The following is a 283,767-nucleotide window of genomic DNA, read 5'->3' as shown; positions in this document are numbered from 1 at the left end:
AAGTGGCACATTACCAAGCACACTCAGATTATATACATTATTTTTTTTTTAAAAAGCCCAAACGAGCAGTTGCCTGCAGCTTTCCTCATGTCTGGCATTTTGCGATCACATCACTGAGAAGAATCCTTGAAGAGGTTTCCAGGCTCACAGCCCCCCCCCCCCCCCCCCCCCGACACAGAGACACCCAGATGAATGTCCCCATAACTAAAAGATGCCATTGGGGGTGGCTCGCATCGCACGAGGTCCCCATTGCAATCGGTGCTATATGTCCACACATACAAACCGGCACCCCCTCCTCAGGGAGGGGTGGGTTGAAGGCACCTCGTGTCCCCAGATGGCTCAGGCTGTCTCCTCCACAGCCCATCACCCACGGCAGCTCCGCTCACCACCCTCCTCGGCTCTCCCAGCCACACGGCTGTTTCTGGGCAGTGGCATATTTGTTGACTTGCTCTTTTGGTGACATCTTCTTTTAATAAGGAAATCTGTCTCTTAGCAGCTTCTTGCCTAAGGCTGTGCTTAGTTAAAGTGTAAAATGTCAAACTTTAGCAAGGATGACAATAACCCTGCTGGGCGAAGAAGAGCCAACCACTATATTATTAGCCACTCAAGGGAGAGGGGAGGAATATTGACCCATTCCATGGAGGAAAAACACTAAAATCCCCTGGCCTACCCCCTCCCAACACTCCCTCCCACATGGAGGCCAGCCTCAGATCTGCTTCCACGTGATCCTTCCAGCAGCCAAAGCTCATAGCTCAAGCTGAACAGCAAACAGCACACCCTTCCTATTTGATCAGATACACACAACATATGCAACTATAATAGGTCAAAGCATCCTGGCTGTGCCCTTTCCTCTCCCCTAATCCCCCAAAGGCAGTTCAGGGTGCAGGCACGATGCTGCGATAGCGTGTGATGGACCAAAGTCACGCTGCCACTGAAAAGCCTAAAGCAGGGCGTTGAGCAAAGCCCACTGAGCCCCCCCAGTAGCTGGCGGCTTAGGCAGAGGATGGAAAAGCCAGTGGGGACCATCACAGGCGATGACCGAGGGCAGCTGCACGAATCACAGAATCACAGGGGTTTGAAGGGACCTCGAGAGACCATTGGGTCCAACCGCCCTACCAAAGCAGCTCCCCAGCTCATATTGCACAGGGAGGTGTCCAGACAGGTCTTGAATATCTCCAGAGAAGGAGACTCCACCACCTCCCTGGGCAGCCTGTCCCAGGGCTCCCTCACCCTCACTGTGTAAAAGTTCTTCCACATGTTGGTGCGGAACTCCCTGTGCTCCAACTTGCAGCCATTGCCCCTTGTCCTGTCTCCACAGAGCACTGAAAAGGGGCTGGCCATTTCCCCCTGCATCCCATACTTAAGATATTTATAAACATTAATAAGGTCCCCCCTTAGTCTTCTTTTCTCCAGGCTGAACAGTCCCAGCTCACTCAGCCTTTCCTCACAGGGGAGATGCTCCAGGCCCTTAATCATCTTTGTAACCCTTCTCTGGACTCTCTCCAGGAGATCCCTGTCTTTTTTATACCAGGGAGCCCAAAGAAGAAGAGGAGGGAGGTCTGCCAGGGGCTCGCTGAAGCAGCCATTGGCAGAGCGAAGGAACACTTTGTCAGGCTCACGGGTCTGTGGGCAAGACCCCTGTGGTGCTGCAGGAGGACTCCCCTGCACCGCGCTTACCGACGCTCATGCTGTAATAAATGTATGTGCAGCCTCATCATCCAGAGCGTGTGTGTGGGGTACCAACAGAATTCTCTTGAGCAGCTCTTCCTCGAGCCATGCGGAGCAGGGCCATAAATTCACATCCTGAAACTTAGGAAGTGAGGAGATTTTCATATCTAAAATCTGAGACTGGACAGTGTTCTCTGTTGGACCTTACTCTCGGCTGTACTGAGACCCTGACACACAAGTTATGGCAGGCTTGGATAAAGAGAGTCCACTTGTGGGTCAAAACCTGGATCCCAGCTACGTAAGAGCAGAACTACTACTGACTTTGTGTGGACAAGGTGACCTTCAGATGCACAGAGATGCCAGAAGGAAACGGGTGAAGTTTTCACTACGCCAGTATGTCCCAGCAGGTGCCAGATCTCGGGTCCCTTCCTGCAAGCACAGGACCTCTTGGGATGTTCTCCCCATCAGGTATCACCAGAACCAAGTCCAGTCAGAAACACCACCCTGACTGGTCACAGGATCATTTTTGCTCCTTCAAGCATCCAAATCCTGGTCCACAATAGGGTCACCACTGGGGTGCCCACCTCCTCACCTCAGATCCATAGGGAGGTCTCATCAGTGCTGGGGTGGCAGGGAGCCCCAGCACAGCTCTGCTCTCTTTACTCATATTCTTTTGCAAAATATCATTGTAGGGAAACAAAAAAGCACACGGCACACCTCAGAGTCATCGCCTACCAAGGCAAACATGGCACCACAAGGTTGTATTCCTGGCTTGGGCTGGAGACTGACTGACCACGAGCCAGCAGGAGCCTGAGATTCACGCCCCTCTCACTCCGACCTGCAGCAGGGCCCCAGGGCCCTCCAGAGCTGACGGCACAGGCTGGATGCGGTGCAACATTTCCAGCAAGCCCTGTTCTTTGGAGACATCTCATCAGTCTCCAGGAGAGGAAGCAATCTATTCCCTCCTCCTCTCCATCTCAGGACAGAGGCAACCCAGGGGACTGCCTACGTGGTTCTCCGGCAGAGCCACCGCTTGCAGCTCCTGCCTCTGCTTCCCAAAAGCAGTCCTCACACCCCACTTCCCTCTACGCTGTGCAACAGTCTCACCAAGCAAAGGAATATATATTTATATATGTGTGTGTGTGTGTGTGTGTGTGCGGTGCACACACGGGTGTGGTGTGTTTTCCCAGCTAACACATGTCAGGATCTGTTTAAGCTTCGCTTTATGCTCAAATGTCACCCTGCCAGAATTCATTACGTCCCATTTATTAATTAATTAAAATATATTTATACAGAACAGGCTTTATGAGACAGAGATAAAAATAACGTTTTGAGAGCTGTCCCCTGGACGGAGCGGGTGCTCTCTGATGGCAGCAGGAAGGACAGTAGCCACAGCCTTCCCTGTCAAGTGCTGACTCGCAGGGAATTGATGATATGGAAATTCAGTAATTAAGGCTGGGGAAAGAAAAAAAAAATAATAAAAAGAAATGGGAAGCGTGCTGCAGAGCTGGTGCTGGGCATGCAGCAGCTCCACAGCCTCATCCTCTCCTTGCCGTTGGGTGGTGGGATGATGGCAGCTCCTCCCCATACCCCAGCGTGTGGAGCAAAGGAGCAGGCAGCAGCTTGCTCTGGCGCCTGTGCCACCCGTCCCCACACCCCAGGGCTTTGTGAAGGCGAGGGGATGTGCAATCTTCAGCAGCCCCCTCCTTCCTGGTCCACCCACACTGGAGCCTGCAGCTCTGCTCTTCCTCTCCACTCAGGACAGCAAGGGCCCAGGGCTGGAGAGGGACGTTGGCAGTCAGAAGAGGTGGCAGGCTGGCCGGGGAGGGACACGGGCACAGGCACAGCGAGGGGTGATGGCTCACTTGGCTGTGGTTGCATGGGGGAGGGCGGGGAGGAGGGGGAAAGCTGGCCTTCCCTAGGCAGGCACAGCCCAACTGGTGCTGACAAACACAGGACCCTCCCTCTGCTCTTTCCCTGCACCAGAGCATCCACAGTCTCCTTTGTGCCAAGGAGAACTGTGTTAGGAAGAGAGGGAGGAAAAGGGATCACAAGGGTAGGAAGGTGACGGCTGGAGGGGACCAACCCCAAACAAGCCAGGCAAAGGGGGGCTGGTTCGGCACGGCTCAGTGAGCCTGCTCTCCCCACCACAGCAGCAGCCACTTGGCCGCATGCGCCTTGGCTCCGTTATCCTTTTGACAGAACAACAGTGACATTTCTACTTAAAACTCTCCATGACCTTTCCCTGTGAGCCTCTCGTGCTTCACTTGTTCTGGCGGCTCCTGCCCACCGCCCCCAGAGCACCTTGCTCTCACCCTGGGGAGAAGAGCAGGCACTGCGGTCAGCCCTGGCTCCTCGGGGTCCGCCTTCACCTGGCTGCCAGCAGCGCAGGGAGGATGAGTCAACCTCCCCAGCACACCACCATATCGTGGTAGCTTCCTCCCTCCAGCACCATGGCTGCGGTAGGGATGCTGACACAGTGCCAATGAGCAGACCACCCTGCTCCCCCCCATCTCCTAGCTCAGCTTGGCCCCCCCCAGCCGCTGTCACCTGGCCATTCCTGACCCACAGCCAGCCCACTCTGCTCAGTGTCTTGCATGCTGAGGGGCAGTGGGTGGCCAAGGGTGGTGGCAAATCCACCTGCCTCTGTCCAGGCACTGGCACCATGAGCAATCTGGTAACACCCCACTGCTTCCCTGGCCAAGGGACCCCTCGACCTGTCAGCGCACGTTAACCAATGTGCTCGCCTGGGGCACAGGCAGCCATGCACAGAGCTTCCACGGGCACCTGTGTGCGAGGGAGCACAAGAGCTTTGGAGTGGTTGTGCCCTGGGATCCTGATGCTTAGCTGGCACCTCTCGTGCCTTGCTTTTCTATAAGGAATAATCACAACCCTCCAAAAGCCTGGAGACCGTAACAGAAAACATCATGTCCCATGGATCAAGCAGTGCTCCTCATGCGCTCAGCCCTGCTCCTCGGCTGGGCAGTGCTGCACAGAGGTATGGGAGGAAAGATCTTCAGGCACCTGTCACTCTGGGGAGAGTGTGAGTGCTGAATCCAGGGGTTGAAGGGAAGAGACAGGAACAGGGTAGAGCTTGTCCTCAGCACCACTGTCCCGTGCTCCACAAAGACCACCTTGATTTAGCCAGGGTGCAAAACAGAGTATCAAAAGACCAAGGGGTGCTGCCTGCAGCTGACCCATCTCCCACACACCCAGGATGGGCAGAAGAACTCCCTCTTCTCTCTCCCCAGTGACTGAGAGGAGCTGGTCCTCCATCAGCATGTGCAGACCTGGCCTGTGGCTGAAATTCCTTGTCCTGTGTCTCCCAGGACAGAGGCAGGAGCTGCAATTCGGAGGTCCCAAACCCTCCACGAAGCTTTCCTTCCTGCCCTCACCCTACACAGCTACTGCACCACTATTTCTTGGAAGGGCCTGGTCCTCTCCTCTGGATGTCTGCCAGCGCAGCTCTGCTGACCTTGGGGGAACTCTGCCAGCTTACCCTGGCTAAGGACATAACCATCTATTACTTAGATAAGGAAATACACCTGCAGGTATAAATGGAAGTAAATCCACCCCACTTTTTTTATGTGGGCAAATATATCTCAGAAGACCCTTACTGGATACTGGCCAGAGATGGGGGCAGCGAGCAAGGAGAGTCTCAAGCCTGCAGCTCCGTTGTCCTCCTTAGGGAAACAGAGAGGGAAAAGCTATGAGGAGACAAGAAACTCTCACCCAGGGCAGCAGCACAGGCTCACGACTGCACAGACTCCAGCTGAGGACCATGCCTCCAGCCTTGGCTGCCATCCTCTGCGAGGAACCAATGTGTGAGGCTCCCTCTTGCCTCTGAGCATCCTCCATCACTCGATAGATCACTGCACCCCAGGCAAGCATGCACTGCTCCTTCACACACACAAATCCAACACAGCCCAGCAGTTTGTGGCTCCCGGCCCACACACAACCCTTCCTCATACCCGGCACAACCTGCCAAATCTCAACCAAACAGCCCCTTTTTGCTGCACGGGGATGGCTCTGGACCATTCGTCATCCCCAGGGCTGGCAAGGAAACCACACGCGCGAGGGGAAGAGCTTCCCTGACTCAAATGATTCTCATTTTTTGAAGGGCAAATTTCCTTAGTCTGCCCACTCAGTCTTGACAAGGACAGCAGGAAACCCACCACATGAATACTAATGGCACTGGCAGCAGGGACACGTGGGGATGTGAACGCCGGGGCTGGGCACTGTTGGCGGAGCAGTGGGGAGACAAGGAGAGGGAAGTGGCTGAGATGCTACAGTGGGAAGTGCCGGGACATCAGGGCCCCTAGAGTCACACACACGAGGGGTCCAGACCCAGAGGGCAAGGGATGAAGGCAGACCTTCACCAGCAGCCTGGAGGTCATCAGGATGCATTAGGTGTGCTAGGCATCATCGGAGCTGAGGGTGCAAAAGGGTTACACTCCTCCCAACAACATCTTTGGCCTTGACCCCTTCTACCCACCCCCTCCCCAAGCCGCTGAGATGTCCCTTGTGCTGAATTCTTATTCAACTTCAAACTGACAAACTGTTTTTAATCTTTTCCTTCCATCCAGCTTGGAGATTGGGAAGCAAAAATCAATACGGGCTGGCAGGTGATCAAGCTGCTTGACAGTGGCGCTGAGGAGAGAAAGAGAAAGAGAGAGAGGGAGCAGGGAGGGTGAGGACAGGGAGGAGGATGGGGGTGGCCGAGCACCCTGTGTTACAGACCCCAGCCGGGAAGGTCCCACCAGCCCTCATCACTCATGGAGTAGCTGATAGCATAGCTGGCACGAGGGGGGTGCGTGCCCATGTGCGGCTAGTGGGGAGTAAGCAGAGGGCATTGCAAATCACACCTTGCTCCTGCTCCTCCATGCTCCCCAGTGCTGGCTGAGCCTTGCCCCATGTACCTGCGGGGTTTAGTGTGATGCCTGGCCACCCCAGCCAGCTGCTGGCCAAAATGCCTGCCTGGGACCCCCCTGTATTTCACCCCCACCCCATCTGCTGCAGCTTGCTGGCAGCAGCAGCTCTGGGAGCATCTTGGCCCTTTTAAATGCGGAGCTCGGAGCCTGCTCCAAGACACCTCGGGCACTGGGATAGCAGTTGTTTCCCAAGCCTTCTTTTATCAGGGGGCTGTTCAGGCTGGGAGGGGGATGACAGGGATGACAATGACAGGGGAGTGATCCTGACAAAAAGCAAATTTCTCCAAAAATAATTCAGCCGACCTGGTGCCTCCAGTGCCCGGGGGATGCCCCAGAGCCCAGAAATGCTCTGGAGCAAGGAGCTGCTCAGAGGATGCAGAGGGATGCAGCACCCCCGGAGGCACCCAGCAGCCCCCTCAAGGAGGTGGGTGTCAGCACTAGGTCAAGGACAAAACCCCATGGAGCCACCCAGAAGGAGCAAAAGCCACCCACCCCCGGGGAACAAGCAGGACCGAGCCGGCCTCTTCCATTTGCCTGCCTCCCAGCACCTCCGTACGCCACAGGCTCACTCCCAGAGCCCCCGAGAGCGGAGCTGACATTTGAAAATGATCAGTTTAGGAAGTTCCCCCCCCGCCCTCCCCTCCGCTTTCCTTCGCATCCCCCTTCCTATTGTTACTGTTCCTCCGAGCTTTCATCGTCTAACTCGGTAAATCTCTGGGAAATACGGCTGTGTTTCTGTTGTCACTTCTGATCAGAGGGATGCCAGCGGGGTGGGGGAAGTTGAGGCGGGGGGAGAAACAGGAGGGGGAAGGGAGTGGAGGGGGGGAAAGATTGCCTGGGGCCCCACACAGAGACGGCATGCAAATGAGTGCCAGCTCCGTAAAAATAGCCCCAGCAGTCACATTTTATTACAACCGAATTATTGGACTTGGGTTACTGGGAACTGGCACTGGGGAAGGCGAGAGAGGGAAGGCAGGAGAGGGGGAAAGGGTCAGGCATCATTTATTCTAAATATCTGAACTTTGACAGAGCCAAGGGGCATATTCCCCCCACCCCAATACACGCGTGCGCCTGAAACTGCCAGGGTGCTGGATGCTCCGCAGCCGCCCCCAGCTCCAGCACACTCTCCCACCCCGCGCAGCACCAGCCAAACACATCCAGGGGCTTTCAGCTCTGCTGGATTTTCCACCCTCCCTTCCATACTGGTACCAGTTTGGAGCAGGGACACTCGCTGCAGGTGCTGGCACCGTCCCCAGGGGTGCCCACCACCCACCTACCACCATGAGCTGGGAAATGAGGGGCACACGGGACACTGACTCTGCCCCCAGTTTCTGCAGCACCCCTCGGCTGCCAGCAGGGTTCAGGGGGAGGCTGAGGATGTTGCACAAGACAGATTAGATGTGGTTACCACGGTGGTGGGTGGGAGGCGGGTCCTGTCCTGGTGACTACGGGGACACCACAGATCCCAGCACAGGGAGGTGCTGAAGCAGGTCCTGCTCCCACCCACTCCCCAAGGGCAGCAGCAGTGAGAGACCCCTGTTACCATCTTCCCCAGGGGTCTGGTCACCTCCTGCAACCCCCCCTGCCCTGCAAGCACCTGCGAAGCAAGGGCTTCCCCAAGCACAGGTATAGCACGTAGGGACTCGCTTGGTCACCATCACGGCCAACCAGCACAGCACTGAACAGCAGCAGCGAGATGTGACAAGCCTGGACCAGGTTACGCTCCAAGGGAGCTCATGGGAACACTGAGCAGATAAAAACATGCCAGAGACAAGCTGCAGGTTTAGGAAAGAGCACCCTGCACCCACATGCACTCGAGCCCCGGATGCTTCCAAACCAAATCAATCCAAACTATGCTGCTTTCCCACCCCCAAACCACCAGACCTGCCAAAGGGTGGTATTTTTGGTTCCATTTCTTCAAAGAACAGATCAGACTTCCCAGAGCTGAGGCCAGGCTGGGAGAGGCGATGCCCTCCTCAGGACACACAAATCCTTGCAGGATCTTTTCCCTCCTCGCGGGCTGCTGCTCAGCCTGGCATGGCAAAGCTTGGCAGGGACACTGCGCTCCATCAACGCAGCTCCACCAACACGCTGCCTCCCAGTGCTCCAGAGAAAACTGGGTCAAGATTTTTCTAAAGACAGGAGCTCAACACTCGCCTCCCCGGCTCAGCGAGCAGCATCCCAGCAGAGCAGGAGGTGAGGACCACCAGGACTCTGCCCTCGGAAAAGAAGAGGGGATGGGAACGCGATATCCTCCTCCTCCTCTCTGCAGCCAGCGGTGCTCCAAGGACAGCTGGTGCTTCCAGGAGAGCTGCTATTTGCCCAGCAATTCCCACCAACGTGCCTGCCTCTGAAAAAGCAGGATGAGTCAATATTTGGGCATCATTCGCAGGATTTGCTCTATCACCAAGCACCTTATGGGGCTCAGCAAAGTCCTGCATCGCTGCGCACCATCTCGGGCAAGCACTTCGTGCCGAGGTGCTTATGCTGAGGTGCTTACCATGACAGGCCACAGAGGGAGAGCCTTGGAGGTCCAGTTCAAGCACGCTGAACTACAGTCCCCAAAAACAGGCATCTTGCAGAGCCCCTCAATAACACCCAGCCCTGGGGCTGCAGGTTGATTGGGCAGCTCCCATTGTTGCAGCTCCCCTCAGCACCCCCTTCGCTATTCAAGTTGGGGTTTCACATGGCCTGTCAACAGTCAGGAACTCCCTATACCCCGCAGCACAGACCATGAGCTGTTCCCTGCATCACAGCAGGATGAGGCCCCTTCACTCCAGGTAAGCAACAGGAGCAGGGCAGATGCAAGTATTCCCCCTGCACAGTCCAGCACACACCATAACCCCTTTTACCTTTTTTTTTTTTTTTTAATAATTTATTTTAAAAACCACCCAACAACCCCATTAGGAGACTCAGAGCCTGTGCTGAGGGTTCACCCCTGCCACTCACCCCTTTACTTCAGGATCAGAGCCACGTGCGATGGCATAGGGCAGGGTGTGGGAGACAGAAAAAGAATCCACTGCCCAGGGAACACTACTGCAGTCTCTTCACCTCTATCATTCCCCTCCACCCCCAACCAAGTTTTGCAGATGTCCCAAAACATCTTTAGATTCTTTCACAAGAAGGAAGCTTGCCACCAGCAACCCCCTGCCCTGAATGCCAAAATCTCCATTTCCAGGCACATGTGTTTTGGGGGAAAACTCACTTTTAGACAAGTCCCTTTCCTGCAAAGCTCAAAGCCCTTCAGAGGAATTAAAGAGAGTAGAGTGGAGCTCCACCCTGGGCCTTACTGTTGAAAAGCTGGGTTTGGAGCTAATTTGGGAAAGGCCTGACTCACTCTTCTGAAATGCCCAGGACTCATCTTCCTGCTGATGCTGCAGGAGCAGAAGTGATGCCAGCCAGCTCCTGTTATCACCTCTGTGGGACTGGCTTGCGATTAAAGGCATCCGAGTTGCAAAGCACGGAGGGGAATAACATATGGACAGGAGCAAGGGACTGCTTTCCCAGCCCTCCTTTTCCAGACCATAACTGCATTTGCAAGAGGATCCCAGAGCCGCAGTGCAGTTCTTATTCAGTGCTATTAAACTTCATTAACTGATATATCGTCTCATGTTGACTCAACGACTCTCAAACCCTCTTCCGAGGGACTTCCTCGAACATGCCGTAAATCGTCGGTAAGTGCCTTCCAGCGGGAGCAAACTGCTCCAGCCCCAACACAGCCCCACTCCCCCCATGCCGGGACGGAGCGGTGACGATGCTCCCCATGCTCAGGAGCCTTAGGGCTCGTCTATCCTCCTGCAAACCGGGGAAGGCGACAGGGAGGGCAGGGACCGCAAAAAGCCCCGCTCCTGACTTCGCTCCACACACAGAGGAAGCCTTCCCCAGCAAGTTCTAGATCCTCAGCAGAGGGGGGGAAATAAAACCTCCCTGCCAAAAAAAAAAAGATTCCTCTCACAGTGATCAAAGCCATTCTTTGCCATAGACTTGACAGCACTGCTTCCAGCTGAACGCTTTCAAGGTTCGCATTGTCTTATGTAAACTATAATCCAAAACCATCCTGGATCCAAAAAAAAACCCAACCCCAGCCCTCCAAGCTTTTGGACCCGTACCCAACTGGGTCATTCTGGCAGCACACGATTCTGACTTTTTGCATCTCTCTCACCACTCCCCACCCCAAATTCAAACATTAGCAAGACCGACCTGCTTTCAGAGAGCTCTTTGGCTTTGATGCTGCAGCATACACAGATGGAATGTGTTTCTGCATATTCCAAGACACTCTGGGATAGCTTCGCTCATGTAATTATTCGGATAAGCTAACCTGAAAGCGAGAGCACGAGATGCTCATTTGCCAAATTTGAGTGACTTTTGCTTTCAGAGCATCAGTAGGCATTTCGCCAGTCACAGGTGGCAGCTGCCAGGCTGAGGTCCCCAAGCCATCCCCGGTGGGAGCTCTGGGGGTGGTGGGGGAGCAGCTCAGAAACCAGGGCTTGGTGTTTGTGTCCCCCCAACCCTGACAGCCTCATCCATGCTTTTCATTTAGGGAGAAACTACACGTGCATGGAGGGATGCTGGGGCCAAGACACAGCCTCAGCAAGAGGGCCAGATGTGTTGGTGAGTCAGATCTGCAGGTTTGACACGGGTGGGTGAGGCAGAGGAGGGATAATCTCTGCTACAGGGCAGGGTCTCCTCCACCATCACAAACCCAGCTACCGACACAGCCCAGACAGCAGTAACAGTCCGTGGGACACCTTGTATCGCCACTGCAAACCGGAGTTGCTCAATTCCCCTCCTTCCCCCTCCCCCACTGGCATTTAAACCCAAGTGCACTTTATGAGCAATTTCTAAGCATCTCCGAGGTCGAGAGAGGATGGCTTCACTTCTAACAGCAAGGCAGGGCCGGAGCAGCGTCAGGCAGGATAATAGCAGGGCTGCGTGAGTGGCAGGTGGGCCACCGCGCCGTCCATTTACCGCTCGCCTCAGCCGAGCGCCGGGTGCAATTATCTCAGGCCACCGTATCATCATAAAGCGCCTTTCTGCTGAAATTACAACGTGTCGCCTTTAATTACGCTAATTGTTAATAGGGATTCTAATTTTGGGTTCATTTTTCACTGTTAAAAAAAAATAAAAGTAATAATAATAGGCGAAGCAGGCCAGGCTTTTCTGCCTTCCCTGGGATTTCTCCCGCCAGCACTAATTGAAACATCCCCCCCTCCCCGATCCGCGCCGCTCCACGCTGACAGTGGTTTTGCCCCTTGTCATAAAATCAATGGTCTTCCCCCTGCCCACCACATGCCGGCTCCTCTCTGGCTGCCGGGGCTCCTTTTCCCACTCGACGGCTCCCTCGGATCATCAGGGTTAAATGATCTTTTCATACCGCCCGGCCGGACTGTCAGGAGGCATTGAGTGACTTTTGAAAATGAACCATGTTAAGTGGACTTGATGGGGGTTACAACCGCCATTATTGCTATCACCACCGTGATAAAATGGAGCCGTAATGACGGGGGAAGGTACTTATCACTGTCTTTTGTAGATCACTTAAGATGGTTTGGGTCTGAAGCTTCTCGCTGGTGATAAATGGAACGTACTGAAGACAAATGGCACCGGTACGGAGCCTCCTGCCGCGCGCGGGACGCGAGACAAGAGCGACCTGGCTGCGGTGGCCACGTAAGACAACTAAACACGTAAAGCACACATTGTCTCTGCCCACCAGAGCCATCAGAGGAGGTACCCAAGGGGTGACAGAGAACCAGGATGGGAAAGAAGTGGGAATTTGCTCTTTGCCTTGCAACCTGCCCGCAGGACCCCCCAGCGGCACTGCCCAACACCCGCCTGGCAAACCAGGAGGTCCCTCCTGGCTCTCTGCCTCCCCAAGCCCTGACTGAGCCGTGGTGGGACACAGAGGAGCTCCTTCTCCACAGCCCATCTGGTTGAGTGGTCAGCTGGATCTGCAGATTGGGAGCACCATCGGTGAGAACTGGTCTCATGTCAAAGGATTTCTCATGCAGCATCACTAGAGAGGTGCAACAGTCCTTTCGTGCATCCACTGCCCTTGGTCCTACTGCACATCAGACTAAGTCAAACTTGAGCCCTCCAGCACCCAGACTCTCCTGCCAGCTGCCCCCTGCACAGCCTGGGCAAAGGAACCAGCTCCTGCCCACATCAGATGTGGGGAGAGCCCAGCACGAGCCCACGCAGGAGCTGAGCACATCGCGGCACACCAGAGAGGTCAGGTGGGTGGGGGTCTCAGTGCCAGGCAGCCCCGATCAGCCCAGTCCTGGCAGGGCAGTGCCAGTGAGAAGGGCTGGCACCTTGCTTGCAACCAGAGACACCCAAATGATACCCAATTCCCTTCTGGATTTGAGCTTAACACTGGTAAGGAAAAACATCACACGCTTGGAAGACACTAGTGAGTAACAGGCAACACCACCATCCACTGGAGCAGCACCTCCCTTCCCCAAAGCCGAGCAGCACCCCACAGCAAACCCCACAGTCCCCACAACACCCCACTCACAGTTTGATGATCCACAAGCAGGAGAATCGCCCCCATGGTGTCCTATGGCTCTGCTGTCCCCACCCCTTGCAGGGACACATCCCAGGACACTGAACACCCCAAAAACAACAGGGTCAGGAGCACAGATACTTAAGAAAGCCCTGACCTCTCCTCCACTCCTTATATCATCGCCTTTAGCCACACAAACCTGAACTGTATTGTCACATCATTATCACTTAATTGAGACTCAGGTGATGCTTTTCCCTCCCTGGCCACCTGGAAGCCCAGGCTGCTTTCTCCCCGCCCTGAAAGCATGGGAGAAGACACCACAAAGGCCAGGCCACCCAAAAAGCACCACCTCTAGTGCAAGACCTGGGAAAGGAAAGGGTGGTGGGAAAGGCAGGGATTGCAGAGCATTGTAGCAGCTCCTACACAAGTGGCTGGAGCCAAACCCCACTCCCAGCCACCCTGCTCCCCACTACCATCAGCATTTTTTGCATGTGGAGGTTTCCCCTGTAAAGAGGCAAGATGTAAGCAGAAGCCCCTCTGCCAAGAAACTGAGCCCCCCAGAAGGTGCCTTCAGGCGGGGGGACGAGAGAGAAGGGCTGAGGAAGAGTAAATAAAAGGAAGAATCAGGTCTGGGGAAGTTGGGAAGGGGAAAGAGCTGAAGCAAAAGACATTTTCTGAGAGCTGCAAGAACGCCGTCGACTCGCGTCTCTTCACGCCGGCTGTGTCAGCTCCAGTTGAGCATGAGGCTGAGACGCTGGTCCCGGGGTGCCTGGTTTCTCCAACCCGCCCCCGCCAGCCCCCCTTTCCCTGTCATGGCAATGGTAGCACCGCTGGCAATATTGACAGCCGGAAGGATTTCTCATTTCCCACAGCCCCACAAGGTAAATTAAAAAAAGGAGAAGTCAAAGCTATCTCTGCCTGCCCGCACTTGGGGAGTCCCAACTCAATACATCTTGGTTACTCAGAAAAGATGCTTATTAATAAGCTATAAAGGCAAAGTTAGTTCTGCAGGTGGCGGGGTCAATGGTTTGGGGGTTGCTTACTTTGCAAAGGCTTTGTGGCATCTGGACACAAAAAAATAGAGGCTCCAGCTACAGCTGGATCTGCAAACTCTTACCCCATCAGCATCATGTCTTGCTATGTTGAGATAAACCAGTATTTTCTTCACCAGGCTACAGATACCAACTGCAGGAACACTGCCTTCCAGCTGGTGCTGCAAACCATGTATGGGAAAAGCCATGGGAAGCCCACGGCGTTTTATCCACTGCAAAGCTCCATCTCCAGACTTGACCCCAAGGCAGCAACGCCTGCTCAAGTCACACTGGTGGCCATGCGCCTTTTCTTCAAGCAAGGATATCCTGCTGTTTTCTAACCTCAAGGCGAAAGAGAAAACATCTGTCCTTTCACCAGCTTCATCTGCATTCCAGATTAAGAGCTGATCCTCTTTTTTATTTTTTTTCCTTTTTCTTTTTTGGTGTCTCTGTGTCACTAGACAGTCTCCAAAAGCACTGCCGTCCACCAGCGCTGGTGGCAAGCAGCTTGCCTGGGAACAGCCAGATATCACCTTGCCAGGGCTCTGCAGGAAAAGCCTAGCTGGAAACTGTGCCTGCAAATACCAGATCATAGAATCACAGAATCACAGACTGGTCTGGGTTGGAAGGGACCCCAAGGATCACAGAGCTCCAACCCCCTGCCACAGGCAGGGCCACCGACCTCCAGGCCTGGATCTACACAAGGTTGCCCAGGGCCCCATCCAACCTGGGCTTAGCACACTCCCAGAGATGGGGCACCCACCCCCTCTCTGTGCAGCCTGCTCCAGCCCCTCACCACTCTCTCTGTAAAGAACTTCCCCCCAATACCTAATCTAACGCTTCCCTCCTTCAGCTTCAATCCATTCCCCCTTGTCCTGCCACTGTCTGCCCTTTGAAAATGTTGATTCCCCTCCTGTTTGTCTGTTCCCTTCAGGTACCGGATCATTCCATGAGAAGGCTGTAGAGTGGGAGATGCCCATCATGTCGGCCCCATCAAGTTTTGCTCTGAGGCACGGACCAAATATGTGGTATGGTAAGCAAAAATAGGGCTGTAAGGACAGGAGAGGTCTCTTGCCTTTGAGCACGCATTTGGGTGCCCCACGCTGGTTGTCAAAATATCTTGGTGAAAATTCTTGCCTCAAGCATTGTTGTTTCCATTAAAACTTGCAACAAAACGGGGTATCCCAAGTACTGATGCATGTTCCCCAATCCATCAAACCCCAGCTAGGAAAGGTCCCAAATCCCCTAGCCCCAGACATCCAAACACAGCCCGTTTAGCTGTAGAAATACTCTGCTTTCCTCTTTCTTTCTGTCCCCACAACACAGAGAAGGAAAAAAGCCCTCTAGAAAGCCAAACTGGATGTCAAGGTTTGCCTCACACTGGTGAAAGAGGTTGAAGTGGGTAGAAAACAGGGTGAAGGAAGCTACAGGGTTGTGTGAGAAAAGAGGAGCCATCCTGCGATGCAAACAGGTCCCTGGAGAGCTGGCCAGGACCTGCAGACCCCCTTGGCAGACCAGGCTGGGCAGCTATCACCAGGCAGGAGTTGAAACATAAGCATGCAGCCCAATGCACAGACCCTCCTGTACCTCCAGACACACTTTTTATGACAGAAACAGTTGTCCCAAAAGGTTTAAATCTCACCCTAGTGAGCAGCAGCCCCCAAATACCTGGAAGAACTGGGGGGTTTCATCACATGGGGCCTGGATCACCATGTTATGGTCTCACTGGACCTCTGCTGGGTGGTCTTTCACTAAACCCATAACCTTTGCGTGGCACAGAGCATCTAGCAGCAACAGTATCTCCACATCTCCAGGGTCACCAGGAGCCAACTTCTCCTTCTGTAAGGGACTTTCACAGAATCACAGAACTGTAAGGGTTTGGATGGGAGCTCCAGGGATCGAGTCCAACTCCCCTGCCAAAGCAGGGTCCCTAGGACAGGTCACACAGGGAGGCGTCCAGATGGGTCTTAAATATCACCAGAGAAGGAGACTCCACACCCCCCTGGGCAGCCTGTCCCAGGGCTCCACCACCCTCACCAGGAAGAATTTCTTCCGCAGATTGGTGTGGAACTTCCTGTGCTTCAGCTTGAGGCCATCACCCCTTGTCCTATCCCCACAGACCACTGAGAAGAGGCTGGCCATTTCCCACACTTGAGATATTTATAAACATTAATAAGATCCCCTCTCAGGATTCTTTTCTCAAGGCTGAACAGCCCCAGCTCACTCAGCCTTTCCTCATAGGGGAGATGCTCCCAAGTGGGAGAGCCCAGAACTTTCCCAGCTCTCTTGGAAACGTGCCCCTGGCCCACCAGACATCTTTCTCCCAACAATTTGCTTGTTTTCCCTCCACCGCCCAAAACTCTGAAAGAGAGAAACACATCCAAACCGCTGAGGCTGTGATTTTCATGACACCACTGCCTGGCTCATTTCTCTGCTGTCCTCTCGGTTTTGTGAAGGTTAAAAGCATCCTTCCTCAGCGACTGTCAGCCTGTTATCTGGGCTGGAACTGGCTACCCGAGCTCCATGAGGAATATTTTATGCAGATTCTCCCCTGCACTTTGGATGGCTCATCAGTAACCAACCTGCCTGCTGGTGCCATGCGGCTCTATTTCCTCTGAGCCTGCTTTTTGCAGCCCTCCTGGTTTTTACAGGTGTTAAGAAAAGGGGGTTTCCACATGCAGAAAAAGGGCTTTTCCTTGGGTTTGATGGAAGGCAGAGAGTAAAAGGTTGTTCTGTGGCGCTCTTGGGGTGTTTTTGGGAGAGACTGGAGAGAGCTAGAATGGAGCTAAGGGTTTTTTTTCCCCTAGAAAGATCAGGAGATCCCCTCCCTCCCCATTACTCTGCATCAGTCTTTTAGTCCCAGCCCTCCCCACCCAAAAAAACCACTCCAGGACAGAGAAATCCCCACCTCCTTCTGCCTTCCCCTTGGGAGCCTCCAGGCAGACACAAAGAAAGCAAAGTGCCCCAACCCAAAGTGGTGTTTCTGCCTCCTTCCCCTGGCAGAGGGGCATGCAAGGAGGGGGAAGTAGAGTCCAGGGTGCCCAGGCAGCTGCAAATCTGAGGCTTATTTCATGCCTGTGTCCCTGGCAAGCTGAACAACAGCCTATTGCCATCCCGGCTGGCTGCACACTTTTTGGGTAGAGCATCACCCAGCTCATCACCAGCATGGCAGTATCGGCACCAGCCAGGCCCTGGCTGGGGGAGGTGGAGGTCACGCACCCACCAGCATCCCCACGAGCCCAGCCGGCCTCTCCAGGTACCGGGGCAGAGCCCATCACTCAGGCAGCGTTCTGCTAAACGCGGATTGTAAGCGTCGTGATTTCAGAGGGGGAAAAGCAAACAGCTGGGTTTGTCAGACAACAGCACCGGCAGCTAAAAAAATGCCATCTTTTAATGTGTGAGCCGAGCACAGAGAGCGCGAGGATAAACAGGAGACCCCGCAGTGAGGGTTTTACAAGTCCCCTGGCTGACTGTTAGAGCCCTTTAACTAGCACACGACTGAGCATCCCCATTTCGGGATCTCAGCGGCACACCCGGCTCCTCCAGGGAATCACCAGGCTGCAATAGCAGATGGATCCAGGCAATGAAGCTCACGTCTGGATGGAGAGTGAGGAGGACTTGATTTTGGCCCCATCCCCACCTCTCGTTTTAAATTGCACTGGCATGAGAGGCTGTGCTCCTTCGGCCACGCTTTCCCAAGACCATAAATCCAATTTTACGGCACCCAGGCCAAGACTGAAAACAATGCAAAGCGCTGAACAGATATAAACTCTTTCTGCTGCTTCACAAGATCTCCAAAGGGGCCAGGAAGACTTTCTGCTGAATCAGGTGTTGTTTTGTGCTCCCGCCGCTGGCGGGGAGCCAGATGTGCTCCATATTGCACGAGATGGGTAATTTGGCAAAAACGCGATCATGTGCTCACCCCCAATTCAGGCCCAATTCCTCCCACGGGGTGACTGGGTAATGTGCAGATCTGATATTAATTAACAGGAAACCACAGCCCCAGGCAGCGATCTGTCATCCTCTTTTGGATGCGGCTGGTGCCTGCTAATGGCCTCCTCACCCTGGGCACCCCCTGCCTGCCCCCCCCACCCCTCCACTACAGGTACCATCTCAGGTGTGGGTAAGCCCCCAACTCCCCTGTGTTGGACTGAAGACCAAGTTAACCCAGCACTTTGTCCCTGCGAGCCACTAAATCTGCGTTCCTGCACTCCACGGTGCCAGGCAGGAGGGGTTTGCTCCTCTGGATGGGAACAGGTTGAAGAGCAGCAGCAGCACGGAGCTCTCACCCACGTCTCCATCCACGGCACAGCATCTCCAGGCAAGCCGGAGCTCACACTGCCCTGACGACGGCTCTGACAGCAGAGCCCAGGCAGTGCCGAGTGCTGTGGAAAAAAAACCCTCCCGGGTTCCAGTGGAAAAGGCAGCACTGGTGCCCAGCGTGCCAGAGATTAAGCAATTTACTGAGTCAATTGTCTTTTTTCCAAGGACAAACATGTGTGATAGAAGATCTCCAGATCTGCTGGCACGCTGTGAGCTCTGGGCCATCAGCCCTTTCACTGTCTCAATTCATCTGTCAATAAACCACCGTGCCCGTTTAGGCTGGAGAAATGGAAAGGGATGTTTGTGGTCCACCCAGCAAGGATTAAATGCGTGTTGCACAAACGACAGTTACTCCAGATTTCCCATCAGAAGTGCCAAAATTCCTGACCACAACTCACACTGCCCTCCTAAGCAAAGCCGGGGGGACAACACACAGCAGGGACATTATCCCGTACCAGAAAGCCCCCTGCAAGAGGTGATGTGACCGGGATAGGATCTCACTGCTCCACGAAACATGGAGCACAAACTGTGTGGTGCCAAAACAAAGAGGGAATTCTCTCCAATGCACAGGCAAAACACGAGGCGTCTGCTTGGTGGAGCTCAACCAGTGATGTTCAGCTTTGCCCCCCAGACTTTCACAGCATGGCTAGAATATTCTGAGCTGGAAGGGACCTATAAGAATCGTCAAGTCTGGGCATCTCAGACTTCGCCACTTGGGAAGCCAAGCTCAGCTTGCCAGGTTTACCTAGGCTGTGTCCCAAGGCTGGTTGCCCTGGGAATGTCTCTGCCACCTCCTCTGACCCTGTGCATTTGATAACAGCAGGTGGGTGAAGCTGAGAAGCAAAGCAGCCAGTTCAGTAGCTTGGTGGAGCTTGGTGGAAAGGCTGCAGGGGAAGGCAGGGGGGTGAAAGGGGCCTCATCTCTACTCAAGACAGTCCATGGGCAGCACCTCCTCCCCAGAGGATAAACCTTGGGGAAAGTCAAAGAGACAACAGGCATTTTAAAAGGGAAAAACATTTAGGGATAACCATGTATGAAGAAATACTTTTTGGAAGGACACAAACACTCTCTAGGCTTTTGCTGTTCCCTAACAGCATCCCATGATGGATTTAGCAGGAGGGATATATCATCCAAGAGATGTTCATTCTGGGACAGTTTGGGTTTGTCGGTCATTTCTTAACAGCTTCCTCCAGGGCATGTTCCTGGGGCTTGCTGGTGACAGGACACAGCAGCACATGTAACTGGGACCCAAGCCTCACCATCAAGGCCATCATTTCCCATAGCCACCATCACAGTCCCCTATACAGCACCCCAGCCAGGGCCTGTAATTTAAACAAAGTGCAAATTGGAAACCAGACCTGGGTCAGGCCCTGGGAGGAAGGGCTTGCCTCCTTCAGGGCTCAAAGCACATGCCCATGGTACTCTCTTATGGCAGGAGAACGAGTCAAGAGAAAGTCGGGAGGATGCTTGCTGTTGCTGGTAACCCAAATCCCAGGCTCTGCCCTTTCCCCGCCAAGCGCCTCAGAGACAAAATAAAAGGGAGTGGATCATTGGGTTGGTTTTTTTTTGAGCGCATAGCAAAACAGCTAATTTAAAACAATTACGCAACATCTAATTAAAATCATCTCTGTGTCCTAGAAAGGCGACTGGCCAGGTACTCAGCATGAAGCGTTTGGCTTTACGGAGCAGCATCTTGTTAAAGCCCTTCATCCCGCGGCGGTGGTGGCTGGACCCATCCCGCGCGTGCCTGCGGAGAGTGGCTGATGGCCTTCCCGGCGTCAGCCGAGTGAGTCCTCCCTCTCCTCCCGCCCGGCTCGGCACCGCGAAGTACCTGAGGCACCGGCTGTGCTTTATGAAGTCTAAAATTTTCAACTGGTTGTGTCTTTCCATGCAAACTCATTAGACACTATTTACACCCGCTGCAGCTGTGCAGAGAGAGGTTTTGAACTCTGGCATTCTACAGTAGGCTTTGTTTCTCATTTACATTTGCATATTAAAGTGTTTGCCTGAAATAGGCTATTGAAATTAATTCAGGATTAATTGGTGTCTTTATCTCATTAGGACAATCTAATTTAAGGATGATGAAATTGTTTAGCCTCCCGTTTGCATAATTAGATTGCTTTGAATTGCTGTCATTATTGTGCTCTTTAGCATCATCTGTAGGCCTCAAACAGACAAGAGTTTCAACCTCATAAAGACCAATCATGTGTTACAGCAGAGAGCTGTTAACCCCTTTTAACCCAAACTCCCTCCAACACGCCGCTGCACAATGGAGCGGACGCTCCCTGGCACGGTGGGGACGCAGAGGTCTCCGCACCTCGTGTAACGGGACGTCCCTTCCTTCCCTTTACATGCTCAGGGTGGTGAAGTGCAACCACAGGAGCGGCCGGCAGGCAATCCTGACTCACTTGGCCTTCCTATGGGAAGGGCAGCAGCTCTCCCAGGTGGTGGTGAAATCCTTTCCAGGCAAGATGGGGCTCAGTGGCTGGCACATGGGCTGCTCCTCCCAGGCGGCTGAGCAGAACTACAGGCACTTGCTCTCCCTCTCACCTCACTAGGAAGGGCTGGTGGGAACGTGGCCAGGGACTGCCTGATCCCATCTCTCCCGCATGGCTTCAGCAAAACCCCTCAGGCTGCCGGCCAAGACTAGGTGGGCTTCCTCTCTGTTGGATCTGGGGCTGCAAGGGATGCTTGTGGTCACAGGCACCACAGTGTTTTGTCCCCTACGAGGACCAACCAAGCTCTTATCTCCTTCTCCAGTTTGGAGGCTGCATCTGAACCTCCAAGTGAAGAGCATCCCCTGAAGATGTCCAGGCCAACATGTAGCCATCAGGTCTGCTTCCAAGACACTCATCCTGCTGCAAATAGTTCCCTCCCCTCTGTGCTTACGTGGATGTTAAAAAGAGAAAGGGGACCTGCCCACCCCAGCACAATGGGCACACACATATGAGGAACTACTTACCTGTGGGCACATGAGCCATGGAAGAGCAAAGAAAGAGAGAGAGTCATAAAGCCAGATGTCCACATTGGACCACCATTAAGCCTAGACTTACCCTGTGATGCAGGGGCTCACCTGATGCTGCAGAGGAGAAGAAAGAGCCACGCCAGTCCCTTGCAGGCCTCCACCTTGCAACAGAGACAGCAAGGACCACCAGCAGTGGAAGGAAGAGACCACGTTGGTTGTGCCCAGGGACTGTAATCAGGGTGTGGATCCCCAGTGCTGAGTATATACCCTGAGGAGCATACACCAAGGGGCATGTGGACATAGGTTGAAACAGCAGTAGGAGCAAAGAACATCAGCCAAAAGCCACAACCATCCTGAGGACCCTCGCAGCTCACAAGGGACACGTTCACCCCAGCAGCTGTTCACCTGCATTTCAGGGTGACCTTCCCCAGCTCCCTGCCCATCCAGTGGATCTGGGCATCTCCTAGCCAAGGGGACACGTAGGCTGAAGCCACCTGGCAACAGCCATCCCAAGTCAACCCCAGTTCCTGGCAGAGGGAACCGGTTCAGCATCCTGAGCTAAGACCTTGCTTCCCCATGGGTCTCTCCATTAAAAACCAGCCTGTTCAGCCACAGAAACGAGCCAAAGCATGCATCTCAGAAGTGTTAGTACATGATAAAGCATCATACAGCACTGTAACTGCCTTCCTTGCTCTCAAGGAGGATCATGGCCTTGTGCGTTTTCCCTGCCGTATGGGGCCAAACTACCTTTCCAGATGGTCACCAGAAGCCGATAGCCACCAAAGCGCCTGAATCCAGCCCTAGAGATGCTCCCTGGGCACTGGGAGCAGGAAGGGGGTCGAGATGGCAGCTCTGCGGTTGCTCCTGGGGATGCTCTCCGTCTGTCCTGGCCCAGCTCGAGGCGAGAGACCTGCTTCTCATTAGCAGGCGGCTGACTCCGGAGGTGGGGGCTGCGCCAGGCAGGCTGCTTCGCCAGTCGCTTCACGTATCCTAACATCTGGTTGTGTCTCATCACAGTGCAAATTTATGACCCTGGAAACAACATGTTGATGATGCACTGGGAAGAGGAGTCGGAGCTGTAATCCTGTGTCCAGAGCAGGGACGAGGGGAATCGCCACCCGAGGATTTTCGCGAGGTGGAAGAGTGAGGAAGGACACACGTGAGCCTCCTCGCGTGATGGGGGTGACAGAGCTCCCGATGATGCAGCACAGCAAACATCTTTTCCACTCTTAAATCCCTCCCCTCTGGGGAAAAAAAATGCAAATTCAGCAGCAGCCAACTTTGCACAACTTCATCTCGATGGATTGCCAGCTTCTGAACCAGCCAAAAACCAGGAAACCTTCAAGAAAATAACTGAAAGATTTCATTTGAGTGCTTTAAAAAGGAACATTTCCATTTGCAGTGACCAGCCAGTTATGCTTTCCATTTTATGGATAAAATTATACAGACCTTTGAAATGGTTTGAAATGGAAATGACGGATTGCGTTTCAGATCCTCCAAAGAGACTTTTGTTTCCCTGGGATAAGTAAATGTTTCATTCTTTTTTTTCTTTTTTTTTTTTTCCCAGAGATCAAATGCATCAGTTGAACCAGAACAGAGCGGGACTCGGGAACTCTTGTTTGCAGGTTCACACCAAAGATGTTTCAAGTTTTCAGTTTAGCCCAAACAAGTGGTTTTAGTTACGTTGCTTTGTCAGAGCTGCAGCGGAAAAGAAAGAAATCCAGCTCTTGCATCATGAGAAGAAAGCCAAAGGAGAAAGAAAGGAAAAAAAATCCCAACCCTAAGAATCAGTGCAAGAGAAAAGTCTTAGTGGGGGAGAACCACATGGGGAGCTGAAAAAATGAAGACATGGTCACCAAAAGCTAGGATGCTATTCAAGGGGGGGGGTGTGAAGTTTCTTCCTCTGGCTAGCCAACAGCTCCCCAGCCAAAGGCTGGCTGGGTAATAATAAGGACGAGGGCAGCTGACAGTCACTGAGCTGTGGGAAACGGAGGTTCACACTGGTGCAAAAACTGGTGTGCTGCTTCTCAAACAAAATGAAGGACAACTGGAGCAAGACTGAAGGAGAGAGCTGAGGATGGCTGGAAATCTGGGAAATGCAACAAACACAGGGCAGGAAACACGATACAAATGTGCCCTTGAACAAACCAAAAGGTCTTCTTCATGTTGTGAGTGTTGGATCTATAAGGAGTCATAGCTCAGACAATGCTGAGAGGAGGTCTCAGGAAAAGCCGCTGGTGGTGGGCACCACCAGGCAGCACCCAGCAGCCTGAGCACCCAGCCTGGAGTGTCTGCAAGCACAGCAGACACCCTGATGTACCTACCATGGCTTTCCAACGCTGCCTGTTTGTGTACCCACGTGGCTGTACAGCAGACATGCAGGTCCTGGGGACAGAAATCTGAGTGGAGCAGCCCAGCCCTGGGTAGTTTCCACAGCCCATGGCATGGACAGCTATGGAAAGCACTGCCACAGCTCACCGGAGGCCAGACCTCCCTTCAACCAGGTACCTAGCAGAGGTGTTTTGAAAATCACTAGCCAATAGCTCTTCTGTCCTCTCCAAAACTGGCAGCCTCCAGAAAACAGCTTTTCTTCCCCCGTTTTGGCATCGCTGCTGCTGCTGAGCGTTTCCAGAGCCTACAAGGACGGGAGTTAAAATGGGTCTGAAAACCAAGATAGAATCTGGGACTCAGGGAGGATTTCTGGTTGCTTGTGATACCTTCTATTGTTATCTCTACAAAATCACATAGCCCTCCCCGGAAGCCCCTCTGACCTACTATTCCTTTCTGCTCAGAAGTACTAGCAAGACCCAGTGGTTATATGGCATCCCATCTCAGCAGACAGGGTGCTCAGGAGATACCTGCCAAAGGGAAGAGAGAAGAACCTTCCTTGGAGGCCAAACATGGTTAAAGCACCTGGAGGCACAACAACAACCTTCAGCTCCGACACTCCCACCAAGCTGGCCACAGGCTGCTGCCCTTACAGCTGTCAAGAGCTGCCTAAGCAGCAAGGACAACCCCGGTATGAAAAGGACAAGCGTGCCTCTGTCATCCGCCAGCACATTGCGACCATGACAGCGACAGCAGAAAGCACAGCGCTTGCCAGAAGTCACGCAAAGCATCCAGGAACCTTTGACCAGAGACCTACAGTAGTTTGAAACGCTCTTCAGCGGAGATGCAAAATGATGCCAGGAAACCTAAGCTGGTGAAGGCGTCACATAAATGAGCTGGTGTGAGGCAGCCAGCTTCCACAGCTGCAAATCACATCGTGACCACCAGCGAACAGTTGTGACCAGCAGCCATAAGCAAAAACATGGGGCTGTGAGGACAAGCCCATGCAGGGAATTTGCTGTGTGGCTCACAACCCATCAGTGGTCCTACATATATCCCAGCCATGGAGGAGGACCTCCCCACATCCTGGCTCCAGGCACACGGCTGGATGGGGAGCACAGGGCCATGTATTTGGAAAGACCATGTTGTCCCTTGTCTTAGCCAGAACCTTCCTCAGTGTGGGTATGGGGGTAATTAACAGGGCCCAGACACAGATTTACAGCTACCCAACCTCTGGCAAGCCCATGCTTCAGCCTGTGAGGTTCAGCTCTTCTCCCAGGAGAACTTTGTTAGCAGAGTTCGACAGCCAATCTTTATGCTCACTGGTAGGATGCTTTTAAGAAGAAAAAACAAACAAACAAAAAACCCCTCCAGCATTACAGCGCTTGAGGTTAAGTAAAACAATTTCTTCATCCTTGAGAGTTTGAAAGAAAAATGGAAAAGAAACTATTTCGAAACAAAGTCTTTTCAAATTAGAAAAATCAGGCAGTCCCCCTGAGCCACGTCAAACACAAATCCCAGGACTACTTCCACACACATCCACCAACACAGACACGGCTGCACGCTGCTCTTACCCCTCGGGCAAGAACACAGCTGAACGGGGAGACTTCCCAGTGCCCCTTGGCCCGCACTGGGGGAAACCCGCTCCCAAACTTCACTTGGGTCTCATTAGTGCAAGAGAGGGGGCATGGAAATAGCAGTCCTGACTACAGCAGTGCGATGGGCACCATGAGCCAGAGCAACTGAATCCCAGCTGGGGACTCCCAGTTTCTCTCCTGCAAGAATACGGTGCCAGGCTGGGAGTCACATCCACACTCCTGGTTCAAACACATGCCCACGGACCCAGTGATGCTTTCACAGAATTTCACAGAATCACAAAGTTGGAAAAGACCTTTAAGATCGAGTCCAACCGTTCCTGTCCTATGCTAAACCATATCCCTAAGTACCTGATCTACCCTTTTTTAAAACTCATCCAGGGTCAGTGACTCAACCCCCTCTCTGGGTAGTCTGTTCCACATCCCAACAACTCTTTCAGTGGAGAACTTTTTCCTAACATCTGATATGATCCTGCCCTGGCACAGCTTGAGGCCATTTCCCCTTGTCCTATCACTTGGCTGAAAAGACCATCGCCCACCTCTCTGCACCCTCCGGTTAGGTAATTGTAGGCAGTGATAAGGTCTCCTCTCACCCTCCTCTTCTCCAGGCTAAACATCCCCACCTCCCTCATCCACTCTTCATATGATTTGCCCTCCAGCACCTTCCCCAGCCTGGTTGCCCTTCTCTGGACATGCTCCAGGACCTCGATGTCCTTATGGTGAGGAGCCCAGAACTGGACGCAGCACGCAAGGTGTCGCCTCACCAATGCCAAGTGCAGGGGCACAGTCACCTCCCTAGACCTACTGGCCACACTATTTCTGATAAAAGCCAGGATGCCATTGGCCTTCCCGCCTAGGCCAGCACCCAGGCACGTGCCCCCAGGAGTGTCCCCAGCCCCTTGCGGCTCCCAGGGCCGGGGGTGAGGACACCAAGCCACAGCTCCAGCACTTGGTCAACAACTCCTGACCCACATAGGTTATCGGTCTCATAACCACCCAGCCCCGGTTCCCAAGTGCCAATCAGGCCTCTCCTTTGATCAGTGTTATAATCAGATACAGCACTCCAGCATGGATTATTAAGTTTTAACAGTTGACACATCATTTCTGATACCATAATCTGGCAGCACTTTACAATAAGTGACAGGTCCTCACTAATTCCTTTTGTATTCACTGTAGCAACGTTAATCATGAGTGATGAACTTTGCGTATTCATATGGATGTAATAGGCAGTTCCCAAGGACTGAGACTGTAATTTAGCTTTAACCTAATGGGCACTGATTGTAACAATAAGTAATTATGTCAGCTAAATGCAGTGTTGATGGCAATTGATGACAGCAGTGAAAGCCACGACACCATTTTGGAACTAAGCTTGGAATAGTCATTTGTAAAGCCATAACAGCCAAGACGAGGAACAATGTGTCCTCTCCTGTGTATCCTATCATCCAGCTACCTTCAGCCTGGTGAGGACAGTCCCAGCCATGACAAACACCCTGTCAGCTCTCTGCTCGACTCTCCGGCAGCTCACTTCAGGGTAGCCAAAAAAACCAACTCAGCAGATGGATGGGGCCAGAGTCCCCTGAAGCTCAGGTAAAAAGAGAGAGGCATCTCATCTTAATGCGGTGTTGGGATCAGTTTCCCTAGATCACCACTGGGCAAGTCACGTTGGCTGATGCCCAGCAAACATCTGGTAGTGTCACCTTTCCTTGCTGCTTCCCATGGCTGCAGACCCAGCCCACAAAGCAGGGTCAGGCTACAGAATCTGGTTTTCTGAGCTCAGAGACATCCAAATTCAGCAGAGGTACCATTAGAACACCCAGGCCTGAGAAGCGCACTTGGTAACCTAAACCACAGCGTATGTACCTCCAGAGACAGATGCTCTTCTGTTGCCCATAAGGGCTGGTGTGACCTCTTTGCTGGTTGGAGAGGAGCATGAGGATGGGGAATTTTTAAGGCAGGATGTTTGGATCTGAATTGCTTTCTTTAGAAAGTGGGAGCACGGCAAAGTCGTAATAATAATAATCTTGTTAATGACAGTAATAAGGCTGTAAGTGCTGGTGTCATCTTGAAAAAGTGATTTGTGCTGCCAATAAGGATCCCGCCTCGCTGTAATCATTAATGTGGTCAAAATCGCTTGGAAAACACAAAGTAGCTACAATGAGGTGGAAAGGACATCATCAAAGAAACAGCTCCGGGGGGGGGGGGGGGGGGCTCCCACGAGGTGACATCCCTGCCCCTACCAGACTGAGGAAGGAGCTGCCTTCCCTTGCTCTCAGCAGGACCTTCAGAAACACCTTCCTGAAGACACACAGCGCAGTGACCCCAGCACTGTGTTTATTCACTATTTTAATTAATGTCCTCAATTCCAAAGCAGCTGCCTGCAGACCTCATTTACCCTATGTACAGGCAAGAAAAGGGCGCTGCTGGGCTTGAGGTGCCTGGGTGAGGCTTTCGGCACCACAGCCATGGAAGTCAAGGGTGGGATGGGTCCCCTCCTAAACCATGAAAGGTGACAAGGCTGTCAGCTTTCCCATGTGATGTAACTATTTGTAGTAACTCCATTCTAGTGTAGAGGACCTGTAGACAAGGATACCTAGCTAGAGCTCAAGCCATGCAGAAAACAGCTTTCTTTAGTAAGCCCGGGTGGCCCGGCTGTCACCACCACAGCTGTGATGGAAGCAGGGTCCTCAGTCACTCCGCATCCAGCTGCCTATTTCCTTGGTCCCTATTTCTCTTCTCTGGGGTGACCATCTGCACATGACATCAGGGCATGTGGGAGAAAGGCCTCCGGGGAAGGCTGAAAACACATATGATACAAGTCAGGTCCTGTGACTGTGCTTTAAAGGCTTAAAATCTACCTGGCAGCAAACAGGAGGACCACGCTGCACTTGAAGGGACACATGCAGTGCAGAGAGCAGAGTCCTGGCAGCATCAGCCCTGAGGAGAGGCAGCCCAGCAGCATCTCCCTCTGCTCCGGGAGAGGGAGCTGAGCTATGATGACAGGAGCCAAGTTCTTCAGCAGAGCAGATGCGTCAGCAGGGTTTTGGTAGCCTCCTGGGATGCAGAGAGCTCCAAGATTTGCACTTTTAAATGGGCCATTTGTCGGATTTCGGTCCCAGAGGTTGCCTTGTGAAAGGGGGGGTGTCAGCAAGAACCATGTTCCGGATGCCTGGAGGCCTTGTGGGATGGCAGGTCCCACCAGTGGGGAAACCATTGGGAAAAGCATGGCAGCCAGGCAGCAGCAGCAGCACCCCAGGGCACCGAGGAGACACCACTATAAGACCTTATGGTGATCCTAAGCTACCGACATCCATCACTCACCCCGGGACTAACCGAGCATCAGCCCGCAGTGCTTGCTGCAGAGAATGGCGGCAGCGGAGGAAAGACCATGGGCAGATAAAGTGAGAAACACGCTCAGTGCTTTCTCCTGATGACGAGGTTCAAAGCCAAAACCAGCTGCTTAAATCCCCAATTGCAAGAGATGGGGTAAAATCCAATCCCTGAGGCAAAGCTGTTCCTGCTGAAAGTGCAGCAGGGATGTGCGGCCACAGGCAAAAAGGTCTCCTAGAAATTGCAGATGTGCTGCCAAGGGGACGCGTTGCTCTTGGTGCTGCACAAACAGCTGATGGGGAGTGAGCAGCTGCATCCCTTGTGAACACAAGGCAGGCATCACACGCTGCCTTGCAAGAGGTGGGAAGATCAGAGGGAGGTGCCGCTAGCAGCAGGTCAGTGTGCCGGTGAGGGAGAAGACAACATTCCTCACTTTGGCAGCCAGTCCTGACATCGAAAGGTCTTTTGTTGTTCTTGCAGTTGCTACCAAAACACACCGACCGCACGCAGCCACAGAGACGAGGAGCTGGGGAGAACGCACAGAAGGCTTTCAACTGTGGCAAGGTTGGAGAAAATCAGAGGAACGATAGCTACAGAGGGAACAATGAGGAGAAGTGGGCTCCAGCATCGTTCCCGACCCTTTTCCAGGCCACTCAGCCAGATGCCTGCAGTGGTCAGATGTACAGGTGCATTTAAGCATCTCTAGAAGTGTATGCCAGCCCTCTCTGACATGACACCTGCAGCGCACCCACCACCAGCAGGTATCAACACCCGGCAGGTCTGTCTCTGTCAGAAAGGTCTCTTCATCTGAGGAGTGCTTCTTCCTCGGATGGCTGCGAAGATGCTCACTGCCTCTGCCACGGCCTTGGCAGGCGACATTGGTGGAGGGGGAACCCAATTACCGCTCGTCACTGCCCGGGTGCAGTCCAGGCATCGTGTCCATGTCAGAGCAAACCATGACACGGCCAACGCGATGCCCGGGTGCTGCGGCGGGAGCAGGGGAGCACGGGATGATTGTCAGCCTGTGGCAAACGGTGCTGAAAGCGCCAGCCCTCTGCAATTAGTGGTGCCACCGCGTTTTCCCCCTCCCTGCCCAAGGAAGGAGACAAGATAGCAGCTCCTTGCCCAGGGACGCATCCTGGGCAATGCTGAGAGTGGCCGATTCACACCCCAGCCATGCTCTGGATGAGGTGCTGCCATGCGGGGAAGAGGATGGCATGGCTGGTCTCAGGGAGGTGGGCAGTAAATCCCGACCAGCAGCAGCCTCGGAGGCCAGCACTAATGATGCTGGCTTGTCACAAGCTGTACTGTCCCCCCTGCCGCAGATGTGACAGCCCCAAAGCAACCAGGTACCCCCTAGGTCCTTGCTTCCTCTCATACAAAAGTGACAAGAGGGACAGGTAATAAAAGCTCAGGCCAAATCCTTGACAGACATCTGATGGCTTGAGCCAGCTCAGGATGCTCATCTCTCCCTGCCAGCTTCATTCCCAATAAATAGGGGGAAGAACTGCTGGCCAGAGTATGACACACACCCCCAAATGCTGTCAGAGCAGCCCAGCACCACCTCCTTGCTTCCCTTCCCTTCGATCCTTCTCCTGCACAGAGAAGGGAAACTGAGGCACAGCTGAGCGTTCCCTCCCAGCTACCCCCATCTGTGCTCCTGTGGTCTCAGTCAGGCACTGAGCCACCCTGGGAGCACTGCCACAGCCCAATGCACCAGGTGCAGGGGAAGCCCCACTTGGACGTGCCCAATGACATCTCCTGGCCACCCAGAGGTCCTCTTCCCAGTTTTCAACTAGCTGAAGCCAAACCTTTCTCTCACTGTGAGACCTCCCCAGTGCTCCTCTGCCAACTGCAAATGCCTCAATTACTCCATAGCCCAAATTGTACTGTAGAAAGCAGGGTTGTGGTGGTAACAACAAAATTAGAAAGTAGGAATAGCATCAAGTTGCTGGTGGCTTGGACGGGGCCACTCAAGCAGCCCTGTCTGCACCCCACCGGCCGCTGCACGGGGACATGGGGAATGCTGTTTCTTCCCACTTTGGGTGTATCTGGCAAGTCACTGACCCACAACAGGAACTGAACCTCCCTTCTCTTGCAGGACAAGCCTCCCCATTCCATTGCTCAATCATCAATAAACTCTGGCTAGTTTACAGCACAAAATCCTTCTGCACCTCGCATCAGCACCTGCTTTCTCATTACTGACCTGAATTCCTGTTTCACATCAAATTGGAGCAGTGGACACAATTTTAGGCTCGCTCTAGGCATCTTCATTCCTCGTTCGCTCTGTGTCTGTTCCATCTTCCTTCCCAGGAAACCTCTGAGGATTTATTTTTTCCCACAGGTCTGTAGCAAACCATCATTTGGAACCAGGAGGAGCAAGCCGGGTCTCCATCATAGCATCACGTTGTTTCCAATTCTGCCACACACCTTGAACTTCTGCTGTTCTTCTTTAAACCTCAGGAGATGTATCTCACAGCCAAGGAAAGACCACCTAAAAGGCACAGGAAAGGAAACACAGGGTCAGAAGTATTCAGGGTCTGAGAAAATTCCCCTGCCAGGCAAGAGCCTGCAGCCCCCATGGGTCACATCCCTGTGGGTCACAGGAGGTGTTAGTTCTCACTGCTGCCTCAGCCACCACTGTGCCAAGGATAAATAAAGGACCTTTAATCTCCAGGGCTGGAATTCACCCCCCAAAAAAATGGAAGTTAGAGTTCAAAGGCAAAACCTGTCACTCTCACATAAAACCTCCTTCCTTCTCCCTGCAGGACATCTCCCAGCTGACAAACCTCTGGGCGAGGGCGGACCTTGCTAAGATGACACCAGGTTTCCAGCTGGGGGGATGCTCTTCTGGTGCAGGACAAGCAGCTGAAGTGCCGTCAAGAGAGACAAAGGCGCCTGGCAAACTTTGAGAAATGCCTCTCATTATTTACAGAATGACACAGAAAAACTTCAGCCTGTAACAAGAAAGGCAATTAGTTTCCTGTACGGAAACAAAGAGACATCTGTGCCAAGTATGCTAACATATACACAAGGGGCAGGTATACAGTACATGAGGAATTTCTTCCAGCTGCAAATCCACCCCCAAATTCTCAAGTCAATCTTGAGTACTATGACACTCAGCAATCCTCTTAAAAGTGTCCAGATGCTTTAATAACTTAATTCTCATCTTCTCAGCCACCCTTTTCCATTTAACTGCTGAAGCACTGGAATAAGACAGAGGGGTCAGGACCGAAGAGTCAGGGTGGGGAATAGCAGGTCTGCTTTGGAGGTCCAAGGAGGAAACAGGAAGTTCTGAACTTTGCTAGTGGACTGGGCTGCTGGGTATGTAGCTCAGGTTGGGACAGATGCCTGCAGACCCCACCAACAACAAGCTGGGTTTGTGCTAAAAAAAGCTTGAGGTCTCATCCTCCAGAGCAGCTTAAGGCAAACTCTTCCCAGAGGGCTGAAGGTTTTGGCAGGTGAGATTTGCACCAGGAAGCTGGACCAGGCTGCCCTGAGTGGCTGCTGGTTCCACATCAGAGAACTGCAGAACTGTAGGGGTTGGAAAGGAGCTCCAGAGATCATCCAGTCCAAACCCCCTGCCAAAGCAGAGTCCCTAGGACAGGTCACACAGGTCAGCATCCAGATGGGTCTGAATATCTCCAGAGAAGGAGACTCCACACCCCCCTGGGCAGTGTGTCCCAGTGCTCCATCACCCTCACTGGGAGGAAGTTCTTCCACATATTGGTGTGGAACTTCCTGGAACCAAAGAACATCATCAGAGGACTGCAACGTTCAGCTGGACCAAGCCATGCCCAGCCTGAAGTAGTGCTGGGGCCAGTCCCTCTTCCCAAGGAGAGTTTATGCTGCAGACCTTCAGGGATCCTTTCCAAATGTTTCCAGGAGTTTTAAGCCTGGCTTTAAAAGCGCCTCACCTGCAACACTGCTGGCCAGGCCTGATTCAGCGTTGCTGTGCCTCACCTCCCACCCCCAGCCACCCCCAGCCCCCGTTTTCGACAGCTTTCCAGACTTCCCATCTCAGCCAGCTGCCTTTTAGACAGCATTTTCTCGAGATTGTTTTAAACAAGCGAGGAAATTTGGGTGACACTTTAATACATAAAGTGCTTCTTATTTTCTCCCTGCCGTGGAGCGGTGCTTTCTAACACGCTCCCCGAGTTAAACATCAGGTGTTAAACAGACGCACACATTGTTTTAGCAGGAGCCCACATTTTTATAATAGGCTTTCTATCTAACAGCTTGATATAGCCCCTTCCATTAAGCATTTATTGCTAATGCATTGTAAAGCGTAACATGCTATATACGCTATTAAAGAATGAAGCTGCCACGTACTCACCCCTTAATAATGAAACACTTATGAACAGGAACCTTGGGTTAAAGAGTTGTGAATTAAGTTTAATCTGAAAGAGATCATGTAGCACTCTGCCGGTATTATTGCGGCGCGCTGTCAGCGGGAGGGCTAGGACCCCAGTCCCCCCGGGAAAGAGCTCCTTGGCTTCACTTTGGAGAAGACCTCAGTGAAAATCTGCCCCCAAGCAGGAGTTGGGCTAAATACCACTGGAATGTTGGAGACCCAGGAGAGCTCTTCCTCAGGACTCCCAGATAGCCACATGCCCTGGGTATTGACTTTCTGATAATTCAATATAAAACCCAGTCATTAATAAACCTTTTTAGATGAGATGCATCTCCACCTGAGCATTACCTTAATTTTTTTTCAATTTTTACTATTCAATTAAAAAAAAAAATGACCTTTTTATAAAAAAAAAAAAAAAAAACAGAGCAAAGCCCCTTCCCCCAGTGAGCAACGAGGGTTTTTTTACACAATCTTTGCCTAGGTAAGTGAGCCCAGGGCACAAGGAATGATGACTTGATACTCCAGGGTTCAGCCACAAAGGCAAGCGGTGTCAAGACTGTTCCTTTGGAAAGAGAAATCATCCTGATCTCTTCCCTCCTGCTGGTCTCACCCTCCCAGGGATCTATTTATACACACGCTGCCGCATGGCAAGGTTTGCCTTTGTTCCTTTTCCCCATTTACGAGCTGTGGAAAAAAGCAAGCCCCACGTCTCCAAAACCATTGCCCTGCAAACCCTACGGCAGGATCAGCAGAAGGCAGGAAAGGGACTTTGGGTTGGTGCAAGAGACTCACCTTTTCCACACCCACCTGTCCCCCCCGCATTCAGTAGTGATGGGACACCCAATGCCTGTGTGTGCTTCAGGATTTATATTTACTGAGGGAGGGGAGGGGCTGACCTTAGGCTGAGTTGGGAGGGGGTGTGTTCAGAGAGGTTGTTACGCAAAGGTCAGCTAGACATGACTCAGTTTCCATGGGGAAAGGATGAGGAAGACTCTGGTTTTCAGCAGCCTGTGCTCTAACCTGCCAAGCTCATGCCTGCTGGGGTCTTGCCCCACATCTTGAAACTGAAAACCATCAGGTTTTTCCAACGGCAGAGCTATGTGACAAAGGCAAGACCTCAGGGACATCTCTAGGGTGAGCCAAATGGCAAGACACCGTTTTGGTACCCAATTCAAGACACTTTTAAACAAAAGTGCTCTGGGTGTCTGGAACATCCTCAGCCACCCCTCCTCCGCCGCCCCCCCCCAGGTTCTTAAAGAGGACTCCATGTGTTGAGGTAGCCCAGACCTGTACACATTTGCTCTCTGCATTACTGGCAGTTGTCCTAGCAGGAGTTCAACATGAAAACACTCACCAAGTATTTAGGGAGAGCTTCAGGACATGGCAACAGCTGGTTGGTTGGTTGTGTCAGACTTCCCCCTTTCCAGCCAGCCCTACTGCTCCCAAGATCTGCTGCCTTAGGACAACCTGCACCTTGGGAGGGAAAAGCAATGTGGAGCAGACACAGGGCTTCCCTACAGCCACAACAGCAGTGCTGAAGACCCAACAGCACAGGCCTCGGGGGCAAAACACCTACCTCGAGGTTTCTAGCTGTGTCCCCTAATGCTGCTTGGACACCCGAGGGCTCATACACAAGGACAGCCACAGCTCCTGAGGGAGATCCCATTTGGGGTCCTCCACCTCTCCAGGAGCTGCTCGCACCCAGCACGGGGGATGCTTCAGTCACACACGTATGTGTTCAGCTGCTGTGGTTAAACAGGGCACCTAAATTTATACAGAGCCAGAACATACTTGGAAGAGATGGAGAGGATGAACCCTCCTATTCCCTGCAGGATCTCTTCACAACCTGCAAACATTTAAAAGAGCAGAGCAACACAGCTCCCCTTTAGCTGGTATATTTACTAAAGTCCTTTCAAATGCAGATGGGAAAAAGTTCATCTCAGGCTGAGGTACCAGTGCCCTCAACACTCACGGCAGGGAGCTCAGAGGTTCACTCCTCTTGGCCCGCTGGCCTGCGCACGGGCACAGAGTACCCCATAAAATCTTCGTGGCCATAGTTGCCCCAGCCCAGCTAGGCACAGGATCTTGGTGAACACATCACAGTGTTGCCTTCTTTCCCTCCTGACAATCGCCTTTCTTTTCGGTGCCCGTGGTTCCCTTTGTGTTTACGATAACAGAGGGATGCTTTATTGCATTTCGCCCAGCCCGCTGCCATGGCAACCAGCAGTTGCTGCGCGCTGTAAAAATAACCCTCCTTCTTTGATAGATTTCACTTGAGCAAAAATAACCCTTAAAAATAGGTTGAAATTTCCATACTAACTCTTCCAGGAGGTTCCAGGGAGGTGAGGATGAATTGCAGGATCTGCTGATGGGACGCATGGTGCCATCCTGGCGCCCTCCAGCCTTGGCATTCAGCTCTCGCAGAGGAGCCCATGAGGATGCTTTTTGGGAGACACCACTAGTCAATTCCCCAGGGTTATTATGGTGGTGCTGATGGCATGGGCAAAGGACCATGCCTGCCATCATTGACGGGGCCCATGGTGCAGCTTCTGCACGGTCAGATCAACGGATGGGCCAGAGGATGTGGTGGATCTCCAGGGCTTCTTGGTATTTACTGCAAAGAGAAGAGGGGGTGTCCTCTCAGCGCCTGCTATGGGGGCCTGGTTGGGATAAAGCTTAGCTTTATCTTCTCAGCTCCTCAGCACCATGACCTCAAAAAAGGGCTTCTGCCTTCTCCAAGGCTCAGGAACCCTCTTGCTAGAAGCTGGTGCTCTCCATCAGCACACAAGCGTTTTAGTTGGCCATCACTGGGAAGCCTCAGCATGCGGTCTGGATGAATAGGTCAGAGCATGTGAACAGCCAGCATTGGATCCCTCCCCAAAACAAAGCTCCTCTCATGCCTGGGAGAGCTGCAGTGGCTATCTCTTCACAAGCCCCATGCCCGGACTCTCAGGGGCAGCCGAGCAGCAAGATTCTCAGGCATGACACATGCTGATGGTAGGAGAGGTTCAGGTCTCCCTTTTTTGTTTGAGATGATGTGTACTGGTCCCATCCGGCAGAAGGATATTCAGAGCACTTCTCTAGAGCAAGGAGGGTGATGCTCTCACAGCCCGCTCGTGGCTCACCCTCAGCCAGGAAGGTCCTTTTATCTTTTTTGGCTCATTTCTTTCCTTTTTGTTCTCCCAACCACTCAACTCTTCTTCTTCCAAATAAAAGCCGATTCACATTTTAGAGGTGGCCCCCAATTCCTCCCATGAGTTTAGGTGAGTCGAACCATAAGAAGTGGAGTAATGAGATTATGATTAAAAGCACACCTTGATAGTGGGGCATCCATCAAGCTGTCATAGAAATCGTATCTCGGAGGCTGCTCTCATCAATCTGACCTTTCAATTATTACCCAGAGTTCATGACTCTAAGTGTATATAATTCCTACCTCAAATCCTTTGTTTTTTTGGCTTGGCTTGTGCGTGGCTGTGAGAGGTCTCCTTCATCAGTGCATCAGAGGTGCTTCGCAATGCAAATTGACTTAAAATACCTCTTCTCTCATCCAAAAGATTGGGAACAAGACTGAGGTACCACCAGGGCACCAGAAGAAGGCTGTTTGAAATCTTTATCAGTGTCTTTTCAGCTTTTCCTCAGCTCTTTTTTAAGGCCAGTGACCACTAAGGCTAACTCCAGCAGCACTCCCAGCTCACACACTGCTTTGGCTCATGTCCCTGCAGAGAGAGGTAAAGCTGTTCCAACCATGCCACAGCATATCCCCAACAACAGAGAAGGCCTCTCTGAGCCACCCAGGACAAGCTTTATCCAGGCACAGATGAGATTTTTCTGCCCAAAGAGCACTGAAGAAGTTCCTTTTTGTGAGCTACAGGAGCAAGTTAGAGCCTAGTTCAGCTTTTCATTGGCATCACTAGGAGGATCCCTCCACATTTCTCTAGGACCAGAGCACCACTTGCCACCAAACAGCTCCATGCAACCCACACCACAATCTGTCCAATTTTGGGGCCTCTCAGTCTGAGAAGAAAAAGTTTGCTTGGCACCAGCCTGGTACCTTGCTGGATCCAAGTTATCAAGGGCAAATAGTTACCAGGCAATGAAATTCTGTCCAAATCTTCCCTGTACCCTAGAGCATGTAGGAGAAGATCAGAGCATGTCCCAATGGAGTGCTCAGTGCCTGGGAATAGGGCATTCTCTCGTTCCCTGCTGGCTCCACTGACAGAAAAAGAAGAAAAAGCTGGCTCTTCCTAGCACAGCAAGTCAGGAAGCTGTTCCCAGACTGAATAGAGCAAAGGAAACCATTTGCTTTACATTTTTCCTCCAGAGAAGCTGTGTGGTTTTTTATAAGAGCAAACTTCCTTGTTGTCTAGCAAAATTACAAAACCCAGATCCGTTACAGGAGAAAATAAATTCCTGGTTGGTAGAGAAAAGAGAGAGGAAACAGGAATGTGTTGATTTGGGATCTTCAACTAATCCAGCCCTGAAGGCTCCTTGCTGGTGTTTGTACTGTTGCAGGGATGCACAGCCTCAGATCGCATCTCTCCTATGGATAAGTACCGAATGGAAGATCTCTGTAAAAATCCCTGCGCTGCTCAGATGACTGACACTGTGGGAACTGCCATAACAAAAGCCTCAAAAGCCACCCCAGAGACTTTTAGTGTGACCCTCAGTTCTATAGTCAAGGCGTTCAGGTGAGGTCAGGTGAGACCAGAAGAGATCCTGTAAGTCAAAGACACTCTCAAAAGAAGCAGCAGCTTTCAGAAACAACCCTGAGGCTGACAGGACATAAGGACATTTATCTTCCAACACCTGCTAATCCACACAGCCCTTTGCAGTGAAGCTGAAGGTGGACTGAATACTTGCTCCCACGCCACAGGACAAGCCTCCCTCCATCATAATCCTGCCCAGCTGCCATCACTGCATTTCCAAGCCACTGTTGTTACTGGCAAACAAGATGCCTTCTCCAGGGAGAAAACACTTCTCGATAATTCAGGCACAACTCTGCTTTAAAAGCCTTACTTACTGAAGGATTGAAGGTAAACGGTCGTGCATCCCCAGTGCCCAACTCAGTGGTGGCTGAGGACACTCATCATCAAGACAAGCACGGGACAAGAAAGCATCAGCCATGCACCCACCATTGGTCTCTTTTTGACTCAACCTATTTTGCCAGTCCCGTATCCTGCAGTGCAGAGCTCTGAGCACTACCCCTTCTGCTGATTTAAATGCCTCCCCAGCATGGATTTCCCAAAAGCCACACAAGAAGTTTCAGCTGGCTGAGGGACCAGATGTCCTTGCATCATGCCACTCAGTGCAAGCATCAAGAGCCTGCATCCAGCTTTGCAAACACATCTCTCATGCCAGAAGAATTGTGAAGGTCCTGACTGATGGCACCAGCTAGATCACCTCTGCCACCCAACCGAGATGAAACCCTCAAAAGCTCTGCTTCCATTTTCCCTTTCTCTCTGTTCTGTTTCCCAGACCAGCACTTCACTCTCAGGAATCAAGTCTCTGCTGTCGTAGAGACCCGTCATTTCATTTACATCTTCAAAACATCCCAAAAGGAGGAGGCTAATTACAGCTATCACCTCTGGCTGCTATACACAAGGAGCTGATGGGCTCATGCATGCATCTGAGCAGGCAGCATCCCCCTCATCCAACACAAAACTTGTCGCTGGTAAAAGGCAGCCTCTTCGGCAGTGGCCGGGTGGGGAGGAGAGGACACAAACCGTGCTGTTACCCAGACAAACAGAGGAACTTTCCCTCTTTTACAGGAGCAAAGGGGCAGGCAGGCTTGTATTTCACCTCTCTGCAACCAGAATGATGCTTAATGGCTCCCTCAAGGTGGTAACCACAGTTGAGTGATGCTGTGCAGGAAGGCTCTAATCCTGTGCTAATTTATTTTATCAAATTAAAAAGACGAGCATCCATGGAACACCAGAGAACTCCTGTTCTCCAGGTCCCAGCAGAAAGCTGCATGATCCCTTTGTAAAGAGGGTTGGGGGGTTGTTGTTTTTCTTTTTTTTTTGCCAAGAATATAAAATTAATAAAACAGGATTAAGGCAGATATGGTTTTAACTGATTCCTTAATCCCAGAGAATAATTAATGAGAGCAATGCACCACTTGGCTCGACTCTCCCCATATTTGAATAATAAATAGCATCCATGGAAAAAAAAAAGGGAGGAAAAGGGAACAAGAAGAAGGTTGAGCTGCAAATGCTTACTACAAAGATACAAAGAGCTTTTGCCATATGTATGTGTACATCATTTTCTGGTCTTGGATCTGGAAAATACGGAATGGAAAAAAGAAGAGACCAGATGTGGCTGCACACACAGATGTGTTAAACTAAGCCAAGATTTACAGGAATCTCCCCTGGTTTAAGAAACAAAATGCCACTAAAAGTCTAAACAAATTGCCCACATTAGGCCCTTACACTAATATCAGCCAAGACAGTCTCAGGTACTGTGATACCAAAGCAAGGGATAATCCTCAGCCAGAGATGCTCTCCCTGAATATGCCAATCTGCATAAATACATCACTTGAAGTCCTGCAACTCTCCTCCTCGTGTTCCCATCCACACCATATGCCAACAACAGGTCTGGTCTACTCCAGAAGCTCTGTAAAGATTCTGCAGATGGGATTTAGGCCATTGAACTTGGAGGCATCTCATAGGTGCTTAAGCATGTGTTTATCTGTAGGGTCTTCCAGTCAATGGGGTCCTCCAACTTAAGCACCTATTTCATGACAGGAAGAACCATCATTTGGAAGCGCCCCACAGAAGGACAAAGAACCCTCTGAGACCGAACACCTCTTAAGTTTAGTTGTGTCCCTACTGCCTTATCTTGGGAGATGGAGCATGCCTTCCTAGGGCTCACTCCAAGAGTTCCCAGTGATTGCCATGTCTCACAAGTGCCTCCCAGTTCCTAGACACTCCCTATGCATAAACCAAGCACAAGACCCTGGACTGGAGGAGTTCTTCATCCCAGCATGCAGACAAAGGGTTACTGCCTGAGAGAAACACAGCTTTCTCAAAGGACGGTCTCATCCTGTTTCTTAAGCTTCTTGACTCAAACGGCAACCAAAGATGCCATTTGAGGATACAAAGTCAAGTTTTAACTAATAAATCGATACCAGTGGTGGACCTAGACATCACCTTGACCTAACCAAGACCAAGGCAGTCCACATTTGGGGGTGGATCCTAGAAGAGCACCTTAACCTTGGGGGTCAGCCCAGCTGACCAGGCAGGAGGTCAAAGACACAAGGGGGAACATCTGAATAAACATGGCCCCATGCCTGTCTGCAGGCCTTGTTCAGGCAGGGCTTTGCTTTGAACTCCTTCCTGATGAAATGATTAATGAATGCCATGCAGACCTCTTCCTTTCCTTCCTCTGCTTTCCCCTGCCACACAGAGCAATACCAAACGAGGTGATCATGACAAACACAGCTAATTCTTTATTAATATTAATCAGAGGCAACCTTTCCACTGACACCAGAACCCGAGCGTGTGTTGGCAGGGAGGGGATAACACCGCCGCAGTGACATTTCTTGGGTAGGTGATTTTTTTTTTATATTATTTTTTTATATATCTGGAAGCTTCCCTTACCCCCCTTTAATATGGGCTAGCAATACCTTGTACAAACAGAGGAAGGGAGAAGCTGATTAAATAGCAGAGTAGAAGCATAATGAAAGAAAAAGCCCACTGCAAACACGTACTGATTGTTTTGAACGGGATGCACCGGGAGGTGGATTTCAGGTGATACCGTGGTGGCTCCTCTCATAATCCTGGCTCAAGGCAGCATTACAGCTTTCAAGCTCATAGCGAATTTCACCTGGTCCCCACCGGTGGGGAAAGAGGCTTAGGCAGGATAGCAAATCTCAGCCCCACCTCAGGCCAATGCCAGAGCAGGGCTGGGAGAACCACAAAGCCACACAGCTCCCCTTCGATAGAAGCAGACCTTTCCTCATGCCTCCACACCAAAGCACAAGTATTATGAGCAGCAATATGGATGGACCCATCTGACTCACCTTTGGGTACCCATCAGCAGGCGTACTCTCCACTCACATTTGGCCTGGCTTGAGAGGTGAAGAGGGAGATGAGCATCCCACACACTCCCCAGATGGCCTGCAAGATCTGCAACTCCACGCAGCAGCTGGGGGGGGTGGGGGTTAACACAAGCACCCACCTCTCAGGATGCACGCTCAGTGAACAGCCATAAGGTCTGCAGGGCGAGGAGAGCCATTCATGGGAGAAACCATCCAACCCATAAGGAAGAGAGACTTCCACATCTCCCTTATTACTCTGGGGGAGCAGAGCCACCTTCCCCCAGCTGAAACGATGACCATCGAGCTGTCTGGCTGTTGGTTTTCTAGGTTTCCCCATCCTAATTCCTGCTGGGAGATTTGTACAGAGAGAAGCCCCTGGTTCTCAGCTGAGTGCAACTCCTCTCTCTCTCTCTCTTAAAACAAATAGATTTTCATTGAAATCAACATATCTTTCTGAATTGAATAGGTTTTCATGGGGACAATAAATTTCTTCAAAACAATGCATTTTTATTACAACATATTTTTGTTCAAACCAATACTTTTTGACAACCAGATATTAATGACCAGGCCAAAGCCATAAATTTGCCTCAAACTATGTGTTTTCTCATGGAAGTAAATAATTTTTCTCATACAAATACATTTTTATTTGAATCAATCCTCTCTTTTTTTTTTTCCCCCACCCCCCAAAATCAGATGTATTTCTGGGAGGGATGCAGGGAAGCTGTGCACCCAGGAAAGACCCTTCATTTCGAGAGGGATCAAGTACTTAGGAGGGCTGTCTCACTCCCACCCTCCCTAGCTCTACAGGTCACTCAAAGCTTCAACGTAAATTCTTGTTTTTCCCACACCTAAACTGTCACCTGGCTTCTGGTAGGTCCTACAGAAATGTAGCTTATGTTTTGCTCCTCTTGCTTTGCTGCTTGTTCTCTGCTTGAAGTTGTGTTTGCAGGGCTGGGTTAAGTAATCCTCTCGCACACATCTCTGCACAACAGCTTCCTCCAGTGCCTGCTGACTGCAGCATGCAACTAAGCTGCCCCTTGCGCTCCCACCATGCGATCAGTGGTGCTACAGGACCTCATCACCACCACCTTTGAAGAAGCATTGGGTTGCTCTTGGGTTTGGGAGACCATTTCACCCGAGGTAGCTGCTGCAGGTCACCAGGGACAGGTATCTGCTTGGTTCTGCCTCTTCCCTTGTCACCTACCTCCTAAACCTCCAAGAAGTCACTGTGAGAGGCCCAAGCCTCCGAGGCACAGCCCTTGAGCACCAGGGATGCTGGTCCTGCATGGCCCCAGCGCTGCCCTTTGGTGGGTGCCCCGCAGAGCTCAACAATCACCCAAAGCACAAGACACAGAACTGATTTCAGCCAGAGAAACACAGCTCCAAGGAGGGGAAGGAGGAAGGAGGATGATGAGCTGGAGGCAGGGCTGAGTTTCCTGACATAGCAAAGGCTACGGCTGCTACTTTTGCTCCCGATTCAAAGCCAAAACAGGAGCAGCTCCCTTCTGCCCTCCAGACTTCCATTCCCACAGCTGACCATCCGTACCAGCTCCAGCAGCTGCCCACTCTCGCAGACCCCTGAGCCACAGTCAAGAAAAATACTTTTTGGGTAGCAAGTAGCCAGATTCAGCTGCTTCAAGCCACATTTCAAGCTTGGGCCTGGGTCAGAGCCCAGGGATCCCGGGACACTTTGAACATAAGGGGCTGACAAGGGTTCATTTCCCATGGCCCCCGTTGGCCACTCTTTGTCAAGCTTCCCCAGTCCATGTAAACATGCTAATTGCTTGGGCTCAGCACAGGGCTGGATGCCGCGCTGTTTGTTTTCCATTGAATAGGATTAGGGATTCTGACACCAATGATTAATCGCGGTGCTGCAGACGGCTGACGAGCCCGGGGAAGGCATCCTCTCCGAGCGGAGAGCGCGCACAATCTCTGCCAAGCAGCTGCCGCTGACTTCTATCTAACCCTCTGCATCTTGCCCTTTATCTTCCCTCTTCTCCCAAAATGTCTCACATCCACCAGGCTCCCCGAGCGGCAGCGAGAGAGGGAGGCCTGGCCACCTCCAGAGGTGATGAGCAGCCCTGTGCTCAGCTGCCGTGATGCTCCACACCGCTTTCCTACATCGGCTCATCCCACGCAGCCAAGACCCTCCCAACACACTGCAATGCCCCAGCCAGCCCTTCTCAGCCTTCATCTCAGCAGCTGGGGAGATTCACACAGTGTTTCCATTTCCCGTCACCCTGGCATTAGGGCACGGTAGCACCTCTATCGGCACACAGCAGCTGTGTCTCTTCACCAAGCTCTGCAAGGCCACCAAGTGCCCCATCAAACGGCTGAGCCCATGGTCACGGAGGATCTGAGGCCCTAGGTGAGTGCAGCCAAGGCAGCCCCTTTCACGGGGCCAAACATCAACCCCTGAGCTTCCCTCAGTCGCAGGTACATGGGGTTGTGCTGGAGGACCCATGCTCTGCAGATGAGCTGAATGCTCCTGCTTCCCAGCTGTAAGAGCTAGAGGTGCAGTGTTTCTCAAGTGCCAAGCTGCCCTGTGCAAGCCAGCAGCCCATCTCCGCAGCCACAAAGAGGACATGGGCCCAGCCACACAGTCTGAGAAGGGACTGTGCTGGACAGTGAGGTCTGAAGGGGTTGTATCCCACACTGAAGCTCCTGGCCAGCTCTCTGGGGTGTTATTTCCCTACCAAACACAACTCCAGCACCCCTCCTGCTCACCATGCCAGCTGTTCCTCTTACTACAGCCCTTCCCCTCCAGTGCAACAACCAGGCAACCCTTTGCCCACACAAATGCCCCCACCTCTCAGGGTTTCACCAAGGATTCCTGTGTACTTGGCCCCACTTACCCTCCTGCAGACATCCAGAGTTAAAGGTGCCTGCAATGGGCCCAGGGCACCAAGACCTAGAACACAGTCACCTTCAAAGTCCAAAGGACCAACCAGGGACCTGAACAAGGCAGAGAAGAGCAATAGGAGCGCTGAATGCCTTTGACACCTCTGCCCTGCACTCATAGCTTCAGCATCACCTCTGCGCTCTTGTATTCCCTGATAGTGGGCAAAAAGGACAGCAAGGAAGAGGAAGGAAAGGAGGAAGGCTGGAGAAAGCAGCTTCGCAGGAAGCAAAGCACGCCCTCAAAAAGTTGCAACCTTTGAGATTACCTCTTCTCCTGACCTTGCAGAAGGAGCGCTGGAGGCAAATCCACCCATCTCTGCTGGTGCCTTGTGCAACATACTGTCACTCAGACAAGCGATGTTCTTAATGGGTTTGTGGGAAAGGCCTGGCCTGCCTTTCCATCTGTACCTTCTGCCGGCTCCCCTCTCCAGCACTGCCTCCCCATACGACATTCCCTTGAATTATTTAGACTGGTAAATCTTCCTGCATCTCACATCTTTAGTCCATCTGTTAGCCGAGGCTTTGCCTTTATAGGAACTGTCCTTTATGCATGCCGGCATCTGTCAACAGTACACTTGCCTCTTTTATTCATGATCTTCCGTGGGAGATGGTACAAGCTGCAGAAATGCCTCATTTCTGGTATGCATTTCATTTTAATGGAAGATTACATGACTGGGGCCCATTTTATTACTTTTTGCCCTGAACATTCATCCATCACGAGCCCCATTTGCTGAGCCTGCACTGGGACGGCAGCCATCAGCCTGCTCATGTCAGATTCCTCCCGTGCCGCTTTCTCCCTCCCTTTGGGATAGGGAGGAAACGCATTGCGTTTGAGGAGGGGAAGGTTAGCAAAGGGGAAGCAATCCGCTGCCGGGGATCAGAGTTAAGCCAGAGCGGTGGCGAAGCCAAGCAGGCTCTGGGAAACGGGCCCAGGAATCCAACCGGTCTCACCCAACACGTCCCCTGCACCCGTTTTCACCTTCACGCAGTCCCTTTCCCACCCACATCACCGACAGGTATTTGGGGCACAGCTGTCTGGTGTGCCAGGCCTCTTGAAATCCCCGTCCCCACCACCTTTATCCCCAAATAAACACCATGCACGCTTCTTAGCTCCCCCCACCCCCTCCAGTGATTCCCAACACACCCCGCTCCTACCTTGCGCACATGCAGCACCGGGAGCGGCATAAATAAGATCAATGTGAACCAGCAGTGGTAATTAAACTGCCGGTGGTATTTGCAGTCTCTCTGTCTTGTAAGGAAGGTTGCATGCAATTAGTGAAAACATTTTGGACTGGGAACAGTGCCAGTTTGCTCTGTCCTTTCTTTCAACTCCCAGAGAAACTCGAGGACCCCTGATTATCCTCCAGACTGCAAAAATAAACCCCCCAGTAAAAACACCCCACTTGTACGCTGCATTTCCCTGAATTCGGGGCTCACCGTGCCTTGAGGCAGTGAGTAGGGGCAGAGATGGAGGTGACCTTTTCAGAGATGCAGGGACCCTGCCCTACTTATACTCCTCAGACATCACAAGACACAGGTTGCCATTTTAAGCCAGAAAACTGCATCAGTCCTCAAAATTCCCAGCCACAAGGCCCTTCCCCAAGGACAACTGCTTCACTGTCTTGTTCCCACAAGAAGGTTGCACTGCTTCCACCAAAGACATTCTCTGAAAGCAGGTGAGGTCAACCCTGGGTTCTGGGCAGGATTAAACAACACTTCTAGTTTAACTTGGTTAGGAAACCAGACTAAGATGGTGTAAGCCGATCCTCAGCTGAGAATCCAAGTCAGTTCTTGGTGGGCTTCAAAGCATAGAAAGCCTGAACCATACTCAACACTTTTGGCTGGGATACTAATTCCGTCTGGGGCAGGAAAACAAGCAACTTCTGGGAGAAAAGGAGTCCCATGCAAACATCAGGATTTTCACACAACTTACAATATTAGTGCATAGCAAAAAAAAAAAAGAGAAAAAAATTGCCATAAATAATGTGCTAACTACCACACTGGAAATTCAGATGGAGAGAACCCAGATGCACCCAGAGAAAAAATACTTAAGGCAACTGTCTCCAAATTTAACGGGATGAGCTGGAAGAGGCCGAGCAGCTCCTGCGGATGGGCAACAAACCCTTGCCAGCAGCCACTCTCATGCACACGCACAGTCAGTAGTGGAGGCGGTGCAGAAGCCAGCAAGCAGGAGCTACTCACTCACCCAGCAGCCAGGAGGAAGCAGTACCACACAGGTCCCATGTAGCAGGAGAAACCAGCAAGGGTCTGGGCAAGCTGCTATAGCAGGGACTAAGGGAAGCAAGAAAAACATGCTCAGATACAAGTTTCAAGAGGCTGCTTAGCAAAAAGGTCACCGTAATTTTAATTTACTCCTCAAAATATTGTTAACTCTGTCCCTATTTCCCATCCAGCACCCCCCTGTAGTAGATACTCTCCATATCGTAACTAGTCCACCCTGATGGCATAACTCAGCAATTTCCTTTCAGGAATCAATGAGAACAAATGAAAATTTAATACATTCTCCAGACAACCCAACTCCCTTCTCTCCCCCATGGTAAATAAATAATGTGCTAGTCAAATGATGGATGGAGTGCTCGACGATCGGTGGTCGAGTGCTATTAGGGCCGGGGAGGTCGGTGAAGTGGAGATGTGGTCTAACACAGGATGAAGTGGTGGCCGTGGGTGATTCGAGCACATAAAGAGAAGCTGAGAGTAAGACAGGAGGCGCAGGGAGGTTGCTGGTTGATGCAGGAAGGGGGCATGGAGCAGACTGGTCTGTCCCGTTATGGATTGCTGCACAGGGGGTTACTCGGTTTCTCCACCGCAGACATGGCTAGATCCATCGGTGCTGCCAACGAGAGAAAAAAAAACCCCAGCAAATAAAGCTGCTTCTGCCTTCAGCAGGTTTTGGATAAGGAGATTTTGCTGAATGAGGCAGATAGATGTGAGATTTTGGCCTGCCTGGCAGGAAGCAGATGGAGAGAAAGCAGAGAATGGTCTGGGGGATCTTCAACCTGCACAGGAGAGGGACAAGCGAGTGCAGATGCACTGCAGATCCGTCAGAGCAAATGGGAAGGTGTGTGAAAAAGTGAGCCTGGAGCATTGTCAGGAGCCAGGGAGGGGAAGAGTGGCCACAATGTCAGCTGGACAGGGAGGAGCTGGAGTTTCATGCTTGCTCCCCAGGCTAGGAGATCTTGCACGGCCTGTATTCTGGGACATGTGGTTGTTCAGGAGTTACGTTCCACCTCAAACAAAAGGGGGAAGTTTGCCTTTTTCCTTTTGGCTGTGAGACAGGTTCCTGGGGCTCCCCCAGGACACGGCCAGGTGGGGTCAAGGCAGGGCTCTTGAAGACCAAGCTGGGATGCACTAGCAGGACCTGCTGGAGAAACAACTGCCAACCTGCAGCACACAAACCATAAGATGGACAGGGCAGATGGTACTTGCCAAGGACATTAACCTGGGCCAGATCTCCACATCTTCACTAGGACAAGCAGTCACAGCCAGTAACTTGTGTTAATCCATACCTTCAGACCGAGGGTTAGAGCTCATGTCTAGGGGTGTGAGGGAGCACTGCTGGCCCTGTTCTTTGCTGCAAGACACTGAAATAACACGTCTGTCCCTCCAAGACACTGAATCCCAGCTGGGCGTGTGCGGTCCCAATCACATCTCCCACTCCTGCATCATGCAGCTCTGGCTTTCGATCCTGTTGCGCATCCTTAAGTTCAAACAACAGTGCTTGCTCTGCCTTGTCCCACAGCTCTGCTTATCTTCTGAGCCGACCGTGTACCTCCTTATCTCTGGGGAGAGCCTCTGTGTAAATATTGCTGTAAATTCTTTGGCTTCCCTTCCAAGTAGCGCTGCTCTTTAATGCCTTCCTTGTAAGACCTGCTTGCCCTACCCCAAGCCATTAGCTGTAACAGGACGTTAATAAGGAGGGGGTTTGGTATCTCTCAGGGAGGTTGACCTCTTTCACTAGAAGCAAGGCACCCATTACGGAGCAATGATAAATCACAAGCCTTCCATTCCTTCCCCAGCAGGCACTTCTTTGCATGCATAAACACACACAAGAGAGGCACACACGTTCCCTGCATTAACTCTGGCAACACCCAAAAGCCCTGCCAAGCCAACACATATGGGACTTGGGGCCACAGGACCTCTCTAGCTGGTCCCCAACATCTCCACCCCACCTCTGCGCATCCTTACAGTGCAAGACTCCCTCCAGCCTCACGTGGGTAGTCTCACATCCCTTGGGTTGGCTCCCAGGCCAACAAGCCAGGGTGTCAACACTTGAAAACACAGTGCTGCCAGAGATACCACGGGTGTTCATGTGGAATCAGACAGACACCCAATGGTCCAGGGCAGGATGAAGAGATTGTCCCTGTCCTTCCTCCTGGGGTGGGACAGCAGCTGTGGCCCCATCACTTGTGCCAGGCCCATAGGACAGAGCACAGACCCTACCCAAAGCTTGCCTAAGCCGGCAGCATTTCTCCAAACCAGCCTGTTTTTCCATTCCTGAGGAGCTATCACATTTAACACTGAAGGCAGACATTGCCAATTGAGCTGAGCTGGAGAGGAAGAGGTTCCAGGCACCTGGACCCAAGCACAAACCCACAGAAGGGGGCACACAGCAGGGACCTCTGGATGTCACCAGAGCTGGGACTGTCACCATCCCTGTCCCCGAGATCTCTGCTCCACCTGAACCATTCCCAGACTCATAACTACAGACCAGCAAAGATACTTACAGATACTGAGCCTCCAAGAAGTGTTCTTGACATCCTTTAACACAAGTTTTTCCCTTATGACAATCAGCTCTTAAAAACCTTCTTCCACTCCACAATACGGGGGTTTTTTTGACACAAAATCAAAATTACACTTGGAGACCTTGCTGGCTCGAGCCCTCAGATTCAGACTTTGGTAGCTGACAACCGCGTTGTCTTCAGTGCTGTTATTTAAGAAGAAAAAAAGAAAACCCAACAAAAACCTGACAAACCAAACACATACACCAAAAGTAAAAAAATCTGGCTGAAAATTGACACATTCCAAGAAGAATTCTGCTCTGGCAGAGAAGGAGGAAAAAAAACCCAAACCAAACCAACGCCTGTTTGACAGAGAATTACTTTTGACAGCAAACTATTGACCAGGTCTAACAAGCAGGCTTGGACCTGTTAGAGGAGGAGCACAGGTTTCCACATCCATCCCACAACCCGCTTGTAGCGCGGGAGCGTTGAGTCGAGCCAGCCACTGCCTGCGTTAATGGCCAGTTTGCTGTCAGCCCTTTGCGGTGGAGCTGGAGAGCATCCGAGCACCACGCGCATCCTGGCCCGGGGGTCGTGCTCCCATGCAGCAGTTTGAGCAGAGGACTGGAGCATCTTCCCAGCATGCCCTCCTCCACGCTCGTAAACAGCCACCTCCTCTCGCAGCCGACTCTGTTCATCCTTTAATTACGTTAAGGGAAGATTTGTGCTGAGCCCAGCAGAAAGCTGGGTGTGTGGCAGCACGAGGAGAAGCAGGGGCTTTCTTGGTCCTGCACACCCTATCCTGATGCCCTGCCTCAGTTTCCCTGGTTTGATGATGGGGCTCTCCACCCTCCTTGAGAGCAGCAACATGCTGCCTTTGTTCGCTGCTTAGAGTTAAACATTGATCCACCCTCACAGCATTTTTTTTTTTAACTTAATTAGAACATAAAAAGGCAAAAAAGCTCCAAACCATCACCAGCCACCTCAAAGCAACAAGTCTGATCAGACTGGATTTTGATGATTGAAGGGTCGGATCCAAACCACTAGGGACAGCTGGAGAAACCCCCTCCGCTTCCTGCCCATGGGTCTGAGCACGGCTGCTTCCCTTGTCGTCGCTCTACGCTGGACTCCGGCTGCTGCATTAAAACTTCACTGCTTTTCTGTACTCACCTCCTTCCTGCCAGCTCAAGGGCTCTCGCTCCCTGGGGCTGTCATTAATCGGTTGTGATCAGAGGCCGGCTATAACCCTTTTGCAGCAGCCTCTTGACTTCACTCTCACCCCAGGGGATGCACTCGGGGACAGAGCAAGCAGCACGGTGAAATATGGCTTCACCCCCACCTCACCCCCCCGCTTACTGTAAAGCCCTCGCTGTCATCAGAGCAAGAAGCCATTCGTGCTTGTGACACAAAGCCAGGAAATCAGGGCTCTCTTACTCCAGACTCTGGAGCTGGTAAGTGACCTTGGGCAAAGGGCTCTATTTCTTTGTGCCTTCTGTGATGCTGTAAAAAAAAAACCCAAACAAACCAACAAACCCATAATAAAAATGTGGGAAGAGAGGGTTTATATTTCTAATATGGGTACTGCCTCCAAAGGTGAGACCCCGAGGGCAAAATCTGCCTGTGACACCACTAGGAAGCCACATCACCAGCCCTGGGTGGAGAAGATAGCTCCCAAACTGCAGGATAGGAAGGCATGGGCGGACCACGAGAGCCAGGCTGGGCAAGGCTCCCCAGCCCCGTGCCAAGCATGCTGGTCACTGAACTGCTCTGAGAACAGGAGGGTGACAATGGGGAACTCACTGTGGGATCAAGCTCCATCCAGCTCCCTTGTAAGAGGAGGGCACACATGCAGAGCGGGCAGTACCCCGTGAACACCCTTTGGGTAGCTCACGCAGCCCCATAAGGCTAAAGTGACTCCAACTACACGTGATTGTAAGAAGCAGCTTGGTACAGAGGGGTTGGCAGCTACCTGGAGGCAAAGACCCCTGTGCTCTGAACTGGCAGCTGCCCCACCACGAAAACTGTTTGGTCCCAGGGCATTTCCATCCCCTGCCCCACTTGGAGCAATTTTGCAGAGGGAGATCCCTCTCCCAAGGAGTAATGCAACAAGACACAGGCTCCAGCTAGGCACTAACCAATACAAGTAACCACAGGGGTGAAAATCTGTTTTGCTCTCTACATAACACCTTAATAAAGGGATAGCTCATTAGGCAGACTATTCCCAGACTTGATGAGCAGAACAATGCCACTGGCTCTTCTAACCACCATTGGTAAATTGATGGGAAGTAGATTCCACATGAGCCCATAAAATTAAGACCTTCAGGTCAATCTTTCGTCATCTGTTTTCCTGTGATTGCCTGGCAGGCAAAAATATGCACAAGTAACGATGAGGTGTACCCAATCTTCTGCTAGTGGGAAACAGGTTTCTTCCAGGCCAAGGCTTTGAAATGACCATAAGAGCAAGCCTCCAGCCTAGCACGAGAGAGGTCCTTCTACATCTTGTTACACAGAGGAGTAAATCATCCCACATCAAGTCATTAATTCTTCTTGCCCCCTCTGCTGAACTAGATGAGGTTGACAGAGAAGACCTGGCAGAGAGGACCATGTGGAGAGGGACGGGCAGCAGAAGCTGGCACTGAGACATCAGCAAACCCATGCTCTTTGCCTCCCCCACAGTGTCTGGGTGTTTCTCGGCCATGATCCTAGGTTGAAACATGAGGGTGCAGCAAAAGCATCCTCCACCTAAGCACCACAGTGATGGACAGCTAATGTATCTGTCTGTCATATAGACAGAGGTAAGTTGTCACCTATCTACACGTGTAGCTGCCCAGCCAGACCGTTAGCAGGTGAAAACTAGGTTCTAGTGAAGTTCACATTAGCTTTGGAAAAAATATCAGGCACAGTACCTGTTGGAGTCAAGGGTCCTTTCCAAAAGATAAGGAAGGCTTCAGCACATAGTCAAGCAAGAAACTCCCAGATTTCAGGCACTGAAATGGGCTGTCCAGGGAGGGGGTTGAGTCACCATCTCTGGATGTATTTAAAAGATGGGCAGATAAGATGCTTAGGGATATGGTTTAGTAGAACACAGGTACAGATGGACTCAATGATCTCAAAGGTCTTTTCCAACCTAGTGATTCTGTGATTTGGTGTTTTCAAGTTAATGTTGCAAATTAATTCCCAGGTGGCTGGGAATTCTGAAGAGAGAGAGAGATAGAGAGAGGCATGAATCAAGGGGCACAGGTATCACATGGGGCAAAGCCAATATAGCTCAGGATCCCGGAAGTCTCTTCTCCTTCTCCATATGGAAGCGGGGAAAGGAGGGACCAGGCAGTCAGCAGGGTGAGGGCCAGGCAGAAAACACCTGTGACAGATGAGAAAAAGGCCAGAGGGGGCAAAAGTGGACAAAAAGGAGTAAGTAAAGGATGTTAGGACCAGCTGGGAAAGGAAGAGTTGTTGCAAATCCCACCTGGAAAGCCAGATCAGCCCACATTAATTCTTCCCACTCACGCAGCTGTTCCATGAAGACGTACCCCCAGCTGCTGGAGGCTACAGGTTGTAGGAAGCATCCCATAGAGTTGTCAGGTTTCTTGGCTATAGTTCTCCTCAGCCATCCCTACCTTGTTGGTAAGAAAAAGAACAAAAAGTAAAGACTGTTATGCATTCTTTCCTGGTATCATGTGAGTGTGTGTCCATCTGTACACATCTGGAAGCCAGCTGAGTTCAGCACCAGCTGCCCTCCCCCAAAAGAAGAGGCCAAAAGAAGAGATGGTTGTGTGAAAAATCAAAGCTTTATAACCTGCACTTTCTGAGAATTGCTTAAGATGAGATCCACAGGAAGCCCTTGCATGGGTTAACTCCCATTAAGCTGAGTGCACCAGTGGGCAAGGGGCCACCAGGAAGCAATCAGAGGTGCAATCTCTCTCTTCCAAGCAGCCAGAATTTGGGATCTCTAAAAAAAAGTTGCAGCTCTGGCCATGTCAATGCCACTCCCCTTCCTGACATGGAGACAGGACCTGAGCTGGTGTCCTCATGGAGACTGTTTTGTGGTCCAGCCCCCAAGTCGTGGAGGATGACACAGATTTTTAATCTGGAGGGGGACGCTGGCCTCAAAGCAGCACATTTGGGGCACTGCTCCCACTCATATTAGTACCAGTTACTTAGCCCCTGGACAGTTAGACCCGCTCTGTGTCTGAGCTCAGCTTTCCAGAGCTGGGTTTGAACGCTTCTGTCCCTGAAGCCTTGCCTGAGCTGTCACCAAAGTGAGGGGGAAGGAGAAACGTACTGTCAGGAAACGTAATATCTGAAAAGTGCAGAAATCCAACCGTGGGAGGATTTACAGGAGTTCAAAACTAAGGGACGCCAGGAAAGACAGCTAAATAAACACATAGATCATGTGTCTTGAAAGCTGATGTCAAGATCATAAAAAATCAACTCGATTATAGGAGCAGACAGGTGGCGATTGGTGCAACCCCTACACATCGTGTCCTGGAGCCTTTGGCTGGCCCTGTCCACTGGAAAGAGCACCCAGCAGATGTTTTCCTGATTGTAAATGCTGTATAATTTATAAGCCCCTGCCTTGCACTTAAAATGATCCCAGAGCAGCATCGAGGGCTGGAGGAGCCAAATCTTTTCCATGTATGAATGCAACTAGTCCTCGCTGCTTCCTGGCAGCACAGAGAACAGACTATTCCCTGGATGGGTTAGGGGCCAGGTGCCCTCAATAATGAGTACAGGACCATAGAGAACTGGTGTCATGCCATCAAGACACCTGCTTTTGAATCCTTCCAGCATTACCAGGAAGATCCACCATTCAATGGCAGCAGAGGTGGGTCACTCCCAGGCAAAAAGACCCCTCTTGAAGCTGTGCCAGGCTCCAAGGGTGATCATAGACACTTTGTCTTCCCTCCTGCCCCTCTCCAGAAGTTGACCAAGACATCCATGAGAAGTTAACAAGCATGGCAGGTCACTTCACTCAGAGTCTGGAGAGCAGAACCTTGAAATGAAAATCTCTGCCCCCTTTACAAAAATCACATATAGGGCCCCACAAGGGAGAACACCAAGTTGTAAAAACGTTCTGAAAAGCTCTCCTTGCTTCAGCACAAGATACTGCTCTGTGTGTTGCTAGTAAAGGAGATTCAGCACCTCGAATGCCTGGTTTCAGAGACAACAAACAGACTCACTCCTGGCAAGCTGAACTTGTTCCAGTACCAGTGATCCCAACAGCCCAATGTTCCTCAGCAGTTCTTCTCAGGGCCTCCTGTTTGCCAACAGTCAATGCCAACAGCCAGCCTGGGCTGCACATGAGGAATCCTTCTCCTGCCATCACCCTGCAACCACCTTGCATGGACCAAAGGGCACAGAATCATAGAAACACCCGGGTTGGAATCACCCTGCCTAGTCCATCTCTAGATCATGTCCTCAAACACTTTATCTACACACCTTATGCTCCCTGCTAGGATACGCAGGGGAGGATTTCCACACAAGAGCCAGAAGACCTGAAGGGATCTTGCACAGAGCTGCCTCAGGTGGTTCCAGGCTTGTGTGTGAGCAAGATCGCTGTCTTTGGGTGACACCACTGGGCTCCCAAGCTGCAAAGTGTTACTGAAGCTGAGCTGATGTATCCACCATGGACTAGAGGGACACCCCAGCTCCACTCACTGATAACCCAGCGCTCCCTGCTCACGCATCCACATCCCCACGGGTAGACACAGACAGCACTGACCTTCCCAAACGCATTCCCACCGAGGCCGGCAAAGATGTTGTCGCCACTCTCAGGACGAGGACCGGCCATGCTGCGGGCGGGCGGTGGAGCTGAGCCCGATGCCCCCGCGGGGCTGCCCCCAGTCCGGGCAGCCTGGCTGCCGCAGCCGAGCCAGCAGTCTCTGACCCCCCTCTAGTGGCTATAAAACATAGCCAAGTTCACGAACCCGCCGCCAAAGCCGCCTTCTCCCAGCTCAAAGTAGGAGCTGAGCGCCGGGACTCAGGGTCCCGGGCCACCCCTGGCCCAGGAGAAGGATACTCAGCCCAGCTCCAGCTCCCGGCCACAATACCCCCTTCCCCATCCAGCCCCGCTGCAGGGACGAGTCTTTAGTAACAGGAGGCGCAGCTGCATGAGCAGGATTGACAAGAGCATCTCTGTGGGGCCAGGCTCCCAATTCCCAAAGGTTTTTTCTGCTGCAGCACAGGCACATCCACATATGTCCTCCCAAAGAGGCCCGGCAGCTGTGTGCCCCTCCAGCATTCCTGAAGTCCATGTTCAGACTGCGCTGTGAACATCACACTAGACACAAAACGATGGTTACTGTAAGCCCTGCAAAACACACAACGTGCATTTCAACTCGGCTCCCAAGGAAAGTGGCTTATGCAACCTCACCGTAGGCTTGTGCGTTGGAACCGTCACGTGTTTGGAACTTGTCAGATAATTTTAACCCAAGTTAGGGGGGAGACAGAAAAACATGGGTAGTTTTATAGTTTCACTGGGCTGCCTGCTAGAGGACAGAAAACTTCTCAGTGCCCTCCCCTTGAGCAGAGGCTGCAGCCTCTTAGTAGACACCAGAGACTCCTCAAGTAGTCTGACTCTTCCTAGATACTAGCTCAACTGCTTAGGAGACACCAGAGACTCCCCCAAGACTTTAACAAGCAGGAAAGGGGGTTGGGAGAGAGCTCCTACCCCTCAACACAACCTCAAGACAAACCTGGGGGAAAGCTGCCTTTCTCACCTAAGCCCTAAAACCCATCACATTTCATTTTTCTCTGGGAATTTCAATCCTTTTTTCCCTGAGCTTCCTGTAAACTAAAAAAACCAGTTCCATTTGCTTTGGCCAGTGACTACAATTAAACACCATTAAAGGAAAAACGTGAGAACGCTTCCCCCTAGAAATGAAGTTGTTGGCATTTTTTAAACTTTTTTTTTTAAATTCCCTCTAGAAAAGGGCAAGAAAATGAATTGAGCATTTTTAGACAAAAGTGGGGGAAAGCTCTGAGAAATAACAGACAATAGAGTCACATTTGGATGGGAGAAACATCGTACCAGCTACAGACGGTTGACACCTGCCAAACATCTGACCTTGAAAGATCAGGGCAGGTTTAGTATGCGCAGTACATCAGGGTTTTAATATAAGGGTTTCAGCTATATATAGGAACAGATCCATTTTCATTCTTTAAAACAAAACGCAGAAGAAAAGCCTTTGCAGAGCCAGGATGGGTGGTAGCCAGCACGCCCTGGCAGCACTGAAGTGCTGACGATGCAGTGGAGACTGAAGGAGGGAGCCCAGGAAACCGCTCCGGGATACGTGGTGTGAGACCACGATTAGTGGTCAGCTCTCAAAACACACCGCTTCTGTTTGGCTGTGGCTGTCAAGATGAAATTAATCTTGCCTGGGCAGTCAAAGTTTGGACCTGCCTTCGCTAGCCTCTAATGAAAAATGCATAGTGGCAAGTGCTGGAAAAATCCCCGACACTCAGCACCAGAGGGTACATTTAAATAATTCCATGAATATAGATCAATAAAACTAATGTACTTATAGCTGCTGTGTGAAGTGCTCAAACTAGAATAAAACTCATCTTGTATTACAAAGCCTTGTATTAATTCTTAGCACCTATTGTTTTACATATTCAATTAATCTTAGTCAGCAGATAGCAACTCGTACATGATATTAAAAGCACGAAGCATGAGAATCTGTATCAGAGGGTCCAGACATCTTCATAACCAAGAGCCACTACAAGAGCACAGCGCCTGCCTTGCAGGCTGGGGGATAGGAAGCCACATGGGCTGGAGACACAAGAGGATAGCTACGGCCATGCCAGGACCTCCAGATCCCTGTGCGTGGTCTCCAGAAGAGCACACATCTCTGAGGGCTTCTGCAGAGAGGGATCTCAACGCATCAAGAGCAGGAACTGCAGGAAGAAGCAGCTTCACCACAGAGCTGGAGTTGCAATGAAGACCTAGAGAGCAGGCATCTCTGGCTGCTAGAAAACCCAACCATTTGCCTGTGATTTGCTCCAAGTACCAGCTGGAGGAGTGGAGGAGATGCAAGATAATCCGTAAGGCTGGACTAAGAGCCTTTCCAAGTCTTTGTCAGTCTGGTTTGCCAAAACCCCTCTACTGCCAGCACCTCTCCCACTTAGCTGCAGGGAAAAGCTATTCATTGAACAGTCATTTTGGAGAGCTCCCCAGGGAATTTGGAACAGAAATCTGTTGGACCTAATAAAACATTACATTAGACGACTAAACCATCAAACCAATTAGTCTAAAAGCTGTCAAGCCCGGACTTGCCAGCCCTTGCATTTTAAAAAAACATGGGCCTCTCTGCGCCCCTTCCTACCACACAACTTGGTGTGTTTGAGGGGCCCGCACTGCTGCGAAATGAGACCAGCCTCAACTGAATTCAACCACCTCTTTGGAAAGGTGGGCCCAGGTGACTGGAGGGAATAAGAGGCAAAGAGCTCTCCAGTATCTCCCATGGAGTTACAGAGAGTTGGAAGTCTTGACTTCGACCACACTGCAGGTCCCCTTCTCAACAGGTCTACTCCAGTGAAACATTCGGCCCCAGCTTTTCTACCTCTGTGACTTTGCAGAGCATCATACCTGGAGGCACTGTCCAGCTTTTCAGAGGAGGCTGCAGACCTTGAGCAGCCACATACTTCTCTGTTGCTCCCACCACCACCACCACCACTCAATTACTTAAATGGCATTTGGGTCTTTCTCCAAAGGCCATAACCTTTACTGACACTGCGGCGGCTGTGTCAATCCATTAAGCTGACAGTGGCCCTCAACAGAGGCCACTTGCTGTGATGAATCTGGCATTGTGGGGCTGCTCTGGTCTCTGTCACTGGACAAGAGAGTGCCTTTCACCAGCACAGCAGACACCACTGGCCCTAACCATCCCCACAGCCCCTCACGAGGTTTCACTCCTGACTTGCTCAACGCTTCACAAACCAGCACTGGGCTGCTGACCAGAGTGCACCATGTGTGAGGAGCAAAAGCATATTCAGGACCTGTAGAGAAGCCCTAGATACCACCTCAAAAGACAAAGAAACTCTTAAAAACCCCAAAACACACACAAGAACCCCACCCAAAACACAGCATCCAGCATGATCTGGCGCACAGAGCACACCATTGATAGAGATCTATGTTGGCCTATTAATAACACGAGCCCAGGCTTGCATCTGGACTCATTTCACTCGCATATTAATCATGTAGGTTTTATATAATAAGCCCTGTGTGCTGCCACAAGGTAGGACACCCCTGTTCCCACATGGCAGGTTTAACGACTTTGCAAGGCTAACAAAGCTCCGCTCTCTGAAAGGAGGTTGGAGTTGGGTCCCTACCAAAGTGAGGTTCTCAGGAGGTAATAAAACACCGAGGAGATGCTATCTAGCGGATTTGGAGCACTTCACTCCCTTGAAAGTCAAGTCGACAGCTGATTTAAAGTTTCCAGCTAGGTCATAGAAAAGTCAACAGCGGCTGCATCCAGCCAGGTTCAGAGTTTGAATATTTATGGTGTCAATCTGAAATCCAGATAACCACAAATAACCTAAACCCATTAACTCCCCTCGCCGTCCAGAGGAGAAAGCTCTCTGGACATTAGTGCCCATATTGCTGGAGTTACCATGGGACCCTGGGCTGAAGGTTGGGGGGTTGGTTTTTTTTTCTTTCTCTTCTTTTGTTTTTTTTTAAATCAAGGTTATTACGCACTGACGGTGATGTGTCAGGCAGTTCCCGCCAGATCAGCCTGCCTTCCAGGAAAGCCAGCATGGGCACCACGTGAGCAGAGCTGGTTGGAAGCACCGAGACACTCTTAAGGTTCAGGTCAAATCCAGTCCACCAGGGACTAGCCTGATAAATTGCAGTCATCGCTTGACTGCGGCGCAGAAGCGCAAGGTAATAATCACCACACGCCGGTCAGCAGAGCTGCCCGCTGCACGGCTGCCACCGAGGAAGCACCCTCACCCTCAAGAAATGTCTGATCCATGGGACATGCTACCCTTCAGGACTCCACGGATGATGGGTGTAGGTCCCTGTGCCCCAGGGCTGGACTACAGCGCAGTTGGAGAGGGCAGAGGCTGCTTTGAGGATATGACCACTATCGCATCCCATCGCGGGTAGAGAGGAACTTCCCAAGGGAGGCCTGGACATGATGTGGGGTGATAGAAGATGCCAAAGGAAAAAAAAATATATGTATATTACTATTATATATATATATAAAAAATAGCCCCACATAAAAACCCCCACTAAGAGCCAAAATGGATTACCTGAGCCACAGGGCTGGCATCCCAGCAGAAAGACTCCTGCTGAACGGAGCTGCATGGGGAGCAGAGTGCTCCTTCCCTACCCACCAGCTGGATCAAGCTGAGATGGTACATTAGTGTGACATGCCAGCCCTCCAGGGAGGCTGTGCCCGAAGCATGGTACAGATCCTTCCACAGACATCCCGCAGCATGGCAAGTATTCCAGCAGGTCAGAACAAGGGCTTCATGAACAGGAATCTGCAGCAATACCCTAGACAGAAGCCACCCCGGGAGATCTTGGCATGCTGCCTCTGGCCTCTCTGCAAAAGCTCCTGAAGAAATCAATCTTGGGGCTTTCAGTGGTGCTTTTGCATCTCCATTGGCAACTTGGATGGCCCATCCACGATGTTAAGCTGTTAACCCGGTCTTTATTGCTCCTCTGTACCGTAAAAGGGTTGGAAGAAAGTCCTTCTTGGAGAGAAGAGGTGCTGCTGATCAGCCAGTGTGCTCAGGAAGCCTCCGTGCAACAGGTAGGTATGTGCAACAGCCCAGGAACTGGAAACAAACACCCGGAGCAACACGCAGGGCATGCACAAACAGCAGAATCCCGGGTTTTGACACGGCCGCTACAGGGACAGAGCTGCACAGATGTGTGCTGAAACAGATCTGCGGCACATCTGCTGGTGCTTGTCAGAGCCAGGAGCAACTCAAGGCACCTGCCAAATCCTGGGACTTGCTACAGTGAGGTTGTGGGTACCGCAAGCCAAAGGAATCAGTGGGGATGCTGGCGAGAAGGGCAGAGCGACTTCAGAAGAGAGCTAAACCGGAGCAAAGCAAATGGGTTATTCTGGCAAATATCCTTCCTACCCAGAAATAGCCCCCCAAAGACCAGACCAAGTTTTCCTCTGCTGCTGGAGAAGAGTTAGTGCTCCTCGGTGAGTTTTAGGAGGATTAGTACAAGTATTAAGAGTTAAAAATAGTTTTGAAAACTGTCTTCATGGACATAAGAGGAACATGCCTAAATATAACATTAATTTCCATATGTCATCCAAATAGCTGCTTAATAAAAGCAGAGACTGAAGCAACATGAAATGCAGTTTTCCCATCGACTCACGCGGACTGTGGCGAGCCCCATACTGCCTGAACAAAGCAGCTCTTGGTGGAGTCAAAGTTGGTTTTCCATCTAAATGCAGCTGTCTGGAGCGAGGCTGCTATCACCCATTTTACCACCCCAGCTCCCAAGCAGCTCTGGGAACAGTCTTTAACTGGTGTGATGTTGGATGTTACAAACTGCAACAGTTCTTTGCAGCTGTTTTGGGGACCTGAGACGACAATAAACTCAGAGGTTTGAGCGCGTAACGTTCTGAAGACAGAGAGAGAGAGGCAGGCAGAGATCGTGCAGCGGGAAATCATTCTACCTACTGCACGATTGTGAAATTACATTGAAAATTGATTCATCCAAGAGAAAAAGGAAGTTTGTTCCCTCTGTTGCAATAGCAATTTGCAATGTTGATATGTGTCTCTATTTTGACAGATTTGCGGGGCAAAGTTAAGCTTGAGTGGGCGGCGGAAGTCATTCGGGGTGATAACGAACAAACAATAATTACAAGGCAAAAGGGGGAATTGGCTGGATACCTTAATTATGCATTTCCAGACTTTCTAAACATTAAAGGGTTTTACTAAATCAGCATGCTATTTTCAGAAAGGAAAATATTATTGTGTGGTTGTAGTGCCATCAGAGGAGTGCACAGAAATATCGGTGCGCGGAGTGTAATTACACCTTGTTCCTTTTGGGCTCAGCAACACTCAGGAAATGAACTTCCACTGTTTCCTTCCCCCCTGGTCCGCCCCCAAGCAAGCAGCACCACACAGGGATCTCCCAGGCTTCACGGGGGTTACCTGCTCAACCCATCAGGCTGGAAGCAAAGCAGCAACAGGTCACTTGGAGCTTGAAATTCAGACCCTCCCAACCCAGGAGGGATGTTTCTCCTGGGTGCTCACAGAGGGGTCAGGCAATCCTTCAGCAGCTGAAGGAGTTTGGATGTTGGAGAAGAGGTTCCCAAAAATACCATTTCAGCCTTATTGGAACAGGTCGCCCGCTTGATCCTTTTTATCAAACTGTTAACGATTAGAAAAAGACTTATTTCTCCTTAAAAATAATAAAAAAAAAACCCCACCCAAACCCTCCACTTCTACTGAAAAGGAAATGTTTCCATCTTCTAATTCTCAATTTCTACTTGAAGCAAATCCTTGGCTTCAAAAAAACCCCACGTTCCTTCTAGAGCGATACTAAAACGTTCCAACTTGCCAAAAAACTTCTTCCCCAAAAGAGCCTGTTTCAGGTCAAGCCAAAACCACTTTTTGGACCTGCCAGCAAATTTAGCGACACGATTCTTTGTGCTGCTGTAATTAGTATGAATGGGCTTCCTCAGCACCATTGTTTCAGGAGCAGCTGTGCTACTTTGATGAATACCCGTATTTTGGTATGTCACACGCATTTGCTACGGCCTGTTTATAAAAGTTTCAAATCATACAGTCAGGGAGCAGAACAGCAATAATATTGGGAGACTCGGGCAATTAATCACATCCCACAGACAAAGGGAAAAGACAGGGATCTTGTTGTGGGACATGGGACAAGGACTCTGAAGACCCAGCTTCAGCAATCTTGGCTTGGCCAAAGACCGAGCTGGGCACGTGAAAAATTACTCTGCTGCTGGCAGGCAAAAGGATCCAGAGATGAAATAACTTTGCCAGTTTGTCTATTTAAATTCTAAGGCTTTTCACCCAAGGGCTGTGCTACCTACTCAGTACAGCAGGTAGGAAATGCTCCCCCCCAGCATACACACCTCCTGTGTACGTAACCACAGAGAAACGCGGCTGCGGTAACATTGGAATACTCTCAAATCACTCCCAATTCCTTCGTGTTGAAGGTTCTTCACACCAAAACGTTTTCATTCCATGAAAATCAACACATCTGGCTGTAATATTTGTGAGCCTAACAGTTTGCTTTTCCTTGTCTTGAAATGCCTTTTGCTTCAAACTCAATTAAATTCCTGTTTCAAAAGAAGCATTCCAGTGACGGCGCCTACTACTAAATACCATCAGGAATATCAGTGCTATTGTTCTACCAAAAAATAAATCTATTAATCATCCAAAATGAAATGCTGTCTTTCCTTTTGGCTTTCAGTTAACTGGTGAACTCTCAAACATCTGTTTTGCTTCTGACCCTCAAGAAAATTTGCAAGATTCAGCCTTGCCAAGGAGCCAGGCTCAGTAAGACGAGGTTTGGCATTACCGGAGGGGCTGCTGTAAAGAAGAGAGCAATAAATAATGCAAGTCAAAACTTGAAGCCAGCAAGGCTGTTTCAGGAGGTAGGAAGGAATCTCGGGATGTTGAGGTCAAAAGGGGCTCCAGCATCACCCAACACATCTTTCTCCAGAAACCTGGGATCTACAGGTAGCTCACAGGAAAAGTTAAAGGAGGAAAAAGTTAAAAATCAACAAAACTGTCAGCCCAAAATATTTAACAAAGGGTTTAAAAGAAAATATCAGACATTTGCTCCATTCAGCATGACAAGGCACTTAACAGAGTAACTGGAGTTACCAGCACAGTTTTCTCTCTGCAAGAACAGAGGCCAACACAACTGGCAGTCACATGCACTCACATCCTTGGAGCAGCCCTCCTGCTCCTGGGGAAAGAGAGATAGTCCTACCCTACCTCCATGGAAAACATCAGCCATAGTAGCAAGAGGTCCTGCAAACTGTTGGCCACCACTGACAGCTGCTCACCTTTCCAACTACCCATCCAAGGCAAGTGCCTGTGCTCTTTGGACCATAGAATGGGTTGGATGGGACCTTAAAGATCATCAAGTTCCAGCCCCCTGCCACGGGCAGGGACACCTCTCATTAGACCAGGCTGCTCAAGGCCTCTTGCTCAGGAGCAAGCCATCTTCCACCTTACAATACACCAAAGCTCCTCAGCCATAGGAAAAAAAAGCACACCTCACAATCACTTTTAATTACATTTTCAGCAACCACTTTTAGCTAAACTGATAACTCGTTAATGAACCCCACTAAAACGAGCTGCAGCCAGCACAACCGGCAAGTACACCCATCCTTCATGGAAGGGCTCTACCACAAACACCTTCTCCCAACACAGAGAGTTGGGATGGCAGCGGGAGGTGACAAGTTTAACAGATGAAGGGCCAATAAAAATAAAGGCAGCCACACAGAGCGCGCGGCTGTGCAGCTAACATTTCATTTCCAAGCAGGATGGTTTTTTCAGAGGGCCCCATTAATTTCTCCAAGGTCCATGGGCCTCACTGTCTCCCATCTGTCTAGCGGGGATAGAATATAGTGCCCTGCCTTAAACACTTGTAGACCTCAAGTCCCCTCTTTGCTCTCTGCTCAACTCACTGGTTAAGTCACTAACCCTCTGCAATACGGACCCATTAATACTCAGCACTATGAAGGGAGTTCAAGGCTGATTCATAATTCACCCGGCCCAAAAAGACACCGGGTTTCTTAGGCCTGGGGCCATAACTTTAAAATGTAGAAGCTGTCAAAAATACATAAAACCCAAAAGAAACCGGAACAGTAAAAGGCTGCGGAATGTGCACATGGCAAAAGGATTCCCGTTTCACAAGGTTCATTTAAGAAGTTACTGCAAATAGTTCCTGCAATTCACACACAAAACAACATTTCCAGAAGCATTAATGGAACGTTTTTTTAAGCGCCTCCCCCTCCCCTTCCCCCCCCCCCAAAGTTATTCCTGGCAGAAAAGGGGAAAAGATGCAAGCTGTGGAGTCTGTGACTGCATAAGGGAAGAAGCTGTCGGATCCCATCTGTCGATGAGGAGGATGAACGACCGCACACATCTCTCCTCTGCTTTAGCTTGCAGCCCGACTTTGAGGAGAAGGAAGGCGTTTGGGTCTCAGCTTTCAGCAGAGGAAGCAGGGATGGCAGCAAGTAGGAGTTTAATCCGTGTAGGTCCTCTCCCACAGTCCCTCCACCCATGCTTTGGGAGCTGACAGTCCCCAGACTGGGCACAAAATGAACTGGGGAGGGGGGAAGGAAGATGGGTATCCACATGGCAACAGGGACAGTGAGAAATTTGTCCTCCACCTAAGACCACAAGCTGATGAGAGGCACCTTCTTGGCTGTCCTCAGTGGGCACCACTGGAGCCAGAACCTCCGTGCAAGATCCCTCTCATGCCACAGTGAGAGCAAGAGCTGGCTGGGCACCAGTCCAGAGGAGAGGGTTCAACACCACATCCTCCCAGGGAGAGACAAGCTTACTGGTGTCCTTCAACATTACCACAGAAAGACTTGAAGCCACGGGGCAGTGCAGACCAGCCCTGTCTGGGACAACAGGGGTCAGTACTTCGGCACATACAAGTCTGCCATTTTATGCACTGAGATTAAGAGCCTGCAAATTGCAGCATTCCTCCAAGGCTGTCTCACTGGATAAGAGCTGAGGTCAAGACCAGGAGAGACCTAGAGGTCAAAATGTTGCCAAGAAAAATAGCTAAAAAAAGCCCAGAATTTCTCCAGCCAATGGCCCGGTCATCTAAAGACAGCATTAGACTTAAAATTAAGAAATTTGGAATTCATCTCAGACTTTTCTTCCCTTCTTTGAAGCAGGATTTTCTCACCACAAATACCATCTTATTTCACTACCCAGTGAAGATTGGCTTGGCTCTCCATGTTCAGAAAAACACACAAGACCAACCTGGAACTTCTGAGGGGCTGAAAATTTTATGGTTCACAATTGGTTTGCTATTTTCCTTCTCAAGTTTTGTTTGTTTGTTTTTTTGGTGAGGGGTTTTTACATAATGGGAATTTAACATACCTGTGAGGGGTTCTGGTGCTGTTTCTGCATGCCATTCCTGGTGCTTTATAGAGTACCACACCCTGCAGATCTCCATGCAAAGGGGAAACTCTATGTTGAAGCAAGCAATGGGTGAAGCCCCTTCATCATCGCTACTTCCAGATGCTCGTGGGCAGCTAGAGGTGAGCCCCTGGCAAGAAGGGCAGCCACGATTCATTACTCTCAGCCCAGTTTGTGGTGCCATCCCAGCAACACAGGGATTGGGTTTAGTGGCTCCTGGAGTTTCCAGGACCTCCCAATATGCAGAAGACCTTTTCTGAAAGAATTTGTCTATACCTATCGCCACAATATCCTCTTCCTCACAAGCCAACCACATTCATATAATAGCTGCTGTCATTCCTTACGCCGCTTAATCTACACACAAAGAGTATAAGAAATGTTTATTTAAAAAGCTCCCAGTCAAAAATCCCATTCTGGGAGCGAGGAAATCTCTCTCACAAAGCTCTCTTGTGAGAAAGCTGTGACTTCCCAAATATTCAGGTCAGAGCCCCCAGGTTGTGGACCTGCTGGAACAGAGACTGAAGTTAACCCAACCTTTCTCCTGCTTCTTGTGCTTTGGCAGCAGGGACAGAAATGCCCTCGGCAGGTCGGAGAGGCAGAGCATTTTGCTCCCTGAGCTTCCCAGATGCTCAACACCAGGCTTCTGAAAATCCTTCCTCACACTGAAGACAGCATCTCATGGAGAACCCCAACAGAAATACGCTCTTCTCCCTGTTGTGAAGGTTACCGGTGAATAGAAGTGCCCTTCAACAGGTTTGGGCTCTACTGGATTGTAAAGGAATGTCACGCCCCACACTGCACCACCAAACAGACCCATTACCGGCTGCCCGCTGGCCGGCCTACAACAGCAGCGCAGAAGAATCTGCTGCAACTTTGTGAACTCAGCAATTAGCCCCTGAGCCCAGGGAGAGTTTGTCAAGATCCCATCGCGGGCGAACAATAACACAGGAATACAGCTTTGAGGGGGAGACGATTTATCAAGCTGACCACAGCCGTCTCCCTCGTTTTTTCTTTAATAAATCCAGCCTAGCTCTTGGCTGTGCTCAGTATCTTGTCATTGCTTTCATCTCCCTTCAGGAATGCCTCCCACCTGCAGTCTCCAGGCCCTTTGTGACCTTGGAGGCATTTATTTTCCCCAACATTCATCCATGGAAAAAACCCAGCCTTTTCTCCCAGGGGAGAGGAGAGGGAAACTGAGGCACAGCAAAGCGAGCTGCCTGGCCCAAGGTCAGGGAGGGGGACAGGATCACCTGCTTATTTGAGCCAGGCTGATTTTTACTGGCAGGATTTCATCTGCAGGATGAGGACTAGGAGCCTTTTGCTTCTTCCTGTGAACAAGCTGTTTAGGAATTACTCAGATACTCTTTGCCATCAGATTTTAATCACTGGGAGCGCCTTCCTCGTAGGACTCCACGGGGCCATTCAGGCAGCCAGCCAAGCTCCTGAGAGCCAGGCCTCATCTAAAATACATATGCCGATTATTCTTAATAACAGCGGGCAGACACCAGCTCAGCTCTGATCTTATCTCCAACTCCTACAGCCAGCACGGCATTTCCAGCACCATTTCCACATTCCAGCGGTCCTCCCAAGGGGGAGACAGTGAGCTCCAGTTCAAGTCCCTCCTCCAGTCCCTGGGGGCACTCCTAGGAAGAGCCACATTAGGAGATAACATTGGTAACCCTCTGAGATCCAAGCAGGAAGGTCTGCTCAGGTGGCCAGCTCTCAGGAGCACCAGGCATCAGCACCACGAGGCTGCTGGCAGAAGCAGTTGCCTGTGCTAATTTCATGCCCATCCTCTTCACTCTCCGCAAAATTCCAGGCAGGCCTTCCACTTTGGCTGACATTCAAAACTGTCACCTCTCCACAGACATTAACTTGGAGGCCTCTGTCATCCCTCACATTAAAATGCTATCACGGGGAGTCAGCACAGCTTGACTCAGCCAGCTAAGGGGCTGGCTCCAGCCGCGCTGCGGGGACAGCCGATTCACGCTTGACATCCATGGTCAATTTGACAGTGATGGACACACTACTTAGGAGTCATTTGCTGATCTCGTTTCCCCAGGTGGGAGGTCGTGCCACAGAGCTGCCTTCCCCGAGGAGAAGTGGTGATGCTCTCCAGCCCCTCCAGGAGCACAGCCGTGTGCGGACGGACTTTCCCATCTGCTTGCTGCACAGGAGATGATCTACAGGGCCTGCTGGGAACCTGAAATGCAGCCACTCGATCCTCCACATGATGAGGTGGCTTTGCTCACAGACAAGCATCTTGCCCCCTCTGCCCCCCCAAAGTCAGGTCCATTTCTATGGACCTTCCCCGCATCCTTGCCAGAGCGTGTGCTCCCGGGTTACCTCCTCCCTTCTCAAGTCTAGACAGGGAAGAGGTCCTCAGACTTCTCAACTTTTGCTTGTGTTTCCTACGCCCACTTGCTCTTTGCTACGTCTGTTGTCAAAAGCCATAACTGATTGCTTTCAAACCAAGCCCCACCTTCACTCCCAGGTAGGGCACAGTCACTATTCCCTGACCTTCCTTACAGTAAGGAGATGCAGAGGTGTGATGCTCATTAAGCTCTAAATCAGTTTTTAATGGACGCATGCATCCTCCTTTGACCAGGTCATGTCTAACTCTGGCAGTGCTCATCCTGTGACAGTCACTGTACACCCTCCAGAGCAGGCAATGATACAACAGGCAGTGACCCACAGCCCTCACAAGCTGCAAGGGAGCAATGCTCCAGGAAGGAGAGGGCTTTATAAGCCTTCACCTTCCCCCATGAGCCCCAGGCATCACCATAGGTGAATCCAGCGCTGGAAAGGGTAAGCATGGCATATGTTGACCTGAGAGCTTCTTCAGTGCCCGCTAGACTCACACACACAGACTGGGCTAGCAGATGCTTACCCCAAGCTAAATCACGCTCCCCATTTGACCCAAAGCCCCTCAGCACATGCATCTGCTGATGCCAAGCACATTCCTACCATAGCTCTGTTCTCAGTAAGCTGGGGGTCATAGTAGTCTCCTGTCCCGCTATGTGCATCCCCAAAACCAAGGCCCAACTGCAGTTCAGGGAGTGCCAGCTCTAACCCAGCTTGCTTATTCTGGTGCATAAATTCCAATTAAACCAGACTGAGCTGAACTAAACCAAAATACACCAAGAGCTAGTTCAAGTTAAACTGAAAACACAAGTTTCCATACAGACGTGAAGCCACAAGCCACCAGAGCTGTCACCCCACATGTCTTCATACTAGAGGAGAGGGCAAAGCACTTGTTTTGGTATTTTTTTAAAATGCAGCGAGCAGTTTAGGGTCTAATCTCTCCCTTCCACTTCTTACTGCCCTAAGACAGTGTCATTGATAACACACTCAAATCCCAGAGTCGCAAAAGATAATTACAGCAGGGGAACTCAGCCAGCTACTGCTGGGAACCTTTTCCCAGCCTTTCCTGGTTGTGGGAAGCCGGAGCTGAGCCCCGTCCTAAACACCCTGTAAAACAGATGTCTTATGCAGCATGCCCAGAAGCCCTTCCCCAAAACTAGGCTCTTTTGGATCAGATAAAAGGACCAAATTCCAGCATCCTCCAGCCCTTGCAGTGAACATGGCTCCTTTGAGAGCAAGGCACGATCCAGCTTGGAGAGTGCCTCCCCCCACAGCTGTGGCTGCCTGGCTCTGGGACAGTGGCACACTTTATTTCTGTCACTGATGCCACCTGTCTCAGATGAACAAGGAGACCGAGGAGTTTCGTTCCCCCCAGAGATGCCCACAGAGTTAATCAAAGCCCTCAAAGACTCTCTTGAAGGTGAGCAGGCACTGAGGGTGCAGCAGCACCCTTGCACAAGACAGCTCAGTCTCCCTCCCCTCACTACCTCCAAGCAGCAGAGCTGACAGGGCTGCTGAGCTGGTCGGGGTGCATGGAAAGGGACCCACTGACAGACAAGCCGTGGATCTTATGGCTTCAAAAACAAAGCCCCGAGCCCTAAAGCTGCTACCGCTCTCCCTGCCGAGCAACAAGGGCCTCGGATGGCTGCGGCAGCCTGGCTCTGGTCCACCACCCCCATCCCCAGCCAAGCAAGGCAAGAACCACACTCGCCTCCCAGTTACTCGTTCAGTCCTTTTATGGGGAAGATCGTTTTATAGTGGGGTCTGGTAGAGTACTCAGCTTTCCCTTCCAGACTCCAGCAGAAAGAACTTGACCCGTGCCCTCAGACCCTCTTAGTCATCGGGCTGAGCCGCCTCTCCCCTCCTCCCACCACCCTCCTCTTTTATGGAGTAGCAGCAGCAGCAGAGCATGGGGTGAGAAGTCAAGGGAAGGACAACTTGACTGATGGAGCTCAGGTTGTGGGGTCAGCGCAAGGCGTCGTGATCTGGGCTCAGACAGAGCCATTTCCTCTGTGATTTTATCCGATGCGATTTTTATCTTTCGTCTGTTCACACGTCATGCCACCTGGACATAATACAGAGCAAGCCAAGCGCTCGGCTCCAGACTTAACCCCTTCCCTGCCTCCCAGGAAAGTGGGAGGCCGCAGGCATGGAGCGATGCTGAGCTCGTGGCTTTGCCTGGCAACAAGAGGCTTTTCTTTACAGGCCCTTTTTATTGCCTTGAGCACCCGTACGTGGCAGGTTTCTCCTTCTCTGCTGGCCCCACAGATGGTGGTAGGATTTGCCCACAGATTTCACATCCTTGGCTGTGCTCACTAGGTGTGATTTTTGGATTTTGCTTTAGGAGAGACACACTGGTTTTTCAGTTCCTGCTCCAAGCCATGTGAGCAGAGCCCTGGTAGCTCACACAAAGGGCTCCTCAGGTGATAGTGCAGGCATAAAAACCAGGCAGAAACGATTTCCTCTCGCTGCACAAAAAGTATTTGAGCCTTAGCAGCTGCTTATACACACGGATGGAGTAATGAAGACCAGCCCTCTGCTCCACTGAGCCCAAACCAAGACCACAAATGGAATTAGGTGGGATTTGACACGAGCGCAGGTGTTCAGACCAAGCTACACTGAGTTATACCAAAACCAAAGAACATTTTGAATGTCTACAGGGGAATTAACAATGATCCCCTTACCAAAGCCTCAGTCATCAAGCAGTTCAAATCTAAAAACCTTTAAAAAAGGCAGATGAAAACCATCCCTTACCCCCCATTCAGTAGGTGAGGTCCAGCATGAGAAAGGAAGGAAGGAAGGAAGGGGAGGAAAGGGATATTAAAGGCAGGACCTGTCCCAAATACTACGTCCCCAGCCATTGCACACAATACCTCGCTAACCATTTCATCACCAGACATCCTCTCACCTCTGCAGGCTGGGCAAGCGTCCTCACATGACATCTACCGACCTCCCTTTTCAAGTCCACGTAGCCTCAAATCCCATGGTCCAAACAGGATACAGCTCCAGCAGGAGACACGTGGGACACCCAGCCTGTAGGACACAGTGGAAGGGTTTGTTTTTTTCTTTACAAGATGCCCCATGACCCCCACAACGTGTACTCCCTCCAGGCAGGACCTGCCTTCCCAGCCCTCTGCCTTTCCTGGCTCCTCCAAACATCAGCAGGCTGGCTCCCACATCTGTCTAACTCCTCTGTGATAAATGTCCACCGGATGGGACAAAAGTAGAAACTGCACTGAGCACAGGGCATTTTAAGGTGCTTCCAGCTTGGGGTTTTTTGGTTGTTTCTTTCTCTTTGAGTTTCTTTATTTGTTTCCTTTCTTGCTCATGGTACGATAACAGAAGTGATATTTGAAAACTCCCCATTGTTTATCTAAAACATCTAGGGGGAAAGAAACAAAGTGCTGCTAGCCAAAAAAAAAAACCCAGTACAGGGTCTTGAGGTTATTTTTATTTTACTTGTGCTTTCCATTGTAAACCAATTACCTCAATTTCTGAATTCGGCAAAACTATCTAGACAAAACCAGCTATTCCCCAATGAAACCCTTTTGCCCTTCACATGTGGCTCCCAACTAAGCAACCTACGGGTGGCAAGATGCAATGTTTTTAATGGCCCTTCCAAATCGAAGCATCTTGAAAGTGGTGGTACCAAGTTACGGTCCCAGTTCTCTTTCAGAAAGACCGTGATGGAGGGAAGGGATGACTTGGTGTTTCAATAAACTACGCACTGCAAGCACATACGAATGAATTTCCAAAGGTTAAATAATTCTCATGCAGAAAGCCAACTCTTTTGACATTAAGAGACTCCTTTATTTAAGGCAGCCCCTACATCAAGTGCTGCCAAAAGCCAGGTAGATAGGGCGGGAAGGCTCTGTCTATAAATGCCCATTTCTCAAACGCTCCCAAAGCATCTGCTCTTGGCCGCTGTCAAGAGGAGTTTACTGTATCAGAAATGATCCATCCAGTTTGGCAGTTCTTATTTTTCTTACAGGCATGGAAAGCCAGGCATACAACCGACTTGAAGAGAAACGGGCCCACTTGGCTCCGTATCAATGTTCACCCAGTGGTGCATCAGCTCTTGGAGACAAGGACCTTCTGTCCTGTGTCTGTACACCACACAGCACAGAGGGATGCTCAGCCACGAGAGCTCCTGCAGCCCCTGCATATGCCCAGGTGTACGAAGCTCAGCTGCAGTGTGAGGGCTGTGGTCCCGAGCTTCACCCTACAGCATCTTCCCACATGCCCTGATTTGCCATGGAATCAAAATAACCGGAATGCAAAGATGTTTGACCTTCGTGCACCTACTTCAACATGGTCTTCTTTCTGCTGTCTTCAGGCAGCTCCCTTTGGCATCTCCTCTCTCCTTTAACCCTTTGCACCCGTTGCCTGCTCCCTGGGTTTGCCCTTGTAGCACGTCCCTGGAGACAGAAACACTCCTGCCACTCTGCACGAGCAAAAACATGAGTGCCTGGTGTCACTTGGAGGTGGTCAAACTCCTGCATTCAAAACTTATGTTCCCAGACATGCTGCTCTCCTCACGCAGACAATAACCCTGAAAAAAAGCCAAACAGACCACAAGAACAGTGACACCTTCTCTCTCTGAACTGGGAACACAGACACACCCCATTCCCACTGCTTCTTCCCAAAACTAACCCTTCTGGATTTTTCCTTTAAGAACATGGAGTTTCTAAGGCATCCACAGAACCCACAACTTCCACATCTAGGTTTTCATGGGCTGCCTCACACTGTGCCACCAAGACAGAGGTAACGAACGCTGCTGTATTTGCACATAGCCAACACTCCTGCCCAGGGGGAGAACAGGCAGCAAAACCCAACCCTGAACCATCAGACCATCGTTCTTGCCAGCAAGCTGCCAAGGGAGCCTCTCCAGCAACATAAATTTTGGGGTGCCCTTGCTCTGTGGTCAGCCCCAGTCAAAGACATCTTATCACCGGCCATTTCCCCATGCAGCACAAATTCATGTCCCTATCATTAAAGAGACACATGGTTTATTTACTCATTACCATATCCAGCTGTTGGCTTTCCTTCTCCCCATATTTCAGGGTAAGTAGTGATTTGACATAAATAATACCCCATTCAGCTACGGCCTGAAAGATATTGTAAATACTAAAAAAAAAAAAGTCTTCAGCTCCAATAGCTCTTTTCAAGTGCTCTGTCCAAGCCCTACTTAGTATGGGAGTGGAGGGAGATTGGGAAAGAGAAAACCCAACACCATTACTTAAATAGCCCCATTAAAAATGAGCACGGAGTGAATTACGGCTTTATTAAACAGATGACATTACATCAGGAATGATGAATCATAATGTTTCTTTTCAGGATTACAATGGGATATGACCTCTTCAGCTGTAATCATGTGCCTCCTATTCGGAGCCACCACCAGGTGTGCTGGCTCCTCTCCCCACCACATCAACACCAGCACTGGAGACCCGCGGGCATTGGCTTCTCTAAGGGCTACAAAGCACTAATGGCTTGCTGCTGTGGGGGAAGGGGAGGGACGGGGAAGACCCCACCAGGAAGTCCAGAGGGGATCCTGGGCACTGGAATGCAATTGTTTCCAAGCTGTGCTCCATCAGTTCATCTCTGTATTTTTTAACCTGCCATCTGTGGACCCAGTGAGACCCCACCTGGAATATTGTGTCCTGTTCCAGGCCCTGTTCCTGTTCCAGGTTCAAGAAGGACACAGAACTCCTTGAAAGAGTTCAGCACAGGGCCATCAAGGTGATTAAGGAAGTGGAACACCTTCCTTATGAGGAGAGGCTGATGGAACTGTGCCTCTTTAGCTCGGAGAAGAGAAGACTGAGGGGTGACCTTATTAATGTCTATAAATACGTAAAGGGCAAGAGTCAGGTAGATGGAGCCAGGCTCTTCTCAGTGATGGCAGCAACAGGACTAGGGGCACTGGATGCAAGCTGGAGCAGAGAAAGTTCCATGTGAACATAAGGAGAAACTTCTTCACTATAAGGGTGACTGACCTCTGGAACAGGCTGCCCAGAGAGGTTGTGGAGTCTCCTTCTCTGGAGACATTCAAACCCTGTCTGGGTGATCCTGCTCTGGCAGGCAGGTTAGACTAGATGATCTTTCGAGGTCCCTTCCAAGTCCTAATGTTCTGTTCTGTGTTCTGTTTTGCTCCCGGCCCTGGGTAGGCAGGGAAGAGCTGGATGCCTTCCCAAAGAAGCACTGGGGGTTTCTCCAGGTTTACAGGCAGGAGTGTGTCTGGAGTCTCAGGCTCACCTGCTTGCCTTGGCTTCTCCTGTGCCAGAGGAGCGGAGCAGGGTGAAGCAATAGGCCATGGGCTGAGCTCAGAGGTCACTGATCCCTCCTGCATCCACCCACACATCTCAGTTCACCTCCCAGGCAAGCCCATGGACAGGTCCACAAGCAGAGCTCACACAGCCCTGGCTCCCTCCACACTACTGGCTCTCACCTGCCTGGCCCCATGCTCCCATGCACCCAACAGCACAGCAATCCTGTCCCCACAGCTTCAGCAGCTTCTCCTGAGGGACAAAAGCACGGACACAAGCAGAGGTCCAAAGCCCCAGGAGAGGAACCCATGGTGGGAACAAGATTTCAGGGCTGGGTATCTTGAGACTTTCAATTCCCAACTCCCTTCCATCAAGAGGGTGGCATTGGGACATTATAGCTGGGATTTCAAGAGTAACAAAAGTACAGGAGGTTGCATAGTGCAAGATGACTGGGACCACTCAGAGTAGAGCAAGAAGCTGTCAGCTAAAGGACTCCAGACTGCAGCAAGCACACGTACTGCTCTGCTGGTTTACCCACCAGAAAAGCAGGTCATCACTCCCAAAACACAACACATCAGTTTAGCTGTTTGCTGGATCTGTCCTTCGCAGAGCTCTTCATAAACTCCTCCAACATCCCCCTCACAGACACTTTCCTCATGGCATTTAAATCCACATCATCTCCAAGGCAGGTCACACGCAAGGATCAGGAAGAAGAGTCCCTCTGAAGACTGACTCCCCTCCCCGTGCTGGTCCTTGCAGGATCAGCAGAAGAACCCTCCAGAGAAGACCCCAGGGCTCCCAGTCCCTGCAAGCCCAGCAGGCAACACCACAACCCAAACCCACTACGTGATGCATGCCCCACATTTTGCTCCTCTCATCCTTCCCCAAGGTTTTCTTGCCATCTATAAATAACCACAAGAGCATGACATCCATACTCCCAGAGAAAGCAACGCCATGCCACAGACCCACGCAAGCCAACGGCTTCTATTTTTACATCTTTGGTGAGAACCACGTGTCAGCTATCGACAACACACCAAAAAAAAAAAAAAACCCCTGCACCCCAGTGCTCAGATCCCCACTCCCCCTCCACCTTCTGTTCAAGCAGACCTCAGACAAGCGCCCGGCAGCCCCATCTGCTCGTCACCTGCTAGCATTTGGGTAGCAGATACGTCAAACTCCCAGCTCACGTTTTCACACGTAGGAGTTTGCTGTCTGAGTGATGAGGCTGCTTGTGCTCCCATTGTGCTTTGCCATCCAGAAGGGGTTTTTTTTCAGAACCTTTACAAAACACTGCATGCCAGTAGCTCTTATGTAAGTCACCAACCTCCTTTTACAGGCTGGGAAACTGAAATGCAGAAAGCAGGCAGAAAACAGAAAGACCTGTGACCTCCTGTGTCATGTTCCCACCTCACTGTAATCCTTTGCCCCAAGAGATACCCATCTTTTCCCTCCAAGATGTCCCTCTGTCCACTCATCTCTACATAAAAAAAAAAAAAAATTACCTTCAACAATAAAATCCTCCTAAGGGAATTTGAGCTCTAACATCAGGAGATAGGGGTGGAAAAGTCCAGGATCTCCAGGGGGAGGCCAGAGCTCCTCGCCCCCTTAGCAAGGGCAGGTCATTTCCAGCCTGCCCAAGTCACCTGCACCTAGGGTCCCCTAGGTCTTGGTTTGACCTCTCATCCCCACCACAACATGCAGAGTCCCACATAAACCGAGGGTGATGTCCCTAGAAAAGGGTCGTTAATGTCACGAAGTACCGAGCAACCGAGGTCTCAGCCATGACTCCTACCCTGGGTGGGTGGCAGCATCTGCAGGGATCTATGACTAAGCACAAGGAAAAAAATAAATCAAATAACTAGGAAACTGGTAAGTGGACAACTTAAATCCAGCTTTTACACATCAAAATCAACAACGACAATCATTGCTCTTTCCACCGCAATTGTTGCAACAGCATTGACTCTAATCTTAAGGGGAAAAAATCAAATATATATATATATCCACCCCAGATTTCACTCTAGTGTAGAAGTGAGTCAGCTCTCAAACCTCAGCTAGAAAGGCAGGCACTTGCTAGGAAGGATGTGGGAAAATAGAGGGTTAGATTCACCAGGCTCCTCTTGGGTCATGCTAAAATTACTACGATTTAAGTTAATGAATAGATTTCCTTTTGTTCCAGCTCAGCTTTATTCTGCAGCGTTACAGCCCTTATCCCAAGCTGGAAGCAAGCACTATTCAGATAAAACAAAGCCCAGCTTCCCTTTTAGCGTTACCACCAAGACTTCTTCATAATAATATTTATAAAATAGCTATTAAGATGGGAGGGGATAGTAAAAACACATCTGTACAAGTCAGGCACTTGGGTTATAAAATACCAGGAATTAAATCTGCCCTGCAACACAAATCCCCCTCCCACCCACATGCTTGCTTGTTTCAAAGCACATTTAATGGCAGGGCTACATCCTGCTCGTTCCTCAGGACTGGTGGCAATAGGTGACAGGTTGCACCTTCAGAAGCCCTGGAGATCTGCACACCCAGTGAGAGGCAAGGCCACAGCAGCACCTCTACCCAAAAATCCTTCAGAGCATCTTTCAGGTCTACAAGCCCCCAGTTATCTCAAACCAAGTACCAGCATTTCACACAGCCGGCCTCAGCACTCAGCGTGTCTGGTTTCCAGCATAACATCAGCTGTGGAGTTCACCCAGCAACGATCACATCAAGCCCCAGAGAGCTTGTCACATCAGCAACATGCTGAAACAGGTTGCAAGGACCAGCAAGTCATGGATCTGGGAGGACACACACACACACACGACAACACTACAGACATCTGAAGTCTCTGGCTGCAGTAACTTTTTACTCACTTTTTGTTTCAGCGTCTCGGTGGCGATGAGGGGATGGAAAAGGAGATGGGTGAGAATGGGCAGAGCCACCCCTGCACTTATCCAGGCTGACACCCCGTGTAACCCCAGCCAGAGCATTTCAGCTGTAACCCCTGCACTGCGCCAAGCGCTGACACTAATAGGACAACAGCTGAGCAATTAAAAGGAGAGTAGAGACAAGAAGATATCAAGTCAAAAAGGCTCATGGACAAGAGACAGAAAGACCTAATTTCTGCTTGTTTAGTTTGGTGAGTGGAATATTGTCAGACAGATACCATGCTCAGGAAAAACTACATTTCTGTGTCACCGCCAATTAGTGCCTCTTCCTTACGAGCCTGGAACCCTCCTGCCCTTTTACTGGGCCAGGTTTCTTGCACGGACCTCACAAGAAAGCAAGTCAAAGCTCAGAGCACAGAGCATCCCTCTCCACGGTGGATGAAGTGGCTGAAACAAGCAGCTGTCCCTGCACTAACTCTCATTTAAAGACTGCTCACAAACTGTGGGAAATGAGAATTTACCATGTCTTTGCTAGGGACAGAGGCACAGGGCACACAGAGGAGAAGAGAAGCTCAATCAGGGGGCAAACAGCAACTTGCTGAGGTCTAGTTTACATACCTCCCCAGCAAGAGTTAAAAATTGGCACAGTGGTTGTTAACTGGTTTCAAGACCCCAGGTATAGCTCTCCTGAAATCTCTGCTCATGGGATATTACACATCCCCAGCTCTGTGGGTCCAGGGCAGCCTTGAGGACCACGGCTGGTGAGAAAGATCTCATTCCAGTCAGGCAGGACTAATGTCCCCAGTGCCAGTGACTGGCTTTCCTAACAAAACCCTCCAAGCTCTCATGGGAAAAGTCCCAGTAAAAAGCCACTGGCAGGGCTGAGAACAAAGTCAGGAAGGAAAATCGAGGGCAGAGGGGCAGCCAGAGAGCTCAGACAGGCTGGAATGCTGGACATCAAACCTGGCGTATGGCAGCAATCGAGGGAGGAAGAAAAGCAGGACCGGAGGCTGTGTGTCCAATCATTGTTTTCACTAGATTAAAAATGTAAATTCCCTGTGTACTAGCCTGCCTTGGAGATATCAAGAGTAACAGGCAATTAGGAGTAATGAAGCAGCAATGACAGCAACAACAGGCAAACATCTCCGGGAAGGGAGTGGGTTTGGGCAATAGGTGCAAATCTCTGCCTCTTTGAGGAGCGCATGGAAAGGGGTGCCTGGTTCAGCTCTGGGTTTACTTCACCGCCAGTTTACTGCTTCCTATCACATAGTGGGGGTATCGCATTTAATCTGGGTTAATAGGATCACTGGCAGGCTCGAGGGAGGCATTGCTGGGAAGAGGCACAGGCAATGTGACCCACGGGCCTCGGAAAGCCACCGGCACAGGCGGCTCTAGAGCCAGGCGTGTGCTTTGCTGCCAGATCCTCAGGGCGCCAATAAAGGTCAATCATACACTGTATGCCCTTCCCCAGTAGGGTGATAACCTCCCCTTGTACCCAGCCATGCATTTCCATGTGACTAGCAGGAGCTTAATCCCTCCGAGATCAGGATCCACCGTTTCTGGGGAAGCCAAAGAGCTCTTCCCCCACTCAAAAAAAAAATCCAAAAATAAATGGGAATAAATTGCCAAGGAAAACGGTAAAAAACATCACTATCTTGGAAAGCCAGGCTAGAAAGACAATTTGGCATACCTGAGTCTCTCTGTGCAATGTGGCAACACCGTGAGCCTTGCTGGAGCTGAGCAACCTCGGAAAGACCTGAGAGTCACCCACTGCCCTGTGCTCTGCAAACACAGCCTGCAATGGAGCTTAAAAGGGGAGGAAAACCAAGGTTTAGACACCACCAGCCTAAAGATGTGAAGGAAAACTGCCAGGAACCATCAAAAACTGAAAACACTGGTTGGTACAGAGACCTGCACTGACCCGGACAACACAGGGCAAGGGAAAGCTGGGAAATCGGGACACTGAAGGACCAGTGAGGAGATGGAGCTACGTGGAGGCGACTGGGTTATAGGCAATCTTACATCAGTTTATGAAAATATCCCATTAATCTTCATAGCGCAATCTTAATTGCAAAATCTTTCATCAGCCTTGTTATTTGTGCACCTGTCACTGGAGACACTCGGAGTTGTTTTGTCGTCATTTCTCACACTAATTAGAGGGGCTTGGGGTGGTTTGTGGGGTAGGGTGGGGATGGAGGTGGGGGATGGGGGTCTGTTGTTTTTTTAATTGTCCTCGAGCACAGCTCAGCTCTGCAGTAATGCTGCCAATTAGGGTCCCGCCCCACTCGGGGCTCGCAGCCCTGCTAGGCACATTACAGAGGACTAGAGGGGTTGTTTTAATTAAATAGCCCCAGACTAGTAGAGAAATATTTAGAGCAATTTAACAATCTGCTGCAGAGTTGTTAAGCCTCCAATATATCTGCTTAATGTTCATTTGGGTATTTAATAATCTCCCTACCTTATCTAATCCTGTTTAAATTTAAAGAGATGCATCTAAGCTGGTGAAATAGCGAGTGCTTATTAACAGCCGCTGGTTATTAAAACATATTTGAGATGTCATCACCAGTGAGCAGCCCCAGTAGCAGGCAGGAGACTTGGTGCCAGCCAATGTATTTCTTTCTTAACTGGGGCTGCCCAGGGACAAGACCCAGTACTTGCATCACAAGCTCTGCTGTCACCACACCGGTACCCTTAGTTTCCAACCTTCTTCATCTGTCTGTGGAAGGGAAGGTGATGGCCTTATTGTGCAACTCATCAAAGCTGCAGGTTACTTGTTTTTTTAAGGCTCTTTTCCAGGACTTTGGCTACTCGGACTGGGGGAGTTTTAAAGAACTGGATGTTTTGTTTCTTGGGTTAATGGAAGTCATGTTTTGTTTCGCTCAGCCAGTTCTTTCCAGCTCTGTGAAGTACACAGAAAAATAATTTGCCTGAAGAGAGCCTCTAAGGCCAGAAAGACTTTATCTTGCTACACTTCAGTCCAGCTAGCCTTACATCATTTGTATGTTCCTAGGCTAGCTGTCCTGTTCTTGGCAGTCTCCTTACCCCAATTAGATGCATTGCCATTTCCTACAGCAACACTCTTAAGGTTCCCTTGGTCGTCCCTCCTCCATTATCTCTGAAACAGGTAGCTCCAGTATGCTTCAAAGTGGTGCCACTCAAAGCTGCGACCAGGGCAGGTCCCAAAATATTGCTATTGCAGACAAGAGGAGGTTGCTACAGAATGCGCAACTCTCAACTTGAGCAACTTATACAAAGGGAGAGTCAAGCCAACAATTTAAGCATGAAATGGCCTCCAGGCAAAGCAAAGAACTTCCTTAGCATGGCAAGGCAGTCTTAAATCCTGTGATGGCCTACAGCCATACCACCCTGGGAACACCCAATCTCGTCTGAGAGGCTCAATCTCATCTGAGGGTCAGGCCCAGTTAATATTCGGATGGGAGATCTCCTGGGAATACTGGGTGCTGTAGGCTATGAGCTAGGGAGCCTGCTTTGGCGGGGGGATTGGACTTGATCTCCTGAGATCCCTTCCAACCCCTATGATTCTATGAAACTGAACTATCCTGACCAACTTTCAAGGACCTTCACTGCTGAAGCTGGAAAACAGAATGGCCTATGTAAAGAGAGGGGGAAACTCTGCCAGCCAATTTAAAATCAGAAAACACATCTGAGAGAAACCTCCTTCCCCAGCTGAATGCGAGACACACTGCTTTCAAGAGCTAAGACCACAATGCCTTGAAGTTTTCATCTCAGCATCCTCAGCTGGGCTAGGTTCCCTATCCATCTTGTTCATGAAAGAGTATCTCAGGTTCTCACCGTAAAGGGCTGATTTTCATCATAAGCCTAGTGCTCTGCTTCTGGCCACCTTGTTCTGAGACAGAAATGGGCCATTTGGAGAGAGCGAGCCCAGAGGTGATGCATCTGTCACGCATTGGACAGGAGCACAGGCATCCCAAATGGTCCTCATTGATCCGAGAGCAGCTATCAAACAATCTGCCGGAAATGGGAAGGGAAAGGGTTTGGGGTTTTTTTTTTCCAGCCACATCCACCACAGAACATAAGTGACAGGCTAAAAATTGAGGCAAGGAAGATTAGGTCAGACGGCAGAGAAGGGGGAGGGCGGTGTGTGGAAGAAAAAACCCAACATATTTTCTATGCTTGTTACGTTATTCTTGTTAGAAGCCCTGGAAGAGGTTGAGCAACCTCTGCCCCCAAGGGTCTTTAAAAACAGATTAGTCCAGAAACAACCAGGTAGAGTTGATCTTACCTCGGGGCAGGGAGACAGGCTCACATGACCTTGGCAAAGGTCCTTCTAACGCCTCTTCTTCTGGATCCCTACGCTGCAGCACAAGCAATGCTGAGCCCTACCCCATCCCCTCTTTGCCCTGCTGCAAGGGACTGGTTATGGTACCAAGCAGAGGATCCTGCACTCTAGAAACAAGCTAAAACCAGGGACAGCCAGCCCATAAACACAGCCCAACAGAAGCAGTGTTCAGAACAGCAAGACTTGTCGATCTCCGATGAAAAAAGCTAACCCCTTCTGTATTTCCAGCAGAACCCCCAAACCCAAGCCAATCCCCCCCCTCCAAAAGCAAAGCCCACAGCCCCCGCTCCAGATCTGGATGACAGACAACCAGAGGGGAGCAAAACCAACAGATATGTTTTTGTTTGTTTGTTCTTTGTTCCTCGTCTACTCAGCCACCGGTGTCATTTAGAATTTTTTGTGGAGGAGACACATCAGCACAGTGACGGATCCTGTCTGGTCCCATCAGCACCAAGGCATCGTGTCCCCAGAGTAACGCGAGAGGACTGCCGTTCCTGCAGGGAAAGTTGCTCAGCGGGAGGTGTCAGCCTGGGAAGCGCGGCAATTGTTTCTCTCCCATCGGTTCGGTGGCACTTGGAAACTTTCAGGGGTGGGGGGGGGGGGGAGAAAGCCAAGTTTGAAACCCAGAGGTGTGCTGAGGACTTGCACTGAAGGACAAGGAGCAGGCTTCACAGCCAGGCATGGTCACGATGCCAGCTGCCCACCATGTCAAGGGAAAAGGAACAAGTATACTTCAAGTGGCAGTTTCCTACCGGACGTGTCCTGTCGGGTGAGGAAAGGGACCTCAGGGCCCCCCTCCCGTTAGCTGACACTTCCCACCCAACTCCCTTATCACCTCTGTGTGCAGGGCTGCAGCCACAAGTCCTTGTGGCTCAAAAAAACCTGAAAGGATGTAACTGTTTACAATGCGATTTCCTTAACTCTCAATAAGGGATCCTATTTGCTTCCTCCTCTCCATAAGCCACCTCTGGTTTCTCAGTGTGGCCACAGGACAAAGGGACAGCAGCATGAGCTAATACTCCAGTGCCCTCTAGCAAGCACGGATTTTGCTGTACACATTCTCTTTCACAAGTGGCATCAAGAGAACCTCAAATTCTCCAGGACCTCAAATTCTCTGTGGCCATGGGGACAAGAGCCTGGCAGAGACTGGCCATGCTGTCCTGCCTGCCAGTCAAATGAGGAACTAAGGTGAAGCCAGACACAAGAATTAACACTCTGGACATCCAGCCACCAGATCCCTGGGATTATGTGCATAATTTTCTATAATGCACTGGGAAAAGCACCTACGAAAAACAGTCTCTGCGTTTGCCGCACTGTGAAAGGAACTGGGTTCCAGACTCCTTCTCTGTGCGACAAAGCAGGATGCCCTGACACCAAGCACAGACGTATTATAATGCCACGTTTAGTCTCATCTCTGCTGCTCAGAGCTACCCAGGCCTTGCCTCTTGCCAGCAGGAGATGCCACGCCACAGCTCTTCACTGGGTGGGAAGTGCTTGGAGGAGCTGCTTGCGAACAGCAGGCTCAGAGGGAGATACCAGCAGAGGCATGCACAGAGCAAGTGATAATTTCTGTGCTGTGCAATTACAGCTGGGAAGGAGTAAACCTCTGGTGCACAAACCTGCCAACAGTTTACTGCCGGCAAGGAAACAAAACCGACAGTTGACACTGGAACAGCTACTGATACCCTGTAATCATCTTAAAAATAGACTCCTCGCAAACCTGCTTGTTAGTAGTGAGAACATATGCTCTTTTTAGGGGGGGGGTGTATGGAGAAAAAAACCTCTCAGCATCTCCAAAGCAACATTTGCATTAGCTAGAGCAGGCGTTGGATGAAGCTGAAGCCACAAGGATCTTCCTAGACCTTGGTCTGGTCCTGCTGGATGACCAAGAAGGATCGAGATCCTACATTGCCACAGCACATCTCCCAGCACTTCGTCCTCTGAGCCCAGCAGCGAGCGCTTGCTCTGCTGTTTCAGACCCCTAGCTCATTCCATCTTACTACACATATACATGGAGCTGCGTTACTTTGCACAGCGCTGTGTGTGGCACCCTACTCCTGCTGCCTCGTGGCATGGAAACACCTCTTGCCCTCACTTCTGCTTCTCGGCACAAAGTCTCCCGGACTCATCGAGGTCTGAGCATGGCTGTGAGACCTCAGCTCTCTGCTCATGCCATAGTTCACTCTCAAGTGCTGCTCAGCCCCATCCCCCTGCTCTCCCTCTCAGAACTCTCTGAAGGGAAGCGTGTGACATTCCCAATACATCCACAGTCCCTCCAGTGCCTATCACCTGCTCCAGTGGCTAAGATCTGCTGTGGCATCCCTCTCCAGAGGGCTACAGGCCATGCATAGCCATCTGATGAAAGCAGAGGCTCTCCATTACCCAGGCACTAAGCTGTGGCAAAGCACAGAACTGCACCTCCAAACTGTGCCACCAGACACCTCCTGGGTGATGGAGCAACCCGACCCTGGTGTGCAGGCAGGCAATAAAACCTGGACTTCATCAGGATCTGTTCTGTTCTGGGTTGTTCTAGGGGTTTTCTTTGCTCGATTCCAGATAATTTTTCATCTAATCTTCTCAAAGACAGGCCAATATCCATCCAGACAGGAGAGAGGGCTGGTTCAGTCCCTACCACAATCATCACGGAATTCATCCACCCACATCTTTGTCCCCTCAGTGCTCAACACATCAACACCGCAGGGGAGAGAGGAACAAACATTCCCTTGTAAGTGGATTTCATTTTGGTATGAGCCATTTAGCGATTATATCCATTTCAGTTTGGGCAGGGATCCAAGGTTAACATCCCTGCTCCTGTTAACAGAGCTTTGCTTGCAAAAGCCCATCGGCTCAGTTTTACATCTTATTTGGTACAGTCAGCGTGATGTTGCACTGGGACAAGGGGAGAGGAAAGGTAGATCTTGGTGGGGCTCTGTGGCTGCTGTAGCTAAGAGGAGTTTCCCCAGGACTCCTGAACACGTATCCCCAGTCTCCTCTGTCTGCCACTCATGAACACAGAAATCACAGGCTGTTACCGTACAACTCCCTGGAAACTTCAAAGACTTCCCATTGTCTCCAGATGGTCAAGGAAGACCTCTGACAACCAGGCACAAAGTGCAGCACGAGGGTGGCACCCTCCATCCAGTATCACAGCAGTGAAACCACGCATATCTTTAAAATCCACATCCATGCAAGCTGCGGTTTCCCAGTTCCTAGGAACTTTTTGGTGAATGTTACTCCACCAGGGTCATTCCCCTCTGAGTCCTTCAGTAGCTTGGCCAGCCAAGATCAGGCTGTGGGTGCTTTCCTGCCTTGCAGCCTTCCTGGAAAAACCACAGCCTGTACCTACACACAGCAATGCATGGGAGCAGCAACTGCAGAGGATCAGGCAACCCAGGAGCTGACTCTGGAGACTATCCTGTCACAGAACCACTGTCTCTGTGACAGCAGGCACTAAAGCCCACCTGCAAGTTCTGAACTACAGTGTAAGGTGATTTTTAACAGTCTGGGTCCCCAGCCACCTTGAGACACCTCTAAAAAGCAGGGGAGAGGAGGCACAACCTTGTCTGCTATAACTGCCAGCCTGGAAAGGATTTGGCTACACCCTGGCACCCGCCTTGCTGGCAGGAGATCATCTTTACCACATGACCCCCGCACCTGAGCAGGGAGACGTGTCTTCACCCAGGGCAAACGTACTAACAGCTTTCACTGAGGCATTCTCAGATTAGCTCCCAACAGTCAATACTGCCAGCATGAATTATTAATCAGTGTGTCATTCAGCCTCAGAAGCTGATATATCCACACTGCGCAGGAAAAACAGCTCTCAGCAACGCACCCGTGTCAGCAAGCCCAGGGCGAACTTGCCAGGCACTTCCTCGCACCTCCCTGCCGAGCTGCTGAGAACTGGCAGGAGGGGGACCCGCCGGTGGTCTGCTCGCTGCCGTCCCCAGGAAGGAGCCACGCCGGCCCCGCACGCCGCCTCTCCCCGCACCCGCTCCGTGCCCGGCTGCATTAGCTCACACATCCACCTGTCACGCAAGTCACTCGTATGGAAAATTATTCTGTTGGAGCATCGCTGAGGACACCTTGCCAGTGAAATATCAGACAACATCAGGCGGTGTTTACTTGCTCCAGTGCAGATACTACACATTTATTATTTACACTTTGCAGCGGATTTTTAGAGTTATGTCAATAAGACTGAGAGTTATCAAGCGATCTGCTTGCAGTCAGTCAAAAACGGCCATGATTCCCAGTTTGCCTGAGGAATTTCAGGGCAGGGATTTACCACTGCACGTGAGCCTAATCCACAACACAAGAGACTGGGGGTCTGACATGCATTTGTTTGGATTTGCAGGACGGCAAACCAAGTCCCTGTATGCCTTGCCTCCTCTACATGAGGGCACTCCAAGGGAGGCCAGTCCCAGGGGCAAGGAAGGCTCCTGAAATGGTGTAATAACAGAGCATGAAAGATCATCCCCAGACCCAAGCTTTAGAAGAGGTGGTTGGGTTGATTTCTGCAGACTGTTCCAACCGTACTAAAACCGAAACAGAAGCAGGAAAACAATATTGGCAAAGCTGAACATGTTGCCCTGGTCCCCGGTCATATTTGGAGACTGATTAATCAAACCTGATGCCCTGGATACTAGGCTTAACTGGGGGGGGGACGGGACAGACAGGACACACGGGGGACCCTCCTTGTTCATTGGTCATTTGTGGTGAGCAAAAGAGAAAATCAAGAGCATTTCCCAGGTGGCATCTCACACATTGGAGAGCTGTGCACTTCTCTGGAGTACAGAAGGTCCTTCACATAATGATACCTCCTGCTGAGCCAGAGCCACCCAGACACCACATCTGCCTGCATCTCTCCCTGAGCCTGAGGCCATGTCTCCCACACAGCACCTCAGCAGGAGGGCATAGCCCAACCAGCCTAGAAGAACCTAGCAAAGACCAGGTCAGCACAGGGGAATGCTGATGGGTCTGGAGAGAGAGCAAGTCATAGCTGTTCCACCTGCAGATGCAGGCTCATGTCCTAGCCAGTCTCTTCCCTCATCTCTTCTACTGCCATTTGTTTGAGGAAGGGAAAGCAATGTGCATTTCCATCCCAGTAGTGGCATAAACTTGCGACTTCCCCTGCTAGAAGCTGCTTAAGAGCATAAGCAGTGAATATCCTTCTGGAAACCTGAACATGTTTTAAAATTCTTCTTTTAAACTGCCTTTTGACATGAAATTTGTATATTCAGAGCTAGAAAGAACAACCTCAGAGAAGCCTGCCAGGTGCTACAACCTCTACCACTTTCACCAACAAGAGACCAGATGCTGTTTCCCTCTCCCAAATCGGGATGTGATGGACTACTGGGTGCCAAAGAGCAGCAATTATCCCAGAGAATTTAAGGCATTGTTCAAGAGCTCAAATTAATAACCAGGCTCCAGGTGGTGAGGCATGCATCATCTCCAGAAGCAGCTCTCAGATGTAGAAATATTAGCTGGGGTCCTCTCCCCATTCCCACCCTTTGGATTATCACAAGTGCCTTCAATGCTTCTCCCTGAAAGACTAATGCATGCAGCCATACATCTACACAAAGCCATCAGGTAATTTTAGCAGCTGTGCTCTGCTGAAAGTCCCATTTCCACAACGGGAAAGGTTTAAGATTTGGTTCCCAAAAAGTCCCTTTTCATCAGGGCCTTGGGCCAGCCTTAGCATTCAACCCAACCCTGCAGCTCAGTGGCAGAGATCTCAATTCTTGGCCCAGTAATGAGTGCCAAGGCAGTTGTTTTTATCTTATTCAGTCAACAAGAACATGGAAATCAATTTTTCCCAATCTCAGTTATGGCTAGAAATCCATTCCTTTTAGGCCAGCTACAGGATTAATCTATTGAATGGTTTGCAGGCGTTTTGCTGACATACAAACATTTGAAGAATACATTATGCTTCCCCCTGCCCCCCCTAGGATGGCATTAGTGCTTTTTCTCCCCCCCCTTCTCTCCCTGTAAACCTCTTTGTGCAGGAATCCACGAGGACAGGATGTGGAAATGCATCTCTGCCTCGCCAAGCGGCCTCACGCCTCCCAAGGTTTGCACTGCACTCAAATCAGCAGCACTTGGAGACTTCACAATGGGAGTGAAGACACCCAGCAACACATGGGACACGCCAGCACCACAGAGCACGTACTGAGCGGCCCTTACACAACCAATGCTGAACAAAGCATCAGCAAGCCTAAATTAAACAAGCCATACAAATTCCAAGCCCTGACCTAAACACCCACCAGTCTATCAACTGGACGTCTCCACTGGCTTTGTGGCATCAGGAGGTGCATGTGTAGAGCTGTCTCACCTCGATTATGGCAGTGGTCTCAGTATGGGTCTGTTGCTCATGAGATGGGGCAGTTCACCACCGTTTATTCTCGTCTCAGAAAAATAAGGATTGCATCACTTGTGGTCCTTAATTTGGTCTCCAGAAAGTTTCTTGTCTCGTTCTCAGCAGGATTGCAAGACACTCAGCAAAATTTCTGGAAGAATGTGTTACACTTAATCAGATAAAATCATTTTAAATATCACACCCCCTGCCCCCCCCCCTTCCTTTTTACAGGCATGGCAACAGAGGCAAGCTTTCTTCCTTCACCAGTACAAGCAGACCTTTCTGAAAAAAAAAAAAAATGTACTTTCCACAACACCAGAACTTTTTTCAACCCCCAAAGAGTTGTTTCCCATCCAAATCTGGGGATATGTCGCCCTCAGATCCAGCATTTCCACTTACCCATAAGCTACAGGACCTGAATTTCCATGTGCCCAACATCACACCCTCCCCACACCCAGTCCCCAAATGTCAGGGTTGTTTGTGAAGCCTCCCACAGGTGATGAATTTCAGGCCAAAGGCTAAGATTTGTTTTAAAATGTTTTTCGCAAAATATGATCTGGGCAGCAGCATCAACACTGTTGTGGAAGCGCAGAGAACGATAAAGCAATTATATCCCATGCAGCAGGACAGCAGAAAGCAAGTACATCCATCTCGTCACAACTGTCCTTTCCACCTCCAGCAACCCGAGTTCAACAGACTGTGTAGATCTATTTCCCACTGCCAAGGAGGGCACTACAGGTATTTCCAATTCAGAAAATACCTCCTACACTATAATGAATTATCCTGGCCAGAAGGGACATATCTAGTTATAAAGACGTGGTAGCCCTTCTTGCTTACCTACAAGAAGATTCTACCCTCCAGGGCTACAGGGAGAGAGCTGAGCTGCTCCAGAGCAAGCCCCACCTGGACACCCTGCCCAATGTAGACAGCAGAGAAGACTTTAGCACACACACAGGAAAGCTGCCCTTTGCCTCAAGAAGCCACGTGTTCGGATGTGGCCTGAAAAAGAGCAGAAGAGCTGCACCATTCAGTAGCTGTTCCTACTAGCAGCTGATCCCCGCTCCAAAATAGTCAGCTGCAGACAGTGACCTCAATGCCTACATGGTACTATGTTCACCTAGAGTGTCACATCGCCCAACAGACCTCATCCTAAGACCTCTCAGTTTGTCCATGAACTACGTCTTCAGGCCTGACCTCATCATGGTGCCCTCCTTCCCCCAACTTATGGTTCCAAATTATCTCCCTTCTGTTCCTGTACCACTCACCTCACTAACATAATGCACCAAACTCACTTTTCAGCTAGGAGTGAAACTCTAGAAGTGGATTTCTCTCACACAACTCCCAGCACTTGCAGCAACACATTTATTGCCTCTTGAGGGTCTCCTGCTGCCACCAGCAAGACCTCAGGCAACAGCCAAGTACCTCCAAACATAAAGACTGTAGGCTAAAATAGGCTGTTTCTGGCTATGCTTCCCAAGCCTTTGGTGCCTATACAAGGATACAATCGCCAGTCATGAAGCAGGAAGAAACTCAGACCATTCCGGGAAGCGAGTCTCCTTTGTAGGCAGAGCAACATGTGATGTGCCCATGCTGTGCATTTTGTCTGGAGAAGAGCAGGGGATGCTCAAGGACTCCTTTGTACAACCATACAGCATCACTGGAGAGCTTCCATCAGGTTCTCTCATCTTGCCAGGACATCCAAGACAGATCCACGGTAACTGAATAATCAATTAATCCTCCTGTAGAGCTCCATTTACATAATGAAAACACAGCCTCCCAATATACCACTATTTTTCAGTTGTCTAGACTAATATATCTGTCCTGTAGTTGGAGGGGGAGACCTAACACAGCTTCTATTGTGGATGGCAGAGTTCCAGCTGGAGTCACGTGGTGGCAATAAAACTTCTATTGATTTCATGTAAGCATTTAACCCTAGCACAGCACCTATTCCTCCAACAGCCCACAATGGACCCCACATCTAGCAACCCAGACTGAATTACAGTTGCACCTCACACAGAGCCTGGGGAATCTTTTCTTTCTCTCAAGCTCCAAAAGAAGTCATAGGTGAACAGAAATCAGACAAACACCGCACAATAGGGCAAAGAGTTTGGACTTTTTTTGTTCAATACCTGCAACTTATCTCAGACCACAGTGGCAGGGCTCACCCCATGGCTTGAACAAAAACCAAACCAGCTATAACTCTAGACCAAATTCATTTGGCAAGCAAGGGCCTGGCATTGGGGGTTGTGGAGTCTCCTTCTCTGGAGATATTCCAGACCCCTCTGGACACCTCCCTGTGCGACCTGTCTAAGGGACCCTGCTTCGACAGGGGGGTTGGACTCAATGATCTCTGAGGTCCCTTCCGACCCCTACAGCTCTGTGATTCTGTTGGGCTCTGTCCTCAAAAGTCTTCTCCTGGTCTGAAGACCAGGCATGCTAAAGCTAACCTCTCTGCTCCACTCTACATGGCACTGGCAAAGCACAAACCAGCAAACAGCAGAGACTCCAGAGCCAAATTAAAGCCCTTACTCTTCCTTCAACTTTCACCTCCGTAAATAGGAGATGAAGAGCAAATAATCAGTATCTCACAGCAGGGCCCATGTGCAGCCCCTGGCTCCCAGCCAAGCCAGACTGCCTGCAGATGGGCGATCAGCAGAGAAGGCTGAGGTTCAGCAGCACTACTCGGTCCCGCCACGGGCTGCTGCAGGTCAGCAGGCAAATAATTCTGAACTTATCTCCAAGCCCACAAAGTCAGTGCAAGACTCCCCGTTAATCCCAGACGCTGGCGAGTGGACAAAAACGTCTGGCCTGTACAGCCAACAGCACAGCTGAGCCACCAGAGACAGACAAAGCTTCATCAGGCCTTCCCCTGGGCAGGACTGTGTCTGCATGCAGCATGACAAGCCCTGCACTGGTGCACAAGGCCCCCGCTGCTTCAGTAACAGCACTGTATGTACACATTTCCCTAAGACCATGGTTTCAGTGATCCCGCTCTGCCCTCCTCTGCTTGCTACAAGTTGTCTCCTCAGCCTGCACAAGTCCAGGCAAACCTGCACATCGTGCTTGAGGGATGGCATTGTCCTTTGTGGATGACACAAGCTACCCAGCACAGAGACAGTAACTCCTGGCCATTCCCATGACTGGGGCACACACACGAAACAGCTGCTAACTGCGGCAGCCTAACATCGCAGCTGCTAATAAGGACACGGATGCCAAACCACAGGGTTCCCCACAACCAGCTGACAGCTATGCTGAGCACAACTTGTCCCCATCTGAACGAGCAACTGTTCAGGCAGCAAAGGCAGCTCCTCCACAGCACTGTCCTGACCAAGCACGCCACTGTCAGAGGAGACAAGGTCTTCAGAGCGCACACACAAAGCACCAACAGCATCTCACATGTAAGCTATGGCTCTCAGCATGCCCCAGCATTGAACTGCCATGCCTGGGCTGGCCAGAGCCTGTGGGGATGAGACAGTCACCACGTCAAGCGAGTGTTTGGGACGTGTCCTTACAATGTCCCATCCCCTCCCACCCAGCCAAGCAAAGGACAGGAGATGTTGCTTTCTGGGTAAGCAAGCACCAAGATTTGCCTTGACATTTGTAGGTCACTGGGATCAAAAGGTCTGTGAAGGTGAGACCTCAAAATCCCTGAAAGCTTAGTTCTTGCCAGCACCACCTCAGTCTCCGGCTGCCGTGCTTCCTTCTGGCCTTTCCCCTACAACATCCTTCTCCCTTTTGTCATGGGAAAGGGCTTCTCACCTCATTGCTCTCTCTCCCCGTGGCGTGAGGGAAATAGATTGCACCAGAATCTCTGGTTCTTCTGTTCAGTCTCCCTTGATTTTCATGATCCTTCTTGGTCCTTAATATGTGAATTCCAAGTTTTGCAGTCAAAGGTCCTTCCAGCTTCTTGGACCAACTAGGGAGGAGAGAAGTGCAGAATAAGATAGATTTCATGGGCTAACTCCTCCAAATGTTGTGCAGGAGCATACGCAAAGGGGGCTTGTATCAAGGTGTGACTCTGGTGGCTTTTGTGAATTTGTTTTGCAAGTTGTCCTCAGTCAACAGTCTTCAGGGGAGAAGAGACCACTAGGAACCACATGCAGCACTAACAGAAAAGCAGGGACCCCGGATGCTTCCAAAGCACCCCAAGGCTTCCACGCTAAGGCTGGGCTACTATGATCTTGTTCTCCACACACAGCACCGAAGCCCAGAGTTTTTCACTGTTCAGGTGTTCCTCTGCATAGTTCTGCCCAAGGACAACAGCAAGACATTTAGACTTGACAGCCCTGTACACCCCAGGTATACATTTTGGCCCAGACCCCAAAGCCTAGGTTGCTAACACATTCCTAGAGAGCAGCTGTGTTCCTCCACGCTGCTTCTGGCATGGTTTGCCCCTTGTGTCCTACATGCCCCCTGGGGACAGGGGCAAACACAAAGGCAGCTCCCTCTTTTAACACAATGCAGAACAGCTGCTTCACACAACAACTTTCTCTGCAGGTCTGGAGCTCTTGAGAACAGGCTACATCTGGTATGACGCCGTGTTTGGAGTCATCCCCACTCCCAAAGGACAGTCTGAGCCAAGCTTATGTTACCAGCACCAGAAGCATGTTCCCCACTTCCTAAACATTGCATCAGAGCACAGTGTCAGAAGCATTTGGAGATGCATCGAAGCTGCCTCCGCATATGTGTGTCAGAGGACATGCACGCATCCCGTCTGGGAGCGAGAAGAAAGGCCATCTGCCTTTCATCGCCAACTGGTGACGGTCGCAGATTCTGCCTGTCGCTTTGGCTACCGCACGCCGAGCTCTGCCCAGCTCCACAGCGTGCTCCAGAGCCACCTCCTGGCTGAAAGGATAACAGTCCTGGAGAAGAGCAAGGAGGGAAAACCCCAAGCCAACACACCACAAAACCCTAAAACACCAGCCCCCAAATCCCAGCTATTTGGTGTGTAGCAGCATTTGACACACAGCCACAACGCCCCTCAATATCAGCACCCTTTCGGAGACCCTCTCCCCTGCTCCATTCCCAAGCATGGCCCTAAATCCGGGGATCTTACCAGCTCTGCAGCAGTGCTGCCTGCCTTGCCACCCTGGCTCTAGTGCCGGCACACCTGCTGTGCCCATGCTCTCCCTGACTTCCATCCAGGTGCCCCAAGCCAGCCAGACGGATGGACACAGATGCTGCCATGCATGCCAAGGCCAGGAAGGCAGCAGGCACCTGGTGAGGTAAAACCCCCAGACTAAAGCTGAGCTTTGCTCTCAGCTGTGCAAAGGCCAGCACTCTCCTTGTTGCTTCTTCCTTTTCTCTCCTGCTTGCACTCGGGTCATGGTCAGCACAGACCCTCCCTGCTTCCCCAGCTTAAAATAGTCATCTGTTTCAGCCAGTTCTGCATTCATTTGTACCAGGGTTTTTTCTTCTCTGCAGAAGACCTGTGGTGTTCCTTTAGCAAGGTCTCAAGTCATACCAGGACAGTCAGGAACTGCTCCTTTTCAGTCCAGAAGACAGGAGACAGAGGTATCCCAAAGGTCAATCCTCAGTCCATCAGCACAGAGCAAGAAAAGCATCTCTCAGTCCAGAGCAAGGCCAGACCCTGCTGTTCAATGAGCCTCATTGTGCAAAACATCCAGGCAACAGAGCTGCCTTGAGAAGATGAGACAGTTTACCGGGTGAAGTGTCCTACCAAAGGCGGGAGAAGAGGTTACCACCAGGATCCTTCTCCCTGACACCCAGGTAATGCCCTTCAGACACGATGCTACTTTGCAGGTACGTTACCCAGCTCTGGAAGCACAGGCTGTACATGGTTGCCAAATAAAGCACAGATTTACCCGTAAGGCAGGGCTGTGCACACAAAACAACTACAAACCTGATAAATTATCACGAAACCCACTCTAAGTGTACCAGCATCAGATAAAGAAAGGGCTGCAGCAACTTATAATGATCTATAGCCTGGATTTCTTTCCTCTCAACCTTCTTCCAAGGTGCCCCTGCCATTTCCAGCTCATCCAGCCCAAGACAGGGCAATAACAAATTCAAGCATCCTTTGCCATCCCCAACATCAGACCAGACTGAGAAGGCAACCACAGACCTCAAAAGGTCTACCAAGAGGAGACAACTCACAGCTATAACCCCCACCACAGAGAAACCCAGAGGCAGCCAGAAATCCACCCGCCACGTACCTTTCAAACAGGTAGAAATGCACCAGACGAGCAGCCCAGCCAAGAGTGACATCAGAGTCCTTATGATGTAAAATCCCTTCCCATGTTGCAGCATGTTGACCTGACAACATGCCTTCAGAATTTTAAATTATGTATCTGAAAACCCTTCTCCCTGTCAGTGAGCGTTTGAACCTGAAGCGAAGCCGGCAGCGGAGAAGAGCAGACAGGAGAGGTAATTACCACGGTCTCCTCCAAGAGCTGACAGAAAGCAGGCCCCGTGCTGGAGGATCCTGGCCTCATTATGGGCTCTCCTGGAGGCTGCAGCTGCTCCTCTCCATGGTCAGACGCGAGTCACAGCATTTCAGAGGAGAGAGGAATGCTCCTGCGAGCTCATTAATGGCTGTGAGGTCCATCAGCCATAGCACAGCCATGCTGGCGTTTGAAGCCGGAGCCCCCAGTGCTGTGCTCAAACTTCAGAGGCTGAGCAAAATGCCTGCCATGAAGTTGGCTTGCTTGCTGCTGTGGCGTTTCTAATAGAAGGAGGAGTTTTCTCCTGAGCGAATGCATGTTATAGAGCCAGTGGAAAGTGACAGAGCAAACCTTCACCCCTTCCTCATCAATGGCTGCAAGATGAAAATCCGTAAGATGCTGCAGTCGCTAGGGGACAGCTTTAGGAGCCAGAACAACTTCTGCAGCAGTGGCATTTCCCAGGGAAAAAGGTGGTTTTGCCTCAAGAGCGCTGCCACTCCACAAAATCCAGGGTCTCGCCCCAGACCCTGCCTTCATGGGTCCCAGCTGTACACAGGTACCCCAGCCCTCAGAGCCTTCTTGCCAAGAAAAGCAACTTGCAACAGCATGGAGACAAAAAAAGCTCTGCAGAGTAAGCCAACCTGGCTGGCACAGCCCCTCCCACGCCTTGGGACTAAAGCAGCAGAGTTTTTAACTGGCAGGCAGGTCTCTGCCTAGGGATGTGTGTGTCATGCCAGCCCTGGGGCAGGATCTGGCCCTTGCAGCTCCAGCTAGAGGCGCTTCCCTCTCCCTGCCCGTGCAGGTCCCAGCTCAGCCCCTCTTGCCGTAAGGACAGGTGCTGGATCATCTCGTGCTGCCAAGCCCAGCAGCGCTGGCACTGGCAGGGAACCAGCCCTCCCATTCATGTTCTGCACATGGCTCGTGGATCAAAGATGGCGTATCGCATCTCTTCCCCTCCCACCCTCGACTCCCTGCCATCGTGCTCACAGCCCATCCATGTCCTTTCCATCTTGGACGGCGTGTCATCTTCAACACAGGTTTCCAGCTGAAGACCTCGGGCCTCCAACTGTAGAAACGGCAACAAGTACACAGCAGCACCCCAGCTACCTGCAGACAAAGGACTCTCAGCATCAGTAGTTTGAGCTCCATCTCTATCCAACCATCAGCCATTGGAGAGAGAAACTGCTGGCTGGACACAAACTACAGACCCAGACAATCCGCCCCAGGCACCTCAGCCCCTTCCTCGCAAGGACCTGGCCCGGGGAAATAAATGGGGGAGACACACATAAAGGGCCAAGTTCCCTGTGCCCATTTACTTAATGGGAAGAGACATGAAGCACATGAAACCTCCTGAATACCTAAACAGAGGTGTAATGGTGACGGAGAACTTGCAATACATAGTATCGCTCAGTGCTACTTGCCCTTCTGGCTGTTGGCCCAGGCTGAGCCATGGTGGAGCAACCAGCCAGGGAATGCAGCATACCTCTTGATGAAACAATGCTGTGATATTGCAGCTACTCCAGGTCTTCTCAGAAAGCCAGGAACAATTGGCTTTACCTCCAAAAAGGTCCACTACTAACTAGCAACTTTCTACAGGAAAATACAGGACCCGCACCAATACTAAAACCTGCAGCACTGGTGGCTCTCTCAAGCAAACAAACCTCAACTCGCAGTGCTGGCACTGCCTGACCCTGGATCCCAGGGGAGTAAAGCAGAGGGAAAGGAAAGCTGTGTCAGGCTGCTCAGCTCCCTGCTCCTGAGGTAGAGGATGGGAGGGGAATGGACAGAGAAGAACGGGAATAAGTGACCCCCACAGCTACTTGCTTCCTCTGCTAAAAAACCCAGTGCAAGTTCCATCACAGACACCAGACCAAGTCCAACAGATCTTGTGCAACTCCTGCTGTCCCTTCATGCTGAAATAATTAGCAACGGCAAATCGTTCCCTTGGGAGGGACTTTCTGCCTCCTCTTCTTCCCAATTCTTTCTCTCAATAGAAGCCAAATGAGTTTGGGGTCCGAAAGCAGGGGTATGTAGTCCGAGCTGCCCCCACTCCAGCTCTCACCACACTCAAGTCCCTGCTAGGTGCGCTAACAGATTTCCCACCGAGCTCAAGGGAGCGAGATCAGACTTCAAATGCCTCCAAGAAAGCCTCGTATTTTTCTCTCCACTGCACGTCCCATGAGGATCTGTTAAAACAAGCAGCTCCTGCTGCCATCTCAGTTGGGGCTGTGCTGGAGGAGACTTAAAACGGAGCATAAACTCCCGTGTCCTCCTCTAAGAGGCAGGCATCCTCCTGGAGGGATCAGTGGGGAATTTCATACAGGGTTAGTTTTAATGCTTGGAATAGTCCATGAGGTTTGCATTCGATTTCTCATCATAAAAGTTTTAATGGGAACTCTGAAATTGCCAGCTTTCCCGATACATCTGCAGGCAGAAACTGTCTGCCTAGGCAAAACTTGGTGAGGTGCATCCTGATTCTAGCTGGGGGTTTTAGTTTAAAAAGGAAAGCACATCAGATACATAAAGTTCCAGCAATGTTTTTAACCACAACATGTCAACTTCTGTCCCACGCTTGCAAGCTTGATCACTTAAACCTTCGTAGGCAGGATAATGTATATTTGATAAAGGTGGTTTTCTGTCCTGCAATGGGAGGGGGGGAGCTGAGGACAGACAGGACTCGGTTCACAGCTGCCATAGGTCAAAACTCACCTCCACTATACAGATTGCTCAGCCCCCTCTCCCTGCCCAAATCACTTAGAAACACCAAGCAATAAATTCTTTGTCAAAGAAACTCACGGCAATGACACCTCACAAGCTCCCAAACGTAAATCCGTGCGTCCCCTCCAGTGGCCTCAGCACTGGTAGCAGCAGCAGAGCCCTGGGAGGAGGGTCACAAAGAGGCACTGGGTGGCTTTTCGTAACACAGCATTACTTGTTGGGACCGTACCTGCACACAAAACCTAGCCCTAAACAGGTTTGGTCTCCAGATAAAAGCACAGGCAAGGGAAAAAAAAAAAAAAGGAGACATTTAAAAGTGGGATGGAGGAGGCGCAGCTAGAAAGTTATTTTGGTCAGGGATAAAAGAAAATAGCTCACCACAATGAGAGCAGTGACATAAGACAGGATAAACGCTGTGAAATCGAAACAAAAGCAATGATTCCTGCTCTGAGATGGGATTTCTGACCCCTTGCACGTTATTTCCTGGATCTGCTCCTTCCTCTAAAAGGCAGCACAGCTACACTTCCCGCTCGCCCTGCCCAGGAGACCCTCTCTCCACCAGCCCATGCCCTGAGTTAGCAGCCACAGCTCTCAGCAGAGGCTGCTAAGCCAACAGAGGGTCTGCATGGCCCTGTCTTTGCGCGGGGATGAGGTGATGATGCTCACAAGGGCCCCACTGGGGCAGAGCCTTCCTCTTACACTGTGTCCCCACAGGAACAGCACCAGCCTCAGCTAGGGAAGGGGATTTTCTGGGCAATTCCTATCCACTGACACTGTTACAGTGCTGATCATCCCCAGATCTGAGCAGATCAGGGAGCATTTCCCCATGCATCCCCGGACCACCACCCCCCACCCCGACTCAGGCCAGGGCAGGGCAGGGGGATGCCTTCCCAGAGCAGCATTGTGTTTCAGGAGAAGCTGGGTTTTTTTCCCCCCTCTGCTTCTTCCCTCTCCTTCTTCCCTCTCCTTACCAGAAAGACTTTATGCAAATCAAAACGTCTCTTTCCCTGGCTCCTGCTGTGCTGCAGAGGGTTGGTGGAAGAGAGGAGAGGGGAAGGGTTGGGAAGGAGAGGGGGGGAAGAGGATGGAGCCTTGTTCACTATCAGCTGCTCAGAAGAGCAGAGCAGAGACAAGATTGATGATGCTCTCTGGATATAAGATCTCCTCCTTGTGAAAGGCTGCTTATGAGGCCTGATAGACTTGTCATCTCTTAATAAACATCGCTGATATGTCGGTGAGGAGAAAGCGGGAGCGAGGGGAGGACACACAGAAAGGCGGCTGACAATTTACTTAGACTGATGCTCTTCTCTCTCCTTGGCCCCCACATGCAGCTCAGATGGGCTCTTCCCCAGGAAGGAACATTCCCACCCAGCCTCACCAGTACATCCCACCTCAGCAGAGCCCCCAGAGCAGGCTGAGCCTGGGCATCAGGGCATTTCTAATAAAACAACCCCATTCCCCACAAGCCTGGGGCCACCAGCCCTTCACATGTACCTGGCCCTAAGCCTCAACAAAGCCAGGAGGATTTTCAAACAACTCACATGGTAGCCACGTGAGCAGATCCCAGTGGGAAGAGGGTGCAAGGGAGGCATTTCATCAGCAACTCGCAGAGTCCAAAGCTGTTTTGTTGCCATCACGCTCCTCCTATAAATTGCTGTCCAAGTCTAAGTGGCTCTGCTCTTGCCCACACAGCTGTAAATCAGAGGGACTTGCCCACCATCAGGAAACAAACCCCTCGCTTTTGTTTAATCTCTGCAAAACACCAAGGAAATTTCTGATGTCTGGAGGGAGCATTTGCCTTACCTCACATTCCAAGGATGACAATCACAGGTAGCAAATATGACATTATCACCAGGAGCTTGCTCAGACAAGACACCACCTATGGTCACCCACATCGAGCTACAGGCACGCTGATTTTGCATGACTACAGCCACCTTCTCCTCACATATCTGGCTCGGTTTGCATTTAATCAAGCTATGCATGGTTAAGAATCCTCCAGAGCATTAGCAGGTGCTTAGTGGTGCTGTGTGAGCACAGAGCTAAGGAATAACGTGCTGTAAGCACAGCTAACATAAGTGTTCATAGCTCCCGTGGGGCTAAGAATGACTGCAAACCAGCTTCTCCACCCCAGCTTACACATGCAGGGAGAAGGTCCTGCAGACACCACAGAGGGCTTCCAGTTGGGCTGCAAGACAGGTCCTCTGCACAGCACAGCTGCTCCCTTGAGAGACTCAGAGCTGCTCACAGCTACAGGGACACTTCTCCAGCGGTGTGGGAGGACTTTAGGCTCCCCAGTATGCAAAGACCACGAGCTCTGCTCCCACAGGATGCTCCTGTTAAAGCCTGTGGTCTCCTCCAAGGTTTCTTTCCCTGCCTGCTCCCCTCACACACTGACCTCCTCGAAACCTGCCCTGGGATGCCGACACTTTACAATATGCTTCATCCTCCACCATCTATCTGTAAAATAACACTCTGCAGTGAGGTTCCCTGGCTTATGCTAATTCCATCCTCGCTTCACTATTAGAGTAACAAACTATCCACACGTCCAAAGACAAATTCATTGAGTTAGAAGGACTCATCACAGCCCCAGAGCCAACACTTTCATGCTTAGCCAACTAAGCTCTTTCAGGACTTGGATTAACATTTTTGAGGACTCACCATGTTTTCACCACAGCTTTGACATTTGCCAGAGTCAAGAGCCGATCTCAGCACTTCCCAAAAGGTTCAGATGGGAACACACTTCAAAGTGCTGGATACACCATCAATAAACACCCGTCCTAAACAAGCACAGTAGCTCCTACACCTCAAGTGAGGTTTCTCCCCGGCTTGTGCATGGCCTTTCTACCCTGTCTCCCAGGAGAGAGATGTCAAGCCTCCCTCCTCCCCAAAATTAGTGACCCACAAGGAATAAAAGATGCTTGAGGCTGGAGCTTCCAGCTCAGAGTAGACCTGAACAGCTTCAAAGGCAAACAACCACTGACTCCAGAAAGTGAAAGTGCAGCCCCTGGCATTTCCTGCCCTTTGCAGCCCATTACAAACCAGCATCACCTTCTCAAAAGGCACTTCAACTCTTGAAACCCTCCTCCCTCCACCCAAAGAAAACCAGAGGCATTTCTGGCAACCTCCAGTTACAAAGTCTGAGTGCAGGCATTAAACCAGGACCACACTCTCTACCTGGGATGTCTGAGCCTGTCACCAGTTCCCCAGCTGTGCTGGAGCATTAGACCCAGTTCAGCTCACCAGACTGCACATTCCACTGCTTACAAGGTTTTTCCAAGATCACACTGCATGTACCCAACAGCCAAGCACACAGAAGGAAAAAGCATTGCATAGATTTTTTTTTCCCACATTTTCTCTGAAAAAAAGTAGAGGATAAGAGGTTCCACAAACAAAATAGCTTTGCTGAGGCTGTAGACAATAAAGAACCAATTAACTACCTCATCAAGAAACTGAATTGCTTGTCATTAAAATAAAAACAGAGATAGTACTTATCCAAACTCTGCCACTGTGATTAGAAACGTAAGAGGCAGCACATACTTTGTGTCCTCAGCACTTAACCTAATGGTTACAAGGAGGATGATATTTGGTTAGAGGGTCAGCACAGTGGGAGACAGGTATCGCATAACTAGAAAGCAGGAGGGTATTTCCACATCAAATCTCTTACAAGTTGCCTTCCCATGCAAGCAGGGGCACGTAAGGAAACAAGACCGACCTTGCTACACAGTTTAGAAATACCTCACATTAATAGAAATTAAAACAGACAACAAAAACACAAAGGGAAGGGGAGGGAAAGGGATTTATGAGCAATGGGGATATCAAGTAGAAGATTAAAACCTAGTATTGTGGGAGAGAGAGGGTTTTTCTGGTTTGTTTGGTTTTTTTTAAAATCATCTGAACACAAACAAGGGTCAAAAAAAGCAGCACCGAGGGGAGGAGGAATTACTCACACTCAGGACCTGTTGGCAATTCCCCACTGCTTAAAAGGCTTCCAGTGCCACCCCAGCGAGGTACCCCCAGACATTTCCTTCCAGAAGCGCTGCTGTGGTTTCCAGCAGGCTCTTTTGGGGAGCAACGGGGGAGCATGGGGTATGAGAAAGAAGAAAAAAGAATACGTGCTGAGAAAGAGAGGCTTAAAGGCCTAAGGACAGTGGGAGGAGGTGTATGGTTAGGGACATTGTTTAGTAGAGGACAGGTATGGTCAGACTTGATCGTACGATTTCAATGATTTTATGAGGAAAGGCTGAGTGACCTGGGGCTGTTCAGCCTTGAGAAAAGATGACTGAGAGGCGATCTGATCAGTGTTTATAAATATCTGAAGTGTGGGGGACAGGGGGAAATGGGCAGCCTCTTCTCAGTGGTCTGTGGGGACAAGACAAGGGGCGATGGCCTCAAGCTGAAGCACAGGAAGTTCCACACCAATCTGCGAAAGAACTTCTTCCCTGTGAGGGTGATGGAGCCCTGGGACAGGCTGCCCGGGGGGCTGTGGAGTCTCCTTCTCTGGAGATATTCAGACCCATCTGAACACCTCCCTGTGCAACCTGTCCTAGGGACTCTGCTTTGGCAGTGGGGTTGGACTTGATCTCTGGAGCTCCCTTCCAACCCCTACGATTCTGTGAGTCTATGAATCTCAAAAGTCTTTTCCAATCTGGGGATTCTGTGATATTTCTCCAGCACGTCCCTACTCGAACAGCAAAACTCATCAGAAATACAGGATCAGAGCCCTTCGGAAACTCTGCCTACAACACGCAGCAGCAAAGATTAAACCCCCGATGGTTCCCGTCTATAATTCACCCCTGTTTGGCAGGGAGCATCACACAACTGAAAAGGCAGAGACAAACGGAAGGTGTCAAGTTAGTAATTTCCTAGCTCTACAGCGAGGAGCATGGGAAATACATGAACCTGTATTTCATCCTCCAAATCATATTAATACCCAGACCTCGACCAAGAGATAACACAAGGATAACTAAAGCTGTTCCAGCCGGTATTTTGTAACACAATGCAAACAGTGGTTAAGTAAGAATATATACTAAAATATTGAGTGGAGGGTGGAACAGATGTAATGAACTTAAAAGATGCCATCTGAATGAGTGGTCCATTACCCAGGTCCCAGCAGGTTCAAAAATCACTTACCATTTGCTTTCCCATAAATGCCTATTATCTCTGGTTTGTTTGGGGTTGGGTCGGGGGTTTTTTTAGGTAGCAGGACACAATCCTTCCTAAGATCCCCTGACAAAGCTTTAACACTGCCAGTTTGTATCTGCATCTCTGTCAGCTTACCAAAAATTATACTGCTGACAGTATAATTCTCCAAATCTTCAGCTTCTAACCAAAAGCAGATCTGATTTTGACTCGCACCCCAGACAGGTACAGCTGTAAAGATGCTGTCGTGAAAGACAGGCTCTAACTTAAATAAAGAACTGCTCCTCTGCAAGTTTAACAGCCTCTGAAGCGGCACCCACCCCAAAAGAGTTACCAGGTACCAACGTGGCTATCCATAACAGCAGCAGCATTGCAGCAGAAGATCAAAGCATTGGAGAACCCCAACTGGATTCAATGCTCCGCACAGAGCGCCAGTAACCCCAGAACACAGCTCAGGGCTCTCACGGGTTGTCTTTGCCCACGTTATAGCTGTGACAGTGTGGAGCTTGCTATGGGATGCCAGAGGGGCGATCTGCAAGCCCTTCGGGATGTTGGAGGCGTGATCCACCAGCCCTTCAGGGCTGCAGCTCCGCTGCACAGTTACCTACTGTCACATCACCATGCACAAAGCACAGGAACTGCAGGAGTAGGGGTGATCCCACCCACCCAACCACTGAGCACCCACAATTCGGTCAGTGTCTCTCCTCGCTTGGCACCTATGGTCTACACAGTCCAGGGGAAATCAGCGAAGGAGATGGGAAGTCACTGATTGCAGCACCAGGCGTGGAACGACATTGCCACCTCCTGCCCCAGAAATCCCACAACAGGTCCCAGCTTGGGGTCTGGGAAGAATCACAACCCATCCTATATCCACTCTTATGTGCACACCGAATCAATCTCTTGGACCCAGCAGCTCCACATAATTGCACAGGATGTTCTTCCACATACTGCTCTACTTCCCCAGACATTACCTCCTCGGCTACTTGCTGTGGCTCCTTCAAGGTGAACAAGCATTGTCAGTGATGAAAGAGGGTCTTAACACAAGCAAAACACAGAAAAACTGTGTTCTTCTGCAAGACATATGGAAGCTGTAATAACCACCTTGCACAGGTGAACGGCACCTGCCGACAGAGAGAGCTCAAACTGGAAGTTGCCTTCACACCCTGTCCAGTCAGCTCTAGAAAATCCTTTTGTCCAGTGCTTCTCCTGCTTCCCCGATGCTCAAAAAATGCCACAGTGGGAACTAAGAGACAGGTTTCCAGGGTACAGGAGCGATGCCATCCGTCACTAGGAAGACACATTCCTTCGGTGCACGCTTGAGATGCAGATGTGACCTGTGATTCCCACGTCACTATAACTCACCCAACCTTAACAACGTCCTCTTCCTGGGGGAACTTCCCCATTTGTTTCACGTGGGGTGTCACTGCCCAGCCTCACAGAAAACAAATGTTTAGAGGGAGGGGGACATTAAGGAACCTCTTTCCTTTGTCTCAGATCAACTAATCCATTCTGCTTGTTCTAGGAGCTGCTTCACTGAGCTGTGAGAAGCAAGTCATGCACCATCACAGCATGCTGGAGCTCAGCAACATACCCTTAACACAGCCACACCAGGTGAAGCTAAGGAACCACTAAATTAACTATTTGCACTATGCAAACACTGTGGCTCTGGGAAACAGGAAAGCAACATTTTCTGGAAATGCTGGAGTCGGGCCAAAACATGCCAAGCTAGCATCAATCTTCCCATGAAGACTGTTTTCCCTGTTATCCACCTAGCCTCCTCTCCAGGGACCCAGAAAGGATCAGGCTAAAGGTACACCCTTCCCCCGGCGATGGCCCATGCGAGTAGAGCATCGCCATTGATTTACATGATGCCAGCACATACACAAGTGTAGTGAGCCATTTATTTTACCTAGGCACCAGGAGGAAAGTTGAGCTTCCAAAGTGAACTCCAGGCAACTGCACTCCAGATCTGATTTGTGCATGCCAGGCTCCCGCTCTGACGACATGGAGGATAAACTTCACACAGCAAGAAAGAGTTATAAGGTACAGTGAATAGATAATGGGGCGTAAGGGCTCCGAAGAGGTCACCCACACCAGCCCCTTGCCCTAAAACAGGAGCTATAAACCATCCACACACACACTTTTATATCTGTGGAGCATCGAGCACAGGAGGAGCCTGGTGCAGATGGACACTTTGATGATTTAAGCATTAAACAACAGATAGGTGCCGTTTATGTGGAAATTATTCCTGTTGGGACAGAGACACAAATGCAGTGTTTTCTCCTGCGCCTCTGTCTGCCTCACCCGCACTCTGGCTGCTCATCCATCTCCCTGGATTGCCTGGAACATTGCACATGCAGGAGCATTTTCAAACAGCTCACATTTTCTTTAAAAAGTCAACCTGTTCAGTAATGGCTCATCCTGCTCCTCCCACCCCCCCGGCTACGTGCTCCCTCGGGGCCGAGAGGGGAGAAGATTCAGCCCATGCTGGAAAACAGCTTTACCTACGTTAAAGCATCGCCGCTTCGCCAGCCTGATGCCATCACAACCCACAGAGCCAGAAATAGCAGCTTTGTCCTGGTGGAATAGAAAAAGGACAAATTCCCAGGCTGCTGTAAGGGCGTTGCAGGTGTGCAGGTGCTTAGTGCTGCCACAACACAACCCACAACAGCGGGGGGAAAAATACTACAGGGAGGAGGGAACAATGTTGGCTTGGGTCATTATTATATAACGTCCTTGCATACCTGTGCAACCAACCTCCGGCTCGGAGATTAAAACCAAAGCATTTTTACAGGGATGAAAGCAAGAATCCCAACATCTATCATTTTGCAAAGCACTAAAACAACTTTATGAAGCATTTGGTGACTTCAAGGACTTCTACACGAGGTACTCCAGTAGGAAACAAAGGAACACTTCCCTGCAACCAGCCATCACCTCAAAATGACACAGATCCAATTTTTTATTACCCTTTTTTTTTTTTTAAGCATAATCTTCTTTCCCCACTTTAGGCAAAAATAAATACATCCATTTTCCAATGATAACATTTCTCTGTCCATCAGGCCGGAGGGTTCCCAGCTCTGCCACAATCATCCCCTACGACTCAGCCAAACTGCTCCAGCCCAGGTGCACAGGGGCTTAGGCATTTCTGCAGGTATGCAAAGAACAGGGGGAACCAGGCAATTACACACCCCTTCAAAGATGCTTTGGTGTCTCAGAGAATCTGAAGACGAAGCCAGGAGCCAAACCCATCCCTCCCCACAGCTGTGTTTAGAGAGGACAGCAAGTTCGGACAGGGAGGAGATTATCAATGGGGCTTTTGACAGAGGAAAAAGGAGATGAGAAGTAACAAGGATAAAGTTTGCAGTGACTTTCCCTCCCCACGCTTGAAGGAATTGTGTGTCGAGAGGGGGTATATGTACTGCACTGGGCATAGAGGCCTCCTGCATTTAGAGGATGGCAGCCCAAAAAAGCTCACATGCAGAAAAGGGAGGGAGGAGAGCTGCTGGTCCAGGCAGCAAGGCAAGCCACAGCACCCAGGGCACATGCAACAGTTCCTGCTCTTCCCTCTGCGACCACAACAAGGTAAAAAACAAAATTACTGTTTGGTCCTGACAAGGAGGGATGCTTCAGGAAGTCACTGATCATCTCCAGCTGCCCCGAGACACAAATGACTCTGGAGGACAAAAAAATCAAAGCAAGTCCTGAGTTTACACACACACCCTCCCTTCCCCAGTGCTTTTCAGTCGCAATGGTGCCCCAGGAAAGCGCTCGCAGACCAGTGCTGGTCTCCATCCCCAGGACAGGAGGTGGATCAGGACTGCCAAGGACTGTCACCCACTGCAGTTCCCCATACATCAAACATTGGAGTCCCAGTTGGGTCCATAGAGGGATGTGCTGCATCCCCTCCTAGGAAGCCTTTACTGCCATTGGCCCCAGGAAACCTTTGGGTCGGCAGGGTCGGGGAGAGGAAAGGGGTGGGGGTGTACAGGGCTCCTTCAACACCACAGCAACTGAGCTGAAGCAAACAGCCAGACTTGAGGCAGAAAGCAGCCAAAAGAGCCCCGAGAGTTAAAACCAAGAGGTACTAACTCCAGATATCACCCGCCTCTCGGTGCCATCACAGCAGCAAATGATTTTGCATTTTGTTGGCAAGGCAAGAGCCTTCGAGAAGCCAAGAGAGAAGGAAAAGTCCCCAAGGGGAAGGCTCTCCGGGATGGCTTTCGTCGACCTTCCCAGTCCTCCCAGACACACGTGGGTCTGTACACGCACCATCACAACCGGGGTCAGCCGTTTCAGCAGCTCCTGGAATTCAAGCTGATGCAAAACGCACCAGATGCAGGAGGACCACGCGCACAGCGGCGCTCCTGCAAAGCGCCAGCTCGGTGCAGCGGCGGCGGCAAGAGCCGAATTCCCATTTAAATAAAATGCCAAAAGGCAGTCAGCGAAAGTGACATTTATGGTGTTACTACAAATGCATTCAGTGGGAAGCTGAGTAGCAGAAGCAGGTTGGGGGGGGGGGGGAAACAAGCTGTAGTGAAAACTGCCATCTGTATATTGTGCCCCATTTTTAATATTCTGTATTCTCATAAAAAGTGTTGTTTCTGTCACTATTCAATCTCCCAAACTCACATGGAACACTGTTAAAAGTCAGCAGTGTGTGAAATGGTATTTTAAAATAAATGAAACCCGCTCGCAAAGCTGCGGAGGAATATTGCAATGCCAGGGTGCTGACAGACAGGCATTGAAAAGTAACAACCGTTATCATCTTAAAGCAAAGCGGATTAAATAAAAACCCACAGCTAGTGGTGCATTACCAAGTCTGATATTGACACAGCTGCCGTGGTGGTTATTTTTCATTGTCTCATCAAGACAAAGCATCATGGGATATCAATCTTCCCTCTGTCAGGCCATGCCTGGTGTAAAGTTTTTCGTTTACATTTTCATTATATCCCTTTTATCTCAGCTGCCAGCAAAAATATATATATATGTGTGGGTTTTATATATATATATATATACACACACACACATATACATATCTGTAAGTATGGATGTGTATCCTTTTGGGAAGGCTAAGACTGGCTGACCAGTGGTGCGATGCCAAGCCCCAGCACCAAGCCACAACGGTGCCCGTTCTCCCAAGACAAAGCCAACCCCTGCTTGTCCGCATTCGAGGTGGCAGGTGGGAGACAGGGGGGCTGCACGGACTGGTTTAGGGCCCCTCCAACCAGAGACGGGCTCAGTGTCAAGCTGGTAAATGTATATTATCCCCCCAAACCAAGAGTTTTATAGCTGATAAATCCAATTAACAGCACTGCCAGTGCTTCCTAAGTACAGCCCTTCCCATACCCGGGTTTCGCAGGACAGACCAGCCGAGTCCACGCTGCTGCCCAGCTCAGTTTGGTGCTGAGAGGAAAGAAAATAAAGCAGAAATAAAGCAGTTCTCAGCGGAGAACATGCTGTGCCGGCTGTCTCATCAGCACCAGCACTGCTCCATTTCCTCCTTCGCAGCTCCATGTCCAACCACCATGCACATTTCTGTACCAAATACACCTCTAACTTTCCCAGCCTCGCAGTGCCAGTGAGGCCCCGTTTTGGAGGGGGCACACTGCTAGGGCAGAAACCTCTTCCTGAGCGCACTGCGAGCCTCACGCTGCTCACTCACCCACGTGCCTCCACTCTCGCCCCTGCCAACAGGCACAAGGTCTGTGTGTGGCAGGACCAGCCGTTTGCAGCTGGCTGCAGCCCACCCTGGTGCAGCAAGGACCATGGCAGGAGGAGAGGGCTCCTTCCCCCATCCTTAGGTGAACCCGGTCTTCCCAACCTGTTGCAAATACCTGCTGCTGCTGCTGCTCCATGGCTGATACTGAGCTAAAATGAGCAGGCTCGGCTTCCAGCCTTTCTCCGGGTGTTGTGCCTCGGCAGACGCAGCCCAGCACCCCCTCGTTACAGCGCTTCAGGCCCCGAAGAGCAGGAACTCTGGGAAACGTAGTTCCCAGGGGGAAAGGCAAGGCACAAGGAGAACAGAGGGCAGGCGGTGCCCTGGGAAAGCCACAAAAGGGGCAGGAAAAGTAGTAAAGTGAGACCCTTTGGGAAGGGGACAAAAAGGAGCGAGTACCCAAGCCATCGGGCACCAAACCTCCCTGCCACACTGCTGGCGGCCGCTCTGACAAGCTGCCTGCCAGTCGACAGCCCCAAATCAGTCCCTGCCCTCACCAGCTCCCCGGGCAGGTAACTGCCCACATCCTGGGTCACATCGGACACGTGGGTTTAAGGCCGGCCCACACGTGCTGTGCTTCCAGCCCACCACGCTGCATGGTGGGAGTAAAGCATTGATGATGCTTTTCCTCGGGCAGTAAATAGCTCTCCGCAGTAGCCCTGAGCGCTTCCCCATCTGAGTGGGTGTTACCTTGGTATGCTCATCTGCTTGGCCAGCGCTTGTCTTGAGGTCAAGACTGCAGCTGCTCTGCAGCCCAGCTGCCCCAGAAGCAGAGCTGACTGGTTCCAACCCGCAGCACTTCAGATATGCCATCATCCCCCTGCACTCCACTCGGATCCAAGGGATCTCCACATAGACGGGAGTGCAGACTTTCCCTATGGCAGAGGAGGTGCTCCCTAAACATCAGAAATCCCTGCATGAAAAGCACAATGCAATGCAAAGTGATTCATCTGCCTACCTTCTAGCCCCTGCCTCATTTTCCACAGTTCTGGAGGCAATGTCCTTGAGCACCCGCAGTCCCTCTCCTGTTCCATCTCCTGGGCTGGTTGCACCCTTCTCCCCATCCCCCCCTCACCTCCCCACTGTAAATCAGGATCCCTCTCTACCAGAAACCTCCATCCCACCAAGAGGGGGTCTCTACAATGCCAGGATGTGCATCCTTTATCCTGCTGCTAGGGACATCCCTCTCCATCCCCAGAAGCATTCCCTTCCTCCAAACAACAGCCCATCTTCCTAAGGTGTTTCGGTTTAAAGAGACCATCATTAGCCCCTGTGAAAGGCCAACCTCTGGGAAGCCCCTGCAGCATAGTGAGGCTCCAGCCTTCACCTCATCCCTCCAGGCTCAGCAGTGTTCACGCTCACTTGCTTGCACCCAGCCTGAATTTGAGCCCTGGGTCTTGCCCCACCAGCCTGCATCCCCAGAAAGCTGTTACACCTTCTCTGCAGCGCTCGGCATAGCAAAGGGTTACACCAGCTCTTCCAGCAGTGTTTCCTCTCTCTCCCTCTCTGCAAGCAGCAGCAATTGCCATTCTGCATCCTTAATAGCGGCGTAATCAAAAGTTATGATGCATTTTTCAGTAATCACAAGAAATGATCCCCACTTAGCGTTAAGTAAAGCAAATTTGCCACTGGAAGGATGAAGGGGGAAAAAAAAAAGGAAGAAAAAGAAGAAGTCAAAAGCATTTCAATTTTCATTTGAAACGAATGAGTCAGAGTCAATTTGGTAAAGCAGTTAACAGCAGCTGTGCTCCCCTTCTCAGCCCCTTAACAGGTACAATTTGCTTTTAACAAACAACCTCACAGAGGTCTCTGGCACCATGTTAACATAGCAGCATTCAACCCCTCTTGCTGTTGTGTATTTAAATTGGGTAATAGAGTCAGGTGGAGGAGATCCACCGTGAATCTTAAGAAGTGCAATTTGACAGCATCTTTAAAAAAAAAAAAAAAGAAGTGGGGGGAGCTTTTATAAAAATAATAAATGAGTTTGAGAGCAGGTTTTGCTGTGTTATTTCAAAGCAGCATGTTAAAAGCAACAAAAGTCCTAGAAAGCCCCAGCACCATGTGGCAAGAGCCCAGCAAGCTCGGAGCTGTGAGCGAAGCACTCAGAGGAACAAGCCATTCGGCAGCCAAAGCACCTGCAGTCTGGGTGCACTTGGGATACTTCACCCCACACCAGAAATGATAGCGGGAGGCCCTGCGTCAGAAAGGATTAAAGAACAGCCCTCGACAGCCCTGGCACTCTCATGCTAAAGATGTCCCAGCCCCTTAGGGCATCCCACACCATCCCACAGGCTCAGCAGGTCCTTAGACGGGGGACGACCTCTGGGGTGGGAGGAAAAGCAAAGACATGTGATGAGCCTCCAGCCATCCCCTCTTACCCCTCCCCATCCCAGAGCATCTCACTGCTGCCCCCAAAGACAGGCCTTTGATGATGCCCTCATCTCAACAGGCTCTGCGGTTCAGGCAGTCATCTTCTCCCGTTCATTTATTCTTTGAAGAAATCTCATTTCATTACTTTCCAGGCTCCTCAGCTTTGTGGGGAATTACAGGAGGTCAATGAAAAATTCATGTTTTCAGTCAGTAATTGGCATTTTTGTTTCCCTTTTTTAGAGGAAAGAAAGCAAAGGAGAGGATGTGAATAGGGCAGACAGCAGGGCGAGTGGGTATCTTCTGCTGGTTATTAAGATAAAGCCTCTTATATTGCTCCTGTCCAGTGTACTCTGGTGCTTGCTCCGAGCAAGCCCTGTAATCCTGCATATTGAAATTTGAAAGCAGCCCTGGTACTTTTATTAGAGGGACAAGTAATGAAAGCAGACTGGACATACACAATTATTACAGTGTAATCCGCTGGAAATGAAGTCAATCCAATCACCAGCCTTCTGATTTCTCCTCATTTTTTAGACTTCAAGTAAGAGCTTCCCAAATTCTGGTTGAACTTACCGTTACAATCGATAGCATGAGGGCTCTCAGCACAAGACTCAATTAATACAATGCTAGCAAGCACTCCCCTATTGATCCTTGAATCCCCAGCAGTGCCACCAGCTACTCGTGCTAGTAAGAAACCTGAACGCAAAACAAGGGGCTGCCAACAAGCAGACCAGGGGAGCAGACCTCTTTAAAGGATGTCCAAAAAGCAGAGGGTAGTGGTTGAGCCCCCAAGCAACAGCCAAGCACCACACACTGCTCTCTCACTCCTGGGGGAGAAACAGCCATAGCCTCCATGGGTTGGGATAAGTACAGTTTACTGACAAAAGCACCACAAAAGGAGAGCACTAACAGCCCACATTAAATTTCACTCACACCCAGTGATGACACAGTACCTTATTGACCAGACGATAACACAGAGCACTTCACAATGCGAGGACCAACACAACACCCCAGCCACACTCAGACTGCTCTGAAAGCACCCAGGAACACCTCTCCTCCCCCCGCCGAGCCCCTTTTATTGGGGAGTGATGTCAGGTGGTGTGGAAACAGCCCAGGCTAACTCAGCTCAGCTGGGATGGCTGCTTGGGGAGGTTAATTCTGGCCTGACCAGAACCAGGACAAAGAGAAACTCCTGCCCTGAAAGCACAGGAAATTCCCCAAAAAACCCAAGTCAGCCTGGCTGTGATCCACTCCTGTTGGCAGATTTGCCATCAAGAGCACAGGACCAGGAGTTCACCTGCCCATAGGAAAAAGAAACTGTTCCAGCCACCTTCAAGGCCCTGCCCCGCGGAGCTGCGGACGGGCGATGCTTCTTCCTCCATCTCTCCCTCCCACTAGCAGCGAGCACGCTGTCAGCCAGGAAACAGATTGCTACATACGGCACGACCAAGGCTTGCGATGATTAGATCTATTAATACAGTGCATCTGATTCACCTCCAAGGCCCCGACGCTTGGTGACAAATAGGGACAGGCTTCCCTGCTCTGCTAAGCAGGGCCTTGCGATAACGACCTCCTTGCCAGGGGCTGCCTGGGCCGGCAGAGAGGGGGACAGCAGCATCCCCGGTGCTGGTGGGTGCCCCAGAAAGAGCCTCGGCGAGGAGGGAAGATCCACAGCTGTCTCAGGGCAGGAGCATCACCCTCACCTACGCTTCTTGACTCAGCATCTCATACTCTCTGAGCATCCCCCTCTACTCATCCTTTGCCCATCACCTCATGCCCTTAAACAAAACTGGGAAGATCACAATTTGAGCACCTCAACTGAAGACACGAGGTGTTTCGTGACAAAGTGAAACCCTACCTGATCCCTATGACAGCTTGCTGTGTGACTTGCAGAAACCAGAGCGGCCCCCACTGCCTCAAGCACAGATTTACCTAGGATGAGGCTTTCATGCCCTAACCTGCTTACCCCACCCCACACCTCACCCTGCCAAGCTTGTGCTCTCCCCTGCTGTGCCTGAGGCTGGGAGAGAAAAGCCAGACAGCTATTGCTCCTGCGGGTCTGACATCATCGGCTTATCAGGCAGGGTGACGTCTTCTCATCAGCAGCTGCAGCCCAGGGTCTGCCTCTGCAGGAGGCACGCAGGCAAGTTAGAGGTGGACACTTAGCGCATTTATTACCTACTTATTAGATACCGGGCTCCTGTTATGATGAATTGGCTGGGTGATGGCTCCTGCTAGCTCCCAGTGCTCAGCCAGGCTTTCGAATGCCATTTTGCAAAGGCTGGGCCAAGGCAAAAGGGGAGGGAAGAAAGGAAGGCAGGAACAGTTCTTTTTCTTCTGCCTCCAAATCAGTCTGACCCTCTGCCTCCACCAACTCTTGATGAGGTATGCTCTTCCTCCTGACCGCATCAGGCCTAGGGGCGGGGGTTGCTGGGCACCAGCAGCTCTGGTGGCCAAGGTCTTCTGTTGTTGCATGGGGTGGGCATCTCTGGTGCTCTTCCAATGGTTCTGTAGAGCGGAGAGCTGCCACAAAGGACCACACCACTCCTCACCACCTCCCTGCTCACCATCATCACTGTACCACCGTGGCAACAGGGCTCCTTGTCAGCCCTCGCTCAGCACCAAGAGCATACAGACCGTTGATCTCAAGACCAAGAACACCTCAGCATAGGATAAGTTTTGAAGCAGAACTTTGCCATCTCCTGAAAGCTTTGCAGAGCTTTCCCCCCCCGTACAAAAGGGCTCATGCCAACCTCTGCAGTACCACACTGCATCCATGAGCATCCTGGCAGAAAGACAGCCGATGGGGATGGGTATCACGAGGTTCAGAAGTCATTAGATGGTGCGAAGACTTTTCTGGGAATGGCAGCAGGCTTGAAGGACACTTCAGAAGACCTGAACCCATGAAGGAGATGGGTTTGTGAGGCAAAACGATCAGGAGAGAAGGAAATCCAGCATTGTTTCATGGGATCACTGACCAGCTCTTCTGAAGGCCAGGGCAAAAACCACAGCCAAGAGTCTGATGGCTTTGGGTGCCTTTCCCAAAGGCATGGAGCACTGTCGTGCTTTTTGTGATGATTTTTTTTTTTGTGATCCTCTGTTCTGCAGAGACCTGTTCTGTTAACCTTCATCCCTCCACGGGCCAGATTCAAAACTGCATCAAGGGATGAAGACTTCAAAGCGTCATTCTCACCAGGTCACCCCCAGGCTTTAGTGATTTTCACATTCTGGGGCTTTCTTATTGCATTTGGGTTTTTTTATTTTTCTCATTTTGATCTGTGAAAGAAACCCTTGGACCCCAAGCCCAGCAGACGTGACCACACTTTGCTAGCTGGAGCTGCTTCATTGTCCTATTCCTCTCCGTTGGCAGGAAGGAAATTCCCATGCTGTCTTTTTCACAAGTGGCACCAACCGAGGGCAGGCAGCAGGGCCGTGCCACGGTTCCTCTAAACAAGAGAGAACCTCCTCGTTTGAGGGAGACGGGTTGTGAAGGTCTGGGGACCTTTGAGGTGGGCAGGTGTCAGTTCTTGGTGGCCAAGCTATCTGCAAACCAAGCACCCAGGAGAGACAGGTGAACAATCCTGCGACGCCAGAGAGAACAGCTCATGGTTTCACCTCCCTTTTCCCCTGGCTCTTTACTAGCCGAGGTCCCGCTGACCTGCCGCTCCCCACGGCACCCTCGCAAAGGATCACACATAGGGATGGACAGGATGAGGAACCTGAGTAGCAGAGGGGCTTGCTGGGCCATGAGCTAGCTCTAAGCTGCTGTACTCTCAGCTCAGCAGGAGGCAAATGCTTGCCCCCCTTAGGGATGCTCTCCATGCATCTCCAAGTTCCCCTCCTCTTCCCCAGCCTGAGGGAGGGCTGCACATGATACATGTCCCCACTGACTTGTTACACGCCGCCGCCGCGCTCCTTAGACAGAGGACTTTGCTACCAGCGAGCGGGAGAGAAGCTGCCATCTGGGACTGCATGTGCTTTCCAGACAGATGGCTGACTATTCTAGTCGTGTTTTATTTCTAGCGATGGTTCATACAGCAACAGCGCTAGTGTGAAAATGGGATGTGACAAGATGTGTATTGCTTACACCTTCTGTAAAGTTCAGATAAAACCAAGATGTACCGAATGTAAAAAAATCAATATAATTAGGTAATTAAGAGAAGCGAACCCCCCCGATGTAGTGCTGCACTGCCTTCACCTGCATTCCAGACTGCATGTGTGCGCGCGATACGGAACAGACATATGTGTGTTTCCACATTTATGCACATACACAATGCAAAATAAATTAAAAATAACAAACTTACATATTTATGCATTAAAATAAACACACTTACCCCTTCCCGCAGGTGTTTCAGACAGGATTTCTGACAACCACCACCCCTTTCACCCTCTAGACTGAAGCTCCACAGGGCAGCAGATCCCCTCTGCTGTGCTTGAGCAGGACACGGCGCCAGGTCCTGGTCCTGCACAGGTTCCTCATCCACTGCACTCTGCACTCCGCAGTGCTGAACAACTCGCCTAGAAGGGGCAGTAGGAAGGGCAGTGGCATCAGCAGTGCACCAGCCCTTATGTTCTAAATTAAGTCCTGGTTAAGTTCAGCCCATGTCAGTGCTGCCTGCAGAGCCCTGAATTCAGACCTGTAGCTCCGAGCAGCACAGGGAAGCACAGCCACAGAGAGCCTGACACATGCCAGTGCCCACACAAGTGATGAAACCTGTCTGCAAAACCCGTTTCCAAGTTCTCCTGTGGTTCTGGTTGGAATGAAGGCCTGAAGAGAGCTTGTTAAAGGCCGCCAGTCACACATTTGGAGCTAGCGCTTCCCTTGCACACGGAAGCACTCTGCAGCTTGGCTCTATGTCTCCCACCTCCCACATCTAGGTCTTCATACAGACTCAAAAGAAGGACAAAAAAGACAGGCAAAAGAACCTGTCCTCTGGTTGCCCAAAGAGCCAGTGCAGATGTAAAACGCTTCGCTGCTAGATCTAGGCACGTCCGTGGATGCTCCTGACATTGTGTCCTACTTCTTCAGTCTCAAGAGCAGTGAGAGTCCATCTCATTTGGCACCACATGAGGCAATGTGGGATGAGGAAGAAGGGGAGCAAGAGGGAGAGAGACATTACTTAACCCACACCTCAACACACAGACCCCACCCAGCGAAGTCCCATGCTCCTGGGCTCACAACCTGTCTCCCTCTGGGCTCAAGAGAAGCAGAGATGTCCTCTGGAACAGCGGCAAGGATATGTTCCTACAGTGTTTGTTATAATGGGCTGGCACAGGGCAGTAGTGGTATGAGCCCCAAACACAGCATAGCACACTGAGGTTACCAGCACACACCATCCCTGCCCCTGCGAGGTTGTCATCAGGGGGACAACAGACAAAGCATGCAGGTGTCCCAACATAAACTGTGGGACTCTGGCTCAGGGAGACTCAGGTAGCAGGTAGCACAGGGCACTCGGCACACACGACCCAGTTTCCCACACAAAACCATACTGGTGGGTAAGCTTGGGGATACCAGGCAGGGATAATTCATCTCACAGATGAGATAAGCCCCCCATTCAAACCAATCACAGCAGGCAGAGGTCCAGGCCTGGTCACACAGGCCAGTGACAAACTGCTACCTCTGGACTCCCCACGAAGGACTCTGACTCAGCAAATGATTCCTTAATTATTTTTTGCACTTTCAAGCCCTGAAGCAGAGCACGAAGGACACTGAAACCAGAGCAGCTCGCGGGGAGGTGGGGACATACACGGACAGGACAACGGCTAACTGCCTTTTTGTCACTTCACAGCTCCCTGGGTGTCACTCAAACTGGAAGCCTTCCACCGGGTCCCAGTTAGGTGTAGATGTGTTTTCACACTTCTGCCTAGCCAGGTACTTTCTGTACTGCCTGTGGCTAATTACCTGCCTGATGAATCCTGCTGCTCAGCGGGGAGTTGGGGCAGGCAGCAGTACCCCAGCGACTCACACGGAGCTGGGGTGGCCAGGAAGAGAAAAAACCCTCTCTGCATCAGGCAGGTGGGCACACACACACACAGAGAGGATTCACCAGGAATAAATTCCGAGAGGAATATCAATAAATCTCCCAGCCGGGTCACTGGAGTGGGAGTTTCTTCTCCCCCTCCCTGCAAGAGGGAAATTTCTTCCCTTTCCATAGGGGGGTGGGAAGTGGCACAGGGCTGCATTGAAATGTAAATTCACTCAAATTATTAAGCACAAGAGAGCAGCTCCTGCCAGCCCTTTGTTCCGCAGTCAGAATGTGTAATCTAGAAGAATAAATATAGTCAGATATCAGCTAAACAAAGAGACCCGGGGCCATGCATATTCAGCGACCCTCTCCCCCAGGACATCCCTTCCCCCTTTAGCAGGGAGGCTCTTTCTGCAGTCAACAATTGTAGATCAAAACGCCCTCATTAACCAGGGCCCCGATGAAAACGTCTGGCTGTTTCATACCCAGGGTGGGGTCCTTTATGTCTCTCCAGGAGCCGACATGTCCTCCGTGTCCTCCCCTGGGTGCCTCTGAAGCCACGGGTGCTACAGCCCCATCAGGCAGGTGGGCTACCTGCAGGACAGTCCCAAGGTCTGGCAGCCACCGTGGCTCCAGGATCAGCCCGCACATCGCTGCCATGCCCACCCCTGTGCTGGCAGGGGGAGCACCCCCAGGGGAGGGCAGGCAGGCTGCAGGTCTATGCTCAAAGAGGGCAGAAGCCACCAGATACAACTCCCCACCACCACCACCCCTTCACAGCAAGGGTTACCTGGGCTGAGCCTGACAACCAGTGGAGGCTCCCAGAGGTGCTCAGATAAAAAGACCACCCGTAACAACCCTTCCATATGCATCTTCCCTCAAGCTACTCATCTCCTGCAGCAAGGGGAGCAGAAACCACCCGTGGGGTGGCAGGTCCAACAGCAGAACCACAAGGTCACACTCCACGCTGCGGTGACTGAGGGTATCTGCTACCTCTGCTCCTGGGTCACACCACAGCCGGTGACCATGCTGGCATGAAGCTGTGCTGGTAACTGGGCAGAAAAGACAAGCTCAGCTTCTCAAAGCCATTGCACCAGTGGTGGAGACCACATCAAGCACGCAGCCTGGGGTGGCACCTGCCCCAGGGTGAGGTGGTTGGGGGCCAAGCAAACAGCAGGTGAGGAGAAGAGAGTGCTCTTTTCCCCACCACCACCCTCCCCCCCCCCCCCCCCAAGCTGGGGTCCTTGCCCAAACACAGCTTTTCCATCTCCAGCGCTGTCAGTCTCATACCTGTCACTACCACTAAACCTGCTGCAAGATTTAAAGATGAGGTGGAGAAGGAGGGGGGAAAAAAAAAATCAATTTGGCTGTTTTTGAGTTATATGAATATAATAAACCCTGAGTGTCCTGCTTTGGGATGCAGTTTGCGCTTCCAATAACTCAGCAACATATTCATTAAACAAAGAGAGGTAAAAGCAGCAAGCCATTAAAAATAAAGCACCGGGAGAGGGAAGGCCATGCAGGCTGTAAATATCTTTGACTCTTTTTCAACCTCCATTTTCTTATCCCTGCTCATTCGCTAATTGACCTCTGGATCCTGCTTCTCAGAACCGTTTCCATCACTGCACTTTGTCCTTCAGCCACAGCTCGCAACAAAGGACCTGGGCAGTCTCTAAATGCAGAATAAACTCATATTGTTGCCCCCCCCCAAAGCAGGGGAAAGGGTCTGTCTCACCCATTACCCTTGTGCTGCGACGCAACACCACCTGCACAGGGCTATAAACCCCCCCCCCCCCCCAGGATCAAAGATCAGGTGCTGTAGGTCAAAACTCACTCCCTGTTTTAACCTGTTCACGCACTGCGCATACGTAAGTGGTGCCCATCTTCTGATATTCCAGCTTCATTGCATGAAGCCCCCTCACAGCTGCAGATACAGACCCTTTTTTCTCATCCAAATGGAGGCATCCTGGCCACATGGCACTGCTCCCCATCCTTCACTCCAGAGCCTCACCTGCTGCTTTGGATGGAGGACCAGCATGCAGTAGCACTGAACCACCTGGGAAGGAGGGTGCCCGACAGCCCACAGACTTCAGCTCCACTTGACACATCCTGAAAAAGCTCAGCCTATCACGTGTAGAACCCCCAAGCCTAACTCCAGGCTCACCAACTTCCCAGCACGGCTGCCAGGAAGTAATGTCTGACCCAGCACCTGAAATCTGTCTTATCTTGTCCGGTCTGAAGCGTCATCTCCAGTACCAGGCGTCCTAACTCCCACATTTAGTATTACCGCCCATCACATGCCACGGCCGTGATTCGGGAGACAGCACCTGGCTGGCTTGCACCACCTTGCGAAAGTCTCCGGTACAGCTGCGAGACCTCGTGAAGATACAGAGGGAAGGAAGCTCAGCTCCATCCCTGCAGCATCCTGTTCTGTGGAGGTCATCACCCTGTGCACGATCTCATTTCTTCACGAGGTTTAGAAGCACCTCAGAGCGTCACCTAATGCGACAAGACAGGCGCTTTCCCTCTGCTGCTGCAAAGCACTTCCTGAAGGAGGCAGTCTGAAGTTTGGTAAGGGCACAAGTGGGTTTTTTCTTCCCCCCCACCCCCCTACCCTCCCTTCCCCACACACCCCCGAAACAGAAGTGATGACATTCCACTATTCCTTGCCCGCAGGCACTCCAAATGCCACATTTCCTCCTTTCTCTGGGATTTAAAAGAGCAGCCTTCTCATGTTCTTAATCCCTCCCAAAGCTCGCAGCATATGGCAGTTTTGAAGAAAATTGGGTTAAGACCATAAAGGCTATTAGACGAGTTTTGCTAAGTACTGGCTCTGCGAGAGCAGAGCTGTGGGAGAGGGACAGCCTGGGGATGTTACAGACCTAACTGCGCCCTGGAGAGCCTCACAGAAAGGGGCCGGGAGCTCCGCATCATCTGCCTCTTCCATGAATCATCAGCACCCAGTCCCCATCAACACTGAGCAGCAGAACCAAGAGATGGGACAAGCTCATCTTCCCCTTTTCTCCAGGAAAAGAGGCATTCAAATGCAAGGAGGGAGGGAAAACGGTGCATCCCTGGAGGTCCTTATCTCCTACATCACATCAACTTTAAAACCAGAGATGTCCCAAGCTGTTCATGCAGGTGTGGAAGAACAGCTCCCAGGCAGCCAACAGCTCTGCGCATACCAGGCAGGTGATCGGCACGGCGGGTTCTCTGGTTTAAGCAGCCACTTCTGACCACCAGCGCTTCGGCAGTGCTGCCCCCATCCAGCCTCCTGCTACAGCAAGTGGCTTTCACTCAGCAGCTTTTAACCACAAATCCGTTAACGTGGCACCTTCTCCACTAATAATTACCACTTCTCCTCTCATCGCGATTTCACAGTGGGGCATAAATCTGAAAAGGAGAGCAGAATCTGGCCTCAGCCACTTGCCTGGCCTGAAGGGCCATCTCTGGTGCCAGGTGCTTTGAACTCACAAATTTAATATAAAACAAACTAAAGAAAGCCACGTTTGATCAGAAATCTCTTCCTCCACCTACTCATTGGCTGGTACTGGGAGGTACTGTCAGAGCAGCACAGTACTGAGGCAGCTTCATGGGTTTCTCACACGCTACTTTCCAGGACAACCCAAAAGTTAATCAAACTCTACTTATCCCCTAGATACCCTCTGATCCATACATGGGTAACAGGAACTCACCCACAGATTCAACATAAAACCAGTAGAGGGGAAAAAGAAAGAGTTGAAAGGCCCCTCCCTTTGGCTCATCAGTGAATATTAATTTCTATTGTCATGCAGGTGACTTGTAAATCAGCTGGATCATTAACTCAGACCTTTGGTGCAGCAGCATTACAGGATGTTGCAAGTTATTTAGCCATCACAGTGCCTCCTACGCTCCCACTGCTTTGACTTGTGCATGGCAAGAGGGGCACAACTCAAGTCCACCCAAATACAGGTGATGCTCAATGTGATGGCATGAGCCAAATCCTGCTTTCTGATGAGTAGCTCATTCCCTACATGTGCCGGAACAGCAGGGCTAAGGAGAGATCTGGCTCGGCCCAGGCACTGGCGCCCACAACAGGTTTGCAGGTCTAGGAGAGAGACTGAAGTTTGAACTGAGGCTCAACTGCAGTTTCAGGGAGTAGGACAGATCCCTATCAATTTACAACATCCAAAGTCACAGATCATGCCTGTTTGGTGGCTATTAAATAATAAGTATCAGCTAAAAGAAACAACTGAGAACACACCCCTGACCTGAGCGTGCTGCGAGTTCACAATTAGCGGGGTGAGGTGATGCACGGCTTGCTCAGCTCTCTGGTGGTTGCTATCACGGGTGCCCCACCTTGCCAAGCCTGGGCATTCCTGACTGTTCTCCTGAAGAAAGGCACAAGTGTCCGTCATCCCTGCTGGAAGCTCTTGTTTGGCTTTTCTCTAAAGCAATGAAATTAAAAGCTGGGGTATTCTCAAGCAGGAAGGACTGCTGACATGACATGCTAATTCACATGTGCAACTCGCAGCACGGTGTGACCTATGGGATTTTATGGAGATTCAGAAGTGGAGGTGAGCATTTTCAGCCCGGTCTCCTGGTCCAGGAATGGTGCAGACATGCTCACAGCCAGGTCAGCATCACCCAGGCTCAGCGGTTCAGCTTCGCTGCTGCATCAGGGCAGCTCTATGCCTCCATACCCCTCTGCAGCCACCCATTTGTCTGTAGCAGCAGCAGTTTAACCTCTGGTACTGCCAAAAGGGGCTCGATGAGCTTCAAACCAGGTTCCCCCGCAGCACTGCTGCTCAGGCCAAGTTTTAACCAGTACCCAGATGAGTGCCACTTGTCCACATAAGGCTGCGTGCCTGGTGTGCAGCAGAGCATGGCTGAGAGGGACGTGCCTGCAAAGCCCACATGCAAGGAGGGCTCTGAGCTGCACCCAGCCTCCAACTCACATGCAGCCAGTTCAGTTGCACAGCAAGGGAGGGCCATAGCATACAGCCTACTGCACAGCACCCAAAATCCTGTACGGCCCAGCCACACAGAGGCACTGGATGTTGCTCCCACATATGCTCCCTTCCCATTGCATCTCACTGTTAGGAGGGACACCTTACCCAAAAGCATGCCTGCTACTGCCCCATCTCATTCCTCCAGGCTTACAGACAGGAGGGAGGTCACATCACCTACAAGTCCACCCCCCACCACCACCCTTAGAGCATTGCTAACACACTGCCTCAGCTGCTGTGCTGCTCCCCAGCTCCACATATACTTCTCCTTCCACAGGCAGCTGCTGGGGCTGAGAGAAGGAGAGATGTCTGCCACGAGCACGGCTATGCCGGCGAGCCAGGACGAGCGAAGCGGGGGATACACAGATAAGACTGAGGGGTATTTACAGGACGTGTTGGTCTGTGCATGGAGCAAGAGTTTACCACGGAGAAAGAGCTAAACCAGACCGCCCTCCACACCCCGCCAGCCGCACCATGGGGTCCCTGGTGCCCAGAAGCCCTGCGCCGCGCTTTTGGCAGAGCGGCCCTTTTGTAGGGGAAAAGCAGGCTGAGGTCTTACAGAGCGGGCTCGGAGCCGGACACAATGGAGACAAGGCGGCTCTGGAGAAGTGAGGGGGCTCCATTTCCAGTTCAACAGCGACCTCTGGTCTCAGCAGGCCAGAACCGCACACACCTCCTGGTCCCTCAACTTGGGGACACCTCAGACACAGCTTCCCTCCCTCGGCCTTATCTATGGGAATACAGGCTCATCTTTCACACGTGGGCAACCACCGTGACCTTCAAATCCCATCAGATGGAGCCGAGGGCTTCGCGGCCCCAGCAGTTGTTAAAGCATCCTAGGATTTACCTTCTCCCACTCCGCTGATATTTAACCAGATGCCAAGAGAGACAAGGACACCTGGTTCCTAAATGGATTACCTTCAGCATGCCCCAGGAGGGAACGCAGATATATGTGTGTGCTCACACACACACACACACAAGGCTCACCTGGAAACTCTCACACGGAAGCCACATAACTCAGACAAACAGGGAGGGTGCAGCTATTGAGCATGTTGACTGCCCCGTTGAGGCTGGGGGAGCTCACCCACACAGTGGGAGAGCTCACAGCAGGCCAGCCCAAACCGCCCGGCCTCTGGAGCCCGTTCCTCACGTCCCACAGCCAAAAGGTCTGTCTCAGCTCCTGGACACCGGGCATCCATAGCTCCCCCTGCACGTGTCAGCTCACATCCCACATCTTGAGTTATGGGATTTCTAGGACTCTTCTGATAACCCTGGGAATGACGCATGGGAAGCTGATTCAGGCATGGTGGGGTTTCTTGTGGACTAAGGGATTTTTTCCGTGCTGGGAATTGCGGGATATGCCCACGGCAGCACTCCCCTGGTGCCAGCTGTGCCTCTCCACCCCAGCAGAGCCTTGCACCCACACAGCTGTACAGCACCCTGGTCACTCCTGCCACTCAAACCCTACAGTGCCTAGGGAGGGGAAGAAAGAAAGAAGGGGGGGGGGGAGGGGGGCAAAAGAAAGAAAGAAGGGTGGGGCAAAAGAAAGAAAGAAGTGGGGGGAGCCTGCTCCAAAAAGCCCCAAGCATTTGAACATCTGGTTTTGGATAAATTAAGATAAGATAAGCAGCTCATACCTTGCAAGCTCCAGAGGAAGTCCCCCCAAAGGTTAACAAGCTAGATACTGTACCACCACTGGATCGAGTAGCTTTAGGGTGGCACGTGACAGCGCTGGAAGGCTCTGCTTCCCTCCTTTCCTCCGTGCACACTGGAACTGGGCTGAGAAGCCATCATGGCAGTTCTTAGAAAAAGCAGCAAAGAAAAGTTCATTTAAAGATACCCTCTCAGCCACGGGTAAAAATCAAGGCCAAATTAACTATTCCTGTGCGAGACAGAAAATCTTGCTAGCCAGCGTCAAAATTGCCGCAGCTGGGAGCATCCAGAGCTTTGGGAGAAGCTGGTGGGAAGCAGGAGAGGTCTCCACAGCTCCTGGGGGCTGCGTGGTCTCTCCCACAAGTTCTAAGCAGCAGTCCTGTCAGCTTTAACAACTGCACTCAGGAAAGTTCGTCTCATACTTTGACACCTGTGTGTGGCTTAATAACTGCTCCCTTTGAGCTCTTTCTTTGGGGAGCTGGCTCAGACACAGCTCCAGCCCAGCACAGGCTCCAGAGACCAAACAAGGGCAGAAACCCACAACACATGGAGCTGCAGCTCAGGAAAAAAAAATCCCCAAACCAACACTTACACACAGACTATCTAAAAACCTTACACAAACCAAGTCCTTACAGGTGGATGCGTTAGTAAGAGTGAGGATATCGACCCTTCTTTCCTGGTTTGTTGGGCTGTTCATGGTTAAAACACCTCCAAGGGCAGAACCACACAAACAGCATGGAGCATTGCTAAGTATCTCTGAGCTCAGCAAAAAACATACCCAAAACATCCCTTCAATTGTAGCCATGCCCTTGCCTCAACATCCCTCACAGTCTCTGATGGGAACCAGTTTAGGTCCATTAGCATCCATTCAATTTTCAGCACTCAGACTTCATAAGTCTTCCCATTTTGTCACTCTTCATATTTATAAGGCACCTAGCAAGTGATTGATTTGCCTTTGGACCCCTTGTCACTCACAGTTGCTTATCTCCTGCATGTTTGGGAGGGGTGGGGGGGTTGGGGGGGGATGATCAACAGATTTATAGCGGCCCATAAAAGTTGTTACCAAAAGTACAGTTTCTTTTTGTGTGTGATAATTTCTAATAACTCCTGCACACGATAGCAATTACTGACAGAAGTCAGCCTCTGTTAATAGAGTTTATCTCAGTTCATCATACAGCCTTTGTCAGTGGAAGCGTTTTGACAAGCCTGGGGTTAATTAAAACCGAGAAGACAATAAAATACACCTAATCAAACATTACAGGTACAGAAATCAATTAGCAGATTTATAGCACTTCGGAGCCCTCTATAACGGGCAAAATTCAAAGAAACTGTCAGTTCCATCCCCCCAAGACAGTGTAATTGAATTTCTAATTGAAACTATTTTTCAATAGGCAACGCAATCCACAAAGTTTGATTTGCATTAAAGTGGCATCTGCAGAGGACAGAAATCTTAAAAAAAAAAAAGAAATCCCATGCTGCTCCCATTATTACCAGCAATAATTATTATTATTATTATTTGCATATTTAAAGTTTTGCAAGAGTGGACGATTCTGTGCCAAGACAGCTCTAGGCAGTAGGATTCCTGGAGAAAGGGTTCACTTGAATCAAAACTAAGAAAGAATATTCAGGGTGGAAGGAAATAAGAAATGAGGTGGGCAGGAAACTGCCCATGAAGCCCAACGTGATGGTCATACAGGTCTTAAAATCACCCAGGTTGGAGGGGACCTTCAGGAGATCATCCAGCCCCAAACCACATCTCGCTTAAGATGACAAGAACAGCAAAATAGATTTGAAAAGGCCACAGTATCACACACACAGACACACCCCCCAGGGTTGTCGTTACACGTTGTGTCCCTCTGAAGCACCACGAGAAGGACCATATCTGTCCACAACAGGACAGTCTGATTACAGAGTGCGACGTTCAGTGTACCGATGTTTGCCATCACTTCATTTCTTCTGCTGCTCATAAGATCTAGCTGGGAGCTACCAGTAATTTACTGGGAAATGGGAAAGACTGGGAATGAAAAACCCTAAGAAATGAAGACATAAGACCAACATGAAGCTTTCCAGTACTTGCATCCCTGCCAGCCTGGAGAGCTGGGTCACTAACTCTGGATTTTAGAGCTCGGGTACCTAGAATCTGATAGAAGCTAAAGTATTGCTGTTATTTAAATTATTAATTATTCATCTAATATCTGTTCAAATAATCATTGTGTTTTTTCGTGCTACTCAAGGAAATAAAACCCCTTAAACCTGGTTTTATTCAAACACCACTCTGATGCTAGCAAGTCTGCGTGCCATCTTGCTGGGTCCTGCTTCCCAAGAAGCTGAGCAGAAATAAAAGTAGAAGATAATTAGACTTTAAAAAAAAAAAATCTGAGCAAAACATAACAGCAAAGAATTAATCAAAAGCAAAATGGGGCTTTTCAGTGATTTTTCTCCTATTTTAAGTAAACCATGGACATGGTCCTCAAATTCCACTCGGTTTTCCAGAGCACATAGTCCCAACCCCGCACCTCCCTGGTCCTTGCACTTTTCTTATGGCAGGTGACCCCCTGCTTATCTCAGCAGCATCTCCTCTGGAGGGAAAGCATCCGCAGGGCCACATCTCCAGTGGCATCACAAAGCAGCAAACCTCACCGTAGAGAGGAAAAACATTCCCTGGAATCCCTCTCCACAGGATCAACCAACAAGCGAGGCACAGGGGCCGGGATCTCCCCTCCATAGAGATCTGCTTCACAGGAGGAGACATTTCCTGCACCACCAAAGACAGCTTTTCATCTGGGTGTCACTCGGTGTGAAATTAAATCCCAGCACATTTGGGAAATGGTCCATGGAGAGGTGATTAATTCCACGAGAGGATCTGGGGCGGGAGGCGGGGGGGTTGGGGTGGTGACACAACACAACTCACTCTTGTTTTGATAAGGAACAGGAGTCTGGCATTCTGATTGCAGCAGTTTCTTCTGGAGCTGATCCTTGGCACTGTCACCACACAGGGTTACTATTACATGGCTGAGTAAGCAGCACACTTTAAACTCCACCGTTCCTACCAGTTTGGACCTCTGAGGGCTTTTCCTTGGCTCTCCCTCCTTTCCCACAGCAGCTCGGTGTAGATGTACCTACAAGCAGATGTTTCCTGGACTCACCTCCCTGACTTCAGTAGGGTAAGACAAAGGACTGCCAGGGTTTGCAGCTTACACTGCCCCATGTTAAAAGCTGTCTGGTGGTCCCAGGGTGCCACACAAGAGACCCAGTCTGAGATGCCTATGAAGCCTCACCAGTAACTGCTTTCCGGTTTGGTGGGGGGTTGGTTTCATTTGTTTGTGCTTGCTTGTGGCCATTTGGCTTGTCATTGGCTTGTTTTAACCTTCCCTTCCTCACCATCCATTCCCTTTCACCACGAGCACACCTTTTTGCTTACTCTGCTCCTTGTATGTTCACACATGCTGCTTGTTCTGAGAGGAAAGGAGAGTTTCTGGCACTGAGGAGTGACACCTCTCCCCTACCCATCACTAGAAGCAGCTTTTGCTACCAGCCCCCACTGGAACCTGCTGGCAAAGTGGGATGAAATGAGGGACGAGGAGCTAGTGAAGGTGAGGTGATGGCTATAAAGCCATCTACCCATGAAGGCTGTAAGGACACAGAGGTAGGAGAAGGCTCAGTCTTGCTGAGTACAGACTAGAAGCAGGTGGATTTGGGGGACCAAAGGACACAGCTGGGGTGTCTGATGCTTTTTTCTGGCAGGCTAATATGTGAGCATTGTAGCTTGTCATTTTTGGCATCTTTGTCCCTACCCCACATCTTGCACATGATGCTTATTAATACTTCCAGGAACGAGATTTCTTTTTAAAGGACCGTCACCAATGCCCTTCACTGTGACTTGCTGCAAACCCAAACCCTTTCCTGGAGCACTGCTTTCCCAGGCAGTCCTTTCTTATTTTTCTTAATCAGATGTTTTACCCATGAGGGTAACGTTTGCCATGAAATTCATCCTACTGATTTCAAACCGCTCCTTCAGTTTGTCTGGGTTGTCTTGAACTCAAAGCCTGCTCTACAGGCTGCTCGTAAACACACCCCCAGTGATGACATCCTTGGGCATCGTGAGATGTCCTTTCCTTTCACCCAGGGTATGGAGCTTGCAGGAGGAGAAAAGTCACTCAAAGAAAGCCAAGGACAATTACTCTTTGAGAAAGGCTCTTCCAAACAGTGCACTCCTGCTTTCTAAGCCAATTCATCCCGTCCTGCTTCTTTTCCAGTCTAATCCTCAAGAATAACACCGACAACTGCAGTCAACAGGCACTGTGCCAATGACCCCACTGCCCACCTGCCAGCCACCCAGCCCAGTGAGAGGATTTCCCACCGGATGACCCACACTCAAAGGAAGCTGAAGCTCAGAATGCTTCCCCATCCCATCCAAATCATCGTGGCTTGATCCTTCCCACCTGGCAGTCGAAAAAAGCCTTCGGAGCCCACCCCGCATCCCGATGGCGTAGACCTTTCCGCACCCAAATGCGCCGCATCCCCACGCAGACCAAACTCTGCTGTCTGTTGTGTTTTGGGGTGGTTTTTCCTTCCATTCCCAAGCCACCCGACAGCAGCAACCACTGACCAGCTGACGCATCACTACCGACTCAGGGCAGGACAGCTCGGGCAGAGCTAACAGTACTACACAGTATGTTTGCTGCTGGTCTGAAACAGGAGATGACTCTGATGCCCCGTTCGGATGACGTTGGGCTGCATCAGCACACGGTCATGGTGCAGCATCACATAGTAATTTTCCCCTCAGCCCAAATATCCCCAGCTAACACTCTGGCCAGCCTCTGCAATGTAATCCCAGGCAGAAAGAAAACCCAAAATTCTTTCCCTGTGTATGACATAAGACATAAGATACTTATTCATTTCCCCCTCCCCCCTCCCTCTTGCATTTCAGCTTTTCGCCTGGCTGCAAGGAGACGGGGGGGTTTAAGAGGTAAAAGATGCTTCCTTAACACTAGCTGCGAATTCACCTGTCTCCTCAATGGCGATACGTTTTCCTTCAGAAGTTTGCGTCCTCTGACGTCTTCGCAAGCCCTCTGTGTTCCTGCTCCTCAGAAAACTCCAAAACCTTGCTCTGCTCCAGCAATAACAACAGTCAAAAGAAAAGATTTCTTTTTTGAAAAATTTTTTCCCCACTTTTTCTACAGGAAAAAAAAAGGGCCTGAATCAGAGCCCAGCAGCACGCAAATATTACTCATGTCATTGACACTAAGAAAAGGGGAGCTGTGAATAAAAAAATGAGAGAAATGAACACAAGGAGCATTGTTTGCATATCAGAAAAATTAATCTACATAGAGAAGTGTAAGAGTCTGCAATTCAGAAAGCAAAGAATTAGGACAGCCCAGCTGAGAATAATTTTCTAGCCAGTTAATTTAATTGCATAAATCATTCCTTTGTTAGCAATAAAGAGATATAATTAAAATGAGATTGCTTCTCATTTCTATTCTCTGGAAACTAAAGGAATTGATTTTGGGGAAAGCACTCTTCCAAATACCAGATCGGCAAATTACATTTACCTTTTTAGAAAGGCTAAATTATTTTGCGCTAATATCATGGAGGGTTTAATTAATTATAGATCTGCCATATGATCTTAAAGAAATAATTTACTTAATGCCCACGGAACAGGAGTTTGTAAGTGCGCGTATCCCTCTGGTAGATGGTGTGCGGGTTTTTACAAACAGGTCAGGAGTTGAACAGGTGGCTGTCAGGAGAAATACCAGGAAATATAATACAGGTTTAAAGGCACGGAATAATTTGTTAAGAGGTGTTAAGGGGCCGCTCTTTGTTTACTGGCACCCAGCTGGATCCCTGTTCTCCAAACCCCTTGGAACTAGTTTTCTTCTAAATCTCCCAGTGATGGGTGGTTGCCACCTGCAAATCTTCGGGGCTCAAACAGCACCAACAGAACGACCATCAGAGTGATGCTACTGTGATGCACTGCTGTTAGAACAGAAGGACCAGCCAGCACGCCTCAGCGGGATGCCCTATGTCACAGCGTACATCACACTCCATGGGCTCCACGTTCCCCTCTCAAAGCATCACGGTGCCGATGGATCACACAGGTGTCACAGCCAGCCAGGTCAGAGAGGAGTGTGAAGGTACCCCCTGCTACCCAACACAGCACTGCACCCAAAGCCCCAAGTCTTCACAAAGCACAACACCTGCACAGACAGATGTGCAGGAAAGAGAAGCAGGACTGTTCCTAGACACAGGTCAAACTGTCCCCTCAAGCGTCCCCTCACCCTCCGCTCGTCTGACCCTTTTCTGGCGCAGGATGCAAAAGCAGCTTGCGAGCTCGTATCAACCTCCCTCCTTCAAAGACTGAGACCTCTTCCCCTGCCTGCCAAATGCTATTATGAGGGTACATACGTAATGCCTGCAGCATTATTTGGGCTACCCGCCTTTTCCTGCCACCCTCTCCTTGCAGCGAGCTGCCACAAGGCCTCAGACACAATGAGGAGGAGGGGGCAAGCCTTCATCTTCCACTGCCCCTGCCTCACTGTCTCCAGCTGCGGGCAGCCCTCCCCTCCTCTTTGCCAGGGGCAAGGAGGGGATGGGGTAAAGGGGGCTGCTGCCATGGGCACAGAGCAGAATCCATTTGTTGTAGTGGGACCGAGCCTTTCCCCATCCACTCAGGGCTTCCTTCTGCAAGGAAGGAAGAAGGGACACTCCTTTCTATGTTTGAGACCCCTAGTAATTCCACAGACTCTTCTCATCCTGCCCTTTTTATCAGGCAAAAAACACCAGCCTTGCACCTTCCTCCACAAAACTTCCCCTGCCATCACAGATTCCCAAGCCTGGGGCTCTCCACAGACAGAGCCGGGCACAGGGCTCAGCCAAGCTGCTTTGATGAACTCTCCAAACACCCACAGAAAGTTTTCAATAGACCTCAGGCGCTAAGCCACGTCCTCACCAAGGAGGACAGATCCTTCAGCATGACACCCCCTTTGCTGGCTATGAAACCTCTCCGCAGCACATGTGCCTGCCAGTTCTGCTCTGGGTGCCAGCTTTGCCCATCCTCTCTGGCTCTGTAGGAAACAGAAGCTTCACAAGTCCAGCAAGAAGCGATTCCTCCGTGCAGCCTCAGGAGCTTTTCCTTTTCGATGTGCTTTGGCACATGAACAGTCTCATCCCAGGAACACCAGTCCCCATGCAGAGCATCACTGCCCGGGGACAGCGTGCTCGCCGCTAGTGAGGACAAAGCGGCGGATGGCAGGTGAGCCAAGAAGGGAGAGGGCTTTGCATGCAAGAGTTAAACAGCGGATAAATTAGATCTCATCATTTGATATTTCCAGGAAAAGTATTGTGTTGCTATGGAAACCTCAACATACCCTGAGTTTTCCCTCCTTTTGTTTGTTCATTTTCCACAAACGCTGGCCTCCCCCCGTCCCCTCCCGTGGGGCTCACAGCTCGCAAAAACAGGGGCTTGGTCCTGATGTCCACTCCTCTCCACGAGGATATGTTTTCTGTATGTTGCTTTTCCCAACACCACTGCCTCCTCAACCTCCAAACTCTTCTTTCACGATAAACACCGTGTAATTAGCTATCCATTAGGAATCTCAGCGCCTCTCTGCACTCTTTCTGCCTGGGGCAGGGGGGAGAGAGGGAGAAAAGCCTTGTGGAGATGAAACTTCTCCGGCTCTGTTCAGGGAGAAGCCACATCTACAACTACCCTTCTCCTTGAGTCAGTATCACACACCTCTAGCGACGGTGGTTCCGTACTGGGTAGGACCCGGTACTGCAGGTGTTTACTCCTAAGTTGCAACTGCTCTGCCCAGGGGAAAAAAAATGTACAAAGTGGAATAAAACCCAGCAAGCAGCGTAAAACCCCAAGGAATAGACATTGCAAGAGGGTCAGACACACCAAAGTGGGGAACGCAGCGAGAAATAGAGACAGGTCCTGGGGATTCTCCCGTGTTAGACAGCCCTGGCCTCAGCAGTTACTGCAGGTGTACACCTTGGGGATGCCAGACAAGAGTCCAGCAACGCTACTATGAACCAGCAAAGAAACACTTTGATGCTGGGGACACCTAAAAGGGTCATTTCACCTCACCAGACACAGCATCTCTTTTAGGTTCTCAACACTGTGGGGCACAGACCGTCAGGGACTGTCACACCACACATCGCACATACCAGAGCTGATTCTGGCCCCATGGCACCGCAGAAACAAACGTGACACGGGGTGAGAAAGGAGGAGAGGAACAAACAGGACCCCATCAAGTCCTGCAGGCAAACAAAATAAAAACTTGGTCTCTACTTTGCAAGACCTCTGTGCAGTTTGTAAGAACTCCCACCGGGTTTTCCTATCCCAGAGTCACCAACCTGTTACCAGCAGTGGGCAGAACACCAAGGGATCATCCAAACCTTTTGGGTCTGAAGGAACAGAAGCACACTGCAGGGGTACTGGTATGTACCTACCGTTTGTCTTCTTACATCTGCTGGCGTGAAGAAGCTTCACCAGAGCTAGGATTCTGCAAGCATCTTCACAGATGCATTAGCACTAAGAGTGCTAAGAGGACAATTAAGAGGGTGCTTTGAATACCACAAAAGAGACCAACGAAGTGCAAATTGCTGCAGAGTTTCATTATGCCACAGTCTATCCCCATTCAGGAGCCTATTCAGCTCAAAGTTTTCCTCCATTTTATTCCCACCTACCTCAAGCCATTTATATCATTACTGTAAGGATTACCCTTAACTAGCCTGATGGAACCATCAGGCAAGGAAAGCCCCCCTCCTCTCTGCAGACCAGCACAGAGGATCACACTCTTGGGTAGAAACCTCTGTCGGTTCGCTTTGGAGACTGGGCAGCAGCTAAAGGCAGCCTCAGTGCCAAACAAGCTGTGCTAGAGGGGCACCTCAAAGCTGAAGCCCCACAAGTGAAGGGCACAATGTGATCTCATGGGTACCGGTGGCCTCAGACCACCACAGACACCAATGAGAGCACAGCAGCTTTTCGCAGCTGTTTGGACAGTCTTCATGCAAAACTGCCCATCAGATGTCCAAAGTCTTTATATACAGAGTTTTAACTGGAGTTTGCCCGGCCCTGGCCAGGCCTGCAATATGTCAGGCTGCGGAGCTGCAGACTCAGCAAGTTTCCCTCGGCTTCCTCGGGAAAGCTGCGGCAGGAATCCAACGCTGAATTCGGGGACACTGCTTGTGCCAAGAGCCCCACCAAGCGGCCAAGGACACGTTCAGCTCCTCTTCCTGCTCATCCTACAGCCGAAGCACCAAGGTCTGGCGAAGCCCTGATGGAGAACACAGAAACTTCTCACCTGACCCAGCACTGCTTGCTTTTCCTGCAAAACCATGTGAAAAAAGGTAGGGCGGGAGAAGAGATGGTTTCTTCCTTCACAAGGAGAGGAGCAGCAAGACACACAGCAGGGAAGAGGTATCAAACAGCCTCCTAAAGTTTTGTTCACATTCCACTGTAGGGGTTTGGCCCTGGGTGGAGGCCTGACACCCACCAAAGTCACTCAATCACTCCCCTTTTCAGCTGGACAGGGGAGAAAATAGATATTGAGAGGTTTACAAGTGAGATAAGGACCCACTGCTACTTTTTCCTACTTGCAACCAAACCTTGTTTAAATTGTTTTTAAAAATTGGAACAAAGCCACGTCCCCCCTACGACACTGTGTCCTTGTGGGCAGGAGACACTTACCTTCCTTCCCAGTAGTTTATGGTGTGCAGTAGAGGGCATGCAGAGGAAGGATACTCCAACAACAGGAAGCTCAAGCTGTGCTATCCATGCCTACATTTGGATGTTGCTGTGTCTGAGCTCGGAGGAGGAGGAGGTGTTTTCCTCCCCACACTAACACACAGTACAGCACACAATAAGCTCTGCTCTCCCCACTCCCCACCCACCCCACACCCCCCCAACACCTTTTCTTCCTGGTTAAATTCTAAGCTCAAACAGTTCTGCTGTAAGGAAGGAGGTTTGGGGACAGGCTATGGATAAGCTGACAGACAATTCATCTTGCACTTCCTGCTCCTGGGAAGTGGCCTTCTGGGGGGTAACCTGCATTTACACTGACCTTCTGGCTGATCTAAGCAGGTTTTCAAAAGAGGAGCTCTAGTAAGACCCAGACCATGCTAAATCAGAGCAAGTGCCTGGGCTCTGCGTCCATCTAAGATGGCATCAAAGTTACCATGTTGCTCAAACACACAAGCAGAGATGTAAAGCAAATTTTACAGGATATTTATATAAAGGTGAAGTAGACCTTAAGCTTCCCACATATGTGAGCATGATCAGATCAGGGGCTAGACCCTGCCCTGGTTTTCCAAAGATCACCAGAAGCAGTCCACATACAGCCCAACAAAAGGATTATGCATATGATAAACAAACACTAAACTAGCCCATCTAAAAGATCTGACAGTTGTTAGCATCAGAAGAAAAGCAGCTACTGCTTAAAAAGCCATTCTGGATCATTACATATCTACAAGTTTTCTGCTCTGCAGAAGGAATAGGCAGCATGTCATCTAAATATAAGGGAGCCATATCTCTGGTAGCTTCTGGTTGACCTCCAGGAGCAGCCCAAGCAAAAGATAAGCATTTGTAACTGGATCTAGATGACACCTAGCAAGGAAAAGCTCTCTCAGATATTAGATTAGCTATAGAAACTAAGAACGTGGGATATAGGACCTTGGATGCAGCTGCTGCTGCTTTGCATCATCCAGATCTCACCGTTGACCCAGGAGAGAAGAGGCAGTACTGGCACTACAGTAAGATGAAGCCCAAGGTCCAAAGCAGCCACACGGCCAGCAGTGAGCACGAAGGCTGACAGAGGGCGAGGATTCCCAGACAGGGAATAACTGAGGTCAGCTCATGGGACTGCTGGAAAGACCCCTGCTTCCCTTGGAGCTTTTAGCTTAAAAAAAAAAAAAACAAAACAAAACCCTAGCAAGCACATCCACCAGGCAAACGAAGTACTTTAACTCAGCAATGCACAGAACAGCACATTCCTTAACATACACACTGCCCATAATATTAGCAATGTTTTGTTTTTTCCTAAGAATAAAAGGTTATAGGGAAAAGTTTCATGGCCAAAGTAGAAGGAGGTATCCCTGCTCGTGTAAGAGTTGTGGGAGAAGGAAGAAGTGGGGAAAGAAGCACAGTAACAGCAAGATAAAATAATCAGCATCAATCCACTAAGAGGGTTAGGGGCACTGCAGAAACAGCTGCAGCAAACTATTCCTACCCAGCAGACAACCCTAATGACCTGACTCCATATGCACCCAGAGAAGGGGGCACACCGTATATACATCTATCAGTAGACTGATACATTTGCATAGAGTAGAAATTACATGATTGGGAGCTAAGAATATTTTTCCTATTACTCTTTAAACCTAATTATCTAACTGCAAATACAAACTGCATGCATGAGTACTTGTGTACTGCTGAAGGTTTCACCTGAAATAATCCATGTGCCAGATATAAGGTGCAGTCACAAACCCCACTGGTAGCAACACAGGCCTTTTGGGGTCTGTGTTTGTTTTTAAAACTCCTCCAAAGCATCATTTGACTCAGGTACCACAGGCAGCAGTCACGCGTTTGGAACACGAGACCAGGAAGCCTTGCAGCCCGAGCAGTACACTGAATTTACCACAAGCTTTATGCCCTATCTGAAGTACTGAAGTACTTGCAAAGAACAAAAATACCCCAACCACACACTTGAAGGGTGTTATGCCAAGGTGTGCAGCAGCTACTGATGTTTGGTTATTCTCTGAGAGAAGGCTGTGAAGGTCTTACTCTGCCAAGATTAGCCTGGCTACTCTCTTCTATCAGCTTTGTGATAGACGCCTTTTATTGCACCCCAGTGTCTCAAAACAAAGGAGTTCTGCGGTTTTGTTTGATTTAGGTCTTGGCAGAAGGCTCTGGGCATGTAGGAGGACTAACAAAACAAGCCCAAGGCAAACACCAAAGCTTTGAGTAACACTGCCCTCTCGAGGGAAACGGAGCTGTACCGCATGGCTGGTCAGGTCCCGAGAACCCCCCACGCCTTGCCCTATGCTTCAAGAGGAGCACAAGTTCCTAAAAAGCAGCGGTACTCACACCTGGGAATCACTTACCTCTGTGTAAAACACAGGTTGGGTTGGGTTTTATTTGCAGGCATTTCGGGTACAAGCAAACAGGCCGCTCAGGGCACAAGGGCCGATGGAAACACACAGACCTGTCCCTGGAAACCACAAGTTTTGTGTCTTGGGGAATGGCAGCTTTTTACTTTATCCAACAGCTGATGTCACAAAATCTGGGACAGGAACCAGAATCCAGCATTTTCTTTGTCCTGCAAATTCCTCATCTCTGGGCTACACAAGCACGATCTCTGCAGCCTGGAGGCTTTACTCTTTATATGCAGTTTGCCAAAGGACAGTAAGCTTATCCCATAAAAAAATCATCTGCTGGCTGGAGTAACCCCCTGCAGTATTTATTTCAAGCTTTTGGGAATCTTTTCTGAGAGTGGCTGTAACATCCAGGCTGTGGAACACAACCTCCAGCTGGTGTTTGTGAGAAAGCTGGTACCACTGCTGTATTTGTAGAGTACCCAGTCACTGGAGCTTACTTTCAATCTTTACAGCATCACCAAAACAAGAAAAAGCCACACCCCAAAATTCCCAGAGAAGTTAGAGGAAGAATGCTCAACTTGCTGGGGTCTAGGCTAAGACTGACAGGAGAAAAAGCAGGGGTATCTTAAGCTCAGGGAAAAACTCTACACAAACCTGTACCATCTGTCTACAGAAACATCTTCACAGTCCATGTCTGGAAATACCTAGAAAGTGATCAAACACTTTTGCACTCACATTGCCCTGGTTTTTGGCTGGGACAGCTTTCAGAAGCAGCCAGACCTGACCTGAACTTAGCATCTTTAGCTATTGGGGGAAAAAAAATCTGCTACCATAGCAGTTAGATTTTTGCTAGTTTCTGTGCCAGCTGCTGTTGTACAACATTGCAGGACTGCTGGGATGAAAAGCACGCTCCCTTAAAACCATGGCACTGTGTCATACAGACACACACATATATCACACAGGCATTATTTGGTGGAAATGGGAAAGCTGCCAGCAGGTCTGTACTAGGCTAAGATCTGCAGATTAACAGGGACTTTTACTGAAATACTAAAACCAAAAACCTCAAAAGGAAAATACTAAAGGGCCCAATGCCTCAGCAAGAGCTTTGGAAGTAACAATCACCTACCTGACTTGCAAGCACCTCTAGCTAAGAAGTTGAAGAATTAAACAAAACCAGAAAGAGACTCACTATACAGGCTTGAATCCTCCTCCCCTTATTATAGAAAGCTTTTATTTGTAGGCATTGCTACAAACATACAAACTGAAGATTTTGAATTGGTTAGGCCAGGTCAGCGGGGAGGAATAAGACATAAAAGAAATAGGGTTAGGTATCCTCATAGCAACTATTTAAAATGCATATTTTATTTCTTTAAATTAAAAAAACATGGTGGGAAACTGTGTGCCATCACAGGGTACAACACGCTCATCTATGGGGGTTTTTTAATACCACTAAGCACTGAAACAGAGACTTTCTAATAACAACAGATGAAGATTCAACAGAGCAGTGAGTTCAGGCATCTAGGAGGTACTGTACCATTAACCAAAGCGATTCTCTTGAGCATTCACCAATACCCATGACTGAGAGCGAGTCAGCATTTACATGGCTGCTGCTGCTCCATCAGGATTTAATCTTCCTTGGATAGTGGTAGTGGAAACAGCACCCGTTACTAACTTACCCTGTGTCCTTTCAGACCAAAGCACCAGGTCTTCCCAGAGCACAGTTGGCAGAAGAGTTTCTGCAGAAAGCAAGATTCTACCTAAATGCCAAACGATTTGGTGTTAGCAAGGCTTGCACTGTTATTGTTACAATCTGAGACTCACTGAAATTATACAAACAGGCTAAACCAAGCGTTTTCTTATCCACATTAGTGATCCCACAACATCAGGATCTGTCTAGAAAGCTAAATGAGCTCTGACATGTTTTTTGAGAAACTTGGCTTTTGCCTGGAAGTATCCATCCCGTACAAAGCACAAGCTCCTGAGCTCAGATAAGGAGGGTAAACACTGTGAAAGCAGAATACAAGCGAAGCCAGGTTTAAGAAGTACTTCCAGGAACCTGAACTCTGAACAGCCACTTCTTCAGTTCAGCAATTTTATCTTCTCTTGAGGCTGCATAACACTTTGCCATCTTAATGAGAGATTCATGACGCTTCTCCAGCCCAGCCTTCAGATTCTGGTATATTTCCTAGAAAGGCAAAAAACCCCATCAGCAGAGTTAACTTCAACACTTTACAGGGATATGAGAGTGGTCTGGAGGCCTCAAGTGATTTCAAAGATCTCAAATCCCCGGCTTCAGAAGGCACATTCACAGAACACAGACCTAAGTTACAAAATACCAGAAAAGCAGCCACAAGCAAAATCCCAGCATGATTTTGTTGTAGCTTTAGTGGTGGCAATACTATAGTGGTTAAGCCACCAGCATTAGTCCAACTATGGCTGCCCTATTCTGTCATCAAGGTCTCTGTCACTGTGGCTGTTACCACCATCATCCCAACACGGGCAGCACTTCAGTAATGAACAGATACAGATGAGATGCTACAGGCAGACTCTGATCCCCTACTCTCAACCCATGAGGATTTCCGTCCCTTTCCCAAGCTGAGCTAGACAGTCATCCTCCCAAAACCCTTGAAAGGGTTTGTGACGTGGCAAGTAGACCTATGTTTGAGAGACTAAGATAATTACATGCCCATCACTGCAACATAAACATAAAGCCTTGCAAGGCAGGTCCCAGGGGCCAAACAAGAAAAACAAAATCTAACTGCTGCAAGCTGGAAGTACCACAATGTTAAAAAAGGAATGGAACTAACATAGTATCTGCTACACGCACAAGTGGGTAGACAAGTTTAATTTCAACTCCCAAAGTTCTGGGCAATCACAGCATTCCAGTCTCAGGTCCACAGAGCCCACTTCTCCTCCTATGGGCCATTAACAGTGTGCACAAGCCCCAGCAACCTAGCAGCCCCACAAGCAGGAGCGCTCTCCCTCCAACTATCCACCCAAACCACCACCAGCTCAGCCTACTCTGTTTTAGAGCCAATAAGTGTTCCTTTATCTACACAGCCCAAGTTAAAAATAGCTTTGAGAACACCCAAAAGGATTCCTTTAGGGGCTACCGCCCCCTCCCCACCAGTCAAGCAGCACCATACATCTCACCTTGGCTTTCATTTCTTCTTTTTCAGCATTCTCATTCAGCTGTTGAATTTTGAACCTTATCTGTTGGATTTCCTTGTGAATGGCTGTCACTTTGTCATATACAGCACCCCTCTTTTCCTGAATTCTGTTACAATACCTGAACATGGGAGAAAAAAAGTTAGGACTGAGCCACATGACTAATTCCAGATCAAACTGAATCCCACCACAAGCTTGTGTTTTATAAACATGAAACTAGCAGCTTGTACAAGCAATTCTGCACAGAATTTACTTCCTAGAAATTTCTCCAGCAAGAAATTCTTAAGCTAGAACATCTTAGGTACAAGTAGTAAAAAACTTCAAAGTGGAGTTAGAGGAGTGTGTTGCAGATCCCTGGTTGCTGCCAATCAAGACAACTCAAGTGACTCCAGCAGAACCAACCCAAGGGACAGTAGGACACTACATCTTCCTGACCGAGTGACGCTATACAGGAGTCAGTGGAGAGCCCTGCCTGAAGGCCAGCCACTGGACTAAACCTTGCCTTACTCTGAGCTCTGTGTAAGAAGCTCTCTTCCACCAGCTACCTACCCAGTCAATCCTTTTTCCATATTCTCTTTCCTACTCATATACTAAAAAGAGCTGTTATACAATAAGCTCTCTGTACAGGAGTCCAGCACTTCTAATCTCAGAGCAAAGCTGTGACCCTACGACGCGGCAGTTTGCTGCTGCACACGCCGCCTTGCAGCTTGCCTTCAGCATACAGTAGGAGTGGAGATGGGCTAAGAGGCTTTGATCAAATGACACTTTTCCTTTTGCTTTAGAAGCATCATGTCAGGATAATACTCCTCTGAGATACAAGCCCCATTTCCCCATGGGTCTTGAACATCTTTGATAATGAGCAAAAGCGGCAGGGGAAATTATGAAAAATTCATGAAAGGCAAATGGGGCTTTGTTGGAGTCTGGTAAGTTGGAAAATTATCCCAATGTGACATTCTCTTTAAGAAGATAAAAGAATCAAGAATAAGCATTATAAATTAAATTAGTGCTCCAATAAAAGAATTGCTGTCAAGTCACATTGCAATTATTGATTTGAGACCCCCAAGTCCCTGCCTGCAGTGTTACAGGTCTTCATACAGAGCTATCCCACATCACTCATTTTCTTCCTACTGTAGAGTTACGTTTGTACCAGACACGAAGTTTGGTAGCACATAACAAAGACATAAAGTAGCATCAGGCAGAAGCCTCAACTCATCCATACTCAAACACAGTGTGCTTGTATTGCTCGACATCTTCACGCTTCTTTTTTATCTTTATACCAGCTGTAGACAGTTTCTCATGTTTTGCAGTGACCAGTCTCTTTAAGGACATTTCATCTGCCTTCCCCTTTTTCAGCTCTGTCTGAGCACTCTCAAGCTGGTCCTCAAGGTTTCTGACCTAGAGTACATAAGCAGTAATGAAATAAATTAAGTGGAGAGGAAATAAAAATACTCAACACAGCTTTTTGATAAGCTAACCCTGATAGTTTACATAGATTAGAACTAGCTTCCCACTTTTGAAGATCTGATTACTAGTTCTCCCAGTTAAACCCCAGTTCCCTAGTCTTTATCAGATTTTAGGTACATCCAAATGGACAAGATCCCATCACTTGGAATCATTTCCAGAAGTTACTGAGAGTTCTGTTAGAGCTCTTTGCCAAGAGTAAATCAGAACATATTGCTGTACTGACACCCCAAAAGTCTACAAACCATTTTTCAAGTGCTCCAAATAATTGTACTCTCCCAAAACTGAGGAGCAGACAGCAAGGTACTGTATTGTGACAAACATTTCATCAGGGAAAGGCTGCCTTATAGTAACATTAATGAAGTTAAAGGCACTTAAGACGTGACTCTTCTTGAAGCATTAATTTTTTGGCTCTTGGTTTCTTCTCTCTAGGCAGAAGAGACTAGATCTCACTTTTCTTCCATCATTTCCCACCAACAACCCCAAGACAGTTCCAACTATTTTAGGTCAGGTTTCTATGGCAACAAAGGCTTTGACTATTAAAAGTAGTCAACAGTACATTAGCTAGTGGCATGCAGCAAAAGTAGCTGCTGTATTTTACTGATATATGTAAGAATGAGATTTTGAAGTTATCTAAATTCTTTTGTTTTGGGGAAGAGTAGAGATTGAGACTTTCAAAGTACAAATGTTTACTGATGATTACTTATTTTGCTTCTTAGACATTCAAATCTCCCTAGGCAGATATAGATTGGATAATGCAAACCTCTGATAACACGCTGGCCAGTGTCTCCACGTTTGTTCCCTGTCTTTCCATCTTCTTTTGATACAACTGTACCTCCATTTGGCATGACGGCAGAACCTCAACTAGGTCTCTATAACGTTCATATTTCTCAATAATTTCTTGCTTTAAAGAGAAAATACTTTTATTAATAAAACAGCTTTGGAGTTATTTCATATAGTATTAATGAATATTGACTTTTGTACCCACTTCATTTAACATATCTGGAATTAATATCTAGTAGTTACTCAGATGAGATTTCAAGTTGAAAAAGCAGCAGCTTTTACTTGAAAAGCGCAGAAGAGCGACATGCAAGTGTTTTACACTGAACTAACTTGCTTGTTACAAGAGCTTTCAGAACAGAAAAGAGCTTTACAGTGAATAAATGCTGTAATGGTAAAAGGAGTTACATAAAGCATCATGAAGACAGATGCCTGGGATTACAGCAATAAAGACTACCCCCTTGGGAACAAAAATACGTAGGGAGACAAAAGTTTTGCAAGCTTCCCTGCAGTATAAGCCGTCATGAGCTTCAACCATTTAAAGACTGGACATCTCCTAGCTTTTTTTTTTAGTGGGAAAATGCCCAGTGTACTAACTAACTGAGACAGCCATCAATTCCAGAAAAAGTGAAAGGTAACAGCAGCACTACAAAGCAGGTGTTCTAAACCCAAGGACATTTGTGAGCTGCCAAGTACTGTCATCTCCAAGAGCGAACAGGCAGGTAGAGATTCAAGAGTTCTACACCTCATTTCACTCTGAGGACAAGGCAGCAGTGCCCCCAGTCCTGCTTTAAAAAGGCCAAAACACACCCCACACCAAAAAAAAAAAGCCACCAACACAAACAAAACCCAACTAAAATCCACTGTCCACAACCAACCTTCAGTTCTCTGACATTGTGACTTCACTTCAGACTGGCCACTGTTCTGATGGCTTTTGACTACAGGTCATTCAAGAAGCAGTTCTAGATGATGACAGAGCAGTAAAGCGTGCTCTCACAATAGAATAGCTTCTTGTGTGGACAGGGGAAAGGCTCACCTTGGATTTCTTGAGTTTCTTAACATTCTCCTTCATGAGTTCTTTGTAATTTTTCAGCTCCTCTGGGCTCTCCACAATTTTTGATTTCAGCTGCTCTTGTTCTTCTTTCAAAGTAACTATTGTCACTTTCAGCTCATTCTAGTTAACGAGGCAAACACACTTTCAGTGTCAGCAATGAAGTGAACAAAGCGGAATTGCACGGCACGGTTCGCCAGGATCTTACGATCAGACAGGGTTATTATGAACTCATTATGAAGTTTTAAAAATAAAGATTCCTCTAAAGAGCAGTAAAAGGTCCATTTTTCTGCCTCAACATGCTTACAGGGGTGTAATGGCAAGTCCCAAGAACATAATTGGACTGGTACTCCACAGAAAGCCTGCCAGCTATCACATATTACTAACAGCTCTTCATCAGAGCTCCTCATGTGGCATAACCCAGGCAGTCACTGCAGGGCTTCAGAGCCAGCTGTATCAAAAACCAGACAGAAAAGCAACAAGCTTCTGGTGCAACACCTCAAAGACCTCCTGCTTTGTCCCAACCAGGTCAGTGGCTGCCTCATTAGCCATTTCACGTACCTAAGGGCATAACTTCCCAGAAGCCCAGATATCTTGCCCTTTAACAGACATTTCCTGAACAGAGCTTTACATCCAAGATGGGTATTTCAAGTTAACAAAACAAGCTATTGCAGTAAAGATTCTTGGGTGGGGGGATTTAAAGAAAAAGCAGTCTTAAATAAAATAATCACCACCTGAACATTACCTAGCTCCAAGAACAATTTGATCCTAGAAAGACAAATTATCTATTAGCTGTTCTGAGATGCAAGCCACAGCCTACACAGGGGCACACTTACCAGTTTTCGGGTGCTCTCTGCAATATCTGCCTTCTTTTGTGAAAGTACTTCTTGCAAAGCTGCCTAAAAAAAACCCCAAAGCAATAAACTTTAAATAAGCAGCCCTACAACTGCTACGTCCTTCACCCATCTATCATAGATCTGTCTGCAAGGGAAGTCCTAATCATGGTTTCTTTGGAGGTCCATAACTAGCAGACAAAATTGCTACCAATAAGATTTAGAAGTCAGAGGAGGAGAAGGCTGTTGCAGAAGCTATCAGGAGCTCTAGGGATGCAGTAGATAACTTGGGAACAGGGGTTGGAGACAAACAACCCCTATTCTTACTGACCCCAGCAGCATTATAGACACATGGCCTTTTTCACTGAAGGCACAGTTCTTGAGAAGAAGCCCTAAATTAAGACAAGGTCCCAGATAATACAGGAGTTAAGCACATGGTTAATAACACTAATAGCAGAGACATGACTTAACATAAAAGGAAAGAAATATGGTGAGGATTTTTTTGCTTGGTTTCCCCTCTTCCTCCCCAAGAAACAGCTGGGAAGACCACCTACGAGACCTTCAAGGCAGGCTGCCACTGCTGGAAAGTTACCCCTTCAGTCAACCCTACTATTTTTGCCACATACTACCTTGGTTGACCCTTCTTAGCTCTCATTTCCTGCCACATCTCACCTCCAGTTCCAATTCTTCAGATCCAGGTGAAAAACAAAGCAAAAATTAGCAGGGGGACATACATATCACACTTCCAAACTGTGACCCGGGTACCTCCCGAGTCATTGCAGTAACACATTGCAAAAAGAAAGAGCCAAATACACTTCCACATTCCCTAAGTCCAATTTCAAGTGCATTTCACAGTCCTCACAGTGAAATGAGGAGGTCAGACAAGGTATCATCTTGCGACGACCTTTGTTTTAAATCAGAAAAGGTGCCCGTTACCCTTTGTAAAAGTAGAGTTAGAGGAACACAAGTCAACACAAATAAGGAAAACCCCTGATCAGAAGCCATAGCAACACTTTAGAGAAATATATGACAAGATCGTACCTGTTTCCGATGATAGTCTTGCCTGAGCAGTTGTTCCAGCTCTCGGATGTTGTCTGTCAGTTGCTTCACCTCTGCTTGATGTTCAACTGGAACGGTGCTAAGCAAGAAAATAAAGAAATTGGACAGAGTCGAGTCAGAGTACAGTAAATAAAGCAATCACTCTTTCCAAAGAGTTTACAGCCAGTAGCTTCAGTAATCAGGGCAAGACAGTCTGAAAATAATACCCCTTCTTTTCCTTTGCTTTTAAGATTTTTTAGTTGAAGTGTAATCTAAAGAGCTATTTTGACAACAAGTGGTACAAGCATGACAGAGGACCAAGTTTAAAGACCATGCTAAGCAAAGCACAAGCAAGCAACATTTCTGTCAATTCTTTGTGGTGATTTTCATTCATGAAATTTACATAATAGTACCTGCCACAGAAACAGCTTGTTTTAGGGCAGATCGATAGCTCAACTAGAGAACCTCCTGCCTAGCACATGACAAGAGCAGCTATCAGAGAAAACATTCTTTGTTTTGAAAGAGCTCAGAAACTAGCCATCTCTTCATCCTATTATCCCCAAGCAAAAACAGAACTTAATGGTGCAAAGACACAGGCAGTAGGACTAAATGGCCTGAAACAGAGAATGGGGCAAACATGTCAAATAACTAAGGAAGACAACTTTACCCACCTATTAACTTAAAGATGGGCTTCCTACAGCTATTGAAGGGATAAAGATATGCCACTAAAAAATAACATTAATGGAAAAAAGTTTCACTGTAATACCTGACATAAAAAATATGATACCCTCTCAAAGCAACCATATGGTCCTGAAGTAACATCTTTATTTTCCACCAGCAACTCCTCTAGCCTAACACCAGTAGAGCTCCTTCAGTAATTCTAAGGAAATCCCAACAGCAACATCTGCATATTTTGTGACTTATTTCCCAGGGAAGCCAACCAGCGAAACCAGACCAGGGCCAAAGGAGAAGTCAAATCTTCTTAAATTAAAAGTTTCTGCAGTAGTTAGCAACTTTGTCAAATCACAGATCTTAACTTGCAGTTCCTGTTCAAGTACCTCATACAGAATCAAAGAATCAGGTTGGAAAAGACCCTTAAGATCGAGTCCAACATTAACCTTACACTGTCAAGACCCCCAATAAACCATGGACCCTGGTGCCACATCTACATGTCTTAAATACCTCTGAGATGGTGACTCAAACACTTTCCTGGGCAGCTTGTTCCAATGGTTGACAACTCTTCTGGATATTAGGAAAAACTTCACCAATCTAAACCTCCCCTAGCACAATTTGAGGCCACTTCTAATCTGATTGCTAATTTCTTGGGAGAAGAGACCAACACCCCCCTGGCTACAACCTCCTCTCAGGTAGTTGTAGAGCGATCAGGTCTCCCCTGAACTTCCTCTAGACTGAACAGTCCATGTTCCCTCAGACACTCTTCAGACTTGTTCTCCAGACCCTTCACCAGTTCTGCTGCCCTTCTCTGGACATGCTCCAGCATCTTCATGTCCTCCGTGTAGTGAGGGGCCCAAAACTGAACACAGTACTTGAGGTGTGGCCTCACCAGTGCCCAGTACATGGGGACCATCATGTCCAGTTCTGCTGGCCACATCCTGGTACAAGCCAGGATGCTGTTGTCCTTCTTGGCCATACTGCTGGCTCATATTCAGCCGGCTGTTGACCAACTCCCCCAGGTCCTTTACCACTGGGCAGCTTTCCAGCCTGTCTTCCCCAAGCCTGGGGTTGCGGTGACCCAAGTGCAGGACCCAGCCCACCCAGCCAGCCTGTCCACACTGCATGCACTGAACATGCAATAAGCACTGTGAGATGCACCACCTCACACTCACTTTAGTTTCTCCAGCTTCATTGCTGCCTCCTGATTTGCAGTCTCCAGCTGTTGGCGTCTCTCCAAAGCAGATTTCTGCAAATTAAGTATTCAGAGATGTGGGTTTTCTTCTGTCATGGCCATACAGAAACCTTTATGATACTGAAAAGCTCACCTCCTCTTCTATACTGACATATTCTCTTTAGGGCTTTGCAAAGGGTTTTTTTTCAAACCGTTTACAGCAGCTGTGTGTGCTTCTAACACAGTCATACAAGTGGTAGGAAGTATTAAACTATTGCTTTCTCATATTACCTGGCTACATTTCATTCTAATGTGTTACTTAAACATGCAGTTAAGAACTCACAGCCTTTACACTCCCAGCTCTGGGCTAACAGTGATTACACCTTGGTAGTTATCTGGAGTAACACGGCACCCAAACTTACATAGTTCAGTTGCAACTCCAAGTAGACCTCACGTCGCAGCTCCCTGAAATTCACAAAGTTGAGGATGCCACTCAAGAAGCGAGCTGTCCTCTTTGTTTCTGAAATAGGAAATCACATCCCATCACTGCTCTGGTTTCCATGTGTATTGCAATTGCATAGAAATAGTTAGGGAAAAGGTAACTGGGAGAAGAGACAGAAGTTACAGAACAGGATCCAAATTAGTTCTTCCCCTGCTTGCCTTGCAGATATTTCACAGACTACACAAAGCCAGCACAAAGCTACAAACTTAAATTGCATAGAGTTGCTAAAATACTGTAACAAATAAAATGGTGCCTATTAAAATACAGCCTCCATTAAAATATAAGTCAGGGAGAAAGCGTCAATCCTCAACTAGAACTCTGAAGGCAGAGCCTCACTGTAACAATCGGACTAGCCAAAGACAGCAGGTTGAGCTGCAGGGACCTTGTGGCTCTATTCCAAGCCAACTTTGTGAAAGATTATTACAAAGGCTTTGAACATCTTCGACACGACAGAGCCAAACATCGAAGAGTTCTTCAGAACAGCCTTTTCCATGTTGTTTGCATTGCACCAGAATCACCACAGCCAGGTATTGAAAAGGGTGAAGCAAAAATCCAATGGCTTCTGTCACTGGCATAATAAACCCTATGGCACTCCGGAGTCACCAGGATCATTTTCATTACCATCCAGTCTCACTCTATTTCAGGTCTGTCACAGTCCACCCCCCAGAGCAGCAGTTCAACAGACTCGCAGCCTTCAAAATGTCCCTCAGTTATTTAACTGGATTAGCTCCCCTTGATGAATAAGGAGAACTGTTCATGAGAATCAGTTTGCAGAAGGGCCACAGCAAGGGTGAAAGGAGCAGCTGGAATCCTGGGACAGTCTCCGTACTGGATTCCCATCTGGCTCTCCTAGATGAGAAGCACCCAGCTGTCAAGAGACACCCACCACCCCAGGAAGCACAAGGGTTACTTGGCACTTGCTTACTTGGGTTTAAAACATCAGCAATTTGAAAATCATTAATCCGGCACACGGGAAGTAAGCGCTCCCTGCAAGGAAAACACAATACAGCTTTATCCACAGTGCCCATTGCTCAGTAAGTGGCTGTAGCACAAACCTAACAACCACACCTTGCCCTCTCATCCCAGCACAGCAAGCACATAACATCAGTGTCTTGGGAGAATGACACAGGGGGACTCCACACACAGACCAGCATTAGCAGTTTGTGTTCTTAGAGCATCTCATAAAGACTTCTAAGGCAAAATATTTGCCTGAAAAACTTTGCAGCTTAATTAGGGAGCTCCTACACTTCACTGCTAGGGAATTCTCCCCTTACAGCTGAAACAGATCATTTGCAGATTTCACTTTGCTCGGGGCCAATGAGCAGTGGAAGCACTGTAAGCACTGTGAACAAAAAGGCATAAAGACCTACTCCTTCTAGTAAACCGGACCTTTACAAGGAATAGCAACTGAACAGATGCAGCATCTTCTACTTACATGTGAATATACAAATTACAAACCGGTAGAAAGCCTTCAAATATCTGTGGATACAGTATTTCAACTTTGACGGGCATCTAAAGAGTAAAGAGAGTCAATGTATAAGTAGAAAAATGCCTAAACAAAAATACACAGGTTTGTTTCCACTGCATAAAATAATCCAAGTAGGTTAAACACATTTCAGGGGGGGTCTCCTCATCCACAGGGAACATAGCTAATGCTAAGATCCAAGTTATCTTGCACATGTTCAATCTTCCCTTTGAGAAGAGATCATCCAGCACTTACCATCAAGGGCAAAACAGACTCCACACAAAAAAAAAGTGTAATTTATTACCCAATCAAAACAGAGTAGGATAATGAGAAACCAAATCTTAAAACACCTCCCCCTACTCCTCCCTTCTTCCCAGGCTCAACTTTATTCACGAATTCTCTACCTCCTCCCACCAAGCAGCACAAGGGGAGCCTCCTCAGAGAGAGGCAAGAAGGAAAAAAAGAAACCCAGAGGCACTCAGACATAATCACATCATCAGCAAGGCCTCAGCAACAGCCCACAGATGATGCTCCCAGGCTCATTTACCTCTGGAAATGACCCATACTGATGACTTCGCTCTCATTCCAGCCTAAGTGCCTAGCTGCCTCCTCAAATGCAAACGCCTGTGGGCGTACAGCATCTCACACACAAGTCCTCTGCAGCAGAGGCAGAGTTTCTAAGCTCCTCTTCATGCAATTACAAAACAGCAAGCTGCTTGCCACTCGCTAGCGAGACAAGGAAGATACTTCAACATTTAATTTGAGAGCTGCAATATTTCCTCCCTTCGCACCTCACTGCGCCGCCGCTACAGACGTACCATGTAGAAGTGCTCCAGGCGGATGCCGTATACCTTCTGCAGGACTCTGATGTAAATCATGTGCAAAACTTCAGGCTGCAGGAAGAGAAGACATGGGTCAGTATTCCACGTGACTGGCTGTGTAAGGCTCCCAGACTGGGCCACAGGAGTAATTTGGGCCTTCAGTAGGCGAATGCCCATTTCACCGAGTAATCAAGACCAACAAGTTTTACTTCCCAATGCAGTTCGAGCATTGCCGACTGATGCCTCGACAAGCCGGGCTCAAACCTCACTAGCCCTGGGGACTGTGAAGCAGGGATCCTTTGTTCCATCGCTGGGCACACAGGGGATCACTCCTCCATACCTGTGCGCCACTTAAAGCAAAGTTTCTCTTGTTTATACAGATTAACTCTACATATTCATTATCATTTCTAAGAAAAGACAGGGTTATTCAAATTATTTCTAGGAAGTAATTTACATTAACTCCTCACAGATAGAGCATGCTCAGTGACACTCAGGGGGCCTTCCAGTGGTTTTCAGGGATGAAGGCTGGATGTCTTCCTCTCTCTCAGCGCCTACTCTTTACGGTTTTCTCCATAGTTTCTAAAACACATTCCTGTGCTCAAAACCACATTTCTTCACAAACTAGTTAGCAACCCTTTTTTTGCTGAAAGTAAGATATAGTCTGGGTCTTAATTGGTCATTGGTCTCATTATTTATGACTCCCCCATCTTCACTTCTTTCTCTTCAAGGCTGTTCCACTGTTAAACGTTGTAGCTGCTCTCACAAAACAGCTCACACAGCTACAGCCATATTCTATTAAAATCCAAAACACATCTATTCTTAAAACATGCAAATACTGCCTACTCTCAAAACACACAAATTCTTCTTATATTAAAGTTACATTAATTAATTGTCTCTTAAGCTACATCTCTATCAATCTGCTCAGCATTATTACATTTCATTGAATCACATCCCATAAGGCAATCAGGGGAAAGGGAAGCCAGTGCAGACACCCATAGCCCAGCCTTGTGTTGCATTACACTGCTGCTCACTCAGCAGCTTCCAAACCAAGTGACATCAAAACAAACCCAGTAAAAATCCGGAGAGGGCCACAGAAGCCACAGCCCAGTAGCAAAGTATGCCCTTCTCTGCTCTGCAGGAAGGAGGGAGAGGAAGGGAAAAAGGCACCTACAAGGTGAATGGGTACCCATTCCCCACGCTTATCCCAGTCCCCATCAGAAGAGGGGTGGCGAGCAGGGACAGGGAGGTGATTGTCCCTCTCTACTCTACCCTGGTGAGGCCCCAGCTGCAGTACTGTGTCCAGAGCTAGGGCCCCCAAAACAAGAAAGATGTGGAACTTGTGGAAAGAGTTCAGAGGAGGTCATGAAGATGATTAGAGGGCTAGAGCACCTCCCTATGAAGAGAAGCTGAGGGAGCTGGGTTTGTTCAGCCTAGAGAAGAGAAGGCTGAGGAGAGACCTCATTGAAGCCTTCCAGTACCTGAAGGGAGCAGAGAAACAGGAGGAGATTCAGCTCTTTAGAAGGGCAGACAATGGCAGGACAAGGGGGAATGGATTGAAGCTGAAGGAGGAAAGGCTTAGATGACATATTAGGGGGAAGTTCTGTACAGAGAGTGGTGAGGGGCTGGAACAGGCTGCCCAGAGAAGTAGTGGATGCCCCATCCCTGGGGGTGTTCAAGGCCAGGTTGGAGGGAGCCCTGGGCAGCCTTGTGTAGCTCCAGGTCTGGAGGCTGGTGGCCCTGCCTGTGGCAGGGGGTTGGAGCTCTGTGATCCTTGGGGTCCCTCCCAACCCAGACCAGTTTGTGATTCTATGATTCACAGCTCACTCTTTCCCCTCAAAGCCGCCTCCCCGCCGCTACCCGCGCACCGGGGCCGGCCCCCGCCCTCAGCCGCACGGGGCCCCGCGCTGAGGCACCACCCGGGCTCTCCAGCCGCCAGCCTGCGCTAACGGCCCGACGGAGGCGAGAAAGGAACGGGCTGCGGGAACCCGGCAATGCCCGCCCGAGAAGCCACCCGACGCGCAAGGAAGCTGCTCCGGCGGCGCGCAAAGGCCTCGTCCCGTCCTCCCCCCGCCCGTCCCCGAGCGGCCGCTGGGCGGGACGGGGCTCCGGGAGCCGCTCTCCCTTCGGCCGGCGCAGGCCGCGGCCTACCCCGCGAGCGCCCTCCCGCACCTTCGGGGTGCCAAACAAGTCGCCTTTGACCAGGTTCCGAGCTTCGGCGCCCGTGAGGACGTGCCCGCGGAGGTAAGCGACGATATCGTCGGGGCTGTAGCGGGGAAAAGTCATCGTCTCCATCGCGGCGACGAGCGTGGGGCCAACCACCGGCCGCAGTTCGAATCTGGCGGGCGCCCGCTCCGCCCCGCCCCGCGCCCCGCCGGCGGCAGAAGGGACGGGGTTTGCTGCGGACGCGGCGGCCGTTAGGGGCGGGGCTCCCAGGGGCGCTCTGGGGCGGGCGTTAGCGCCGCTGGGTCCTGCCGCCGCCCGCCGCGGAAGGATCGGCGGCCGCTGCCGACTCATCCCCCTGCCGCCGGGCAGCGGGGTTCCGCGGCGCCCGCCGCCGCGTCGGGTTCCGTTCCTAGCCGGGGCGGGCTTAGCGGTGGCTCGGCGAGCCTTGCAGGCCGGCGGGTATCGACTGGCGATCCGCCGTGTGGGGTGGCCGGGCGGGCAGGCGAGGAGCGCGCGGGCTGAGGGGCGGGAGCCCCAGCGGGGGGGTGAAGCCGCCCCGGGTGGCTCCGAAGAACCCCCTGAACAAGCCGGAAAACCGAAGCCGATCCCTGTGCCTTGCCCGGGGCTCGGGCTTAAAGCGGCGCCAGACGCCGCTCCTGGGAGTCTGACGCCGTTTGTGACCATTTCGCGCTGTTCGCCCCCTCCCGCGGCGTTTTGGGGCGCTCTCCCCACGCACCCCGTTCCCGAAAGCCGCTCCGCTGGCTCGGCCGGCGAGGTCACGGCCCCGTCCCCGAAACTGGGCAGCTTTTACAAGCCCTTGACATCACCGAGGTGTCATCTGGCACCCAGCGCGACACGGAGACGCTCCAGCCCCTGTTCCGCGCTTGGCCCGTGTAGAAACAGGGCTCGGTTACCAAGCCGGGCGCTCTGCCAAGGAGTCAGGTGAGCCACGGGCACGAAAGTGCTTCTCGACGTGCCTGGCAGCTGGACACCTCCTGGGCCGGCATGGCTGAGGTGCTAACGCAGCTTCCGTAGGACTGCTCGCAGCTCCCAACGGGCCGAGCAGCCCGGAAGGCACTAGAACCATGTCCTCTTCAGGCAGGGCACAGCCCCTGAGCCTCATGTTTCTTTTGGGGGTGGGGATGGCATCAGAGGGTATCGACTGCCCGAGCAGGTGTCGCTGTCAGTACCTGGAAGTGAATTGCACGGGGCGGCAGTTGCAGGAGTTCCCCACGGCCATCCCACTGGACACCAGGCAGCTGATTCTGGTGGCCAACAACATCTCGTACCTACCGGCAGTGGAATTGAGCTTCTTGGCTGACTTGGTGTACCTGGACTGCAGGAAGAACCTCCTGGGGAATGACCTGGATTTCACTTTCATTGGCGTGGCCAAGCTTGTCTACCTGGACCTCAGTTTCAACAACCTCACGCAGGTCACCTTCAGCACCTTCTCACACCTCCTCAGCCTGGTGGTGCTGAAGATCTCTGACAATCCCAACCTTGTGGCCATCGAGAAGGATGCTTTTGCCAACAATACCTGGCTGAGGCACCTGGATGTCAGCCGGACAGGATTGACATTCCTGGACACCAGCACTGTCCGGGACCTGCCCAACCTGAGATTTCTGGGGCTCAGTGACAACCTGTGGCACTGCAACTGTTCCTTTTTGGACTTCATCACCTGGATGACAGAGACCAACGTTCATTTTCCAGGTGAGGGCTGTGTGAAGAGGACCTCTTTCCTCCCTACTCCTGCGGATGTGCATGGAACAGAGAGGGCCCTCTGTTCTCTTTCCCAAAACTTAATCTCCCTGGGGCTGTGCCGCTGCATGTTGACTGTGGGTCCTGACTTGTGGCGTTGCATGAGAGATGGATTGGAGTCGGTGCGTTACACATACTCTGCCTGCAGTCACATCCTCAGGGCAGTCAGGGAAGCGTAACCTGTAGCTAGGACACTGCTACTGCTCTAAAACGCCTGGCTCCAGCCTCAGGAGGTGTCCCCGTGCCTGTGAGTCGCAGCACCCCTTGATTCAGTGCAGGGAACGAGGAGCCCTGCGTGGTCCTGGGAGATCGGCGCTGGGAAAGCCGCTGCTCTGAATTTCCTGCCTCACGTCCATCGGCTCGGATCGTGCGGTGCTGCTGCGGCACCAGCGTGTCCGTAACAATCAGTTACCCCAAACACTCCCCTGCCTCCATTCTGACCCGCCCCAAGCTTTCCGTTGTCAGGCCAGTGTCCCCTTCTCTTCACACACAACATGCCAGCCAGGCAGGCTTTGTTCACACAGTCCCTACAGCGATCCTGCTCAGGGCTGAAAAGGCAGCTGGGCTGAAAGCTGGGCAGCTCCTCTTCTGCTCCTGTCTCTTCACCGACCAGGTCTCTGGAAACAGTCTAGATCATGCAGAAGCCAGCGAGACATTTTGGCTACTGACTCGCACATGGGCTGCAACCATGTTTCCGTACCCAAAGGCGACCACAATGCCCTTTGCCTTAAAAGCACAGCTACTGCTGTGCTGGAACAGGTCAAAATGACAAATCCTGCAGCCTCCAGCTGCTGCAGCGCTCCTGGCCTTCAGATCAGGTACCATTTGCCTGATCCCCTGCTCCAGACCCGATGCTTAGAAGTCTGCGGGGGGGGAATGTTCTGCTGTTCCCGTGGGAGTTCTGGTTTGGGCCCCAGCTGGCACTGGATGGTCAGAGTGAAACAGAACACAAGTTGCACTCAGATAAGTGGCTGTATCCTTAGGGCTGTGTGCTCCTCCAGCACCCCGCAGCGAACCGGCTCTCCGTTCAGTTTTCTGATGTAAGAAACGCAACGCAGGGGAGCCCCAGGCTGCAGCGGCACAGGGAGGCTCCCTTCTGAATAAAAGCCGCTTCTGGAAAACAGAGCCTCCAAGACTCCTCCCCTTGCATCCTCCAGGATGCCCAAACCCTCTGTTTCCCACCACGCTGAGGGGTTTTACAACTGGGCCATGGGCACTGAGGGTTTGAAAGGCTGGGTTATCATCAGTTCCCTTTCCCAGAAAAACCATCGGTCCCAAGGGCAAAGCTTTGTTCTGCAACTGTGGTGTGTGAACTTGGCTCTTCCAAACTGGAAAGGAGCACAGCACATACTAACGGAAAGAGCTTCCTTGTGGTAATGCATGACATAGCAGTGAGTGAGACCTGCAAGAGAGAAGTTGGTTGAGAGAGTCTGTCCATCAAATAAGAAAGGGGCACAAGGAAGCGAGGAAGGAAGAGGAAGGGAAGGGAGGGGGAAAGAGGAAGGGAAGGGAAGGGAAGGGAAGGGAAGGGAAGGGAAGGGAAGGGAAGGGAAGGGAAGGGAAGGGAAGGGAAGGGAAGGGAAGGGAAGGGAAGGGAAGGGAAGGGAAGGGAAGGGAAGGGAAGGGAAGGGAAGGGAAGGGAAGGGAAGGGAAGGGAAGGGAAGGGAAGGGGAAAGAGGAAGGGGAGGGAGGGGGAAAGAGGAAGGGGAGGGAGGGGGAAAGGGGAAGGGGAAAAGGAAGGGGGAGGGGAAGGTAGGGAAGGAAAGAGGAAAGGAAAGGGAATGGGAAGGAGAAAAGAAAGAAGGGAAGGAAGATATATATAACATATTGCATTATATTATCTATAATATTTTACTATATTATAAAATAATAACAATACTATACAAACCAAGTGATGTGTAGCACAATCTCTCACCCCCAAAGCCAAAGCTCAGCCCGCTCACAAGCTGTCCTGCCTCCCAGCCAACCCCAGGTACACGATGAGCCTGACGCTGTGTGGTATGGAATATCCCTTTGGGCAGTTTGGGTCAGTTGTCCTGGCCATGCCCTTTCCCAGCTTCCTGGGCATCCCCCATCTCCTTGTTTGCTGGGCAGGATGAGAAGCTGGAAGGTCCTTGTCTGCTGGGCAACAGCTGCAAACATCAGTGTGTTAGCAGCACTGCGCTCATCCAAACTCCCAAACACAGCACTACACTGGCTGCTGGGCAGAAAATTGACTCTTATCTCAGCCGAAACCGGGAGACACAACCCCTCCCCTGCCTGCCTTTAGGCAGGAAAGGCAGCTCTGTCCTCACTGGGACTGACTAGGTGGCCCCTAAGGTGGCTGTTATGGAAGCCGATAGCTCCAGAGCCCCAAACCCTGCTGGAAGCAGATGCCCAGCCTGGCCTTTAAAAACCTGGGGCTGCTTCACAGAACACTTCTGTGCTCGGCAGGATCCGAGTGGCCTCGGTGAGCACTCTCCCCCTACAGACGCCACAAGGGGACGGTGTCTCTACCACCCCCGTCCTTGGCTGACCTCAGAGGGGAAAGCCAGCGTCCGTTTTATCACTGTGTATGTTATGATATGACAAGGCACAGTCCTTATTTCAGTGGATCTGAGTTACTGACGAGTTTCCTCTTCCTCTCTCCTGGTAAGGCTGTGCCTAACTGCAGCCACCCACCTGCAAGCCTTGTTCTGGCACAATTTAGGCCATGTCAGAGGGTGCCTGAGATTTTAAAAAAACTCCAAACAACAAAACAAGTGCTCTTATATTAAAGCAAAAGCTCTCAGTCAGCAGCAGTGAGCAGTGCAGGTACAGCCACACTGGCCTAGCCTGTCAGGTAATGCGTTCCTGCGGAGGCAACACCATAGAAATCCTCCCAGCAACCTGGCAATTGGGGTTTGGCGAGGGTTTGCCTGTCTGACCTCACCTAATGGAGGGAGAGGGCCATGAAGTCTGCTGATGTCTTCCAGGAGTTTAGCAAACTCGGCTCCATCATCTTTCTAGCAGTGCTCCTGTTCCCTAATGCTAAAGAGAGACTCGCAAGACTAAGTCTTGCTTCTCCTTTTCCCTCTGCAGATGCCGACAACATCACCTGCTACACCCCGGCAGGGCTGCGCGCCCTCTCAGTGCCTGTGCTGGAAGCACAGCTCCACATCAGCTGCCTGACCCAGCTCTACAAGCAAGACTACGTCTTTCTGTGTCTCGTTGGCTTCAGCATATTCTTTTTCGGCACCGTGGCAGCCTGGCTGGCTGGCATCTGCGCTGTCATCTACGAAGTCCATGCTTCGAAGAGAGAGGAGGAAGAGGAGGACGAGGAAGAAGACACAGTCACTTAGGACTGACAGGCCGTCACAGGAGTTGAAGGCAAGGCCCCTCCTGCCCGGTTTCTCACCTTGTGTCCTGCTCTAGATGCTGGGTTGGTTTTTTTTATTTAAAGTGAAATAAAACTGCAAGAGAAGAAAGTCTCCGTGCTTCAGTTTCACTGTGCTGCCCCCGCTTGTCTCCTTCCACCTGGACTTGGGATATTGGCAAAATATTCATTCAGGGAGGGGCATGGGAGGTGCATGCAGTGCCAGGAATCTGCAGTCCCACTCTGCCAGGAGGCCACAGAAGAGCAGGGTCATAGGTGCAATCCAAGCCAGGGGAAAGCCCTGGTGCTCTGCTGTGGCCAGGGAGTTCACCAAAGCCTTTCTGACCAGAAAGTCTTTTGCTGGGACCAGTCCAGAGAGCTCACCGGAGCCCGAGGAACCAGAGAACTTTCTGCAGTGGAAAGGCAGGTACTTTAGGGGCTTTAGGGGCCTGGGATCCCACCGAGTCCTGCTTTCTCCTGCATTACACTGGTGACAGCAGAGGTCACCATCTGTCCCCTTGCAGTCAGACCCCCTGTACCTCCACTGGTTTATGAACTTGTACAGAACTGTGAAGCCCAGCTCCGTGTTTGTAGTGCTTATGTCTAAAACCTTTTGGGTTTGTGGGGTTTTTTTAAGGTGAAAAATGCTGCTTACATGCACCCCGAGTATTCTTGGAACTGGTCGGTGTTTTGATGCCAGAGTCCCAGGGTTGCACGTACCCCCTGGGACAAAGGGAGATGTAAGTAAGATCCTTCATATCGCTAACGCTGGTAATTGCCAAGAGACGTATCTGCTTACACGCCCAAGTACAGCAGCTGCACGTGTGAAACACTGGCTTCTCCATCTGATATGGGCAAGATCCACTGAAACAAAAGGGAAAAGCAGAAGGTTTCACCAGGCGTGGTATAAATTCCCATGCTGACTTAGAGCCGTTAAACTGCAGACCCTGGATCAAACCTGAAATCTTTGTCCGAGGCATAACCAGACTGACTGTGTCATCTGCCACAGATGGGTATGTGCTGGGGTCACCTGTGCAGTGCTGAGGGCACAGGTACAGTGCTGGGGACAGATGTACAGTGCTGAGGTCACCTGTGCAGTGCTGGGATCACACCTGCAGTGCTGCTGAGGACACATACACACTGCTAGAGACACACATACAGTTCTGGGGACAGATGTACAGAGGCGGGAACACGTGTCCAGTGCTGGGGGCACACGTGTAGTGCTCAGGACAGACGTACAGAGGTGAGGACAGACCTACAGTGCTGGGAACATGCGTATGGTGCTGGGGACACACATGCAGTGCTGGGGACGCACATACAGAGGTGGGAACACACATACAGCGCTGGGGATAGACGTGCAGTGCTGGGGACACACATACGATGCTGGGGACGCACATAGAGTGCTGGGAACAGACCTACAGAGGTGGGGACACACGTGCCGAGGTACTGGGCAGGGCAAAGTTCCTCACGACCTCCGAGACGATGGGGAAGACTCGTGCACAGCAGCCGCCCGCAGAGCCACCCGCACCCGCGTCAAGCCCCGGACGCTCCCCAGGGCTCCCCGCCCCACTCCCCGCCGCCCGGGCCCCGCCTGCGGGCGGTGCCGCAGACAGACCCGGCCCCGGGCGCGGCCCCGCTCCCGCCTCCGTCCCGCGTCGTGCCGAGCTGCTCTGCGCCGCGCCGGAGGGTGAGTTTGGGCCGGGTCGCAGCGTGTTGGTGCCGATAAAAGGCAGCGGGCGCTCCGTGACCGAGGGCGGGCCCCGGGGAAGGTACCCGCGGGGAGACGGGGGCGGTGGGGCTCTGGGTGCCGCCCGCCTGCCCGGGGCCGGGGGGGTACGGGGCACACAGGCAGATGCTCTGGGGACCGGAGACAAAGCCGGAGCTCGCGTCTGGAAGCCCGGGCAGAACCTGAGTAGGCGTCGGAGCGAGGAGGGGGGTTTTGCCCTTTTTTTTGGGGCAAACTTGTTAAAAACCATTGTGGGGGAGTAAAGGCACCCCCGGGCAGCCCCTCTGCCCTAGCCCCTGCCCGGGCTGGGTCACGCTCTGCCATCCCTTCATCCTGCAGCTCCAGGCCAAAACGTCGCGGCATGGAAGGTCCAAATTGGGTCTTGCACGCCACAGCAAGTGCTTGTCACTAAAGTCCTTGGAGCTGGGACAAAGGTTATTGAGATGCACAGGCCGCCAGAATCCGGAAACAGCCGCAGAGCCGCACGGCTGCCGAGAGGCTGAGAGTCCTGTGGGCTTTGGAGCGCTCTATGGGACTGCAGATTGCCAGAGTAAGGGTGTGCAGCAGGGTCTCACACTGGGAATGGAGCAGCTTCACAGGACCCCCAGCTCAGTGCTTTGCTGCAACTGAATCGCACTCTGGGCTGCTAAGATAAAACACAGTTCATAGCTTAGCCACATGAAGGTAACACACCCAGTCCTCCCTGGCAGGTGGGGGTTCCCCAAATTATCGACCTTGTGATTTGAAGTCGCATCAGCCTGCTCTATGGGGTGGGAACGTGGTGTAGCCTCAGCGTCTCCGTTCTGGGGCGATAACCTGGATTACACGTGGGTGTAGCTGACATGTCTTAGCTACCTGAGGTTTTCAGTGCTCCTATGGATAATTGTTTACCAAACTTCACGTGGACAAAGCCAGCTGCTGTCTTCACCTTCCTCCATCAGTAGCAATCCCTTTGTAAATGAGAAAGAAAAGCCTCCAGTCCCCCCAGATCCCCTGCCAGGTGTGCTGGTGCTGTTGAAATAGGAAGGCTGTTTGCTCCCATTCCATGATGCGGCACGTTTCCCCTCCCGTGATGACAGATTGTGTTGGAGGGACAGTGCAGGAGACACCAAAGCACGGTGGAGGCACCAGAATGAGACTAGGCAGCAGCTGGGATTTGGTTTGGAGAGAGAACGGGCTCTGTGCTGGAGAGGGGTCTCTGCTGTCTCCTGCTGCAATGTGATCTTGGGCCACACAGACAGAAACCATCTGAGGTTTGGGATTGAGCAAGAGGACTGGTGCTGGATGATTGCAGGTAAGGACCCTTGTCCTCACTTGCAGCCAGGCATGGTGCTGGAGTGCTTGGTGTCACCTTCCTCCCAGCAGCACAGCTCTGGCAGATGGGGAGCAGGACAGAGAGAGCAGCATGCAACACAGCCTTGCTGTGGGCAGTGTGGAAGCAGGCTGGTGGGGTTGCCTTCTGCTCCACGTTTCCATGTCAGGCCAGCACAAGGAAGTGCAGAGCCGTTGATGCAAACCACACAGGGCCCGGTGTCGCGGGGCCGGCAGCCTGGCTGCTGCAGATGTTGGTAAATGTGGCAGCTGGATGTTGCTGGGGGCTGCGTACGGGCCTCTGGTACAGTTCCTGGGAGCATCACTTGTCTTGCCAGCACCCCTTTGCTGAAAGGATTGGGTTGTTGCTGCTGCTGTTGCAGTGGGGTTTAAGGCTGCTGTGTGTCAGGGCGACTGAGCGGTTCCACCTAACCACCCATGCAGCCCAGCTCCCTTTGGCTCCAGGGACTTCTGGGCCGGTTTGGGTTTGCTTGCATTGTAATTCCTAGTTTGCCTCTCATTCCTAGAGCTTACCCGGTTTCCCTTGGAGTTAGTGCAAAGCACCTGCACTCACAACATCCCTCAGCAGGGAAGTGGCAGGTCTGTTTTTCACTGCTTGAAAATGCTTGGGTGGGTTGTCTGTATTTCCCGACTTCGTTTGGTGGCCCCTAGCTCTGGTGTTGGAAGCAAGCTATGAGCCTCCATCCACCTCCTTAGAGCATCCCTGCGGGCACAGCCCCATGTCAGCAAGGCAGTGGGACTCAGCCAGAGCTGATGGAACCTTCTGCAGGCTGTAATCCTGCTCTGCACCAGAGGCTGGACTGGGGCCATCCAGACACGCCATCCCACCAACACCTCAGTGATTTAAGACTTGACAGGAACTGAGCAGACAGCCCTTGGTTTGTGCTGCCCAACACCCAGGGGGCACCAAGGGTGAGTATTTCCCCATGTCGTGGTTTTACCCCAGCTGAGAGCCGAGATCCACGCAGCTGCCTGTTCCTTAAAGGAAAAGAGCAGGGGAAGAGGGAAGAGGGAGGTGAGAGGCAAGGGAAGGGAAAAGGAAGGGGCAAATGACCCCAAAACCAAGAAACTAAGAGGCCCGTGGGTTGGGATAAGGATAGTTTACTAAGATAACAGAAAGATAAAATATAACAATGCTAACAGGACTTTAGAGCAAAAATCTATGAAGCTGTTGATACACAATGCAGTTTCTCACCGAACCCACAGCTCAGGCCGTGCCACCCAGAGCCGTCCTGAAACCCAACCGTTCCCCAAGAACCGTGTGTCCCGGAGCAGCCCCTGCTCTTCCTTCCAACAGCCCTCCAATATCCTGGGCAGGACGTAATTGGCATGGAATACTCTCTTTGGACAGTTTGGGTCACCTGTCCTGGCTTTGCCCCTCCTTTCTCATGAATAGAGAAATACGAAGAGCTGAGAAAGTCCTTGACTGTCTGACAGCAACTAAACACATCAGGGTGTTATCAGCACTGCTTTCATTTTAACACCCAAACACAGCATTCCATCCACTGCTACAAATGAAGTTAACTCCATCCTGACCAAAACCAGGACACCCCAGCTCATACTTTCTCCTTTCCTCCAGCCAGTCCCTATTCCAGGAGAGCTTGGGCCCATGCTTCGCAGCTCTTCCACGCACACGGATCTGTGTGTAGCGAGCTGCTGCTTCTGCCATCACAGCCCACCATAGTAACAGGCTCTCTCTTCCTGACAGCACCAAGATGGCTGCTCTGTCAAAGGAGTATGGCTACGTCATCCTGACAGGGGCTGCCAGCTTCGTCTTGGTCACGCACCTCGCGGTGAAGGTGGCCAAGGCCCGCAAGAAGTACAACGTGGAGGTGAGTGCGCAGGCCGAGGGCGGAGCCGCTCTGCAGCGGGGGCTCCACACAAGCTCGGTGACACTGTGCTTCTTTTTGGGTGACCCGCTGACACCTCCTTGCCCCACCTCATGGGTGCAGAAGGGATGGAGCTGCCATCCTGGCTTTCCAGATGGTGGGACAGAGTTTGGAAATCAGGTGCTTGGCACCGAGCAGAGGCGGCTGAAAGCACAAAGCTTTGATGAGCAAAAAACTGCTTGGCTCTGGCTCCTTTTTCCCTGCAAAGAAGGTCAATGCAGCAAAGGGGGGTGGAACAACAGTGCCAGGAGGGTTTCTGGAGCTCGGAGGGAACACGAGACCTAGCACAAGCAGTCTTTCTAAAGGACCTTCCCTTGGCTGAGGAGCCTGCAGGCTGGGCAAGGCCGTCTGATGGCACGCAGAAGCTGCTGTGTCGCTTGGCTCCAGGTACAAACACCTGCATCACTGCAGGAAAGGACAAGCAGCAGTGAGCAAAAGGACAGCCCTGGGCACTTCCTCTAGGGCCCGGGTGCCTGATGGGGTGACCCTGCTCCTACCTCATGAAGTCAGAATGACACACAGTGCTGGATTTCAGGATGGGGGAAGCCCCTCCCAGGCTGTTCCTGGGCAATGGGCTGCTGCCAGTTCCCCAGAGGGAATACGTCCTCAGTAACACTGCTTTTCTCTACCCTCCAGAGAGAGAGGATTGAAACAGGGAGGTCACCAGTACCTTCTGTTCAAAGCAGGGCCAGCTCCTGGGTACCATCAGCTTGCTCAGGGAGTTCAGAAACTGGGTTAGGGCAAGCAGCAGTTTCAAAAGGCAGCGGTGGGCTCCGAGACAGGCTCTGACCTGCCAATGCAAGTCAGCCCTGGGAGCACCCTCACAGCCTGGGGCTCCTGGGGAGCAGTGCTACAGGACACGCTTCTCTCTATGGGGAACAGCCCTTGCTCATGTTTCACTGCTGTGGTTTGGTTGTTTTTTGCAGTATCCAACCATGTACAGCACAGACCCTGACCATGGGCGGATGTTCAACTGCATCCAGCGCGCACACCAGAACACGTGAGTACCGCGTACAGACGCAGAGCTTGAAAACTCAGAGGGCTGCAGAGGAGAGCCTATGGCTAGAGACCCACTGCTGCTGAGTGCCTGAGCCCCCAGGGAAAACACCTGGCCACGTAGGGGTTCCTTACCGTGCTTTAAACCACATGACAGGATTGGGAGGCAGCGTCCTCTTCCTCAGCGCCTGGCTCTGTGCCTCCATGGGTGGATCGAACCACACGAGAAATCTTGTGTCCAGAGGAGCCTGTCTGGGGGCTGCTGATGTGCTGCACTGCTCAGGTCTGCCGGTGAGAGGCTAATGTTTGCCCAGGCTGCAACTGCATATCACAGGGGTGCCAGGAGGAGCAACTCCTCGTGGACTAGGTGGTGGCAAGTAGCATTTAGTAGTGGCTTAAGGCACCAAAGTGGAAAGAGTGGGTGTCCTTGGAGAGACACAGATGGGTGCATGCCCAGATTCCCTCCTGCCTCCATCCGTGGCCATAGCATCAAGCATGGCTCTCTGGGTGGGGAGGCTCAGCAGAGCCCTTAGCAGGGGCAGCTCCCAGCTGCTGCCTTGCCAGAGTTTCCTCTCTGTAAGCGACTTGAGCACAAACACAACCTTCTCACCTTTCTTTCCAGGTTGGAAGTTTACCCTGCCTTCCTGTTCTTCTTAGCCACGGGTGGAGTCTACCACCCGGTAAGTGATACTACAGTGTGGGTCTGCATAACTGAACTGTGCTCTTACCCCGACATGGGGAGGGTGGGGGGGCACTGGGCCAAGCTAGCCCCTCTGGAGGGGGCAGGCTGCTTCACCAAGCTACATCATGCTTCATAGCAGTGCCCCTTCTGAACACAAGCGGTAGAAGGTCTTGTACAGGGGAACCACAAGTATTTAGTAAAACTCATGACTGCTGCTTTAGCTGTTAGGTCCCTTTCCTTCCCTGGAGGGTGCCTTGTTGGACAAACAAGCCTTTGCAGCCTCCAGACTTCAGTGCTTCTCTTTCCTCTCCTAGCGAGCTGCCACAGGGCTCGGCCTCACCTGGATCCTCGGGAGAATCCTCTATGCCTATGGCTACTACACAGGAGGTAGGTCTTTACCCCGGAAGGTGCCTGGAAGCCCAAGCCTACTGCAGCGGCCTCGGGGCTCTTTCCTCCAGCTCTCTTCACAGAGGCAGCGTAAAGCTTCCAGTCAAGGGGTAGAGAAAGGGATGCTGGTGCACGGGCTCCTAGCTCAGCAGTCTGCTTTTCCTACTGCTAGGAAGAGCATGGATCTATTAAGGGGAGGTACACAGCCCAAGCATCCGCTGTTCTGCCTCGAGATTCCTCTCTAGCTCCCGCTCTATCGGGTTTTCGGACTGGGCTGGTCTTTCAGCGATGGGCTGCTGCACTGACATGTCTTTTTTTTTTTTTCCAGAACCAAAAAACCGAAGGAGAGGGGCCATTAGTTCAGTTGCACTCATTGGGCTGGTGGGCACAGGCGTGTGTTCAGCTTGCCAGCACCTCGGCTGGATGTGCCAGCACTAACCCACCGTTGTGATGACTGCCTGGGAAACTGAAGAGATTTTTGGTTTGTTTTCATTTCCTATCCATGTTGGTCATATGGGGTTTTTTTTTTTCCTCCTCCATTTAATAAAATAAAAAGTTGTCAATTCTGTATTTGCATTCTAAAATTCTGAAATGCTTTCTGAGGAAGTTTTGCAGAGCAACAGAAATCTGCCCATCAGGCAGAGATAATCTCTGCTTTTATGATTTTGGTGAACAAAAAGCCAGCTTCCAATCTGCACATTTAACCCATGCAGCAACAGTCCCCGCTGTCTTATCAGATGGTTCTGCACCCCTTAAGTCATCTCACTCTCAGATGAGACGTTCTAAACAGAATTAATTTTATTAGATTGCTAAAAACAAGATGTAAGCAAGCTTTTACAGTTGTTGCTTCCCCATGTTTATAGAGAAGCAGGCCTGGGGGAAGGAAGTCAAACAGCTTTGGCTTAAGACAGACAGTGCACTATCCTATGCTGGAGCTTGCTACCTCTCCAGTTGTGCTCCGTGCTGTGTGTGTGGAGATGCCTCTCGGGGCCACACCTGTCCCAGGCAGCATCAGTCACCATCCCACAATATTTTGTCCCACCTTGGAAGTGAGGTACAGACAGAGAACAAAACTTGTGTTTACAAGGGGGCTAGAGGGAATAAACAATCCTGCCTTAAGGCTTTTATACACTCAGAGAATAGGACCTGTAGCTACAGGTATCGCCAAGAGCTTATACACATACTGTGTAGGGTCATACCTGTTAAGAAGCTGAAACTGAAGCTGCCTGAGGGTGCAGACACACAGCAGGGGATGCAGCCTGCACTGGGCCTCTGCAACACTGGCGCAGGAAGACGTGCTGGTGCTGCAAGCCAGACTGCTGCTTCCTACTCTGGGGTTTCCATCCTCCTCCGGACAGGCTGAGCCCCACGTGCCAGAGCACGGTGGTAAATGCTGCCTCAGCTATGCTTCCTCCCCAGGCACTTACTTAGAATTTTAGAGCACATTATTGCTGTGTAAATGATCCACATCTATGGCTGACAGGCAAGAACTGGTTGATAGGCCCTTGAGCAGGCTCCAGAGCCGCTAAAACACAGATTCCACGTCACCCATCTCTACGCAGACAGTCTTCAGCTGCGAGTAGTACTCGATGGCTGCCCGCCCATTCTCTCTGCCAAATCCTGTGGGGACAAGCCAGAAGTGAGAACTCAGCTCCAGCCAGTGCCAGGTGCCACTCACAGTCCCTGTAATGTTGTCTCACCAGGGAAGGTCAAACAGAGCTCACCTGATGCCTTGTATCCTCCAAATGGCAGCTCCACGGGGCTGATGTTGTAGTTGTTAATGAAACACATCCCAGCTTTGAGAGCAGCCACTACTCTGTGAGCCTTCTGTATATCCCTGCAGGAAGAGGGAAATTCAGACAGATCCTTTCCCCTTCATCCCCTCCTTCCCTGTCAGCTGACATCCCACTGGAGGAATGCCAGCAAGTCAGAGTGTTTTTTGGAGCCCAGTGTGCCCTACTCCATCCCCGCCTGCTCAAAGGATGCAGCACCTATTCCCAAGGACACTCAAAACTCTGTTTGATTTGAGAGGGCAGGACAAGGACACCAGCGAAGCAGCCTGCAGCAAGCAGCCAAGAGCCTTTTTATTGTGCTTTCAGCAGTGTAGCAGGCTCCTGGTGCACATCTCCTAGAGATGCAGGAAGGCAGGCAGCAGGCCAAGAGCAGGCTGGAAGGAGCCTAAAGGACAGCTGGCTCCACCTAATCCTTCAGGAAAAACTAGGAGATGTGCAGTCATGCACAAAGTTCCTTTTTGGCAATTCCATTGCTCCAGCTCTTCCTGGAAGAAGATACCTGTGGCCCATGCCAGGTGCTGCAAGAGGAGCATCAAGTTACTGCAATATTTCCCTTCTCCCCTCCCTAGACTGCTTCCACACCAGCCACGCTACCAAGCCGTACCTGGTGAAGACACCACCAGCCAGGCCGAATTTAGTGTTGTTGGCTCTCTCCAGAACCTCCTCCTCTGTGTCAAACGGCAGAATGGACATGACAGGCCCGAAGATCTCTTCCTTCACGCACGTCATGTCATCCGTGCAGTTCCCTGGAAGCATGGCAAAGCACACGTGCCTGAGTAGGAAGAGTCAGCCAAACAGCCTGGGCATTTGGCAACCCATGCAGCCTTCCAGACAGCGCTTGGCACTGTGCAGCCCCCCACCCCAGCCCCAGCTTGGCTGGCAGAGGAGCAAGTCCCATCCTGCATCTCAAGGCAGCAGAGGCACAAACCGCATGTGTCCAGCCAGACCCTCCAACAGCAGATTTCTCTGGATACAGCCCCTAAGTGCCTCAGTGCTCCCTAGTACACCTGTACCTGTGCCTGTCCCCGCTGCGGATGTACACACAGTCAGGTTATGCTGAATACAGCTTTCTCTAGAATAAACTCAGCAGCACCCACTTAGAAGCCTGCAGTACCATAAGTAGGGCAGATCATACCTAACACACAGGGTCGCATGTAGTAGCCATTCTTCAGCTTTGAGTCATCTGGCACATACAGGTCCCCACCACACAGCACCTTTGCCCCCTGAAAAAGAGCAAATAAAAGGTAGGCAGGCATGTCCAGAGGCATTCTGCCCATCTGCCACAGCTCTGGAGGGCTGATACTGCCTGCTGGATTTAAAGTCCTGCCGGACAGACCATATCTATGTCCTCCCTGGTGTCTCTCCTGGACAGCTGACAGAGCATCATTGATAGATCGGGAGGTGAGACCTATGCTGAAAGTCCAAACAACACTGATTTGGTGTGCAAGCACCACGGGAGCCAGCATAGGTTGGAGGGAAGCGACTACAACTAGGAGTAGATCTCAGCTAGCATCACGTTTACTTCTACATCTTCACATGGCGTGAATGTCCTCATTAGAGTCAATCAGTCACTTTGCACACCTACCTCCATCAAATGCCCCACTTGATATTGGATTTCTCCTCTCATTCTGCATATCCCTTTCCACATCAATCTTACTGTCTCCAAATCTTCACCTAGCCCTCCAAGCTTTCTCTCACAGTTCCTCTTCTTCAGCCCATCCCCAAACTGGCTACACCTAGTCAAGTCTCTAGGGCTGGCATTTAAAACATCTTTACACTCCACAATAAAACCTAGAGAAGGAAATTAAACTAAAAAAATAAGATGAAAAAATAAAATGAAAAAATAAAATAAAATAAAAATCCTGGGTTGATCTTATTGATCTTACAGAGACTTCCAGCAGCCTGTAAATTTGGCCTTTGATCCTTCGTAAGCTCTTTCTGCAACCAGTAAAACTGGAACCCAAACGAAACAGCAGCCAAGTGTGCAAGGCATCACCATAAAACTTAGATAAACCGGCCCAACCGTGTGGATTCCCCCCCCATGTCACACTCCGCTGTGCTGGGCAGCTCACAACCTCTAAAGCTCAGCAGCATCAGGATATGAAAACCCACGTCACCTTCCGTACTGATTTAGAGATGTGCGCTGGGTCGCGTCTAATCTAGCAGCCCAAAACACCAAAGGAGTAATCCAACCACAACAAAAAGGCAGCTTTAACCAGGAAGGCACGGGGCAGGAAAGCAGCCGCCAGTCTGTCTGTCTCACAAGAAAGATATTTCAGGACAGCCACAAGGCAGCATCACACTCTCACCTGCTCCTTCGCCTGCTTGATAAAGCCCTGGACACGATCCAGGTGGGGCCGGTTGATGAGGGCTCCCATCCGTGTGTCTTCCAGGAGCGGGTCTCCAACTTGAATTTTCTGGGTGCGTTTCACCACCTCCTCTGTGAAGACATCCAGTATCTTCCTCTCCACGAACACCCGCGTGCCGTTGCAGCACACCTGGGACAGGGGACAGGCTGCTCAGAGGGAGACACAGGGTCCTTCCCTGGCTTGGGCCCTGCTAAAGCAACTCTCAGAACAGCCCCTCACAGCTGCCGAAACAGCAACCTCGTCCCTGGGGACAAAGCCTAGATCACCCTGCTGCTCATGACTGCACTGCACAGTCCATGCTGAACACAGCGCTACCCATGCCACCATGTAGCAAAAAATGCAGTCACCAGGAGGAGAGAACTCCAGCAGCCCTTCCCATTCCCAGAGATGGCCCTACTAAGCCAGTTTGCCAGCAGGATTACAGAAAACCCACAGCACATGTGGAGATCCCAGATTTGTGACAATGGACAGAGCCTCACAGGGCTGTGGCTAAGCACACCAAGCTAGAACCTGCTGCCCCTCCAAAGGACACCAGCACAGCCTCTTCTGACCTCTGTGTGCCAGACTGGAGTTCAGGACACAGCAGCAGCTGCTAGAGATGCTCCACTTCTGGGAAGGACAGGGCATCAGCTAAAGCACACTCCACTGGGATGCCCTGCACTGGCTTCTGCAAGGGCACCTTTTCTGATCCCTTGGAACACTGCACAGGGAAATGCACGGGAAAAGGAGAGCTTCAGGGCATCCCTCACTAAGCCAGGTCACATGCTGGCTCTGCTGCCCAACCGTCAAGCCACATCACCACATTCCCGTCCCGCAGACACACACCTCACCCTGCGTGAGGAAGTTTGCCATGAGGGCTCCATTCACAGCGTTCTCCAAGACACAGTCAGAAAAGATGATAAGGGGAGATTTGCCTCCCAGCTCCAGGGTGACTGGTTTGATCCCTTTAGCTGCCATCTCCATGATCTGACAGAAACAAGGATGGAAGAGACAAGTGACCCACTGGTAAACAGGAGGTAAGAGACACCCCAGGGGAACATTCCCACAGGGCCCTTCACCAACAACAGAAGCAGCACAAAGGGCAAGCCAGGTGTCCGAGATGCATCCAGTTCAGACCAAGGACAGTCTCAGAGGGTTTGGGATTTTTTTTTTTTTGTTTAAAGATAAACCCAACAAAACCTGAGGAGCCATTTGCAGGAAGCCTTGTGCTCAGCCCAAGTCTGGAGGACAGCTGTAACCGCACCCCACGGACATGCAAACGTAAGGAGAGTTCAATGGGCAACGTTTCCCTTCTTTCAAATCAGAAGTTATTTTTTACAACCCTTTTTAAGGACTTTTACCTTTTGAAGAATAAACTGAAGGTAAGAAATTCACAGAAACTAACCTCCTGGTTAAAAACAATAGATTGTATGCAGCTAAAACGAACCAGTTCTGCCAGAAATGCTCACCCATCTTCCCAGTTCTGCTCTGGTTTAGGTTTTATTTTACCTCCTCCTCACACAGATACCTGCTCTAGTGTCTCAGAGCCTTCCCCGAAGCCAGAGGCTAAACAAGGGAAGATGACCAAGAGGCTCCTCTGAAAGAACCGAGTGCCCAAGCCCATGCTCAGTGGGCTAACTGGAGCCCCAGTGTAATCCTGTACGCGCAAGCACCTTGCTGATACCCGAAAATGCGAACTCGCACCCCATCTTTATGCACAAAAGCTCCAGGGGGTACTGACATCCACAGCACAGCAGGAAGACTGGCACTAGAAAGCCCCCTGTGCCCCCAAGTGCAAAGGTGTCTTTACCTTGATGCCAGTTGGCACGCTGCCAGTGAAAGAGATTTTGGCCACATCTGGGTGATGACAGAGGAACTGGCCTGTGGCCACTCCACCCTGCACCACGTTGAAGAGCCCCTTGGGCACACCAGCCTCTGTGAAGATCTCTGCCAACCTCACCACTGAAATGGGGGTGAAGGGAGAGGGCTTGAAGACCATCGCATTGCCTAGGGGAACCCAGACAGAGGCAAGGTGGGGTTAAAACTCAAACTGCTTTAGGAAGAACAAAGACAAGCAACCAACCAAAAGAAAAAAAACAAAACCAGAACACCCCACACAAGGAGCTTGTCTCAACAGTTCCCAGAAGATCCCCCCTAAGAGAGGGAGAAACAGTTTCAGCTGAACTAATGACAAGGAGGAACTGCATCTTACTGCTGGGGGAATATGGGGTTGCTGGTCCTGCACTGCAGACACTTCCAGACCTTCCCAGCCAGGTGCAAAGCCAAGCGATCAGCCTTTTTCCTGCCCCCTCAGCATTCACCACGTTCTCACTGCCATTGCCCTTCCCGTCCTACCAGAGTATCAGCTGGAAGGTTCTGCTAATCCTTCAACGTAATCCTAGACTTCATCCCCCAAAACACTCTCCCCAACAGGATCACTCAGCTGCAAAGAGAAGCCTGCACGGGCAGAGAGTCTCCATTACCACAAGCCAACGCCGGGGCAGACTTCCAGCAGGCAATCTGGAAAGGGTAGTTCCAGGCTCCGATCCCAACGCACACCCCAAGGGGCTCTCTCCGAGTGTACCCAAAGGATCCCCCAGGAAGCTGGATGTGTTCACCTGCAAATAAAAAAAAAAAAAAAACCAAAAAACACAAGATAGAGAAGAGCAAAGCCCCTTCCTGTCTTATCAGAGCCACAGGGACCAGATCTCATTTTGGCTGGGAACAGAGGCGTGGGGCCTGGATCCCAGCGGGCTCGCAGAGCAGGCCTAAGTGCCCACTGAGTGTGGCAGCATTAGCTAGAGATCTCTGAAAATCCTTTCAGGATATTCAGAAAAAGGGGTTGACCATTTCAGCAGCAAAGATAGTCTCATGCCACTTAAGTTACCAGGGAACACAAGTGGGAGGACAGAGAGTAAAGAGCAAACTCCAGTAACGTTCTCACCTGCCAGAGATCCTGCCAGTCCTGCGTAGTACTCCAGGCACTGCCAGGAGATGTCAATGTCCACCCTGGCTTCAAAGATGGATTTCCCATTGTTGATTGTTTCCAAGGTGGCAATTTCTTCTCTCTGCTCCTGTGAGAGGCACAGTACAGCGACAACAGGTTAGAGAAGCTGGTAGTCTCCCTGTGGAGTTGTACATCTGCTTCCCAGCCACACAAGTCCCAAACAAGGTTCTGCTGGGAGAAACTGTCATGTCTAAAGGGCACAGTCCCAGTCACTATTTATCAGCTTCCCAGTGGCGACCTATTGCAGGGGAATGTCAAACAGATAGCTGCTGGGGTTCGCTGCTGGGCCAGTCTTGCTTAACACCCCTGTTTATCTGAAAGATGAGCAAACTTGAACCGAGAAGCCGTGTGGTGAACAGTGATTAGAATTCACAGAACCAAACTGGGAGGAACTGCAAACAGCAAGATCAGAATGGAAGCAGAGGACGTGGTGAGACAGGCAAAGCAGCACAGCTGGAAAGCATCCTTTAACAGGCCACATCCCAGACAGAAATATTGCCCTGCTGCAGAAGTCTGGCAGAAAGAAGAGAGTTTTCTCCTCACATAGACACACCAGGGAAAGGAGAGCTGGTTTCTTAAGATCCAACTTCCATGTGTGAGAGCACGTTATCACACAAAGCAGTCTGGGATAAAGCCAGCTCCTTTGTATCCTCTCCCATGTGTATTATCTAGCAGCTAAGATAAACCCCAGCATTCCTACTTCTTTTTTTTTATTACTAAAACCAGACACACTCTAGTCACGTGGTAACAGTGCTGAACAAGCTGGGAGTTGAACAGTGTGATGGTTACACAATTTCAGCTTTGAAATTGCAGACAGTGAAGCTCAGTCTCTGAGGCTGTAGGAGCAGCATGAGCCCTGCGAGACCCCGACTGGGTGGGCTCAGTTTTATGTCATCTAACAGAATAAAGCAGGAGGTACACACCGGCCTTGAACACAGCGATAAGACAGAAGCCCTGCCCAAGGCAACACACCGTCTCCTCTGGGCAAAGGTGGGTTTTAATTCCTGCATTCCTCCTGGAGATCTGGGAGTCCTGCAGGAAGCCCCTGGCAGCCACACTGGCCCATGAGAAAGCTCAAGGACAGAACTACCCCTCTCCAAAAGAAGAGGTGCGCTCCCCCAACATACCCGGATAATTCTGGCAGCCTCCAGCAGCACCCTGCTCCGCTCCATGCCAGACATCTGGCTCCATATTTTAAAGGCACACTTTGCACTCTGCACAGCCAGATCAACCTCCTTCTCCCCAGAGCAGATCAGCTTGCTTATCACTCGACCTGGGCACATTTATAAACAATAAATAAATAAGATAGAAATCTCAGAAAACGGGGCACAAAAGAATATGGTTTATCTTGCATCAAACCCCAGAAGACTTCAGCCCAGCCAACTCTGCCAGGCTACAGAACTTCACACAAGGGTTCCCACGGATTTTTAGTTGGCCACAGAAGTGCTGCAATTCAGCTGGTCTGAATGAAAAGATCTATCTTTTTTTCCACAGTTGTGTTCTAGTTACTAATTAGCTCCAATTCTTACAAAATTCCTCTATTTTGCACTGGAGTTTGTTGTACTTTTACCACCAGCTCCAGGAGCCTGTTACAGATTCACAGAATTGTAGGGGTTGGAAGGGAGCTCCATAGATCACCAGGTCCAACCCCCCTGCCAAAGCAGAGTCCCTAGGACAGGTTGCACAGGGAGGCATCCAGATGGGTCTGAATCTCTCCAGAGATGGAGACTCCACACCCCTCTGGGCAGCCTGTCCCAGGGCTCCCTCACCTTCACTGGGAAGAAGATCTTCCCCAGGTTAGTGTGGAACTTCCCAGGCTTCCACTTGAGGCCATCGCCCCTTGTCCTGTCCCTACAGACACTGAGAAGAGGCTGGCCCTTTCCCCCTGTGTCCCACACTTCAGATATTTATAAACACTAATCAGATCCCCGCTCAGTCTTCTTTTCTCAAGGCTGAACAGCCCCAGGTCACTCTACCTACCCTCGTACAGAAGATGCTCCAGTCCCTTAATCATCTTTGTGACCCTCCACTGGACTCTCTCCAGGAGATCCCTGTCGTTTCTGTACTAGGGAGCCCAGAACCGGGGCTCTCATTACACGTTCTTCAGCACAATTAAACACTCGAAGCAATTCTAGTGAACCCCGAGCATCCCCAGAAACAGATTAAAAAGGCTTGAACCGTGTCTTTAGCCGGGAACGGGCTGGGGGCTTCGTTCGGCTGAGAGCCAGAGCCCAGTGCCACTAAAAAGCCCACGGCCGGACCTGCAGAAGGCAAAACGCAGCCACCACGGCGCTCGGGACAGCTGCACGGGCGGCAGCAAGAGCAGCCTGCTCAGCGCAGCCGATGCATCGAGCCGAGAGCGCCCGGAGGCACCGTCCCGGAGGGGAAAACAACTCCCGGGCACCGGCCCCGCAGCCAGCGTGGGCTTAAACACCCCCCTACACACACAGGCGAACACCCAGGAGCAGGCGGCGGGGCGGTACCTGTGGCCGGTTCATACACCTCCTCGGCCTGGCCGCCATCGACGGGCTGAACGCGGGTACCGGCGCGGTAGTTGAGGGGCTGGGTGACGGTGACGGTACCGGTAACGCTGCTCATGGCGAGGCTGGAACGAAAGGCAGGGAGCCGGGGTAAAAGCTTCGACAAGCGGAACGGCGCCGGCATCGGCCGGGCCACCGAGGAGAAGGCGGTAAGGCGGCGGGAACGACGGGAGACGAACCCGCACCCCGCCCGTTCCAAACCCGCGGCCACCGCCTTCTGCCTCAGGGCCGCGGGCTCCGCCCACACCGCCGCATCCACGCAATGCGTGGATGCGGCGGTGTGGGCGGAACCCGCGGCCCCTGCCCGTCGCTTTAAGCGCCCCCTGGTGGCTTGGAGGTAGCGCGCACACACACACACGCCTCGGGGAGACGGTGAAGTTCTATGGGGTGTGAGTAAAGCGTTAGTAAATCGATGCGTAGAGCCAAAAGGCAGGGAAAGCAAAACGCCTACGGCCCGGCTGCCGGCTGCAGAGTTCCTAAGGAGTTCCTCGAGCAGCTGCACAGGTTACTGTGAGGATTAAGAGCCCCCCCCACGAGCTACTGGATCAAGTAAATGAGAGCGATGTGGGTAACATGCAGCTGTGCTCCTCACCTCCGGGGTGACAGCAGCAGGTAAGGATTTCCGGAGGACAGAGGTTCTGGGAGCAGCAGGGGAGCTTCCTAGAATCAGAGAATGGTAGGGGGTGGAAGGGACCTCAAGAGAACATCGGGACCAACCCCCAAAATTACTGTCCATAACGCTTCCAAAGGCATTAAAGGGGGAGGTTGTCATTACACCTAATTAACTGTGGCTCTCAGTTGGATCTAACAAACATATGCTGTAGGATAAACTGCTTCAGCCAGGCTGATCCATACAGGTAACAGGCTAGGATGGCTCTAATTGTGCTCTTTTGAACCAAGAGGGGGTGCACCAGGGAAAAGGGAGTGCTGGGGGAGGGTGTGGCTACAGCAAACACAAGGGTAAGCAAATAAAAGCAGTTGTTTCCCTTCACCTTTCAAATACTCTGGTCTGGGCAGCAGAGCATCAAATAGAGGTTCCATACTCATAATTTATTTTTAGGTAATCCTATAGAAGTGCCCCATACTTGCTAGTGAGAGTCAATCCCATACTTTGTGTTTAATACAGCATTGCACATGCTTCACACAACCACAAGGTGTTTCAGAGCTGTCCCCTGGCCAGGCATCCAGCCAAAAGCTCCCAGTAAGAGGTTACCACAGGATAAACCTCTGGTCAGAGGGGAACAGATCAATAACCCCTGGGAGTAGTGCCTGCTTCAAGAACACTGCCAGCCTAACCTGAGAGGGGAAGCAAGATTTATTCTCCCCCTTGAACACGGTGAGCAAATTCCTGCCAGCAAGACAGATCCCAATAGTTGTGTGGCAAAGCAGACAACAGTGTAGAAAGCTTCCCAGCCTCAGGAGGAAGCCTTCTAAGAGACACACACTGATCATCAGCCTGTTCAGCAATAAACTAAGGAGCATGAACAGAAGTGCTACTGTCATAACTCCTCAGGCAGCACCGGAGTCAGTAGCAGTGGCTGGTACTGACAGAATGTAACAGTTTACTCAAGGCTGAAGGCCAGGTTTGCCACTATGACCAGGATAAAAGTCACTTTCTCAAGATGATCATTACAAATTTTCCAAGTTGTCTACTTCACAGATCTCACTCACTCTTGCTATCCAAGCTGACTTCCATGCCATAAACCACATCAACCATGCTAAATCAATGTATTGCTACTTCTCCTACAGCACAATTAAGAGACATCTAAACAGACATGCCCATGCCGTTTATTTCTCAAAAACAAAAGGTCAAGTAATCTTCTGAGAACTTTCTTGGTTTGATGAGCAAACAACTGCTGGTAGAATACTCCAAGTGGAAGATGTTTCCAAGACCGTGGCAAATACTGCATAGGCTGGTTTTGGACGTGTGTAGCCTGGTGCAGAATCCCATCTTGTTACCTCCCAAAGGCAGTCCTGTGCACTGGTCAAACCTTCTGTGAAGGCTGGAACAGCACGTTAGGAGAACTTCCCTGCCTGAGGTGGTGGACCAAGGAAGCCCCCTGCTTGCTTGGTGGCAGCCCGGGAAGGAGCGAGACCGAGCATCTTCTGGATGTTCTGCAGAAGTAAGAAAAGAATGAGACAGTGTCAGGCCACAACAAGGGAAGTGCCAAGGAGGAAGAAATCCCAAATCCACCTACAAGTAACCTTCCCGCTAGTTACAACATATTCAGGTTCTTACCTGCATATCCTTACCAATCTGGCTACTATAGATTAAAAATTCAAAGAGGCTTATTCAAAAAAGGCTTAGCAGGGTCAGACAACCATCCACAGCAGCTACAATTAAAGCTGGGCCACTCCCCCCCACATCCACAAAAGCCTTCTGACCATTAAATCTACATTCTAGTTGAAGGTTCTTTGCCACCTCCAGCTACATGCCCCACACAGTCCACTGGCAGGTACCTTATCAATGTCTTTGCAAAAGGGTTTGTTTAAAAACCAAGCTCCAACAGGTATCTTTACATTGTAGCTGCAGCCAGCACACGGGAGCAGGCCCCTAACATCTCCTCCAAGGCAGAACCAAAGCAGCTCTCAGTTTTCAGAAGCTCCAGAAACCCACTGCTGATGGCGACCAGAGCCTGAGGGGTCTGCAAGCTGGTGAGGAAGGCTCTCCCCTAATGCAGCTGGAATTTGGGTCAGCAACGTGGAAACTGGAGTGTGTACCTAGTTCAACTCCTTGGGCACAGAGTGAACACAACCAGTAGCAATGCAGACAGAGCCATGGCCAGTGGAGACACACAGTGTCACAGGGCATACGCAGCAAACCCCCCAAACTGCCTACTGACCTCACCTGCATCTGAGCAGGGTGTTTTGTGGAAAACAATAAACAAGGAAAGACTGAAGTAGCAGAGCCAAGCATTAGTTAAAAACTCCCAGCAGAATATTTAACTGAGGTATTTTTCTTGATTTCTGTTAAATTCCTTTTAAGTTTTGCAGCAGTGCAACTACAAAGAGCCACCAGTTCTTTCAGCTAAAATAACTACAGCTCATGCTCATCAACAGCTACTGCTCATGCAGTGCTGGCAAAACAAGGACATCTGAAGCTGAGGCAAGAAGAAAACAACTGGAGAAAAACTAGGGGGAAAAAAAGGGAAGACAGAGCTTCCTAATTCTACACTAGTAAATTAAAAAAACTAAATGGCAGTTATTCCAGGTGGAGGCTATGGAAAGGAAGGCTTTAGCCCACACACAAGCATAAAAGAAAAGGAGGGGAACCCTTGAGAAGGGGGTGACAGCGGGTTTAGCCCACGGCCTACATAAATCAGCCACTGGTTGATATTCAGCAACTGAGTATGAGAGTGTTTCACTGCGGGAGACTGCATAGTGTGGTTCCTCTTCTTGGAGCTTCTTAGTCAAGAGATGGACAGAACGGAGAAAACAAGAGCAGCTTCGGGACAACACCACCAGAGGATGCTGCAGAGTCAGTAGCCCGCAGGACCAGGATCCTGCCAGCGTTGTGCTGGCTCAATGGTGGAGCAGAGCAGAGGTGTTTGCAGACCATCCACCAAAGCTGCGTGCACCGCCTCCTCCCTGTTCCTTTGAGTATCGAGAGAGCAGAACTGTGGTGCTAAAGTTTGCCCTACGTGCTTGAACAGTTCCAAGAGATGACAGCTTGTTTTATGGGGATTCAAGACTACCTACAGTCACTCCCCAGCACAATCCTTCCTGAGCAGTCCCCTCCTTGCTGCAGAGGCAGCTAGCCTCTTGCACTGGCTGCACAGCAAGTTTTCCTGGACACCAACCCACAAGTCCATATAGCTGGAAACACCAGGGCTGGGGCAAGGTCCAGCATTAGTCTGCTGCAGGCCACGTTGCACAAGGAAGTCTGCAGAGCATACTGCTAACAGAAAAAAGATGATCACCTTCAGGAGCAGCAGGGAAGACTCTAAGATTTAAGGATCCAAATTCATCACTTGGATTCTTCTAAACTTCCCTCAAATGACTGCAAGAAGGACAGGAGCTGCTTCTGCTTTTGTCTTCAAAAGGGGCCTCAGACAAAGCAGAGACTCCCTGCCCTGAGATCAGGCTGCGTGGGAAAGCACACTCCTGGCAGCAGGGAAAATCATTGCCTCCCCTTCCCACTGGGAACAAGTTTCACAGAGGAGCAGCTGATTTACACTTGAGGTGTGTGTGAAAAGGAAGTGAAAACCAGCAGCATATTCCTTTTCACAGACACCACAGGTGAAGGCTGGGAGCTCAGAAACAGGAGGGGGGACAGAGGATGTAACTCTGACATTACGCCTCCCACCCAACGCAGCCACAGACTTTCCCAGCCGAAACCCAACAGCTCAAGGACCCTTGGAAGGCCTCTCCCAGCAACCCTCCTCTCTCCAAACAGGAAGGCAAAAGGAACTAGGGGACAGGATTTACGTGCCAGGGAGAGCTGGGAACAGCGCAAAGGAAGTTACTCACTGTGAGTTGACTATTTTGGGAGATGCTGGCCAGGTCACAGGCAGCAAGCTTCCCAGTCAGTGTTTGAAGAGTTTATCACCCCCACATGCCCGAGGACCACATGAAGAGACTGCCTGATGCTGCTACTGCCTGTCCCACACGTGTCAGTTTAAGCACTGTCCAGTTAGTCTCCCTACCCTCACATACTCCCCTGCATTTCCTTCCAGGTCAGGTTTTTCACACACACACGAGTTCCTCTACTTCTGAGTTCCACAGGGACATCCCTCTTCCCTACCTTTGATCCCTTCACAGCCAGCTCTGGGATTTAAGGGAAGGCTGTGGGATGTATGGCCTCCACAGCTTGTTCATAACCTTGTTCTAACTCCACATTAGTTCTCCTCCCTCGGCCTAACACCTGTTTTGAAGCCGACCTGGTGAGATCTCCCCTTTTACACACGGTGAAACACAAAGGGTCACAAAGCTTTCACTTCCAAGGTCAATGAAAGCACCACAAGCAAGTCTCTGGCATCGTTTTAAGTCCTTAAATACATTCTTCCCCTTCTCCACCACCTCTCACAGCCTTTCAGAGCCTTCTTCCCAATGCTGTTATCATCTAAGTGCCTTCAAATAGTAATAAAGCAAATCACAGCTTCAGTTCCTCGCTTTTGCACAACCTAATGTGGCTGGTCTCTGCCCTTCCCTCCACGTAGCAAGGAGGAAGAAACCAAGCTGCCTAACAGCTGGAGAGCTGCAAGTAGTTAGCCACAATCATGTAGATAAGGCACTAAGAACCCTGCAATCTAAACCTCCACAGCAAAGACAGCCTTTTCCAAAGCAATACAGCAACTTCCCTCTTCCACAGGGCCATCAGCAGGAACTCACAAGCACAAGGGCTTTCTTTTTTTTCCCAGAATTTCTCTTTAAAGTCCAACCCACTGCAAACAGCTCAGCATTTCTGCCCAGAACCAGAATGAACCACCACTCTATTCATGCCATCTATGGATTTCACAATCAGAAACACCAGGAAATGCTTTGGACTAGAACTAACCACAGAAATTTTTTTTTTCATTTTTTCTTTAAATCTATGGGGGATTTTTCAGCAAGGAAGTTCCCCCATCAGCTCAGTGGGTGCAGAAAACAAAACAAAACAAAATAGTCTTGCTGATGTTGCTGTTCATTTTCATATAACAATCCACAACATTGGGGAGGAAGTACTTTCCATGTAATAGGCAATTAACACAGAGCAAGCACAAGACAAGATTTCCAGAAGGAACAGCATCAGGTCACAGCACCCCAGGAATTCAGGAAAATGATCTTAAGAGGTAAAAAAAGGTCTCATTTCTTTCAAAGCAGCAAGCACTGCCCCAGTGACTGGGAACTGAAACAAGATTTGTCTTTTAGTAAACAGAAGGAAGAAGCCTTTGGTACCCTGAAGCTGGCCCTGCTTGGTGCAAGGGGTGGGCCAGAGGACCTCCAGGTGACCCTTTCAACACAAATTGTTCTACAGCTCGTGACCTGCTTTCACACTGGGCCAGACACAAATCCATTTTAACACAACCATCCCATATGGATGGCTACAGAGAATTCAATTCATTAGCATGCACTTTGTGACTAAAGGAGCTCTCTATTTTTAAGCTTCTTCACCAAGCTCATCCAAACTTCTGACAGCAACTGGCATCATTTCCCTTCGCTGATCTGCTTTAAGTCCTTCTAAGTCCCTTGGCATCCCTTGAGGAAAGCGAACAAGTCGGTCAAGGAGAAAAGCAGCAAGAATCCAGGAAGTGAATCAAAGAAAGAGGAAATAAATACAGAAGAGCAAATAACTCACAGCTAGTTGCACCAGCATTCATCCAGCCCCCACCATCTATTAACTTCACCCCAGCAGTCTCTGGGAAAATTTAGCAAAGTAGTTAGTGGAAGGCCTGCTTGTCCTCACCAGCCATTCTGCCACTTAAACTGCAAGCAAACCTTCCTGAAGGGGCATTTCCCCTTCCCTTGCTGACGTTTCTCTTCTCAAAACAGATAGGATTAACCAGCTTTGCTGGGGACCTGCGTGTAGCCTATTCTACCAAACCCCCTTTCTGTGTCATTCTGGCAGAGAGACCTGGTAAAGTTCTTAAGACTCTGAACAAAAATAAATGAAAAAAAATAATCAGGCAGTCCACAAGAAACAGGAAGGACAAACCCAAACAAACAGGTTTAAGCCTTTCCTCACTTTCCTTGCTTTTTCTCACTTAATTGAACCTTTACAGAACCTCAAGTAACCGAAGAAGTGTCCCCTAAAGACACTACACTTATTTTTTCTCCTATTACTGTAAAAGTCAGTTATTAAGAAGCAGTACTTGGATTGGCTTCTGATGGGGACAATCTCTTGGTCTGGCAGTTCACAAAGTTATTGGACACATGAGGACCAGGAACCCACTTCTACCAACTCTGTCATAGTACCCCCAGTGCAAGTCTCAGTCAAGTCTTCAACACTGGTCCAGGGAATTGGCTGTTTCCATCATCCCACCCTAGAACTGCATTGAATAGAGAGATGTGTTTTCCCTGCTCCAGGCACGCAAGAGACACAGCAACATACTCACCTGTCTGATTGACATTGTGCAGAGAATGTAGAGGAAGATGAAGGAGCAGTCGGTGTAATCTTCACCTAGAAGGTTGCGGTGGGAGAGACCTTGGATGTACGAGAGGGGGATAAACGGAAGCTTTGCAACCACTCTGCCATCAAATCTGGAAAGGAGAGACCTGGATCACAACTAGGCACAGTGAAAGAGCCTTTGGAACAAGGGAACATCTTCAGCAGGCCACCAGAGCAGAAAAGACTGTGTGGAAGGACACAAAGCCATGCTGCCTTCTCCAACCCACTTTGGTATACACTACACCAAAGAGGCTAAACACACCTTTCTCACAACACCCTCTACACCCAGGCACCCACAGGGTAAGCAGTCTTCCCTCAGTAACAATTTGGTCACAGGCAAAGCGTTTCATAGTGATTTAAGTGATGAGCTGGACAAGCTATTGATTCATAAAATCTTGGTGGTACTTTGCAGTTTTCTGGTGCATTTTACTGAAAAGTCAGGTTTAGCAGATCACTTCCCAGTACACAGCCAGCACTTGAGTGGATGATCATCACCCTGCAGTATTGCAGTTACTGTTTTAAGCAAAAGAACATTTATTCCTTTAAAGAGAAGTGTAAACCAGACACCTTTTCCTTTCCTAGAACAGCTCCACTTTTCAGCACAAGAAGGATACATAAAAGCCATTAACAGAACACTTTTTAATACCAACAGTCTTCTCTGCTTTAGCTCTGAAGACGAAGGTAGTGCAGAAGCAGGATGATGCCGCATACTCCAAATGGCCTATCCTGCTCCTGGAACTCCTCCAGGTCCACATTCCAGGGCATCAGGCAGAGTGTGAATTCTGGCCAGTTTGCAAAGATTTCTTCCAACTCAGACAGTCAACCCAATCTTTTGAAGTAATTGTGTGTGATGCCTCATCAGCATGTGCATATCTGGATGTTATTTTCTCTGCATGCACTGATTTTTTAACAGGTGTTTCTTGTTTCAAGCGATCCCAAACGAGCCTCCTTTCCTGTGGAGATGCGTTCACACAGCCACAGCTCAAACACACACCAACTTTGTTTACATCTCACAGGCAGTTTGGCAGAAGACCTAGGAACGGATGTTTATCTCCCTGTAACATCCCCCAGTGGCCTAAAATTCTGCGTTATTCCTGCTGCGAGAGTGACAAGTACTTCAGCAGCAGCACCCTGAGGTACCTGCTTTTAATTCCAGCAGGTTTTCAGAGTTATCATGAAGAGGGACTGAAATGCACAGCTCTGTAAAGCTGAGAACCCACTGCATTAAAAAGCTTGTGGCAAGAGACAAATCTAGACACGTGGAAGCTAATTTCTCTTTCAGCAGAAATCCCATCTGCTTGGAGGCCACTGTTGCTACAGATCTCATTGCCTTAACATTTAAGCTCCAATCATCCAGCTGCTCATCTTCAGCAGAGCATTCTGCTCATCAGGTTTAAACCAGCCCTCTTGACACATATCCTTCCAGCATGGTCCACCCTGGTGCCCCATGCCTGCTGACACTCTAAAGCAGAGGGGCACTCATCGCCACCGTTGCCATTTTGGCTACCCTGGCACTTGGCAAAGGTCAGATGCTCAGACACAGAGCAGCAACAGTGGCTGAACAGTACTTGTCCAAAGGGCGGCACATCATGCCATTTCCATGGAATTCCTGCTCCTTGTGTCCCCCAGAGCATTGAACTCATTCAAGAACAGGAAAGGCAAGCAAATGAGGCTACAGCCATTGCAGATGTCAACTACCCTTTTCCTCCTTTTCACACCACACCCCTAGTGCCTCCATGGATGACCTGGCAGCAGAACCTTGCCAGATGGAGCCTAAGAACCTCCCAAAGTTTATAACTGAAGTACCTTCCTCCAGAGACCAGCAGCTGCTCTTTATGCTATGTCAAGAGAATGGCAGTACATAAGTGAGAACCAGCTCCATCAAATCATTCCATCAGCACACGCACAACCCACCAAAGCTTCCCAGACTACCTTGTACTGAGACCAAGAGCAAAAATTTAGCTATCTAACCCTAAGACAGCCAAATCTTCAGATTTTAATTCAATTGCCTCAGCTATTAGCACAAAAGCTAATTTCAGTTTGGATCATCAGTGAGGTCTCTGAATACTCCTGCTGTTCATGTTCAAGTTCCTTTGAAAGGACAGGACAGTTAAAGTAAAGATAAGCCCAAAACTGACTCATAACATAGTCTCTGTGGGCAGGAATCCTCAAAAGAGGAACAAGATAAGTAAACTTGGTGGTCTTAAAGGAGAAAAAACAACCCTAAAACCCTGATTTTTTTATTAAATTAATGTCTATTGAAGGAGTCACACACAATTCAGCCAAAATTAATTCTTTCCCAAAGCCCTTAATGAACTTAGTCCTGTAACACTTATTAGTCATACATACTCTGAACTACCTCTTGCCACTCTAGAAAAGCAGGCAGAGTAAGGTGGGATTTTTTAGTTTGCCTTTCAGTCTCGTTCTGGAGTGGTGGTGGCATTGCACCCCAAACCTAGGCAAGCACTACAAATGCCTCCTGGACACAATTCACCTTCCATGTCCATCCCCACTCAGAGCTACAGTTAAATGAAACATCAATGAGTCCAGATTGTACCCAAATTTAGAAGCCCTTTAGCACTGTGTTCCTCTGCTTGGTTTCACAGCATTCCTGGGAACGCTAGGTACTGGAGTTCAAGTTGAATATGGAGTCCACACAGTGGCATTTCTGTTATGATGTTACCCCCATCTGTGATTTATCAACCCCCAGTTCTGCAGTAAAATAACCACTGACTGTATCCTGGGGACCACTAACACAGAGGCCAAAGGTTTTGATGCCCGAGAATGTAAAATCGTGTTTGCTGGACAAGTATGTCTACCCAGATATTAAGCTGCACCCCGAAGATGACACCAAGCATATTTGTGTTATCTGTGGATTTACTAACCAATGGGAAGTTCACATTTTAAGACTGAATCAAGTTTTTAAAGTCAGTGTTGTTCAGTGTTGTGTGTCTGAAAGCTGTCTGTAACCATGCAAAACACTTTGGGATTTTCTTTCTCGATTTGTTTGTTGGGGGTGGTGGCTTTTGGGGTTTTGTTTGGGTTTTTTTTTAACTAGATCTATCCTGGGTCACTTTTAAAGCCAAGGAAGATTAGAGCCCATGCCTGGACCTGTTAATATCTTGACTCTGATCACCTTAATTAGGGCAACAACAAACTCTGCAGTTACAGCTCATTTCTAAGGGTGAGCGAGCTGACCCAGTTCTGCTTGCAAAGCATTCTTTGGTCGCACTCCCATAGCAGAGCCAAAGCAGCTTAAGATTGTAGCTGCTTGCCTCACAGCTACCAAACTGGCCCTTACCAAGATGCTCCCAAGCAGAAATGAGATTAGAGCTGCATCAAGACTGAACACAGTTTGTTAATTTTGTGGTGTTCCCTCTCAAGCAGGACAGGCAAGTGATGACTAAACAACTGCACCTTCACATGAAACATCGATCCACTTTATACAGGTTAGTTGTGGGGTTTGGATGGACTGTGTCACTGTAACATTTCCAGTGAGGGAGGAAAGGTGAAGGATCCATTCACCATGCAAATTTCACAAAAAGGCAGAAAGTTGATACTTACATGGAGTTAAACATTCCCATCAAGGCAGTGAAGCAGAAGCCAATGGCAAACATGGATTTCATCCGAACCTGCAAAGGGAAAGGTCAGAGATAATCAAAACAGGTCTACACTGAGGGATTACAGGTTCACACCCTGACTTTGCACAGCACCACTGGAATCTAGAAGGAAAAAAAAGGTGACCCAGAAGGCCAAAGGGATTATAGAAGCAACTGGAGAACTCCCAAAGAGAATTTGATCAACAGCTGGGTACAAAGGCAGCCAGAGTGGACCGCTGATGTGAAGAGCTGGTTCAGGAAAAAAAAACAACCAGTAAGTGCTCAAGAACTGTCCTGTTACCTCCTACAGGCTGGATGGGGTGGGGGTTGCCCTTAAGATTCTACAACCAGTCAGTAAGGGGTTATTATCAAGACCGAACTTGCAAGAGTGAAGTCAGACTGATTAATTCTACTTTGAAAACATTGTGGAGACTTAAAAAAATGAAAACAGCTAAGGTTTGGCATGAGATGAGGCAGGAACTGCTGGAGAACTCTGGTTCATACTAAAATCTGTAGTTACTAGAGGTTATCCAGAAGGACCTTTCAGGAGGAAAAACTATGTCTGTCAGTTGAGTGAAATCTTTCTGTTGGAAAGTTAACAAATCTTCAGCAGGTGGGAACCAGCTTTAATTTTCTTACCATTGACAAGTCTCTGTTGTTATTCTTCAGCTTCTCTTCTTGTCTCTCTGGAAAGACAAAACCAATAGTTATAATCAGCTACACTGACCTAGAAACCAGAGTGTTTTCATTTCCAGGAAGACTTAACCTTCTTGGCTCTCCAAACAAATAACATTTCCAAAACCAACTCCAGCTCTCTATGCCAGGCAGTTAGAAAGTGAAAAGCTGTACATAGCCAACCGCTTCCCCACCACAGCACCACAGAGCAAAGCAGCACAAAAGAGGCTGCTAGAATCACACATTCAGCACTTTTGAAAGAAATGCACAGCAGTCATATTTGCCAACTCAACCATCTAATGCAGCAACATGAACAACACTGCTAGAAAACAGACAGTGCCTTTATGTCACACTTCTGAAAGAGAGCAGTCTCAAAGCACCGCACACCAGGCTCACCATTGTAAATACACTGTAAAGAAAGGATTTCATTTTGGAGGTGTCAGAAGGGGCTCAAACTACACACAGAGCCAGGAGCTGCACCTCAGCGAGGCTAACACCCTGCTGGTTTTAGTAATGAATTTTGGACCCTTGTCACACTCCAAAGATTCTCTAGAGAGGGAAAGTATTTTCCACAGGAACTTCAGGAGTGTGTGTGTTACTATGCTCTGCAGAGAATAGCTTAAAATGCTTTCTGGAAATCTAGCCTGTCCTTCAGTCACCGCAAACTCAAAGATGCCCAGCTTTCTTCACTGCAGGACTGCTGACTTTATCCACCACCTGTCACCTTCCTCATCTCATGTATCCATTGCCTCTTAACACTGCGTGCCTCTCAGACCAAGGATCCAGAGTGGCAGCCAGGGCTTCGAAGCAACACCCAGCTGAAGTAAGGATGTAGGTAACAATGGAATATTGTTATGAGTAAAGAGAGGAGGCAGACTGAAGGACTGTCAAGGGCTAGCAGAATGCAAGTTGTCCAGCAGACCCCTACTGAATTTTCCATACAGGAGGCCCACAGCACTGAAGCCTGTTACCTTTCAAGTCCCAATTAAAAGCCACTAAATACAGGGACTCTCAATGTTAGGTAAAGTAACAGCAACAACCCTTTCCAGTGTCTTCAAATCCTGAGCAATGGCTCTTGTCGATTGCTTCTAACTACAAACCATCCACTCCAGTAGGAACTTTCCAGACACCTGCTTCCTGACCCAGGTGGAGAGTTTTATTCTGGGACATTTCAGCAACCACAGGCCAGCTCTTCAGGAATCTCATTTGGCACAAATACTTGTTTTTTCCCCCCTCTGCTACATAACTAGTGATCTTTTTAGATGGGCTAAAGGTTACACTGGGGTAAAGAACACAGCCCTGATTCCCTGATACACCTGTCTCTCACCTATTTCTACAGATTGAAAACAAACAGGTTCCAGGTGTCCTACCACCTTACATAAATGGTCTGTTCCTGCTCAAGTCACACATCAGCAGCATTTAATTATTTCACTGTCAGCTGGATAGAGGCACAGAGAAAGAGGACTGGGACAATGAACAGCATCCTGAAGTCCAAAAATTTTACTCTCCTCATTTGAACACAAACCATGAGGATAACAAGGATACAACAATGAAGTTATTTGCCAGCATTTTTTTGTTTTGGTTGGTTTTGGGTTTTTGTTTTCTTTGTTTTGCTGTCTACCCAGCACTCACGTGGACTCCTGGGAACGTCACTGTCTTTTCTTCCAGGGACACATGGACACAGAAAGCAAAGGAAAAACTTTAAGCTAATGAACACACGCCTTAAACTGAAATGCCAGGAGGCAGCACCATGATGATAAAGGTGTCCAGTTCCAGCAGTGTGAAAGGTGATTTAGACACAGTGTGACTGAAGTCAGTTCACTTTACATCTAAAAATAAAAAGTTTGGTAAGCAGGAAACACCAAATTAAGCCTTCTCATGCAACTTTCTCTCTACCTCCTTGTGCATATGCATGATTCATCCCTTACGTACCCAAGCAATCTCACACACATACCACCTGCTTTATTCCACGCACAAAACAGATGGCAAGCAAGGCAGGTCTGTACCATGGCTGTGACTTATCTGTGAAGCCTCAGCTCTGGGGTTTTTTCACCCTTACTTGGAATGATGGAATTTAAAGGAACTTTAGCACAAGTAAATTTGCTGTTACAACAATGCTGCATCTTGCAGAACGATTTGACATTCAGTAAGTTCTTAGGATCTGAGATTTCAAAGGTGGTTAACAGTTGGAAATTATTTTCTGGATGTCTGGCTTGACATTTAGGGACTGATTTTTCAGAAACGCTAAGAATTTCCTTTTGCCTGAAAACAAATGAGACACTGAAGTTATGCAGCACTTGCAGAAAAAAAAAAAAAAAAGAAAAAAAAAAAAACCCAGTCTCCCTATCTTAGACTTGGCCAACAAGCATCACAGCAAACAAAATCAGTGGTCGTTTCCTAAGTTCTGTTCTTAGTCCCTTTGTGCTTTGTTTTTCATTTGCCAAACAAGTTTATTTCAGTGTATAAAAAAAACTGGTAGAGCATCTGAATTCCTTAGATTCTACTGTTTATTAGTTTAGTCCAAGCACAAGTAAAATATTCTCTGCTAGGAACATAGTTCAGATGGTGCCCGGCAAAAAGAGGCATTGCCACACATTCAAAAGTGACCATAGGTATGGAACAAGAATATGTTGTCTTAAAAAGTTGCCTTATCCACCAAGTAGTATTAATCCCACGTGTAGATTGTTCAAGATTAAGAACTGAAAATGCACAAGACGAAGAATTTTGGCTCTTGTCCCTTCAAGAGTCTAGCGATAACAGGTTTTATACCTAGGAAGAACTGTTTGAAGATATGTTTATAATCATTCCCAAGCTTTGTACAGATCAAATGACTAATCCAGCTACCTGGTGTTACAGAGGAATGAGGAAACCAACTCCCAGGAGCTCTCAGAAGTGTTCCTGCCACAGTTTCTCTAATAATTTAACTGAGCTTTACTGCATGTTTTACTTTCCAGCCCTGCCTATAGCAGAAATTTCTAAAGCTCATCTCCATTAAACATTTACCACGTTGTTCTTCCATAGTTCAATACTTAATTTTACCTTTACCCAGACAAGCTTACACTTATTGACAATTAAAAAGAACAGGAAAATACAATGCTACTTAAAATTGAGCAAAGCTAATCGACCTAGAAATGAATCCCAGCACAGTTACAGTTAACACGCAAACACTTTCAGCTTCGAAGCGTTCAAATCCACGTAGCTACTGCAAGCTGACACGGCACTGCAGCGTGGGGCTGAGAACTTATATCCATCCTGGATATAAAGGCTCAAATTGCAGAGAAAGGCAACCAGTTCAAGAAGTGCTGCTCCTCTCAGTGATGCTGCCCTTCTCTGCCTTTCACTAAAAGCATCAGGAGGCTGGATGTCTCCTGCCTTGGAAGAGCAAGGTAAAAGTGTTCACGTTCCAGCACTGGGCCAAGAATCAGCTCGAGTACCACTTTAAGTAAATAACTTTGAAAGGAAGGAAAGGATAATAATTTCCACAAGTTTCTCAACTTTGCCCTAGTCTTGGGCACTGCACTCCTCTCCCAGACTTACCTATTTTCTTTTTCTGCTGTCGGCCTGCAGATTCAGTTATCGTTTCCTTCTTCTTTTCCACTGTCAAGTGAAAAGATAAATATTCCATCATTTCTCCACACACCAAACCCCCCTCATTTAATTCCTGTAGAACAGGGGCACAGAAGGAAGTTAGGTACAACTAAAAACATATTCAGAATTGACCAGTTATAAACCACCAGGGCTGGCTCCACCAAACAATAATAATTTTTTAAAGTCTAAGCCTTGCATGATATCAGAATATTTAAAGGGTTAATTTTAAACTCTGTCAATAGCCCATTACATTGTCAACTGAGCAGTCTGGGAACAATTTTGGCTTGACTGACTGTTGCTGATTTGTCATTAGTACTAGGCAGTACTTTTGATTCAGCAAGTGTAATGAAAAGAGCTTTGTGGCAAGCTCTGCTCCCGATTATCTGCAGTGGGAGCAGAATACAGGAAAGCCTGTGTTCTCACACATCCCTTCTTCACAGGCAGGCATTCTCGAGGGAAATGCTGTTCAAGCAACCGGCCACAGCCTCTCCATTCTTCAATTAATTAGTACTGAAGCATTTCTAATATTTTATAGGAGGAGTCTAAGCTCAAAGTTACTAAACCCCAAATCAGACACTCACCAAGCATCTGCAAAGAGCTACCACTGCAGCAAAAAAAACAGCTAGCAAAGCCACCAGAGTGACCTTAAAACATGGTTACTGGGCTGCTCGTCTGCAAATGCATCTCTGCTGCCAGCAAGAGCAGCTTCTCCAGAAAGTAAGAGATGTTTTAAGACCTATAACAAGAGTACTACAAGAAGTGAGGGTGATAAAGGATAACCATGGCCTTACAACAGATAGCAGCCCTTTATTACTCTAAACTCTATGCAGCTGTAGCTAATAGACTTGGCTCCATGTTAGCTCACAGACCAAAGCGTTGGGACTCTTCTCCCTCAGCACAGACCTTCCAGCCTTGATTTCAAAGCACAGGTGAGATAAAGACAGACATTCCAAGTCACACAAGGACTTGCAGTGCTGCCTCCCAAGACACCTGCAATACACGAATCAGTAACAACTGCTATGAAAACCATGCTAACCCAGACAAGATAGCTACAACACAAGCATGGAAGAGATGGTGTTTAAGACAATTGTTTTTCCCCAAAGAACAGACATATCTCTGATGAGAAGGCTAGCACAAGGGATAAAAACAGGGAAGTCTGCTCAGAAGGAACGCTGGAGAGAGGTGCAAGCTGATACAACACACCCTGTGCTTAGAGAATGCTCTCTTCATATCATTCCTTACACCAAATCCAGTTGGGGAAGCCCGATCAGTCCATCCCAATTCTAGTCCACATAATCCCATGCTCAACTCTAAACCACAATGGAGACCGTTATGTCTCTTTTCAGGTCTACCTATTGCTCCCCCCCAAAAAAGAACACTCCTCCAGACCCCAAGTGTCACTCTAGACAGCACTATTGAGCCTTACGCCAACACCCTACGGCCCTGAATTCCTTACAGTTTGAGCAGCACAAGTAACTGCCAGGCATTTACCCCACAACACTACTCTAGTCTCTGCAGTAGCCTCGGACAATGCTGTGCCTCTCAACAGAGAGGACAGGAAGAGATGGAACTCTGCGAGTTACAATGTCTGCTCCAGCACACTACTTGGCTCATTTGTTTTCTCAAATCCTGAGGATTGCTAAAACTCTCATGGGAGAGCTTAAAGATCTCAAATGTGTTTTTTCCTGTTTCAGATGTGTTGGATAACAGTCGAAAGGTGTGGCTCAAGTGGTCTACTTACAAGTTCTAAGTCATCAGGTCAGCCAGCTGTCCTTAGCACAGGAGGGGAAAAAAAACCCCACCCCAACATAAAAATCAAAGCTGAAATTAGTGACTCCCTCCCGTTTTACCTTTTTTTTTGGGGGGTGGGGAATCACACAAGGATGTGAGAAAGTAATTGAGATGCATGAGCCTCCTATCTTTCCCTTTACAGATTACAGCTCAGCTGTGAAGAGAGCTATAAAAACAAACTGCATTAAACTCTTAAAGCAACCATTAAGCCTGAGAAATTAGGCCCTACTAACTGCTTTCAGAGTTCCACAGCACAATCACAGCAGGACATTAAATTTTTAGCTGGGTTTCAGCTACATCTCTAACTTGCTCTTCTGGGGCTAATTCTACTTTACAAATTTTTGTCAGCCAAGCGGGATTAAAGGGAGGCAGGCAGAGATGCAGCCCCCACCCAATACCGCTGCGATCAGGAGCTGTGACACAAGCACGGCTATACTGCAGCTCTTCAGTTTATTTTGCCCTGGGGAAGGCTGGGAAAAGCTAGACTGGAACAAGCATGCTTTGATAATACTGTTCTCTCACACACTGAAAGCACTGATGCCACAGTGAAGTATTTTTTAAGGTAAAACCACTAAGGTTTGGCTGCAGCTGCTGCACACGGTCTCTCACCACTGCAACTTGTGCAAGGTGCATGCAACTGAGCTTGAGAGGTCAGCTGAGCTTCTCCACTGCTCCCTGGCTTCTGGTACAGCAGGTCCATTGAAACACTCCATGCTCAGACCCTCTGGTTTACCATTCCTCTTAATATCCAAGGCATGTCCTCTGACTGCCCACGCTCTGCTGCCTTTCCCCCTCACCCTTCATTCAGCCCACTCTCCCCAGGCCTCTCAGATCCCCTCTCCACAGAAGTAACCAGCAACTTCTTTTTTTCTTAACAAATTCTATTTGTTTCCAGCTTACTGTATTTTATATCAGCTCACAGCTCAGACCTTTCTGTCATGACTTGGTCTTTACTCATTCCCCAGCATTAGTCATCACTTTTACTCTTTACACGTTGAGCTTTCTCCTCACGGTATTCACTATTCAACACTAGCTCTTTCTTACCACTGGTTGCAAATTTTCCACTGCCCTTGAAAAGCAGGAACTGCCTCTTTAAACTTATTTCAGGCATCCAAAGGAATCTACACACACCAACACTGGCTACTCATGTGTTGAAAAGAAAAAAAAACGCCAGTACTGAGCTCTTACTCCCTCCTGTCTTCCATTATGAGGAGGAAGGAATTCCAACCACACAAGTCTCTGTACTAACCTTCCCTCCAGCAACAGACAGGAATTAAGGACAGAAATAAAAGCTCCCTCAGTACAGATTTGCATAACTTGTAAAATCAGGCTCCTATGAGATCCAAGCTGGAGAAGGTTCTGTCCTGCAGCAGAGGCAGTGGTGGGAAGCTCTCGGGGCACAGACTCTATTCAGTTTGACATCTGCTAAAGCAGGATGTAACCAAGATGTGTTCCCTAACTGCTGAAAGTACTTACACTTCTTGCTTTGCTTTTCCACTTCGGCCTTTAGTCTCTTGTATTTGTCTGTTCGGTATACCAGCACCCAGGTTATACCTGAAACAAATACCAAGTAACCGCATGGGTAACGGCCTCTTGTAATAACAGCAATACAGGCTGCCAGCCATACACACCAAAAATACACACAAAACCCCACTCCACCACAGCCCAGCAGAGGTGTAATACGTCAAGGAGCACCAACGAGCTCTGTCATGGCTTTCCTTCAAACCCCCCTCCCAAGCTCCACGTAGAAACGGTGCCTATAAGATAACGGTCCTTCGAAGTTACCAGCTATCTTCCTGAGCTGCTGCTGCATGGGGCTCATCCAGGTCCTTCATGCTCACATTTACCTGCTGTTGCTCAACTTGAAACCAGGAGCTGATTAAGGCAATAAAACACCTTTGGTGTTTTGCATTTTCATCACACTTAAGGCCTGAGGAGTAATTCCTGCTCCCACCTGGACCTGCCCGTTAGTACCAGCATGTTTTGAAAAGGTAAAGAGAGATGTTAGGCTAGGGAAAAACCTCAAGAGATTGCCCAGTCTAACTCCTTGCACTCAAACAAGATCAGAGTGAGTTCTGCCATAAGCACAGTGCACAGTTTAACCTGAGCTTCTACACAACTCTTTTGGCCTTTTTTTTTTTTGCCTTTGGATTGACAACAGAACTGAGCCACTGAGACCTAAGGATCACCAGCTATGGAGAACGGAACCCTGCAGGCACTTCTGAGGTCAACACAGCTTTGTGCTGTGAAAGGCAACAAGCGAGTACACCCTCTAACCCCAAATGCAATACAGTAAGGCTCCTAAAAACCAAGTTAGGACATTTTATCAGGGACCATCCCTGTCCTTAAACACCCAAAGACATTGTCTCTGGCTCTGGTACAAAGAGGATTTGGGGATATAGCTCTGTACCAGAAAGAGACACAGCAGCCTCTATTTCAACTACCCCAAAAGGAATCTATCAAGCCTGTCTTCAAAAAGCTACACTTATTTTGAACAACCTATCACTTAAAGTCTCACCAAGCAACCAATCCAAGCCCTCATCATTGCAAGCTCAGGCAATTTCTTCACGTCCTTCCCCTAAGGACTAGAAAACCACCAGTGTCCTCCCTACGGCACACTGTTAGCTCACCCTCCCATAGCCTTCCTCCCTCAAGACCAAATGAGCACCATCACTTCACACCAGGGGTCAGTTTTGCTCAAGAGTTCCTTGATGCTGGGATGCTGACACCGCCTACACCACTCCAAACACCAGGCCACAGGCAGCCCTGACGAACGGACCCTCGCTGCTACACTTTCCCCTCCAACACCCACCCTTCCTCCTACCCCGCCCCTTAACCCGCTCCCTCCCAGCACCCCGGCCAGCCCTGAGCCTACCCAGGCCCTGACCAGCGACCCGAGACCAGCTCCAGGACACCCCCGACCCGTTCCGCTCCAGCCAGGGCCAGGCCCCATCGCTCTACCGGAAGAGCGCAAGGCCGCGACCCGCCACGCGACGGCCCAGCACTCACCCTCCGCCAGCAACGCAGTGCACACAGAGATAAAAACGATGAGGAGGGTGTCGGCAAACATGGTGCTCATGGTGCTAATGCCGCCGCTCCCCTCCCCCCAACCCGGTAACACCGCCGCGCCACCGGAACCAGACCCCGCCACCCGGAAGCTACCGGGAGCACGTCGCCTAGCAACCACCGGAAGCTAACACCCACCCCTCCCGGAAGACGACGCCAGCCAATCGACGCAGCGCTAGAAGGGTCGCCGCGGGAAGAGCGGGAGGCGGGGAAAGCGCGGGCAGGCGTTGCCCTGATTGGGCGAGGCCGCTGCCGATGCTGCCGGTCGGCCGCGGGGAGCGCGGCCTGGCGGCGCTCCGCGGCCTGTCATGGCGGCAGTGTGGGTCCTGGCGTATGGCCGCCTTCGATGAGTGGGATTGGGACCAGGCCCCCTCCCTCTCGGCCCAGCGGCCCCCGCCCCGAGTCCCGCACGCTCGGTTCTGTCGGTGCCTGGGCGCTGCACGGGGCCAGCAGCGCGCTTCCTGCTGCCAGCATCCCCCTCCCTGTGCCCTGCCAGGCTGCAGTGCCACTACCCGGGGAAGGTGCGCGGGGCCTTGGCTTTGCTTCGACATTCTCACGGGGGAGGCGTGGAGCCACCTTCCTGCTTTCTAATGCCGTGCCCTGGGTTAATTTGCCAATGGCACGGCTGTCCTGTTGGTGTGTAACAACAGGCAGCAAGTTCTGGGATCAGGTGTTATTGCCTGCCCTTCCCCTGGGTTCACTGCTGGCCCATTGTCTCCTCATACAGCCAGCAGTGGGGTACAGCGTTCAGTAACTCAAGAGACTGGAGGCAGGGAAGTAAATCTTCCATTGTCGTGAATGTCTAAAACATTTGCAGGTGGGATTCAACAGATGAATCACAGGATTGTAGGGGTTGGAAGGGACCTCCAGCAATCATTGAGTTAAACCTTCCTGCTAAAGCAGGTTCCCTAGGTCACACAGGACAAGACTATGAACGGCACTATCAAGGGCAGTGAAATAATGGCAAGGGGTTGGCAGAGACAATGATTTACTTCTAGTGAGGCTCCAGTGGTTACACCTGAAGCAACAAAACCGGACTAAATCTGCAAGTTGTAAAGGGGTACAGAGACCTAGAAAGCAGAAATGCAGAAAGGGAAACCAGGCAGGCAGGGAAGGGCGGGTTTGTGCCTGCCCTTGCCTGATGGAGGAGTCTGCCGTCAGTGAAGAGCAATGTGCTGTGGGATTAGGTGCACAGAACTAAGTGAAGAATAAGGAAGGTAGTGAGCCCTGCCACCGCCCTTAAATTAAATACTCCATTCTGAAAGACGCTGACAGAACCGCAGTTCAGAGGAGGTAGTGCAAGAAGTAATGTGAGAGCAAACAAATCCTGGGGAGCCTGATGACATTTGCATACAAGGAAACACGGAAACCACACATGTGCAGGCGTCACTGGAAGTTACACAGCTAAAGCACCCTCTGTGCACCGAGGAAACTCCCCGTGCTGCCTCCGGCACAGCACAGCACAGGGAGCTTCCTGCAGGATTGCTGGAGAACCCAGAGCAAAAACTGTCTGTGAGCAATGGGAGTCCAGTGGGAGTGAGAGCTATCAGGGAGTCAGGGGTAAATTACAGAGGGATATTTCAGTTGAGGGCGAGCAGCAGGAAGATATTAACAGCTGGTGGTGTGACAGGACCCACGGTAATACTTTCTGTCCTGCTGCCTCATGCACTTGGCTGTGCTGTGTGCCTTACTCTGCCCTCTCTCCCTCTCTTCAGTGCTTCTTGGTTCTCCTGGCTGTGAGATGTGTCGGTATCAATCAAGGCAATATTTGGAAATAGCTTCTCTGATGCCACTATGGGAAATGGTTCACACAGTATTAGTCACTGACACTGAACACAGTTTTTCACGGAACACTTGTGTAGCAGAAGCCAGGCCAGGAGGAGATGGTCAATGCTGTGAAACTCTCCCCTCTCCAGTGTTTGTGCTCTGAGCTGGAACTAGAGGTGTCACAGGTGTTTTGTATCTTCATCACATCGTTTTGAATTTGGATTCTTACCAGCAGAAGATTCTTATTTTTTTCGGACAGCAGAAGGCACATTACTCTCAACGGCATTTCCTTTTTAAAGCAGCATTCTGTGATTTGATGGACATAGAGAGGACAGATGAAGTTTGGTACAGTGTGATTCAATCCTGCCAGCCTGGGCTATGAGAAAAAGGAAAGTGTTTGCATAATGCATAGCTCTGCACGCATGAGTGGGGCCAGTCCCGTGCACACACCTTCGAAGTACAGCATATCCCTGTCGTATCTCTGGAGGTAACCTCAAAACTGGGTTAGAGGGAGTCATCTCCAAGCAGATTTCAACACTGAAGACTTCAGATTAAGTTGTTCTGCCCAGTATGTTAGTGTCTGGCAGCTGGGATGGAGCATGTGTAGAAGTACCAGTTAAGTTTTGAGGAAAGACAGCATCTAAAACTACCTGGGAGTTGGATTTGATTCACTTCCAGTTTACAGCCCAGACCTGGTTTTGAAAGAGCTGTTAATCTGATCCGTGCAAGTTCTCCTTGTGTAAATAAGCCTCGTATATCCTACCCCTGGAGGGCCCATCAAGAGGCATTGGCTTATCCTTCCCTCTACAAGTGTGTCTGCTCCTGCCACGTGTCAAGTGTCTGGTTTAGAAGGGGAACTGGAGATGAAATGCCAGCGAGGTTTTGATGCGTGCCCGAGCAGAGCAGCGGAGAGGCTGGCAGCAGTGAACATAAGCATGTGGAGAACCACACAACCCAGAGGTTACTACGCGCTGGAGCCCAGGGGTGTGCGCAGGGACCATGGCCACATCAGTGCATGGAAGCTGGTATTGGGCCGTGGGAATCTGCTGGAATTCATCCCTGCAGGAAGTTCTCGTATAGCATAGAGCACTTCCTCCCCTGGCACCAGCCACACATGGTGCCATGCTCCTGTGCGATGAGCCGCAGTCTGCGGGGGCATGGCAGGAGGGGCATGAGGAGCGGTGGGCACAGGGGGGCCATGGCCTCCCAGGAGATCCTCTCCCACAGCCTCTGGGATGTGGGACATGGACATCTGTCAGATGTTTCCACACCTCTTTCACTGTATTGAAGTGGGGAGTTGAAAACCTTGCTGAAACTCAATGGTGCTGTGAACCGGGGCGGGAGGAACCTAAGGGCACCGCAGGATAAACTCCACTAAAAGCTTGCTTTGTGTGTTTTTTAAAATTCCTCAGTGGCTGAGCGTCCTTACGCCCCCTACGCAACCTATTCTAGGACTTAACCATTCTCACGCTGAGAAAATGTCCCTGCGTCCCTATCCTGAGTTGCCCTCATTGCAATTTGATCTGGCAACATTTTATTCTAATCCCCCTGGCTATGGCAAGTGTATTGCCTTCCTGTTCGTGGCAGTGTTTGGAAATGCTTAGCCTGTGTCCCTGCAGCCATCTCTTCCCCAAAGTGAACACCCATGTTTCCTGCCGTGCTTGTGCAAAGCCAGACCCCTGGCTGATCCCGAGGGCCCACTGGAGTCTCCCGGTCAGGCCTCGCCTCTGTTGCAAAGGGGTACCCGGTGGCACTGGGACCTGGGAGAGGGTTAGCTACCGCCTCCTGCCCACGTTCGTGCATCCCAGTGGGATGTTTTGCCTTTTTCACAGCAGCACTGCACTGCTCCCAGATCTTTATCTGCAACAGGCCTGACTATGCAGCAGGTTCCCATCTTGTATCTTCGCGGATGGTTATTCCTCCCTCAGCGTGGCACTTTGCTCTTGCCCACACGGACGGGTGCCCTACCTTTTGACAAGCCTTTTCCCGGTTTGTCAAGAGCATTTTGACTTTGAATCCTGGCCTGGCCCAGCGTGCCCATGCCTCCTCCCGGACAGATCCTGTTTGCCAAAGACACGAGTCTCAGTTTTATTCTTGGTTCGTTAAAAAGCATTCCTAAGGGCTTGCAGGATCAGGGCCCGGGTGGGGTTGGAGAAGCCGAGGGTGGAGGAGGTGTAATGGGGGGCAGCCCTGGCCAGGTCCTGCTGGGGACCCCGTTGGTGTGGTGTCAGCGTTCAGTGGAGGCTGATGGCGAGGGGGCTGCGGGATTCATGGGGCAGAGGCGCAAACCGAGCCGGCTGGGAGAAGGAGCAAGAGCCAGCGTGTCGCGCTGCAGCATCGCCTTTGTCCCCAGGCGGGCGGCGGGGGAGGGCGGCGGCGAGGTGCGGGCCCATGTGGCCGCCGTGCTATTCCGCGCCGTGCCGCGTCGCGCAGCGCGGCCGGAGCATGTGCAGCTGCGGCAGGCACCTGGCAGGGAGCCGCAGCGCCGGGGATGTGAACCAGGCGGGGAGGAAGGCCCTTGACTCATCAGATAAATCCAGCCCCGCACGGAGAGCGAAGGCGGAGGAGGCGAGGCAGCGGTGCTGCTGTGAGGAGGGGAGGAGGATGGCGGGGGACAGCGAGCAGAGGCTGGAGGAGCACGGGCAGCCCAGCGGTGGGGAGCCTTTCCTCATCGGGGTCAGCGGCGGCACAGCCAGCGGCAAGGTGCGGGGGCTTGCGGCGGGGTCCGGGGGAGCCTCGGGAGGGCGGCGGGGGTGGTGTAGGGGGGGCGCAGCCTCTCCCCGCTTGGCACGGCGGCCACATGGCAGCGCAGCGGGTCCGAGCGGCCGCCTCGCCACGTGCGCTGCCCCCGGGGCCGCGCCGGGGCCGGGCCGGAGCGGCTGGGATGGGGATGGGAGCGGTGGGGGAGCCGGCGCCGGGCAGTGCTCGGGCTCGCTCGCTGTCCCGGCGGTGCACCCTGCGGTCCGGGGGAGAATGAGCCGGCGGCGGGAGCGGGGCCCCTGAGGCCTCTGCTCAAGCGGCGGCTGCCGGGAACTCGGCGGCCGGGAGCCTCGGGGACACGTGGAGAGGGGCTGTGGGGTGGGCGCAGGCTTTGCCCTCCCTGACCGGGTCCCCGCTCCCATCCGCCGCGTCGGGGGGTTGCCGAAGGGCAGCGGGTAGGGCCGGGGGCTACGCGGGGCGCGGGCGGCCCCGGGCCGGCCGGGATGGAGGATGCATCCCCCGCCAAATCCTCCCGCCCGCAGCTTTGGCGATCGCTTCGCCTCCATCCCCCTTCGGCTTGCAGCGTCCCCGAGGGCTGCAGACCCGTTGGGTGCGATGCAATTATTATTTATTATTTTCCTTAATGATGTCGGGCGTGCAGGGGGCGGGTAGGGAACTGCTCTTTTCTAGCCAACTTTGGGGGTAGCGGGAGTAAATTTTCTGCAGCAAATGCTGACTCACAGCGGCAGAACGACCTCCGTGCTGCCGTGCCCGGGAGGGGATGGTCCTTGGCAGCGGCAGGCGGGAGCGGGGCGGGGGGCTGCGGGGCCGGCCGCGCCGGGGGGAGCCGCTCCGGCCGCGCTCAATGCGGGTTTTCTCTGGAGGGCTGATACACCCTAACCGCAGGGCAGCCCTGGCAGCCCTACGGCTTTTCTCGGGTTTAATTACTTCATACAATGTCCTTCCCCGCCCCCCCCACCTTCTTCCCATACTTGTTTAACGTGAGGCAGGTTGCTTTCTATTTTAATAAGAAAAAACAATTAATTTTTAATTTTTATGCCCTTACTTAAGAGCCGTAAGACGTGGGTTACTGGCCCTCCTAGGCAGGGTATCGCTGTCTACCGGCAATTTTTTTTTTATAAAGGCATTTCAGACAGCATGAATAGATCCATAAGTAGCAATACCTTTAGAAATAACTGCTTGCTCAGAAGGCTGAACGTGGGCCGGCACGGGAGGAAGACACAGCTTCGTCTCTCTGCCTTGATTTGTGTGTGTGTGTGTGGGTGGGGGGGCTTTTTCTCTGGAAAGATGGCCCAACCCAACTGTTGTACCTCAGCCCCATAACAACAGTGTTATTTAAGAACGGGTCTCCCGAGTATTCCATTGAGCCTTGGATTGCTGTTGCTACTGCAGAGAGGGAGGAAAAGAAATCCAGATCCAACAAGGGAGGGATAGTGATAAGAGGATGCAATCTTCTCTGCTGGGAACTGAAGCCGGATTGTTCCTGTGGTACAGCTCCCAGTGACTCAAGCACGCTGGGTTTGTCTGCTCTCTGATGCGTGGGTCTGCCTCTGCCTTGCTGTCCCAATAACATTGTGTCTGGCGCTGCTGAACTGTTGTGCCTCTGAACACTGTGTCTCTGGCCCACGAGGTAAAAGCAGCGATTACGGTACAATACACCACGGTTGTTCGCAACTTCAAAGTGTAAATGCTTGGTGGTAGCAGCAGGCTGCCATAGGGGGAAAAAAAATAGGGAAATGGTTCTTTCTAGCAAGGGAGATGTATTAACTGGCTTTTCCTGTCTCTCAGCTTTGACTTCACTCCCCCCCCCCCGTCCCCTTCAGTAATTCCTGGCTGCTAAAAACTTCTGTGTGGTGCTGCCCGTGAAGGGAACCCAGCAGAGAAGTACAAAGTTTTGGGGGAAAAGGCCACAAGAAATATGCTGGCATAAGAGCCCAAGCTTGCTCAAGGAGATGCAATGGTGTGAGGGGAAGACCTGGCGTTTGTGCACACCGACCTTCAAATTCATGTTCAGTGCAGTGGGGCCACCCCCATCTGGGTAGTGCCCCATGTCCTGCGCTGGGAGATGCTGAGTGCTGCAGCATGCTCTGGGAAAGCAGCGGTGGGTCTGGTGTGGTTTGCTTGCTGAGGGCTTGCCCACAGCTAAAATCCAGCCTGGGTACTGCTGTGCTGGTGTGCTGGCTCCGTGTGAAAACCAGATGCTCCTAAAGGGAGAGTGGTGTAGGCACCTTTCCCACTGGGAAAGTGGCAAATCCATCCAACTTGCCCTCACACCAATTGAGGGTTGTTGTCCTAACACACCCCTTTGGCAGCACACCAGCCCGAAGATAACTGAGGGCATTTTCCTTCCAAGGGCCCCCCAGCTCCTCCCACTGCTGCTTTTCTTGAGTCTAAGATAGGGAAAAAGGCTCCGCAGTCCCTGCATCCCTCTGGATGTACCAGCACAGTCAGGCTGTGGAAGGAAGGGATCCTGTTTGTAGCTTGCCACAACTTGTTGTGTTGCGTGGTGCCCTGGGGAAGCTGGCATCCAAAGCAGACAGCTTTCCCTGAAGAGCTGGGGGGGGCTGGGGGAAAGTGTTTGGCTGGTATTCCTTAAAGGAAAATTAATAAGAACTCAAATTCAAAGGCTGACTGCTGTTCTCTAGTGAGCAAAAGAGGCTTGGCAAGTTTTGGTACTCAAATGGGAGGTAGAAACCTGAGTGTTGGCCTGTTCTTTGCTCTTAAAAGAAATCTGGACAGCGTTGGGAGTGGAACCGGGGAGCTGCAGTGGTCCTGGGCAGGCTGTGGTGCTGCAGTGCCAGCAGCATGGAGGCTGGTTTGGATCAGCTCTGCTGGGACAGGATCTTTGCAACTGCATTCTGGAAGGCAGCATTTCTCCCACAGTCCTCCAATATCCAAGCACTGTACAGCCAAGACAATGCTTGCTACAGCCTCCCGATGTGGAGTTGATAACATGGTATTAAAACCCCCTCCTGTGCCAGAGCTGGAGAGGTCTGTGATTGCCTTGCTTCCTCAGAGGGATTCCCGAGGCTGGCTGTAGCATTTTCTTTCATCCCTTATGCTTTCAAGCGTTCAGCTAGAGCTCTTGTTTCCTTCTTACACCCGTGGTCTTCATGCTAACAGCTTCTTCCCTTCCTTCCACAAGAGATTCCTGACTACCAAGAGATTCTTGACTACTGCAGCACGCAAGGCAGGCAGCCAGGCTGTGGACTGGAGGAAAGGTCAGCAAAGTGACTACTGGGATGAGCTGGAAAGTGTTGGGATACATCCTTAAGCTCCTCATGTGTCCTTACTTCAACTTAGCTCCTGGAACCTTGCAGCTCTGCCTGTGGCTCCCTCTCAGCAGTGGTGGGAGCATCTGGTGCTGGTGCGGTTGCAGGGCTTGGGAGAGGTCTCTGAACTCGGGGTGAAGCATTAACTGCTTGTCCCCACAAGGTAAGGTGCTGACTGCTACCTTCCAGTGGGAGGCTGGGAGAAAAGCCAGGCTTACAAAGGGCTGAATGTTTTCCTTGGGCCCAGTTCTCAGACTAGTGAAGGCCAAACATGAGCATCACCATGAGCACCTGATGGCTGTGCTGTTTCGACCTCAACCCCCTACATGAAGTGCTGCAGGGCTGAGGCCTGCTGCAGCAACCTGGGGGTCACTGCTGCCATGCCACACCTGGATGCCAGGCAAAGATGCCCAGGGTAGACCCGGCAGCGACCCGTGGGGGACTACCAGGGACTACAGCAGTCCCGTGTGGGTCTAGCACCATTTCTTGGTTCTGTGGCCAGCAGCAGCCCTGAGTCACAAGGTCTGACATGTTAAACACTGCTGTCAATGCATGCTAGAGACTCGTCAAACTTTCTAGCAGAATGTTCCTCTGTGCCAGCCCCTGACTAGACTGATAGACAGGATGTTCTGATGGGTCAGCCCTTTCCTGTTGCTGGCTGACTATGTGTGAGTCTGCTACAGAGGACGCTTGCTGTAGTCCCATGGGCTGAGCCAGCTCTGGGCTCTGGGGTTTGCAGCAGGGACTTGTGGCAGAGAAGAATAGCAAGTGTCTAAAACCAGTGGACTGGGATTGTGCTCGGGGATTTGTTGTTCTCTGCAGATGTAATCTGTGTTGGGGTCCTCTGTGTTTGTGTTAGCCTGGTTGTACTCCAGCCTGGGATTGCTGATCATGTGCGCAGCATCCCAGACCAAGCAAACAGGAACCTGGCTATCCCAGTCCCAGACTGGTTGGCCTGTGGCTCCACAAAGGGAAAGGTGGGAATGGTGAACCTGCCTGGGAAAGTTCTGGGTGGAGACCCAGGCTTTTGGTACAAGAATAGCAAGTTTCCAGTCCCAGTGCTGCCCTACAGACATGCTTGATTAGGACCAGAAATGATATTGTGGGTCATGAACTAGCTCTCTGCAGTTGCAGGCAGACATGTAATAGATGCTCTGGGACCCTTCCCAATTTGGTATCTGTTCTGTGTCTCACTCCAGCCCACCAGTCACTTCCTAACACTCTGTAATTAACATAACCTTAAAAGAAGAGACCAAAATCCATGACTAGTGTGCTGCTGGAGTGGAAGACAGCATTGCTTCAGCTCCTAATTTCAAGGAGCAATTGAGCAGAAGCCCCCTGTGATGCTTGGAAGGGGACCCATGCTACAAGGAACACTGGAGTAATGCGACCTGTAATCCCAGTGATCCCTGATGTGATCGTGGGGGAAAATCCTGCCAGATCCTAAAACTGCAGACTCTAATCCACAAGCGTGTGATGAGGACACCTGGGCCAGGCTTCTGTGGATACAAAGCTCTCTGCAGCCCCTGCCAAGCCAGTTCAGATCCTACAAGTAGGAGGTTTTGGCAGCGGTCTCTAAATTAAACCTTTGGGCTTATCTCCTTGGTGGGATGTGACTGCTGCAGCCTGTCCTTGCTCCTGGCCGTAGCATTTGTGGGCCAAGGGCATAACTCTGCTGGGGAGGACTGTCCTCATGGTGAGAACTGGCCGCTTGGCCGCTCAGGGCGAGCAGCCTGCAGCAGGAGTCTGTGCCTTTTCTGGTAGATCTTGGTTTTGGCACAGCCCTTCTCCCTTTACCTGCTCCCAAGGGGACTGGCAGCTTCAGTGGTTCTTTAGGGCTGGAGTCACTTTATCTGGCATAAATCACTTCTTGGTGTCTAGAGGGTCCTTGGGAGGATGGGAGGTCCTCCCTGCTGCTGGGTTGGGACCCTGATGACCAGCTCAGTCTAGTCGTGCCTCTGTGGTGCCAGGCTCCCTGAGGATGGATGGACTGCTCTGAGCAAGCAGGTTTTAGCATATCCACACACACAAGGCTTATGGGCTCCTCCTAGTACCAGCCAGGGGCTGCTACAGCAAACCTGGGGCTGAAGGCATCAGCTCTCCTGCCTGGTACCTTCACAGGGGGGTGAACTGTAGCACTGGCCACCAGCTTTCTCTCTAATGCTTGTCTGAAGTTGTAATTCACTGGCTGATCAGAGCTGCCCAAGAGGGATTGTGGGATAATCTGCATAATAATATTGGGGAATTAGTCCACTCCTGAAGAATATTTGAGCAGCTGGCTATAGGCCATGAGCGAATATTAATTAAATATGTAATGCAATTAATAGATTGCAAATAAATGTTAGGGCTAGGGCTCTGAACACCCATCTATTGAGTTTCTTTCCCCTCTGTGCCACCTCTTCTTGGGATAATATGCTGGAGTTCTTCCCCAGGTGCCCTCTGCATCTTCCCCTCCTCGCAGAGCAAAGTTGTGCTTCTTCCTTTAAACACTGGTCACTTGTGTGCTTGGTTCAGAGGAGGAACCCTGCAAGGGGAGCTGCAGCTGCTTCCATGCGGGCATAACATTTCTTCGAGCCTCCTTTCCTGTGCTGTGGCATGCAGATACCTCCTCCTCCTCCACTGTCACTGCATGGTCTGGGTTGGTTTGCCCAGCTTTCCCAAGGAGCAGCTCAAGCACAAAGCCTGGGGAGTACTTTGTGCTCAGCAGGTCACAGCCAGCTTGCTCAAATCTGGAAGCCGAGTTCCTCTCACTGCAGCATCTGGAACGTTGTGAACGATGGCTGGGGCTCCCTGCTTGTATCCCTGGAAAAACCCTGCACTGGTTTCATGTGGCTAGAATGGGAAAGGGCTGCTGGGCAACCGTGGAGGCTTGGAGGCTGCTGTGTCCTGTCTATTTTTAGTTTTAAACAAGTTCTTGGAGGGAGGGGAAGGCTTTTGCTTGAGAAAGCATCCTGTTGCTGCAAGCATGGCTGAATCACCACCCGCATTTGCTTTGGGTCGTGGCAAGGTGTGCAGCGACAACGTGGATGTGGGGAAGGGGCTGAGCAGGAGAGTAGCCCTGTTATGCCTCTCATCTTCCTGCAGATGGGATCCATCACACAGTGCTGAGCTAGGGCCAAGGCTCAGATCACATAGTTTCTGTACTGGGATGCATCTATAGTGTCAGGTCATCTTCCTCTAGTCATCTTCTTTGTCTCTGCGGTTCCGGGCTTCTCAGAGAAGAAACAACTGTCTTTACCCTCCAGGAGATGGTGTTGCTGGTGGGACCCAGGCAGTTAAGAACTGGCAAAGGAACCCAAGCCCAGGTTGTCTCTTCAAGTGGATGCTGAGTGCGTGTGTCAACACCGTGCATCTCCTGGGTCAGCCGGTAGCTGGGACGGTTGCATCCCAGCGTGGTACTCTGCAGTCATCATTTGATCTTGGCCAAGACGTCTTTCTGAGCATCTGCTGGCCTCCCCAGAGCCTAACTGCTATAATTTCTAGTTATTAGTGGATTCTTCACACTTCTGATTTCACATCAGTGGCATGGAGGTACGCAGCGCTGGTTTAAGCAGTGGACACGCGTCATTCACTTGAAGGGATGCTTCCTGAGAATAGGAGTTTCTGTTCCCACTGTGTAGGGGAATTTGAAACCTCTGCATTTCTGGCTTTTCTTCCTCTTTAACATAGGGTGTTTATCAACCAAGGCAAAAATCTGCCTGCCCGGCTGTAGGAGGTATTCAGACCGGCATTAGGGAATCCCCTCACGAACCACTCTCTATTTCCATCATCCATGCGTGATGTGAGGAAAGGAAAAACTTTCTTTACTTGGACCTGAGGTGGGTGATAGTTCTTACCAGCCCCAAAGAGAAAGCTGCAGAGGGCTTTGCCGAGGTTTGCCACTGCAATAAAGCAAGTGAATGGGTTAGAGTGACACGCCCCATGCTCTCTGCTGTCCCCGCATCCCACTGCGGCTATGCAGGTCTGTGCAAGCAGCGGCCTGACCCACACCCTCTGCTTTCTGTGGGACCAGACTGGTGCTACCTGGTCATGCTGCAGGGTGGTATCCCTGTGCACTCCTGCAATGTGGTACACTGGACCTGAGCTCAGTCCTGAGAGCAGGATGCCTTGGTGATCATCTTCCTCCACCACTTCTGCCAGCTTTCCAAAACCCACTGGAGAAAAGGGAAGGGTCCATATCATTTGCCTGGATGCTTTTGGGAGGGGCAGTTACCACTGTAGAGTGCTAGATGATAACTGCAGCCAGAATATGCTCTGATCTGCATCCTGGGCCTCAGTGGGAGGACAGAAGTGTGAGCCAGGGCTTACATGCCTGTCTCCAGCTGACAAGGGCACCTTTCTCCTTGACTTTTTCTCACCATTGTGTGTCTTGAGTTGTGGGATATGGAACAAGAGGGTGACAGGGACTCTTCCTCACTTTCCAGGCTTGCTAGACCAGGGATTAATATGCTTAAGGCAGAATAAAAGCTGGTTGGAACTGTCTGATGCCCTGCAATGGTTTTATTTTCCATCTGCACGTTGAAGTCCAAGGGGAGAGTTTGTGTGTGACAGGTGTGTTGCTTTCACTGATCCAAAGCAGAGGAGCCCTGCTCCTTCCCCCGTGCTGGGGAAAGCTGTTTCCGATCCATAAGGCAGTTGCTGATCCGCAGACCGGGGAGCTGTCTGGGTGGCTGTGCTTGGAAGGTGGTGTATTTCTCATTGCAAAGGGCCTGGGAAGTTTAGTGTCCTTGGCAGCTGCGGCCAAGGCTGAACCCCGCTGTGCTGTATCTCCTCACTGCATGGGCAGCACGGAAAGGCGGCAGCCCCTGGGGGAACAGAGCAGGGGGGAGAGGAGCTGTGCTTGCCCTGTGTTTGCAAAAGGTACGGGGTACAGCCGGAGAAGCAACAGGGATGATGCAGGCTGGAGAAGGATGTAGGGAGTGGTGGGGGGTGGAAAATGGAGGAAATGGAGAATGGGCTCTGGCTTTGTGTCTCTACTCCTGCCGAAGGGTGAGCAACTGGCACTGGCTTGCAGTGCTTTGTTCTGGGTGGTAGCAGCTTGCTGCAGGGCAGGGCTGCTGACGTGGCTTGGGAAGCACAACTTGCCAGCCGGGAGTGGTGGGAGTGGTGGGATGCTCAGGGAGACCCCGTCCCTGACCAGAAACCCCAGCTTGTGCCCAGGGCTGTAAGGACTGCTGTCAGGCAGCCTGAGCCAGTTCGGTCCGCAGCAGTGCGGCGTGTGAAGGCTCCCCGGACGGGCTGGGGCTGACTCACAGCACAGCGGTCGCAGCCAAGTCAGGTCAGCCTGGCCTGGAGGGGAAGAGACGGCCTCTGGGGACCGGAATGCCGTCAAATCTTCCAGCTTCTCAGGCAAACAGCCTTGCCCTCTGCCTGCTGGGGTGACCTCCTCTGCCAGGCATGCCTTCCCCTCCCTGTTCCTTCTCACCACTGCTGTCTTCAGCTCTGCATCTGGAGGTTGCCAGCCAGGTGAAGTGGGAGCGTGGAGAGGGCACATGCCTGTGGGCAGGCTGGAGCAAGCAACCCTCTCTTTGTTTTCAGAGCTCTCTGACGGCAGGAGCAGCTCAGCTGAGCGTCTGCAGGGAGGTGAAGCAGTTCAGTTTGGCACTAGGAGCACCCGCTTCTCCCTGAACAATGGATTCTGCCGGGCAGAAGCTGATGCATGGGGCTCGTGCTGGCAATGGAGTGCTCAGCTGTCAGCCTGACCTTGGCTCTGGTTGGCCAGGGCAGGTGTGTTTGCTGCCAGCCAGTGATGTAGGTAACACTGCTGCGTTGCACAGTGGCCAAAGGCTCGTATGACTGAGGAGTAGGGACTGGAGCAGATTTTGGAATTTGTGCCCCCAAGTTGTGCTCTGATTTGTGGTGGTGAGGTCCATTGTGACCCTTGGCCATGTGATGCCAGCCGAGAGTCGGTGCTGACCGCTGGCACCTAGCCTGCGCAGCGTGTGAGGTGCCGGTCCCTCTGCCAGCAGCACTTGTGGGGATCAGAGCCACGTGGCTCTTTAGCTGCTGGGTCTGCAGTGCCCTTAGCCTTCCTGCACCAAGAAGCACCAGGATATGCTTGTGGCTGCTCCTCCCAGTCCTGGCAGCTGTGGCAGAGGTCCCCAGTAAAGTTGCAGAGCTCTCCTCCTGGTGTCTTTTCATCCTGGGCTTTATTTAGGGTATGAAAACAACTGTCTCTCTGAGGTCTGTCTCCCTCCCTGCCCATGCAGTGCTGGAGTTTCTGGGTTGGATGAACCAAGGCACTGAGGCTGCATCCCAGGGAGGAGGCTCAGTCCCAGTGCCACATGCAGCTCTGCTCCCTGGGGAGCTGCTGGGCAGGCTGGAGCTGGCCTGGGGGTGTGGTTGAATCCAGGCAGCAGCTAACTAGTTTGTTCCCAGGGCAGGCCATGGGGAAGGAGGAGAGGGTGGCATGGAGTGAGGTTGGTGCTGTTTTCATGCTGAAGGGCCCCATGCTGATGCCCCAGAGCACTTTTCCCTCAGTAGCTTTGGGCTATGACTTTGAGGCAACCGTGAACTCTCAGCTGGTGGTCCAGCAAGCCATGTCCCCTGCAACGAGGAGTGGCTGTTAGCCGGGGGCAGCTCAGACACCGCTTGCTGCTGACTAGCCTCCTTTACTTTTCCTTTCCCAGTCCTCTGTATGCTCCAAGATTGTCCAGCTGCTGGGCCAGAACGAGGTGGACTACCGCCAGAAGCAGGTGGTGATCGTGAGTCAAGACAGCTTCTACCGGGTCCTCACCTCAGAGCAGAAATCCAAAGCGCTCAAAGGCCAGTTCAATTTTGACCACCCAGGTGAATAGAGAACAGCACTGGGGCACCCTCTGCATCACCAGCCAAGAGCCTTGCATGGATACTGGGGCTCTTGTCTCTGCATGGGGCAGGAGTGGGTGGCTTAGTTAAGCTCTTCTGGAGCCAGGTGCATCCCTGGCAGGGTGAATGGAGGCCATCTGTGTCCCCTGCAGTACTCCTTGTCTCTCTTGGAAAAGCAACTTCCTCTGGGGTGGAGTGTTTGGGGTGAGAAAGGGCAGGTTGTGAACCCTCAAACTCCTTAAGGCATTCCTCTTCTCCCTGAAAAACATTGCCCAGTTTGAAAGCCTTTCTGGTACAGCTGGGCTGGGACCAGGGAGATCTGACCCCTCCGCAGAGGATGCTGTGCCCTGTTTCTACAACAGGAGGTCTTTGAGCCATCTCTGGGTTTGGTGGGGAAATTGCAGAGTTGCTGCCCCTTCGTCCCCACGAGGACAGTGGTTGGAGGCAGCGAGCAAACAGAGCCCTGCCTGTCCAGCAACTCAAGGCTGAAACACTGCTCCAGTCTCTCTGAGGACTGGAGCCCCAGAGGAGATGCCTTCCTGAGCTTGGGCTGTGCAGGCTGCTGTACAAGGGCTGCATTGATTTCTGCAGGCCATATTCCAAGTTGTTGCACAGCCGTGAAGCTGCGGGGACTCAGGGCCTTGCTACACACCCATGGTGATGGCAGGGCTTTCCTCCTGGGTCTGTGCATCACTCTGTCCCCATTGTGGGCTGCTGGTGACTCTGGCTAGTCTAAGCTCAGCATCTGGTGGGTGGGAGAGGTTGCAAAGCTGCCTCGGGTAACGTTTCCTCTCTCCTCAGATGCCTTTGACAACGAGCTGATTGTGAAGACACTCAAAGAGATCACGGAAGGGAAGACTGTCCAGATTCCCGTCTATGACTTTGTCTCCCACTCCAGGTCTAACAGCTGCCCCTGCCTTGCTGTGTCCCTGCTAACGCCCTGCGGTGCAGCACGCAGCCTCACCAGCGCCCCCGCTTGCATCCGCTCTTAGTGCCAACCTAAAGCTTCAATGCTAACTACTCCAAACCCCTTGTTAGAGGATCCAGAGCAGATACAGGCACAAGCTGAGTGTCTGGAAAGTTCCACAGCCATGCAGTTGCATTCAGCAACATGGAAGCATCAGTGGAGGGGGATTATGGCCCCTTTGCTTCCCCCATCCACAAATCCTTTTCTCATAAACTCTGTATTTGCAGCTTTAACAAACATTCCAGGCTCAAATATTATGGCACTGTCACAGAAGGAGGAGGACAGTTCTTATTCCTATAGCTCATCCCTTGCATGTGTTCAGCTTGTTTTTGCATGCCTGTGTTGGTTGTGGGTGGTATGACCCTGCTCCATTTCCCACAAAAGCACTGTGGTGTCAGAGGAATGCTGCCTGGTTCCTGGGCAAGCAGTGCTGGCCCTTGCATGTTCCTGTGGGCCAAGCCCTGTGCACAGGCTTTCTGCCTTGGCACCTAACCCTTGCAAGCAGCAGCTGGCTGAGGTGCAGGGAGAAGGGCTGGTCTGCTTCCTGCTCTGCTGTTTGTCCTTCTAGGAAGCATATTGTATGCCTTGGATTCCCTTTGCTGTGGTGGGGTAGGTCTGCCCTCTCCTTAGTCATTCCCCTGGTGCAGCAGTGATGTCCCAGGGTTGGAGCAGTGCCTAGCAGCACTGCTGTGTTCCCCCTACCTCTCCCACTAGCACATTATGACTCTCCTTCCCTCTGCTAGGAAAGAGGAGACGGTGACAGTCTACCCTGCCGATGTGGTGCTCTTTGAAGGCATCCTGGCCTTCTACAGCCAGGAGGTGCGGGATCTCTTCCGCATGAAGCTCTTCGTGGACACGGACGCAGACACCCGGCTGTCTCGCAGAGGTGAGGTCAGAATGTGCCTTGTGCAGCAGAGACAGAAATGTCACTTAACTGGTGTGGGTGGCTGTCACCAAGGCAGGTGACAGTGACCGGAGCAGAACTGGAACTGGCACAAAGCTGTGCTGCTGCTAACAAAGAGCTAGGGACGTTTTCCTCCCCGGTGCAGAATGTCTGTATGAAGCACCTTGCTCCAGGTCTCTTAGGATTCAGTGGGGATTTTGCTGCCTTGTCTGGGGTTCCTCCTTCAGTGCATGCAGCAGCGTGACTACTGAGCGTGCTGTGTCCTCGTGTGGCTCTGTGGCACCAGCCTTCTGCCATCAGCTGGATCGCAGCTGCTGCCAGTCAGCAGGTACCAGCAGGGAAGGGCAAGGCGCATCTGGCAAGGCAGAGGCGGCCTGACAGCTCAGCTGGAAGGCAGTGCCTGATGGCTGTGCTCTGAGGACAGCAATGTGGGTGTGAGGGTATCTTACCATGTATGATGCAGATAGGGAGTAGGGTCTTATGTCTTGGTTTGGGCAAGTACTGCCAGCACAGTGTGGTCCCTCTTTGTGGCACTTGGCACTGGGGTGATGGCTGTGGGGGCAAAGACCCCCAGAAACCAGAATATCTCTCTCTAGGGCTCCCCATGTCCAGCTGCGGGTTGCCAGCTGACATAGGAGGGGAGGGTCTCCAGCTCTGCAGGGTCTGCCTGGCTTGAGATGCCATTCATTTCAAAGCAGCCTTTAGGAGAGGAGTCACTAACGTAACACCCAAATCTCCTGGATGACTAAGAAAGCATTTGGGGACTTCCCGGGCAGAATTCAGTTGTCTGAAGTGCCCCTATCCCTGCCTGGCTCTGACAATCTCCACAGGGTATCTGGGGATGCAGAAGATGATTTAAAAGCGAGGTCCTGTCCAGACCTCTGTGCTGTGACGAGAGGAGCCCGTCTCAGTGCGTCAGCCTGGGACTGCTTGTGCGCACGGGACTGTTCCACTCGGAGACAGATCTGGTTTTGCCTGCCCTCCTGCTGTCAGACAGATACACAGCTTCCTCTGCTGCTGGGATGTCATCAGTGCTGATTAAAAGCTGTTCTCTACGTATCCTTCTTGACCCTGCCCACTGTTCTTGCATGACTCATCCAGGGAGGTGACAGCCCAGTCATTGCAGGGAGATGTCTTAGCAGGTCACAGATGCACATTGGCAGGATCCCACAGTGTGAGCCTTAGCCCTTAAGCACACTGTGTTGTACAGGAGCTTGTGTTTTGCACCCAGCCACAGGGTAGAACGTGGTTTTGGCAGAGCACTCTATCATCTGTCTGAAGGCAAGGCATTGCCTTGTGTTTTTGCAGTGCTGCATGATGATGTGTCCCTCCCAGTAATACTCTCGAGTGGGTAATTCAGTCACTTTGGACTTGGCATAAAAATGTGAGCTCAGGGCTTGAGAACTGGTTGAGATCCCATTGGCTAAGAACTGAGATCATCCAGCTGCTGACCGTGATCACAGAATGTTAGGAGTTGGAAGGGACCTCTGGAGATAATATAGTCCAAACCCCTCCCCATCAAAGCAGGATCACCTAGAGTAGGTCACACAGGAACACAGCCAAGCGGGTTTTGAATGTCTCCAGAGAAGGAGACTCCACAGCCTCTCTGAGCAGCCTGTCCCACTGCTCTGTCATCCTCAGAGTGAAAAACTTTTTCCTTATGTTCACATGGAACCTCTGGTATTCCAGCCTGTACCTGTTGCCCCTTGTTCTGTCATTGGACATCAGAGAAGAGCCTGGCTCTGTCCTTCTGACACTCACCCTTTACATATTTATAGACATTAATAAGGTCGTCCATCAGTCTCCTTGAGCTAAAGAGCCCAGCTCCCTCAGCCTGTCCTCATAAGGAAGGTGTTCCACTACCTTCATCTTGGTGACCCTGCACTGGTCTCTTTTAAGGAGTCTGTGTCCTCCTTGAGCTAAGGGGCCCAGAACTGGGCACAGTATCACAGATGTGGTCTCACCAGGGCAGAGTAGAGTGGGAGGAGAACCTCCTGACCTACTAACCACACCCCTTCTAATGCACCCCAGGATGCCATTGGCCTTCTTAGCCACGAGGACACATTGCTGGCTTGTGGTCATCCTAAACCCTGGTGTGCTGCAGCCATTAGACAGGGTCCTGAGCCACATGGACCCAGGCCATTTGTGGGATATTTCTCCCACCCACCATAAATTGCTAAAGCCTTGTGAAGGGTCTGCTAGGCTGGTTGAGATGCTGGTGCCCCCTAATCAGGGCAACTCATTAGCCTTGTGATAGGGATCTGATCATTTGGCAGTCTCCTGGCCTGCTGTTGGCAGTTGGTGGGACAGCTGCAGCAGCACATCTGTTTGTCTCCCTGGCCTTTCTGGGAAAGGAGAGTATGCATGTGAGGTGCAGAGCATATAACCATGTCCCTGAAATGTGTCTGGAGGCAGCCTGTGTCAGGATCTTGCATTGCAACATGGTGGCTCTGACTCACCTTGCTTTCCCAGAAGTGATGGGCCTCTCAGTTTGGCAGCAGCGAGACGTGACATTCCAGGAGATGGAGCTGATGGCTCAATCGGTGCTGCTGAGGTTTGGTACGTGCAGCTTGCCACCCTCCTCACCTCAGCTTTTTTTCTCTTGGGAAATGTGCCATCACCAGAGCTCCAGGGGCAAGGTCTGTCAGGTGCCTCAAACAGCCCCATGTGTGCAAAGCTGATTCTGGCTGGGGTCCCTCGCTGTACCATTCTCTGCCAACTTGCATAAAACAGACCAAGTTGGGTGTTGGGTGTGCATTTTGGGCCTGATTTGAGTGATGTGTGCCTCCTGGCTCTGGAAAGGCCTTTGGGACAAGGAGGGTGTAGGTAGAGGGTGATATCTCCAGATAGGGTGTGTGGTCTTGGCCTGGATTGCTGGGAATCATTGTTTTGGGATCAGATGGTGGGTGTGTGACTCGTGTGTGTGTGGGGGGCGATTGCCCTACTGTAGTCTGCCCCTGCAACCTGGGCACTTGCTGGGTGCAGCTCGCAGGCCTCTTGTGCACCATCCTAGACCAAATGGGCTGCAGGTAACACCCTCACTGTGCTCCTTCCCTGCCCCAGAGCAGCCAGCAAACAGGGTGTGGGACCTAGGAAACAAAAGTCTCTCTGTGTTGCCTTCCCCCAACACCCCCAAACCCTGCCTGTTTATATTGTTTGAGCTGGGGCTTGCTCCCCTTCTCTGGAGAAGGCAAGGAGCTGGCTAGAGCAGCCTGGGCTTGACTTGAGCCATTCCTGGAGCAGGCAGGGAGCTGGCACGCATCCTGCTGCCAATGCTTTCTTTCTCTCCCTCCCCCCTGCCCATCATCCCTCCTGCATGGGGCTGCAAAAGGGCACACTGGGAAACTGGCAGAGCTGTGGGGCCAGTGCCAAACCAGCACTGGGAGAACGGTATTGTCCTGGCCCCTCAAGCACACGGGCAGCAGCTGTCGAGCAGGTTGTGCAGGCTGTCAGCACCCTGCTTTGGCTTTGCTGGGCACATGGAGAAGGCTTGCTCTGAACCCAGTGCCAGGTGCTAGCCAGGTGGTGGGGAGAAGCCAGCCAGTCCCTTGGGAAGAGCCGTCTGCTTGGCCACAGGGCTGTGTTGGCTCTTCACTGTGCACTGAATCCCTGCTGAACTTGTCCACGCTGAAGTGGCTTCAGACTGGATGTGGCAATGGCCCAAATACCTTGCGCAAACAAGGGTGTAAGGCCCGAATGGCAGAAAAAGCAGGAGGCCAGTTTGCTCTCCTGCCTTCTGGTTTCCTCCTGAGCTGATCTCCAAGTACCCCCTCAGCCTCTGGTTGTGGGAACCTGCTTTGCTTTCCGATCCCACTCTGATGGGGACAGCACAAGGAGCCTGGCTAGGTGAGTGATTCTCCTCATTGCTGCAAATCTGAGTTAAGCTGGGCTTTAATGTATGTGTGTGTGAACTCCACTGTTTTTCTGTTCTTTGGATGCCTCTGCGGTGGGATGACTGGGAGAATGCTCCATCCTTAGGGCAATGGCAGTATAGAATGACAGGAGAGATGCTGGGGCTGGGAACAGACAGGACTAGGGTAGCACTGGTTACAGCTGGAATGTGCTTGCAGAGCTGGAAAGGGATGGAGGCCAAGAAAAGCCCTCAGTCAGGTCAGCAAGCCCGTGGTTCCTAGGAAGGGTTGGAAGCTGGTGAAATTTGTGTAGATGGGTTGGGTTGTGTTCAGACATTCGGGCAGCAGCTTCGAGGAGCAGAGACCTCGAGCAAACTACCTGGGTGGCTGGTGAAAGGCTGTACTGAAGGAAGTGGGATGGAGTGATACATGTCTTGGCTCCTGACTGTGTCTTACATCTTCCCTGCAGTGCTGCGAGACATCAGTGAGCGAGGCAGGGACCTCGAGCAGATCTTATCTCAGTATATCACCTTTGTCAAGCCTGCCTTCGAGGAGTTCTGCTTGCCAGTAAGTGAGGGGAGTGACACCCAGAATTGCCTCATACCCTGCCCAGCTCCTCAGAGCTGTAGTAGGGAAGATCCTGGGGGAAGGGGAGATTCCTGCCCTAGGGAAGTGTCCGCTGTGTCTGTCTCCTGTTTTGGGCTGTCCTGCCTGCCCTTAACACACTGCTGTGCTGTGCTGCTGGCTTCTGGATGGATGGATGCTTGGGAGGGGAGCTTCTTCCTTCACTCTGTGCTGTGGAATGTGGCCTTGCAGGTCACGTTTCCTGGCTGGTAAGAGGCCAAAGCATAGAGCTTTGACAGACCTCGCTCGGGGCCAGGGTTTGCAAGGTCTGCCTGGAGAAAGGAAGAGACTTTGGGAGCTGATAACTGAGGCAAGGTTCCCTCACAGACAGGGACTCTGCGTGCTGGAGACCACTGCAGTCCTGCAGAACTTGCAGGTAAAAGAGCATGTGTGTGGGGCTGGCACCTCTCCTGGCCGCTGCTCTTGTAAAGAGAAGCCTACACCTTGGTTCTTGAGGCTTTCCAAAGCAGATGTGGTGGTTATTTGAAGAATTCCTTCTCTGGAGGAAATGAGTTGAAGAGTTTGGCAACTGGGAAGCTGCTGGCCAGAGTCACAAGCAGGAACTGAATCTATTTCGCCAGCATCAGGCCATGGCCACAGAAACATCTCTGTGCCTGTCTAGATGGCCACCTCTGCCCCTTTCCATATAAAGGAGCTGCTGCTTTCTGTGCTGTAAGATCTTTTTGTGCCTCCTGGACAGCAGCCTTTTTCTTGTCTCACTCAGACAAGACTCTGGGATCCACAGTCTGATTCCAGTGTAATCCCAGAAAGGCTTTTTCTGAGGCAGGTCCAGCTTGGTGTACCTCCCCTCCTTCCAAGTCCCCAACAAAGTAAATTTGCAGCTTTTCAAAGCTGTGGATGCTGCATCAGTCTCTCCTGCTGAAGAGTCTGTAGGAGGACGAAATGTGAAAGAACGAGCATAGAAGAAAACTGCTTTGTCCCAACCCACCAGCTTTGCAGTGGTCTGCTCCTGCTTCCAACCTAGTTTTGAGCTCAGCTACAGAGCAATTCCATGTGGATGTCAAGCTGGCTCAGCACCCACTCTTGCTGTGTCTCAGCAGCTAAACCAGCTCTGGGCCAGGCAGTCCAGCACTGAAATGGTCCAGCATGTCCTGGTGATGTTTTGATAGAGCTGGAAGCACCTGGGAGTGTTCGGTTTGCTGATGGTAGACCTTGGCTGTCAGTAAGCTCATCGGCTGTAAAAGCTGTCACAAATAGGAGAGGAAACCAAGACTGGCACCTGCTGGTGGAAATAGGTCAGGGCTGGTGTCCCAAATCACACCTTTATTGCCAACGATGCTGGTTGAAAATTCTCCCCACATCCCAAGCAGATCATATGGCTGTGCCCTCCGTGTCCACAGGGTACACCAACTCTGGCACAGAGTCTGGCTGGGTTTGGGAGCGGGGGTGTTGTTCCCCAAAGCTGGAGTATTGCGATGGTGAGGGTTTTTAACTTCAGATTATGTTAGGGTGCCTCTTACTGGAATCTGTGTGAGCTCAGGAAGATGGAGTCAAGGCACAAAGCATGCTCCTTGAAACACAGAGCCCAAAAGCATCCAAAATATATCATCAGCAATGACATACCTCCCAGTGGGTTTGGGTTTGGCAAGAGGAGGGTTAGGACCTGCACCAGGAAACAGGGACAATCCCCAGCCTAGTGCCTGTCCACTTTCCCAGTAACACAGTGCTCTCTCTCCTCCCAGACCAAGAAGTACGCTGACGTGATCATTCCCAGAGGAGCAGATAATGAAGGTGAGTGGACCTAAACATTGCTGTTATGATCTGGCAGCTGGGTCTGGGCTGTTGTGGTGCAGTTAGGTCATTGGAAGCAGGACCTTCCACCAGGATGACCTGGGCCACTCACTTAAGAGAGTGCTGGTACCACACAGGCGCTGAGATGAGCCACTCCCCTTTGCTCCTGCCTAGAGCATTAGTGACTAATTAGCATTAGCATAATGCTAATTAGCATTAGGGAGTTTGTGTTCTGCTGACCAAGCCTAGGAGCCTATCTATGTGCAGTGCCTCCAGGCAAACTCCTGGTTCATCCCATGCAAAGGGAAATGTGCTGAAATCAGCCTGACCATGCTGGTTTGAGTGTTGGGCTCATCCAGGACAGAGGGGTGAAGTCCCAGCAAGGCAGCTCTTCCCCACAGGGTTTGCAGCTCCCCACCGCATGCTAGAAGGGGATAAGAGCAGGGGAGACAAGCAGTGTCACAGTCTCTGGGTTGGCTCTAGTTTATTTCCTGTGATCCTAACACAGCCTCTTCCCTGTCTTTTTTTCCCTTCCTCCTTTTGCTCACAGTGGCCATAAACCTGATAGTGCAGCACATCCAGGACATTCTTAATGGAGGACTCAGCAAACGCCAGAGCAACGGCTACCTGAACGGCTACACTCCGCCCCGCCAGCGGCAGCCCTCAGAGTCCAGCAGCCGGCCTCACTGACCCTGGGCGGCAGTCATGAGGCTGCGGCAGAGGGTGCTTGGGCCCTGCCACTGCCCCTCTGTACATACTGTCCGTTCCTTCCCCTCCCCTTATCTATTTAAGAAACCAGACAGAGACAACTGCCTTTAATTTTTTATGTTGGAAATGCCAAGTGAGAAGCAGCCGGCTGCTCGGGAGCCTGGACCGCCCACAGTTCCTGGCCTTGCTCAATAGCTCCTCCAGCACGGAACTGGCTATAAATCTCTATAAATACAGAATTGCTCTATTTTTGTGTAAACGCAGAATAACGTAAAATTACTTGCCATGAGGTATTTGCCAGGCTCGGTGTTACTGGGGGGTTGGGGCTGGGAAGAGAGCCCTGGGAGATGTTGGTGTCAGGATCCTCACCTCAGAGGCAGGAAGGAAGGAAGAGCATTTGACACCTGCTGTAGTATCACAGTGGTCTCCATCCCAGGGAAGAGATGGGCTGTGATAGAGATGGCAGATTGAGTGTGGTATGGATTTTATGACTAAGCTGGGGTTGCCTCTTCCTGCTGTGGCTGTTCCGGTCTAAGCAGCCTGGCTTTAGCTGGCAGGCAGTGCACAATCACACTGGGATGTGTAATACCTTCCCTGACTGTCTGCCCCTCCAGGTTTCAGTCCTGCAGTAGCATATGTTCCTGTGTCTGACACCCCTTCCCACCACAGGTGGGAAAGTCTGCTGTCACATCGTTCCACAAGGACCTGGTAAATGATGCTGAGTATGTGATCTTATAAACGTGGCAGCTTACATCTTCAGCGGTCTCACTGCCTGGCTTGGGTGGGCACGGCATATGGGTACCTTCAGCCTCTCTGGAGCTCAGTAGCTGTGTGTGGTGGGACTCCTAGCTAAGCCTAGGTTCAACCCTAAGCCCAGAAGATGGAGAGGTGTGTTCCTCACTTGGAATGGTTTTGCTCTTGGATGAGGGATGTTGGGTCTGTAGGAAATGGTTAAGGGAGAACCAGCTGCCTCTGAAAGAATGGGGCAATGGATGATAAAAGGCAGCTGCTGAGCTGTCTTGAGGAGGGGAGCAGTGTGTAGCGGTTCCTTGGCTGCCTACCATTCCTATATGGGACATCCATAAGTCCCAGCTAAGTAGCATGAAACTGAATGCCCAGGAGTGACTGAGGCAAAGGCGGCATTCAGTACCTCAGCCATTTCCTCATCCTTTGTCACTGTGTTTCTCCACAATCTAACAAAGGCTAGAGATTCTCCTTAGTTGTCTTCTTGTAGTTAATGTATTTATAAAAACATTTGTTACTGTCTTTGACTGCAGTAGCCAAGTTAAGTTCTAGCTGGGCTTGAGCTCTTCTGATATTCTCCTTGTGTAGCCTAAGGACATCTTTGTAGTCTTCCTGAGTTGCCTGTCCCTTCTTCCAAAGGCCATAAACTCTCCTTTTTTCCACAGAGTTCCAGCCAAACCTCTCTGTTAAACCAGACTGTGGCTTGTCTTTCTGCACGGGGGAGGGCCTACTCCTGTGCCTTAAAGAATGCCTTCCTGGCCTCCTTTGCATTTCAGGACTGCCTCCAAAGGGACTATTGTCATCAGCTTTCTAAAGAGGCCTGTTTAGATCCACTGTAGATCTGACCCTGCTCCCTACTCCTCCAAGAATTGAAACTGCTGTTCTTACATGGTCACTATGGCTGTCAAATGGCCTATCACCCCAAGGTCCTGCTGGGATTGGTTACTCAGGAAGAAATCCAGCCTTGCAGGTCTGACACTGGCAGTATGTTGCACTCAGAAAATGTCTGTCAGACTCCATGTTGCACAGAGGATACCCAGAGGGTTTGAGCACTACAGTTCTGTGTGGCCCTGGGGAGGAGGCAGAGGACCTTTCAATGCCTCCAGAGGCTTGCTGGCATATTCTGAGTTTTCTTATTTCACTGAAAGTCAAAAATTCATGTCCCACCCCACATGAATATCGGCACTTGCAATGCTTCTGTTACCATTCCCAATTTTGATGTGTTGAGGAGGAGTGCCTCCAGAATTATTCCTGAAGGGACATGACCTGTGGGCTGCTGGGCATGCAGCAGCCACTGCCACCCCCATGGGGCATGTGCACCTACCAGCCATCTCCCTGGGACCTGGGGGGCTCCTGGGAACCTCGCCAGGACAGGGCCCTCCTACTGCGATGCAGGGCCCTCCTCCTAGAACATGGGCACCCGCAGGGCACCTCAGGGCCATGGATGCCCATTCTCTTCCACCCCAGCTGTCCTGCTTCTCCCAGAGCGCACGCTTCACTGTAAGGTCACATACAGCAGCCCAGCTGGCACCTCTGCCACTCATGCTGCTGCTCCCCCGGATCTCCTTGGTACAGAAGCAACACGAGCCAGTGGGCTCTCCCTGTGGGGCAGCACCTTTGGGAGGAATGAAAGGGGGAACCTCCCCAGAGCTGGAGGCCAAAGGCCCATTAGCTCCTGTGCCAGCTGGGCACACGAACACATTTGTCGGGGTCTTCATCAGGGGCAGCAGAAGCCTCTGGAGATTCCCTCATTCCAGGGGCCTCTGATGATCTGAGGCATGAACTGACGCATTGGTTGTGTGTAACCCCAAAGAGAATTCACTGTTACCTGGATGAAAAAGTGTCAGTTGGAATTGTTACCCGCCCTCTTCCCAGCACCTGCCCCTTTTCCTGCTGGGGTGCTTGCCCTCGCACCTGCCTTGGAGGTCCTAAGGCCTAAGGATCCCAGTGGGTCAAGGGCAGGCACTGGGCAGGGCCACCTTACAGGGACATGGGCAGCAACGTCCACACCCGCCAGCGGGACAGGGGCGCGCACCAGGCCCCTCGGTGGGATGTGGACACCCTCTGAGGATGTGAGTCCCTCTTCGGGGGCGTGGGCTCCCATGGAGCCCCTCACTGCCAGGGATGCCTGTCCTCTCCTGCCTCTCGTCTCACCCTGCACTGACAGTGGCACTCACTTGCTGCACTATGGTCCACATGGCCAACCTCCTGGACCCACGCTCTTCCTGAGTGGCACAGGGAACTCTAGAAGCCTCTCCTCATCATCTGCCACCTTCTTTGTGACCAATTAGAGACAAGCAAGGAATTCATGAACAGATAAGGAGAAGGGGGGTACTGGAACTTGTCAAAAAAGTCATGTTATTTCCACAGAGCACATAGTCCTTGAGTGTGTAATTTACTTAAAATATGGTGTTAGACCCAAACTTATGTTCCAATTGATATTTCTTCTTTATCAGTGAGGCAGAGTGGTTCAAGCGAGGCAGTTTATGGGAGGTCACTGCTATGGCACTTCAAGCCATCCTGTTAGCAAGTCTTCCTTAACCCTTTACAAGCACCTTAATGCAACATTTCAGCAATGTTGAGACATAAGTACACTGGTACAGGCATTCGTTGAGGGACACGGGACGTCACACCACCCCGTGGCTCAACATTGCCATCTTATAGATGGTACTCCGTGATAGATGAGGATAGAAATAAAGTAAGGAGGAAGGAAAAGTGTGTGCACAATAGCTCAATAGCTACAATCAAAACATTCAACCAATTAACAATTTTCAAATTGCATTTGCAATAGTCAGTAAGAACTGTTAACATTAGATAGACATTAATTAACAATTTGAATTTGTCCAATTGCAAAAATCCAAATCACATCATATTACTGTCCCTTGTAGTTCAGGGGCTGGAGGAAAACAAAACAATGATACTTTACATGAACATTTACAAGATGAATATTTGTGAAAAACCTCGCAACTGCGAGAGTAAAATCTTTAGGCTTACAATCAATACCCCATTGCTTATGTAATTGTAATATGACCTTCACAAGGGATTCCATCCTCCTTGTTGGTCCAGGAGCATCCTCCCCACCAGGCTGGTCCTGGTGCTCCGGTCGCCGTTCACCAGAGTCCAGGCGAGTTTCCTGGGTTTTGGCACCACTTGTTGCCTTTCGAGACGTGGCGACCTGGTTCAGGAACGGCACGGCGACCACCCCCAGGCTGCTCGGGCCATCAGCTCACAGACACCAATGTGGTGGATGGCAAATGGCGTTTATTAGTGAGTGGCACAGTGTTATATAGCCTAGATTTACGATGTCACTTCCGTCTGCATACATCATCGGCTAACCGTTACTGGTTACCTGAGGAGGGAGTCCTACCTTTCCATACAGCCTGACATCTTCCGACCGCCAGGCCTTAACTACTTACAGGCGTGGGCAGCCATGGGGCCTCTCACTGCCAGGGAGATGTGACTAATTTCTATTGCTCACCTATCGCAGGTGTCTCTTCATGTATCTCCAGAGCCAAAATCCAAGCCTTAGGGAGCAGATCCCTTTCATGATTTTGTAGGCCGTGACCGTCGGACAGGGCCAGTTCCTGTTCTTGTAGTCATAATACTCTCTGTAAGTATCGTACCGTACACTGGCCATGCTCTGTGTGACAAAGAGCTGTTGCTTCTGACTCTGTGGAACCACAGCTATCCTGACTCTATGGGGTCTGACCCATCTCTGGGGGGTGTCAAGGTCAATAATGTCCTTCGATTTGGCGATGGTCTTCTCAGCCACAACAGGTGGCTGCTTCCGGCTGTCTGGAACCACGTCCCTCCTCATCCAGCTCTGGGGGTTCACAAGGTCAATAATATTCTTCCATATGTTGGTCACAGTGTTGGTCACAGTGGGTGGTTGCTTATGACTGTCTGGAACCACGTCCCTCCTCATCCATCTGCGGTGGTTGAAAAAGTTGATAATATTCTTCCATATGGTGGCCATGGTGTTGGTCACAGTGGGTGGTTGCTTCTGGCTGTCCGGAACCACAGCCGTCATCATCCAGCTCTGGGGATTGAAAAAGTCGGTAATATTCTTCCATATGGTGGTGTTGGTCTCGGCCACAACGGTTGGTTTGTTCTGGCTGCCCGGAACCATGGCCATCCTCATCCAGTTATTGGGGTTGATAATCTTCTTCCATTTGGTGGCCATGTTCTTAGCCACAACAAGTGGATTCTTCCGGCCTTCATGAGCATCTTGTACCTTGCTTATTTTCCTGTCAGGGTGGATATTATTGTAAAGGGCTGGGGGGAAAAAAGGTATTGTGCAGAGAGCCATGGTGAGGAACAGAGAGTAGTTGAACCTCATCATGGTCTCCGAGTAAAACAATTGTGACAAGCCCTCTTGTGCTGTGGTCCTGAGCAGAGCTCACACAGTGACCTCCACGAGCGAGCAGCCACTTGTGTCTGTGCTTGCAAGGGTAGGCAGTGTGACAAGACCTGGGCTGATGTCATCAAAGGCCTGTGATGTCACAAGGCATTGGTTGCCTGCCTAGAAACCAATGAAGGCTGGGGCAGAGCTGGGGAGGCCCTGTGTATGTGGATTTTGAAGCCTGCTGCTCCCACCAATGTGCCTGCCAGAGGACGCTGAGCCCAGCAGAGGAGTGGGACTGTCCCCCACAGGATTTGGGCTGTGCCCTGAACTTCTCGGGGAGATTGAGCTGTGCCCAGAGCTCCATCCAAGCTGCGTCCAGCGCTGTGCCCAAGCTGGTCAGCAGTTGCACAATTCTGCTCAAAACCCTCTTGGGGGCAAAGTGGCAGCCCAGGTTAAGAGGAAAGGCCCACATTCACTCCTGGTTTTACAAAATTAAATCTGTTTAGAAGTGCAATGCCTATAGAATTATTCCTGAAGGGACATGGCATGCAGCAGCCACTGCCACCCCCCCTGGGGCATGGGCACCCACCAGCCGTCTCCCTGGGACATGGGAAGCTCCTGGGAACCCCGCAGGACAGGGGCATCCTACTGCGATACAGGGCCCTCCTCCTGGAACATGGCACCCACAGGGCACCTCAGGGCCATGGATGCCCATTCTCTCCCACCCCAGCTGTCCTGCTTCTCCCAGAGTGCACGCTTCACTGTAAGGTCACATACAGCAGCCCAGCTGGCACCTCTGACACGAGCTCCGGGAACAATGTGCTTTATTCATCTGAACAGTGTGAGAAGATTGAGAAAGCGGGCTGCCCCCAGCAGGAATTTTAAGTTTCCCTGTCTCCACAGCACAGTCTCGCTCTGGCTGTCACCTTTGGAGAGACGGGGATGAGCCCTGGCTGTTGGGATGCCAGTGGGCCCTCCCTGTGGGGCAGCACCTTTGGGAGGAACGAAGGGGGGAACCTCCACAGAGCTGGAGGCCAAAGGCGCATTAGCTCTTCTGCCAGCTGGGCCCAGGAACACATTTGTCAGGGTCTTCATCAGGGGCAGCAGAAGAGGCTGAAGCCTCTGGAGATTCCCTCATTCCAGGGGCCTCTGATGATCTGAGGCATGAACTGACGCATCGGTTGTCTGTAACCCCAAAGAGAATTCACTGTTACCTGGATGAAAAAGTGTCAGTTGGAATTGTTACCCGCCCTCTTCCCAGCACCTGCCCCTTTTCCTGCTGGGGTGCTTGCCCTCGCACCTGCCTTGGAGGTCCTAAGGCCTAAGGATCCCAGTGGGTCAAGGGCAGGCACTGGGCAGGGCCACCTTACAGGGACATGGGCAGCAAAGTCCACACCTGCCAGTGGGACAGGGGCGCGCACCAGGCCCCTCGGTGGGATGTGGACACCCTCTGAGGATGTGAGTCCCTCCTCGGGGGCGTGGGCACCCATGGGGCCCCTCACTGCCAGGGATGCCTGTCCTCTCCTGCCTCTCGTCTCACCCTGCACGGACAGTGGCACTTGCTGCGCTGTGGTCCACATGGCCAACCTCCTGGACACATGCTCTTCCTGAGTGGCACAGGGAACTCCAGACGCCTCTATTTTCTCATCGTCTGCCACCTTCTTGTAGTACTGGTGATGGAACTGTTTGAGGTAGAGGTGTTTGATATATTTTCACTGCCTGTGCAGCAGGGGGTACTAGTCTTCCACCCTGAACAAGTACAGGATGATACAAAGCTGAGAGGAGTGGCTGACACGCAGGAACACTGTGCTATCATTCAGCGAGACCTGGACAGGCTCTAGAGCTGGGCAGGGAGAAACTAGATGAGGTTTAATAAAAGCAAGTGTAGAGTCTTGCACCTGGGAAGGAATAACCACTTGTATCAGTACAGGCTGGGGGACGACCAGTTGGAGAGGGGCTCTGGGGAGAAGGACCCGGGTGTCCTGGTTGATGACAGGTTGGCCATGAGCCAGCAGTGTGCCCTGGTGGCTAAGAGGGCCAGTGGGATCCTGGGGTGCATCAAAAGGAGTGTGGCCAGCAGATCAAAGGAGGTGATCCTCCCCCTCTGCTCTGCCCTGGTCAGGCCCCACCTGGAGTGTTGTGTCCGGTTCTTGGCTCCCTGGTATAAAAAAGACAGGGATGTCCTGGAAAGAGTCCAGCAGAAGGCTACGAAGACGATTAAAGGCCTGGAGCATCTCCCCTACGAGGAAAAGCTGAGTGACCTGGGGCTGTTCAGCCTTGAAAAGAGAAGACCGAGAGGGGATCTTATTAATGTTTATAAATATCTCAAGTGTGGGACACAAGGGGGAATGGCCAGCCTCAGTGGTCTGTGGAGACAGGACAAGGGGTGATGGCCTCAAGTTAGAGCACAGGAAGTTCCACACCAATACGTGGAAGAACTTCCTGGTGAAGGTGACAGAGCCCTGGGACAGGCTGCCCAGCGGGGTTGTAGAGTCTCCTTCTCTGGAGATAGTCAAGCTCTGTCTGGATGCCTCCCTGTGCGCTATGTCCTAGGGAGCCTGCTTTGGCAGGGGGATTGGACCCCATGATTTCTGGAGCTCCCTACCAACCCCTACGATTCTGCGATTCTGTGATTCCAGCTGGCAGAGGGCCGTGTTTGGAGACAATGCCCTTTTGCCAGCAGTCTGTCTGCATGGAAGATGAGGCTGCCTGTCCCCTTCCCTGGCAATGACAGGGCCGAGGTCACAAAGAAGCAGGCGGGGGCTTGGGGCTCTGAGATGTGCCGTGGAATCATATTAGAATCATTTTGTTTGGAAAAGGCCTTTAAGATCATCAAGTCCAACTGCTCACCTAGCACTGCCAAGTCCAACCAATTTACCATGTCCCTAAACACCACATCTATGCATCTGTTAAACGCCTCCAGGGATTGTGACTCAACCATCCTGGGGCACCCTGTTCCAATGATTGACAATCCTCTCGGTGAAGAACTTTTTCCCAATGCCCTATCTAAACCTCCCCTGGTGCAACTTGAGGCCTTCTTGGCTGAGACTGTTGCAGTTCCCTGTTCCCCACAACCCAGCCCCTTGCTGTGTGACTGATCTCCATTGCTCACCTTTTGCAGGCGTGTCTTCGCATATCTCCAGAGGCGAAGTGCAAGACGAATGATGTGGAACAGTCCCAGGGTTTTGCAGGCAATGCAATACAGACATCTCACCTCCATGATGTAATCACAAGGCTGGTTCAGGTTATTAGACGGGTCAGTGGCCATGCTCTGTGTGGCAAGGGGCTGCTGCTTCTGGTTCTGCAGAACCACAGCTGTCCTGACCCTCTCCCATCTCTGGGGTTTCATGATGTCAATAATGTCCTTGCATTTGCTGTCATCAGTCTTGGCCATAGCAGGGGGTTGCTTCTGGTGGTCTGGAACCACAGCTACCCTCCTGATCTGGGTGTTAACAGGGTTGGTAATCTTCCATGTGGTGGCCACAGTCTTGGTCACAGCAGCTAGTTGCTTCTGGCTGTCCAGAACCACAGCCGTCATCATCCAGCTCTGGGGGTTAAAAAGGTCGATAATATTCTTCTCTTTGGTGGTGTCGGTCTCGGCCACAATGGTTGGTTTGTTTTGGCTGTCCGGAACCATGGCCATCCTCATCCAGCTACTGGGGTTGAAAATCTTCTTCCATTTGGTGGCCATGTTCTCAGCCACAACAGGTGGATTCTTCGGGCCTTCATGAGCATCTTGTACCTTGCTTATTTTCCTGTCAGGGTGGATATTATTGTAAAGGGCTGGGGGGAAAAAAGGTATTGTGCAGAGAGCCATGGTGAGGAACAGAGAGTAGCTGAACCTCATCATGGTCTCCGAGTAAAACAATTGTGACAAGCTCTCTTGCGCTATGGTCCTGAGCAGAGCTCACACAGTGACCTCCACGAGTGAGCAGTCACTTGTGTCTGTGCTTGCAAGGGTAGGCAGTGTGACAAGACCTGGGCTGATGTCACAAGGCATTGGTTGCCTGCCTAGAAACCAATGAAGGCTGGGGCGGAGCTGGGGAGGCCCTGTGTATGTGGATTTTGAAGCCTGCTGCTCCCACCTATGTGCCTGCCAGAGGACGCTGAGCCCAGCGGAAGAGTGGGACTGTCCCCCACAGGATTTGGGCTGTGCCCTGAACTTCTCAGGGAGATTGAGCTGTGCCCAGAGCTCCATCCAAGCTGCGTCCAGCGCTGTGCCCAAGCTGGTCAGCAGTTGCACAATTCTGCTCAAAACCCTCTTGGGGGCAAAGTGGCAGCCCAGGTTAAGAGGAAAGGCCCAAATTCACTCCTGGTTTTACAAAATTAAATCTGTTGAGAAGTGCAATGCCTATAGAATTATTCCTGAAGGGACATGGCGTGCAGCAGCCACTGCCACCCCCCTGGGGCACTTTATTCATCTGAACTGTGCGAGAAGATTGAGGAAGCGGGCTGCAGCCGGCAGGAGTTTTGTTGAGTTTCTCCCATGTCTCCGCCATACAGTCTCACTCTGGCTGTCGCCTTTTGGTGCCTGACGCTCACTGCCAGGGATGCCTGTCCTCTCCTGCATCTCGTCTCACCCCGCACGGACAGTGGCACTCACTGGCAGCACTGCGGTTCACGTGGCCAACCTGCTGGGCACACGCTCTCCCTGAGTGACACAGGGAACTCCTGGAGCCCCTCCTTATCTTTTTATTGCAGTTTTGTGAGGTCGTGCTGCTCAGACGGTTTTTAAGCAGCAATTACAGTTTTCTGCCAACCTGAACTATAAAAAACAAGCAATTCAAGGCCATAGTCGTGGCCTGAGAGATAGTCATAGCGCCTCTGAGAATCACATATAGGAGTAAACAATCCGGAAGTAGCTGCATTTTGCCACCGGAGAAGGGAGTGAAATCATGACTAGAGTGAAGTCTGCTTCAAGAAGGGAGCTGCGGGGGAGGTTAGAGGTGTTTTAAGATCTGGAAGAGGAAGACAGCTCATGAAGAAGTAACCGAGAACCCCATTTTTTCCCAGTCTCTGCCCCCCTGTACTGCGAGCAGGGGCAAGAGGGGAGCAAGATCATAACTAAAGGGAAGTCTGCTTAGAATGGAGGGGTGGGGGGAAGGTGCTACCAAGAACTCCCATTTTCCCCAGTCCCTGCCTCCGCTGGGCTGCAAACTGAAGGGAAGAAAGGAACAAAATTCTGACTAGAGTCTGCTAAGAAGGGGTTGGCGGGGGAAAATGTTTTAAGATCTGTTTGCATTTGTTTTAAAATCTGGTCACGCTTGACTCCAGTTTTTCATCTTTCTTTGTAGTGTAGTGTAATAAATTAGGTAGTTTCTCTCTTCACTCCGTGTTGAGTCTGTTTTGCCCACGTTGTTGATGACAGAGTGATCTCTCCCTGTCCTTATTTTGTCTCCTGAGCCTCTTAATATATATTTTTCCCCCTGTCCAACTAAGGGGAGTAATAGACTGATTTTGGTGGGCGTCTGGCCTCCAGCCAGGGCTAAACCACCACACTTTTTTGTTCTGCCACCTTCCTGTAGTACTGATGCTGGAACTATTTCAGGTAGAGGCGTTTGATATATTTCCACTGCCTGTTCAGCAGGGTGACTTCCTGCTGCAGCTGGCAAAGTTTGTTGTATTTGGAGATGATGCTGTTTTGCCAGCAGTCTGTCTGCATGGAAGATGAGGCTGCCTGTCCCCTTCCCTGGCAATGACAGGGCCGAGGTCACAAAGAAGCAGGCAGGGACTTGGGGCTCTGAGATGTGCCGTGGAATCATATTAGAATCATTTTGTTTGGAAAAGGCCTTTAAGATCATCAAGTCCAACTGCTCACCTAGCACTGCCAAGTCCAACCAATTTACCATGTCCCTGTGATACAGGGGCTTTCTAACAAAATGCTTGTAAAGGGGGACTTATGCCTGTTAAGGGGGGCTTACTAACAGGATTATTTGAAGTGCCGTAGTGGTTATATCAGAAGATGACCTTGCACAACTCTGACTTACTTGAACAACTCCTAGTTAGTTTTGAGCGATTAAATGTTCTTGAGAGAACCATCTGGAACAATCACAACTATGCATGTGCCAGGGGAAGGAGGTGAAAAAGTTCAACCTGATGAAGGCTTCGAGCCTTCATCGATAAGGCCCCTGATGACCACCACCAAACAGCAGAGCGTAGGCGCAGCTGGGAGGAGTTTATGGAAATGACTTATTGGGACTAATTTCAATACGAAGTGGGACAGGTTATGCCTATGCCTATGTGTATTACAAAATGCCATTAATATGTAACATTCTATTGTACATAGTTCAGGTGAATTGCCATGTTTGGTGTGCATGTCTGTGGTGGAGCGACCCCCATGCACTCAGTGCTGAATAAACACACCTGCTTTGTAACTCTCTGTGAGTTCTGAAGTGAAGTTTTTGCAAATCACCTGAGCACCACAGCTTGTACCACTCACTGGCCATGCTCTGTGTGGCAAGGGGCTGCTGCTTCTGGTTCTGCAGAACCACAGGTGTTCTGACCGTGGTCTCAGCCACAATGGGTGCTTTCTTCTGGCCTTCAAGATCATCTTGTACATTTACTTCCCACTGAGGACGGATATAATTGCAAAGGCTTGTGGGGAAACAGGGTGCTGTGCAGAGAGCCACGATGAGGGCCAGAAAGGGGATGAGCCTCATCTCTGAGTAAAACCATCATGACAGATGAGCTCTCTTGGGCTGCCCTGAGCAGACAGCTCAGGCAGTGACCTCCACGAGCGAGAAGCCGCTTTTTTCTGTGCTTGCAAGGGTAGGCAACGCGGTAAGCCCAAGCTCAGCAACACTGTGTGATGGCATTTGGGCATCCCACAGTCAGTACGACCTGGCACGGACACGGGCGCCGGGCCGTCACGGTAACCCCAGCGGACATGGCCGGGGCCAGCCCTCGTGGTAGGCGGCAGAGCGGTGCCGGCCGCGCCAGGCGCCGCCTGTAGAGGCGATGCGGCGGGGTCAGGGCCGCTCCCGTCGAATGCCGCTCGGGGCGGGAGGGGGCGGAAGGGGCGGGTCGGAGCGCGGCGGCGGCGGTTGGTAGGGGCGCCGTGCGGGGCCGGGCCGCTTCCTGCCGCTGAGGAGGGGCTTGGCCCGGCGCGGCGGACACGGCTCGGGGAGGTTGCAGCGGGACCGCGGCTCGTGCGGCGGAACCCGCGCCCGGCGTGAGTCATCCTGCGCCGTCTGGTGGGGTGGGGTAGGGTAAGGTGGGCGCCGGTGTGCTGGGGATGCGTCCCGCCGCATCACGGGGATGAAGGGGGCGACCCGTTGCCCCCCCGTTGCGGTGTCGGCTCCGGGGCTCTGCTGTCCTCTCCTCGGAGTGGCCGGGCCGGGCAGGGCCGGCAGCGGCGTCCAGCGCGGCTTGGGCTCTCCCCTCCTCTCTCGGGGTCTGTGTGGAAGCGGCGGCCTGCAGGAGCCTGCCCGGCTCCTCGGCTCGGCTCGGTCTCCTCTTTCGGGATGGAGCTCCGCGCCCGTGCCTGCCGCTTGCGGTCGAAGCTGCTGGCGTGGGGTGTTCGGGGGAGAGGCCCGAGCAGAGCGGAGGGCGGCCCGGGGGCAGCAGCTACTCGTTCCTGCGGGTCCTGGAGAGCCAGGGCCGCGCTTTGCTGGGGAAGCTGCCGTTTCACCCAGCTGCCGCCCCGCCGAGCGGGCGAAATCCGGGGCCCTGGGCCAGAGCGTAGTTTGTTTCTTTCTTTTTTTTTCCCCTCGTGACTTTTAACGTGGATTTTAAGGGGATTAAATCCGATGCGATCAGGAGCCTAAGAATAGCATCGGCCACCTTTCCTAGCGTGTGCGAAGTGCTCCGAGGCGCTTTGCTGTGCGCTGTGCACACGGGCAGGTGGGGAGATGCTACTTTGCAGCGGGGTACCCGGCGTTGCCCGCTCCTGCGTGCAGTGAGGTTCCCTTTTCCATGGAGCCCCTTGACGCTGGGCAGAGGAGCGGCAGCTGAGTCTGATCGAGCAGAGGCTGGGGCAGTCAGAATTTGGATTTAGATTGGTATGCGATGCCCAAACCCTGTGGAATTAGCTGGCTGTGTTTACAGGAACATATGAACCTGAGTTATTTGCAGCTGTGGAAGGTGGTATGTCTTGAGCTTATTCTTCATTAACTGTCAAACTGTTCTGTTTGTGTGTTTCTGTGATAATGTATTTGGAGAATGTTGGATGCAAACAAAGGTGCTTGTTCTTTTAGCCAAGTAAAGCTATAAGTGTTTTGTAATTGAAATTGTGCTAAAAATATTTTGTTATTGTTGAAGCCCTGCAGATTGGAGTCCAATCTGACAGTCTGTCCTCCAAAAATTATTTTATTTGCCCTTTTTTGGTTTTTTTTTTAGTTTTAAATGCTATATCTGTTTATTTTAGGAGTTACACAGTCTCACTGCTTTCATTGTTTCACTGGTTTCCCATTTCTCAGTTTCTGGATGGGAGGAATTCTGTGAATATTGATATGGAAGCAGAAGACCCTTCTCTTTTTTTAGTACATGCTGAAAAGTCAGGCTTCCTGCTTTAAGTAACGATTAACTTAAATACAGTTGTAATTGAATAGTCATTAACAGTGAAATTGGGATGAGTGATGCCCTTGTAAAAAGGGCTAATCTACACTAGAAGCTTATGCTTGAATGTGGAAGGCCTTTGCAGTTTGCAACTGTTGGTCCTCTCAGAAAATGAGTATTTGGAGTGGAAGTGGAGTGAGCATCTGGCCGCATCATTAATCTTTGCAGACATAGTACCATGTTTAGCCTCCCTCTTGCCTCTGGGGCACGTAGTTCTCTTCAATTTCCAGGCACAAGTTTTATCTTCTATCAAATTCTGGCTCTGCAGCATGGTTGTTGTTGAGCAGCGCTGTGCTGTTTATTAGGTGCCAGCCTGCCTTAAATCTCTGGTAAGTGTATGAGGCAGAGGTACCTTCTAACTAGCTCTGAGTGAGGAGTGAGAGCAAGAGCCCCCTTACCAGAGATACTTTCTCCTTTGATAGAACAATTCCAAGGATTTAGTAGGGCAGGCAGTTTACTGACTGTGTGACTCTGTGATCTGATCCATTTGTGTAAAGAATTGTTGTGCCACTGTGGTGAAATTACTTTTAGTGATGATTATATTTTTCTTCTGCTTTATTCTCTGCGATACAGACGTTGTTCATTGAGGCTGTGAGTATTATAGCTGGATAAGAACTCAAAGGCATACTGGTACATGGAAGTGGTCAGTTCTGTGGTCCTAGAGCCAGACTGAAGAGAGGAAGGAAGGTGCTCTTGCTTCAGAATGTCATTCTGTTTTTTTTTCTTTCTTTCTTTTGGATCAGGTCTTGAAGCATAGGGTGAAGGTTTCTCTTCACAGTGCATGGACGGAAAGCCAATGCGCAGGTAAGGTATGAAAAGCCATTGTCCTTCTTGAAATATGATTAAATCATGTGAGTTGGTTTCATGAGCTCCTAGACCATAAAATGTGGGGTGTTTTGTTTTTCTTCTTTTTTTTTAAAGGCCTGGCTCGGAGAATTAGAATATAAAGCAGTAGTATTTAGTTTTCAATAATTACAAGACCATATGTCTTTAAGTAAACACGCTGTTAGGAGGAGTACAGAAGACGAGTTATCGTAATTATTCATCCCTTCTCCCTACTTCCGCATTAACTATCATATTTAAACATCATTATTGAATTACTTAGGTGTTCAAATTGTGTGAAATGAACTGCCTGGAAATAAATTGAAATTTGATTTCCAAGGGGCACTACATTCCCTTTAACTAAAGGAGTTTAGTCCCTTGGATGGAGTGAGGTCTTGGGTGAAAAGGAGATTTCTTAGTCTAATTACAGATTCAGTGCTGAAGATCTAGCTGAAGTTTAATTCCAAGGAGTTTTCCCTGTGGTTATGTTAAGAACATTTTCTGTTACATAGAGAAAAAACCTGTCATAGTAAATCAGCATGATGACAAGTTGGCAAACAGGATTGTGTGCTCGTTCACTATCCAGTGGCAATCCCCATGGTGGAATGTTAACAGCAGATATATTTCTGTGTTTGATAAAGGCTGTATGGAAGCAGTTTCTTAAAGTTTTGTGCCTCTAAATGAAGTAAAGAGAACTCATGTAAATTGCTTAGTCTGTCTGCACATGTTGAAAGGAGAGAAACTTTATTTTGGGTAATTCTGTCAACAATTAGGGAGGGCAAGGAATTTTAACCCTGAGTGAATATATAGGGCATATGCTACAGCATTTGCAGAAGCTCTTAGCCTGGGTTCTGTGTAAGGAGGTAAGAAAAAAAGTAGTCATTTAAACCCTTGAAGAGTGACACTATGTTGTTTAATTAAATGAACCTCTCAAGTGCTGAACAAGAGAAGACTGTGCTGCTGCTTCAGTTAAGCTAATGAGTAAACCTTGGGACCTGATACAGGCATCACTGGGATGATGTGTTATCCAGTGTTTTTCCCAAGAAAAGAAATGTGGCTTAGACAGTGAGGAGCTGTATGGGACTCTTACAGTAGTTCCATTTTCTCCAAGATGGATTAAGTAACAGATGAGCTTTCTTCCATCTTAGTCTTCTACAATGGTGACCATTTAAATCTTAATGTAAACCCACAGCTTTTCAGATTCTTGTACTCCCAGTTGTCAAAATGTTTTTGCAAAGTGACATAAAGTCGGTGTGACTAGCTTGGCTTGTGTTCTTGTTTCCTCTCTACTTTACTTTTAGTATTCCTAATGGAAAAAGGGATTCTAAGTTTATTTTTGTCTGCTGTTTTCTGCGTGTGGCGTTGAGGTGGAGAACTAAAGTGCTGATGTTTGTATGTCTCTTGTGGGTTTGTGGTCTTGGACTTGCTATCGTGGAAGTTCTATTTGCCACTTGGACTGGGTAGCTCTAGCGGAAGAAGTAGAGGGTTTTTTTTATTGTGGTGCTGATTCTGGCACTTCAGGCTTTTTTTATTTTTATTTTTTAAATTTTATTTGGGTAACAGATGCTGACCAAACCTTTCGTTAAGTTTTGTTTTCCCTCCTCCCTGTATGGCGAGCCAAGGTAGTGCACAGGTAGCATGTTTTGATAGATTTACATGGCTTTACTTTTGAACTACACTTTCAGCTGATCTCTGTGCCTGGATATATTGCTTTGTGACAGTCTGGCCAGGCAAGCAGAGCACTTGGACTTCAGTTCTTGAATATACTTAGATGTTTTGAGGGCCTCTGTGTGGATTGTTAACATTTCTGTTTGTTATTCTACTGTCTATGTTAGCAGGAAATGATGAAAGATTTCTGATTTTCTGTGAAGTCCAGCTAAGCAGATGGCGGAGCACTTCCTTTTATCCTTTTACTTGGCTCTGCACCTCACTTACCACCATGTGCAGAGTCCTGTTAGATACTGGAAGAGGGGAGTGAGACTTGGTCAGGACTGTATTAGTAAACATGGTGAGTTGGTGTCAAATGTGTACAGCATTCAGAGGATGGGAAGTACAATAGGAACAGAAAAGGCGTTGCAGCTATTCCTGTCAAGATTACAGTAGAGAAAATGCATGGATGTTGAAGCTGGATTTATCTTGTGTTAGAAATGAAGTGATAGTTGGGGCAGGCTATTCTTTCTCACTGGCAGGGAGTAGCAGGAGAACATTGTTTAGCAGATGGTAAAAGCAAAGCAGCGGGGATCTCTAGTGGGTGACATAGCCCCACAGTACCTGAGTGTGGATGGCAGAGCAGCCTTGATGGTCACAGTCATCAGGCAAGTCTGGCAATGAGGAAGGACTGCGGTCAAGCTGAGGAAGCCAGCTCAGCAGGTCAGTATCAGTGGGGTACATGGTTAGGTGCAGGTGTGCTCAAGCCAAGCATGAGAGCTTGAACAGTTCCCAAGCAAAGTGGGGAGGCCTTCCTCCCAGCTCTTCCTCACCCAGCTCTTTCCTGGCAGCCTAATCCCAGGTTATAGCAGTGTTGTATCAGAGTTGGCTCCAGCACAGGCAGCCGGACCTGGCTGAGGCGATGAGGCTGCAGATCCTGATGGTGCACTTGGGGCCCTTGTATGTGCTTGGGATGTTAATCAATTGCTTAGACATAGCTCTTGCTCAAGACAAAGTGCAAAAGGCTTAGAAGGCTTTTGGAAGACTCTGATAACAACTCTTTTAGAGTATGGATGACTTGACTCTTGGTGAAACTGAGTTTTCTGGGCTTGGTTAGTGAAAATCAAACTAAACCATGTAAATAGGGATGTATATACCAGACCCTGCAGTTCTTCTGTTGAGTAATATAAAATAATACTGCAGTCAGGTGTATCTGCTTGTTTGCATAACTCAACCTCATTGAGAAACTGTACCTAAAACTTGCTAGCGAGGTAAGAAGGGGAATCAGTGGTATCTTTACTAATAATCAGACTTTCAGCTAACTAATTCCTAGAGTACTGATTACCACATAAAGCACTTCCATTTACTTAGTTGGCAGTGTTGTGGTGGTCCCTTCTGTTGCTGAAGGTATGGTTGGGTCAAATCAAGGATCTCTTGTTCTAGCAGTTCTTTACCAAATATAGGAAATGTTTTCCCTGTTTAAGCATTAAATTCAAAGCCAGGGGTTGACAGAAATCACTACTGGCTTGGTTTGTTATCTTTAGTTGCTAATAAAATCCATTGCTATTGAAATCAGAGGAGCATAGACTGGGGTTGGAAGGGACCTCGAAAGGTCATCTAGTCTAACCCTTCCACTGGAGCAGGATCATCTAGATTAGGTCACACAAGAACTTGTCCAGGTGGGTTTGAATGTCTCTGGAGGAGGAGACGCCACAATCTCTCTGGGCAGTCTGTCCCAATGCTCTCACCCATACAGTGAAAAACTTCCCTTATGTTCACATGGAACCTCCTGTGTTCCAGCTTGCACCCACCGCCCCTTGTCCTGCCATTGGACATCACTGGGAAGAGCAAATCCACTAAAGTAATGTATGATTTTGGCTTTTGGTCAGTGTTTTCAGCCTGAGACTTGTTTGGTTTCACAAGCCTTAGGTTAACCTGTTGTTTTCTGCTGAAGTGAGTTAAAGCTTGCTTGTAATGTCCTGCTAAAACATACGTTATCTTAAACAAAAAACCCACAGGCTGTTCTGACTTGAAAGTCAAGCAGCGCTGTGGCAGTACCAGAGCTTTTTTTTTCCCTAGATATATTATTTGATTTATTTTAAAAGCTTTGGAAGAAGCTGCTATAAGCAATAAGGATGGATGTCTCTTAGATGCCTGTGTTAATAAAGTTTTGGGAAACTAGCATAGCTGACTAAAATGGAGGCACAGCAGCCCATTTATTTAGCTGAGGTATTGTTGCAGGCTGCCCATGTTTCCATTCGTACTTTTCGGCAGTGTGCTACAATACCTGATCCTTTTGTCAGCCCTTTCTTAATCCCATTGTATTTGCTGATTTCCCCAGCCCTGCATTTTGATGGAAGCTAATCCCAGGATATCTGCCTAGCTGAGCGTGAATCTTTTATCCTTGCATACACAATTCCTCTCCAATCCTCAACCCTTCTTAATCACCCCAGTACTCAGGAGTAGCTCTTAGCTTTGCGTGTGATGGGGGGAGGCAGCTAGCCTGCCATGTGAGAATCAAGCACTGCCTTCTGTCTTTCACACTTCTAAGCTACTGACTCATCATTTCATTCTCTATGCATATATATGCATAATGCACACACAATGCAGTTAAATTATTAGCCTTGTGGAGACACATGCCATCAGATGGTGTCCTTTTAATTCCTGCCTCTCTGCCTGTCTGCAGCAGTGACCCACAGTGCTCAACATCAAGCATCTGGTTTGGTCCAGGATAGAGATTCTGCATTACCCAGAGATAAATTATAGATGAATCAGGAGTGCTAATTTGATTATTACTTTTTTTTTTTTCCCCCATTCATTCAATATTCTTTAATCATTAACCAACACTTCCTCTCCTAGAGGAAGGAGGCTGGGTACAGTGTGGGCACTTGGATAAGCCTTGATGGGAACAATGTAGGAATGCCTCCAGTTCTTACTAACCAGACTCCTTTTCAGTTAGTTAATTTAGAGATGTGTGTGGCAGAGTGTCATTTGGGTAGAAAAATCCTGTTCTGTCTCAGTTAGGAAGGACTGGGACTGTTGCCTAATTCTGGCCCACTATTCATGTGTAAACTGGTCCATTCCATTGCTGTGTCAGCAAAGAGCCTTGGCAGTGGGATTGACAAGGTACACCGCATTCCTTGCAGCAGCATAACCTTAACCTAATCTTGTTTGCAGTTGGAATCTGTGCTAGTCCAGAAAACTCTGAGATCTTTTTAAGGGCTGTTTTTAGTGGGGGTTGTTGTTGAGGAAAGAATACAGGTGTAACAGAGGAGTTTTGCTTTCCGGAGGAGGTGCTGACTGGGATGTAGGCTGTCCCTTGGGGTCTGCAGGTATGTGAAAATGGGTTTTTATTTGGCGACTGCTTGCTCTGTGCTAGGAAGATTGACAGCCTGGTCAAGAAAAACTCTCCAAAGTTATTACAGCAGTGTGAGTCTTGATAGGGTGCTCTCTTTTTTTTCTGGTTTTTTTTTTTTCCTCTTTTCCCAGGGGTTGGTCTGACATAGCTTGAAACCCCTAATGCACAGTAAAATCCATTTGGCTGGTTAGCAGGAGCTAGGCTCTGTGGGGGAGTTTTTGTCAGCACCTGTCTCCATCTTTTGGTAGAAAGGTTAAATTACTTAGCCTCTGGCCTTAGCTGCTAAGGACGAAAGTAACCCAGTTAGATAAATTAATCTTTATCCGAGGTTTCTTGGGGTGATTGGCTTTCTTGGAGGAGGGTGAGGGGTGGTGTTTAAGCTTAGTTTGTGTATGCTGCTGTGAGGAGGGCTCAGCTGCATTGTTTGTGAGGAGCTTGACAGAGCTATGGAAATGATTGTCAAATCCCACAAGGTGAATTTGGGTTGTGAGGGACAAGAGTGGGTGGAGGAGAGTGAGCAGCAGTAGAACAAACAGGAGAAGGATTTGTCAGAGGTTTCAGAAAAGGAGAATGGTGGTGGTTATAAAAAAGGTGGAGTAGGGATAAAAAAGAACAACAGGGCATTTGAGGTGCAGAGGCTGAACAGGAGCAAGCAGCAAAACCCAGAGGGGAGACCCAGCTGGATCTGTGTAACTAAGATATGGGGAAGAGGTAATGGTCTGAAACATCTGAATATGATGATCAAGGAGAGGGTGTGGGGGGAATGGGAAAGCAGGCTAAGATGCAAGCAAATAATTCCAACTGCTGCAAAGAGACTGGTTTCCCTGTGGTTAGAAAGCGTTGCTGACATAATAATGAGAGGAAAAGATGTGAGGGTTGGGTTTTTTTAATTCTTTCCTTCAAGCATGCTGCAGAATACATCGAGCAGTGGCAAAGTGAAGTTAAATTTCTTTTCAACTCTTAATATGAACAAAATGAGGAAGTGACAGCTCACAAATGCCAGAGTACCGGAGGAGCTGGTGATGGGCAACGTACTGGGTCTTTTGGTGTGTCTCCCAACAGCCAGTGCTTTAATTGCTTTAAGTGATGGCTTTCCTTTGAAGTGGGAAGAGGCAACACTTTCCTCTATCTTATCTATTTTGATAGTAACTGTAGTTACTATGCATCAGTAGTGCTGATGCATCTTTTCAAAGAATCATGCATATGAGAGCTGCAGAAATTCACATATGCTTGGAACATGCATCTCACATTTGCTTATTTTTAGCCTGATTGCTGAAAATAGAGTTGGGTTTCATTCTTCTTGGTTTTGGCACTGATTTCAGTTACAACATAATAGTGAAGCTGGGGGTGTAGGCAGATGTCAAGTGAGGTATGAGTTGTCATCTTGGTTCATCCCAGCCGAACTGCGGAGGGACTGGGGACAATTCTGCATTCCCGTGTGCTCCAGTTAGTGGCGTGCAGAGCGCGAGGCCTGATCTGTCAGTCTTGCTGTGCTGCCCTGCAGAGTGGTATTGCACTTAAGGCATGGCAGAGCTGACAGCTGCTCACAGATGTGAGGGATAAAGGAAGGGTACCTGAGCTTCTGTAAAGAGGAACATCAGATAGTTACAACATTGCATGTGGAGCTGGGGAAATAGTATTTTTTTACTACTCTGTGCCAGAAACTTGGTTTAGATATTCTAAAGTCATTCCTCATCTCTAAAGTTACCATTTTGACCTAATTTTCTTCCTATTTTGGTGAGCTAATAATTATGGATGCTTTGATTGTTTCGACTTTTTCCTCATTTTCCCAATAATCCCAATTATCTTCTATCATTCTTAGTCTGCTATTCTTGGGAAAGAGTAACCTCCTTTTGAAACATGGTGGGGAAAGGTGGGTTGAGTCAGAAGCCTCCATAATTCAAAAATAACTGAAGAGGTGATGATTAAATGGGTATTCTGTGAACCTGAAAGATACTCGTGGCAAGCTGCAGGCCGTTTTAAGTTACTGAAGTCTGTGTGACAGTTTAGTGTGTTCAGGTATCAGAGTGATGAGCGACCCTATCACAAATGTGGGTAGCAGAAAAGAGAAGTCTGGCTGAATCATGCAGCTGGAATTCTTTGCAGGGGAAATCCATCTCCAGCTCTGTCCAAGAAAAATCAAGTGACAGTGGGCGAGTCAGCTAATCTCCTCTGCTTTGAGTCACTGTGTATGAAATGGGGCTAATACCTCTCAACCACAGAAGGCTGTTATGAGGTACAGTTAATAAGTATGTATGTGTAGTTAGATATTATAATGGTGTGTCAAAGAAAGCACATAAAAATACATATAAATGTAAGCAATTTGGCATCTGTTTACTTCTAGGTACGTGTTGGTTTGAGACTGGTTCTGCTTTCATGTGGTCACGTGCGTGTTTCCCTGTACTGGCAGGGAGCTACAGGCACTGCTGGCTTTGCGTTCGCAGTCGGTGTGAGCTCTAGAGCTTTGCCTGACGGTTGGTGGTCGATCAATTGATGATGGTCCTACCTTATGGCTTCCTCCGCTGCAGGTGTACCAGTACCCGACCAGGAGAGACCGGAATGGACGTGACCAGCCGTTGCACCCTTGGAGATCCTAACAAGCTGCCAGAAGGGGTGCCGCAGCCTGCTCGCATGCCCTACATCTCTGACAAGCACCCTCGACAAACTTTGGAAGTCATCAATCTCCTCCGGAAGCACCGGGAGTTGTGCGATGTGGTGCTGGTAGTCGGTGCGAAGAAGATCTATGCCCACAGGGTGATCCTGTCAGCCTGCAGCCCTTACTTCCGAGCCATGTTCACTGGGGAGCTGGCGGAGAGTCGGCAGACAGAAGTAGTGATCAGAGACATAGACGAAAGGGCCATGGAACTGCTGATTGACTTTGCGTACACCTCTCAGATCACCGTGGAAGAGGGAAACGTCCAGACCTTGTTGCCAGCTGCTTGCCTTCTTCAGTTGGCTGAAATTCAGGAGGCTTGCTGTGAGTTCCTTAAGAGACAGTTAGACCCTTCCAATTGCCTGGGCATCCGAGCCTTTGCCGACACTCACTCATGTCGTGAACTTCTGAGGATTGCTGACAAGTTCACACAGCATAACTTCCAGGAGGTAAGAATGGTGGAATCATGGTGTAAAACACGTGAATGTGTCCTGTGTGTCCTCTTTCCAAATCCTGCCTTTAAATGAGCCCTGTGCCCTAATAGTGATGGGTGCCAGCTATGAGTTGGGGAAGAAAGAGGGGAGGAGGTACTTGCTGGACAGCATTGCACTGATAGTTTCTGTGTGATCCGCAGCATTTGTTCTCTTAAAGTTGAGTGGTGAGTGCTGTGTGGAAGGCAGGGTCACAGGCCTAGCTGGATTCTGGTGTTGATGCTGACATGGCTGTGTGATGGTGTGACGTTCCACATCCCTTTCAGAAATGTTCTGGGTTCTACAGGATTGGAGGAGGCACAGATGTTAATGTGAGGACAGTACATCCATAGACACAACAAAAAAAAGTGGTGTTGAGTTTAGGGATTGGAAATGTGGGTGTATGGGGGAGTGTACAGCTGCCTTGGCGGAGTCTTCAACTCCTTTGCTGGAGCAGAGCTAGGGTATTGCATCTATTATTCAGCAGAAGTTGTTTGAAAGTAATTCAAATGTGTGATTTTTGTGGCTGACCTTTTATAAACCCAAGTCTCTTTTCCTTTGTTAATTCTACCTGGATGATTGTTGGAGAAAAGAAATTGACAGCAGCTGGTTCAGGGAAGGATCAGCATAATAATTAAGGATTCTGTAAGCAGTAGTCTGAGAAGAGTGGGTCTTAACTGGTACTCACAGATGCAGAAAGGAGCCCAACAATTTTAAATGATGTCTTTTCTGAGCCCTGGATGGATGGGCAAGAATTTGCATGTATTTTGGAAGCAGCTACTCTCTAGGAGCGCACTCAGCATAAAAGTCTGTTCCCCAGCTAGAGACATTTGTCTCTTGGCTTTTCCAGAAACTCTACTCCTCCATCCCTTGGAACAGGTAGCCTGCTGCAGAGAAATCTCTTTCCACTTGCTTCCCAGGTAGAGCCTTTCCAAAAGGAGCAACTCCAGCAATGGCTTCTGGTGCTAGTTTAGTTTCCCCAGAGAAGTGGCAGCACATAAGTGCAGCGATTGCAGTTTGTTGACATTTCTCCTTGCAGGAAACAGACTGGAATTAGGTTTGTTTCTGTTGGGTAGTACCTCAAATTATAAGCAGAAGCAAACACAATTGAACTTGACACAATTGAACACAATTGACTGTTGGACTTGTTGGAGACAATGCTTGGTATCTCACTGTAGATGTGTGACATCAGTGTACTCTAAAAGTTGCAAGTAAATACACCTTTCCTAACCATAAATACTAGAATTTGGTGGTTAAGTTGAGAGTTGGGCTTTGGTGGGGGTTTTGTTGTGTGTTTTTTCCTCTTTTTTTATTTTTTAAAGAACTTGATGATTTCCCACTAGCCCTACATTTTAGGTGTCTGTTTTATGTGATCTGTGCTTGCTCTGCGTTTCTTCTATCCTGCATTTTTTGGGGGAGCAGGATGGTAACCAGTTGGTCATCTGTTTTCAGTGCTTGGTCATTTTGGTTAGATCTGTGCTGCTCTTGTTAATACATGAGTAGGGCATGCTTACAAGCCTCTGAACTTTTTAACAGCGTAACAGTTTTGTTTTGAGATGTTTTAGCCTTAATACATGCAGCTGGCTGTTAAGAGCTGCCTGCTATGGGGTTCTTTTCTTTTGCAGTCCCTCAGAGACATCTTCCCACCTTCCTTAGCCCTGTTAAAGCACACACAGGCAAAAATTCTGGACTTGAGAAAACGCTCTCCTCAAAGATGATGCAAATTATAATTGACTTAGCTGAATCATGGCCTCTGGAAAACAACTGATTAGATTAGAGCACTGTTTCTTTGGTCTGGACAGGTTTTGGTGTCTTTGGTGTTTTTCACTGCCTCAGGAGTTTTGCAGCTCTATCCTTAATGATCGCTTCTTTAACTTCCACTGCAGACAGTCTGTGGATGGTGCTTCTTGTTGGGATGGTGTTCTGTTCTGCTGTTGTTTTCCACCTGGAAAGTGGATTGATAATCCCTGATGGAAGCCAGTGATTTGGCTACTTAATCATCTTCCACTGTGGAGGTTGAGAACTGATTTAAAAAATGCACCTTTCTCTGCAGAGGCTGTATGGTCATCATTCCTCCAAGCTGGCAGAAAGAAACGTGAGATGGGAATTTCCTGAATAGCAATGTAAAATATTAAGCACTAGGCATTGAGCCAGCCCATGCAGTTACATTGGATGCTGTCTGAACTGCTTCACGTCCTCTGCTGTGCTAGTTCTATTAATTTTTATGTGTATTGCTGCATTACATCATTAACTTCTTGGGAAAATGTTTTTCCAAGTCTTCCATTCCCCTCAATTTAATTTGTTGCCTAAATCCCCTAGTGAATCTTGTGCATGTAATGTGAAATGGTTCTATTAACAACTCTGCTGTACAAGAACAGCCTTTGTGGGGTTTTTTTTTGGTTGGTCTCTGACATCTGTGTGAAGGGAAGAAAATACACTGAAGGATGAACAACTTGTACAACTCTGTATCAGCAGACAAAAAGTGCACTCCCTGTTGTATACTCTGACATTTACCTGTAAATGCAGCAATGCACATGAACACTGTGGAGGAAGTGAAGCCCATCCAATTCCTCTTTAGTAAGCCAGTCAGTCAAATATTACAGTCAGATAATTATTAGTATCCTGGTAATCAAGCCAAAGCGTTTCTGATAATTCTTGTTTTACTTTGTAAACTAACGAGTTGCATTGTGGTAATAACTTGGTTTGCAAAAGTACTGCCAGGAGTTAGAGTTCTGTGAGACCGGCAATGCCACTGGGTTTTCTGAGGGTGGAAGGAGAGCCTGGATGACCCTCCTTAGCTTTTCAGAGCCTGAGCCTGTGTTTGTAAACTTGGGGTAAAGCTCTAATGTGAGCTGGTCTGTGTAGAAGGGAGGAAGACTACAGAAGAATGCTGATAGTGATCTTTAGTGACCAGCCCAGGTTTTTTTTCTAAGGCTGAAGAAGTGTGTGGGCTAACCTTGCTGTGACTCCTACTGCCTCTGAGAGCCCACAGCATCCTCAAAGTCTGGTGGCTAGTCTCACCGTCCGTGGTGTTCCAATCCACTGTATTTGCTGTTGTCAGTACTTGGCAATTCTTGTATGTTCATTCAGTGCTCTTCATTGCTTTAGGTAACTAAAAGGACTTCACAGCTGCCTGCTGTTGAGATGGTGGGGGTCAAAGAACGTATTTCTTCCATTTATGCTGCACACCATAAGTCCTGGGATCCTAAAGTGATCACAAATGCCTAAGGTCAAGCCTATATTGAGTTGTTTCATCACTGAACCTCTCACAGGCTCAGTGGCATGCTTGTTGGGAAGCTAACCTGGCATTTATCGATCAAACCATTTCTGCAGGATTGTTGCATCCTTCCCATCTACCTGCTGCCAGTGCAGATGATGTGGTTGCGCTTAAGGTCTCTAAGCTATTGAGGCGGTTGCAGACTGACTCTCACATGTTGTGTGGTGTGTGAGCAGTCCATCAGCAGCAGCTAAAGCCTCCTGGGAAACCTGGTGGCTATCTTGGGTACTGAAGGAATTAGCATGTTTGCAGATTGTCATTGGCTTGAATTTGACAAGAGATCAGTCTTTAGGGCCTTAGGAGGCTCTGATTCCCTCTTAAGTGCATCTGGACTTGTGCAGACTCTATGTATTTAGAGCAAATGAAGGAGGCAGGATCAAATGAGTCCATCAGCCTTTCTGGAAATATTTTCTGTTCTGCCACAAATCAGCATTCAGGAAGACTTCCATGTTCTCTACAGTGCCTCTGGTAACTGGTGTCTGAGAATCGTGTTTTTGTGTTCCGTTTTGAATTTCCTGTGTATAGATCCTCTCTATTCTGATACCATTTTCCAGTCACATGTTTATTATCTATGCAGCATTTTTATTTCTCCTTTATATTTATTAGTCACCTCAAACAAAGGCTGATTTTAAAGAAGACCATTGTTTTTCCTAATTGTTGAGACCTGCTCAGGCTGTTCTGTGGTTTAACACTTTAAAAATACCCGACAGGAAAACTCCCTTGCATCCCCACCTCAGGGTGTCTGTGTTTGGTTGCTGGGGTCTGCAGACTGCTGCTCTGTGCATCAACCCCTCGTGCATGTCAACGTGTCGAAACAGTGATGGGTATGTGGCTTTGCCCTGGATCAGTCCATTAGGCTAATTCAGGTGAACTGTATCCACTTCAGAGTCACGCTGAAGTGCTGGAGTGGTGAATGGCTTTGGTGCTTTGACCATTGTCCTTACCTTTTTTTAAAAAAATGTTGTATTTCCTTTTCATTTAACCAGGTAATGGAGAGTGAGGAGTTCATGCTGCTCCCTGCCAATCAGCTCATAGACATTATATCCAGCGACGAGTTAAATGTTCGCAGTGAAGAGCAGGTGTTCAATGCAGTGATGGCCTGGGTGAAGTACAGCATTCAGGAAAGAAGACCCCAGCTGCCACAGGTAATCTTCAGGGCAGTAATGTTTGAGACTGCTTTATCCAGGGGAAGAGTGATGAGGGCTAATAGGTGCAGTGTCACAGTTCTGAATGCATGCAGAGCTGCAGTAATCCCCTCGGACTTCCACCTGTGTTAGGTGGCTTTCACTTTCCTGTCATCTGGACTGGAAGATGCAGTGGCTAGAGCCTTCAGTAAGGGCTTTGTTGAATTGATTCCAGGTAGGACTTGCAGAACTAGATCATTCCAGTAGTCTGTCCAGACAAACCTGCCTGCATTGCTTTGAGTGTTGTATAATGAAAAAGAAAAAGCTTGTCTTCATTTGAGCTGTATCTTTAAGCTCTGCTGTTTGATTTATGCCTCAGCCCTCATGATCTTATACTGGAGCTTGTCAGAATGGTTTTGTTGAAATAGGATGCTTCATCTAAGCCAAGCTGTTTCACAGAGAAGCTCCCATTCTGACAAAGCTGTCAGATGGAAAGCCTATGAAGTGTCAGGCTTTCTGATCAAAAGAGGTGAGTGTCTGCCTGCCTCAGTGTTTCTGCTTTGGAAATAGATGTTAAATGCAACTTTATTTAGCGGAAAGCTTTTGAAAATTATTTTGAATAAACAAACCAGACCAGAAAAACCTGCTGTGCTCAAGGAAGCTCGTAATGCTCTAATAACTGTGTGCCTTTTTCAGCCACTCTGTCTATACCTGCTTGCAACTCTAAAGTCGAAACTGTTGTGAAAGAGGCATGCTATTTGCTGTTGTTCATTTACGGTGCAATGCCAGTCACACTTGAGAGCTAAATGGTTGATAAAGCTAAGTTTTCAACCAGAGTTATTGACATCAATAATTCTGTAAAGGTTTTCAGTTGTGACCTTGTTTTCAGCTAGAAATAGATCTGAGGGGTCCCCTTTCAAACACTGATGGTTTCTACTGGGTATCTAAATCTGTATATTGAAGAGGTAGAGGTTCTGTACGATGAGCTGCGTTTAAACGCCAGGGTTTGGATGTGTGACCATGCATGCTTGCCAGAGGAATTCCTAACTCTCCAACAAAACTTCTTAGCCACTATTACTTGAAGTTGGGCTTTTTGTATCTCTGTGGGTGCATGTGGTTTACCATACGTGTTCTGTTTTCTGGTTTAGGTCCTACAGCACGTCCGACTACCGCTGCTGAGTCCCAAGTTTCTTGTGGGTACAGTGGGCTCTGATCCGCTGATTAAGAGTGACGAGGAATGCCGGTAAATCCCCTGACTCATTTACAGGGTTGGATTTTGTTGTATTTGGGTGCCTTGCTTGCATCTGTTCTCTGAAACTCTGCTGATTGCCCCTCAGCAGTAAATGGGTGGTGTCTTTCCACTTCCTCTTTTGCAACTGGGAGGGGAAGAGATGCAAGAAAGTGTTTACTGTTTGCAGAACAGTCAGTAGTGTCCCCCAGAAGTGTTTTCCTTCTTTCAAGTTTTCAGTGTAATAGTGAACTCTGAGTGTGCTGTTTGACAGTTACCCTTTGGTGTGTTGTTCTCCATTCACTTTTTTGTCTGTAGCCCGTTGTTACAGCTTACCACTTGCACAGCATTTGTGAGCTCATGAGGACTTAAAGTAGTTTTTCTATGTAAAAAGTTCTGCCTTTGATCACTGAATTAGACTTGTGGGAAACAGCAGACTCTAATCCCAAACGCTAGTGCAGGAAACTGTCATTGCCTTTTCTTAGGGTACAAGACCCATCTTTCTAGTTCTGTGCAGTCCTGTCTCTTCTATAAAGCACACGATTTTCATTTCAGGGAATGGGCTAAAATCTTTTCTTCCTGGATAAGCATTTCTAGTGGGGGAATTCTGTGTTTGTAGAGGGAAGGCGGCCTTTTTTTCCTTTGGATTTTTTTTGTTTTGTTTTATTCAAGGGTTTGGATTATTAGGATTAGTCCAGGTGGCAAGTCATGAATGGATGGACAGTGTGAGCTGGCCAGAGCTAATGGAGAAAATATTAATCAAAGGGTACAATCTCCATCTATTAGTTGTGTGTGTGTGTATTACGTACTTGTGTGCTTTAACTCCTCTTTTGCTCCTTCCTAGGCAAAACCAACTGATTGTTAAGTTTAGTTTGAGGCAGCCTGGGGTTTTCTTTTCTGCATAGTGAGTCTGGCAAATCTCTTGTCACAGGTTTTTTTCAGTCTTTATAGCAAGCAATACCTCTTATTAACCCTGGCTAAATACTGATACTGATCTACTGCTGTCACTGTGTAAATGACTTGTAAACAGTTGGTAGGTATTTAGGAGACACTGTACATTTTAACTAGAGCTAGGCATGCACTTAGGTGGTTTGTGAACATCTGAAGTGCATGACTAGTGCTGGCTGCTCTTGTTCTTGATTTATACCTTCTCCTGAAACTGGTATCAGGTGAACTTTGGGGATTGATGTTTTCCTGTCCTGCACAGGGATCTAGTGGATGAAGCTAAAAATTATCTGCTGTTGCCCCAAGAGCGGCCACTGATGCAGGGACCAAGAACTAGACCACGCAAACCCATCCGCTGCGGAGAGGTGCTCTTTGCAGGTATGTATGGCTGCAGCTGGCTTAGGTCAGGACACACAAGTCCGGGTCTTCTGGTGGTACTACCTCCATAAGGCCAGTTTTTACAACATGTTTCTGAAATGACCTGGGCATTAATGCATGCAGGTTTGAGCTAACTTATGCTGTCTTGCTTGTGTGGTTTCTTTGGTGCTATGAATGCTGCGGTATTTCCAGAGTTATGCTAATCCTCTTGAAAATCACATTCTGTCTTCTAATTATAATCCTCACAATGAGTAACTCAGAGATGGGGCTACTGGGTTAAGGCTGACAGAAGTCCAGAGGGATTATTTGTGCCAGGCACTCATACAATATGTGATCTCAGATTGTTATTATGATGCTGTTTCTTGTGTTTGGTCCCTACAGTGGGGGGCTGGTGTAGTGGGGATGCGATTTCCAGCGTCGAGCGGTATGACCCTCAAACCAACGAGTGGCGGATGGTGGCTTCCATGAGCAAAAGACGCTGTGGTGTTGGAGTCAGTGTTCTGGATGACCTCCTCTATGCTGTGGGAGGCCACGATGGTTCCTCTTATCTTAACAGTGTAGAAAGGTAGGTCTCCATAAAGCAATGTGTTAACTCTGGATGTTTTAATTTGAGCCCATCCTCTTAAAAAAAGAATTCACATTGTCAGCTGTATTCCTGCCTACATTTCCTCCTCCATTGAGTACCCCTTCAGTATTGGTTTTGGTTTAGTGCTGAACTTCATGTGTAACAGCTTGGGTCATGTAATCTCCAGCTTAATGAGACAAGATGTAGCCTTTAGTGTAAGGAAGGCAGATACAAGAGATGGGTCTGGTTATAATTGGCAGGAGAAGTGATGATCCTGGCTAACCTCCTTTGCAATTAATTACTGGCTTGTTTTTAGCAGTGCTGAGAAAGGTGAGGTTACAGTAAGTGGTTCTTAGATGTTGAGGGAAATGCCCTGAAATGTTATTGTGGAGTGTTAACTAGAGAATTAAGGAACCTTGCAAATACTTACACAGAAGGAAAATAGGTCAGTTTTAGGCCTGTGAAAGACAGAAGTCAAACAAGCTTTGTCAGACTTCCTGCTTCTGGGAGCTACATATGCCAATCCCCATGCTCAGAAAAACCACATGACTCAAGCACTCCTTGTACTCTTAAATCTCAGGCCTGTAACAAATCCAAGGAGTTACACAAATATCTTCTTTATCCTCAAGCCTCTGCTTCTTCCCATATATCTCCTTGCATGCTCCCAGCTTCTCAAATGATGACCCTTGCCTTACATCTCCTATGTCCTGTACTTTTCTGCTGTGCAACATATTTCCTTGTCTTTGGATTCCCAAGTCCATCCGGTTCCTTCATCTTTTATCTTGAAGTGCAGGTCCCAGTGCTGGCTGAGTTCTTGGCTGAACCGCAGAGGAAATTTGCCTGCTCTCTTTGCATAGATGCAAGCTACCAGTCCCTGGTAACCTGCTGTCTTACATACCTGAACGTTTGATCTTCAGTTTGAATTATCTCAAGCTGCAATTTGAACATCACTGGAATAACGTGTTTGGGATGCATTCTGTCACTCCTGGGGTTTTATCTAGCTTACACTGTCTTGCAGCTTAAGCTCAAGACAGACAAGTTTCACTGCTGTAGTAGTTCCCAAGCATGGGAAACGCTGAAGCATACGTAGGCAAGCAATTTTTGTGCTGTTTGGTGTGTTTTTCTAGGTATGATCCAAAGACCAACCAGTGGAGCAGTGATGTGGCCCCTACCAGCACCTGCAGGACCAGTGTTGGAGTAGCAGTTCTTGGTGGCTATCTATATGCTGTGGGTGGCCAGGATGGTGTCTCCTGTCTCAACATTGTGGAAAGGTACTTTTTTAATGTTTTTTAAAAAAAAAAAAGAAAACCAAGTGGGGCACAGGGAGAAGAGGGTCTCTTAGGACATGCAGTTGATGCAGGCAAGCTGGAGAGGGGGTTAAATACTGTACAAATCTTACAGGGACTTTTCTTTGGAGAGAATAAGGTCGGTCTCCCTGCCCCTTTGTGAAGATATGGACACTTCACTAAGCTTCAGTGTTTAATCTTTCACCAGGTATGATCCCAAAGAAAACAAATGGACTCGAGTGGCTTCCATGAGCACCAGGCGCCTGGGAGTTGCAGTGGCTGTGCTGGGGGGCTTCCTCTATGCTGTGGGAGGCTCTGATGGGACTTCTCCTCTCAATACTGGTAGGCCTTTTGCTGTCCCTCACTGCAGTCAGCACTGGTCACTGTCCAGTTTTGTCCTTAATGTCCTCAGAGGGCTGCTAAATAAATTAGTTACAACTTTGCTATGGTTTTACTCCTTTAAATGTGATTATTTTTTGTTTAACTGCAGAGTAATTAGCATTTTAGGCTTGTGAGCTCCTACTACCTGATTGTGTGCCGTTTTTTTCTTTCTTGATGCTGCATTTGGCAACGTTCCTGAACAAGATACTTTGATTTGCATATCAGTTGCAAGCACTTTTTTTTTTTTTCCCCTGCAGTAGCTCTTTTTTGCTGTAGGAAGAAAGTTGCCAAAGGTAAAACTACCGCAAGATAGTAATGTGGGTCAGTCTGTAGCATTGTCAGCTGACTCTTTGAGTGAAGATGCTGAATGTGATTGCCTTTGTAGGACTGGAGAGAGAATAGTAAGCCTCCTGTAAATGAAAGGATGTGGAGTGAGAGATAACGGACTGGTTTGTTGTATTTTTGGTGTGTGGAAGTTGCAGTGTCTTTACAGACCTGAGCAATACTTTAGATGCAGGTTCAAAAGTGCTAAGTCCCACTGCCTGCCAACGCAGCTGTCCAATGGTGTGTCATTTCCCCTGCAGTGGAACGCTACAATCCCCAGGAGAACCGCTGGCACACAATTGCACCCATGGGGACGAGGAGGAAGCACCTGGGCTGCGCCGTGTACCAAGACATGATCTACGCTGTGGGTGGCAGAGATGACACGACAGAGCTTAGCAGTGCCGAGAGGTACAACCCTCGGACCAACCAGTGGTCTCCCGTTGTGGCCATGACATCCCGCCGAAGTGGAGTGAGTTTGGCTTGGTTTGCTTGTGCTCTGTGTAACCACAGGGTGAGCGTGCAGGGTAGTGTCATCTTGTGAAGGTTCTCTCTTGTGTCCTCTGTACCTTCACCTCTCTTCTTTCTTGAGGGGAGAAGTTTGCAAAAAAACTCAAAAGCTGTTTAGCAAGAGTAGCAAACGAAGTGGTGGTTGTGTCATGCCATAGAGAGCTGCTTCACATGCCTAAGGATGGGGAAATGGAGTCATTTGAGGGTTTTTTGAAGTAGTTTTGGGCCCTTATATGCAGTCACCTACTTAGACCTGAAGCAGAGGAGTTCTCTAGGTTTTTACTTGGTGAAGTAGCCATACTTGGTCTGAGATACTATTAGAGAAGACTATCAAAATTAGTACTTGAGTCTTCTTCTGCAGTCTGCTTTGGATGAATTAGGAGGTGAACATACCTGCTTGTCCAGAAGAAAAAGCAGGGAAACTGGGCAAGTACGTGTATAGATAGAGACAGGCTTCCAGCCAGGTCTTTTCTTTGCCTAGAGATGTATGTGGGAACAGGGTTTCTGGGCTTTTGCTGGGTATGTCACCTCTCTTCACCAAATCCTGTGAGTATGGGGAGTGACAGCATGTTCGCATTGCTGATCTTTCTGTTTTCTGTAGACAGGCGAACAAAAGATGTCTATATTGTTTTAAGTAGTCATCTTGTTTGGGCAGATGCAAATGTTATGCAAATATATCACTGGATACTGGATTATGTAGTAAAGAGTAGATTAATGCTGTCTGTCTGTTAGTATTTTGGTGTCTGGGGAAGCAAGTATGAATCATAACTTGTGAACCTGCTGAGTTTGGAGGCAGAGAATAGGTATTTATTTCCGTCCTCAAAGCACACAGTACACTGTCCATTGCTATCCTTTTTAGTTACCAGTGAGGCACTGACTTTTCATGAACCTCATCTATATTTGCTTTCTATAGAAACTGCTAAACAGATGCATCGGTATCTGCAGCCTTCCTGAACTCTTTCCAACGTCTTCAAAGCCAAAACAAAGACTGTTTCACATTCTGTTCTTGTCATCTTTTCTCTGCTGTGCCTCGTGGTATTTTCACTGGATGTAAAATCTTCCTAAACCACAGAACTGTGTGACATTTCAGTGATTTTTTTTTTTTGATTTTTTTTTTTTTTTTTGTGTGTGTGTGCTTCAGCAGAAAGATGAGATAGAGAGAGTGGAGGCCAGTGGGCTTAGATATGTTCCAGCCTCCAGCCTGAGAGGAGCAGGCCAGAGGCTAACATATGGTTCTCCTAGTTTAAGTGTTCCTGGCTGCAGCCTGGTAGAGAGCCTGCTCTGTATGTTGTACTCTGTCAGGAATTTCAGTCCAGGACCTATTAAGTTTTGTCTGATAAAAGCATAGGTTCTTGTGCATCTATTACCATGCAGTCGGTTCTTGTAGCTGGTAATAGTGAGAACCCTCTGCTTTTTCTTTGTCAGTCTCTATTTTGAGATACAAATTTAACTTCTACTGTCTTGAGGGGTTTTTTTAGGCTATTTTGTTTGTCCTTCCCCCCTAAACTTCTACTGCAGGTGTGCTTACTAAATGCTTACATGCTTACTAAATCTTACTTTTTAACCCTTATTTTCAGGACGCCCCAGCTAATAGCTACTGTCTGTGGTGGTTGTTTTGCAGGTTGGCCTTGCAGTGGTGAATGGACAGCTGATGGCAGTGGGGGGTTTTGATGGCACAACGTACTTGAAGACCATTGAGGTGTTTGATCCAGATGCTAACACATGGAGGTAACCGCTGAGTTTGTGAAACAATCCAATAGTGGTCCCCAGCTCTAGCAGCTGCCACCTGACTGGAGCTATCCCAGCCAAATTATAAATTCAATCTACACCATAGCAAAGAACTTGGGGAGTGGAAGCCAGTCTTCCTATGACTATGGCAACTGAGAAACACTTTTTGGTGTTTATTTCTGATTGAATTCCAGCCATTGATTCCATTTTAAGTAAAATGGAAGCAAGTTTTCCCACCTGAGCATCCCAAGAGATTTAACCAATGCTTAATGAACAAAATCTCCTTGCATCTCTTGCAGGTAGGAAAGTGGTGTATGGATAGGAAGTCATTTAGCAGGCTTGTTGGGTAGCAAACAAAAGGTCATACCAAAACAGAGTTGGATTTTGCAAAGCTGTTTCTGAACAGAACAAAAATGCACCACACAGAGAGAGATACCCCTTCTGTTTATTTTGGGCTGAGCCTCTTCTGCTCCCCAGTAAAACAAATCTTCCCATTAGCAGAAGGAGCTCACAGTCATGATGTAGAATTCCACCTACTCATCTTTTTTTCTTGCTTCTGAGCTGTGGCTCTGATTGCCAGGTCCTTGTGGGGGAGCTGATACAGAACACTTTGAGTGTTCTTTCTTTTTAAATCTGCAGGCAGTTAGAAGAATTTAATCTGATTTACAAACTGAAAGGAATAAAAGGTTGCCCAGAGAAGCTGGGGCTGCCCCTGCATCCCTGGCAGGGTTCAAGGCCAGGTTGGGTGGGGCTTTGGGCACCCTGGGCTGATCGGGGGGTGTACCTGCACACCGCAGGGCATAACACTAGATGGGCTTTAAAGGTCCCTTCCAACCCAAACCAGTCTGGGATTCTAGGACATAGCCAATCAAAAATACATACAGAGCTGAAATGCTGTTTTTCCCCTTTCTTTTCTAGTTATAGCTACACTTGAAAGCAATTCTGGTAATTTGCATAGTCTTGTAATTGTGGGTGGTCATGAACTCTTCCCCCCCCCCCCACATCCCACATTTACCTTTTCCCCTAGTTACTGCCCATTTTTGTTGACTTCGGGTATTTCTGGCTCCAGCTCTCAGTGCGCTCTGGGGCAGGATGTTTCCTCTCTATCAGTCTTCCAAGGATACTTTTTAGCAGAGCCTGCTTTTTGTCAGTCCTTCTGCTTTTCTTCAAAGGTAGAATTGTTAGCAAAGCAAGGTTGTGCCTTTAACCCAAAATTAGACAGTGTCTAAGCATTAACCCAGACACATTTCTGTCCCTGTAAAGTGGAAAGTTCTACTTTACGGATATCAGAATGGTTTCAGCTACTTCCAGTGACAGTAATGAGGTGTCTGAGTTAGGGCTTAGTGCCTGGTCTCACATTCGCAGAAGTTTAGGAGGTTGTTTGAGATCTTAGCTTGAGGGATTTTTCTCCCACTGAATCCAGTATACCTGATCCCTATCTGTGGTCTTCTCTTCCTTTTGTTTGCTGAACTTCTTGCTGTGAAGGCAATTTTAAAATTTGTGTAGCCTGACTGAGAAGTGCTTCCCTCACAAGTCAGGTTTAATGAATTGCATTGGTAGGAGTTGCTGGGAGATCCTGCTTCTCCTGTTCTGCCAACAGACTTCGGTGGCACGGAGGATAATATGCAGCCGGAGTGAGTAGGATGCTGGAGTCTCTAGGGATCAGACTTCCATATGATGTGGAGGCACCATTTCAGTAACATATTTTGGAGAAACAGATGGTGTTTGGGATGTGTTACATCTTGGTTGGATCTGCTGAGTTTAAGGTATTAGGGAAGAAATTAGTTGTAGGGTAAGAGCAAGCTTATATCCTTGCTCTTCTGTTACCCAAAATACAGCCCGAGGTCAGCTGCAGCCTGCAAAGCTCTTCTGTTGTGCACATTACCAGACCGGGACAAAGCAAGTGATCAGTTGAGTAACTGGAAACTGAGGTGTCAACAGGGATAACAACAGTTTCTGTTTTGAGAGAGAAAGGCACAAGCAGATACAGCTCTTTACCTTGGAAGTGTGTAAAAATGACTGTTGCCCAACGTACTTGTCACGCTCTGCTTTAACCAGAGGGTGGCAGCGGTGTAACTGTGCTTGCAAAGTGCTGTTACGGCCTTGCCCATGGTATCTCCTTGAAGGAGCTGACCCAGCGTGAGCACGACGAAACCTTGTCTTGTCTTTGCAGGTTGTACGGTGGGATGAACTACCGGCGGCTGGGAGGAGGAGTAGGTGTTATCAAGATGACACACTGTGAATCCCATATATGGTAAGCACCAGGACAGGGGGGGAGACCCCTCGGTTCTCCTTCCTAGAAAAACTGAAGAGACTTGTTGACACTGGACCTCTTTGCAGCTCTGGTATGAACGGTCTAGATCCAATGTAACTCTTTGCCGGTGACTCTTTCTATGGAATTATAACAGTGACTTCTGTGAGAGTGCCCAAGGGGAGACCCCGTCAGGCTCCAGGGAACTCCTGGACAGAAGTAGGAGTGTTGCTTATGTCCGTATTTTTTCCGAAATAGTCCACATTTTTGAATCAGCCGAACGGTAAAAGTTATTGTAGCGTAACCAGTGCTGAGGTAGAGACCACGTGTTATACTGGGAGTCTGGCAAGGAGGGGAGGGTGTTCTGCTTTCCCTCCTCCTGTGAGCAGTGGATGTGGCAGCTGTGTGGCGGGTTGAAGAGGAAAGCGATACAGAAAAACATTGCTTTTGCCTTATTTACAGAGAGCTTCAAAATAAAAGTACTTGACCTGCAAGGTGCCACCTTTGCACAGAAGCTTTTCTGTGCACAGAGTATATTTATTTTTTCATTTAATTTGTATCATGTATTTTCTTTGTATCTCTCACTGCGATAATTCCAGCTTTTTATATACATCTATGTGTGCATATATATATATGTATTTTATATGTATATGTGTGTGCGCAATTTGACAAGCTGGTGGTTAGAGCAGGGCTATGTCCTGCCAGCTGTTGTGGTTCCAACCCTTGTGGTATGTTTTAGGGTCTCTTAGAGGACAGGAGAGCTATGAGGATGGGTGCCCTGAATCTCTTCTCAGTCTTGCTAGAAGCAAGAAGTAGAACTGGAACTCTCATCTGTTGACTGAATCAGTGAAGTGCCCAAAAAAGGGTGAGAGTGAAAAGGATTTCAAACAATGCCTTTTTTACTGTACAGTTGTATGGTACAAAAATTCAGCTTTAGTCTTTCCCCTCCTGTGTATATGGACCTAGAAACAATTAGTTGTTGCTTACTCATAAACCCCCTTTTCTCACATTGCCTGTTTGAAGCTGGGATGCAGGTATCACCTGTTAATTCTGACAGGCCTAGATCAGCTCTCACTTCTCAGGCTCTTGCTCGAGTGGCAGACCCGCAGTCAGCTCCTGCTGAAAAAAGCTCAGACCAGCATCATCTTCCCTGCCCTCCTGCCTCTTGTCTATGTCTTTTAGAATTCCTTTTGTAAAACGCTGACCATGATGAGGTGGTACCCTCCTTTTTAGTGATTTGTGGGTTTTTTGTGTGTTTGTTTAGAGCAGGGGAAGGTATGAGGCTCGCTAGAGTTTGGAGGGGAGGAACTAGATGCTGGCCCTGTGAGTAACTGTCACGTGTCAGTGACTGCCGAAGCACCTGGGGGTCAGGGGAGGGGAGGGAGGAACTGTACAACTCAAAGGTTCTGCTATGTTTGTACTGTAATTTATCTAGTATGAAAGAATGACTTTTTGCACCTGATATAGCCTTGGACCTTACTAAATCTGGTTTTAAGAGAGTAAGAGGACTGTGCATTCTCGAGATGAAAAAGGCAGCGCTGACATCTTAAGTTCTTTTAACTTCATAGTTTGAGTCATCCAATTCAGCATTTTAATGTGCTTGAATATAGTAAAAATTACACAACAGTAATAAAATGGGTCATTAAAACACTTTAAAAAGCCCCTTTCCCCCCCCAAAGGTCAGTATTCTTGTGTTTACATATGAAAATCATTTGCACCTTCACAAGGAAGACAAGTATTCTGTAAACAGATGTTTACATGTATCATTTATGCTTTTTTCTAGCATGAGTAACTTGTATAAATAGTGCTACCTTAATAAATTTCTTCTATGCTGTTCTTTGTTCCTTTGGGTGAAAGCAGTGGCCTATACTTTTGTGTACCCCCTTGGAAGCTGAGTAGGGCTGGAGTTCATAAGCATACTCAGGCAGCATCACATGCTGTTAGTCTGTGGTGTTAAGAAGGTAAAAGAAGCTATAGGGAATTTAGGTTTTTTAGAGATGATTTATGCAAATTTGTTGGAAAGAGCTGAGCAGTAGTTTTTAAAACTAAGCCATAGCTGTACCAGTCTGGTTCTCAAATCAGCTGGTACCTGTATTTGTCAGACATACTCTGTCTGTCTCACTTCAAAGTTCATCTAAGAAGTTTCATAAAAGTGCTACCTCACTGCAGTACCTGCTGTACAAGGGTGAGATGGGGTATGGAATTTTGGCACCCGTAGCTTCAACCCTAAAAGCTCTCCAGCCTATGATGTGACATCCAAGACAACAAACACCAGGCAAAGCTCAGCAAATAGCTCATACACACACACACACACTTTGATTTCCCATCTGTTAACTTGTCTGAGAGGGTGCACAAGGCAGGTGTCAGTCTACAGCAGTCTACTTTGGTCCAGTTTGCCAGGACGTAGTTTAACACTTCACAACCCTCACCAATAGGCCTTAGCAAGCTAGAAATTAAGAGACCTGGAGTTTTCTGCCTTGGGTTGTAGAGTATGCACATCAGTAAGCTGCATCCAAGAACTGGCAAAGCTTTATCTTCTCACCGGTATCTGCACACAAATGAACAGAGGGACTAAAATAAAGGTGCTTAAGAAGCCACCTCAAGTTTGTACTCTAGCCCTTCTTTAGGGCAAAATGTCTGCTTGTCTTCGCTGTGCACTGTGTTGAATTGCAGCTGGTTATGGAATTGAGTGTAGGAGTTTGCATCCAACTTGGGACAGCCAGCATGGAAGGAAAGAAGATGCTGCAGGAGTGAGTTTCCATCAAGTTTCTCAGCATACATCTTCCAACAGTAAGTCTCTTTAGCCTGAAGATATACTGTAATGACTCTTACTGTATCTGAGAGATTGCTAGTTCTGTCAGTAGCATCAGCACTCCTGTTAGGTACTGGCTTTGTAGAAACTGTAAGAAAAAAAACAAACCCAAATGTTAGAAGAAGAAGAAGAACTGCAGCTGACAGACTTCACACCCTTAAATGGTTTGAAACCTACTACCAAGTCTTCCGTGTCAGTAGCCAGCTACACTTCTGCTGTTTGCAAGGTACCACTGTTACTATTTCGACCCTGGATACGGAGAACATACATGCAGGTACAGTCTGTTCCTTTCAGTGGTCAGGTCAGAACCCTCTGACTTCTGCTCCTGTCCCACATGAAGCACAATACTTAAGCAGCACCCACACTGTATTTCTTGAAGAAACTTGAGGAAGGATTAATCCTCCGTGGTTTTAAACATTATTGATACCTCTACAAGGTGACCAGCACCATTATGAAAAGGGTTACAAGTGAAGTAGTTTTAAGTTAGATGTTTTAACTCTTAAGGTCATCCATCTTCACTTACGTACGCACCAGTTACTTCTAAATAGGTTAATTACATTTGTCTTCTGCCTGCATCTTAATAACTGCAGTACAGAAAGCTAATAAACTTTGTTTTTAAAGGATTTTGATTAAGTTTGGGATCTTTTCAATCCTAAACTTCGGCCAGTGGTTAAAGAAACATGCTTGGTTGTAGCACAGCTAACATGTATTTCTGGCCCCAACCTAGGGTTAGGAGCTTCTGCTGCAATACAGTAGTAAAATACTGCATCAATAGCTGCCCCAACTCTAGAACTGATTTTGACTAACAGTAATTGAGGGCTTTAACAACTATGTAGGAACAAGAAACCTTCATTTGTAGAAGATGTTACTAGACAGATGAAGCCATTTTATTTACCCAGCATTAGTTAGGAGAATGTGCTGCTTAGAACCTCACCTTTATAATCCCATCGCAGTGTGCTGAGGCAATCGCTGTAGATACTTTAACCAGTTTTGCAGCTGACAAGTGGATCTTAAAGTGTCTGTGGAAGTGAGAGTAAAGACAGTCCATAAAGACATCCACCTCTTCTTGAGTGACCTCTCCTGGAGTTTTCTGGACTGCGTCCCATAGAGCTTTTGCATCCTCTGGATGAATGGCATATGAAATGTCCAGAGGCTGGGGCAGACGGGGGACAGAGAAAACAAGTTCGAGGGCAGATGTGGTTTTGTCCACTTTGCATCCAGTCCACATAGCAGCCATCCAGCTGAGATTGAGAGGGCTGATGGCCAAACGGCGGAAGCGGCAGTCAAAAGTCTTCTGGAACCAGCTTCCCACAATGGCTGTGTAACTCTCTGCCCCATTAGTGAGAAACAGAGGCAACCAAGTGAAGTCCTCTGGCACGTTCTCGGAAAAATCCTCCCCAGAGACCGAGCAGAACCAGCCTGACCAGATCAGTTTCTCTTCTGAGTTTTTTTTGGAAGCCATTGATCTTGAAGAAAGCTGGAACAAGGAAAATAGGTACTTGAATGCTACAGAACACACTTTACTTCATTTAGCCATTATTAGTCATTAGTCTGTGTAATTATTTTAATTGTCTGGTAGAAGATTTTTCCCAGGACCTCACATGCAACACCCTTTCCCATAACAATCATACACAGTCTACCCATGACATCCCTAAACGATGCATGCAAATTTTAGCAGGAAAAGCACTTTTTACTTCACTAGGAACACTCCTGAAATCTGAGTTTACGCTGCTTAAGAAGAGCCAATCCATGGTACATCCTATAACCACTGCCATCCTGAACTTGGCATTTCAATAGCAACTTCTGCCTGAGGCAACACTTTTCCAAAACATCAATTTGACCTGGGCCAAGAGGTAGGATTAACTTTGTCTAGGAAGCTAAATAACCTGCCCAAGTTCTCTCATTAAATCTCAACAGATACTACTATAGTTAACCCATATAGCTAGGTTTTAGTTTTTGTGGGTTGTTTTTTTCTTTAAGCATTTTATGACAGCAAAAGCAATTGGCAAAATAGGAGTCCCAGTTACACTTGGCAGTGCTGCTATAAAGACTCATTACCTGCACAAGGATCGCAGCCTGGTCTTGGTCGCTACCTCTCAGGTCTGGAAGGCTGGAGAGGGCCACCTTGATGCCCAGCTCGACCCCTACTTCCACTGCCAATCCCTTCTGCTTCTCGGCAGCGACAAAAGCACTGAGCAGCCTGGCATAATCCTTCAGGTGAGCATCGGAGAATCCGTACAGGGGGGTCACGCTGTACAGCGTCCACCGCTTGCGCAGCAGAAACGCTGTTCTCTGGTGATCCGCGGTTTTCTTTAGGAAAAAAAAACCCAAACCAACAAAATAACGGAAGTTAGGAAAATAAACGTTAAAGCTCAACAAAGGAGGGCAGCCCCCTCCCTCCAGGGCTGGCCCAGGACCCCCCCCAGCCCGCCTTCCCGCCTGGCAGTGGGTACGAGGGAGCGGTGCCGAGCAGGAGGCGGTAGCGCTGAGGCGGCCCTACATCCCGCGCCTGTGGGGAGCGAGCTCGGCTGAGGGAGAGGGGCGGGCGGGCCCCACCGCCGCCACCACCGGCCCGACCCTACCTGGGAGAGAGGCGCTGGCTGGAGAAGCCGACTCCTGGAGCTGAGCCCGGTCCTCCCGAAGCGCATCCCCCGCGACAACCGCCCGCTGCTGGGCAGCGTCCGCACCGCCCCATCCACCGACTCCATGGCCGACCGCAGCCCGAGCGCCGCGCCCCGACGGGCGCGTTTGAACTCCCTCCCGTCAGCCCCCGCGCCGCGCTGGGGGGCGGTGCCGTGCGGCCGCCCTATTTATGGCGAGCGGAAGCAGGAAGGGAGAGCTGGAGGGGTCGCGTTCATGTGTCCGGTGCGGCGCAGGGCGGCAGCTCTTTCCCTGGGAGAAGCGAGTCGCACCGGGAGGTGACTCGCTCGCCGCAGCCGGGAGCCGCTCCCGGCTCTGCTCCCCAGCGCCCGGGAGGCGGCAGCCCCTGAGGGGAGAGGCTGAGGCCCAGGGGCTGGCACTTTTCCTTTGGTGCTTTTAACGCCTCGCAGGTCCGTGACGGGTCCCTTCGCGCTTCCCGTTCGAGCCGTGAGATGAGATGGCCCTTCCCCGCCTGCTGCGGCAGCTGCCCAGGGTGCTCCTGGCCCGGCCGGGCTGCGGGCGGCTCCTGCGCCGGGCGGCCTCTGCCCCGACGGCTCCAGGTGAGAAGGAAGCGTTCCCCTGCACCACCACCCCCCCCCCCCCTTTGCTTTGTTTCACTTGATTTCCCCCCCCCTCGTGGCGAGTGGTTTTGCTGGATCGCTCTTTTAAAGATTTCTTTCTCCAAATCGCGGTTTTGTTTCACATTGGGCGTCTCACAGCCGACGCAGTCAAAGTATATCAAAGCCCATTTGTCTCGTTGTTTTTGTCCTGATCCTTTACTTCGATTCCCCTGCCCCTCTGTAGCACGCAGCCTGTAACCAGCAGGCATCGCTGAGTCGTCAAAACGAACCTCCTGGATGCCTTTAACCTTTAGGCTGTGATGAAACTGACAAGGGCAGCTAGTTCATATCATTACACGCTTAAATACCTCGGTAACAGCACCCTTCGGGCTTCCCCTTGCAAGCCGGAGATCTGGCATGGTCTGTGAATGATGGGCTTGATTGATTTTATAGTTAAGTCATGATGCTGAGACTGATGGGTTCTGTGGAAAGTCTTCTGTAGTCATGGTTCGGGCCTTTTACCTGTAGTTGAAGCCAGAAAACCGTTGACTTTATGCCTGTGTGATGAGCATTGATACGTTTATGTCCTATTGTTATAGCACTTGTGTTGGGGATATGTTATGATACAGCGTTTGGAATACCTAAGTCAATTAAAGAGTAGCATAGGGGGGATGAATTGAGTAATTTAACAGGGTAAAAGATAACCTGGAAAAAAACAATATTAAAAAAATTATGTAGGCAGTAAGGACAAGTAGTGCTGTGTTGAGGCACTGTGGTTTGTTTCACAAACGCAAACCAATTGGGTGTAATAATGATTGATGCAGGCTTTTAATACTCAAGAGATTTAAGTGTCGTTCCAAGAAAAAACATTTTGATAGATATCACCTGTTTTAAACTTTAAAAGCCTGGTAGTTTCTTTTTCTCCTGCTATGTTAATGTGTTTCTTTTAATGGTGTCATTATGTAAGCTGGCTTTGGTTTCCTGGGAGGTCTTTTTAAGGCTGCATGGTAAAACCTGGGATATAAATACACTAAGCTCAGGGATACGAGGTGATTTCTTTGTACATGTGTAACTGTACTGGGGTTCTGGGGGAAGCTCTGTAACGGTTGCCGTGCTTGTCCACAAAAGCCACAGAGGGATTTCTTGTTTTTATTCAAGACTTCAGCAGCTTTGTTACTCGGACCAACACTTGTGGAGAGCTGCGTTCTGCTCACGTGGGACAGGAGGTCACGCTGTATGGATGGATTCAGTACCAAAGGTATATGCAAGTCAAGGTGAAAACAAAGATGCTTGTTTGCTACATCCAATGTATGCTCCGGGCCTGGAATCAGATGCTTTTTTTCATGCTTCAGGTTACTGTTTTGTGTCCTGTAGTAGTTGCTTCTGAAGGGAGCAGAGCATCTGAGAAGCATGCCAGATCAGTATTTAAAATATCAGAGTCCTATAAAATTGTTTACTGAGCCTCATTACAGTCCTGTAAAGCAGGAAAATATTACTGCCCTTGTTGTATAGGAGATAAAACAGGTATTAGGATATTTATAGCAATTCTACCCCCTGTAAACAAAAGAACTCATTTTATGGGGTGCATTAGGAGGAATGTGGCCAGTGGGTTGAAGGAGGTAATCCTCCCCCTCTACTCTGCCCTGGTCAGGCTCCACCTGGAGTTTTGTGTCCAGTTCTGGGCTCCCTGGTATAAAAAGGACAGGGATCTCCTGGAGAGAGTCCAGAGAAGGGCTACGAAGATGATTAAGGGCCTGGAGCATCTCCCCTGTGAGGAAAGGCTGAGTGAGCTGGGACTGTTCAGCCTGGAGAAAAGAAGACTAAGGGGGGACCTGATTAATGTTTATAAATATCTTAAGTATGGGATGCAGGGGGAATGGCCAGCCCCTTTTCAGTGCTCTGTGGAGACAGGACAAGGGGCAATGGCCTCAAGTTGGAGCACAGGAAGTTCCGCACCAACATGTGGAAGAACTTTTACACAGTGAGGGTGACAGAGTCCTGGGACAGGCTGCCCAGGGAGGTGGTGGAGTCTCCTTCTCTGGAGATATTCAAGACCCATCTGGATGCCTCCCTGTGCAATATGAGCTGGGGAGCTGCTTTGGCAGGTGTTGGACACAATGATCTCTCGAGGTCCCGTCCAACCCCTATTATTCTGTGATTGAGTGTCCTTAAATTTTAAGCAGAGCATGTTTAGCTTTTCAACTACGGCATCTAATAATGGGTATTTAAAGCGTGTCTGTGTTGCTTAAGAAAGAAATACTTAGTAAAGGTAGGAAGTGGAGGAGGAAATGTTAATTCCTTGTGATATGATACAGTCACTCCTAATGGAGTTGAACATTGGGAAATGCAGAGTGAAAAGCATGTCTCTGTACAGCATGGACGGTGCTCCATAATCTTTTTGTTCTTGGGTACCTGCTTGTAAAATGGAGATCGGTCCCATGGCTTCAATTTAAGTGAAAGTGTACCACAACTTGGATTTTACAGTCCAGTTTGCTTTCATCTAGCTTTGTTCTGCAGTGATAGTCTGCATGGATGGTTTGTTTAGGAGGTTCTGATCTCTGTGGTCATCTTTAGGATGATTGCAATGTGATTATTGCAGTCTTGCTTTTAAAGACAGCCCGGTCTGTTTGACAGCTTCTTGATGATCAAGTGCAATGGTAGCTGTCTCTGCTGCAGCTGAAGGGATCAAAGTTTAGGATCAAGATTTCTTCTAGGTCTAGAAGTGTAGATTGTTCACATGAAACTCTTTATGGGACCAGTGTGCTCTTTGTTTTGTGGTTGGACTTTTTTTTGGTCCATGTGAACTTTACTTTTATGGCTCATGTTTAGCTGAACAATGTTTCCCCATAGGGAATCGCACATCTTCAGAATCCCTGCTCTGCATGGATCAGATGTTCAAATCAAAGTCTTGCTTCTTGTGCTTCTTTGCATGTTGTTTGTCTGTGGCTGGGCAACATCTGAAACAAATTGTTCAGATTACACTCAGATGTGGGGAAAGTATCTGTGCATACATTATTTGGAAGTGCTTTGGGATTAGTCCCAAGGTACAGAAAGTAGCTAGCTGTCACATGCTTCTGCTTCAAAAGCAGAAGGCTACCGAATTCTTGAAATAAAAGCTTTTTCTTCTTGTGTTTTTCCATGGTTCAGGCAAGACCTGTTTCTGGTTTTGAGGGACTTCCAGGGGCTCACCCAGATCCTCATTCCACAGGATGAGGTAAGTGCTACCCATATACCAATTTTATTGGTTTTTTTTTCTTTTTCCCCTTTGGCAGCTTGGGTCCAGCAGACAGGGAGAGCAGAATGAGATTCTTTGTCAGACCAGGTGTTCTGACTCACAGGGGGATTTAAGCGTTCTGGGAGCCCTGATCTGACGCTGCAGTTAGAAACCCTTTCCTCTGGGTTATGAGGAGTGATCCCAGATTCAAATGGGCTGTTATGAAATGAATCCCTCCAGCCTGGAGGGTTCGTCCTGCTCTTTGAATTCTCTGTGATGTTGTCATCTTCTTGCAGGCTCATGCTCACGTGAAGGAGCTCCTGGCGAGCGCCCCAGTGGAGTCTGTGGTGCGCGTGACTGGAATCGTGTGCCCTCGGCCCCCGGGGCAGGAGAATCCGGTGAGGAGGATGGGGGTGGCTTGTGGTTTCCTCCTTGTAGAAGAGAGCACTGGAGAGTAGGATTATGGAGGAGTTTGTCATAGCTTTGCTGTAGGCTTTTGCAGTGAGGTAACTGCTCTGACTTAGGAGAACCTCAAAGCATGTTACCAGGACTCATAAATTGCATTGTATTCCAGCCCTTTGGAAGAGCAGTGGCTGGTTTTTTTCAGGCTTTTAAAGCGTAGTTGAGAAATTCTTGTTCTCAAGCATATGTATTGCTATCATGCATGTGATGACCTGTTTATCACTCGCAGTAGGTTTTGCTGTTCTCATTCTACAGGAAACTGAGGTTAAACAATGTTTTTATTCAGCATTCCTCAGCTTTTGTTGTAATCAGCCATGGAATAATCTGTCAGGATTATATGTATCCCATCACTGACAGACCTGAAGAGAGAACCTGGATTTATGCCCATAACTTTTTTGCTCTGACCACTTAGAGATATCCATAAAGAATATAGGCTTCAAGGGATGCTTTTATTTCTTCTAATCATTTATCATTTTCTTGGAAGGATGTATATACTTTCTCCTGGCAAATAGAAAGAGTTCTGCAGGATCAAATGAGCTTTAATGTGGCACAGTACTAAGTGGGGTAAGCTGCCTGTTCTCCCTCAGGATCTAAGAAAAAGATGACTAGTTCTGAGAACTAGTGCTCAGAACTAGAAGTTCCTCACAAGCTGCCTTTTTTGTCTGACATTGTCCTGCTAATGCGCACTAAAATGTGTACTGTGTGGTTTCATTGAAGCCAGTGGAAGTAGTATTTTGTCCAAATATGTATGTTCTGGAAGGGCCTGTGCCTGAGTGTTCTGTGCTCAGTGTCTCCTGTGAGAAGAAGGCAAAGGAAAAGTCATTTTTTTTCCTTGCAGTTATCGTTATGCTTACTGGGAAAGAATATACCACCAGCGGTGAGGTGACTTGTCATCGTCTGAAGAGAAAGGAAATCTAGGAGAAAGTTCAGAATTATACTGTGTTAGAAGGCAGGGAAGATAGTAACATGGGCTCTGTTGTGGGTTGTTTTTAGTTTTTTTGCTTTCCCCCTGACCCAAAATACCTGAAAGTTGAAATACCTTCTTCCTGAAATTTTCCTGAAGTTTTGAATCTTAAGGTTTTTTTCTTGTCTTTTTGCTCTAGAAAATGCCAACAGGAGATATTGAAGTGAAGGCAGAGACTGCAGAGATCCTAAACTCCTGCAAGAAGCTACCTTTTGAAATCAAGGACTTTATCAAGGTATCTGTCCCTTTTTTTTTGGTACCAGAGAGGTGACTCTTCAATAAACCGGGAACTTTCTCAGGGTAATGGCAAAAAATGAGAGCTTCATCTGGTTCTCCAAGCTCTGCTTTGGGGGAAGGGTGGTATTTTACAGAGGGGGTACTGCTGATTAGCTGTGAGGACCTATTTCTAGTTCAAGTTAAGTAGAAGACAGGCTTGAATGATTCCAGCACACAGGGTTTTTAAATATCACTGTAAGAACAGATGATAAAGGAAGAGTGAAAGAAATCAGGCTCTGCTGCCTTTTTTGAATGTGAAACAGAACCTCCTGTGTTTTAAGGCAAGTGTACTTAGTCCTACCTGGACAGGTAGCTAGTCAGCCAGGGGATTTTCTTCCTCTCTAAGTATACAGTCTTAGAGGAGGATAGCTTTAGCACAGGCTTTGTGGTGTAGGAGTGGCATTCCTCTGAAAAAAATATTCTCTGTGCTATTGAAAGTGTGACTAACTCAAAGGTGTTGGAATTGGGAGAACTGAGTCCTGTTCCTTCTGTGTTACAAGTCCTGGGCAGTTCCTGTCATCCATGCTACTTCAGTTTTCCTGTCTGTCTGAAGGATGCATTGCCATTCAGGTTCACTAGACCCATGTATGATGCCACTCCCCTGCTTGGGAAATGCAGGGAGAATTACTACAGCCTGTGGCAGTGCACTGAGAGTGAGGAGGCCTGAAATCCTGAACTTTGTGGAGGAAGCTCTTACGCAGTAAATATCAGAATCATAGAATGTGTTAGGTTGAAAGGGACCTTTAAAAGTCATCTAGTCCAATCCCTCTGCAGTAAGCAGGGACATCTTCACTAGATCAGGTTGCTCAGACCCCCATCAAGCCTGACCTTGAACATCTCCAGGGATGAGATGCCTGTCTGTAGGGGTTTTTTAACATTGTTTTGTATGGAAACACTTGGGCTGCAGAAGTTGTGGGTATTAAGTCACTTATGACAACAGAGCAGCATGCTTTTTTAGCTTCCCCTTTTGTTCTCTGGTTTTAGGAGTGGCTTCATTAGACATACAGTCTGAATTTTGTCTCTCAATCCTAGTTACCTCTTGTCTCCAGAAATCAGAGGCCTTACGGATGCAGTATCGCTACTTGGACTTGCGTGGCTTCCAGTTGCAGTATAACCTGAGGCTGAGATCACAGGTGGTGATGAGGATGCGGGAATATCTGTGTAACCTCCACGGTAAGAAAAGTGTTTGGCAAGTGTGCAGCAAACAACACTTTAGCTGTTTCCTGTTGCTGGGAGAGATTGCCAATCATCTACTCCGTCTGGTCTCAGTTAGTAAGGATATGTCTGCTCACAGTGGGGTCTTTGGAAGGATGTTGGCAGGCCTGAAGAACAAAGTATGTTCGAGTCTCTCAGCACGCTACTAACCAAGTGTTTCAAATGAGCTGTATCTAGTGAGAGAGGGGTGACACTCTTTTGGTTGCCCACCTTGAAGCATGCCCAAGGGAGGGATTTCCTACAGAGCTTTTGCTTATCCCAAAATCAGGAAGTGGTTTTGGAAAAGCAAAGCCTAGTTCAAAATGGATAGAGAATTAATAGTTTTTCAGTTTGTATGGACTCCTCCATCATCAGTAATACTGGCAGGATGTTTAAAGGCTCAGAGCCTTTACATCTGTCATTACACAAGTGATTCTCAGAGGTAGCAAGGTCTCTAGATTTTGAAAAGTCTCTGTGGTGTGCTAGATTACCTGTTTTCCTGACTAACCTTGCTCTGGCTTACTTTGTTTCATACTCTTCTCAGCATATTCTGTGTCTGAAGCATGTGTTTGTTTCTTAGGGTTTGTGGATGTAGAAACACCAACGCTCTTTAAAAGAACCCCAGGGGTATGTATTCTGTTAGTCACACATTTTAGCCCAGGCATTTCGTGGTTGAGTTATTGAGGGCTGCCACTTGGCCTTCATTGCTCTTCCCTCAAAGTAACAGCGTACGTGCTGATCCCTCATATGAGAACGTGGATCCTTTTGCAAGGAGAGGGAGGGGGGAAGAGGTGATACCTTGCATCTTAATTTTGAACCACCAAATGAATAAAGCTTCCGTAGAAGCTGCTCTTGCAGACCACACGTTGAATGCAAGTCCTGTCCTTGAACAGCCAGATGATAAATGAGCACTGCTTCCCCAGCATTTATCCCTTGACTAGGAGGTTGCTATAATAGTGCTGTCATTTTAATTTTTGAATTGATACTCTCTTAACTTTAAAAATAATCATGGAGAAGGAGGACTGTAGCCTAGGAATTGTTGATGCAGTTGGCACATGAAGGTCTTGTATTTAAGCCCCTGACATAGAGACTAGCACACAACAATATACCATTTCAGAGCAGAATGGGAAGAATCCTCCTTTGGGATATTTTGTATGTAGTTGGTTAAAAGATTTTATTTTTTTTAAGTCTAATGTACAAACAGCTGTTTCATTACAAGTGGGATTTTGTAATGGGGACAATGGATCCTTTCCTCTTGGCTTTTAGTCTGAGCTCTGTGTCAGAAATTGAAGGAGCTTATTTGCTGAACTGTGTAAATGTTTTTTTCTGATTCTAGGGAGCAAAAGAATTCCTTGTGCCCTCAAGGGAAGTTGGCAAGTTCTACTCTCTGCCCCAGAGTCCTCAGCAGTTCAAACAACTCCTCATGGTTGGAGGCCTGGACAGGTAAGTGTTTACTGGGACTCCTGTTCCCTGCATGTCCTGTAGAGGGTTCAGTTGGTTTGATCTGTGAAGCTTTTAGACACTTCCACAAAAACTTAGTGCAGGTGGTTTAGAGTTTTTAACAGGGATCCTTAAATACTTAGGACCCTTCAGCTAGGCTGGCCCCTCTGTACCCCCAGCAGTATCTCCCAGTAAGAGGGAATGTTTCCTGTCTGAGGCTTGAAATCTCCACTGGTTTAAATGGAAACAATCTGAAGCACAGTCTGGTAGAAAGATGGAACATCTATTGTGTGATAAAAGTATTTCTAAGAGTAGCCTATAGAAATAGTTTGAATGAGGCTGGGCAGCTGAGCTGAGCTTGATTGAGCATGTTCTTTGGGTGTCTGGGCACAAGCTTTTGATTGAGCTTGTTTCTCAAAATTGAAGGGAGAGGGAGACAATTGTTCATGCAAAGAACTGTAGGCCGGGTCTTGACCATGAGTGAATTTTGTGTGGCTGTTAGTAGAGTCCAGTTTTGGAGCAGCATCAGGTCAGAAAAGGGTTTGTGTGTGCCCCTGTTGGGAGACAGCTCACCTGGTGACCCTCTGCACGCCTTGGGAAGCCCTGGTTGGAGATGGATACACGTCCTGATGCTGCTGGTAGAGTTGCTTAGAATCAAAATGTCATGCTTGTGAGGGGATGTGAACAACCAGGGCGATGATCATCTGCTGCACAGGGAACAGAACCTTTTTTTCTTTCTTTTTGATAATTCTGTGGTTAGAGTTTAATTTAGGGTACTTTAAATTGTCATCTAAGTAAAAGCACTGTTGCAGGTACTTTCAGGTTGCCCGCTGCTATCGAGATGAAGGTTCGCGGCCTGACAGGCAGCCTGAATTTACTCAGGTAACCGGCTCGCTCTGCCTTTCACCCTCCTCCTCAGCCCAAGTTAACCCAAACTATTAATTAATGTAACTATATGTAGCTTTTTTCCCTTTTGAAGGCTTAGTTTCTGCTGGCTCTTGTGCTGCTCAGGGGCTGCAGTGTTGTTCGCTGTGCATTTCATGGACATGGCCCTTTGTGTGTCTTCTGTAGGTGACAGTGGTTCCTGTCTGTGGCTGACTGTGCACTCCCCTCTGCAGTGGATGTGGGCACGGTGTTGCAGAGGTGGTGGTGCTTGATGATGCAGTCTGCCTCTGTCCCACTGGGTCAGGCAGCTCATTCCTCAGTCTTGAGATCCTAGGCAGAGTTAGCCTGGTTCATTCATGGCTTCTCCTTCTGTCCGTGTCACTACCACCTCATTCAGTTCTCTGAGGAGACTGAGTCACCAGGCTATAGGGAGATCATAAGCACATCCTCAGTCTAATGCAGTCACACTGGAATTTCATATAGTGTTTCTTATTATGCTGCCATTATAGCCAAGAGCAGCTGCAGATAGCAGTGCGAAGGCAAAACCTCTACCTAATGTGGAATCCCTCCTCTTGCTTTCTGTTTTAAGATAGATATAGAGATGTCATTTGTAGATCAAGCTGGGATCCAGAGACTGATAGAGGGTCTCCTGCAATATTCCTGGCCTGAGGAAAGAGGCTCGATTGTGACTCCTTTCCCTTCCATGACATATGAGGAGGCACTGACTCACTATGGGACTGATAAACCGGACACTCGTTTTGGGATGAAGGTGAGGGTTTGCCCACTGGAAACTTGGAGCTCTTCCTTTCTGTTAGTCTTTTAAGACTAATCTTTGTGTAAATCATGTCTGTGTGATTGGCAGAGGGTCATACTTCACCTAAGGGGTCTATCCCATCATTGCTCCTTTGTATAGGTAATAATCTTTTGGAGGAGACAGGGTTTGATTACTTAGTTGTAGGGAAAAGAAATGTTTTTAGAATATTATCTTTAAAGTGTAGTGTTAGGAAGCAATGCATCTTGACTGTCTTAGGAGCATCTGCAGATCCTGTAAGTGTTTCTCCCTGCTGCTCTCCAAATCATGCTCCTGGTGAGTGTGCTTCATGAGTTGAGACAGGCTGCTCCAGCCTTTTAATGGCCCCGAAGTTATTTTCAAGGCAGCAAACAGTTGTGTGCATACACTGTTTGTATGGGAGATATGTGGAAGCAGAAAATAAGAGTATAAGGAGTGGTGTTGAAAAGCAAGAAAGGATCTTACATTTATGCAGGAATTGATTTTTTTGGGGGGTTCTTTTTCAGTACACAGCTCTCTTCACTGGTAGGATATCATCCTCTCAAACACAGGATTTTCTGCAGTGCTCAGCCTGCTGATGGCCACTCCAGCTTGGCCTCGCTCACCTCTTTCTGTGAACTACTTGATTTCTCTGAGCAAAGAAATTATATCCTTGGAAACAGTGTTGAAAGCATTAAGACTGAGTGCAGGATTTCACTTGGTGTTCCCACCACCCCTGCTTTTTCCTGCAATCTCTTTCTTCTCAGATAGTGGATATTGGAGACTCTTTACGAAGATCAGACATTCAGTTCATACAGAATGCGCTCAGTTACCCAAATGGTGCTGTCAAAGCCATTTGTATTCCTCAGGGAATGGTAAGTGATGCTTTTACATGCTGCTTAAACTTTGTGAAATAAATAAAATACTATTTTAAATTCCTTTATTGGTATGGAAATGTTCCTTGCAGTTAACTGGGAGTGTAGTGCCCTTCAGGGAACTTGAGATTGGTTGTGACTGATGTGAGGCTAGGGTGAGGGATGTTGGAAGAGGGGGATGGAGACAGTCAAATGTCAGGAGACAATCAAATGTCAGGAAGAATATATTGTCATCAGGAAGGGGAGGAAGAAAACAAACCTGCAAAGTCCCTCAAGGATAGAGAAACCTCTTGGGATTTCAGCTTGCGTTTTTCAAAGGTGGCTCCTGATGTGCATCTCAATAATAAATTGTGTCCTGGGGCAAGAGATTGAAATAGAGCCAGGTATGGCACACCTGTGTTCTGGAGTACTGAGAGAAAGGTTGGGTGGTACATGCCCTTCTCATGTTTGCTTTTGCTGTGTTTGGGGGCACGACGTGTGTTTTGTAATGAGAATGTCATGAGCCACATCCAGAGCTGACAGTAGATGTAGAAGATTATTTGACACAGCCATGTATTTTACATGTAAGCAGGTTTAATTATGGCTGTGGGGAGCTTTACAGCTTGGGCAGTATGGGGAGAGGGAAGTGCACTAGGTGCTGAGTATTAATTGGGGAATAGGACTTCCTGAATATGGTTTCTCTGGGGATTCCTTAATTCTGGCACAAGAAGTGCAAGCTGCTGGTGTGCCACGAGAGGGCACTAAGGTGTGTATCTGAGCAAAGCAGAAGTGGACTCTTGAGCCCTTCTGAACATCACAGTAGCTGAAAATAAATCAAGATCTTGATGCAGGTCCTCACATCTACTACAGTTCTTTGCATGTGAGTCAGCCTGGTCAATTTCCTTCTGTTCCTCCACAAGGAGCTGTGCTTTCCCCATCGAAAGTGTGGTGTTACAATCTTGTTCCTGCATGCTGGAGGCAGCTGGCTTGATCTGACTGCTGACAGTCTGATCTGTGAGCAGGGAGAAAAGCTGCACCCAGATGTACAGCCTAGAGGGGCCCCTTCCTGAAAGGAGCCCTTGGAGAAGACACCCAGCTGCAGCCTAGTCCATTCCCTATTCCACAGCCCTCATAAAACTTTCACTAGAAGCAAGTAACTGGAGAGGTTTGAAATCCTGGTTAGGCTTTCCATAGATTTTTCTGATGTTAATTGTGTCTTCTCTTGTTCTTTCCCCAGCGATATCTTAAAAATAAAGATCTGGAGTTATTAAAGGTGTCTGCAAAGTCCCAGTTTAACCAGGTGAGACAGAAGCACTGCTGAGGCATTGGAGTGGTGAATGGCAGTGTGCATGTGAAGGCAGTTGCCAGCAGAGTAGGGTAGAAGAGCAGTTTAATAGCTGAGTCAGTGCCTGAGCATGTGATATCTCAGGACAAGAGAGAGCAGCACTTGACCTGACATCCTCTTAACTTTTCTTTAGGAAATCGTGGAAATTATCTGCAGGCCTGATGGAAGCCTCAAGTCTCTGCTTACGAAGTCTCTTGGTGAGGAGGAGCAGTCAGAGCTCATCCAAGTGCTGGGCATGCAGGTGGATGACGTGGTACTGCTGGCAGCTGGTGAACATAAGCAAGTGGTAGGAAGCATTTCTTGGGTGTCTGGGAGTTGAATGTTGCTCATGATAGCTGTGATGTTACCTGACCTTAATCTAATTATTATTCTTACTAAAATAGGTAACCATCAAATTCCATGTTTGTCTGGAGCTGAAGCTGTAGGAAGAGCAAATAATGCATGAAATGTACCTATTGTTTTTATTGCCCCCAGTCAAATTTTGGGAAGAACTGGTAACTTGAAATGAAGGCTGGCATATAAAACAGGAGCAAACTGATGTCTCCTTCTCTCTCACATTAACGTAATTTTTAAGGCATCAAACTGATTAGAAAACGAAGTCATCTAGGTAATTTTGTCTCCCCTAAGCAGATGAGGAGAGTGAAGCATTACTGCAGTGATGGGAGACTTTGTTCCTACCCTCCTGCGCTCTGACCAGCAGACATTGCCTTCGAGGCACTGGTTTCTGGCAAAGTCCCATGCTCTGCTCAATGGCCAAATCTTTATCATTTTATTTTTGTGCCTTCATTTCTCTGTCTGCAAAGCACAGATTTAACCTGTGCTCCCTCAGTTAATCCACACTTGTGCAGAGCATGAGACTAATGTACCAGAGTTTTCTGAGGACAGAACGTTTGGCAGAAAATGAGCTTTCCAGCTCCTTACTTGCCTGCCTTTGTCAAACCCTGGAGCTGCTGCTACCTCAGCAGGAAGGTTCCCTTTTGGGAAAGAAGCAAAAAGCGTTTAAGACAACAATGTGTTAGAAGTGATTCTGATACTACCTTAATGGAACATTGTTTGAGTAACTTCCCTGTTAGTAAGACCACCCAGTCTCATTCTCTCCCTTCTCTTTCACAGTGCTCTGCATTAGGAAGCCTGCGGTTGGAGAGTGCTGACCTCCTTGAGACAGCTGGGCTGGTAATCCGTGATCCTGGGACTTTTCACTTCCTGTGGGTGGTGGATTTTCCGCTTTTCCTCCCCAAGGAAGAGAATCCCACTGAACTGGAATCTGCTCATCACCCTTTCACTGCCCCTCATCCTTCAGATACCAGCCTTCTCTATTCTGATCCCACAAAAGTAAGTGACCTCATGCCTGCAGTGCTGGCTCTTTTAAAGCTGTGTGCTCTGGAAAACTGGGCAAGTAGCATCTCTTTTCCTGTAAAAAGAGATGTTGTTTCATGGAACTGAACACACATTGTATGTATCTCTTTTTTGGAAGAGATGACTTCCAGATTACTTTAATATCCATGTGTGTCCCTGACAGTCTGTGCCTCTGGCAGGACTGGAGCCTGAACTTCAAGGTACCACTGAGAGTAGTGTTGTAGTATGCCATGGCTTCACTCAGTGTCTTTGCTGTCTGTGTGCAGGTGGTTGGATACAGCTGTGCCCCAGCCTTGCTGATGTGCCTGTTCATTTCTTTCTGCAGGTCCGTAGCCAGCACTATGACCTTGTGCTGAATGGCAGTGAAGTTGGAGGTGGCTCTATCCGAATTCATAGTGCAGAACAACAGCGTTTCGTGCTGGAGAAAGTGCTGAAGGTAATGCCTACAGGTTTCTCCAATGTTCTCTTGGAGATCTCTTTCGTATGTTGAAAGAAAACCCTTGTATCCTCCTTAGATAAAGAAGCATGACTCCTAGCACCTACATTGCTAGTGTTTGTCCAGTGACACTTAGTTAATTTTGCAGGAGGATTCTGAGCTGCTTTCCCATCTGCTTGAGGCTTTGGAGTGTGGAGCTCCACCACATGGAGGAATTGCTTTAGGTAAGTGCTCTGTAGCTCTTCAGGATGCTCATTTTTCCAGATTTTTGTGGCTTTGGCATATTAGGCCCCAGGAACAATCCTCATGCTTATTACCAAAAGCCTGTCTCCTCTTGACAGAGATGGCTGTTTGGGGGTTGCTATTTGGTACCACCAATATGGGTAGCACAGTCCTTCCATCTCTGTAGCTGCTTTGGAGAAGGAAACAGAGGTCTTGGCACCACGTGCAGAGTGTTTTGGTGTTCCTCTCCATTGTCATAGTGTGATTTAATTCTTATGCAAGGACTGAATCACATGTTGGTGGCTCCAAGTATGATCCTTCTTTGCTGTTGCACAGTGTATTTGTTAAGATCATGCCACCTTTCTTCTCATTCCTGTGCAGCCATAATGGAGTCCTGTGCCCAGAGGCCTGGGAAAGCACGTTATTTCATGTTTCCTGCCCTGGGTCACTGCCACAACCTCACCCTCTTGTGCTCTGCTTCAGTCTTGCTTCCCTTCTTACCAGTTCTGCTCACTGAACTAGGGTGCTAAACTGACAGTTCATGAGTGCTGCAAAACCAGCTCCCTGATCTGGCTCAGCATGGACTTCATGGATACAACCACAAAAGCAAACCAAACACCAAAAAAAGTGAACTGTTTAACCTGTGACCTTCCAGTGTGATTTCCCTCCGGATGGGAAGTCACCCAGAGGCTCTTGTTCTTGAATTCCTCCTAGCTGTAATCCTTCAGAAACAGCTGACCAAGAACTTTGAGCAGTTAAGCAGAGCTCTCATGGTTTTCCAGCAGCTTAACTGCCCTGGTTTGTTACGCTGCCTTCACAAAGGCACTGCTTCTGTCTTGGAGTCCTTGGTGTGCCATGGAATTGTTTGTAATATTGGAAAGCTTTATTTTCCTCAGCATTTCTGCTCCTCAGGCAAGTCTGGCTCTCTGCTACTGGCTGAAATTATTTTTCCCCCTTTTTTGCTTCAGTTTTATTATTCAAGCTCACTAATATTATCTACTCCATCTATCTGTTTCTGTTTTTCCTAAATCAAGGGAAGTGACACAGGGCCATAACTCATGTGATTCACCAGCTTGTTTTCTGCTTCCAGGACTTGACAGACTGATCTCTCTCATCGTTGACGCTCCAAGTATCAGAGATGTCATTGCTTTCCCTAAATCCTTCAGAGGACGGGACCTGATGGGTGATGCTCCAGACTATGTCACTCCAGAAGACCTAGAGCCCTATCACATCCAGGTTTCCTGGCCACTTGAAGAAAAAGAGGCAAAGAAAAGCTGACTTTAAAGCCAGTGATGTAAGCTGATCTGTCTAACTGGAGGTGGTTACAGCATCTAAATACTCGACTTCAGTTCAAAAGACATCACCTGTTGTGGGAGGGTGGGGGAGTGGTATGATCCACTTTATTATGGCAGGTTCAGGATTGAATGGGAAATAGATGTGAGGCTTCCATGGTAGGAATTCACCTTGGGGATGGTAGTGGGAAAGAGAAAAGCAAAAGAAAGTATAATTTCAGCATAGGATATTGAGACTGTTGGCTTTGGGATGCTATACTGGTGGGAAGATTTTTTTTTTTCCTTTCCCTTCCTACTTTTTACATGTCCCTTGTAAAGTATTTCTCCTCCCATCTGGAGGAGCCAGTGTCGGCTTCCCTGGCAGGATGGTTTGTGTTCCTGACAATCTCTGACTTGTTAGCTGAGGACTTTTGCAATAGAGCACTGCTGTGCTGGGCCTGAGAGCTCTGGAGACTTAACAGCAAAACTCTGTGCAGCCAGCAGCTTGTCTCATGTAGAAGGATACAAGATCTTCCAGAATTTGCCACAGGGAGTCTGTGTGCAGTTGTGTTCTCCCTTCAGAGGGAGAGAAGCGTTCATAATGTTTGCAGCCATTCTCCTTGGGATATTTGTGAGAGGTGATGATCTGTCTTTGGGGCCTGTGGTCCTGGTGCATTTCAGCACGCTAATTCTGAAGTTTGTATGTTTGTAAATAAAGCTTGGCAATGTTGTTCTGACTGACCTTGGCTTCAGGCTGTCTCTACCACAACAAGCTGCCAGTTTTTCTGTATGACCCCCAGTTCTTCCAGGAGATGACAAGGAACCTGTGCCAGTGTAGCAGGATTGCCAGTCCTGTGTGGATTCTGCCTGGTCCTGCCAACCTGCTGCTACAGTGCTGAGTGGATGCAGCAGTGAGTTCCTCACAAACAACTGTTCATCCCTGTCCCACATGAGAACAGCCATGGTACAGGAGTGACTGTACTGAGTGGAGCATGAGCTCTAGCAGCATCCTTCCAGACCAAGCTGCTTGACTCTGCCCTGTAGCATGTATAGCACTCAGTAAGTGTTCTTTGCTCCGTGTTAGGTTGGAGAAAGCAGGGAATTGGTGGGAAGAAAGCAAGAAAGTGAAGGAGCTGGGTCAGAGATTACCTGAATAAGCTAGGAAGATGGTACAAAGGAAGACAAGGAAGAGCTACGGTGTCCCAGGTGGGAAGGACAGAAGGAGCCATCTGCCAGAGGAGAGAAGGAAGACTGAAGCTCTTGTCTGAGCCAATACTGAACTCCATCCTTCTGCAGAGGATCCTGTCTTAGAGATTTTGAGCTGCTTCAAGGGTTATTGGCCAATTCTGTCTCCATGCTGCAGGATAACCTTCCATGGTCAGGCACACTGTTGGTGATTTTAAATAGGAATGAAGAGGGAGGTGGCTCTTCTCATTAAGGTTTTTTTATAATATTTTATACAGGTAAGGTACCATCTGTGGACAAGTAACAGTAGAGCTGACTTGCTGTTGCTTTACAGATGGAGTTACGTATGTAAAAGAAAACTTAAAACACTTTCTTAACCCATGTTAGGATTGTTATGGTCAGCCTCAGAGCATGGTTACATGCTATATAAAAAAGCCAACCATAATGCTGGGTTTGTACTCACATTCATTCTAGCCAAGTGTTGGGAATTCATTTTTTCCCTTGTATTCTTATGTTGATATTAATTCACCCTTGTTTTACTTTTTTTTTTTCCATGACTAGAAGCTGTCAGGGAGGTAAGGATCAGTTTTCAGAGAGAAACTGAGCTTGCAAATTGTATCCTTAAGCAGATCCATCTTAAACTTTTAATGGTTTTTGGTTTTGCACCTTCTGTGGGTTACACCACATATTTTTGTTCCCTGGACTCGTAAGTGGTATACAGCCACTACCAGGCTATGGATTCCATTCAGACTGCTTTTTTGGAGGATGCTGAGTTTTGTTAGTTTCCTTACTGGTAGGGAGCTAATTACTTGCTTGGAATTTCCTTGGAGATTGTCTTGTGTTCCTAAAGCAGGGATGTCAGAGGCTGGTTTGAGGACATGGAACCACAGAAAATGATGCTTATTCTAAAAAGTTCTTCCTCTCTGACTTATTTACAGTAACTATAAGCATAATGTGCTGAACTCCTTCAATTTTGAAATGAGTGGTACTGAATCATTTGGTTTGTTACTGTTTGTAAGGGTGAATGCACCCAAAGAGTCCTGGTTCTTTAAATTAGGGTTATCAGGTGCTCAAAGGGTAACTGAAGCTCTGAGAGGCTTAGGCTGAGGTGTAACGCTGCCTGGAAAGCTGTTCTTGAGCAAGCTGTCTGAAGCATGTGCATCCTTCTTGTGCAAGCTCGGTCTGTGTGGTGTTTGTTTACTGGCTGCTGTAGTAAGGGCTGGCTGCAGTTCCAGGTGAGTGCCACAGCTGCCCTTCACTACAGTAAAAGAAAGAAATGGAACAAAACAGGTCACGCAAGCTGCTGCAATCCTGACACAAATCAGTAGGTGGAAGGGAGAGATGTATCCCAGATTTATGCAAGCCATCTGTGCTTGGGTTTGTGAATGAAGGCGGCTTGCAGTGTAAGTGTGAATTTGCCAGCAGTGGTGTGAATGTTGTCACAGAGAAGACACTCATTGTTTTTCCTGCAGCATTGTGTAGGGTTTCACTTGGGTTGTGGAAGCCTGATCTATGGAAAGTCCCTTGTACACTGCAATCTGGTTGGCATACTTGGCTGTGTGTTTCAGTCACAGCAAGAGTTGACAGGTATTGCAAAGGAATACAGAGAGACAAACCTGTGGAGAAATGTTGCTGTGTCAGCTGTGCTGGAAGATGCAAGGTCCTGGCCTCTTCTGTTAAGAGTTAATCTTCAAGTAATCCTCTGCTGGAGCTGTGGTGTGCAAGAGAAGGTTGGGCTACCAGGATTGCTGTGTGGGTTGGGATGTAGTTTCTCCTTCCCCATACAGAGATGATCTCCACCCCCAAGCCAAATCAGCAGTGTAAATCTGTTTGTCAACAGCAATCCAAAGTCCCTGAGGGTTCATTTATGTTATTACATCCTTATCCAAAGAGTAAGCAGTGAGACAATTCGTACGGACAGACTCCTCCCTGTGTTGGAGGCACTAAGGAGGCTGTTAGTGGAAACAGCCCTGGCACACAGAGCAGCCTCCGGTGCTACAGTACATGTGTACATAGAACTAATAACAAAGTCCTATTGTTACTCTCTCTGCATACCTTGCAGTGGTTTCCACATGTCATCGTGTCTGCTCTTTCTTAAATCTTGTTTCAAGAGGGTGTGTGTGTGTATGTGATGGACAGGAGAATTGTCCAGGCTCTCCCCAGAGGGTTGTCTTTGGGAACAGCCATCAGCTGGATGTGGGTGTTGCCTGAGGGTTTGAGTCTTTCCTGGTATGGAGCAACTTGTGATGTTTGGGCGACTTCTATTCCAGAGACCTTGGCACCTAGTGTAGGTGAGATGTGAACGGTAGGGTGAGGGATAGGAGTGTACAAGGAGTGTTCTTGCAGGAGCCAGAGCAGTTATGTAAGGCTTGCATGGTCCTTTAACTCCCCAGCTTGCTAATTTTCTTCTGTTGGATTTAACAAAACACTGGTAAGATGGAGAGACAGTTTATTCCCCACCTGCAGGGCAGCTGGCTCTGTGCAGTTTCAATAGACTTAACTGGAATTGCCTCTGTGGAGTTTATACTAACTACCCTTTTGTAACATCAGAGATACATTCCTGGTGTGTTTCAGCATATTGCCTCTTCCAGAACAGGAATGTGGCATGCTAGTGGGATTCTCAGCAGCCAAAGTGGGATGAGTTTTTGGTTCTGAAAAGTTCCCAAGCCTAACCAGAATATTTCAGGTTGGGTCAAGATGGAGAGAGACAACAGTGTTAGATTTCAGCCATCCCTAAAGTCTTGGGTGAGTTTGGCTGTGAGGGTTTTGTACAAACTGCCCTAAAGGCAGGAGCTGTTTTCAGAGCTCAAGCTGGAGTTCTGTGCTGTGCTGGTGCATCTCTCTCCAGGAGCAGCTAAACTCCAGTATAACTGCACAGCAGCTTGGTGTAATCCCATGCTGCAGGTACACAGGGGTTCAGGGCGCTGATTAATTTCCAGCTCTGTTGAAAACGGGCTGCTCCTCTACCAAAAATATAATCATTTGGATTTCAAGGAGGTTTGCAGCTGGGTTTGTACCAACTCTTTCACTCTGTGGGGAGAAGGGGGGAACTGCTGTTTTATACCATCACTGTCCTGTAGCCCAGGTCTGGCAGAAGGACATTTGTGTATCAGTGTCTTCCTCTTGGAGACCTTAGCTCAAGCCTGATGTAAGGATGCTCAGTGCTGTAGAAGCCAGAGGATGTTGTTATTTGGAGGTTCCCCCTACCCTTGACCCAGGTGTGTGATTCTGTGTGTGTATTCCTGGGGCTAGATCATGAGCTAGATCCAGTTTTGCCGCATGTGATTGGGAGGTGATGCTTTATATGCTTGGGTGGTGAATCTCCAACCCCAGGGATATGTGACTGCTGCTCTGCGTTTCCCAGCTGTCTCCCATGAGGAATAGAGCAGGCATGGTGTTAGATGATGTCCTAAGAGCTGAAGGATGAGGGGAGCTGTGAGGATTTCTGTTTCCCCACACGCCCACTTTTTGCCTTCAGCAGCTTGCACAGCGATCTGTTCTGACCACGCTCGCTGCTGGCAGCCTGTGTAGCCGGGCGCCTGCTGAGGATGCTCAGGATGTTCTTTGGCCCCCGTGTTAACAGCCACAGTAAAAGCACAGACAGCTGCCAGCCACCTACACGGGGGATTTCCAGCACCTATGTTTAAGCTTCCTGTGACTTCCCCTCTATGTTTCTGGGCTCTTATTTTATGCTTGTTATAGTCTGTTTGGGTTTTTTCCAGAGCATTGTTTTCTGTAATTACCAAACGCCGACTACGTGTCATCACCAGCTGTACCAGACGCAGTGTTTGAGCAGGGCTGTGCCAGACTCAGCCAGGATTGGTCATGCTTACCACTAATACTCCATCAGGCTCCAGCTTTCTTACTCAGTTTTGACAGACTTTGGGTTTGCTGCAAGGCTGAACTAGAGTTGAAGAAATATGATCAAATTAATGGGAGGACTATCGGTATTTTAAATATATTTGTATGCCTCTGGCCATGAATTCTGCTGTTAAATGATGTGTTATTCTAAAAGCTCCTAACTCGTGCTTCATTTAAATGTCTCAACTGATCACTTCATGAGGCACCTTCCCCTTAAGTTATTAGAAGGAAGAAATAGTGAAGTTCTTTCTATGTTTTTACATTCAGCTCATCATTTTGTGAATCACAGAATCACAGGGGTTGGAAGGGCCCTCGAGAGATCATCAGGTCCAACCCCCCTGCCCAGGCAGCTCCCAGCTCATATTGCACAGGGAGGCATCCAGACAGGGCTGGAATATCTCCAGAGAAGGAGACTCCACCACCTCCCTGGGCAGCCTGTCCCAGGGCTCCCTCACTGTGTAAAAGTTCTTCCACATGTTGGTGCGGAACTTCCTGTGCTCCAACTTGTGGCCATTGCCCCTTGTCCTGTCTCCACAGAGCACTGAAAAGGGGCTGGCCATTCCCCCTGCATCCCATACTTAAGATATTTATAAATATTAATCAGGTCCCCCCTTTGTCATCTTTTCTCCAGGCTGAACAGTCCCAGCCCACTCAGCCTTTCCTCATAGGGGAGATGCTCCAGGCCCTTAATCACCTTCGTAGCCCTTTGGACTCTCTCCAGGAGATCCCTGTCCTTTTTATACCAGGGAGCCCAGAACTGGACACAATACTCCAGGTGGGGTGTGACCAGGGCAGAGTAGAGGGAGAGGATCACCTCCTTTGACCTGCTGGCCAGACTCCTCCTGATGCACCCCAGGATCCCACTGGCTCTCTCAGCCACCAGGGCACAATGCTGGCTCATGGCCAACCTGTCATCAACCAGGACCCTCAGGTCCTTCTCCACAGAGCTCTTCTCCAGCAGGTCATCCCCCAGCCTGTACTGATACAAGTTGTTATTCCTTCCCTTCCTACATCCTGTGTTTTTTCAATCATGTGAATGTTAATCTGCGGAGTTTTAGGCCATCTCATCCATCTTCCTTTGGAAATCATGGCGTGCACCCAGTGACAGCTGAAGCAGCCAAAACATGATGATGCTGGTGGCTGGTTGGAGTCTTTTCCCCCTGCTCTGCTGTTTATCAACCTTTGCCTTTCATCCTGTACCGTGTTAAGGTACCAGATGGCTTCTCTGTGCAAAACCTAGTGTTGACCATGTGCTTAACCGGTTACTCATTTAAGAAAAACAACAAAGAAAATGCTCAGGAAGATCACAAAGTACCTGGAAAAGAAAGGTGGAAGCTTTGGCAATACTTAACGCTTTTCCAAGTAGCAGGTGTAAACTGAAGTGAAGGATATAAAAACATTTCTGGGAACAGTTAGTACAAGGGGCAGGTACAGTGGCAGTTCTCTCCGGAACAGCAATCACGGCATACTATTGGATTCTCTTGTATTATCCTCATTTAGAGTGATAGATTTAAAATGCTGTCAGTCCCAAGGACTTGGCTTGTTTGCTTAGCAATTTGAAGAGAATCATAGATAAAAGCTTTGACTCTTTGATGGTCTCCCTTGAAATGCAGACTCCCTGTTTGTCATCTATTCAATTTTTCTTGTCATTAGATCTTTGTATATAAAGAGAGAGACATCCAGTATGGTTTCATAAAAGAAAAGCCTTAAGTATAGGTGTTTTCAATTTTGTGGTTGTGTTTTGTTTCTCTCTCTTTTTTAATAGAGCATGAACAGCAATCACAGTGCCAGGGCTGTAAAGGAACAAGTCTACACAAACAGCATCACTTTGAGTGGCAAAACAGCAGAGGAAAACGGGTGTGATGTTTCTCAGAGGTGATACAGCCCCCAGTGATTGTGGCATGCCACTTCTTGGGGCTCTGTACAAACACAGCGGAGAACAAATATGAGGGGTGGGTGGATGAGAGGCCAGCTAGCTCAAGGTCACATAGAGTATTGTCCCGGAGGAAGCATCCCAGGAACACTCTAACAGCTCATGTAAAAAGCGAACTCCTCTCTCTCCTCCCATGCTGCTTTCAAGGGGGGAAAAAAAGCTGGAGTTTAAATAGAAAAGTACTGTCATATTCATAGTGAAAGTTTAATAAAAGCAATTATGAAAGGCAAGAGCTTGATCTGGATATTTAGGGTGTCTTGTAAAAAATCCCAAGAACATTTTAAATAGAATTTAAAGTGAAAGCAGATAAAGCCGTGAATCTTCATGTGGTATTTTCACTGTTAATATTATATATCTGAGGACACATGCAGCAACTCCTTGGCAAGTGCTTGGCAGGGAAGATTCTGTTAATGGGAGGAGCTGCTAAAGGAGTAGCTGCTGCCTGAGCATTCAGGTAGAGCCAGAGAAATCCTGTGGATCTCTGTGGCAGTTGTGCTAAAGTTATGCTCCTGTTGAGGGGTATCAGTTGTTTAATGTAAATAAGCTAATAACACTTAGTAACAATCACCTCTGGAGGTAGGGCACTGTTCTAGTGTGGGAGGCACGTGGAGATAATCTTGGATGCTGTCACTGCTTTTGTTTGTGGAAGATAAAGGGCAAGGGATATAAACACCTGTTGCAGTTTTGTGTAGCTGTGCTGCTGAGATGGTTTTTGTAAGCAACAGTTACAGTTTTCTGCCAACTCCAAAACTAAAATGGGCAATTCAAGGCTGGAGTCTCAGGTGAGTGGTAGTCACAGTGCCTCTGAGAATCACATACAGGAGAAAAATACCTGGAAGCAGCTGCATTTTACCACCAGAGAAGGGAGTGAGAAGATGCAACGAGCTGTGCAGACACCAAGGGCAGGGAGGGCCGGGGAGGAGGCACCCCAGGTGCTGGAGAGAAAGATGCCCCTGCAGCCTGTGGAGAAATCCATGGAAAAGGCCAAGACCCCACCTGCAGCCCGTGGAGGGGCTCCACGCTGGATGGAGCAGATGGTGACACAGAGAAGACACTGTGACCCTATGTTGAAGCAAGCCCCTGTCAGCACTTGCAACCTCCAGAGATGAGAAAGAGAGCGTGATTTGTGCCGGGACAGGTTTACTGGGGGGAGGCTGGTGACCCCATGGAGGACTGGGACTGAGAGACATTGTGATTTACTACTGCTCTCCATAGCAGTGACCCACGGCGGGACAGCTGAATGAATAGATAAAGCCCTGTGGGAAAGGACTCACCTTGGAGAAGTTCATGGAGGACTGGCTCCTGTGGGTGGGACCCCACGGGGCAGCAGGGCGAGGGTGTGGAATGAATGACCCTCCCCCCCCACTCCCCCAGCCAAGAAGGAAACCAACTTGCAAGGGACTGACTGAAGCCCCCATCTCCCAGTCCTTACCTCTCCCCTGTGCTGTGATCGGGGGGAAGAAGGGAGTGAAATCATGACTAGAGTGAAGTCTGCTAAGAAGGGAGTGGGAGGGGGGGAAGGTGCTGCTGAGAACCCCATTTTCCCCAGTCCCTGCCCCCCCATGCTGTGAAAGAGAGGGACGAAGGGAGCAAAATTCTTACTGAAGTCTGCTAAGAAGGGAGTGGTGGGGGGAAAGTGTTTGAAGATCTGCGTTTGTTTTAAGATTTGGTCGCTCTCCTGACCCCAGTTTCACTGTTCTTTTAGTGTAGTGTGATAAATTAGACAGTTTTCTTTCCTTCACTGTGTTGAGTCTGTTTTGCCCACGTTGTTGCTGACAGAATGATCTCTCCTTGTCCTTATCTTGACTCTGAAGCCTCTCTATGTATTTTCTCCCCTGTCCAACTAAGAAGGGGAGTAACAGACTGACTTTGGTGGGCATCTGGCCTCCAGCCAGGGGTAAACCACCACAACACCCATTGAACATAGAGTCGCCAGTTAACTAGAATGACTAAATTAATATACAAAGTGGTACTTCGCGCTCAGGATGGCATGCAGCTGGAATGATGCGCTCAGGATGGCATGCAGCTGGAATGATGCGCTCAGGATGGCATGCAGCTGGAATGATGCGCTCTGAAAGGCAATTTCTGGGGGGAATCAACTTTTTAAAAGGGCAGACACTGGCAGGACAAGGGGGAATGGATTAAAACTAGAGGAAGGAAGATTTAGATTAGATATTAGGGGGAAGTTTTTTACAGAGAGAGTGGTGAGGTGCTGGAACAGGCTGCCCAGAGAGGTGGGGGATGCCCTGTCCCTAAAGGTGTTCAAGGCCAGGTTGGATGGAGCCCTGGGCAACCTTGTGTAGATCCAGGCTGGAGGTTGGTGTCCCTGCCTGTGGCAGGGGGGTTGGAGCTCTATGATCCTTGGGGTCCCTTCCAACCCAGACCAATCTATGATTCTGCAAGTTCATTATTTTACAAATGGTACCTGAACAACCTTCTGTTTAAATCCCACTTGTGGGTCTGCAGACCTTTGTCTTCATGTCAAGGCCGTTTCCATCCCTTTCTTTCTGCTCTTTGCTGCTTCCTTGGTAACACTATTAAAGCATTTGAAGGCTGCTCAATGAGCAGTCCTTTGTTATTTCAACTAGGACCAGTTTTGGGCCCCAGCACACTATGTGGCCTTGTAAAAAGCTGTTGGAGCTCAGATGAGGAATAGGAGGAAGTGATGGAGGTTTGGGGTGTAACAAGGTCTGCTTAAGCTGACTTGAAGTAAAATAATGTGCAGTTACCTCCTGGTGCCATCTTGTGGCTCCTACTTAGGGAGACTTAGAAATACTGGAAATTGACAAAATAATCTGAATCTATTGTGCAACAGCAGGAAATAGTGAAGCTGTTCTTTAAATAGCCAGTGACATGAAATTTTTAGGCGTTTTCCTAGGATGTACCATTCCCTTTGATTTCTGAGTGGGCTGCTGTTATTTTTTTCACAGCCTTTCATGATAACATGGACTGAAAGCTGGAGATGTACAGAGTGTGTTAATATTGTGCATTTTATTACAGAGAACAGACATCAGGTAATGTGCATTTATAGGTAACTTTATGCATTTTTAACATGCATTCACAAGCAGAAAAATGCATTTGACATGGAAGTTGGCTGTATTTATTAAGTGTACCAGAGGTTGCGTAGAATGGAAGAGGAGAATGCTCACCAAAATCTGCTGAAGGCTGTGCCCACCCCAGTGTCACAAAAGAAGAAATGATAAGGGTGAGTTGCTTAACTCGCCTTGTTTACAACAGTCAGGACTTGAACAGCAGGATGTTTCTGACCTTAACAACTTTTTTGACCTCTTGGGCAGCTCTTGTTTCACCTGACCTTGCTTTTGAACTGCTATAGGTTTTGGCATGTTTTTTTTTTTCCCCTGGAGCTCATGTTAAGGTCTCAAAGATTTTTTGCTGTAGATGACTCCCTCCATGCTGCAGGCACAGGCTTCAGGATGCAATGCCTCCTGTCAGCTCCATGGGCTTATCCAAATGGTGACTGCTTAACTTTTGGGTTTGTCATTTCACAGAATCACAAGGTTGGAAAAGACCTTTAATATCACTGAATCCAACCATACCTGTCCTGTGCTAAACCCTGAGCACCTCATCTACCCTTTTTTCAGACACATACAGGGATGGTGACTCAACCCCACTCCCTGGGCAGCTTGTTCCAGGCCCTGACAACTCTTTCAGTGAAGAACTTTTTCCTAACATCTGATCTGACCCTGCCCTGGCACAGCTTGAGGCCATTTCCCTTTGTCCTACCTCTTGTCATCTGGCTGAAGAGACCATCGCCCATCTCTCTACACCCTTAGCCTCCTCCAGGCTTAACATCCCTAGCTCCCTCAGCTGGTCCTCATATGATTTGCTCACTAGCCCCAGCCTGGTTGCCCTTCTCTGGACATGCTCCAGGGCCTCGATGTGCTTCTTATGTTGAGGAGCCCAGAACTGGACACAGCACTCAAGGTGCAGCCTCACCAATGCTGAGTGCAGGGGCACAATCACCTCCCTGGACCTACTGGCCACACTATTTCTGATAGAAGCCAGGATGCCATTGGCTTTCCTGGCCACCTGGGCACACTGCTGAATATCTGCTAGGTGCTGTGTCAGACTGTGCTGCCTAGCTTGCATGGCCAAAGGAGCCTTCCTTTTTTTTTTTTTTTTCTTTTATTCCAGGTTTCTATTTGGCTATTCCAGCTTGGTTTCTGCTGGGTTGTCTGCATGGGAGCTTGCCTCCTGTGCAAAGGCAGTGAGCCTTTGGTGACAGCAACCCAAAGTGCCACTACTAAAAGTGGGGTGACTTTGTATCTCTAAGTTTGCAGGGCAAATGCTTTTTGATTCATCGTGATCCCTTAACGTAGGAAATACTCATTATGGCTGTGACAACCCTTCCTTTCAGCAGTCCCAGAAAGCATGACAATTGAGCAGGTCAGCACTTTACTCCTCATACTGTTAAAGTACAATTGGGATAATTGGGGTGGGGAGGGGGAAAAGCTCTACTGAAAAAAATGTTGGGGAGGCCAAAATGTTTAATGATTTTTTTTTTTCATACCATTGTTTAAAAGGTTCAAGAGAAAGAAATTCTCAATAGTACTGCTGGCAATGATGACAAATAGTGAGATGTCCACTTAGAATAGTGGGGAAAAACATACATTCGAGAGAGATCTTGGGAAATGAGGCAGTCTCAGGATGTCTGGGCATCAGGAATTTGATCAGGAAGTGAGTGGAAGTGATTTCAGAATCATTTGCTGTGATTTTTGACATTATGGTGGATAGATGAGGCTGCCGTAAGTCATGCCCTACCTGTCTCTAGAAGGAATAAAGAGCAGACCTGGGTAATTACTGATCAGTTTAATTTCATTTACAGAAGGAAAAAAAAAAATCTGAAACAAAAGTGGTTTGGAAGGTATTGGGGAAGTAAACCATGTGTTTTTTTGGAGGAGAGCAATCTCAAACCAAAGCAATATAATGTTATGACAAGATCAGAAACCCCCTTATTGCTACGGGAGAGGCAGTATGTGATTCTGCCAGGAAGGCTTGGTATATTGTCATACCTGATGTGGTTCTAGGTGGAAACTGGGTAGGAAGTGGCTGGATGGTGCTACCTGGGGCAGGGGGGAAAAACCCTAACCTAAATGGGTATTTTCAGGTGCTTGTCCCAGGAATGTTTCTTTCTCTATTCAACTGGGAATAGCAAATGTAGTTTCATGTACTAGTTTGCTAAGGAATATGAATGTGGAGAATCTGTATGGTACTGGGAGAGGGATATGGCTGGGATTCAAACCTTGGCAAATGGAGAGACGGTCGTGGAAAAAACTAGAATGCTCTGCAGTACAGTTAAATGCAAGTTACTTTATTTAAGAGGGGGAGAAAAAAACCCAGC

At 49.6% G+C, this 283,767-nt stretch overlaps 9 protein-coding genes across 9 annotated transcripts; 5 read left to right on the top strand and 4 right to left on the bottom strand.

Moving 5' to 3' along the window:
* Positions 1 to 136,073: 136,073 nt before the first annotated feature.
* NUF2 (NUF2 component of NDC80 kinetochore complex) lies at positions 136,074 to 149,295 on the bottom strand (the record flags this gene model as incomplete). Its single annotated transcript, XM_084266053.1, has 13 exons — positions 136,074 to 136,223; positions 137,192 to 137,327; positions 138,426 to 138,601; positions 139,431 to 139,571; positions 140,484 to 140,621; positions 141,335 to 141,397; positions 142,373 to 142,469; positions 144,217 to 144,290; positions 144,638 to 144,735; positions 145,643 to 145,704; positions 146,153 to 146,229; positions 147,001 to 147,075; positions 149,173 to 149,295. 13 exons carry the CDS (start codon positions 149,293 to 149,295, stop codon positions 136,074 to 136,076), a joined length of 1,410 nt encoding a protein of 469 aa, XP_084122179.1.
* Positions 149,296 to 150,251: 956 nt separating this feature from the next.
* Positions 150,252 to 154,244, top strand: LRRC52 (leucine rich repeat containing 52; the record flags this gene model as incomplete). The annotated part of the gene is made up of 2 exons (XM_084266397.1): positions 150,252 to 150,876; positions 153,985 to 154,244. The coding sequence occupies 2 exons, from the start codon at positions 150,252 to 150,254 to the stop codon at positions 154,242 to 154,244; spliced, it is 885 nt and encodes a 294-aa protein (XP_084122523.1).
* A 1,651-nt stretch (positions 154,245 to 155,895) lies between these two features.
* On the top strand, positions 155,896 to 161,840 carry MGST3 (microsomal glutathione S-transferase 3). The gene is made up of 6 exons (XM_084266192.1): positions 155,896 to 155,945; positions 159,025 to 159,148; positions 160,132 to 160,205; positions 160,824 to 160,881; positions 161,198 to 161,270; positions 161,599 to 161,840. Exons 2-6 carry the CDS (start codon positions 159,032 to 159,034, stop codon positions 161,706 to 161,708), a joined length of 432 nt encoding a protein of 143 aa, XP_084122318.1. The 5' UTR covers positions 155,896 to 155,945; positions 159,025 to 159,031; the 3' UTR covers positions 161,709 to 161,840.
* Positions 161,841 to 162,049: 209 nt separating this feature from the next.
* On the bottom strand, positions 162,050 to 171,159 carry ALDH9A1 (aldehyde dehydrogenase 9 family member A1). Its single transcript, XM_084266178.1, has 11 exons — positions 170,902 to 171,159; positions 169,546 to 169,691; positions 168,356 to 168,485; positions 167,895 to 168,029; positions 167,222 to 167,418; positions 166,258 to 166,398; positions 165,373 to 165,561; positions 164,199 to 164,286; positions 163,668 to 163,809; positions 162,995 to 163,107; positions 162,050 to 162,890 (listed from the first exon to the last, which is right to left on the bottom strand). The coding sequence occupies exons 1-11, from the start codon at positions 171,080 to 171,082 to the stop codon at positions 162,796 to 162,798; spliced, it is 1,557 nt and encodes a 518-aa protein (XP_084122304.1). The 5' UTR covers positions 171,083 to 171,159; the 3' UTR covers positions 162,050 to 162,795.
* A 1,571-nt stretch (positions 171,160 to 172,730) lies between these two features.
* TMCO1 (transmembrane and coiled-coil domains 1) lies at positions 172,731 to 190,841 on the bottom strand. The gene is made up of 7 exons (XM_084266359.1): positions 190,708 to 190,841; positions 189,175 to 189,252; positions 185,857 to 185,916; positions 182,284 to 182,330; positions 181,610 to 181,677; positions 177,993 to 178,137; positions 172,731 to 173,073 (listed from the first exon to the last, which is right to left on the bottom strand). The coding sequence occupies exons 1-7, from the start codon at positions 190,775 to 190,777 to the stop codon at positions 172,975 to 172,977; spliced, it is 567 nt and encodes a 188-aa protein (XP_084122485.1). The 5' UTR covers positions 190,778 to 190,841; the 3' UTR covers positions 172,731 to 172,974.
* A 4,247-nt stretch (positions 190,842 to 195,088) lies between these two features.
* Positions 195,089 to 214,390, top strand: UCK2 (uridine-cytidine kinase 2). The gene is made up of 7 exons (XM_084266129.1): positions 195,089 to 195,234; positions 205,154 to 205,313; positions 206,133 to 206,229; positions 207,042 to 207,184; positions 211,523 to 211,620; positions 213,381 to 213,429; positions 213,980 to 214,390. The coding sequence occupies exons 1-7, from the start codon at positions 195,136 to 195,138 to the stop codon at positions 214,117 to 214,119; spliced, it is 786 nt and encodes a 261-aa protein (XP_084122255.1). The 5' UTR covers positions 195,089 to 195,135; the 3' UTR covers positions 214,120 to 214,390.
* Positions 214,391 to 226,353: 11,963 nt separating this feature from the next.
* KLHL20 (kelch like family member 20) lies at positions 226,354 to 251,113 on the top strand. The gene is made up of 12 exons (XM_084266441.1): positions 226,354 to 226,397; positions 228,526 to 228,586; positions 236,138 to 236,711; positions 240,996 to 241,154; positions 242,282 to 242,376; positions 243,569 to 243,684; positions 244,066 to 244,249; positions 245,377 to 245,520; positions 245,744 to 245,877; positions 246,501 to 246,709; positions 248,369 to 248,475; positions 250,649 to 251,113. Exons 2-12 carry the CDS (start codon positions 228,564 to 228,566, stop codon positions 250,731 to 250,733), a joined length of 1,830 nt encoding a protein of 609 aa, XP_084122567.1. The 5' UTR covers positions 226,354 to 226,397; positions 228,526 to 228,563; the 3' UTR covers positions 250,734 to 251,113.
* Positions 251,114 to 253,425: 2,312 nt separating this feature from the next.
* CENPL (centromere protein L) lies at positions 253,426 to 256,396 on the bottom strand (the record flags this gene model as incomplete). Its single annotated transcript, XM_084266299.1, has 5 exons — positions 253,426 to 253,626; positions 254,473 to 255,015; positions 255,597 to 255,848; positions 256,121 to 256,318; positions 256,391 to 256,396. 5 exons carry the CDS (start codon positions 256,394 to 256,396, stop codon positions 253,555 to 253,557), a joined length of 1,071 nt encoding a protein of 356 aa, XP_084122425.1. The 3' UTR covers positions 253,426 to 253,554.
* Positions 256,397 to 256,635: 239 nt separating this feature from the next.
* On the top strand, positions 256,636 to 272,161 carry DARS2 (aspartyl-tRNA synthetase 2, mitochondrial; the record flags this gene model as incomplete). Its single annotated transcript, XM_084266251.1, has 17 exons — positions 256,636 to 256,738; positions 257,897 to 257,996; positions 259,886 to 259,952; positions 260,249 to 260,350; positions 261,518 to 261,613; positions 262,704 to 262,827; positions 263,429 to 263,475; positions 264,185 to 264,291; positions 265,101 to 265,170; positions 265,763 to 265,942; positions 266,710 to 266,817; positions 268,034 to 268,096; positions 268,275 to 268,427; positions 269,255 to 269,473; positions 269,823 to 269,933; positions 270,082 to 270,157; positions 271,246 to 272,161. 17 exons carry the CDS (start codon positions 256,636 to 256,638, stop codon positions 271,431 to 271,433), a joined length of 1,914 nt encoding a protein of 637 aa, XP_084122377.1. The 3' UTR covers positions 271,434 to 272,161.
* Between the last annotated feature and the right edge of the window lie 11,606 nt (positions 272,162 to 283,767).

The sequence above is a fragment of the Gallinula chloropus genome (genome assembly GCF_964237585.1).
Source record: "Gallinula chloropus genome assembly, chromosome: 6".
Taxonomy (NCBI): Eukaryota; Metazoa; Chordata; class Aves; order Gruiformes; family Rallidae; genus Gallinula; species Gallinula chloropus.
This window is presented reverse-complemented; position numbering and strand designations above follow the sequence as displayed.

What these genes read in the sequence shown, in the direction of transcription:
- UCK2 (XM_084266129.1), top strand. Translation starts at nt 195,136, where the DNA reads ATGGCGGGGGACAGCGAGCAGAGGCTGGAGGAGCACGGGCAGCCCAGC. An exon ending in GTTCAATTTTGACCACCCAG is followed by an intron (nt 205,314 to 206,132) that starts GTGAATAGAGAA and finishes CTCTCTCCTCAG; the next exon opens with ATGCCTTTGACAACGAGCTG. An exon ending in TCGAGGAGTTCTGCTTGCCA is followed by an intron (nt 211,621 to 213,380) that starts GTAAGTGAGGGG and finishes CTCTCCTCCCAG; the next exon opens with ACCAAGAAGTACGCTGACGT.
- ALDH9A1 (XM_084266178.1), bottom strand. Translation starts at nt 171,082, where the DNA reads ATGCCGGCGCCGTTCCGCTTGTCGAAGCTTTTACCCCGGCTCCCTGCC. An exon ending in ACTGGCAGGATCTCTGGCAG is followed by an intron (nt 168,030 to 168,355) that starts GTGAGAACGTTA and finishes TTTTATTTGCAG; the next exon opens with GTGAACACATCCAGCTTCCT. An exon ending in TCAAGCAGGCGAAGGAGCAG is followed by an intron (nt 164,287 to 165,372) that starts GTGAGAGTGTGA and finishes GCTCTTTTTCAG; the next exon opens with GGGGCAAAGGTGCTGTGTGG.
- KLHL20 (XM_084266441.1), top strand. Translation starts at nt 228,564, where the DNA reads ATGGACGGAAAGCCAATGCGCAG. An exon ending in AAGAGTGACGAGGAATGCCG is followed by an intron (nt 242,377 to 243,568) that starts GTAAATCCCCTG and finishes TGTCCTGCACAG; the next exon opens with GGATCTAGTGGATGAAGCTA. An exon ending in GACTTCTCCTCTCAATACTG is followed by an intron (nt 245,878 to 246,500) that starts GTAGGCCTTTTG and finishes TTTCCCCTGCAG; the next exon opens with TGGAACGCTACAATCCCCAG.
- TMCO1 (XM_084266359.1), bottom strand. Translation starts at nt 190,777, where the DNA reads ATGAGCACCATGTTTGCCGACACCCTCCTCATCGTTTTTATCTCTGTG. An exon ending in CACTGCGTTGCTGGCGGAGG is followed by an intron (nt 189,253 to 190,707) that starts GTGAGTGCTGGG and finishes TATTTGTTTCAG; the next exon opens with GTATAACCTGGGTGCTGGTA. An exon ending in GGAAAAGCAAAGCAAGAAGT is followed by an intron (nt 185,917 to 189,174) that starts GTAAGTACTTTC and finishes TTCACTTGACAG; the next exon opens with TGGAAAAGAAGAAGGAAACG.
- MGST3 (XM_084266192.1), top strand. Translation starts at nt 159,032, where the DNA reads ATGGCTGCTCTGTCAAAGGAGTATGGCTACGTCATCCTGACAGGGGCT. An exon ending in GCAAGAAGTACAACGTGGAG is followed by an intron (nt 159,149 to 160,131) that starts GTGAGTGCGCAG and finishes TGTTTTTTGCAG; the next exon opens with TATCCAACCATGTACAGCAC. An exon ending in CAGCGCGCACACCAGAACAC is followed by an intron (nt 160,206 to 160,823) that starts GTGAGTACCGCG and finishes CTTTCTTTCCAG; the next exon opens with GTTGGAAGTTTACCCTGCCT.